This window comes from Barbatula barbatula, assembly GCF_947034865.1.
Source record: "Barbatula barbatula genome assembly, chromosome: 1".
NCBI classification, from domain to species: domain Eukaryota; kingdom Metazoa; phylum Chordata; class Actinopteri; order Cypriniformes; family Nemacheilidae; genus Barbatula; species Barbatula barbatula.
Genome location: NC_136766.1, coordinates 33,317,950 through 33,598,725, shown reverse-complemented (window position 1 = coordinate 33,598,725; position 280,776 = coordinate 33,317,950). Strand labels below are relative to the sequence as shown.

The 280,776-nt window shown below is 39.9% G+C and overlaps 27 protein-coding genes across 38 annotated transcripts in view; 11 read left to right on the top strand and 16 right to left on the bottom strand.

Moving 5' to 3' along the window:
* plekho2 (pleckstrin homology domain containing, family O member 2) overlaps window positions 1–13,924 on the top strand; it is a 14,680-nt gene extending 756 nt beyond the window's left edge. Inside the window, exons 2-6 of the mRNA XM_079453869.1 lie at window positions 4,710–4,859; window positions 5,505–5,627; window positions 8,017–8,121; window positions 9,562–9,660; window positions 9,763–13,924. Coding sequence (XP_079309995.1) covers window positions 4,710–4,859; window positions 5,505–5,627; window positions 8,017–8,121; window positions 9,562–9,660; window positions 9,763–11,382 — 2,097 coding nt within the window. The 3' untranslated portion in view covers window positions 11,383–13,924. The remainder of the gene's footprint in view (window positions 1–4,709; window positions 4,860–5,504; window positions 5,628–8,016; window positions 8,122–9,561; window positions 9,661–9,762) is intronic.
* A 1,995-nt stretch (window positions 13,925–15,919) lies between these two features.
* Window positions 15,920–25,148, top strand: ankdd1a (ankyrin repeat and death domain containing 1A). Of its 4 annotated transcripts, none has more exons than XM_079462116.1 (15): window positions 15,920–16,062; window positions 16,479–16,582; window positions 16,959–17,057; window positions 17,976–18,074; window positions 18,295–18,399; window positions 19,061–19,159; window positions 19,453–19,551; window positions 20,896–20,994; window positions 21,245–21,343; window positions 21,854–21,952; window positions 22,898–22,996; window positions 23,078–23,173; window positions 23,257–23,458; window positions 23,892–24,023; window positions 24,354–25,148. In XM_079462116.1, the coding sequence occupies exons 1-15, from the start codon at window positions 16,029–16,031 to the stop codon at window positions 24,413–24,415; spliced, it is 1,527 nt and encodes a 508-aa protein (XP_079318242.1). In that variant the 5' UTR covers window positions 15,920–16,028; the 3' UTR covers window positions 24,416–25,148. The 4 variants fall into 4 exon arrangements, with proteins under 4 accessions (XP_079318242.1, XP_079318244.1, XP_079318243.1 ...); XM_079462118.1 differs by having other exon boundaries at window positions 15,929–16,062; window positions 19,065–19,127; XM_079462117.1 differs by having other exon boundaries at window positions 15,933–16,062; window positions 21,248–21,343.
* On the bottom strand, window positions 24,954–30,725 carry spg21 (SPG21 abhydrolase domain containing, maspardin). The gene is made up of 9 exons (XM_079462154.1): window positions 30,628–30,725; window positions 29,936–30,000; window positions 29,631–29,792; window positions 28,163–28,243; window positions 27,931–28,076; window positions 27,747–27,855; window positions 26,441–26,548; window positions 25,965–26,105; window positions 24,954–25,878 (listed from the first exon to the last, which is right to left on the bottom strand). Exons 2-9 carry the CDS (start codon window positions 29,996–29,998, stop codon window positions 25,750–25,752), a joined length of 939 nt encoding a protein of 312 aa, XP_079318280.1. The 5' UTR covers window positions 29,999–30,000; window positions 30,628–30,725; the 3' UTR covers window positions 24,954–25,749.
* Window positions 30,726–31,304: 579 nt separating this feature from the next.
* On the top strand, window positions 31,305–38,991 carry clpxa (caseinolytic mitochondrial matrix peptidase chaperone subunit Xa). Its single transcript, XM_079461723.1, has 14 exons — window positions 31,305–31,852; window positions 32,366–32,517; window positions 32,661–32,778; window positions 33,357–33,511; window positions 33,598–33,760; window positions 34,460–34,501; window positions 35,125–35,301; window positions 35,486–35,650; window positions 35,789–35,877; window positions 36,004–36,168; window positions 36,618–36,920; window positions 37,195–37,287; window positions 37,361–37,467; window positions 37,612–38,991. Exons 1-14 carry the CDS (start codon window positions 31,798–31,800, stop codon window positions 37,697–37,699), a joined length of 1,872 nt encoding a protein of 623 aa, XP_079317849.1. The 5' UTR covers window positions 31,305–31,797; the 3' UTR covers window positions 37,700–38,991.
* A 277-nt stretch (window positions 38,992–39,268) lies between these two features.
* Window positions 39,269–43,589, top strand: pdcd7 (programmed cell death 7). The gene is made up of 5 exons (XM_079461690.1): window positions 39,269–40,331; window positions 40,411–40,549; window positions 40,625–40,855; window positions 41,522–41,609; window positions 41,691–43,589. Exons 1-5 carry the CDS (start codon window positions 39,393–39,395, stop codon window positions 41,809–41,811), a joined length of 1,518 nt encoding a protein of 505 aa, XP_079317816.1. The 5' UTR covers window positions 39,269–39,392; the 3' UTR covers window positions 41,812–43,589.
* On the top strand, window positions 42,123–52,622 carry ubap1lb (ubiquitin associated protein 1-like b). 2 transcript variants are annotated; one of them, XM_079461701.1, is made up of 6 exons: window positions 42,123–42,253; window positions 43,784–43,911; window positions 45,034–45,606; window positions 47,088–47,291; window positions 50,287–50,388; window positions 51,379–52,622. In XM_079461701.1, the coding sequence occupies exons 2-6, from the start codon at window positions 43,795–43,797 to the stop codon at window positions 51,511–51,513; spliced, it is 1,131 nt and encodes a 376-aa protein (XP_079317827.1). In that variant the 5' UTR covers window positions 42,123–42,253; window positions 43,784–43,794; the 3' UTR covers window positions 51,514–52,622. The 2 variants fall into 2 exon arrangements, with proteins under 2 accessions (XP_079317827.1, XP_079317828.1); XM_079461702.1 differs by lacking the exon at window positions 42,123–42,253 and adding an exon at window positions 43,388–43,463 and having other exon boundaries at window positions 51,379–52,620.
* Window positions 52,623–55,621: 2,999 nt separating this feature from the next.
* kbtbd13a (kelch repeat and BTB domain containing 13a) lies at window positions 55,622–57,088 on the bottom strand (the record flags this gene model as incomplete). Its single annotated transcript, XM_079469700.1, has 1 exon — window positions 55,622–57,088. One exon carries the CDS (start codon window positions 57,086–57,088, stop codon window positions 55,622–55,624), a length of 1,467 nt encoding a protein of 488 aa, XP_079325826.1.
* Window positions 57,089–58,159: 1,071 nt separating this feature from the next.
* rasl12 (RAS-like, family 12) lies at window positions 58,160–63,425 on the top strand. Its single transcript, XM_079453810.1, has 6 exons — window positions 58,160–58,323; window positions 58,418–58,530; window positions 58,688–58,744; window positions 60,046–60,119; window positions 60,400–60,590; window positions 61,877–63,425. Exons 2-6 carry the CDS (start codon window positions 58,419–58,421, stop codon window positions 62,193–62,195), a joined length of 753 nt encoding a protein of 250 aa, XP_079309936.1. The 5' UTR covers window positions 58,160–58,323; window position 58,418; the 3' UTR covers window positions 62,196–63,425.
* A 2-nt stretch (window positions 63,426–63,427) lies between these two features.
* On the bottom strand, window positions 63,428–68,483 carry LOC306892616 (uncharacterized protein). Of its 3 annotated transcripts, none has more exons than XM_079453780.1 (6): window positions 68,102–68,483; window positions 67,550–67,617; window positions 65,030–65,392; window positions 64,434–64,544; window positions 64,151–64,241; window positions 63,428–63,826 (listed from the first exon to the last, which is right to left on the bottom strand). In XM_079453780.1, the coding sequence occupies exons 2-6, from the start codon at window positions 67,587–67,589 to the stop codon at window positions 63,499–63,501; spliced, it is 933 nt and encodes a 310-aa protein (XP_079309906.1). In that variant the 5' UTR covers window positions 67,590–67,617; window positions 68,102–68,483; the 3' UTR covers window positions 63,428–63,498. The 3 variants fall into 3 exon arrangements, with proteins under 3 accessions (XP_079309906.1, XP_079309908.1, XP_079309907.1); XM_079453782.1 differs by having other exon boundaries at window positions 67,495–67,617; window positions 68,102–68,154; XM_079453781.1 differs by lacking the exon at window positions 68,102–68,483 and having other exon boundaries at window positions 67,550–67,637.
* Window positions 68,484–69,631: 1,148 nt separating this feature from the next.
* Window positions 69,632–81,058, top strand: abhd2a (abhydrolase domain containing 2, acylglycerol lipase a). The gene is made up of 12 exons (XM_079462407.1): window positions 69,632–69,808; window positions 70,786–70,868; window positions 71,112–71,207; window positions 71,874–72,089; window positions 74,178–74,353; window positions 74,949–75,116; window positions 75,325–75,508; window positions 76,670–76,762; window positions 76,983–77,084; window positions 77,603–77,672; window positions 77,757–77,841; window positions 77,980–81,058. The coding sequence occupies exons 4-12, from the start codon at window positions 71,881–71,883 to the stop codon at window positions 78,192–78,194; spliced, it is 1,302 nt and encodes a 433-aa protein (XP_079318533.1). The 5' UTR covers window positions 69,632–69,808; window positions 70,786–70,868; window positions 71,112–71,207; window positions 71,874–71,880; the 3' UTR covers window positions 78,195–81,058.
* rlbp1a (retinaldehyde binding protein 1a) lies at window positions 81,059–86,705 on the bottom strand. Its single transcript, XM_079462420.1, has 8 exons — window positions 86,385–86,705; window positions 85,704–85,746; window positions 85,353–85,481; window positions 85,023–85,224; window positions 83,995–84,173; window positions 82,958–83,116; window positions 82,374–82,484; window positions 81,059–81,480 (listed from the first exon to the last, which is right to left on the bottom strand). Exons 1-8 carry the CDS (start codon window positions 86,522–86,524, stop codon window positions 81,334–81,336), a joined length of 1,110 nt encoding a protein of 369 aa, XP_079318546.1. The 5' UTR covers window positions 86,525–86,705; the 3' UTR covers window positions 81,059–81,333.
* Window positions 86,706–89,374: 2,669 nt separating this feature from the next.
* slc39a1 (solute carrier family 39 member 1) lies at window positions 89,375–94,245 on the bottom strand. The gene is made up of 4 exons (XM_079450975.1): window positions 93,874–94,245; window positions 92,060–92,190; window positions 91,285–91,593; window positions 89,375–90,415 (listed from the first exon to the last, which is right to left on the bottom strand). The coding sequence occupies exons 1-4, from the start codon at window positions 93,986–93,988 to the stop codon at window positions 90,062–90,064; spliced, it is 909 nt and encodes a 302-aa protein (XP_079307101.1). The 5' UTR covers window positions 93,989–94,245; the 3' UTR covers window positions 89,375–90,061.
* Window positions 94,246–97,832: 3,587 nt separating this feature from the next.
* LOC306901706 (stereocilin) lies at window positions 97,833–115,547 on the top strand (the record flags this gene model as incomplete). The annotated part of the gene is made up of 24 exons (XM_079469690.1): window positions 97,833–97,893; window positions 97,998–99,102; window positions 99,631–100,129; window positions 100,212–101,099; window positions 101,200–101,262; window positions 101,379–101,504; window positions 101,690–101,856; window positions 101,941–102,127; window positions 102,202–102,317; window positions 102,390–102,522; window positions 102,619–102,801; window positions 105,557–105,639; window positions 105,722–105,857; window positions 105,975–106,171; window positions 106,525–106,615; window positions 106,691–106,850; window positions 106,936–107,129; window positions 107,186–107,341; window positions 107,415–107,557; window positions 107,646–107,794; window positions 107,885–107,982; window positions 108,953–109,100; window positions 109,256–109,301; window positions 115,451–115,547. 24 exons carry the CDS (start codon window positions 97,833–97,835, stop codon window positions 115,545–115,547), a joined length of 5,226 nt encoding a protein of 1,741 aa, XP_079325816.1.
* On the top strand, window positions 109,747–185,003 carry furina (furin (paired basic amino acid cleaving enzyme) a). 4 transcript variants are annotated; one of them, XM_079459449.1, is made up of 16 exons: window positions 109,747–110,137; window positions 115,451–115,775; window positions 149,510–149,608; window positions 155,784–155,879; window positions 158,101–158,229; window positions 158,339–158,415; window positions 168,907–168,995; window positions 172,719–172,891; window positions 174,513–174,725; window positions 175,895–175,995; window positions 176,274–176,377; window positions 176,594–176,711; window positions 177,947–178,126; window positions 178,241–178,365; window positions 180,084–180,212; window positions 181,995–185,003. In XM_079459449.1, the coding sequence occupies exons 2-16, from the start codon at window positions 115,599–115,601 to the stop codon at window positions 182,600–182,602; spliced, it is 2,418 nt and encodes an 805-aa protein (XP_079315575.1). In that variant the 5' UTR covers window positions 109,747–110,137; window positions 115,451–115,598; the 3' UTR covers window positions 182,603–185,003. The 4 variants fall into 4 exon arrangements, with proteins under 4 accessions (XP_079315575.1, XP_079315576.1, XP_079315574.1 ...); XM_079459450.1 differs by having other exon boundaries at window positions 110,115–110,441; XM_079459448.1 differs by lacking the exon at window positions 109,747–110,137 and adding an exon at window positions 110,799–111,228.
* A 6,878-nt stretch (window positions 185,004–191,881) lies between these two features.
* On the top strand, window positions 191,882–207,022 carry fes (FES proto-oncogene, tyrosine kinase). Of its 2 annotated transcripts, none has more exons than XM_079455077.1 (20): window positions 191,882–192,085; window positions 192,683–192,736; window positions 192,923–193,149; window positions 193,621–193,794; window positions 195,571–195,667; window positions 196,732–196,915; window positions 197,364–197,501; window positions 197,796–197,912; window positions 198,707–198,829; window positions 199,642–199,834; window positions 201,059–201,142; window positions 201,240–201,449; window positions 202,012–202,134; window positions 202,220–202,273; window positions 202,511–202,629; window positions 202,707–202,801; window positions 202,878–203,001; window positions 204,054–204,211; window positions 204,326–204,457; window positions 204,589–207,022. In XM_079455077.1, exons 3-20 carry the CDS (start codon window positions 192,925–192,927, stop codon window positions 204,720–204,722), a joined length of 2,484 nt encoding a protein of 827 aa, XP_079311203.1. In that variant the 5' UTR covers window positions 191,882–192,085; window positions 192,683–192,736; window positions 192,923–192,924; the 3' UTR covers window positions 204,723–207,022. The 2 variants fall into 2 exon arrangements, with proteins under 2 accessions (XP_079311203.1, XP_079311204.1); XM_079455078.1 differs by having other exon boundaries at window positions 192,079–192,253; window positions 204,589–205,025.
* Window positions 207,023–209,647: 2,625 nt separating this feature from the next.
* On the top strand, window positions 209,648–211,751 carry LOC306897759 (zona pellucida sperm-binding protein 4-like). The gene is made up of 8 exons (XM_079462750.1): window positions 209,648–210,009; window positions 210,082–210,269; window positions 210,337–210,434; window positions 210,503–210,660; window positions 210,733–210,925; window positions 210,991–211,138; window positions 211,218–211,293; window positions 211,359–211,751. The coding sequence occupies exons 1-8, from the start codon at window positions 209,676–209,678 to the stop codon at window positions 211,424–211,426; spliced, it is 1,263 nt and encodes a 420-aa protein (XP_079318876.1). The 5' UTR covers window positions 209,648–209,675; the 3' UTR covers window positions 211,427–211,751.
* A 563-nt stretch (window positions 211,752–212,314) lies between these two features.
* On the bottom strand, window positions 212,315–214,624 carry LOC306893345 (zona pellucida sperm-binding protein 4-like). The gene is made up of 8 exons (XM_079455131.1): window positions 214,247–214,624; window positions 213,987–214,174; window positions 213,822–213,919; window positions 213,596–213,753; window positions 213,331–213,523; window positions 213,112–213,259; window positions 212,957–213,032; window positions 212,315–212,894 (listed from the first exon to the last, which is right to left on the bottom strand). The coding sequence occupies exons 1-8, from the start codon at window positions 214,578–214,580 to the stop codon at window positions 212,824–212,826; spliced, it is 1,266 nt and encodes a 421-aa protein (XP_079311257.1). The 5' UTR covers window positions 214,581–214,624; the 3' UTR covers window positions 212,315–212,823.
* A 3,407-nt stretch (window positions 214,625–218,031) lies between these two features.
* Window positions 218,032–219,990, bottom strand: LOC306893319 (zona pellucida sperm-binding protein 4-like). Of its 2 annotated transcripts, XM_079455098.1 has the most exons (8): window positions 219,569–219,990; window positions 219,309–219,496; window positions 219,144–219,241; window positions 218,918–219,075; window positions 218,631–218,823; window positions 218,412–218,559; window positions 218,256–218,331; window positions 218,032–218,189 (listed from the first exon to the last, which is right to left on the bottom strand). In XM_079455098.1, the coding sequence occupies exons 1-8, from the start codon at window positions 219,975–219,977 to the stop codon at window positions 218,119–218,121; spliced, it is 1,341 nt and encodes a 446-aa protein (XP_079311224.1). In that variant the 5' UTR covers window positions 219,978–219,990; the 3' UTR covers window positions 218,032–218,118. The 2 variants fall into 2 exon arrangements, with proteins under 2 accessions (XP_079311224.1, XP_079311225.1); XM_079455099.1 differs by lacking the exon at window positions 218,256–218,331 and having other exon boundaries at window positions 218,084–218,217; window positions 218,389–218,559; window positions 219,569–219,928.
* Window positions 219,991–225,624: 5,634 nt separating this feature from the next.
* Window positions 225,625–227,638, bottom strand: LOC306893365 (zona pellucida sperm-binding protein 4-like). The gene is made up of 8 exons (XM_079455154.1): window positions 227,277–227,638; window positions 227,017–227,204; window positions 226,852–226,949; window positions 226,626–226,783; window positions 226,368–226,560; window positions 226,151–226,298; window positions 225,995–226,070; window positions 225,625–225,928 (listed from the first exon to the last, which is right to left on the bottom strand). The coding sequence occupies exons 1-8, from the start codon at window positions 227,608–227,610 to the stop codon at window positions 225,858–225,860; spliced, it is 1,266 nt and encodes a 421-aa protein (XP_079311280.1). The 5' UTR covers window positions 227,611–227,638; the 3' UTR covers window positions 225,625–225,857.
* Window positions 227,639–231,055: 3,417 nt separating this feature from the next.
* Window positions 231,056–232,897, bottom strand: LOC306893356 (zona pellucida sperm-binding protein 4-like). The gene is made up of 8 exons (XM_079455142.1): window positions 232,537–232,897; window positions 232,279–232,466; window positions 232,116–232,213; window positions 231,892–232,049; window positions 231,608–231,800; window positions 231,389–231,536; window positions 231,233–231,308; window positions 231,056–231,168 (listed from the first exon to the last, which is right to left on the bottom strand). The coding sequence occupies exons 1-8, from the start codon at window positions 232,868–232,870 to the stop codon at window positions 231,098–231,100; spliced, it is 1,266 nt and encodes a 421-aa protein (XP_079311268.1). The 5' UTR covers window positions 232,871–232,897; the 3' UTR covers window positions 231,056–231,097.
* A 3,293-nt stretch (window positions 232,898–236,190) lies between these two features.
* Window positions 236,191–238,213, bottom strand: LOC306893334 (zona pellucida sperm-binding protein 4-like). Its single transcript, XM_079455118.1, has 8 exons — window positions 237,762–238,213; window positions 237,502–237,689; window positions 237,337–237,434; window positions 237,111–237,268; window positions 236,824–237,016; window positions 236,611–236,758; window positions 236,454–236,529; window positions 236,191–236,393 (listed from the first exon to the last, which is right to left on the bottom strand). Exons 1-8 carry the CDS (start codon window positions 238,204–238,206, stop codon window positions 236,323–236,325), a joined length of 1,377 nt encoding a protein of 458 aa, XP_079311244.1. The 5' UTR covers window positions 238,207–238,213; the 3' UTR covers window positions 236,191–236,322.
* Window positions 238,214–241,221: 3,008 nt separating this feature from the next.
* LOC306893375 (zona pellucida sperm-binding protein 4-like) lies at window positions 241,222–243,316 on the bottom strand. The gene is made up of 8 exons (XM_079455164.1): window positions 242,955–243,316; window positions 242,695–242,882; window positions 242,530–242,627; window positions 242,304–242,461; window positions 242,036–242,228; window positions 241,822–241,966; window positions 241,665–241,740; window positions 241,222–241,598 (listed from the first exon to the last, which is right to left on the bottom strand). Exons 1-8 carry the CDS (start codon window positions 243,286–243,288, stop codon window positions 241,528–241,530), a joined length of 1,263 nt encoding a protein of 420 aa, XP_079311290.1. The 5' UTR covers window positions 243,289–243,316; the 3' UTR covers window positions 241,222–241,527.
* A 4,433-nt stretch (window positions 243,317–247,749) lies between these two features.
* LOC306893397 (zona pellucida sperm-binding protein 4-like) lies at window positions 247,750–249,816 on the bottom strand. Its single transcript, XM_079455186.1, has 8 exons — window positions 249,455–249,816; window positions 249,195–249,382; window positions 249,030–249,127; window positions 248,804–248,961; window positions 248,539–248,731; window positions 248,324–248,468; window positions 248,173–248,248; window positions 247,750–248,107 (listed from the first exon to the last, which is right to left on the bottom strand). Exons 1-8 carry the CDS (start codon window positions 249,786–249,788, stop codon window positions 248,037–248,039), a joined length of 1,263 nt encoding a protein of 420 aa, XP_079311312.1. The 5' UTR covers window positions 249,789–249,816; the 3' UTR covers window positions 247,750–248,036.
* A 2,538-nt stretch (window positions 249,817–252,354) lies between these two features.
* Window positions 252,355–254,332, bottom strand: LOC306893386 (zona pellucida sperm-binding protein 4-like). Its single transcript, XM_079455175.1, has 8 exons — window positions 253,971–254,332; window positions 253,711–253,898; window positions 253,546–253,643; window positions 253,320–253,477; window positions 253,054–253,246; window positions 252,840–252,984; window positions 252,684–252,759; window positions 252,355–252,617 (listed from the first exon to the last, which is right to left on the bottom strand). The coding sequence occupies exons 1-8, from the start codon at window positions 254,302–254,304 to the stop codon at window positions 252,547–252,549; spliced, it is 1,263 nt and encodes a 420-aa protein (XP_079311301.1). The 5' UTR covers window positions 254,305–254,332; the 3' UTR covers window positions 252,355–252,546.
* A 3,850-nt stretch (window positions 254,333–258,182) lies between these two features.
* On the bottom strand, window positions 258,183–260,047 carry LOC306893408 (zona pellucida sperm-binding protein 4-like). The gene is made up of 8 exons (XM_079455197.1): window positions 259,690–260,047; window positions 259,430–259,617; window positions 259,265–259,362; window positions 259,039–259,196; window positions 258,771–258,963; window positions 258,556–258,700; window positions 258,400–258,475; window positions 258,183–258,332 (listed from the first exon to the last, which is right to left on the bottom strand). Exons 1-8 carry the CDS (start codon window positions 260,021–260,023, stop codon window positions 258,262–258,264), a joined length of 1,263 nt encoding a protein of 420 aa, XP_079311323.1. The 5' UTR covers window positions 260,024–260,047; the 3' UTR covers window positions 258,183–258,261.
* Window positions 260,048–271,493: 11,446 nt separating this feature from the next.
* On the bottom strand, window positions 271,494–275,124 carry LOC306894724 (zona pellucida sperm-binding protein 4-like). Its single transcript, XM_079457459.1, has 8 exons — window positions 274,757–275,124; window positions 274,497–274,684; window positions 272,654–272,751; window positions 272,428–272,585; window positions 272,164–272,356; window positions 271,950–272,094; window positions 271,794–271,869; window positions 271,494–271,722 (listed from the first exon to the last, which is right to left on the bottom strand). The coding sequence occupies exons 1-8, from the start codon at window positions 275,088–275,090 to the stop codon at window positions 271,652–271,654; spliced, it is 1,263 nt and encodes a 420-aa protein (XP_079313585.1). The 5' UTR covers window positions 275,091–275,124; the 3' UTR covers window positions 271,494–271,651.
* Window positions 275,125–278,006: 2,882 nt separating this feature from the next.
* LOC306894714 (zona pellucida sperm-binding protein 4-like) lies at window positions 278,007–280,089 on the bottom strand. Its single transcript, XM_079457447.1, has 8 exons — window positions 279,709–280,089; window positions 279,449–279,636; window positions 279,285–279,382; window positions 279,059–279,216; window positions 278,794–278,986; window positions 278,577–278,724; window positions 278,421–278,496; window positions 278,007–278,352 (listed from the first exon to the last, which is right to left on the bottom strand). The coding sequence occupies exons 1-8, from the start codon at window positions 280,040–280,042 to the stop codon at window positions 278,282–278,284; spliced, it is 1,266 nt and encodes a 421-aa protein (XP_079313573.1). The 5' UTR covers window positions 280,043–280,089; the 3' UTR covers window positions 278,007–278,281.
* Window positions 280,090–280,776: the final 687 nt, after the last annotated feature.

Genomic DNA, 280,776 nt, shown 5'->3' with positions numbered 1-280,776 from the left:
ACATGCATCCATCCGTCCATCCATACGCCCATCAATCATACATCCATACATTCATACATCCATCCGTCCATCCATCAATACGCCCATCCATCATACATCCATCCATACATGCATCAATACGCCCATCCATCATACATCCATCAATACATGCATCTATACATCCATCCATACATCCATCAATACATGCATCTATACATCCATCCATACATCCATCAATACATGCATCCATCCGTCCATCCATCAATACGCCCATCCATCATACATCCATCCATACATGCATCCATCCGTCCGTCCGTCCATCCATACGCCCATCAATCATACATTCATACATCCATCCGTCCATCCATCAATACGCCCATCCATCATACATCCATCCATACATGCATCAATACATCCATCAATACATCCATCAATACATGCATCTATACATCCATCCATACATCCATCAATACATGCATCCATCCGTCCATCCATACGCCCATCCATCATACATCCATCCGTCCATCCATCAATACATGCATCCATGCATCTAAGCATCCGTCCGTCCATCCATACGCCCATCCATCATACATCCATCAATACATGCATCCATGCATCTAAGCATCCGTCCGTCCATCCATACGCCCATCCATCATACATCCATCAATACATGCATCCATGCATCTATGCATCCATACCTCCGTCCATCCATCATACATCCATCAATACATGCATCCATGCATCCATGCATCTATGCATCCATACCTCCATCCATCCATACGCCCATCCATCATACATACATACATCCATCCTCTAAACGTTTGTGAGACGTCTGTCAAAATGATTTATTCACCCTCGTGTCTTTCGATTCCTGTAGGGCTTTCTTTCTTCGGCAGAACACAAAACAAGACATTTTGAAGAACGATAACCAAACAACACTGACCCCCATTGACTTCCGTTTTATGGACCACCGAGACATTTCTCAAAATATCTTCTTTTGTGCTCCACTGAATAGGGAGTCACACTCTTAAAACGTCCGTAAAAATAGGGCTCGGTATACCGTCTTAATATGAAGGAATTTTCATTTTTAAAGTTTTACTTGTTGTTTACAGTTTACTTGTATTTTACATTTTGCACTGCATTCAATGACAGTTAAGCACGGAAATGTACGTAAAATAAACTGCCAGAACTTTATATGATTTTTACGGGATTTCCTTCACGGTGTATTATTTTTGAGTGAACCGTCTCTTTAAAAGCTATGTGTATGTCTGTTTGGTCTTGTTTATGGCGTGCATCTACGCATCTATGAGCAAAACTACATCGATTCTGCTCGCAGACCCTCTCACTACGTGAAGGTGTTTTTTCAGGAAATAATGAAATGAGGAAGTAACGCAGACCGGTGGCAATAGACGGCAGAGCTGAAACTAGCATAGTTAATATGTGGTGTACTTAGATAGAATCTTTATTTAGCTCCGATAAGACTTGCCTTTCAGTTTGTGCCGCCCCATTCGGAGGTTAAGAAGCGTCTTAACACGAAATGTGATCGGGGGAATGTTTGTGTCGGGAGTCCATCCGTTTCTTGGAAAACATCTGCGTACGACACAGCCAATTCGCCACCACGTTTATCCAAACACAATGACAGCATGGAACAACACACGGCCAGGTTGATATGACATTAAGACAAAGAGCAGCTGCGGTGGTCACAGTCAAATTTGGTGTTTGTGGGTCTGCTTCTGTGGTCTATATACTTTAGAGAGCAGAGAGAGTGAGTTTTTATGAACATCTCCAAGCGTTGGCTTCTTAATGAAGCTGTTAGTGAGGTTTCAGAGCTTGTGCCAGTTTATTAAGTTGTCAGTTGTGTTGTCGACTCTTCTGTGCAACACAAAAGAAGATCTTTTTGGTTACCACCGTTGTTCAAAATACCTTCCCATCAACCCTTTTGTTAAACTATAGTGGTTACGGGTTCTTGATTCCTGTTCCTCTTTCTGCTTCTCTGGTCTCATTCCTGTTTTGTATTCTCTGTATGAGATTCCGGACGAGTTTGTCTGGTATACTAGAACTTGTGGACGCACTTGTTTGCAGGTTGCACTTAGAAGAGAACAAGGGCTGTTGGTATGTTTAAACAATAATATCATGAAATGCACAAATGTGTAAGAGAGATCACGACCTGAGTCTGGTATGACATGTGACTGCGGAATCGATACCGATTGTAGTATAGTTTTGATGGTTACTATGGCGAAGTGATACAAAACAGAAGTCCCTTGGCGGTTTTGTGTCATCATTCTTGAAACATCTCTCGTCAGATTTAAGCACTAAAACTGTTGTATGATTTAAGAACATGTCCCCCAAACCATAAGACAGAATATGGCATTTGTCACTTCCTCTGAATACAATACATAGGAGTGTTTTCTTTTTCTCTTTTGGGGATATTTCACCTATTCTGGGTTTTCTCAAGCTCAGTTGAGCATTGAATTAACAGTGCAAGCGCCGTGGCTTCGATCCCAGGAAACATGCATGCTCATAAAATGTATACCTTGAATAGACTTAAATTTATAACCTGAATGAGGCCCGTTGTTTATTTTCATTAAATATGGCCAGCGATACTGCCATGATGATTTGATAGACAAAACATAGACGGTAAATAATACACTTATGAATGTTGATATTATATACAGTAGGTGGTGGCATTTCTGATAAGCAATGGCAAAGATCACTATTGTATATGTAAGTATAGAGTTATACTTTCAGTGTGTTTGGAAGGGAGAGTGGGTGCAGTATGTTGTAAAAGTGAGATGTGTGTCTGTGTGCAGAGAACACGTTTGAAGAATGTTATAAATTGTGCAAAAGATTATAATTTAGGACTGTAACAAATGCACATTGCAAAATATTAAGCATATAGATGGTTTCATCGGACCTACGTGCCTGGCTCGAAGTTAACTTCTGCTCTGTGTTTGGTTATAACAATGAATTTCATATGAATATTTTATTTCAATTTGATTGAATCAAAACGACTCAACAGTTATTGATTCTTTGCGGAGGTCTATCGGAAGTTTAGTTTGGACCACAAAACGTTTGTTTATGTGGTTACCGCCAAATTTTACAGCGCAGTTTGTGTGTGAATTGCCCATAAATAAAAGTTATTTTTTGTTTCTTACCCTTGTGCCTCTGAAAAGATAGGGAATATCCAAAAATCTGTCCCATCAGCCCAGATCTTCTGTTATGACGGTTAAATTCAACAGTATATTATTTAACGGATTCATTGGAAAATTGAATTTAGCCCAAAAAAATTGTAACTGTAAATTATTTAACAATATAACTGATTGAAAAACATTTAAAAGTATAATCGAAGATAATGTAAAGGCAATTAAATGTTATTTAACTCCATCAGAAATAATTTAGTGGATTCATCGAAAATCACCAAAACCTCAACAAATGTCATTAACATGGTAACTTATAAATACAGTGAAAAAAAAATCTGTTATCTTTATGGGAAATCTTCTCAAGTTTAGCATGCATGCAATATTTCCACACCTTCTGAATAAACTGTAAATGGTGTTTGAGTGTGTTAAACCTGCAACCACGATGGTAGGGTTTTTGAGGTGGTTGCCAGGGCGTTGACATGCAGTTGCTAAGGTGTTCAGAGTGGGTTTTTGGGGAGTTCTGAGTTGTTGTTTTCTGGCCCAAGTCAAAAGATGCCCAAGTGCAATATGATAATAAGAATGAAGGGTTTCTGTAAATACCAACTGTATGTTCGAGTCTATATATCCTGTACATTATCATTAGTTGGTATCTACTGTAGCACTATAAAGTTTGGTTCACTTCAAAAGATCTTCCTGTTAGATGAAAGCTAAAGTTATTTCCTGTTTGATTCTACATTTGAAAGTATCTGCTTTCTCTCTCACTGCTTGCTCTCGTGAAAGCGTAGGGCCGTTCTCAGCTGCACAGATCCAAATTGACAGCAATCTGTTTTTTTACAATATAGATTTTTCCGTCCCACCCAAAGTCCCTCTCAGCGAGCGTGTTGTGATGTCCGCTGTGCTCTATATTAACCCAAAAAACAGAACAAGAAAACAAAGAGCCGCCCTCATCCGCCAAAACACAACCCCCATCGCCCCGTCCCGGCACAGACATTGCGAGGGCTTGCAGCGGCCTGGTTTCTCGGACAGGGCAATGTGCTAAAAAATTCCAGAACTCCCAGATCCCATTATTCTCCGTATTTTCTTTCCTCGCACAGCTGTACCTTTTTGACAACAAGCTGCTTTTTCCAAAGGCCCAGCGAAAGTGGAAAAACAGCCCGATGACCCTTTAAAGAGACATCCTGAGGAATTTCCTCACATCGACTCCTGTCAAAGTCTGGGAATTCCAAATACATCTGCATTCGGGGTGTATTATAATTCGTATTCGAAAAGATGTGCATTTTGTACTTTGTAAAAGTAAAATCAAAACCATTGCGTCGAATGAAGAATCCAGATGCAAGTTATAAGACTGTTGTAAAAGTGAAAAAAGAACAGATGTGGAAAGAAGGCGTCAGACGTTCGTTCTGTTAAGAATATAAAAGGTGTTGAAGGTCGTACGATGATGGCCAAAAATGATAGTCTGGCCTGCTGCATGTTTCACCCTCCCATCTGTGGAATGCTCTCTCCAGAGCTCACATTTGAAATTCATGCCAAGTCAAACAGAAACTTCGGTTCTCCAAAAAATGCTGATTTTGGTTTTCCTGCGCAACACAGGGCGTGAAAGAGGAGCCGGCCAAGCCCAAAGAGGTGAAATGTGCTGGGAAGGCTGGATGGTTGAAGAAGTCTTCAGGGAAGTTCTTGAGCAGCTATAAAGACCGCTTCATTCAACTGGACAGATCTGAGATCGCCATCTATGAAGATGAGGTATAACAAAAGTCCGTAATGTAAAAAAGATTGTTATGAGATTCCAATTTTAATGTTGTGACGTTTCAGAGTAACTTAATGTTCATTTTCTAACCATCAGAACTGTATTACATCATAATAAAGGGAGTGATCCAAACATGAGGCACCCGTCCGGTTCAAGGATGGAAATTATTACATTTTATTAAAGGACCTGAATCGGATAGGATCAGGAATGTTTAAATGTTTTAGCAACTAAGCAGGGTTTTGAAAATAAATGTACAAAAGTGATGTTATGTCCGTAGATAGCACATTAAATGCAATTAAATGTCTACCTTATGGTTTCAACGAAGTTTTTGGAGAATAAAATGTCAAACTTTGTTGAAATAATGTTACATTGTAATTCAGTGTACACAATATTTATGTACAAATTTCAACAAAATGCTTGTTCTCACTTGCATTCAAATATATGAAGAGTAAGGGAGCATATTACAGTTTACTGTGCTTTAAATAAGTAAACTATGTTATTGACAAATGGGCAAAACCTAGAATTACAATTTTTACATGCTTGAACATTTTTCGTCTTTGACCCACTTGCTCAATAACCCCAAAAAGTCCCAATAGCAATTGTCTGCGTAACACAGTTTGTACACATTTACTCTCGTGCAGGAATTAAAAACATGCCTGGAGAAGTTGGACCTGGACAACTATGAGAAATGTCACGAGTTAAAAAGTGCATTCAAGAAGAAACACAGACTGGTTCTGATAAGAAACCCCAAGAGCGGCAACAAGGTAATAATGAACATTGCAGCCCGGCACCACACGTCAGTCATATCAGACTGCCGTTTCCTTTGTATGCGATATAAAGAGTGACTGTCATTGGTATGACAATGCAATGCACAGTGGCTGATGGCTGGCCGCGGCCGTGACATCAGCGGCTCAATATGGCACTGGCTCATATAACACTGGCTCATTGTGCTGAATGTTATGAATCAGAGACATATCTGAACAGACACATGACTTCACTGGATTCAACGTTTGATGGCAGAAAATATACGTGAAAGGGCGGCTGTTGCTTTTTGTGCTGAGTGTCATAAGAAATATAGTGCACTTGTCAAAGTTGAGATAAGAAACGATAACCGTACTGATTTTATTGCAGCGTAGAACAACACCAAGACAACCTTTAGCAAGGGTTAGCAAGATTTCCTGTATGACTGTAAATGCTTATGGTGTAACACCCACAAGCCAGCATTTTGTTTGCTTATTTTTTTGCACCATGCACAGAAATGTAGGTACAATGTGGCCAATTTTGATAAATGAACAAAGAATCATTTTGTTATAGTGGATAATTAATCTACTGGTTGATATACAGTACGTCATCGAAAATATGATTTATATTGTTTAAAAAACGCTCTGGACAGATTATATGATTAATATATCGTTTTATTCACTCCGGTATAGAAAAAAACACATTTTAATTTAAATTAAAACCTAATATTGAACACACAGTATACCAATATATTAACCAATGGATTGTCAATTCCCAGTAGGTACGTTTTTTAAAGGACGCACGGTTTGTCTGTGTTTGCTTATCGGTCTGGGACGTAACATTGCAAATTTATTTTATATTAAATGTATGTTTATGAAAATACATTTCAATGATAAGAAATCAAAAAGAATATTACAAAAGCACATAACAAAATTGCATAAAATTGTACTAAAATAAAAACAAAACTGCAAATATAAAATAAAAGCACATTCTAATTATGAATAAGCTGAAAACAAAACAATAACAACTGTGGTTCATACTTACATATATTGGAAATTTCTTTTTTTAAATACCTTAGATCACACAAACACATTACTCACATACGCTATACATACGTAACTGCGTGCTATTTCAGGTTTTAGGTGAAAATATTCACAGAAAACGTCAACATTACTACGAGATTGAAAATCAAAGTCATGTGTGTTTGCACATGTTGTGAATTTGCTTAAATGTTTTCCTGAGACATTCAAATGTGCATGTAAATATGAATAATGTACACAAGTATTAGTGAACGATACCCATGATCTATGACTATCTTACAGAAACGTTTTATTTAGATCAAATTCACTTTGTATTGCCATTTGTCGTTGAGGGACATTACGCAGAGAGAAGTACAACATTATTATTATGCATGGCCACGCGTACAATACGTGTCTCATCTATTGCAAACTCAAGCCTTTAAAAAAACTGCTCTAAAATTTACTATCTCAAGTCCAAGCTGTAATCCAGGAGTCTTGGGTGTATGAAAGGTCTGAAGAAATGCGAAGATACCTAACAGGCGTAATATGCATTATTACTAACAGATGACGAGACTGCGTCGGAGCGCTGCAGATGTCAAGAGAGAATGTGTGTGTGTGAATAGAGCGTCCTGGGCATCGTGTCACTTTTTCCTCTCCTGAGCAATGTGACCAGCAGCCAGCTGTATGAGTCACACTCCACAACCAAGTGCTTCTTCTTTTATTACCCAACTGCACGTAAACTGTAGTTCTTGAAAAGAGTTTAAAGACTCAACACAGGCCAGATGTTTACTTCCTGCTTCAGACTCTGTACAGGCACACCCTCCTCGAAGAACTTTAGATTTTTATGGGGATGAGATATATTTCGGGTTAAAGGTTGAGCTTGATGGTAATAGCGATGCTAGACACACACCCATAACCCTAAACATATGAAACAAAGTCCCACATCATTTGTGGTGTAGAAATAAATGGGATTTTGCAGATTTTGCAAAAAAACAGATTTTGCTATTATGGGTAAGCCATAAAATGAGAGAAAAAATGACATAATGGAGGAACCCGAGTTCCGAGATTGTTTTTTTAACCTTTGGCTGTTTACTGATGATGAGTAACCTAGGAATGTGGCATGAGGTTTTTCACAGACAAGAAGATACCTATTGTTTTATGCACTTGAAAGGTTCATGCTGGTCCTGTTTGTATACAGGATGCTACTTATGAAGCCAACACAGTTGAACAATGGGCCGTACAAATAAACATCCTATAAACAATAACAAGGAGAACTTACTCTGACTTGCAGATTTTTGTAATAATAGAAAGGAGAACTTTGTTAATTTCCTATAATAAGTTGCCAGTTGATGTGTTTAATGTGTATAACAGCTGTTGCATTGAATGCTTCCAGGTCCAAGATGTCAAGTTTCAGGCACAAAGCCCCGAGGAGAAAGAGGCGTGGATCAAGGCGCTCGGAGAAGGAATAAACAAGGCAAAAAATAAAGTATTTGATGAGGTATTTGAGATCATTCAACTTCTATTTCTCGCTGTCTTTAGATAGATGTGTCAAACAATTCATTTTTAGCAATGAAAAATAATTTTATAATGGTTACATGCAAAAGTAACCGCACGGTCTACTGTTTCAGGTCAAAATTCGAAGTTTGAATCCATGGACACTTAACGGCTTATATTACCCACTACACACCGCGAGAGGGCAGATGTTAGTGACGCTAGACTGCATTCATAAAATTAAATAAAAGATGCTTCGCTAAATTAATAAAAGTCAGTATACAGTTAACATTACATACAAAATAATAAATGAATGAATACTCACATTTTTATGTTCGTGACAGTGTCGGCTGGGCAACGACGGACACTTCCGTGTCACGTTAGCATGTCCCAGTGCGTGCGTACAGTTTTGCTACGAACTAAAATGTGTACAGCATACTTTTCCGTAACAAAAACTGTGCATACTTTAAGGGCATAGTTTAAGTAGGCAAATTGGGACGCAGCATCTGTTTACAACTGTTAGCTTTGGTGCTAAAGATTCAGCTACACACATATTGAAAGATAACTAGCGGTAACCAATTCCATCCATGACTTTAACATCTTCTGCGAAAGCTGTGTAATACACTGATGAGGCTGAAGCCATTGTTACTGTTTATTAATGTTACTCTGTATAGCTTTAGGGGCGATTCACATTTCGCGTCTAAGACCGCACGGAAAACGCGAGCCACGTCGCTTTCTCCAGTCACTCAGCAAAGTTGAACTATTACCATCTCGATGCGGCGATGTGCTCCCTGTTTGCACACGCCTTCCGCGTGTCTACATTTAAAATAACGAACTTGCGCGTGCAAAAGACGTGAAATGTGAATGGTAAGGCGCGTGGTATTTCCGGACAACGCGGACTGGGCACTTAACCAATCGCAACACACTGGGTTAGCTAACCAATCTGAGTCCATTACATTTTTGGAGGAAGGGCCTCATTGAACAAGGAACAAAACTGAGCTTTTCTCGGAGGCAGGGCACAGCGGTGAACGTTAAAGGTAAAATATTTGCCAAATATAGCTTTTTTTTAAATGCTTGATACATGTTATACTACATACAAAAACACAAGCAGGATCACGATTAAAGGCAAAATAGGAGCCCTTTAGGTCAACAAGGGTGCCTTGTTGTTAGCGTGGCAATATACAGCGGCAATGCGCTAACGGCGCCCGAGTTCGATTACCGTTTCGAGTCCTTTGCCGAACCTGCTCTACTATCTCTGCCCAACACATTCTTGTCAGCTCTACAATTTCCTGACCCAATCAAATTGTGACTTGAACGCATTTGAAGTCGACGTACCAGCTTGTGAACACAACCCTGTAGAACTTCATTGCACGAATATACTTTTATACTTTTTCTCAACTTTTTTTTAAGGTTGCACGAATATACTTTTTCTCACCCTTTTTTTAAGGTGACAGTGGATGAAGGCTGCTCTTTAGAGCATGTTACACGCTCTCGGCCGAAGGGCAACCGTCAAAGAAGACCGCCGACCAGAATACACATGAAGGAGGTACGTGGCTAATTTCACACGTGCAAAAATGCACATTTTTCTGCCATGTTGAAGAAAATTAACCAAGCGGATATCATCTAAATGTATATCCTTTTTAAATAGGTTGCGAGTGTAACAAGTGATGGAATTATAAGGCTGGACCTGGATGGAGATGTTACCCAGCTGAATGGAACTCATTGCTTGAATACAGAAGATGACAAACAAACTGAAACTCTGAAGACGACTGTGACCCTTAACGACGTTGCAGAGGAGGACGTCGATGAAGATTCCACATCCCAGAAGAAGGTTATTAAGCCTCCCATGCCTCCATCGAAAGACAACAAACCCAATGATAACCGTAAGGAAGACGAGGCTAAAAGTGAGGAGGCTACACCTCCTAAGAAGATTCTTACACCACCCATGCCTCCATCGAAAGACAACAAACCCAATGATAACCGTAAGGAGGACGAGGCTAAAAGTGAGGAGGCTACACCTCCTAAGAAGATTCTTACACCACCCATGCCTCCATCGAAGGAGACAAAACCCTTTGTCTCTACCAAGGAGGTTTCCTCCGACAGTATGGTGGACATCGAGAGCTCAGACATCTCCGAACCAACACCATCCAGCAAGACTATCCAACCCCCGGCCCCTCCATCCAAACATATGAAACCCAACCAACAAGTTACAACAGAGACACAGGAGATTCAAGAGGAGCTTGAAGAGATGCCAGATATATCTCCAGACTCTACAAAGAAAAATGAGAAAGAAGACCAGCCGTTCATTCTGTCTAACAAGACTATAAAGCCTCAAGTCGTGATGTGGGATTCACCCACTACTGCATCAAAGGAACCACATGTTGAACAAGAAGGGACAGACTCGCAGAAGACATCAGAAAGACCTGGAGAAGTTACCATCGAACCTCTTCAGCTCAATGCGTCACCACTTACAACCCCTGAACCTGTTAAAAAGAGCTCTGGACCTCCAGCTCCGCCCAAGAAGCCATTAAAGCCAACCGTCCAAACGGAAGACCCCGCCCCACAAAATTACACCACGGTCCTAAACATCATCACCACTCCATCTTCAGAAAAAGTCTCGAAGCAGTCTTTAGATAAAGGTGACATCACAACTCGAGAACCCAAACTCGAGCCAACTGAAGACTTAGAGGAGAAATCTTTAGACAGCGGTCAGCACTCAGGAGAGGAGTCGGAGATTGGTGACCTACTTACGCCATCCACCGCCAAGCTGAAAGCTAGCTCTCAGGGTCTTGATGGCGAGACGAGCGAGGATGATCTAGACCCATCCGACGGAAAAGTCCAGAGATCGGAAGGGCCTTCCTCAAAAATGCCTACCGTCACCCCAGAGAGCTCGACTCCAAACCAAGGTGCCAACGATCCCAGTCTCGTAACTGTACCCCTCAAGTATTCCTCCATGGCCCGATCCGCATCTCTGGGAGAACTGCTCTCTCAAAACACAGAGAGGGCGGACGATGAGGAAAAAGAGGTTAAAGCGCATGGAAGTGACATGAAGGACTTGCAAAGAAACGTGTCGTTTGAAATCGCAGAGACTGAAGAGATGCTGAGCGGTATTGCAACCGGACAGAGTAGTGAAACGGAGGAGAGTGCGAGACCTGAGATCTTGCTTAATGCGGCGATGGAGAAGCTGAAAAAAGCGGATCAGTTTTTAAGGGAAGCCAGAGGTTTTAAAGATCATAACAAAAGCAACAGGTTAAGTTTGGAATGGTAAGTGTTAGTGGATGGAAGCCGTAAGGTACACTTCGTATGCTGATATATGCGAATGATCAAACACAAACGTCGTTTTGACAAAGGGATGGGATCAAATGCTTTGCTAATGCGTACATTTTTAGGTTATTGCATGTGAAGAGTTTGGTTCCAAAATGAGATCAAAATGGTTCAAAAATCACGTTTTTTATTATGCTGTCATGTTTTTATTGTGTTGGTTAGTTTGGCTGAAATCAAAACAAACCAACTGCAGTTTGATTGATATTCATTTGAATGCACAATATAAAAAGAAGATTTTTGACCAATTATCTCATTTTGGAACCAACACATGATGCAGGATGACAGGCTGGCTTCTTGATGGTCGAATATTGTCATGTGGTTGGTTGGAGGAAAAAGCTTCCCATGTTGACCTCATTCAATGTTGAGAGAACACGAGCGAAATTCACAAGCTAGTCTGTGCACAAGCTTGATGCAGTGTGGTTTTTCCCTTTAGGTCTTTCTGTGTTTCTTATTCCTCGATTTTCTTTATGGTTGTGGATGAAGGTAATTGTTTTAGGCCCTTGTAGTCGGATTTGAAGAACAAGCAGAATGAAATTAGTCGCAATTAGCAATTAAAACATATTGAGCAATACATAACCAAGCAGGTTATTCATTATCACACAAATGTTTCTATGGAGTTTGTTCAGTCTCGCCCTCTAACTTCTGTATAGAAACAGGAAGTTTAATAAGCAGCATGAAGCGATACGAGTCTTTCAATTCCGTTGTTTATGTCGCACGACTACCGAGTTAACAAGTGAAAATGAAAACTCAAGATGTTGTCAGGGTACTCTCATATTTGATTTAGAAGAAGAGCAGAATTTCAGCACATGACTAGTCATAGACTACATAGATATACAGCAGCAGAATAAAATTGAGAGACCATTTCAAAATGATTTTCACTTTTTCTGTATGTGTTTAGGTAAAATGATCATTTTTATGACAACTACTGACAATATTTCTCCCAAATTTCAAATACAAATATTGTTTCTTTTTGTATTTATTTGCAGTCAAAATAATAGAAATTATGCTCTATTTTTTTCAGAATTCAAATACTGCAATGAAAACAAGTCCGTATTCACAAAAGTAATATTTATACATGTATTTAGGAAAAGTAAAAAAAATGTTTTTGTAATAACCTGGATTTTTCTCACAGTCGTTCACGTTGCTGTCGGATGACTTTGTCACTCCTGAGGTTTGATTTTGTTGAAATCTAACACACTGGACGGGAATTACCACGATACATATAGAAATGCTTTTTAAATGAACATTCGGAATGGTCTCTTCATCTTTTCTGCGGCTGTATTGACGTATTTCTCTCTCGGAGTCTGCAAGTTCAAAAGTTACACAGAAGATATAGTCCCACATTTTGTGTGAGAATACTATTAGAGAATAGCCACGATTCAGAAAGTGAATAAAAACAATAACACGATTCTGTTAGAAAGTGTTCGGATTACAATGTCAGGATAAAGCGTGAATGACAATTATATTAAGATTTTAAGAATAAATAGAACAATCCACATGACTACCTAATCTAAAATAACGTGTCCACTTTACTATTTTTACTTCTTTGCTATTCAAAATGTTGTACAGTTGTGTCTTAATCCACTGTGATGCACTTCCTCTTCTTTAACTCCTAACCCCAATTTGAGAGCATTTGCACACGATAGCACAGTGTGAATTACTATTCTGTCTCTGTTTTCTTTAGTAGCGATGTCACAGCGGTTGCTCTGCTCACACCGTTTTTTAATAATACAGACAATAGCTGCCTGCTACCCGGCATATATGTCACTTTAAGTTCCTTTACGTATAGCGGTGTATCGTTTTCCTATAGGTCCGGTTTGAATGTGGTTATTGTGGTCATTTGGTTTATAAAGGGTTGGAAAGCCAAAACCTGTTTTCGGTGCGGTGTGTTCGGTATGAGTTTCAGTTAAGCTTTGTTTCCATAAGAATGAGGAAGATGAACAGGCACGGTTACTACAGACATAACACCGTTTAGAATGATCGTTTTTGTACCGATCCCACAACTTAAAATGTTTTATGGTACCATTTTGTTATCTTGTAAATAATGCTTGAAATAAAGCGCTCATGAGATTAAATTTCAAATGCCTTTACGGTCTTAACGCAATTTACCAAGCATCTTTACTTGTGAAGTTGCAATGTGTATTATCTTGCTAATAGTTTTTATTGAGATCTATAGCACAGTGAATTTTCACGTTTGTTGTAAATAACATGCTGCCAGTGAAATGCTTAATATTTAAGTTATTAATGTTCTGACATATTCATGTTTACTGTCTGTCTTTAAAAAAACGTCAACGATCAAATTTCCAACACCTGTTTTTATGATTGATGTTTACTTTTGAAGTTTATTAAATGCTTGTGGTTTTCATCATACAGTATTTGTTAATGTGATATTGACTAACTGGACTAATATTTTTACAAATCTAAATGCATATTACATTTGCAAAAATGGGAAATAAATGCTTTGCAAACCCTGTCTTAATATAAGCAAAACGTGTCTTTTATGTGCACTGATTTAACAGACCCTTTGTGACTTTGGCTCTGCTTTTTTCAATGGAATAGAATGGAACAGCTGTACAATTACATTTATACGCTCTCTCTTTTGTACGCATACATATAATAGCGAATCATTAGAAATGATCTGCTTTTTTGGGAGTGTAAATTCCCTTTAATATTTCCATGAACCTCCTGCATTAGTTTCTATGGTAAATAAATGCTGTCATGTTATCTTTCTCAGATAATTCTCCACTTGTAGCAATAATGGCGTAGACTCCGCTTACCAAAATGACACAAACTTTCACACTTTAAATCTATATCCTGGTCTAAAAGACACGATTTGTGGTGCTAACATGCTGTATTGTATGTTTGCTGGTTCATGATGCGCTATAAAAACATTTCACTTCACTGCCTCTGTTGGTGTGATCTGGGAGGTGTTTGAAACCAAGTTTGTTGCGTTTGCCTTGTAGTGAGAGTGGCGCACTAAAGTGTGCACTACTGAGGCGACGTCCGAAATAGCATACTAACATACTAAAATTATGATTCAGGGGTATACTGCATTGCACAATATGCAAATGTGTCTATGCATATAACATCCAAATGACCGATCGACATAATATATCAATTTATTCTAGGATGCCAAATGTGGATAAAACTGTTTATGTAGCATTGTGCGTGTTTTTCCACATTGAATTTCCTCGAGATTTGACACGTATGAGACCGCAGCTCTTTTTTATTTCTTTATTTTTATTAAAAGAAATCTTTGAAAGTAACAACATTGTACAGATCACACAATAGACCACACAAAGAGGAAGAGAAAAGAAGATTAATAAATAATGAAGAAAAAATGTAAATAAATAAATACAGAAAACAACAGCAAGTATTTATTTTCTTTCCTATGCACACATTCTTAATCCACAAAATAAAATATATATAAAGTTGAAAAAAATGTCTGCATAAATTTGAACAATTTATAAGCAACAGAGATTCTCCAATTCTAACAAAAAGAAATTGCAGTTAAGTGCAGATTTGACAAAGTTTGTTTTGTGAATATGATATTTGCCATGTAAAATATAGAAATTCATCACATAATCAAACATTTTACATTCATTGGTATATGAACATATAACATCTTTAAGAGATAAACATATCAACAATATTTTCATGAGCTCACATCAGACCAGAATTTGTTATAAAATAAAGAGCCAAGTTTTCCTCCTGCATATTACAAAAAGAACACGTATCACCAATGTAGACAAAGATACATTTCAAGGGTGAATTTTGTGTAGAATTTTAAAATGCACTTATTTAACTTTGTTATTTTTTCAGAATTTTATGGGAACAGCCAAGCCAGTTTCCATCAATATCTTGGATCTGAGCATTCCCAAATGGTTTTCCTCTATAGGCGAGATTTGACGTTTGGATTGAAGAAATAATCAAAAAATTGTATTATTAACCGAAGAAGAAAAAACATTGACGCCATCTATAGACGATTCAGGAAAAAGTCGATCATTATTCGCAAAAGTAAGATATGAGACCGCAGCTCTCTCTAGTGGACGTTTGGCGTAATGACGTCACGTAATCTCGTGCGGTGTTAGTTTACCCAACCGAGATTCGATCCCATAACGACATCAATGTTCAGCTGTCTGACAATATACTGCAATATTAAAACACGATATAGCTCGTGAACGGAACGACAATACGAGCGAAAAACAAGAACAAGTAAGTATGCCATTTAGTGCTGTAGAAGTAAACTAACACATTAAATGTAAGAAAAAACAAACAAACAAACAAACAAGCACGTCATCAGACACGCGAGAATCGGAACCCGAGTGGGCGTGTCCACAAAGAACCCGGAATCGCCTAATTAGTCATATTCACACTCGCCATTGGAGGACTAGCAAGCGAAGCTAATGAATATTTAAACAAGGTCTTCATCATAGGATGGCTACCGAGTGACGTCATTGATATTCATGAGCCAAGCCTTCTCTCGCTTCGCCCGCTTTCGTTCGTGATTTCCCGGAGCGGCAGACTCGAGATCGGCTCTGAGAGAAACAGCCTCGCATCACACAGCATCTAATGTAGAAATATACAGCGATGGAGGACGGGCTGGTGTCCGAAGACGATATATGTGAGTAACACACAGAAAGGTGAAATCATTTGTAGGGTTTGATTTGGGCATGGTGCATTAGAATCAATGGGTTTGTTGTGTGCATTATGTGATGTGGCTTCTGCATTGGGTTGCTATTGAACGAGAACAGGCTGTGTTGATCCATACTAAGTGATATTTTTCCTGTGTTTGTTTTTACGCAATCAATGTGTTGTTTTTTTTGTTAGAATAAAGCCACGCCCCTTTAAATGTACTGTATGTAACTAAAGAAAACAAGAGGCTTATGGGTATGCTATTATGTTGACTCTCTTTAAAGAATAAAAATGCATACGACCAGATGTTGACTGTGTCAAGGAAACGGTCGTTAAAGGAAGTAACATTTCAGTGTAAAGATGCAGGCGGGCATCATGAATCTGTCCGGTGTGTTTTTGTGGCAGTGCTGTGCTCAGAGAAGGACTTTCACGATGCTGCAAAAAGAAACGACACTGACAAAATGCAAGAGCTTATCGGACGAGGGATGGACGTCAAAGTCAAAAATAAGGTGAGATACAGCCAATGCATAACCAATGGACATAACCGGCACAGTCATATCTCCAGGAACCGGATGACACTGCTACGGAATGCTTGCACAGAGATGAATGTCTACATGAGAAATACTCACTGAACAGCAACACGTGTTAATAAATGCAGCGGTGTGTTTAAAAGGAGCACGGATGATACCGATTTGTGACAAATGAAGAAAAGCAAAGCACGCTGGACTTTCCAGGAAGCGTGTCACAGGAAGTTCCATTGCCGTCCGTTATTATCGCCAGTTTCTCCTTCTGGAATGCTTTGTTTTTCCAGTAGACTGACGGAAACCCTCATGACGGGATATGACCCTCATTTGACCCAATCTAACATTTTACCATTGATTTCAGATGGACCGTAAGGCCCTGCACTGGGCAGCCGGAGGCGGCGGGGAGCAGGCACTGCGACTCCTGCTGGACCACGACACGGAGGTTGATGATATGGACAGCGTACGTGTTGTATGCTTTGATTCAAGTTCACCCAAAAGCTTAAGTTGGATCTCTTGTATTAAATGTTGTTGTTCTGATGAACACAAAGAAAGACATTTGGAAGAATGCTTGGTGAGGAAACGTATGGTTCTCAATGGTGCCCCGGAACTGTGTGGATGCAAAGTATTTTCTTACGTGTTCAACAAAACAAAGAAATGAACACGATGAACGATGACAGGGGTTGCGTTGTTGGGTAAACTGAGAAGTGTGCGATTTCTGTTTACCATTTTGCCCAAAAATGAAACGTCTGTCATTATTCTCACCCCAAAGTTACATTTTTAAATGAATTGTTCGCGAAGTAGTTTTTTAATAACAGGTTTGAGACAGGAAGGTGTATAAATGATGTCAAAATTTTGAGGTAAACTGTTCCTTTAAGAGAAATGTACAACATTTGTATTACAGATTCAGTTACATATTAGATGATTTATGAATTTTTGTGATCATATTATGTTTAAGAAGAAATACCCTGATGATCAATCCATGTGGCCTTAAAGGAGTAGTTCCCCTTTAAAATGAAAATTCTGTCATCATTTACAACGTTCTTTCTTCTACAGAACGCAAAAGCACTTCTATTGTAACCAATGCAAGTGAATGGGGAGCTGTTACCAACATCCTTCTACATATCGTCTTTTGTGTTCTGCAGAAAGAAGAAAGTCACACAGGTTTGAAATGACAAGAGGTGGAGTAAATGACAGAATCTTCATTTCATGAATGTGAACTACTCCTTTAAAACTGCCGGAGGCTTCAAAGCTATGCATTCATTGATATGAATATATAAGAGGAACTGTATATTGTCTGATGAAGAATACGAGAAGAATTCGCTTTTACGAGGCTTGTGCGACTGTGAACACATGTGATGTGGTCGTGTTTGTTTTGCAGTTCGGTATGAATGCTCTGCTGCTGGCCGCGTGGTTTGGTCACCTGTCAATCATGAAAATCCTTGTATCAACTGGGGCGAAGCTCACCTGTGAAAACAAAGTAAGAGTGTGCAGATAACAATCTCAAACAAGATTTACATAAAATACCTCACGAGACGACAGATATACCCTTGAGTGATCTTACAATCCTTGTGAAAATCATCCTGAAGTCCCATTAACTTACTTCATACGAATGATGTAGATGTGAGCACACGTTGCCTTGGAAATAAGCTTCAAGGCTTGAGCGGGACGAACATTTCTCTCTTTGGTTGTGTCTTCAGGATGGCTTGAATCTGCTGCATTGTGTTGCTCAGAGGGGTCACATCCGCATCCTGGAGTATATCATGGAAGATCTGGAAGACGTGCTGATTAATAAAGTGGACAAGGTGAGAATGGCATGGGAAATGGAGAAAGTCACAATTTCAAATCATAATTTGAGTTTGTTGAAGGAAAAAAACATTATTATTATCGTCACCACGGTTAGTATAATAATAATAATAATAATAATGAGATCATTATTATTTATTTTTTAATTATATATCACTCCTCGCTCCTTTGCCCATTTCCGGCAAACGTGAAACACTAATCGTGATCATTTCATAACATAAAAGGATATAATATGATATCCTATGATCCTAATGTTCTCTCCGCATCGATTCAGTACGCTTGGTACAAGGTTATTATCTTTTCACGCAAGGGCGACAACATCTCCTTGTGATTACACAATGCCCGTACAAACACTGTACCCGGTTAAACATTCTCTCCACTCGAGGAAGACTTTTATTGACTTAACAGACAAAAGGGTTTCTTGTTGCGAAAACTTCGCATAGCTTTTAACACACTTTTGAAGGAATAGTAAACTTAGAACAAACTGTCATCTTTTTTTCCGCACAATTAATGCGTACTAGGGACGAACACGACAAAAAATGTCATAAAAGAAGTCTTGTACTGTGTGTATTTGTGAATGTGCGGTCTAGTTTCGAGCTGTGAGGTGGAACAGTAGGACACTGTTATTCTAACTCGTGTTTATCTGACCTTGTGTGTCAGTCAGGCAAGACCGCGTTTCATTTGGCCGCGGAGCACGGGCACCTGGAGGTGGTGGAGTTTCTCATTGGTATGGGCTGTGCGCATGATCTCAAGGACAAGGTAACGCACAGACACACTCTGTAATATTGTCCCAAATGAAAACCTGTCCTTGTGAGGGGTCCGCCGATCATTGTTGGAAATAAAGGTCTGATTCCCAACATTCAGAGGCAGACTCAGACCAGGACTAGACCATTTAAAGTGATGAGACAGACTAATGCCAGATCCCCCAAGAGCCGGATCAATGCCAGGCTCCCTATGACTCAGATCAAGACTATAAGCCTCACCGAAAAGTCTTAAAAGATCTTTAGATGAACTGTTGCGCTGATGTGATAGTTTGTGTTTATGAACATCAGGAGGAGAACACGGCCTTGCACCTGGCAGCTAAGCATGGTCACAGCGAGGTCCTCCAGAAGATTGTGGAGACAGGGGAGAAGATTGATGAAAAAAACATTGTGAGTCAGGCAATGCTTCTTCATGTTGAATCGATCCACCTCTGAGGTACGAGCAGCGGAAGACGCTGTTTCAGTGATGACCCCCTGTGGTGAAATCTAGTTTGTAATGTTGTTCATATCAGGGATGTGATTGTTCCGTATAAGCGTTTTGTAACGTTTACAGAAAATCCAGAGTCTGGAAGTTGAGACGTCTATATGATATGCTTAACATTATCTAGACTAAAATTGGCCATTCCGCAATGTAGTGGCTCGCAACTTTACAAATGTTCCATCTTGTCGTTGTCTAATATAAACGCTTTGAAGTCTCTACAGAATGCATACATTTAAATGAACTAAAACCGCAACATGCTGCGTTTGCAAATACATTTATGGCATGCGGATAAACGCTGTATGAATGGCGTAGATGCGCCATCTTGTGGCTGTGTATGGGAGTACAGTATTTTCATCTTATTTGACATTAGCATAAGATATTCGCACAAACCATCAACCTTCTTTGTTAAATATTTAGGTGACTGTTAAACTTATAAACCTTAGAGCTGATATTTCCAAAATTGCCAGTCAGAATTGGCTAATTATAAAAGTTTAGTTTTAATGTTTTTTTTACATGTGAAAAATATCAATTTTTGGCAAACAGCTGCTTGTTTTTAATCATGTTACATTTAATTTGTAACATTAAAGACGTTTATGGAATACAAGATATTTTTGGGGGGGATTGGAGTCGGGCGAGGGTGCGCGCATCTTTTTTGTCCTTGGCTGATCACATGCCTGTTATATATTTATGTGGTGTGTCTCATATGTTTTAAGACAAACCATGAGCCGATCTATCATTTTAAACCATTGCTGAGTATTTTCCCCATAAAACTGCAGTTTACCAAACACAAAACCGCTCTGGTTAATGACATCATAAACCTGTAACCAATCGCATCAACTCATTTGACCCCTTTGGATCAGCGGTTTGATGCATAAATTGGCGCAAAGATTCGGGCTAAAATGATCGCTGCTGCACTGCTGTGTCGGCTCTCAGTTTCACTTTCAGAACTGCAGAGTATAATTGAGGGGCGGGGCTCATTTGCATATTCATGTTTTTTGTTTTTACTTCACTACTTTTCACTCCACTATATTTTATAAATATATTTGTTATTTGTTTTTCACCTTTAAGTACATTAGCGATGTAGTTCTTCTCAAATAAATATAGTCCAGTATAAATCTAGTTTTTCTCAAGCAAACCTTTAACACAATGTTTGATTTGTATTAGTAAATGTTGACATTAATCTTTGGTAGTTGTCACTGTAGTTTATCTTAACAAATGGAAGCGTATGACAAAGTTTTGATGTTTTTTCTCAGGATGGCATGACAGCTTTGCATTTGGCAGCCGAAGGAGGACATCATGAGTGTCTTAGATTACTGCTGGAGTCTGGCTGCAATATCAATGAACTCACCAATGTAAAACACACAATCAGCCGCTCTTTATAGAGAATATTACACATATAACACTAGCGATTTCTGTAACAAAAACAGGAAAAAAACAGTACGATAGAATGCAACATTTACATCCGAATATGAATTCCATGTTGTAAAATCTTTGGTTTATAGTATAGTGTAAAATATATAGGGTCAACAAGACTATTCTTTATGTTTTTTGCGACTTGTTTTTGTTAATTATCAGTGAATGGAAGTAAATATGTTTTTCTAGAAGAACAGGACAGCCCTTCATCTGGTGGCCCAGCACAGTTCAGAAAGAGAGGTCAGACTGCTGGTTCAGGCTGGGATAAACCTGGATTTAGTTGACACTGTGAGTACTAAAAACCTTATTAGAAAGTCCTGGCAATGGACCTTGGTCAGGTTTGATTGAATGTTTTATTGAACAGAACTGTAAATGTAGAAAATACAGATACGAAGTACACAATACTACTGTATAGGTGCTCGGGATTAATATGAGATTGGCAGAAACTGCAGGTGTTTCCTCATCTTTAAACCGAACATCAGTTCTGGTGTATATTTCATAAATCCCCCTGGATCTATCTTGGGGCCCCTCAGGGGTTACAGCCCCTAGTTTGAGAACCCCTGCTGTATGGTCTTCATAAGGACACCTATAGAAGCTTCTGTTGCATCAACTAATATTTTTTTCTTTGCACATTTTCATGACAGAGAGATTTCAAGTGAGATCTAGTAAGAAATGATTAAACCTGATCTAAGCTTTATAGCTTTAGGGTCTAACTTTTTTGACCCCGTCATAGTCATTGATCTTTTACTTCCCCGTAATAGTCATAAACTGACCCTCTGATTCTTAATTCCTCACTAGCAACACGCCTCAGCTCTACATCTGGCTGTTCTCAACAATTCCACAGAAATTGTCAAGGTTCTTATTGATGCGGGGTGCGACCTGGACATCTCTGACAACGTGAGTATGTATGGCAAGCCGAATTAGCTTTTAATCATTCTCAGGATACAAATTGTTGATATCAACGATTACATTTGTACTAGTGAAAACAATCATTCTTGATAATGGAATTTCTACTAGTAACAATTGATATTTTTGATACGAGTAATTACATTTTCACTTGTAAAAATGTGTATACTTGATATCAACAATGACGTCATCACTCGCAGAAATCACATACTTGATATCAAAATTTGAATTTCATCTAGTAAATAACATAATTCTTGATATCTGTAATTGCATTGTTACAAGTTAAATATCACAATAGACTGCCATTCAAATTCAATTTCAGATATCAATAATACATTTCTTTCATGTTAAAAGTCTTACTCCAGATATCAGAAATGCAATTCTTACTAGAAAAAAACATCATTTTTGATATCAGGAATTAACATTTTTACCGGTAAAAAAGTAATTATTGATATCTAAAATTGTGGTTTTAAATAGTAAGAATTGCATTTCTGATATCTGGAATACGATTTTTAACATGTAAGAAATGTATTATTGATATCTGAATTTGAATGGAAGTCTATTGTGATATTTATCTAATAAACATGCAATTACAGATATCAAGAATTAAGTTTTTTACTAGTTGAAATTAACATTTTGATATCAAGAATGTGATTTCTGCGATTGATTGAGATTCGAGAAAAATTGAGAAAAATTCATATCATGAGAATGATTAAAAGCTAATTTGGCTTGCCATAGTAGTATGGATCTAACATAATAATGTTCCTGCAATATTCACGATTTCAGCATCCGAAACTAATGCAAAACATGAATGTTTCACCCGACGTACTTGTGTCAGGAAATGATTTCCTTCTATAGGCAGTAATAATAAAAGTAATAATGAAATTGCCATTTCAAGTAGCTGATGTCATAATCTGACAGAATTTTTGCCCACAGCGGCTTCAGACTGCTCTGCACATAGCGGCTGAACACGGACGGCACATCATCGCTGAAATGATCCTCATTTCTGGAATCAACCTCAATCTGACCGACAAGGTTCGCTGTTACCTTACGCCGGTATTTTTACTTAGGAATCCAAGTGTACCTAAAACAAGATGTTTGCTTTACATTTTACAGCAGGGAAAGACTTCACTAGATGTTGCCTCCCGAGGCACCCATGTGAACATTGTAGACATGATTATCAAAGCTGACCGATTTTACAAATGGGAAAAGGTATAAATATAAATCAAATATAAATCCTTGTTTTCTATCATAAAAATAAGCGATCAGTTTGTGATATATTTTGCTACGTGCAGGAGAATGTGAACAGTGACTGTAAGTGTCTGGTGGGAACGAGTCTCAGCTTTAAGCCGGACCATCAGCAGGAAACACAACACATCCGCTCTGTCCTATGGAAACTTGCCACGAAATATTTAAGACCAGGAGATTGGAAAATTCTGGCCAAACACTGGAAGTTCTCAGAAGCACATATACGAGCCATAGAACATCAGTGGACAGGTGCGAACTTTATTTAAAATACTTCAAGTTCATTTGATTAAGTATACGTAAGCACAGTATACAGTACAAGTATACATGTAAGGGTACTATTTCAATCATCCTTTGCTGCGGCCCAATTCGCCTACTGTGCAAAACAGAAGAGGTCATTGTTGCCTTTATGACACTGTGAACTTTCACAAACATCAAAATGCAGATTTTCATTGCATAAAATATGTATTTATTCAGGATTTCTTATGTCATGTTTACTGTATACTTACATTTATTTATTCATCTTATTTGCATACTAATGGCCTAGTTGAGCAAGATGGTACTGATAAACTTTTGCAACGCCAGGGTCGGCAGACTCATTTCCCTATTGAGTTGTTTTGGCATTGGACAGCAGGTTCAACTGTAGATCTTTGCCGTAGTTATAATGAGATCTGCACTGTTAAAGGTACGAAGAGCTTCAAGGAGCACGGGCACAGAATGCTGCTGATCTGGCTGCACGGTGCGCTCACCGCTGGAGAAAACCCCATTAAAGGATTGTATGAAGGTCTGATCGGAATCAAAAGGACCGATCTGGCAGGTGAAGTCATGATTTGAATTCATATCATATATAATTCATAAATGATCATGTACGCCTACGAGCAGACATCATAATGTATGTTTTATAAAACATTGGGCTGTAAAATAATGCGTGGCACATTACATGTGACGTTCAGAATAAAGAAATCCAAGAATGCACTGCACCAATTTTTCATAATGATTAACGTAACGTATTTATGAGGTTTGGTTTGAATGCTGCATTACATAACAGTCGAGCGGGTTTTTGAAGGTGCAGAGTGGATTATTTTGAACACTTTCAGTGTCTAAACTCTTTTATTTATTTCCTGTTCCCGTCTTTATATTCGAACAGAGAACGTACGACGGCAGGCGAATTCAGATCCAGCATCTGCTAAAAAGTGCTGTACAATGTGAAGGTCAAATGCAGTCTGCATTTGCCCAAAGGAACAATGAAAACAGAGACGAAACACAACGATGATGACTGTGAAACCTTGAAGGGTCACTACAGCACCATCACTACTGTATTCCCTCCAACATTTGCAGAACTTCAGTTCAATGGACACAGCATTTGAATGATCTTTATTTAAAAACGTTTGTAGAAACTTCTCACGTGATTCTACCATTTTGAATAAATAGTAACTTGTTGTTAATGAATGATGAATGAATACGGTAGTGAATGGATGGATGGATGGATGGATGGGTGGATGAACGAACGAACGAATGAAAAAAGAATATTCTTCTACGTCTGTTGTATATTGTGTAAATGTTAGACGAATAAACGCCACAACATTTCTAAGAAGATATTTTCCCCTTGAAAAGCAAGAAACTGTTGCCGAACAAGTGAACTAAAACAGATTTTATAAAAAGTTAGTATTGACGTAAGAAAATATAAGGAAAGTGTACTTTATTCCCAATGTTAATATGATCAACAAGAGAACGTTGAGATTGAAATGAAGCTTAGCTCTCTTTTTACTGTATTAAAGACGTTCAACACATGAATGTTCAAAACTGGCTAAGCTCAGCTTTCTAAAAGCTTTACTTCTTATGTTCATAAATGCAGCATTTTCCAGTACTTGGGGATTGTAACACTTTTTGGATTCCTGTGGGATTTATTAAAAATAAAATAAAACCAACTGACCTACATTAGAACAAACGTGTAATTCCTCATTTCCCCAACCTTTACATTAAACCGTCTCTGCTTGACCTTTCTCGTGTACGTAAAGCAACATACATCATAAGCAGAACATCTGATCAAGTCAATGTAAAAACACATCTTTGCAGTGTAAATCTGTCATAATGATGATGCCTCGTTTGTTTGTGGTTAAACAGCTTTACTTCAGCATACAAATGACTCATTTTATAAAGATTTCCTTCCAAACCAGGAACTCCAGTTATATTATTTGGAAACGTTTACATCAGTGCATGACACAAATGAACAACACAGATAATGACACGTTGACAACATGTAAACGAAGCATCTCAAGAAAAATACACAAAGGCAATAACGTTCCGATTGTAAAAAGTGCTTTGTTAAACAAAGCTGTGTTTTGTGTTGTGTAAGGCAACCAGGTCAAAATATGGCATTCTATGACAACTTGCTGTTCTTTTGACTTATTTACAGCCATTATACGTATATCAAAATATTTATTTTCCATAAAGTAAAAATAGTCTCTTTAAAGTCTATTCACATTGTATCGAGTAGAAAAACAAAGCACATGAATCGGGTCAAACGAGGACAGCAGGAGGGTTTAAGACTCATCGTCACTTCCTGTGCTGTTATCGCTCAAGTTTGTCCTCTGGACCTCCAGCTCTTCCGCGCTCACCATCTCTGGATTGATCGCAGCATAACGTGTCCCGTGAAACTGGCGCAGATGTATCTACAGAGTAATAACAAACATCGATACATGTAACCGCTGACAACCAGAAAGTGTACACGATTGTTACTTTCTTGTTTTGGACTCACTCGTATGTACAAGTTGACCTCTGCGCTCCTGCACAGATAGGGAAAGTTGCCTCCTGTTTTGAGGTGAGCTCTTCTGGCATTGGGGTAAAGTTTATACATTTCTTCTTTTGCCTCGTGCGACAGGGCGCTCTGATCAAAAACCTGCCATGGAATACAACAAATAGGGGAAGTTGGTAAGCCAAAAACCAGAAGCATGGGTAATGGAATAAAGGCACAGTTCTCACTTCTCTGCTTTCAAATATTGTCTTGCTAAGAGCAGAATTATTAAGCATATTTACATTGTTGTATTTGTGGCCTTAAGTCATTTGCATTTTAAAGATACGTCTTCTCTTTGTCAATCATTTTATGTAAAGCGCTTTGAATTGGCCTTGTGTTTGAAATGTGCTATATAAATAAACTTGTCAAATGAAAATGATGAAGAGAAACTCATGCATAATATAAAAACTTTGCAAAGCCTGAAAAGGCGAGAAACATACATCTATTATGGTGACAGCAACATCCTTTATCTTGTGTGGCTCCACGTACGAGTTCTGGCAGTTGAGCGTGAGTCGAGAAGCGAGTTCACTCTGGTGCAGACTCTCCAGCTGAAGCACAAATCAACAGACTTCACTCATTTAACTGGGCGGGCGGGTAATATCAAAATAAAAAATGAATTATATATATATATACAGATGTGCTCAAACTTGTTGGTACCCCTCCACAAATAACGAAGAATGCTCAACTTTCTCCGAAATAACTGCGTCCACCATTGTTTATTGCATATTTATTAGAAATCAGACTTCGCTTTTGATTTTTTATTCAACATAATATTGTAAATAATAAAAAAATTATTTTCTGATCCTCTCAATGAGTCTTCTGCACCTGTTAACAGGTAGTTTGGCCCACTCTCTCGGAGCAAACTGCTCCAGCTGTCTCCGGTGTGATGGGTGCCTCCATAGATGTTCCATAGGATTCAGATCAAGACTCAGAAGGCCTCTTCAGAATAGTCCAATGTTCTGTTCTTATCCATTCTTGGGGGATTCTAGCTGTGTTTTGAGCCATAATCCTGTTGGAGGACCCATGACCTGCTACTGAGCTTTCTGACACTGGGCAGTACGTTTCGCTCCAGACAGTCTTGAGATTTCATTGTGTCCTGCACAGATTCAAGGCACCCTGTGCCAAATGCAGCCCTGAGACATAACCGAGGCTCGTTCGTGTTTCACTGTAGGTATGGTGTTCACATTTATGAGCTTTTTGATGTTTTTCTTCCTCAAAAAGTGACGGATGGTGCGATCAGAAACTGACCTACCTTCACCTTGGAGTTCAGCTTTTATCTGTTTGGCCGTTATCCTTAGACAACTCTATTCTTTGCTTTCTCCGGTCATGTTCAGTGTGGGGCACACAATGATACCAAACTCTCCATTTAAACAGGTTGAATTACTGATAACAAGATTGGATAGATGCGTGATACAAATTAAATAAACGAATACATTTGAAATATCACTATAATCCAATGATGTATGATCTTTTATCAGGGGTTCCAACAAATGTGTCCAGGCCATGTTAGAAAATCTTTGTAGAATAAGCAATAATTCATCTCTTTCCACAGCTTCTTTGCTTTATTCTATGACATACCAAAGGCATGCAAGTATACGTGATACAATAGCTTTTCATTTCTCTTCAGGAGGAATGAAGCATAATTTCAATGAGCTGTAAGGGCGCCAACAAATTTGAGCACGTCTTTATATAAAGTATTATGCTGCATGTACTGTATTTTCAAAACAAGAAAGCAGAAGTACCCACTCTGTCAACCATGAAGTCGATTGCATCTGCCATTTTTGGGTCCACGGGTCCTTTGGAAAAATTACCGAGAAGGATCTTCTTCAGCATGAACGCAGGCATCAACCAGAAGCTAAGAAAGACATTTATCAAGAATTAAACGTTTACAGGGATGGACACTTGACGCTGACAAGCAAATTGTCTTCACCTGTTCGCCGTCCATGTTTGGTTAAAGATCGAGGTGTCGCTGAATGAATTGCACAGGATCAGAGAGTGCACTCTGGGAGATTTATGTGTGACCTCTGCGAACTTCTGAGCGAGAAAACCGCCGAGAGAAGCGCCAAACAAATGCACCTGCACACAGACAAAAAGAAAAGCATTTAAAGAGAGAAGAAAATATCCTTATTCCCCACTGGTCCAATTTAAAGATCAATACGTACCTTGTCTAGTTGCAAGTGGTCTAAAAGCTTCCTAAATCCATCACAAAATTCCAGCAGATCCCAGTAGACAGGATACTGGAGCTGGAAAACAGAACAACATAAAGCAATAAAAAACTAGAAAGAGCTTTTTGTAGACATGAAACCTAATGTTAATGTTAACGTGGGACAGCAAACAGTCCTGGGGGGACTACCATTGTTATTTTTCCTACTGTGGGAGTCAATGGGGGGCGAGATATGTTTGGCATTCTTCCAAATATCTTTCTCCGTGTTCATCAAAACAAAGACATTTATACAGATTGATGACAGAATTTTCATTTTTTTTTATCTTTATATTTAAAAATGTTATTTATATTTACATTTATGCATTTGGCAGACGCTTTTATCCAAAGCAACTTTCATTGCATTATACCATACATTTGTTTTCCAAGTATGTGCAATCCCTGGGATCCAAGCCATGACCTTGACGTTGCTAGCGTCCAACATGTACAAAATGTGTCCATCCTTATAAATGAAAAACATCTAATCTTAATATGTTATGTCAACTCTGTTATACTATGAAAATTTCAGTACAATGTGTACATTTGTCCTTATGTGTACAAAGAGAGCTTCAATTACTTTGTTCAGCTGTACAATGATGATTAAACTATTCTATTCTGTTCTTAAATAATAATTACAGAATAAAACAAACAATTTATTAATATGGTCAAAAATACGTTCATATTTAAATTCTCCAGTCAACATGAAGGGAATTGTACTATTTCAATATAGCTTTATTGGTTTGTAAATTAAGTATTTCAAGTAGGGATGCACCGATATTGACATATTGGCTGATACCGATAACCGATACTTCTATAACATCGGAAGTGGATAACCGATAACTGTATCTAAATATGAATATAAAATTCCCTAAGAATGAAACAAAAGCCAAAAGGTGAACAACTGCTTTATTTGAAAACATTCACTGCAGAAAACAAGGTAACCATTGGTTCTCTTTTTCCCCCGAAAGTCATGTACCAAGCCAACTTTACACTAGAATACGATTGTTTAACCTTCAAACTTTTCTGGTATATTTTATCGGTCTAAATTGTATTATATATCTATCTATCTATGAGTTTGTGGTGATGCATTATAAAGCTTGAAATTAGGAATGCATGCTAAAATAATCCCCCGATACCGATATGGCCGATAATTGATCGTGCATCCCTAATTTCAAGCCTTGTAATGCATCATGATAACCTTGGAAAATGCTTTCCTGTAGCTCAGTGGCAAAAGCATGAGTTAACAACGCCAAGCCCGTGGGTTCAAACCCAGGGGATTGCACATACTTAGAAACAAAAATGTATAGGATCATGCAACGTAAGTCGATTTGGATAAAAAAGTTTGCCAAATGCATGAATGTAAATGTGAAATGCATGCAGTTTAGTAAATGTAAAATAATAAGCGACAGAGTAAAGCTGTCCGAACATACCGAGATGACGCGGTAGCCCCATCCAGAGAGAGCCAGCACCTGTTGAAAGAAAACCTCTGCTGTCCCGCTCACCGGCGGGAGGAAGATAATGGGACACCTGATACTTTTGGGCCCGGCATCATACAACGACCAGACTTTGCTGTCATCATCATCCACTATTATCTAAGACGAACAGACAAGAACCGATCACATCTTTGTCATATGAACTATAGGGTTCCCCTATTAAAGGACTGGTGTGTGTAAATCAAGGAGATTCATTTCCGTTATTATTAATAACATTTGATAACTGTATAAGGATGACTTACTCTTTTCAGAGGTACGGTGCTTCTGAACCAGTTATAATCAGGAGATACTCGTATCTCCTCCATTTCTGAAATACAGATGTTATAGTAGTAAATAAATGCAATTGATTACAAAATAACTGACCTTATCAAATCAATACGTAGGGTCTTAAGAACAGGGGGAAGGGTGGATTGATTTTACACTCTCTTCATGCATTTCACAACACACAAACATGTGACTGGAGCACAAAATGATCGTGTGAACGACTAGAATAAATTATTATATTATTTTTTTGTCTCTGTTTGTACATTTTGTTCTACAATAATAACACTTATATCACAACAATAACAATAATAATTCCGATTCAATCGCTGCACAGAGACATTGTTATGATGGTTCTCGCTATTATAATACAAAATAACATTGTGACACGGTCAGAAACTATTTAAATGACTTAGAAAGATCCAAATGTCACAATAATAATTCAATCACTACACAGATACATTGTTATAATAATTCCCGCGATTATAATAGAAAATAACACTGTAAAACGTCAGACACTATTTAAATGATCAAAATGTGCTCGATAACACAGCATTAGCCTCTGCTAACTGAGAGTAACCGTTTACTAACGCTTCACAGCGATAAATGATGATGTCATTTCCTAAACGCGAGAATGAATATTGTTATGTTTATTATTTTAAAAAAAAATCACCTTTTATTTTTTTTCATCCGCGGAGAAACATTGTAGCCCGAGCCTCGCGCCGAATCACATGACAGCGACTTCCGCAGCCAACATACCAACACGGGGTCACGTGATCACTCATCGCCAATCTGCGTCTGCTGTGACGCGCGCATGCGCGGTGAATCGAATCGTGTAAGCGAAAGCGTAGCGTTGTAATAAATGATACAACTCATCAAATAAATATGTTCTGCAATGTGTTTTATTTGCTCGAGATGATTTGTGTCCAGAGGGTTTTATGTGGAAAAAACTTTTCTTAATGTGTGCGACTTGGGTTAATTGAATGTGTGTTTTTTGCACATTGTGCATTTGAATGAACATAATTAGGCTGCTGTTTAATTATGACGATGGTGTTAGTTGGATTTGTGTTATTTATATATTTATTCAATCTTGTGCGTTCGATTGACCATAAGTGGGCTGCCGTTTAATTATTAAACATTTATCTTATTTGTATGCGTTTTATGTAAGTTCTTTATATAAACACACATTCGGCGATGTCCCTGTAAACCATCTATACCGAACATTTGCACTTGTATGGAAATAACCTGCGCATTATGTAACAGTTTTGGACACTTTTGTAAAGCCCCCATCCAACGGCTTTACGACCCATCGGAAACCTCCACAAACCGGTTGATTCATCCGTGAACTGAATCGACTCAGAATTGGAGTACGTAAATGTGTGTTTAGCACTCATTTGCGCGCCTCTCAGCAAAGACTACTGTGCTAATTAACATAATCTAATTGATATCCATAAACGGATACGATTTATATTTTTCTGACCCTTCAGCATAAACGCATTGATCAAAGTGATTCTTTGAATCAAGTGATTTACCGATTGGTTCTACGACTCAAACGATTCACTAAATGACTCTGGAGTGTCACCAGTTGTTTACTTCATTATCACAGTATCTCGTTTAGACAGCATCGTGTCTATCGATCAGCTGCATGTAGCGGCTCCCAAAACAATATATTAACATATGAACGTGTTCGGTTGTTGTGTTTACACGTTTAGTTTGTCAGCCATTTAACGCTCGGCCTGTATTGAATGGCATTCAGTTGTTTAGCTAGCAGCTAGCGCTAACCTCTCTGCGCTCCTCACATTCACCCGTTCGAACAGTTAAAACACACAAACAACACGGAAACATGTCGTGTACATGTGTTTCGGCAGCGAGAAATATCCTAAACTCGGCCCATAAAGGTAAGAGAAGTGTCATATTTGTGTTATTTTTATAATAAACGATAGCTGTGACTTACGTTAGGCTAGTTAGTTAGACTAGCGCCACTGCTAGGTGGCAAACATGTAGCGTAATAATAATAATAAGGAAAATACAACTTTTTTTTCCATGCTACCTTTTTAAAATAAGATCTATATCTGTGTTTTACAAACCAGTGAGTAAATATCTTAATGATTTAAATGTTTTTTTAATTGCCGTGTAACGTTACGTATGTGAAGCAATGATACGTGTTATGACACAACACATATTTATGAAAATGGTTACATGTGGGTCCTCAATGAAATGATTTATGGGTTGTTGTACATTTTACTTAGTTTGGCCTGCTGTTTTTAACTTTTTAAGATTTTAACTGCAAAATGAACATTGATTTAATTGTGTAACTTAATATATTAGTATGTTAGTATGGTATCTCTCAACGTCAACACTGAAACACTGTATACAATTGTGTTAATACATCTTTTTATTTTTTATTTCAGGAATATCAGGCTCCAGAGTCCAATTCCTGTCTCTGACCCGGCCTGGGGCTCATGAGGTCCGTGTGGCACAACGGGTCCCCACGAGGCCCTTCTCGGAGACAGCTGTGTATTACGCTTCAAAGGACGGGATCAAAGATGGAGATGGTGGCAAGGTACTTGTTCGGTTATGACAAACCATACTATACTCTTGTGTTTTCTAAAAACAGGGATCAGAGGAGGAAGAAGATCCCTGCCAAAGTATGACATGCTATACAGGAAATCAAATAGGAATTTTTCGTCTTGTTCTCTTTCTAAGAAGTCTGTCGGTGAAGGAAGTGGAAAAAGAACCAGTTCTGGCAACTCAGGGAAAGGAGGAAGTCATCTGCGATGCCCTAAATGTGGTGATCCGTGCACACACGTTGAGACGTTTGTCTGTGAGTACTGCATTTACATTTGATCGAAGGTCGAATGCAGTTTTCACTGGTCTTTCCAAATAGTTCTGGTTTCATTTGGCCTTGAACGTGTTTATGTAGGACAGAGTGTTCGCTGCACTAACTGTTCAGCGCTAAATATAAATCACACAAGTTTCTATCTGCTGGTGCTTGACTTGGTAACATGGTTTAAAGTCTGTTTGGTTAACTGTTTATACGAGATTTTTTGGAACACGTTTGTCGAGGCAAGAGTCTTAAATATTGCTTTCTAAGATTGAAATTAAAATTGTTCATCATCATTTACAAAACTGTCTAACTTGCTTTTTTGTACAAGGCAACTCTGCAGTGGAAGTTATCTTTTTCAATGGCATTCATTTAAACTTCACACATCATTTGGAAGTCATGCAAATTTTATTTCTACTACTTTACCTGTTTTTGTGCTTGAATGCATGAGACTTCCTAAACACACTCATTTGGAAGCCGGATCTTGGCACTTGCACTAGAAAACAGGATCCGGCAGGATTTTATATAATTATATGAAAACATTTGGCAGTGTTTAAGATGTTATTTGTCTTTGGCAGCATCAACACGCTTTGTGAAATGTGAAAAATGTCACCACTTTTTTGTGGTGCTGTCGGAAACCGACACCAAGAAGAGTTTGAGTAAAGACCCAGAGTCGGCAGCGGAGGCCGTCAAGTTTGCTTTCCAGCAGAAACCCCCTCCACCACCTAAAAAGGTATAACTTCAGTAAGATTTTACAACCGGGAGGCCCTGGTCATGGTTAGCATGTTACCTTTATTATGTTTTGTTTTTTGCCTGCAGATCTATGCTTATCTTGATAAGTATGTTGTGGGTCAGGATCACGCTAAGAAGGTTCTGTCGGTGGCCGTGTACAATCATTATAAACGCATCTACAACAACATGCCCGCGGGCTCCAGACAGCAGCAGGTGGAGGTGGACAAACAGGCCTCTCTCACACCTCGAGGTTGGTACTGCTGAATAAAAAGACGCTGGCTGAGTGTTTGTTTCATGTTGGGTTTCATTATATCCATGATAAAAGATGAGTGGTCCTTTGGACAACGTGATATAAAAACCTTATTGACTTTCTTATAATAAAATATTTTATTTCAATATTTAATTTTTAAAATATTAACCAACTACATTTTGAGTGATGTTTCCCCGTACATAGAACTGGACATCTTGGGTTGTTTCCAGGGTGTCGTTATGTAGTTGCTAAGGTGTTTTACGTGTTTTTTTTTACTTCTCAGTGCTTTTGCTAGTGTTGTGAATGGTTGCTTAGCAAGTTCCTTTTCAGAACCTGTAAGTCAATTGGACTTTATGGGCTGTGCAACGATTAATCGGGATTCCAGAATAAAAGTTTGCGTTGACATAATATATGTCTGTGCACTGTACATGGTAATGTTGTATGTATATATGCACATACAACAAATATTTTCATATTTCCATCTTCCTAACATAGATATGAATGTGCATCATTAAACTCTTGGGTTTAATATCATGTCTGATTGTTGGATTTAATTTTTTGTGATTTGGCATTTGTACAATAAACAAGAATGAATAACGCATTCTATTGGATCTGGGGTGATGGAATTAGTCGTGGGTTTTTTTTTGTGCTATGATATTTGGTAGTGATATCACCATGATTGTCCTCCTTTCTCTATAGAGCTAGAGCTCAGACGACGAGAGGATGAATACAGGTTTACAAGTAAGTCTTTGTCCATATCCATGATCTATATTATATGTATTATGTTCTTAAAGGTACAGTGTAATGTAAACAATTTATTTTTCCAAAACGCTTTAGTCTTCTTTCAGGTTGTTTTATGTTTGGTGTACAAATGCCAAAACTCTTCATCGCTGTGTTGTGTTGCTGAAGTTCCTTTTCTGTTCTTTTGCATTGTGCATGTGTTCAAGTTTGTGTATGTAGTATGAAATCCAGAATGTGTTCCTTGTGTCCTAGTAACCTTGTTTGACTTAATTCATTCAGACTGTCTTGCTTTGTCGTCAGATTGATTTTGTCACAGGAGATCCTTTAAACAGAGCAGCTGTGTGCTTTAAACAGTTTGACCCCAGCAGTTAACAATGCCACAATATAACTAGTCAGTTTGTAAACATATTTTGGTTGTCATATAGCCAATTATATTGTCATGGTTGTTGCATAAATGAAGTGTAAAGGTCTTGATGATGTAAGACTTACTGAATGTTGCAACACATGTTTCAGGTTCAACTAAAGTCAACCTCTGTCCAGATCAATAATTCTGTACCTACTGTAAATTTTGAAAACGCTATGAAAACATTGTTTTAGTTTAATTTTGCTTTAATTTTGTGTAGAACTTCTGCAGATCGCTGGGATCAGTCCTCATGGAAACGCTCTGGGCGCCTCCATGCAGCAGCAGTTGAACCAACAGACACCTCCTGAGAAGAGAGGAGGGGAAGTGCTGGACTCCACACACGCTGACATCAAACTAGAGAAGAGCAACATTGTGCTGCTGGGGCCCACCGGCTCTGGTAAGAGACAATTTTCATGTAGTGTACGATCCATGTCTGGTTTATAAATGGAGTGTTTATCTCTTGGTCTGCGCTAAATGTGCGCAATTTGTAATGCTGGATGTGGGGGTAATTCTGTGAAATTGATTTATTGCTGAAAGCATTAGCAAGAATATTTTATAATATTAAGTAATGTGTGTTATAGGGAAAACACTTCTGGCCCAAACGCTGGCCAAATGCCTGGACGTCCCCTTTGCCATCTGTGACTGTACCACTCTTACCCAGGCGGGATACGTGGGAGAAGACATTGAGTCAGTCATCGCCAAGCTTCTGCAGGACGCTAACTATGTTATTGAGAAAGCTCAGCAAGGTAACAGCGATAGCGGGTTACTTGTGACGTGTATAAAACATTCTAGAGTAGTTTTTCCAGAATTGTACTTTGGCTCTATGAAGTTTAATAGTATAGCTTTATGGGCGGTCTGTGGTAAATTAATTTGAATTCCTTCAGGGATCGTCTTCTTGGATGAAGTGGACAAGATTGGCAGTGTTCCTGGGATCCATCAGTTGAGAGACGTGGGAGGAGAAGGCGTGCAGCAGGTCCGTGTTTTCAGTGCCTGGGAAACTTGACTTGAAACTAAGTAGAAGATTCTCAAATGTGGTCTTTTTGCAAATGTTTAAAAGATGTCTCAGTGTGGTGAAGTTTTTTTCTTGTACCTTGGATAGGGTTTACTCAAACTCCTGGAAGGAACCATTGTTAACGTTCCTGAGAAGAACACAAGGAAGCTGAGGGGAGAAACTGTGCAGGTTGACACCACCAACATTCTGTTTGTAGCATCTGGAGCGTTTAATGGTCTCGATCGAATCATCAGCAGAAGAAAGAATGAGAAGGTGTGTTACAGAAACTGATGTTGACAAAGAGGCTGCATTCACACAGCAATTCAGTTTGGGCATAAACAATTAAATATAAGTGTGCATGGTCAACTTTATATGTAAGAACGTTCTTTTAGGCCGGTTTTAAAAAATAATTGTCATTTATGGACTGGCATCATCTTGGACAGACTTAGATCGTATCAGTTAGTTCACTTTGCGAATGTGCTGCATGAGCTGTTCACTTAAGAGTGGTGTTCCACAAGTCTCAGTCTTGGGCTCTTTGTTGTTTTGCCTGTACATTATCCTTATAGGTGATGCAATTAAATAAACATCAAATTAGTGTTCACTAAGTGGCAAAATAGCTTTGTCGAATTGCATGATGGACATTGAAGAATGTAGGGCTGTCTCAAATCCATTGCATGTAATTCTATATCAAATGCATATGACCCGGCATTTTCTGGGTGCAGTATCTTGGATTCGGAACGCCATCTAACATGGGACAAGGGCGAAGGGCGGCGGCAGCGGCCGACCTTGCCAACAGCACAGGCGGAGAGATGGATGCTGTGGCTGAGATCGAGGAGAAGGACAGGCTCTTGAAACTCGTGGAGGCCAGAGACCTCATTGAGTTTGGCATGATCCCAGAGTTTGTAGGTCGTCTTCCTGTCGTGGTTCCACTGCACAGTCTAGATGAGGAGACACTGGTGCGAATCCTTACGGAGCCCCGCAATGCTGTTGTGCCGCAGTATCAGGCTCTCTTTAGCATGGACAAGGTTGGTACCAACCACTTACATAACCATGCTTTCCTAGTGTTCTACATTATTGACTCATTTTGTTTTTAAATTAAACTTAACTTATACTTTGTACAGAGCCCTAAAATAATGTTTTGACATTGTTTGAATTAAAGAGAACATAACATGGTTAATCTCGTATACCTTTCTGAAGTATTTACTAACAGAAACATACATGTAAATAGCTTCTTATATGAAGATAAAATACAGTAAACTATGGCATAATATTGAATCATTAAGTGTTTCTTAACATTAGTGTGATCTTAACGTGACGCCCGATGCCCTGAAAGCCATCGCCAGATTTGCTTTGGAACGTAAAACAGGCGCCCGTGGACTAAGATCCATAATGGTAAGATGAATTACGTTTTCATTTTACTTTCTCGGAGCCATAAAACCATGAACTTGTCATCATTTCTCAACAGGAAAAACTGCTGCTAGATCCAATGTTTGAGGTGCCAAATTCTGATATCGTGGCCGTGGAGGTAAACCATGATGTGGTTAAGGGAAAAGCACAACCTCGATACATCAGGTCAGAGCACACACGATATATCACAATATGTGTTTTTGCAGTCTTCTTCTGATGGTTTGATAGTCCTGGGAATTCTTTATAGACTAAATAGATGAATGCCACCTTGCAATCCATCTTAATCGTTTAGCTTTTTCTTTCCCTCAGAGCTGCCGCTAAAGACACGGAAGAAGAGTACGATTCTGGAATTGAAGAGGAAAACTGGACTAGACAGGCCGACGCGGCTAAAAACTGATAAAGGCCGGTTTAAAAACCCAGATTGTTTGACAACCTCATCCTCTAAGGGTCCATTTCCAAGTCGAGTTACTCCCTGTACGCCTGTGATGATTTGTTAGTCACTTTGGAAAATTGTATTCCTTAACTGAACCCACCTTTACATTCAAAGTCAAGAATTATGGCTTAGAGAATCGCGTTTGAAATCAAGCAGATGCCCCTGACACCATGCCTCTTAGAGAGACTGTTAAGGATCGTGAAATGTAAAGATCATTTTATTTTATTCTTATTAACGTGTAAGTGATTTTTATGAACTGTTTGATTGTGTTGCCTACAAAGACCGAGAGGGAGGGGGTTCATAAAAGTAATATATTTGGACTTCAGATTCTTTGTTACACTTTGTCCCGCTTAGAGTAAAATGACACGTGTATCGTGCACTGGTTATAGTCAGCAGACAGTACTATAAATAGATGTTCCGAATAAGGTTCATCTCTCTTCACAATTACTCAATGACTCTACTGAATGTTGCCTAATATTGCCATGAATAATATTTGATCCACATTAGAGTATCTCAACTTGCAGTATTGTTGCATATTACATTCAATTAGGGTTACAGAGTGAGCTAACTTCTTAAATTTGACACATGACATTGTTTTTCTTTAACCAATGATGTTAACTAGCGGGATTTGTTTTATTTTCAGTGTGCTATGACACTCAAGCTGCTTTTGGGTTTAGGGTCTAGAGAAATCAGTAAATGGGGTTAAGAGGTATTTCAGGGGCATGCCTGATATCTGATCTTTGTATCAAAATCTCTGTTATGCACAAAATGGCCCAGTTATAGATTTATCTGTACAGGCCGGTCAGTTTAGACGTGCAGAAGCTCTCTATGACCGGCGAGCTCTTCTCTGAATTTACTGGTTATCTCATAGTCAATATATCGCCGTGGAAATATGAATGATGTTCTGTTTCCTCCACTTAAATTGTAATAAAAAGTGTGTATTTTTTGCATTCGTTTTGTTTGTTATAGGATGTTTTAAACTTACAATAGCTGTACACTATTTGTTTAGAGGGGATAGAACATTGTGTTATTTTGATTCTCAACTAGACAGTGGATAGATAAACAAGATTGGGTTACATTATCTTAAAGGGATAGTATGTCATCATTCCCCTTAAGTTTTTCCAAACCTGTATACATTTCCTTGTTCTGTTAAACTCAAAGAAAGGTATTTGGAAGAGTGAGTTTGAGGTAAACACAATGACAAATGCATAAAGAATAATAATATTTAAGAAAAATAAATGTGAAGAATAGAAAGCATACAAATATATAAAGCAGAACTTATTTATTGCATAATATCTTGTTTTAGCACTTATTTAACATATAACGAGATGTAGGATATAAAGTAATTCATGTTTTCTTCGCATGATTCATTGTGTTTTATATTTTATTTTGTTTACATTTTTACATACGTTTGGATTTCGCTTCCCACAGAGCTTACATTTTTTTTCATTGCTGCAAAGAAACTCTACGTAAATATAATTAGGAATAAATACTCAAATTACGTATAAAACTTGGGGAGTTAAAGAAATAAATGAAACAACTGGTCGAACGCTTTCGGTGCTTTTATTTTGAAGCCACGCCGGAAATGCTGCGTTCGCTTCTTCCTGATTCCGGATGAGCTGTGAAAGCGCAACACAGCGGCGTATTTCAGCTCGAGATGATGGAGAATTCACAGCAGTATAGTTCTCAAAACTTTCCACCGCCTCCCTTCAAGGACCCTGCGGGTTCAGACAGCGGAGTTTACACAGGACCGCAACCGTTACCTCCCCCACCCGGACCGGCGCACGCATGGAACATGTACCCGCACCAATGGCCCCCTTTCCCACCCGCTGTACCTTATCCACCCTTCGACCCCAGCAGACCACCGCCAGGACCCTTCGAAACGCCCCAGTACAATGACAAACCTCCGGCCTGGACTCGCAACCAGTGGAACCCAGCAGACCCCCATTTCGGAGGACACTACCCCCCAAACCAACACCAAAATGTAAATTCTGCCCCAGCACCATATCAGTCCAACTTCAGATCGGACAGCACCAACAGACACAACTACCCCTTTACTGACAGACCCTGGCTGGATGACTACCAAAGCAACCAGGACCGAACCAGAAGCACCTCAACAACAGCATCTGATGAAGAGTCGCTGCAGAGACTGAAAGACGAGCAGTGGATTCAGGGTTTCCTGCAAGCCAAATCAACCAGAGATGAACCTCCAGAGCCTCCAAAGTCCAAACCTCCTATCGCCGAGTTCAGACAGAAGCTCTATGGGACTCTTCAGATGGTGTCGGAGTTAAATAAAGTGCGTCGGATGTTAGAAGATAACTTGGAAAATGAAAGCGTGTGGACTGAGACGCTCTCAAAAGCAGCCGAGTTAAAGAACATCATACGGGAGAGACTGACATCTATGAAGGACCCTGACTGTCTCGGCGGCATCCAGAGGAAGCTGCTGCTGATAAAGAAGAAAAGAGCAAGGGGACGGAGGAGAAAGATGGAGGAGAGGGAGGAGATGCAAGAACAAGAGGTCAGAAGAGCCCAGCGAGAGGCGGAGCTTGATAAGTGGCAGATGAAACGCATTCAAGAAGTGGAGGAGAAGAACAGGGTGAGAAGTGAACCACGGTTGTTTTCTGTAGTTGTTTACGTGGAATGAAACGTCATCGCAATGTTTGTCTCGTGTTCAGGAGAAAGAGTTGAAGTTGGCTGCAGACGCGGTGCTTTCCGAGGTCAGAAAGAAACAAGCCGATACCAAGAGAATGCAGGACATACTGAAGTCACTGGAAAAGCTGAGAAAACTTCGGAAAGAGGCTGCCGCCAGAAGAGGTTAAGCAGGGGAAAGAAAGACCTTACTGCATAAGCGTTACATCCGTCTGAGCGGTCGCTTTTCTTTACCCACAGGCATGTTTCCAGAAAAGCAGAGCGATGACACGTTCGAGGGTCACGTGGAGCGTCTGAGGTGTCTGATCGGTAAACGCACGGCCATCTACGCGGCGGAGGAGAAAGCGCTGAGGGTCATGCTGGAGGGGGAGCAGGAGGAGGAACGGAAGCGAGATCGGGAGATACGTCAGAGAAAAGAAAAGGAGAAGCTGTTGCAGAAGAAGCGAGATGTTGATTTCATGCTGTTTGGAGGTAATTCCGGCGTTATGGAGTTATTGAACAGACAAGACAGGCAGAATATTTATAATATATGTATTTGATAGACGGAGCATTTATCTCCTGTAAGAAAGGAACGCGTGTGAAGTGGTTATTTAATGTCGGACCACTGGATTGAGTGTTCCAGAGAGGTTATGCGAAAATCCGAGAATTCCCACTTCAATACAGAAATCAATTATGGAACGGCGCTCTTTTAATGTTAGCAGATAGATGGTTAATTTGACTAAATGTAGATGTTACTTCCGGGTTAATGTGGGAGTTATTGAATATCCGAGAGCGGGCGAAATGTTCTGTTTAACTTTTAAATTGTAAAATATTTCTTTACTTGTTTTCTAATATATGTATTTTCATTTTGAATATGGCATTCGGGACAGGCGGGATCAGATATCTTTACCTGGTTTGAGTAAAAGCTATTAGGGTTCTGACAGTCCAAACATTTCCTAACCCAAGGGTTTATGATGGATATAGAATATCATTCCAGGTCCAAATTTCTTTTTAATTCATTGGAAATGTTTTCCTGAAGGCACCACTAGATCGCAGCATTAAAGAGATGCTTCACTGAAATAAAGACGTACTACAGAACAAACAGAAATCCAGTTCAGACACCAAAGTAACATTTTTCTTAACTGTGTGTTTTCACAGCTGAATTACCACCCCATCACCCTCTTCAGCCTTTCCAAGATTACTACACGCAGGCCGAGCGCTCCCTTCCTTCGCTGATACAAATAAGGTCGGTTTTCCAACCATATGCCCACAACTAAAAATAACCTGTGGAGTAATTTGTAGAATTTCCTCTGATGGCTTTTGGCAGGAGAGAATGGGATCAGTTTATGGTTCCCGTTGAACATCCCGATGGTACCCCGGTTCCTCATGGCTGGGTTCTCCCCGACCAACCAGCCGATGACATCTGGGCCACGGCGCTGGAGAAATGACACATTCTTTTTCGAGCCAATGACTATTTCTGAAAAAGAACCCGACGAGTGACTCAGCTGGTCGAAATGTCCTCGGCAGCCGGATTTCATCAGTGTTTATGTATTTAACATAAAGGATGTTCGGTCCATAAGTAGTCTCTGAATCACATCACATGTTGAGTTGAGAACGATCGCTTCACATCTCTCTGATCTTCTCAGGACATCTAAGCAGTTTGCGTTGTTTTCAAATAAAAGCTGCATATTCGTTTGTATGTAGTATTTCAGATCAATGTTATTTTTACTTGACGGTTTGTAAATGTATTAGGATTACTGTGGGCGGGTCCAGCTCATGTAAACAGCCAATTGGGATGTGTTATGTGGGTGGATTAGTGAAGCAGAGATAACACGTCTTTAGAATCACAATAACACTACACTTCAGATCACAGATACAAACAGGACACAGGTGAGTACACAATACAAATGTGTTTTCTTTGTATTTATAAGCAGAGAATGTTTTTTTTTTAAAAACATGTTCATTTTCAAATTCACTCATTTAGAATTCCACATTCGGTCGACACTTTTAAAGAGCATTCACGTTCTTGGTTTGTTTTTTTGTGGTTACTGGAAATGAAACCCATGAGTTGGGAGCCCGACTTTTTATGCGATTCTCAACCTGTTAAAGGAATGATAAAGGAACAGTATTCAGTTTCTGAGTCATCTTCATGTTAGTTTAAAGGATAACGAAAATAACCATAAGGTGTAACATAAATATGTATACATCTTTTAGCATTTAGCTTTGTTTACTAGTTGTTAATAGTATTACCTGCATTTTATTTGCAAAATCACTATCCGCATTTTATTCCAGCTTGTATCCTATAGAATAAGGTTTTTAATTTAATGATTTATGCAGTAAGTAAAAACAGGTACTTACTTTACTGTCACACTTATGACAAGCTGAAAATGTTCCTATTAAAGCAGCTTTACAATATAGATTGTGTGAAAAAAATGTGTTTTATATATATGACTACATTCTATTGGTGTCTGAAACATGCACTCGGGCATCTCATTTGAAACTATTACGTTAAAATGAAAGTTGAAAGAAATCAATCACTTTATGGTAGCATCTTGTTGTTGGAACGTCCATCCGATACATTTCGAGAAGCAAACCTGGTGGATAATTCAAGATAACTCTTGAGATGTTCTGCTTTGTGGTTAGACATAATACTGAAGCTTCTTGTACTTTCCATTGTTGTGTCCTTCGCAAATATACTTGAGAGCTTATCAAGCGTACAGCTGAAGATGTCAAAGCATCTGTTGAATAAGATGCAGAGCGGAAGGTTGAGATCAGATCTGAGTAGATCTGTAAAAAAGCTTTAGGTTGTAATCCTAACATTGTACACAAGCCATATGACCGTGACCCATCGTGGAACCTTTTCTCATTTGTAATAATAATAAAAAAGGTGCTGAAAGATGTTTACGTACATATGAAAGAGCAGGTGTCACAACACATCAGGTGGTGAGACGGTCACACGGTCGCAGTAATCTTAATCTCTAATCCCATAGTCTCCTTACCATTGTGTAACAAGTAAACAAATATAGAGAGGAAGTTTCTTTCTGAGGACATGGACGTGATTTCTGAGTAACAACTGAAGAAAAGACGTAACGCAGATGAGGTGAGGTTTAGTGCGATTGAGATGTCCTCACCAAGATCACACTATTTCTTTCTAAAGGAATATAACCTGTAATGGTTGATTCTTCCTCGCGTCGTTCAAAACCTGTATATGATTCTTTCTTCTGTGAAACAAAAAAAGATTACAAACAATTCTCAGTGGTTTTGTCAATACATTGGAAGGTTACCGGCATTCTTCAAAAAATCTCTTGTGTTCTGTAGACGAAAGAAAGTCACATGAGTTTGGAACAACAACAAATATTGACTTTCACAGTCTTTTTAAATCCGTATTTGAAGTCAAATTATAATTTCTTTCTGTTTCAGGTGGGGTCAGAATGTCCTTTCTGGATGAGGTGCCCTTAAAGATGCCTCTTGGTTTCCTTGAGGAGGCGAAGCTCATCACAGCAGAAATCACTGTACCGGACTACCTGAAGATACTACAGGATACTGAGGTCCGACACTCCTGAATATCCCTAAAATAATGTGTTAGGTTTAAAAATATTGTGAAAGCAGATCGGTACGGATTTGTAGCCTTCCCCTTAGATTAGATAAAAAACAATTAAGGCTACTACTATATATGCTAATGCTATTTTTTTCCCACTGTGGTGGTCAATGGTGCCCCCAAACTTTTGGTTACCAAGATTCTTGCAAATATCTTTCGCTTTGTTCAGCAGAACAATGAAATCCACACTGGTTTAAAGCAATTTGAGGGAGAGTAAATGATGACCAAAATTTCATCTTTGGGTGTGCTGTCCCTTTAAGCTGCTCCCAAGATCTTAAAGAAGATCTGTGACATCTCGGGCTAAAAGCATTCACTGCCATCAACCTTAAGCCAGTTTTACCAAATGAAGGTCATGAGAAACACGTTTGTAACATGCATCTCGATGTAAGCGTATCCCTTCCACCTCTAACCTATTCCCATCTGCCATCACTCTATCAGCGTCAAATAATTACACTGATTTATAATCTCTCCAGAACGCTTTAACCCTTGAGGTGTGCGGTCGAATCAAGTTTATGTTACAATGGCGAGAATGAAAAAGCTTCTTGGCCGTCAGAAATCTGTGGAATATTGTTGATATGGGGCTGTCGATCCTTTTAGATAAAATTCCCAAAGGTTTGTGTGCTATTCGTAAAGCAAACACGTTGTTGCCGGAGGTTGTTATAATCTAATCAGAAATGAGCTCATGTGAGCCTTTTATGGAGAACTTGAGTCAATTCTTACTCATTCATGGGACCACATGTGTCCAAAAACAACATTGGGTACCTGCCTTGGAGCGCCGAATGTATCATTTGACTTGAATGGGATAAAATTGTTGCGTAACATTTGGCCGCTGTACTGTAGATACTTTTCATTTTCACATCTGTTTTGCGGTCGTCTGATTCTCGATGCTGATACCAGCAGATAAGACGAATGTTGCTTGCATTAGCTCATAATATGCATTTATATACAGTACGGGCCGGCTAATATAGAGAGCCTTTTATTTGATGTGTATGTTCGAGTTATGAGAAACATTGGTTGGAAATGTTTAATGCAAACAACAAACTCAAGTGTCTTCTTTGTTTTGATGATCCAGTACGTGTTCAGTCTGGAGAACTGGGTTCTCACGGGCCTCCAGAGCGGCTATCAAACCCTCGGCCGGCGCTGCGAGCAGACGGCGACCTGTCCGCCATACTGGATGATGTTCCGCAGTCCTCAGGAGAGCAGGTTGGCCAGCCGCTGGAGCAGCGACTTCTGGGAGCCCAACCCTCGTCCCCGCAGCCGCAGTTTAAACGCGGCCCACTACCGTGCTATGAAGGACAGAGTCAAATTCACCATTTCAGACTCAGAAGATGAGGAATTCAGTGAAGAAGGTGGGACGGCCGACAACGATCCTAGACAGGGCGGTTCGGGCTTGCCAAGAGAAGCTTTAGGGTTGAAAGACTTGAACACTTGTGGATCATCAGATTTCTTGAACCTGCCTTCAACTTGCGGCCTCTCCGAACACAGCGGGGGAACCGTCCGTCAGTCTTCTCTCTGCAAGACCAGAAGAAACCCCCAGAGGAGCCAAAGAACCGCTGTGCATCCGAGAGTCTCATTCGCGTCTTTAAATGACCACGTTCACTCTGAATGCATTTCTACACTTGGGCACAATAAAGAAGCCATAAAGGTAAGATTAAGTACATACATCCAAGAGCTGTTGAATATGAGAGTTACTCACATAGACCTCCACAGTGGGAATGGAATCCGGAAGTAACTCGCATTATGGAGCTTGCAATAGTTCCAAATATAGCGCTGAAGCCCATTCATTTCAGTGACTCCCAAACACATTTGCTGTACAAATAACAGCATGTTTTTACATTTTTACGAGTTGGCATGCACATGTTGACTAGGCCTTATTTTCAACCCAGCGTTTTAACACAGATCAAAAATGGAAAAACCCAACTGCTGGGTTAAATTAACACAGAAAATGTTTACATTTGACCTAACAATGGATAGGGCGACACGACAAAAGACATTAGAAATGCATTAGAACCCATTATAATTTAATATGTTGTCCACATTGGATGCAGCGCGGCACGACGCGTCCGGTGTAGCCACGGTGTTAAAGCGGTAAAAGCAAAAAACAACAACATTGACCTAAGACATGTTTTGGCAGCTCAACCGATATATTTGAACATTGTATAAAAAAAACCCACCAAATTACAGAAAAGATTCCATATTTACAAGAAAAAAAATATGGAATCTTTGGAAATTTTTTCCTTTATTTGGAAATTTTTTCCTTTATTTGACTTTTTCTACAGTGTAGCTCAACAATTAATATGTAATTATGTGGTTTTGCGATATAGTGTTTGATATATTATCTCAAAGGCAGAAAGCAAAAAATCTCAAACTGTTATTGATGCTAAGCTACAAACTGGACTCCACTGTGAAAGAAACAAGCCAAATGTCTGGAAGCAGTTTTGTAGTCTGTAGTCTTTGGGGAGCACAAATCTAAACAGTCTATTTTGTACTGTTATTTTATGTGATCATGAAATAGTTAGCAATTTGTTAAAGGAGAAGCTGTTCATAGTTGTCGGTTCACTGAAGTTTGTGTTTCCCTTGAAACTATGGATTTAACTGTCATTCCTTTGATAGAACCAGAAAGGTATTTGAATCACTTAAAAGAGGCAAGAGGCCAATTTTCACCTTTTAACATCCAGATTCATTGAAAAGACCGTAGCTGAAAGGTATTTGGTTGATTCTTGTGATCCGACCATCCGGTCGGTTGAATTCATTGTGATATTAGACATGAATGACTTCTCCGAAGAAGACTTTCTCAGATTTCTGTCATGTCTCAGAAGATGAGCTGGTTAATAATAGCCAGTGTTAAGTCTTTTCCGGGAATCCTCCCAAGCTGCAACAAATTTGTCTGGATTAGCAAGTGGAAGTGCCCAGGAAATGTCTTTCTCAGCAAATTCAAGGTTATGCTTGTGACGACATTTTCTAAGACACTTGCTAAAGGCACGTTAAGCGTTTTAAAATGTCCTCAAAAGGGTTTGCCAGCATCTGTGTGTTTTGCCTTCGGAATTTTCCAGAATTGTGTTTCCTGCCCTCATCTCTCATGGGTGGCTATATGTGACCGTGAGCCGCTGTTGTTATTTTTTCCAGGCCCGGGGTTCATCTCCTCCCCCTGCGGCGGCCCCATCACGGCCACTCCATTCCCACACCGTGTCCCTGGACTCTTCAGTCGAGCTGCTCTCCGCTCTCAGCCCGGAAGAGAGGGAACTGCTGGCGGCCGTGACCGAGCGGGGTTACCCTCTCCGCACAGCTATCATCGCCTTGCAGAAGACGGGCCGGCAGAGCCCTGAGCAGGTGAGGAGAGGGACTGTGACACCGGAGCTGACATTCAAACAGGGATCAAAACACTCGGTTACCGTGCGTCATGCATTAAACTTAACCCCACTCCAGGGGTCTCTGCTTTTAGACATGCGTTTGTATTCTACCAGAGATGTGCCTGCACATAAGATCCAGTTATCTATGAATATGAAATAACTTTTTATGAAAAGCAAAGTGGTCCGCACAGCGCGCACTGAAAACATATGAGAAGACCAAAAAAGGTCTGTCAAAGGTAGTGCTTTTATTTTGCATATGCAAGGTGATAAAAGTGCATAAGGTGTCTTAAAACAGACCCAAGTGCAGACGTCTCGGCTCATGCTTTTATCAGTCAATCATTAAATAATCAATAGTCATAATATTTGAAGAGTTTGATTTAAAAAATCTTGTTTTTTATTGTTATCATGTTTTTATTGTGTTATTTTTTGAGTTATTATGGCTTGAATCAAAACAAGTTGTCTCATTTTGGAACCAAACTCTTCATTTATATAATAACCTTTTCACATCCTGGTCATTTAAGAAGGCCTGGGGCGAATTTAAAAGCATCTACACTTTGCTTTCATTTAATAAAAATCTTTCTGTCAGATACTGTATAGTGATCTGGAGAAACTTATGTAATGTCAGAATTGCCAGAGATTTCACACACCAGCATCTCAACCAAAGCCCTTTAGTTTCATTTCTTTCAGTAAGAGCAAAACATCTGCTTCCAGACTCTTTAATCTGATTCTGGTTGTGATGAGAAAAGAACCAACGTAGTAAAAATAGACACTAGATCGCCCAAAGTTTCCACAACCTGCTAGTATCTGGTTCTCAAAACCTCTCAGGAGAGCGGATGAAACCATGGTGATGAACAAATGCATCAGTTGTGTTGCTAAGCACCGTGGGAAACTGTTCTTCATTTCATGAATTAGAAAAGTTTATGGTCATTTTGTCATGTTGTATTTTTAATAGAGAGACACAAAATAAATTCTGACATCATAGGATGAGGGCTGGACAATGCCATTGGGCCTACATTAAGTCAGATGGATAGCTTTGAAGAATCTGCCCTTAGATTGAACTACGTAAAATGATCAAAAATTCCCAGAAGAAAATGATTTGCTCAGATGTTGCTCTTTCATATCTCTTCATGACGTTCTCAGTGTTTCCAATCCAGTATCAACTTTACATTTAAGCGTAAAATGAATGTATAACAATCTGGATTTGGGTGCGTCCGATGAGAAATGTTGAAGTTGAGATCATCATTAATGTTGACTTTTGTTGGAGACTTGCCAAATCTTGAGACATCTCTCTCATTGTTGAGAACTTTTTCTCATGATACACATCCGAGACGCGAAAGTTTATATTTGTTCTCCATTGAATCGTATTGATATCTAGAAGAAAACATAGAGAAAGAGATCTAATCTGTGTCTGGAAATATTTCCTAAAACTCCAAACCACTTAGTCTCAATAGACCCCTTTACGGCCGACGTCACGCTTACGTCATGGCATTAGCTGGAGGAAAACTGGAGGCGGCCGATACCAACCAGCACAGATTCGGCTACATAAAGAGTTTAAAATATCACCTTGTTGTGTTCTTTAGTGCCACAATAGTCAGAATACAGTCTCCAATTTGATATTTGAACTCATACCTCCTGCCATTGCCAAACAAAAACACTGACGACGGCTGTAGTTAAACACAATAAAACGTGCGGACTGAATAGAGACGATCATCAAAAATGCCTGCGTTTCACTTCATAACAATTAAGGTAAAAAAAGACTGTCTTTTGTTGGTGTGGATTAGGATTTGGGTATCTATCTAAAAATATCTCACGTATGCCCAAATCAGAAACAAGAGAACAAGGTTATTTTTCACATAGCGTTAACTTTTGAACGCACAGGGTATGCTAGCTAACTTTGTTAGTTATACAACTAGCCGTTTACTATCAGCCAGAAACCAAACATAAAGGAAATCTCTTTGCGTAAGGTTCCTTGCGTTAAAACTTTTTCAAAAACAATCACGGTCCTAGACAGGGAGTGACCTTACATGTTAAAATCGAATCCGATTTTTTTCTAGCCATTGCCAAAAAGCAAGCAAACAAATCTGCTACCATGCATTAGCAATGCGGTTCGTGGGATCTTTCTGCCACCTAAAACGTGTCACAATGCGTAGGCGTCTATTTTATATAACAGTAAATGCTTAATTTAGACGCATGTGCCATCCTTTATTCAAAAAGAATCATCGGTTGTCATGAAAACATGAGACAGCTGGCTGTGATGGATCAGATTGGAGTCAACAAAGCTCATCTGATTACTGGCATTTATCAGACCAGCCGGTTCTCCATCTCTAGATCCACATGCCTCTCACGTTTCACACCGCTCCACTCTCAATCTGTTCTGTATTTCACATCATGATGGAAGTTGTGTCCAATGATAGCAAATAAACATCTTCTATATTGGTGGTAGATGTTTTGCCCCACTGCTGTGTTTGTGGTGTCATTTCCAGATCATTTCATCTAATTCCTTAAACCAGTTTTCCCTAAAAGTCCATTTGAACTTGACAGGGCCTTGTTTTTTATAAAGCGGTGTTTAGACGGCTAATCTTCAATCACGCTTCATCATGCTTGTTCCAACAAGAGTATAAACTAAATCTGCTGTTCTCGAAAATGAGTTTTGTCTCTCTATCGCCATCGCTGTTTAAAACATAGAATTGCAGGTTACTTACCTGCTTTACTTTAGATGATTTATGTTTTAAGTTTGACACAATATTTTGGGTGTTACCAATTGAAGTAATTGAATTGAAGTTTTTATAGTGTATCATTACGTGTGTTTAATTCAAATGACATCAGACAAACAGTCAACAGTCAGAAACAGTCAAGAGCTCATATGATAAATCACTATTTGTAGTGTAATGGTGTGATTCAAGATAAGGAGACAACACTTCTTTTGCATGTATTTTCTTAAAACCAGACAGATGTTTTCATTTTCTCTCCTGCAGATCTTGAGATATCTGGTGGCGTGTGACAGGCTTTGTGAACTTGGCTACGATGAAGCTCAAGTTGAAGAAGCGCTCGAGATGTTTCAGAACTGTGAGACCAAGGTACAACCCTTAAGACATGCTTAACAATAATGTTCTTTATCAAGAGCATGTTAGCCTTGGCTGGAAACAAATCTTACCCTGGGAAAAACCTTGACCTGAGTGATGTCTAGGAACCAGATCATCAGTACAGTAAAGGATTGTATTTTGTTTGGTAGATTTGCAGCAGGCCATGGGTGTATATTAGCATTGTTTGTTGTCATGTGTCAACAGACTTAACAACTGAATAGCGACACAATAAAAACGCAATATATACCACATAGCATAGCACTCAGCCAGCTATAACCCTCAATGTCTAAGCATTATGATGGCACAATCTCAAGCTGCAACAACAGTGACTGTTTACTAGGCCGCAATCCCTGCTAATGCTTCTCATACGAGCTGCTTCTTCTTCGGCTCTTGTCTTGGTTATACAAGCAACAGTGCGTGTGCACTGACGCCTAGTGGTCATTGCCTGTCGACTCGGACAACTACGCAGAAGTATAAATGAAAACCAACACGAAGCCTGTGGCGTAGGACCTACGCACAAGTATTATCTGAGCTTTAAGCGCAAATTCAACCCTGGTCTGCATCTACTCAAGGTTAAACCAATGAAGCGCCCGTTGTGATTTAGTGTCGACACAGCGCTTTGACAAAAGTGTAAGACCGTTTCTCAATATGCGTTCTTCAGTGGTCTTGTGTCCTCGTGTTCTTGCTCTATCGCATAAGTACCCGGATGTGTTCTCAGCTGTGAGAACAGAAAAGTGTTTTGTGTCGACTATTACTGCTTACTATCTTGAGAAACACACCAAATATGTTCTTCACTTTAAAAACAGCTGGTAAATAAAAATGTACCAGCTGTGTTTGCATTATTAATAAAAGGCTACATTAGAATTGGAGGACGAGGTGTTAAGATAAAGATTCTTTTAAAAAAAAAAATTTAAAGGTGGTACTCGATCTGAAAAGATTGAGAACCAATAAACTGAATCTTCTTTCAACTTCTCTCTCTTTTAGGCCGAGGAGTTCCTTCACCTTCTCGCGCAGTTTAACGAAATGGGTTTCCAGCAGAATGCCATTAAAGAGGTTCTGCTGGTGCATGAGAACCACAGAGAGCGAGCCCTGGAGGAGCTCATGACCCGTGTGGCCTGACCAAGGGATGCTGACATGAGTCAACTGGTGTCATGCTATTCATAGCGCTCACATAGCTGTGGCCTGTTTATTAGATGCTAAAATGCATGTATGTGTATTTGTTGTGTAATCTAGACTTGTGTCGAGTGAAAATCATGGCCTTGGAGAGAAGCAAAGTTATGATGAATGCTTATAGAAGGAAAACTGCTTATGTACAGTATTTATGGAAATATTAACATGCATGTTATGTTAATCCTTTCTTGGAATTCATGATTTTTATTTATTTTACTTACATTAGAGTTGTTTATTATGTAAAACCATTTATGCAACTATACTATAAAAGAAAATGAGAAGCAAAATTAGTGGACATCAAATGTTTTTAGTTAACTACACTGTAAAAAACAACTATTGGATTTACTTGTAAATTTAAATGTAAAGTTTTTTAAAAGTAAAACTGAACATTTTAAGTAAAACAAACACAAAAACACAATAGAATAAGTAAATGATACTAGTTTTTTTACAGTGTATGTCCAGAAAACACTTTCAAAACGTATGGTTAATTTGTGCATTTTTTATTTATATTTCTCTGTATCTATATGTGAAGGGCTGGGAAGGTTTCTTTTCAAATGTATTTGTAACGTATTTCGTTAGATTGCACAAATTCTGTAATTTAATCTAAATACTTTAGAATACTAATAAGGTACGTAACACAAAGAGACCACCAAACAGAGGACTTGGTTTGCTCTGCACATTATTTTAAACAACATATATTTCCCACAATATATCTTTAAGCAAAAAAGCCGACCATCGGAAAAAATACCGGTGCTCATAAAGAAAACAAGTTCGAGTTCGGCATTATTGTCATTCCGCTGCATCCTGTAGCTCGGTGGTAAGAGCATTGCGTCAACAACTCAAGGTTGTGGGTTTGACACCAGGGGATTGCAGATACCTATGTATAAATGTATAGGATGATGCTATGTAAGTCGCTTTGGATAAAAGCGTCTGCCAAATGCCTAAATGTACATGTGGGGACATACAGTGCCGCACAGGACCAAGGTGCTCCATATATACCGGCATACGTAACTATCCTACTGATAGTTTGACAATAAATTACTGTTTATACAAATGTCTCTGAGTCTTTTGTGAGATTTGTACACACAGCAAAAAAGTGGTTGAGTGCATTTGGGAGGGATGTGTCGTCATCACAACCTGTGGCAGAGGCTTGTAGTGAGTGATAGTCTGAATGGCTTGGTGATGGTCTTGGTGACTGTCACATCATCGGTGCACTTTTGGATGTAGGTACCGTTTCAGTGTACTCCTGCAGGTCTGTGTGGTTGTTGTAGGTTGCTTCTTCTTTAAACATCAGTCTGTGTCCCGGAAGCAGTCCTGCAGGGCTGAGGTGGCATTGTCTTTTTCCCCTTGTTTTAAAGCTCACATGGTGGTAGAACTTTGGTAAAACTGTCTTTAGCTTTGCGTGGTTGAAGTCACCGGCGATGATGAAAAAGCCGTCGGGGTTATTTGTTCCCCCGACGGCTTTCACGAAGCGCGTCCTCGGGGTTTGCACACGGATGAATGGACACCGCGACAATAACAATGGCCGTGAAGTCCCGCGGCAGATGGAATGGTCGACACTTCACAACCATAAACTCCATCCGTGATGAACTGTGTTTAGATATGAACGCGGCATTGTTGCACCATTGTTTGTTGATATAAACACACACAAGCCACCTCCGCGCGTCTGACCGGAGAGTAACGCGTCTGCTCGGTGGCAGTTCAGTCCGTGCGGTTGAATGGCGGAGTCGGGGATGTTGTCGTTTGACCGTGTTTCAGTGAAAAGAAACACACGCCAGTCCCTTTCCTCATGCTGTGTAGATCGACTGAGTTTCATTAAATCCAGTTCGTTTTCCAGAGAGCGAACGTTTGAGAGCACGAGTGTTGTGAGGTTAGCCTTTAGCCTAGCTCGTATACCTCCGCGCTTCCCTCGTCTCCTACACCGCTTTCGACGCCGTTTTGTCCGGGGAGCATCATTGGGCGAGGCCGCGGTCTCGAGGTCCAGTAAACAAAGGCCTCGTAGCTTCTTAGTAGCCGCCGGCGAGAGTTTGTGTTTGTTTGTGTTTCTGATATCCAGAAGGCTTTGGCGATCATAAATGTATCTCGGTAGGGTGTCCTCAAGAATTGGCGGTAGATTTACGACATTACATTACATTACAATATAATATATAAAAGCACCGTGTTTTTGGTCCCGGAGTGGCCGCTGCGTCTGAGCGCGCCGCCAGCTGAATTGTACTTATTTTATCTTTTGGGAAACACGTGGTTATACATGTGAAGTGCAGTTCTAAATGAAAAATAAAAATCTATACACATCATCGTTGTTTTCACTCCTTCTCTGCGTTGTGTTTTATTTCTCTCAATTTTGAGTTATAAAGTCGCAATGACCTGAAATAACTTTAACAAGTGACTCGCATGAAAACAGTTGCTGGTCATTCAGGTAAGCAAAGACATTGAAGATTCAAGGGCATGTACTTTCTTTATGTGACAATTTGTATACATTCGCTCAGTTTGTATATGTAAAAAATGTATGTAAAAAAATAAATGCCATTAATATTCCATGTCATCACTTTGGTAATCTAACATACATTTAGATTACCAAATCTAAACACACTACACTATTTATATTTACATACACTTATTTATCCAACACGCATACGTAGTGTGCACTTACATTTTCCCAATGTAATGAGTGAACCTACTGGAACAGTTACTAAAGCATTCAGGAATGCCTGGGTGTCATTTTCTGAAGGATCCGAACAGTCAGTTTCCAGTCATACAAATTCATGAGAGACATAAAGTATGGTTTTTGATAATCATCGTTCTCTTAAACGTTCTGTCTCATTTTGAATGGCTCTGCCCTCCGCTGACCCCTGCTTTTCTGGTATGCGCTCCATCAACAAGATGGCTTGTTTGATATAAAAACAGGAAATGTCTATAGCTTGGTGTTGTGGTCTTTGTAATCATGGTGACATACTGTATCATTTAATAACCATGAATGTTGTATATCATATTTCTGAAAATGTATATGGAGCATTCATTTACTATTACCCCTGTTTGCTTCGATTAAAACAAACAAATGTAAGAGGCTTAGCGACAAATTTGGGCTGTCAAACGAATAATCAAGATTAATCGCGTTTACATTTCGTCATTTAGCAGACGCTTTTATCCAAAGCGACTTACAAAGAGTTCGGGGAGTAATAAGCGAGCAATAGTACAATAGGTGCTAATGCACAGTTACTAGTTTACTATCACTATCACATCCAGAATAAAATGTTTGTGTCTGTGTCTTACGCACATTAATTTTGTATTTTTAAACACAAACACATACATGTTAATATATTTAGATGTATTTATTAATATTTACCAATATTTGAAATTTTATATAAACGTTTATAAAAAATACATTTTGTTAATATCCATTTAATAACACATTTTATTATTAATTTGTCTTAAATATATGCATGTATGTGTATGTTTTATAAACACAAAATTATTTTGCACAGTAGATATATTATGAAAAACACAAACTTTTATCCTGGATGCGATCAATCGCTTGACCGCCCTAGAAGAAAATAAAACAATATGACGTCGGTGGTACAGATACAATTGTATTCATTTTTGCAGTGCACATTAGCCAAGTTGTATTTTCTCAAATGGTTGCCATACACCTACATTTTGGTTTAATCTAACCTGAGGGGACATTAAAGGCAAATATCATATAGAAAAATGGTGCTCCCATGCACTTTAAAAGGACCATGGCTAAAGAATGTTAGCAAACATACTAGTTTTTTATTGATTTATGAAATAATTGATTTGATTTGATCCCTTTGTTTGTTTTCTTGTAACTTTCTTGCAAATAAAGCAGCAGATATGAACACAAGATGAATTTAGTAATAAAGGTTTGGTTTTTATTTAACCCCAAGACTACACATCTAAAAGCAGTCATTTACATCACTTACATCGCCGACCTCCCTTTTCCCTGTTAACTGAAATACTTGAGGCATCAGCTCCCCACAAAAATGAGCATTTGACCGATGCAATTCTAGGCAACGATGATTAAAAAAGCATGTGTCGCCACTCATTCAGTGCATTTTACGGAGTTTAAAGGTAGGCTGTAGATCTCCGGTCCGTTATCTTTCTTTTCTAAAGCCTCGCTGGTTTTCTTTGGCAGTCTCAGGAGAAAAGTCCACATGGAGCCAATTCTTGGAAATCCTGTCATTTCTTTTTTCGTCCTCCACTTGTTCTCCTCTATAGAGTATTCCACCGTCGCCCTGCGATTTACTGTGAAAACAGAGTCACCTCGCACCACTGCGGTAAACAAGGCTCCCTTGCTGTTTTCATAGTGCCCGGGCATGGCCGACCACTGACCGGTGGTGAGATTGTAACAGTCCATTACACATCTCAAAAAATCATCAGATGGTCCATTCCTCATTACGTACAAATTGTCCCTGTGGGCCACCATACAATGGCCGTAACTTTGATGCCTAACAAGTGTGGTGGTTAGCTCCCACTTATCTTCCTTTCGGATGTACTCGTAAATCTCTGAGATGTCTTTGGGTCTCCAGAGGCAGATGAACAGTCTGCTCATAGTTGTGGTGCAAGCGACTGCGGCTGCAGGTCTCGGCAGATGAGCGGCAAAGTTCCAAGTGTCCGTCAAAACTTTGTACCTCTCCACAGAGGAAATTACGGTCTTGTTTTGCTCTCCACCAATGATGTAAAGGTTGCCCTCGTGGCCGACCAAGCTGCAGTTGTAACGAAGTTGTTGTGGGCTGGAAAATGTGCTCCAAGTGTCTGTAGATACATCGTAGCAGAACCCCGAGTCCACAACTTTGTTGGTAACGTCGTAGACCCCTCCAACAATGTAGAGCTTGTTGTCAAGGACTGCGACACCTGCCATGGTGGTACTAGCATCGAGGGGCAAGTGTGTGAGAACCTTCCAATCCTTCTCACCTTCATCAAGATAACAAACCGTTCTCATGAAGTCCTGCAGAAGCTTGATAGTTGGCGAGTGAGTGCCGACAGTCACGTATGAACTAGGAATAGGACACTTGACGTATTCAATCAAATCCTTGGGTAGGCACTTCACATCTTCTTTGAGGTCTTCATACATGTCCCGAATAAACAAAGCAGTACTGTTGAAGAGCCTCAACAGCCCAAAAGTAGCAGCCGTGTGATACATAAGAAGACAGTTGTCTGAATTGACAATGTTCACAAGATGCTCGGTTAGAACCTCTACATGAAGAAAAGCGGCACATTGTATGGCTTCAACAATTTCGTCTCCACTCAAAATGGGTCTCTCTCCATGTAACACCCGGAGGGTGACCAAGAACCCAGGAGCACTCAGTGCAGGAAGATAAATCTCATCCTGGTGGCATTCCTTCATCCCAGAATGGAAAAGTGCTCGGAAGTATTCGCAATGTATCTCCAGGAGGCCTTTGTCCACCATAAAGACATTTTCACCAAAGCGAATTTTCACGCAACCCATCGGCTGACAAATAGCCTTCCTTGCGTCGACCTTTATGTCAGCACAGCTGCTCGACTCCATCAAGTTACCGCCGGTCGTTCGGTTCTAAATCCCATTGAATTGTCCACTTCTGCATGATCAAATCTTCCTTTAAAGAGATTCACAGCACTAAAGCCTCAATGTCTCCTAAAGTGACAAGAGTCGTCCCATCTCCACAGGCAGATGCACTTGACTGAGTGCTTCATAATGTTTGTATTTCTCCGAGAATAGAAGTGGCTATAGATAGAAGTGAAAAGCATGGTAGGATAACGCTGGAGTGGTATCGTGGAGATCTATCACATCCCGTGAGGAAAACGATGGCAGATGGCCATCACCCCAGAGGGCAGAAGACCTTCTGGTTATTTATTACCCCTTTGTTCTTGGCAAGCATTGTTAGCATGCTAAAAATGTTATCTTCTCGTGTTGGTGAACAGGTGAACTGCCCAGAACTGTAACAGTGGTATGCTTGTAGGGGTCACTTTTTGTCATGGGTTAACATTCCAGACGATTCAAGGTGAACATGTGGCGGTTCAAAATACAACTCGAATTGAATGAAAATGGATTGAACATTGCTTATCCATATATCATCTGCTGTTGTTTGTTAATGTCTTTGTATTGCTTCTTGGAACCCATAGGAATCTTTTTCTTTAAGACTACTATCTGTTGTTTTAACTTTTACTCCAAAGTATGTATACTGTATGATTAATCTGATGAAAAATCTGTCATCATTTATTCACCCTCATGCTGTTCAAAACCTGCATATGACTCTTTCTTCTGTGGAACAGAATGTCTCGGTGGTTTTGTGTCTATAGAGTGGAAGTCAATGGGGTTCAATGTTGTTTGGTTACCTACATTCTTCAAAGTATCTTCTTTTGTGTTCTGCTCTCATTTTGGGCTGAATTATCCCTTTCAATCAAGAGTTGACATGCTTACAGTAGTGGTTTATGGGAGGAAAACCGTGGCTCACTCGTGTCTCACCAAACATCCAGGGTTATTTTTGTTCATGGAAGGCGTGGTTTCACTTCATAGATTGGGACAGTCCAGCCCACTGAATCTCATCGTTCCGTCAGCATTCAGCACCCCCCCCCAACCCCCTGCCAACATCAGCTCCACAACTGGGAAAACGAGGAAAATTACTTTACAGACGGATCGACAACACTCGAGCCATCCTGGACACGCGTGTTTGAGTTTGGAAATTATGTTTATACTGCAACCTAACAGGATCCAGCTGTTTTAGGGAGAGCGCTGGTGAGAGATCAGACGTCAGTATCATCCAGGTATGAGCCAAAGAGCAAAGCGCATGTGATTTCCGAGCCGCTTCTTTACAGATCTCAATCTTTTGATCTTTCACTCTCGTCCTCGTTCCTTCAGAATGTCTCTGATGTTTGGGAAAGCAAGAACGTGCAACATCGTAACAGTTCCTGAGCATGAACCTTCAGAATGTAACATTGTGATTTTGGGGGCTTTGGGTTCTGGAAAGTCAGGTATGATTTTATCTATAACAATCTACTTTTAAAGTCGCCACAAAAAGTGAATTCTCATTCTTTTTCAAAACGAGACTATTTTTAAAGGATGTCCCATGATCCCGTTGGGAAATATTCCGAAAATGAGACTTACAGGAAGTTTGTTTGTGTCCCACAGCTCTGACTGTCAAGTTCCTCACAAAGAGATTCATCAGTGAATATGATCCAAATCTTGGTGAGTCTCTCAGCCTTTGCTTCTCAATCCCCTATGCGTTTAACAGACGCATTTCACTGTGATTTTGTAACCACACTGAATTGATATTATTTTACGTTACTACAGTTTCAAATACAGACACGGGGTATTGCTATGTGTGTGGTCTAATTTGCTTCTCTCAGTCCTTAATGTTTATTATTAAATTACTTCCTTTCAAGCTGTTTTTTATTCATTTTGAACAATGTCCCTGGAGATGAAAACTTGAGCCTGTTCGTAGCTCGGGATATTTGATGGAATGCTCCACGTCAACCAAGTCGCTGGTGTTTCTTGTTTAGGAGACATAAAAACTGAAATGAATGTAGATTGCTGAGGTAAAATCATCTCGATTTGTGTATATTTAATAAGAAATGTTTGAGTTCCTTTTGAGATCTTCCAAAATCTAGATTTCAGATTGCAGACTTGACAAACCTGAGAAATTGTTGAGATCTCTTTGGAAACTCCTATTGAGACGTTCGTAAGATATCCGAGACGTTGATGTCTATGAGAAATAACTGAGATATTAAAGCGATCTGTGTTTTTTCTTTTTTTCTTCACAGAGCAGAGTACTATAGTCAGGCATTGCTCTTCTTTATTTAACCGGTGTTAGGTTGGTCTGACCCTGCACAAGCTCTGGTCACAATTGTAAATACCTCGTCTTCAGAGAATTACAAAATTTTACGGTCTCACGACACGCCAATACACAAACGCAAATCCGTTTATACATATCACTACCGCTTCACACTCAAAATAGAAATAAGTATAAGTACATGTCTCTTCTCAATCACTATATGCAAGGCAGATATTAATTATGGCTCAGTCAGTGCACCAACCCATCCAATAAAGAGGCAAATATAAAAATATCAAACTCAAAGTAAATATAACAAAAACTTGTGGAAAACAGTGATCAACACTGAAGAAAAGAACATTACAATAAAGTTAACCCATGCTCCACAACACCCTCATTCCAGCACATCTCTTTCCCAATTGAACAAATAAAACATTAATTTCTTTATTACAAAACCAGTATTAAAAATATACAATACAAAGCTTAAAAGGGCTTAATAAATGCCTTCATGCTCGTATAGGCATACGCAATTCTAAAGAAACATCTCCAATAAAAGGGGAAAAAATGACAGGAACAGAAATCCATTAGCAAGGAACTGGATGAAAAGAAAGCACAAAACATTAAACTGATACACATCTTTCATATTCGCTGTGAAGACAATCTTTGGGGTTTCGGTTCTTCAAGAAACATACTATAGTTGTTTCTGATCTATTCTCAGAAGACACGTATTCCTCCGAAGAAGTGGTTGACCAACAGCCGGTTCTGGTGAAAGTGATGGACACTGCTGATCAGGTAACAAACTCCACATACTTTCATTCTTACGGTTAAGACACTTGATATAGTAATAATCGTACGTTTCTGTACAATTCCAATCACACAAATTGATGTAAAATTGTTTCAAATTCCAATGAGATCAGGCTGACATATCAGATGATGGCCACTTGCCAAATGTTCCTGATGCTGAGTTGCTACGGCAGGTCATGAGTTTTTGGAATGTGGCAAATGCATAACCATCAGAAATGTAACTTTGCCGAAACGGCACAGAATATTTCTCGCTCTTTCTCCATATCAGGATGGACCGGTCAACTGTGAGCGTTATTTAGGTTGGGCCAGTGCCTTCTTTATCGTGTACACCATTGACAATCTGAGCAGTTTTGAGATCTGCCAGCAGTACATGGAGACGGTGACTCTTTACACGAAAGGCCTGCAGCCAGAGGCACCTGTGATTCTTCTGGGAAACAAACTGGACATGGAGCGATACAGGTAAATGAAATCATTCCTATATTTCAGCACATTGTGAAGTCGTAACCTGCCAAAATTCCTGCCTGAGTGAGTGTATGTGAAAACATCTGAAACTAAGCAACCAAGCATAACAGGAAACGGAGCATTTACATAAAGTGTATTTTTGTTAGTTCAGCGAGAATGAATGAAGTGCGGTCTGCTAAACGACAACAGTTAGGCCCGGCATCCTCCAAGTATTTGGATTTTCATCTTCACGACTGTAAAACATTAATCGGAAATGATCGTTTTGCACACCGTATGATGCAGTATCGCATTTAAAATGACAAATATCATCAGTTTAGGTAACCACAGATTTACATGTGCTTCTTTGCCAACAACGCTTTTAGCAAAACATTTTACTGCTATTCCTTTAAGCTTCTAAAAGGTTTTCTAAGATCTTCCTTGACTGTGTTTGAAGCAAATACTGTAATCAGTGAGAAGAAATCAAGCCTTTGCGCTTCTTTTTAAAGATGATTTTTATTACCGTAACACACTTATGATTCAAGTAAAAACACATTTAAGAGTTTAAAAGTGTGAAAGAACATTTTTGAATAGAATTTCAAGTAATCTCCTCATTTTTACTCTCTGTCACCCTCTCTGTTCAAAACATGAAATTGCAGGTTACTTTACATGAGCTACTTATCTTTACACGGGTTAAAAAACTATTCTGATCTAACACCTGCTGATGTGAATTCTTCAGTCATGTAGGTTAAAGGCATCATTTCTGTAAGTTTGCTTATGCAAACGTATGCACGCATCATAAGAAAAGTTTACTGTTGTTATATTGCATGATACTGAGGTTTATTGTCATTTGTTTTATTTTCAAAGACTGATGACCAAATCCTGTACATGTTACATAAGTCAGTACTATTTATTATAGTATTTGGTTATGTATTATACACTTGACACAAAGAGATGTAATTAGATCAACTCTATCCATCTTCATCAGCATTTCTATTACATATAATGAAACAGTAAGGTTGCACAGTTTGGCATTCTTTGGATAAAGCGTCTCACAGATACATAATTCACTGAGAATTGTATTAAGAAACTATAAAGATTTCTACTTGTATGTGACGGACTCTATTGGTGGGATGAAATATGAAGGATAGGAACCATTGGAACACCATTAAATGCTATTGGGATAATACCCAAAACACACAGGGAGTTTTCCGATGGTCTTCTGTGATTATGTGAGAAGCTACTTAATGGTTCATGTATGCTATTGATAGGCCTAATGGACATTATTTGACACGTCTCTGTCTCAGACAGGTGAGCAGGTCAGATGGCGCCGTCCTGGCCTCGCGGTTCGGCTGTCTGTTCTTTGAAGTTTCCGCGTGCTCGGACTTTCTGTCGGTGCAGAGCATCTTTCACGAGGCCGTACGGGAGGTGAGACGGCAGGCGGAGAGGAGCAACCTTCCGCTGTTCATCAGCGAGGACAAGGCCACCATCAGTCTGTCATCCACCTGTTATAAAGAGCTCCCCGCCCCGGCCACGGCCAAACTGGTGACGGTGAAGTCTTCAAGAGCTCAGAGCAAACGCAGAGCTCCCACGCTGACGCTTCTCAAGGGCTTCAAGATCTTCTGATGCTGCCATCTTCTGGTCTACATGAGGAAATACATACCGGCGTAAAAGGTTGCAAAAAGCGCCTTGAGTTTGTTAAGGAATAGTTCATGAAAAGAAAAATGAGGATTTAACCGAATTTACTTTTACTTTAACCACGCACAAATAAATGACGCTTCACCGGTGTCGTTGATTCACCCAAAAGTTGAATATCTTGACCCTATAGTGAGCTTACAATCACTTACAAATGTTTTTTTTATTGGGAAGCCAGATGTAGAGGGATGAATACATATATCTTTGTGGTATTTCTGATCCTTTAGACACAAATCTTTCTGGACTATTGGACTTTGTTGTCAAGATTTCAGGGGAAATTTTTTTATTTGATATGTGATCGTTCTCGCAGAATTGTTTCAGTTATAGTTACAAATATTTAATTGAATTTAGGGTTGCCAAACAATGAATCGGGATAAATAACATCCAGAATAAAAGTTTGTGTCTAATGTCTAATGTGCATATTTATTTTGTATTTATAAAAACATACACAGACATGCATACATTTCAGAATTGTTTTTAATTAATTTACATTTATACGTTATTATTATATTAATAAACATTTATACATAAATGATTGGTATCAAAATAACTGTTTAAATAAATGCATGTAAATATTTCCTAAATATGCATACATGTACTGTAGGTGTATGTGTTTATACATACAAAATATATTATGTAAACACAAACTTTTCTTCTGGATGCGAATAATCGCGATTAATCGTTTGACAGCCTCATTTTAATCCCCAAATGTATTATGAAATAACTTACAATTCATTGCACAAGAACTGAACAAAACAACATTTTAATCACATGATATATTGTTATTTTACCAGTTATGGTAATTCATTTTTTTTATTAAATTTGATCTATTTTACCAACTATAAACATTCCATTCTAATCAAAGCAAAAAGAGGTGCTTCAAAAGGTTCTTCGATGCCATAGAAGAACCTTTTGGTTCCATAAAGAACCTTTAACAAACCATAGAAGAACCTTTCTGTTTCTTTAGATTATAAAAATAAAGAAAGAGATGGTTCTTTGAAGAACCTTTGACTGAATGGTTCTTTGTGGAACTAAAAATGGAACTAAAAACTAAAAAAAACTTGATTTTGCTCTGCTTAGAATGTAAAGCAGTGTATTTAAGTGTAGTGAAAATGTAGATACAGAACTGAATACGAGTGAATAAACCAGACATCAGCTTCATCAGCAGTCATCTTCGCTTTTAATATTTATATAAAAAAATGACAACCAAAAGGATGTTTTTGAAAGGTCTAACTTAAAATGATGAATTGTGGATGCTTGGAGAGAGGGTTTCTATATCTTGACCCTCAATGTGAGACTCTTCAGTCTCATCGTCCGCTATGGGTTCAGGATATAAAGTGGACACGTTGCCATCCTTCCAGGTCACCACAATCTCTCCGGGCTTCAGTTCCTCTGTGACTTTGCAGTCGTTTAAAGGCTCTTCTGTATTGCTGTTCTGCATGAGGGGAACGCAATAGGTTTTCTCCTCCGTGACCTCTGTAATGACCTGCTGCTCCTCCATTTCAGGTTTCACTGCCGTCACTTTTGTGGATGCTCTGTACTTGGCTATTTGTTTTCTGCTCCTTGAATGGACAAACAATCAACGTGTTTACAATAAATAGAAAGAAAGATCACAGATGAGATCTCTTCAATACCTCAATTATACATCAATGAGATTAAAGATGATGTTTCAGAAGACATCTCAACGATGTTTTAATCCGAGCTCAGATTTGTCAAATCTGTGATCAAAAGTCAATATTATTGAAGATCTCAATATGAACTCAAACATTTCTCATCAAATATACCCAAATGCTAATTTTACTTCTACAATCTACAACACCTCCGTGGTCTTAAAAACAGATTTGGTGTCTGTTGAATCTCACTGATGGTGGAAACATGTTACGCACCTGTTGCCCATCATTCCCATGACCAGCAGCATACAACCAATCAGAAGACCCACAAAAGCGAATCCAAGCATGGCAAATTTCCACGATGTTGCTGTAAAACACGACATCAACAAGAAATGTGTGTCAATTTCTAACATCCATGTTGTACATTGTTAACAGCGTTATTTATGACGTAAAGCGCTGTCACTTTACTTACAATTTAGGATGATATAGCAAGAATTTACATTTTTAGGGTACATTTTGGGTGTACTGTCCCTTTAAGAGTAAGATGGGTCAGACTTACGGTCCTCTGTGCGGTAATACCATTGTAAAAACTTCACATGTTCGTCTGCCTTTCTGCGTTCCGGCTCTTCAAAGTCAGCCTCAAAATCTCCTTGGCTTTGTCTTTTGGATCCTGTGAGGAGTAATAAAGATGTCACGTGAGGTGGAATATTGTATCTGCCTGTAAGCATGACGTCATTAAATCTAGCATCTTTTCGTAGCAAATAAACTGAAACGTTTTTCTCAGATTCTCAAAATGCTAAAATATTGAATCATCATTTTAACATTCATTGAATGTGGTGCAACAAACACCAATTTTATTATAGATCATTTTTTAATCTTAATAATAGGCCTATATAATTCGTTTTTCATATTACACTTATTATAAAGAAGTTTGCTCTTTCAATGTTCCCACATAAGAAAATACTGTAACATAATATAAATGGGTTAGGGTATTTACCATAGTAAACCGAACTAAAATTCCAAGATACTATCGTTTTTTAACCATATACTATATATAAAGTATACTACAGTATTGGGACTATAGTTAACAATATAGAACGTATATACCACAGAAACAAATATGTCCTTAGAAATACGTAATATATTTTGACTCACTCATTTTGTTTTGACAGATATCACCCCCATCTAGAGTTGTCCACTTGTGCTGATCTGCGACCAGACTGACTTTTCTCCCCTCCGCACTCAATGCCAATGAATTCCTTACGCTGAGAATCTGTTGAGCTTCACACCGCCACCTGATGTGGTCACCAGCCTTACAAGCAGCGGCTTGGACATGTTCATTGTCGAGAAAGGAGAGACACCTGAAGGTGCCTGTGTTTACCAGGTACCACTTATTTGTCCAGAACCACTGCTGGTGCTCTGAATCGGGGTCGCATTCCTTTAAACTAACTATTCTATGAAGACCGTCCTCTAGACACAAACCTTCTTTAACACTGCGGATCATAAATCCCATTGTACCTTAAAAAAAACAATAACTGCATTATTATTGTTATATAATTATAATATCAACAATTTTGATTTCATATTACTGAAACAAGACAATAGGTTCAATGACAATCAGGTGAAATGCTAAGTTTGTAATATCTGTTTAAATTATAGATTATAAAATAGAAAAGTCTTAAAAAGTACACTGAAGAAATGAAATTCTTCCTAAGTGTCTTTGTCATGTTTTGTATCTAAACATTCTTAAATCAAGAAAATCTTAGAAGATATTTTTTAATCTTACAAGATATTGTCAGTCAAATCCGTTGTGTCGGTATTACTAGATTTGCAGGCGGCATTTGATACAATTGACCATTCTGTTTTGATTTCTCGCTTGGAGCATTGGGTGAGCATTAAGAGCAGTGCTCTGAAATGGTTCCAATCCGAAAATGAAGGTTTTCTGTTAGTATGGCGGATTTTATCTCAGAGGCAGCTCCCTTAACGAGTGGGGTCCCTCAAGGCTCTATCCTCGCTCCAATGTTATTCAATTTGTACATGCTCCCCCTTGGAATGATTTTTAGGAAACAGGTCTTCTCCTTCCATTGTCATGGAGATAAGGACATGTGGGCTTGTTTAGCTGAAGTTAAAACCTGGATGTCCCTAAACTATCTACACCTTAATGAAGGCAAAACTGAAAATATTGTTTTCGATTCATCAGATATCGCTGGCTCCCATGTCTTAAACCTTGGTCATCTGTCCTCAAATGTGAAACCAGTAGTGAAGAATTTCCGGGTCTATTTCAATAGTGCTCTCAAGTTTGCATAACAGAGCAGTACTGTAAGTAAAACCATTGTTTTTCATCTGCGAGTCCATTTCTTCCCTACAAGGACTTTGAAAGGGTAATTCATGCGTTTATTTCAACAAGGCTTGATTTCTGTAACTCCCTCTACATTGGCATTAACCAAGCATCTTTAAATCGACTTCAAATGGTTCAAAATGCTGCTGCAAGGCTCCTTGCTGGGGTGCGTAAGCGAGAGCACATTACTCCGGCATTCATTTCGGTGCATTGGCTCCCAATTGTTGTTTTTCAAAGCTTTGCATGGATTAGCTCCAGTGTATCTGTCTGATTAATCATCTGGTCACAATCCTGGAAGGTCTCCGGCAAACCAGAGACTTTTGAACATTCCACGTGCTTAACGGAAATTGAGAGGCGGTCGAGCATTTGCTGTTGCAGCTCCAAAACTCTGGAACAGTTTACCGGTCATTGTCAGAACTGCCTCTACAGAAAACGTGTTTACAGCTAAACTCAAAACTTACCTTTTTTATTTTCGCTTTTAACTGTATTTTAATTGTTTTACGGAGGGGTCTGATGTGTGCTGGGATCTATGTTCTGTTGTATATAAATGTTGTTATTTTTCTTTGATTGTCCGGCACCTTGGTCAACAATTTACAAGTTTTTATTGGTGCTGTATAAATAAAGATGAGTTGAGTTAAGTAAATCAATCGACAATTACTTGACAAGAAAAGTGACCTAAGATATTAAGTCTTGTTTTATGAAAAATAATATAAGAATTAAGTAAGGTTCTGGTAAAAGCAAGCAAAAACATTTGCCAAAATTTTGTAGTCAAAATAAACTTGAATAAGGTACTTGAGAAAAAGGTTTTGCTTGTTTTTACAATAAACCTACTTAATTCTTATATTGTTTTTCATGAAACAAGAAATATATTAGGTAATTTTCTTGTCAAGTATATTGATTTAAGAAGTTTTTGATATTTTGACTAAAAACTGGACAAAAATGCTTAGTAAGAATGTCATTCTTTGCATTGTAATTACAAGTAGTGAACTATAACATATAGTGTGATCTTTTTTAAACATGCACAAGTAACGTTTCAGGAAAAATACAATTAATCTTTGCAAAAAAAGGTATTAATAAAAAATGGGACCCCAGAATTATCTTTACCATCATATTTGATCGCCTTGTTTGATTTACACGATTGTCATTGGTGTAATTCATAATCTACATACACACACACACACACTAAAAAAACTCACAATGCGAAATATCTAAACGGTCCCATTCTAACTATTAATAATGTAATTATTTATTTATTTATTTTGGATATAGGGTGAAACAATACCCAGACACATTCTCGACAGGTTTTGTGAGAGTCTGAGGTTAAGCTTGTACTATACCAGGCCATGCGCAGCACAATGTTATCCATAACAGCAGCATTATTCCGGTAATACTGTCTCAACAGAGCCTGTTCAGACAGAAATAAAAAAAACTTTACTGTAACACACCCAAAACAATAAAACATATTGAGTTTCTTCATGTTTGCAATTGGATTCTTAAAAATTGTTCGCCCGCATCACATCCAAAGTTTTAACACGTCAGCTTGTACAGAGATTCAATGGTGGGATATACAAATTCTCGAACTACACAATGCTTTGCATTTAAAAAGTGTGTTGTTACTACTGTATCGCTACAGGTTAGGAGGGTTCTGTATCATAAATATCTTTACTTTCAGGTTTCACGTTTCTTTGCATTTAAAATGACTGAAAGACATTAAACTGAAATGAGAAAACACATCATTATACATTATCGTAACAAAGATGACAAAATGCTGTAGTGCAGTACTTTGTGTTTACTGTCTTAACACAACAACCCAAAGCTTAAGTATTGAGCGTCATTCAAAAGATCCCCGCTGAGGTTCATTTTAATAGAAATGAATGAATGGTACTCACCCTTGGAGCAAGCAGGCGTGAGATGAAACAGAAGAAACGCTCACACATGTTGTGAATGCTTCAACACAGTCGAGACTTTCCAAAGTTCACGTGGGAGGAGTTCCTGTCATTCCCTTCATTTTATTGTGCTGTAGGATTTATTACTATATTCACCCACTGAAACACTTTTATAAGATCATGAAGGAGTTTATTGGTATTCTTTGACTCATTTTAAAAAGCTGTTTTTCTATATTCTTTTGGATTAATGAGGACAACGTTTATGACATCCAGGAAACATCCCAAACAACAATCTTGAAAGTAAAATGGCAATAAAATAAACAGTCAAAGTCAAAGAATTCATACACACGGTTTATTTTCGGCTTTTGACTTTAAGGTCGTGTTCAAGGATTTGTGTAAATGGCATTGTTTGGATAGCCTTGCTTCAACCTTATCATGTTAGTCCAGCAGAGTACAAATGGGAGGAAAACAGTCTGTGACTCCTCGGTCAAATACCTGTGTGCCTGTTTGCACTTGCGTTGCATTTGATATTTTATAGCGAGACTTTGAAGCCGCTCCGGGTGAATGAACTAGATGTCAACACAGGTGAAATGCCATTTGTATCTTTTTATGCAGTCTCACTACTTTATTGATCAGTATTTATTAAGTCATGAAGGGATATCAAAAACTTAATCTGATTTCCTTTTTTCAAACATAATGCAAGACATGAAAAAACACACAAATGAAAAATATAATAAACTTTTTTAAATGCACTTTGCATGTGATATCTTTATCGCAAGGCAGATTTCACTATACCAGACCGAAATCACATCCGGGTCTGTGATCATTATACTGTAAACGTATATTGGCCATTCGCTTTCACCTTTGCTTTTATTTGCATTATTCTGATCTTTTAAAGTGGTTTTTATTTTGAAGTCATCAAATGCACAAAAAGTATTTTAATACCACTAGGTGGAGTTAGTTCGCAACCAATAGCACTAAAAGACCTTATAGAATAAAATACCATATAGCTCATCTCGATCAATACAAGACGTGTAGCAGAGAAACACTGAAACATTTGCATTAAATAGTTAAAGGGGTTGTTCACTGGAAACAAAACTTTTTGAAGTTTAAAAGTGGAAATGTGCAGCATTAGATCAGTGGTCTAGAAAACGACCCCTTTAAGTGAGCAATGTTGTTCAATTGTTGCCTTCCACTGAAAGAGATGAATGCATTTAAACGTGTTTGTGCAAAGAAATTAAAACGTATAAAGGACTACATCCCCTATAGAATTCATTTACATGTATGCTTCATTATTATTAAACCTGTCAATAATAATGTTCTAGTCATTTCTTTACGTCCATTCTTCATTTAATCCACTTAAATGACAGCAAACGGCACACGTGACTTCCCCCTGCGTCCACTAAACCACATGCACAAAACGTGCTGCGTGCCCGCCGCTCGTCGCCCTTCGTGACCAAATACGGAAGCAAAGGCGGGGCCCGGTGACGCGCTGCTGGTTTCTCCAATAGCCCTCGAGATATGCTAATGAACGCGGAAGTTCGGCTGCTCCTCTGTCTGACTGCTGGCGAATTAAACGGAGCGGTCAGAAAATGCCAGAAACGCGCGGCCGAAAATGCGACGGTAAATAAACACACGACGTCCGAACTCCAAAGCACACATCCGATTTACATCGGGACGGGAAAAGGGAGCAGATTGTGTAGGAAAGAGGTACGATGCCTTTACGTGCATTTAAAGTGATGCGTGTTTCCTGCGTGTGTCCGATAGGTGTGTCGCCTCCTGTGTTTATGTCCTTATGTATGAACGTGACGTAAACATCAAGTTTTTCTCACAAGACTTCTTTCTCGTTCCTAGCAGATGTGTCGCTGCATATTTATTATGTATGTGATGTTGCGCATGACATGATCACGTGACGGACAGATCCTCTCTGTTTTTGATTTCATCATGTTTACGTCTGAAATATGCGCAGATGTGTCACTTAAAAGCTCTGTCTGTGTGTGTGTGTGTGTGTGTGTGTGTGTGTGTGTGTGTGTGTGGGCTGAGGTCTGGCCTTGTTCTGCAGGATTTACATCAGCACACTGTCATCAATGCAATGTTTATGTGATGTGGTATAACATTAACCTGTGTGCTTCATGTTTCCACTACAGTACGTCGATTTACTATAGTTCGTACTACGGAGTCATATATGTAGTCATTCCTATCATATCATTATACTACAATATATAAATGTTTACTGTAGTCAACCTTAAAGTATACTAGAGTCATTTGTCATGTGGGATCTGCCATAACTTTATATATACCTACCTATACTATAGGGCCGGCCCTAAGCAGAATTTTATTAAGGGGCCCCCGTGGCCCCAATACAATCGACTATATGTTTGATTATCTGCACGCACACTTTAAATCCAACACGCCCAGTTCTATGAGTCGTAGCTGTGTTTGGGATGTAGGAATGTCTTTAACTAAAAATGTCTTAAGCGTTGTGTATTGCATCATGGTATTAATGAATGACGTATATTTGCCTATATTTAAATGAATTTATCCATTTCTCTTCGGGGTAACTCTTGTCCCAGCAGGAGAAGGGAAGGGATTTCTTGGATGGATGGATGGATGGATGGATACTCATCCTCATATCATTCCAAACCTGAATGACATTTCTCAAAATATCTTCTTTTTTTGTTCCACAGAAAGGAGTCGTATACTTTTTGAACAACATGAGGGTGTATAAATGATGGCAGAAGTTTTTGGTTGAACTGTCCCTTTAAGAGAGGTATGAACAGGAAATCATATCGACACATTAAAAGTCTGGTCAGTAGGCCGAGATCACCACGAAATAGTTACATAAGTGGTCACAGGTCTAATTGATTTGGCTAATCCTTATCTAACATGTTGATATTGTGACCCATGGGATGTGTCATGGAGTTATTCATGTAGGCTGTGTTTTACATTTCCAGCGCATGATCTACCTTATCTTATCTTTTGCTAATACGTTTCTTTGTTCTTATCCTTCCAGAGCGTCGAACAGATCACTGTGACTTAATACACACGCCCCGTAATATCCTCAAACTTGGTTAGAGAACCGGAGATCCTCTCCGAGAAGCCTAACAGAGTAAGTATATCACTCGATCTTTTCCTCCTTTTTTGTATACTGAATATCTTACATGAGGGGTTTTAACAGGAGGGTTGCGATGGCGCTGGCATTTTGCCTTGAGTTTTCGAAGAATATGCTTTTAACGCAAGTTCAACGTCAAGCAATTTTAACCGAGAAAAGAGGTTTAGCTAAATATGCTATTGTCTCTCCCAAATTAAATGTATTCTGTACATATAATCAAATATTCAAGTTTATTTTTACACTGTAAAAATGGTTTTGCCATTAATGCGTTTTTTATGTTGACACAACATGTTAAGTTGAATGACAAATTCAAAAACTGCAAAAAGTTACATTGTAAATACAGTTTGGGATTGTTTATTTAATGTGCTGATTTAAAAACAATAACATAATCCTATAAAATAATTTTTTAAGATTTTAGATCAAATGTTGTAGGAAATATGAAAAAATATATAATCATAAAAAAAGAATATTGTAAAATATGTTGTATTATGGAATACATGTAAGAAGTACTTTAGCAATAATGTTTTTAATCAGACAGCCATGCATGACTTTTTATTCATTTTAAGAATATTTTAATTAAAGTATAGAAAGTGCTTGCGATGGATAAATCGAACCGTAGTCACTTGGTTTCATGCATTACATTATGTCAAATATTATTTTCAGATCATAAATGAACTGTCACGATTCTGAGGTGTACACGGTGGCGCCGGAGATGCCGGCCATGTTTGACGGCATGAAGCTGGCGGCGGTGGCCACGGTGCTCTACATCATCGTCCGGTGTCTGAACTTAAAAAGTCCCACAGCCCCTCCGGATCTGACCTATCAGGACACAGCGCTCTGTCACTTCATACTGAAGTCCTGTCCCATCCTGACCAAAGAGTGAGTCCTGCACACCTGTTGTGTGTATAAATATAAACCGGTTCCCAAAGGTTTGTAACAAAACGCTTTAAAAACCTTTCTCACGGGTATATTAGTGCCGTTTTAAAACCGCAAACTGTTATAGATTTATGTGTTCATTGTTGACTGGAACAGCATATGGTTAGTATGCCGTTTACGTTTGCGGCCAAAACAAAGCGTGATTTTTAATATAACCTCAGATGAGGTGTTTATATTCCTGCGATTCAATCGTGTATTTGTGTGTATTTGTTAACCGATGCATGTTGTTTCGTACATGCGCTGAATTTAAATGAGAAAACCGTGTTTCGGGGGCTTCAGATATTGCAATATGCATCACACGTGTGTGCCGCACAGCTCGAGTGGGTGTTTCTTTTGTAACTCAAAGCGACTGCCGGCTGGTTACGTAATCTTTGTTTTCCAGTACAGCTACTATATCAGCGGCACAGGAATCAATCGACAAAACACAGCACATCATCCTGATCTGGCGCATGGTTATTTTCCCCTCCTTTATTCTGGAAGGTGCAAAACGCCTTTGGGAGATCGTGTGGTGTTTTGTCAAGCGTTGATAATGTGGGCCTGAGGAAATGCTGCAATGGACTTTGGAACATTTCTAGGTGTGTCCGCAAGCTCAACAAGCTTCCTTATTTATTAAGCCTTTATAGTCATGGTCGACCACAGATCAGTGATTGCAGAGAACATACTGGCAACCCCAAAACAGCTCACGTTTACAGTCAGTTGTATTGTAAGTTACGTGCATTCCACGTTTGTTGCCGTTTCTGAGAAGCATGGGTTATTTAAAGTGAGCTCAAGTTTTGTGTTCACAGTTGTTTAGCTATGTTTATCCATTCTAGAGATTTTGTAAGTGATGTAATTCTTGAGTGGCGTGTAATAGACCACAATGACGGTGGGAGGGGAGGGTTCGAGATGCCGACATCAGCATGACATGTGTGTAATTGAAAGCAAGCCTGTCCTCTGTGGACCTGCCTTTGTGACTGCTTCCTCCTTTAAAGATGGTTTTTCCTATTGTGTACATCAGAGGTGACGTATTTTTGTATGCAAACCCCGGAAGCGAGTTAGCATTTGATGACTTCCGGTTCCATCGCCCCAAAGTCAATGGGTTGAATGGGTTTTCAGTAAATCGGCCAAAATAACGTCTGTGTTGAATTATATATTTTCACGTTTCATTCTATGACATAAACATCATCGATTATAACAAGCCTTATTGAGTCTTACAAACGACGGTTGCTCAAAGCGGCTACTTCCTTTGGACGGGGACCTTGGCACGTGTGTGACATCTGTGGCGTGTGTATATTGACATTACTTTAAAAAATAAAATGACCAATAGTTAGCTGGTATAGCAAAGGGTCAGTTGATTGTTTGGTACATTTAGTTTGGTGGGCGGAGCTATTACATAGTGTATCTTGTGATGTCAGCAGTAACATGGCCTATCCAGAAAGTATACAGACCAAAAAACAACCCAGATTTGCTTTTTACTTCATAGTCCTTGACAAATGCATGAACCCATTCATCCTCTTCCGGCTGTCCGTATACTATATTAGGGATAATGTACAGGCAGCCGGTTGTTATCGCAGAAATAAACCCAGACAGTATCTTGTATCACACTCAAAGGGCTTATTTCGCGATCCCGCTATTATACGACAACTTGCCACATGAGAAAAAAACTGGACATGTGAATCTTAAATATTTTATTGGGTAATTTTTACCGAATGCAGCCCTTCTTCGAGGAAAAGCTGTTTAGTTTCGGTTTGTCACGATCAGGCGATTTGTTTTAATCATTTGTAAATATAATGTCATACTGTATACGCTATTAAAAGACATATTTATATTTAATTTGTCCAAAAAACCTGTCAAAATGGTTACCGTGTGTTATTAGTTTTGAGGGCGTTGTAATCTGGGAATAACGGATCTGCGCGACTGGCCAATCAGAATCAAGCATGTCAACGAGCCGTGTCATAAGCGGAATATAAACTACCTCATCCATTTCAAATTTTGGCTGGTCGCATGATGAAAGCAGAGTGTTTAAATATGAGATTTTGTGTCATTTTCTAGGTACATTCCTCCTCTGCTGTGGGGTAAAAGCGGGCATCTTCAGACAGCCCTGTACGGAAAGTTGGGTCGGGTTAGCTCCCCGCACCCGTACGGCCTGCGTAAATATCTGCCCATGCAGGACGGGGCCACGTCGACGTTCGACCTCTTCGAACCCCTGGTGGATCATCAGACCGGAGGTCAGTGCAATGAAACCCGATCAATGAGTCTCTTGTTCAAGCGCAAGCCGGATGCGTCATGTAAATGATATTTAAATTGTTGGCTTGCTTACGCTGGTGAAACGGAGATATTAGTGAAAGCAGCGCTCTTGACGACATTTCAAAGTCAAAGCGAAACACCAGTTTACTTTACACCTTTACATAATGGGATGGGAAGAGTTCAAAAGTCCACGCCGAAAACATGACATTTAAATTCCAAATTTTTCGATCCAATTTTGAAATCGAATAAAGCTGAAGAGGATTTTAAGATTTCTGAATATTTTTACATTACAAATGAATAATTATTGAAATCATAATGTGAACAGATGAATTGAGTGCAAGAAACAAAGGAAACAAAATGATATATCATTGAAAGCAAACTGAACGTGCATCTTTATAAACCTTGTCACTGCTGCGAGAAGTGTGTTATGCAAAGCGTTTTTTTTGCATTTGTTTGCTTTAGATGTGACTCAACATTGCGACACAATATTGTGAAGTTCATCATTTCTGTTTCACGTCTCAAACACGTCGCCTCTATGCCGCAGTTGTTTTGAGTGTTTTTGTGTATATTTCACAGAGGACGTCACAATGGTGATTTGTCCTGGTATTGGGAATCACAGTGAGAAGCACTACATCCGCACGTTCGTGGATTATTCACAGAAGCAGGGTTACCGCTGTGCTGTGCTCAATCACCTCGGGGCCTTGCCAAACATTGAGCTCACGTCTCCTCGCATGTTCACCTATGGTAAGACCCCTGGAGATATAACCCGTCCCTTCAGGATGAGTGTATTTGTTTTTGAACAGGTTTACTGCATTATTCTGCTAGATATACACATGTCAAGCTTTACCATAAAGGGATTGTTTTAAACATTATTCTTTAGATTGACGTTTTGTGTCATTCATTTGTTTCAGGAATTGTAATAATGAAAACGCTTTTGTTTATCCGTCAACAGGCTGCACGTGGGAGTTTGCAGCGATGGTGGGCTTCATAAAGAAGGCGTGTCCTCAAACCAAGCTTATCGTGGTGGGCTTCAGTCTCGGGGGAAACATCGTTTGCAAGTTTCTGGGTGAGAACCGCACCAACCAGGAGCGAGTCCTGTGCTGCGTCAGCGTGTGTCAGGGATACAGCGCACTGAGGTGAGACACTCCTTGAGAAAAGTGTTAGTACATTTATCCGTTTACTCAACTTTGCTTCACCTAATTCAGTTTAATGAGTAATGAACCGAACAGGGTTGGGTGCGTCACGTAGATCTGAACAGACATCCTTCAGTTGAAGGCACGATTCTAGCTGATCCCTGGCAGTAACCATAGCAACAATATACTGGTCCAGTGGCTTTTGTTAGGGTCTGAAGTGAATGTTTTCCATATAGAAGTTCATTGCTTGAGTCTAAAGATTTGAACGTTGAGCAGCGTTGCAACAGGCTTAATAAACGCAGCACACTGTCACACATCATGCATCTGATGGTCGTGTGTCAGAGCTCTGGCATGTTCGAACCGCATGAACGCTGAAGCCACGCCTGTGCTGTGAGCGCCAGACACTCCGCTGGGTTTGATGTGTCAGCAGTGTGTTGCCACACAACCTCTCTCTCCGTTCACACTGGATTACAGCCTCTGTAAAGCCTGCATTAATCTGCTTTCTCTCTGATTATCTGTCGGATTATCATATTCAAGATCCTTTTAATGCATTGTTTGATTTGAGCCGGAACTGGTATTAAAGGGATCCTGTCATATCATAATATACATTTTTGCGGCGGTGTTGGCAAAAGTCATTCATTTTCTGTAATGAAAATCAAATACCTGCCTAAATATGATTTGAAAAGAACGTAAACTAAACAAAAATGAGAAATATTGCCTCGGCAATAAATCGAACTACTGTATGTTTGATTCACTAAGATTATTAACCGAACAAAAAACCTTCTAGAAATAAATAAACGAATAGATTCAACGTGTATAAAACAACATAAGAAACAAATAAGTGATACATTTGACAAAAACACAAATTGGATACCAAACAAATCATAATTATAGTGTTTGTATCCGGCGTTGTTTTGTTTTTTTACAAATAGAACTCTATGGTCCATATTGTTCCATGCTAAATGTAAACATGTGAATGTAAAGGTTTGCCTGAAAATGCATTTTCTAAAGCTGCCTTTGTTTAAAAACAGAAACAAAAATAAAGCTGCAATACGTAACTTGGCATTACTTTATAGTTGTGGTGTGACCATCTTGTTGCCTTATCAGGCCTTATATGTATAACAGCATCGATTACTCATTCGCTCTCCTGCGTTCATGTTTTAGGGCCCAGGAGACGTTTCTGCAATGGGACCAGTGTCGGCGTTTCTATAACTTCCTGATGGCCGACAACATGAAGAAGATCATTCTCTCACACAGGTACCGTTGACCTCATCCGTCATCTCAAATCTTACAGCCGCTTTCTGTCGCTCCGATACGATGTTATGAAACCGCTCACATTTCCGTGTGCTATGGAGTCATTAGGATAACTCGATGACACAAAATAGATAGATGAACCTCCTTTAAGACAGCACGAATCTTGACCGTGGGCTGTTGTTTGACCAGAGTCAGCAGGTGTTTGTGTTTTTTGGTTTGACAGGAGCGTCTTGTTTGGAGTGAGCTCCACTAAAATGGTGGATGCAGATTTGAGTCGACTATACACCGCCACGTCTCTCATGCAGATCGATGACAACATCATGAGGTGAGCAGAGGATGTTGCGTCCTTTTCTTACAGAATTGGGAAACGAAGAAGGATAGACGCAGTCAAACACACTGTAAATGAGTCAAAATGACTTGTCAAGAAAGCACACATTTACGGGCTGAAAAACAAGAACGGCCATGGAATAATTCAAGAGACCATTCCAAATTTTCATTTAATCGTTCGTTTTAGATGTATTATGGATACATATCGAAATATGACTGTTGTATTGCCTAAAAGTAAATATCAACTTGTTTTCTTTGCAGTATTTGTGGTCTGAAAAAATACAAAGCATCTTTTCTGTTATTTTGGACGTCTTTCTCCAGTTTTCCTTTTCTGCAAATAAATGCAAATATTTGAAATTTTACTCAAATAAATATCGCCAGTAGTTCACAGAATAAAACAAAAACGATTGCACTTCCTAAACAGAATGGTTAGATGATATAATAAAGTACGTTTTTGAATGTGTTCGTAGCCGGCGCATTGTCAGTTTGTCAAGATGTTAGTTTCTGTTGTTTCAGAAAGTTCCACGGACACAACTCACTGAAGGAGTATTACGAGAAGGAAAGCTGTGTTCATTACATTCATAATGTGAGTAGATTCCCAGACGGCTCTTGTAGTCACGGAACGCCGGTGTTCAGGTCTGAAGATGATTTGTGTCTCTTTCTTGCGTAGATCAATGTGCCTCTGCTGCTGGTGAACTCCGCCGATGATCCGCTCGTGCACGGCTCTTTGCTCACCATTCCCCGAACACTCGCAGGTACAGCACTGAATAGTACCATAGTTACAATAGGACTTCATTTAAAATTGTAGAAACTAAATGCGTGCTTGATATTATACTACATGCATGGGATGTGTGGGCACTAGCTGATGTTACAATTCCGAATTGGTCTTCCAGAAAAGAAAGAAAACGTGATCTTCGCCCTGACGCTTCACGGCGGGCACCTGGGTTTCTTCGAGGGCGCCGTGTTGTTCCCTCAGCCCCTCACCTGGATGGACAAGGTCATCGTGGCTTACGCAAACGCCATCTGCCAGTGGAAGAAACAGAAGCCGGCGTGCCAGAGTCAAGGCGCCCATTCCAGCGAAACCAAATGCCAAGACACTACATCCTAATCGCCCTCGTCTCCATTTCCCCGCACACAGAGAACCTTTTCACAACGCACACGATCCCACGCCACCAACTTCAGACGTCAGTGGGGAAAACCCTTTTTTTATCGAGCATCACAGTTTATTGAGCACCTGAATCGCAATTACTTCAACATTTCTGACGGAGAAAACGGAAAAAGCCACCGAAAACAAGACAGCTGTGTTACTCGAGTTCCCTTTTACAGAGATACAATCACTTGCCCTCTAATAGGAAACATTGAAAACCGGCTGGTGTTTGACTGCTGTAGAGCGCAAGCACAGCCTGGGGAGTATCGTAAAACATGTCCGGGTCACATTTCACCCCAAACTTCAAAAAACTTATATATATATATTAGTTAATATAAATGATTTATTTGCATAAACAAAATACAGCCTATTTTTAGGTTGCAGTCTATGTGCACTTGCTTTTTTGCACAATAATACTTTAAACCTTATAATAATAATAACAGTAATGTTTATTATTATTATTGTATCTTAATTATTTTCATCATCATTACCATAATTTCCCCTCAAGTTTTTACAGTATTTTCATTGTTTTTCGTGGTGATTCTCAATAGATTACCTTTGCAGTAAAACAGTATTTATTTATTCTTTTTTCAATTTGCATTCATTTAACGCTGCAAAGTACAGTACAAATACAAATTACTTTGCTTTGACAGTATTTTTCTGCCATATTACACTTTTTTTATATATATATATATACATACATTTTTGGTTTTTGCATTACGGTAATTCGAATGTGATGGACTTTATTTACTTTATGCAAAGTACTATTTTCTATTTCTTTCTATTGAGTCTGGGGTGATTTATAACCGTGCACGTGTTTTTGAGATTCACAGCCAGCTTAATAAAGCGACACTGCTTACTTCACCGTACACAAAGCTGTCTTTATAGAGAGTGGCCGTTACGCAGGCACTGTGTGCTTATGGATACGACTGCACATTATTGTGTGACATTACAACTAACTAACTAACGGAAACTTCACTGATCTTGGATCTGTGTGTACCAGGCCTTGCGATTTCAATCCAAAAACGTAGTCATTTTTGTTAAAGCACTTTTATATAACATTGGCCACACGATTCATTTCGAGCACGAGCTGAGGGAGAGAGAGAGAGAGACTCAATGATCCCTTCTGATCACCGGATCATGTTCGTTTCTCAGCAGACGGTTTAGTTTTGAGATCTCATTCGGTTCAAATCCTACACCTGTGGAGGTAGAACAGTTAAAAGAGAAACAGCAGAGGTCACTGCAGTATTTGTTGAAAGCTGTTGAATTGTACATCGTGTCAAGTGTTGATTTGGGACCCAGTGGGAGACGCATTTAAATGTCTGTGAAAACTGGATACTTACGGGCATTTGTGCTGTTATGTTTTTCATTTTCTTCACGTTGCTTTTGTATTTCGTGCAGTTATTTGTCATTTTTTTGTTTGAGGGTTTCTCGGGCGATGTGAACGGACGAACTGTCTGGGACAGATTTGTAAGAGGGGTATCAAATGGGACCAGGTGGAAAAAGACATCAATTGAAATTTGAAGAGAAAGAGATGTTTCCAAAGGGCATGTGGAGATTTTAACAAAGCAGAGGGACACAAAGGGTGAATCTCCTCAAATTATGTCTGGGTCACTTTTACACACTCAAACTCAGAAAACTTAAGACATCAAACTTAAATATTCTCATTGTCTAAAATGTATTTCTCTATTCTCTTTGAATTCTAAATTGCTCCTAATTCTTTTCAAACTTACTGTACATTTAAGGAAAGTGATGCACAATGTTATTATCCCGGAGTAAAGATGCCCCCTAGAGGAAATTGTCTGTAAAAGCACAAAGTCATTTGACACTGATGCAACATTTGAGGGAAATATAGATTAACACGCATAAATTCAGTATTAATATACAGTAAGAAATATAGTGTAGCATCAATCATCGTGTATCGACTTTGAAAGATTGTAAAAGTATGTTATTAATCCCCAAACTTCTGTTAGGTTGTCATTTGCTGGACTTTACTTTTGCACCAGCAGAGCTTGGATCCAGTTGGCCTTATCAGAATGTCTCCCGAATACTTTCTTTGCACAGATACTAATGGCTTACGATATAAATCCTCAAGAGGTCTTTGTTCGTTCTTGTTTTTGTATTTTGCATTTATTTCACTGTCGTTATTTTTATTTTATTGTGTATGTATGTATGTATGTAAATGAGCGTCGTCGAATTTTTGCTTCATATCACCACTTATGAATGGACGAAACTAAGAGCACACGCGAGTTGAATACGTTCATTTGATGTTGACGTTTGTGAAAACGTTCATTTATTTGGTGATCAACAATAATGTATTTTTTTTCTCTTTTCCTCCAAGCCAAGATGAGTTGATAAGCTCAAAAAGATCGTGTCAAATGGAGTGTAGAGAACATTTATTTACGCTCTAGTCACAAATGGGATTCGGGAATCATTTTAGAAAAAAATGCCCCAAGCAATAGCATCAACGTTGAAAGTGATGTATTCGTTTTTCTCTGGCTGTATTGAAGAGTTGTCTTTTTGCAGGATATTGAGTGGAATATTCACAACCTCGACGGTGAAGTCATGTTTATAGATTGACACTGCCCACTTTAATCTCAGTTGTAAGGGATTCATCCGTTCCTACAATTCTGACCCACAGTTTATTGTGTTCAATCGGTGGTTTTTGGATGTCGTCTTCCCCACAAAGAAAAGAACATTCAACATGAGATCTGAATCACCGGTGTGTTTTTGTTTTGAAACGCAGCGGTGTGTGATTGAATAATTTATAATTGAGAATGGTTATTGTGTCCAAAAAAGAAATAAAATAAATTATTTTCTTGTTTAACAAATTGTGCATTGAGTTTTATTTTGGTCAGTGGTTATCAACATTATTCAAAAGATCTTCTTTTGGGTTCTGCAGAAGGAAGAAACAGGTTTGGAATGACGTGTGAGTAAATGATGACAGAATTGTTATTTTTGGATGGACTATCCCATTTGTATAGTTTATTTTTATCCGCAGCATAACAACAATACATCTATATTTTCACTTAAGTCTCTATAAAGCATTCTAATACATACTTAAGAACAGAAAAACAAACTAATGTCTGTGACCGATGACTTAAAGAGCTGTGTCTTCAGAGCCAAAAAGTTTGATGGCCGTCTCCTTTCCGTCACAGTTGGGACCCGTCCCATCAAAATCTGAGGGAAGGATTTCAGCACCAAAGTCTTTGAAGTAGCCGTCAAGCTCGTCTCCGTGTACAAAAACCTACAACAAGACGTTTTAGTGGCTGACTCAACAGTGTTTCGTGCATTTGTATGAAGTATTTGACTCGCAAAAAAAATACAGTGAGAAACGGAAAACCCTCATTTTACAGAATTTGTTTATTTTTGATAGCTTTTCTGTGTATAATGTAAAAAGAACTGATTTGTTTACGGATTTTTCATGCACTTCAGATTTTTTAACACGATTTTTTTACAGTTTATTTTTGAAAGACGGTCAGATACTGTAAAATACTTAAAGACTGCAAATTTACAATAAAACTGGATTTTTTATTGTATTTTCTTACATCCTGCAATTGTACAGGAACTACAGCAATTATTACAGGATATATTAATGTCGCTCCAGCTGACATAAAGTGTAAAAGAATGTCCACTGTACAATTACATGTTTTCCACGGTTTTCAGTAATTTTAAGCTTTTTATCATATTTCAAAAATATACGAAAAAGCTCACAGTTGTTTTAGATTGTGTGTGAAAAAATCCTTTTGTTTACGTTGCTTATAATTTGATTAACATGGTTTTCTGCCTTATGTAAGATAAAGAATAAGTGAAGTCGTTACATTAAAGAGTATATCACATTTGTCGACAGTCATGTTTCTTTGGTATTAAACGCTACGGAGGCGTAAACAATTATTACTGTTGAACCAATTGTAGCATTTCTTTTGTCATTTTTAAGTGCATTACAGTAAAGGCCCATTTATGGCGACAATAGTAACAATAATTACAACCATGAAGTTTTAAAATAGTTTGAACTTTAAGAGAGGAACATGGTCCAAATCAAATCAGCTTGGCCGCAAATAAATGTATGATTCTAGTTGTGGTTCGTGATGTAAACGGACCATTAACCCTGAACAGATTTTCATGAAGCCCCACACTCACCCTCTCCAGCAGTTTGCTCTTCATGAAAGGCTTCACTACATTATATGTAGTGGTGAAGTACCAGGGCTGATGGATCACGTGCACTGCCTTAAATCGAGCTGGAAATGAGTCCTGCATTCACACAAAAACCACAAGATTTATTTGAGACACCATTGCTTACAGATGTACAAAACAGCAAAGAAAATCTTCTCCAAGAGTTCTTTTAAATTTACGACATATACAGTAACATTCAAAGAGCACTTTATCAACATTGTATGCCATTCTAAATACGGCATTACGTTGTTAGGGAACTGTTCATGACATTCATAAATAACGTTTTAATTTTGAAATGCAAATGTCAGCAAAACGTTAGCAAAACATTGTTTTTGCTGATGCTTAAGTTTCGTACTTAAAAGGGGCAGAGTCATGTACACCCAGATTTTTAAAACGATTTACCATTGGCTGCATTGTTAATTTGATTTCTAATAGTATTTTCTAAAGTAAAAGAAAACAAGCACATACTGTACCTGTAATAACCAAGCACATACTGTACCTGTAATAAGCAAGCACATACTGTACCTGTAATAAGCAAGCACATACTGTACCTGTAGCATATCCACCATCTTTTTAAGTTCGGTGTGTTTGATGCCGGACGCGTGCTGCAAAGTGAAGCCCTTGAAATTCTCAATGAGGACGAAACCGTTTATTTGAGTCTCTTCGTTTTCCAAAAGTTTCTCGAGGATCACGCAGTACGCTCGCAGACACTGTCAACAGAATTGAAATAAAAGTGAAAGACACATTTTGTATTTGGAAATAATACAGTATCACAGTGGTACAGGAATAGCTGCACTGTAAATGTTTGTTCTGTAGCTAGTAGCCAGTAACTTACTGTAGATTTATATTTATCTAATTTATTGGCAACAGTTTATTCAAAGATAAATGAATATTAAACATTAACAAGTCTCTATGAAATTACAGGCTTGGGTAAAGCAATCTGGGAACCTTTTTCATTTTTTTTCTCATTTTGGTTCCCAGAATGCTTTGCATGAGTCTGTTATTTTATAGTTTTTTTTCTGTAAGGATAAAAACTTGTTAATATTTAATGATCAATTATCTTTGAACAAACAAACTACTGCCAGTAATGCTGTAATGTCTACAGATGTTTTTACAGTTTGAACTATAACTACAGTAACCATACTAGCTTTTGGCTTTATATGTAGTACAACCCCTCACATCAGTTACCTTATAGTTTAACCATGGTATTTGAAGTCAAAATGACATGGTAATACACACGGCCAAAAAAGCAAAATGTTTTTATTACCATGGAATGATTTCTATCTACATACACCGCGGGTCCTCTTGCATGGACTTCGCCATGTTGTTTCTACAGTAGCCCTAAAGGGACAAACTGCTCTACAGAGCGCATTTCGTAAATATGTTATCTCCTTCGGCAAAGAAGCGGAAACGTGACGACATCCTAGTCCAGTGTCAGCCACCATAGTGCTTCAAAAGTGAGGGCGGAGTCAGACGTTGGTTGCTATTCGCTACATCACCACTAGATGCCGCTAGATTTCATACACTGGACCTTTAAACAAATATTTGAACATTATATAACTCAAAATTTCATAGACGTCGTACGTACTTCGTCAAATGTGACCTCTTCTAAATCCCAGTTGTCGATATTGAAGAGCAGGACAACTCGGCCGTATTTGTCTCTGGTGGAGAGGATTCGGGGGTAACCAGCTTCAATAGTGCTGCGTACGGCTTCCGGGGTTAAATTCTCAAACAACTCAGGGTAATCTCGCCTGAAACGCACATAACCTGTCAAAGAACAGGTACACCAGTCAGGATTCATACACCGTAAATAATACATTTATATTCATATTTCGGCAAATTTAATTCCAGGAAAAACATCTGAGAGAGTTGATTCTTGAAGCAGTCGTTCACAGAACTATGAAAGTTCTCTCATCGTTTACTCATGTCATTGCAGACTTTCTCAGTTGAACATAAGGTTGAATTCTAAAAAAGATTCAGATTTTAACAAGATTACTCTGATGTGTACAACTGTTTCTTTAAGCAGTGAATGTTGAATTGTTGTTCTCCATCAGTCCTGATTCTCTATTCAGAAGGGTTCAGTCATGCACTGTATGTGAGTGTGGCTGGCATATTTCTATGGGTCAGGGTGTTCTTTTTGTGTTAAACACCCCGAACATCAAAGCATAGCCTGTTCTCAGCGATCTCTGTGAAAACACAATCTGCCCTATTTGCGTACAAAGGGTCCCTTTTGAGCGAGCCCAATTAAAGCAGAGCATCAGTCCTCAATGATGAGAAGTATAGACAAACACAAAAGCACGCTTAGTCTGTGACAAACACACAACCTCTTACACAGCAGCAGAGACACGATGGGTTCAGGGGTAGTTCTCTTAAAAAAAGAAAAAAGATTTTCATCATTTACTCATTCTCGTGTCATTTCAAACCTGTATGACTTTCTTTCTTCTGCAGAACGCAAAAAAAGATATTTTGAAGAATGTGGGTACCAAACAACACTGACCCCGATTGACCTCCATAGTTTGGACACAAAACCACAAAGACATTTCTCAGAATATCTGTCCCTCATAAGAAAGAGACTTTAAAGGAGAAGCACATGATACATCAAGTGCTGTTATTGACCTCTCATGAGCTCGTGTGCTCTTGTCACATCAAACTTGCGGGCACGTATGAATCTCAGCAGGAGTGAATCGGGTTTTCCGCCAAAACGTTCCTCCACAGCTTTGTAGAGATCGTCCCCGCTCGCCTTTTCTTTGATCAAGGCCCTCAGTTCTTTTATAGATGACGTTCTTTTCTCCGCCGTCTCATTTAATTCATCTTTAGCCTATAAAAATAGGAAATATTTAGAAAATGTGGGATTCGAACCCACGCTCGTTTTAGCATTGCTTAATGTGGGATTCGAACAGTAAGTTTAATAACGCAAAAGCTTTATAGTGTTTGTAGCGATCATACCTTCTGTGTGGTGTGATCTGGCAGTTTCACGCAGGGTCCGTACACCGGCCCGTGGTCCTTAACAGTCAGACGCTCGAGTTTAGCACGTAACCCCTGTTCCTCCTCGGACACCATACGGAACGTTCCGGTCTAACGGGATGAAATGAACAATAAAGCGTCATATTGTGTCTCGCTTGACATGGTCACAAGAAGGTTTCGAGAACTACGTAATAATCCCCTTCACATGACCCAGCAGAACACCTTGAGAAAAATCGGAAGAGTTCATCCTACTGAGTGCACTTAACAGGAGAAGTCAAAGCGGTCTAGGAAGTGCATATAATGGAAGTGTGCACATATAAATAGTGGACTTACAGCAGCCATGATACACCGATCCTCCAGTGACTTCAAATCAAAACTGCAAAACAAAAGGAAATAACAAATAATGTCATTATTTACATTAAATGAAAATTGTCCCACATCTTTCTTTTTTGTCGATTTTTATCAAATGTTTCTTTCAGATCTGTTATTTCTGTTGGTTTGATTTATTTTGGTATTGCCTGTGTGGTTTTAGCCAATCTTTACTGATTTTCTGGACCTTGCATTCGAGTTTTTCAGGAATGATTTTTTTCAAATGATTAAATACTTTGTTTTCAAAGTTGACAAGCACTTTTTAATGCTTTTTATTGTTAAACCCAGTTAAAAACTTAAAGGGTGAATAGTCTAATATTACTGAATTACGGCAAAACATTTTAATCACGAAATATGGAGATACAAGGTTTCAGAAGGACAGCGATATTTAAAAAGACAGAAATAATATAAAATATTTACAACATGTTAAATGTTGGTTTAAATAAAGCATACGATTAAAACGCAACATTGTTGCAACATGTTTTTTTATTGCAATACACATTTGTATCACCCTAAAATGTGCACATGTTAAACAAACAAGAAAAAGATGCTTCAAGCGAATAGTTTAAGTTAGAAGTGCACAAAATCAATCCCAGCATCCTCTTATATGCTTAAAGTAATACGGACAGACTTTGGGTAACTTACCTCCGCCGAGAGAGACGCTGAAGTGCTATGCTGAAGAGACGGAACCCCAAAGCTCTCAGCAAGCAGAATGAGGTGAGGCGTTGCTTACTGTGAGATGAACCTGTCACCACACATGTGATCACATCTACATAATAAATCATGAGGGGAGGACCCAAATCTGGCCAACAACATCAAGACAAAATGTGGGGTTGGGACATAAATGGCAACCAGCAAAGGACATCATCAGTAGTTGCTGTACATCACAATAAAAGTATAATTGACATTATATAAATCAAACGTTCATTCAGTACACCACTTATCCCATTTGGATCACATTTGAACACCAAGTACATTTGACAAACTCTTTTAACAGTAACATATGAGACTATGTTAGCAAAACAAGATCTCATCTCTACCAGTGACCCCATGTTGACCTTGTCTTATTTACAGCAGAACGTCGATTCTGAGCTCTGATGATCTGGATTAAAGGATGAAGTTTAGTCATGGACTGGAGCAGCTGATACAACCAGCAAATACAGATTTCATTAAAACAACTATGTTTTCTGAAAAACCTCAGCAGCCTTGTACACAATGTCTGTGAAAAGCAGCAAAATTTTCACAGCTGATAATAATTTGATAATAAATGCTTTATTATAAGTTGTTTGCAATGTCTTCTGGTTGTATAATCCTACCACAACATCTCTAATCCAGTTCCTTTTTATAAACCCACTTGTCACAAAAGGAGCACCTTTCAACCAAACACTATCCCTTACAAACACAAACTTACAGTTCATTTTATTAAGTATACTTAGGTTAAGATGAAGTATTTCATATTAAATACTAACACAGTATCAATGTACTTGTATTTGTGTACGTGTCCAATTTTAATACTGCTTTGGACTGAATTGGGCAACCTTTTAGTTTATAAAAGTGTACTTAAGCGTACTTACTGTTATAGGCCTATTTTTGTACAGCAATTTATATTTAATGGCATACATGTAAATGTACTGACGCTTTGCTAGTTCAATATTGTAGCATGTGATGTTTCTTTGTTTCTGAAAGTACACTTTGAAGTATACGCTCAGCAAACTAGTTTACGTGGAAGTTTTCTTTAAGTGAACTGTACATTGCATTAACAGTATTTGTGGAGTAATATTTGAACATTTTCTTAAGACTTTATCATACTTAAAACGTATATGCATTTAAGAATCTAGACATTTAACTTGCCTAGTAAACACAATTACACGGCAAGAATACTTCATTATACTTTTAAGTTGCCTACACCTCAATCGAAAGATTGAAATATACTTTCACCTTCCTGTCCATCTAAGTCAAATGTACTTCTGGAAACGTAAGTATATTTTTTGAAAAGTACATAACAATTTGACTGAATTTAATACTAAATTGTAAGGATACTCAAAATACATCAACTAAAATATAGGCCATATCCTTAATTTTATACATAACGTTACATGCATTTATGCATTCGGCAGATGTCATCTTATGCATTTTACCCAAAGCAACTGTACAGTGCAAGATATACATGTTTTCATCAGTTTGCGAGTTCCCTGGGACTGAACCCATGACCTTTGCGTTGCTAGCGCAATGCTCTAGCGCAGCTACAGGAACACAGGAATATACAAAGAGTGCAGTTGAAGGTTTTATCGAGTTCATTCAGTGCATTCATGACAGTGAGGTAAATGAAGGCAGGCGAGTTTATAAAGATGTTGTTCGTTCAGGCATGTGAACACAAGAGGATAATGAGCATGTGAGAACCCTGCTGCTCTACTGCACACACACAAACAGACGCATCGCTGTTCACAGATCAGCTATACTCGCTACATTGTTTTCATTTATATTTCACTCATTAGTGCTGGATTCCTGATCGGCGCTTTTCTTTCATTATTCAGAATGAAGACTTCAGACATTTGGATGCATGCGGTGGCATCTCAACACAATATTTATATCTGCAAACAAATGACATGAGCAGGACACGTTATATTTATCATTTTGTTTCCATGGTCAAACTTCAAAGGGACTTTATCTTAAACAGAATGTCTATTGCTCTTTTGTTTCCTTTTGGGGGCCGGGTGGGGGGGCATTTAAATGCCATGACAGTCATGCATTATGGGTAAAGTGTCCTAATAGAGTTTTGTCACAAAAAATTATTGGAAAATTTATTGAGTTCACGAAATAACCACTTTTATTTTCAAACTGGGAAATGGGTGTGTCATAAAAATCTTTGACCTAGAGAGGTTAACAATCAAGGACACAATTTTAAGATTCGGCAGCGCAAGTATTTAAATAAAATAGCACATTTACCACTAAAAGATCACATAAAGATCAACAAAAGTCAATGCTTAACGTTGTGATGACATTTGATTATTTGAAATAATCTCACGTGACCTCGCATGGATGAATAATTCAGTCGTATTTAGTTATTTATCTTGATGAATAAAGGTATTTTTGGTGTAAAAACATCTTAATGTGATTTAAAGGGAAACTACAACCAGAAATACCCCCCTCCAGATTTGTTCCAAAAATCTGTATACATTTCTTTGTTCTGTTAAACACAAAGAAAGATATTTGTTAAAATTTTACCAACTGAGATTTCTGGGACATCACTAGTAGGAAAAAATGTTACGGTAGTGGAAGGCGCAACTGTTGGCTTTTCAAGTCGTGTCCAACAGATTAAGAAAAAAGTAAGTTGCTAACATTCTTCCAAATAATTTACAAGTTGTTCAAACTTATGCAAGTTTAAAACAACTCAAGGGTGAGTAAATGATGAGATAATTTTCATCTTTGGGTGAATCTTCCCTTTAAGAAAGAGATGTTAATATTATTTCTGGTTCAAGTTCAGTAAAAAGTCCCTTGCTGGGTATTTCACAACTACAGAAAATGTAAATACAGCACATACTACAATAAAAATAGTGCCTTAACAGGCAAAACCTGACTTATTTCTGTTCCCAAATCTGACATCTATGGGCTAAAGATAGTTTTGCAAGATGAGAAGACTATTGAGGTCTTGTTTGACCCATTTATGTGTATTTGAACAGAGATGTTTGTATAGTAATAACAGTACACACAGTAGGTTTTATTTCATGTTTGTCAGAAACACATAAAAAAACATAACTACTACAGACAGTAGTACGCAAACCCAGATCTAATTATATTGTTTAACCTAGATGTCATTAATCCTGTAAAAAGGCGCATGCAATAAAACTGCACGTTCATTCAACATGTTTGTAGCACGCGTCGTATAATTGAAATTCAATTAAAAAAAGAAATCACACATTAATATGATAATAGGAAATAGAAAATCTTATAAAATGTTTATAGAGAATCATCAGTGCAGACTTCAGTATGGCAAACGTTTGGCAGCAAACTGACAGGTAATGTGGCACATAAAGGAGGCACTAGATTTAGCAATGAAATACAGAAACATGACAGAAATATGTCAGTTATTTGTTTGGAATATCTGAAATTGAATACTTATATATCTAATTCACTGTGAAAAAGTGAAATCTTCATTTCAAGTTATGTGCATGTTTTCCATAAAGTGTGCATTATAAAAGTCCATTTAAAAAGACTTTCATATCTTTTTAAAACAAGCCTCTTTGTAAAACAAGTTCACCGAAATCACATGCCATTTGAAAGTCTCATCCCGCCAGGCGTGATCTCTTCAAGGGTACTTTCTCTCATCCTAGGAAACTCAGGGCGGCCATTACTGAGAAACCACAGAGGAGGAACAGAACCTTGAGCAGCGGCCGCTCCGGGGAGTTCAGCTCATGTGGAAGGATCTCCAGGAATGTGATGTAGATGAACGTTCCGGCCGCCAGCCCCTCCAGCACTGCTTGGATGAACGCTCCGGCCTCCAACTCCGCCTCGATCACAGTGATGCCGATCCCAATGCCGAGGGGAGACATCATGGCGAAGACCGTCACGTACAGAACCACCCACAGGGGCTTTACCTCGCTCTGAATCAGCTTCACCGACAGACTGAAGACGATGATGCTTTTGTGGACCAGGATAGCGATGCAGATCTCTAATACCTGTTGAGGAATACATTTTATTATAAAAATTCCCGGCTCTTTTGCTGAAAATACCATTTGCTGTCCATATAATCTAATTGTCGATGAAAATGATGTCTAAGAGCAAAGATTTTGATATTAAAGGGACAGTTTTCTGTCATCATTTACTCGCCCTCAGATTATTGCAAGCCTGTTCAAATGTCTTTGTTCTGCTAAACACAAAGGAAGATATATGGAAGAATGTCAGTAACCAAACAGATCTCATCCCCTTATTGACTCCCATAGTATTTATTTTTCCTTCTATGGCATTAAATCTGTTTGGATATTTTTTCATTCTTCCAAATATCTCTCTTTGTGTTTAGCAGAACAAAGACATTTATACAGGTTTGGAACAATGTAAGGGTGAGAAAATAACAGAATTGTCCATTTTGGGTGAACTATCTCATTTGAGAGATTTTTTTTCATTGGAAAACCTCCGTGTAATTTAAAGGTACAGTGTTGAAGAAACGCTAGCCCCGCCCCCAAACCCATGCTACTAGTTGCATTAAAGGTCCAGTCAGTGAAACCTATCCCCCCCCTTTCGAAACACTATCACAGCTGACAGAACCCGTGGGGTGTGTGTAGATGCATTTCTGTCAATAGATCATCCCCAAAATTACTCACTGGACCTTTATGTGACGACGTGTGAAACTTCCCAAGCAAACAGATCAACGTCCGAACAGAGCTAAACCCTTGAGAAACTGCCCTGATAAAGTCACGATGCTGTGGAGAAGTGTAAACGGCGTTCCTTAACTGTTAGCACTATAAACCTTTGAACCCAAAACCTTATCAGGCATCTTACTAGGTCAGCATTGACAAAACGAAACTCCAGGAAAAGCTGATTCAATCACCTTGGTGTCTGTGGTCTGCAGGCCAATGGCCAAACCCTCAAACACGGAGTGGAGAGAGAGAGACAGGAAGAGCATGAAGGAACGGAAGGACGAGTGAGCGTGAAGGTCCACGTGGACGTGGTGGCCTCCGCTCCCCTCCAGGTCGTTCAGCGAGTGATGTCCTTCAGCGTGCCCGTGGCCCGCCGGGGCTAACAGAGGGGCCCTCTCTTCATCTCTGTGTCCCTCTCTGAAGCTCAGGACCACCTTCTCCAGGATCAGGACCATGAAGAAGCCGCATGCCATGATGAACTCTGCCAGCGGGAAGCCATTCTGGTGGATGGGGAGAATCAGAAATATTGAAAACGATTCAGTTTTGAAAGGCTCTTTAAAAAACAAATAAAAAAAAGATATCCGCCATAGAGAGAAGAAGTCATTTAAGTTTCGACTTTATTTAGAGAACTTTATTTAAAGGGACAGTTCAACCAAAAATAAAAATTCAAGATTCACGCATCCTCGCGTAAATCATTGACTACCATAATATAAATAATTATTGTATAATTTGTGTTGAAAACAAAAGAAGATATTCTGAAGAATTTAGGAGTGCCCCAGAAATCCCAGCTGCTTAAATTCTTTCAAAGATCTTTCTTTGTGTACAACCGAACGAAAAAAAGGATACAGTACTTGAGGTTGAGTAATTCATGACAGAATTGAGATTTTTGGGGGAACAATCCATTTACCCGACAAAAAGAATTCATACATCAGGGATGGCATAAGAATGAATACATGACGCACTCACACCAAGGCCTCGTATTTGTAGTTCTTCATGTATGTCAGACAGGTAGTCCGGGATGATGTCTAATAAACAGGCAGATAGGAAGACTCCTCCCGCGAAACAACTCACGAAACTCAGCACCGCCCTGTGGAGTTCTGAAGAGAAACACAATGCAAATACACAACACATTGATAAATTATTCCAATGATGTGAATGGTGCAATGTTTTTTGAAACCCCAGTTTCACGAGATGGATATTCACCATAAACAAGGAACAAATTACCATTTAAGTGTTTCATTAAGCTAAGCAGAGCACAAAAAATTTTGGGACACCGCCATGTCGTTCAAAATGCGTTTTTGACTCTTTTCTTCAGCGGAACACCAAGGAAGATATTTTGAGAAATGTCTTAGTGGTTTTAAAGGAAGTCAATATTGTTCGGTTACCAACGTTCTTCAAACTTCTCCTGTGTGTTGTGCCAGAGAAAGAAACGAGTGCGAATAAATGATGAAAGAATTTTCTTTTCCGGGTCCCTTTAAAAATAAGCTAACCTAAGTGCTGATGACATTTTGTGCATCTAAGATTTTGACGGCTCATAAATGTGTGAAAGGCACAAGCTTACTCATCTGTTGCTGATTTAACAATTCGATGTCTGTGATATCTTACAATGTAAGGTCACACGAATTAAAAGTATATATATATATACTATAATCGAAATTACTATGGCAAGCCGAATTAGCTTTTAATCATTCTCACAATATACATTTTTTATATCAACAATTACATTTTCACTTGTAAAAATGTGAATTCTTGATATCAAAATTTTTATTTCAAATAGTAAATAACGTTATACTTGACATCTGTAACCTTCTTAATCTAACATTTTTCTAGTAAGAATTGCATTTCTGATATCTGAAATAAGATTTTCAACATTGAAAGAAATGAATTATTGATATCTGGAATTGAATTCGAATGGCAGTCTATTGTGATATTTAACTAGTAAAAATGCAATTATAGATATCAAGAATTACGTTTTTTAATTGTTTAAATACACTTTTTGATATCAAGAATACACATTTCTGCGAGTGATGACGTCATTGTTGATTTCAAGAATTAACATTTTAACCAGTGCAAATGTAATTACTGACATCACAAATATCAATTGTTACTACTAGAAATTCCATTCTCAAGAATTATAGTTTTCACTAGTAAAAATCTAATCGTTGACATCAAAATTCATATCCTGAGAATGATTAAAATGATAATTCGGCTTGCCATAAATGACTTTAATTTTACATTTACATTTATTCATTTGGCAGACGCTTTTATCCAAAGCGACTTACAAGTAGTTTTTTTTACAGTGGCACATTACTGCAGAGCAATCAGGGGTAAGGTGTCTTGCTCAAGGGCCCTTCAGTCATGACCTGCTGGTACTGAGTATTTACATATAATATTTCATGCTATAAAGCTATTGCTGTGGGTTATTTGTCGATCCCTTTTATTAAGTAGAAATCATGTTTAGCAGCATTATTTGCTGAAGCAGCATATTAAAACAGAACATTAGTTTCACTTCCCCATGATCTGGAGCATCTGTGAGCGGTATACTTCTGGCTTTACATTACATTTGTGCCTTTCAGCTCTATTCGTATCATGTGACTGATGTGTCTGTCCTACGATAGATGACAGAGCCATAGGTTCTATGCACTAATCCATACAAACATATCCAAAACACGCGAAACGTCACATGTGCGATCACGTGTACAGGTATATGCGCTACATTAACATATATTAGGAGGGCACAAACAAACACGTATGTCAGGGATTTCAAATGACGAGTTTACCTGTTCCGCTTGTGTCTTTAAACCATTTCATCCGTGCGGGGATGAGTCCAAAAATGAGGGTTAAAAAGAGCAACCCGACCAAAGCTCCAACTTTGACCTGCAGCAGGAACTCCATCGTTTTAAAAACACTGACAACAACGGATTAATAAAATAAGCATGAACACATGATCATACGGAGCTGGCTATGAACCAGAGATCACCATGTTGAGGATGTTTATTAGGTTCATTCTGGTCAGATTTCACTCTGGTATGTTTATCCGCCGACGACTAGACACTGCGTGGCCCGTCACTGCTTCGCCCCGCCCCGATTACCGTGACGTACCGTACGAGTAAAGAACCTCAAAGGAAGGTCATCCTACTCGAGGCACAGTCAGCTATTTCAGTCACGAAAGCCTTATGTATTATGGGATATATGTTTAAAATCTCCCTCGGAGATCACAATAAAACAACATCACGTGCCTTACATTTGACATCGACTGTAAATATAGATATATACAGTTCGATGATTGGAGTTTCCCATATTCGTGCTAGTAATAGCGCTGCAGAGTCTTGTTAAGAATATAGTCTTTGGTATCGCGGCATTTTATCATACGGCTTTTTATTGATTTGGTAGCTGAACATCTTTGCTGAATTGTCCGTGTTCAAAACGGGAAACGATCATTCGTGGAAAAAGACTTTAACGTGCCGTAATTTGAATTAAGTGTTATTTTTTGAAGCTCGAGCGCCCCTGTTGGATCAATATGTTACTTCAATGGAAAGCGCAAGATTCTCGGTGTGAGCGCACATGACCGTCTTGTGACTCATATCAGCGCTTACAAACAACTAATATGTCATGTGCAAAGGGTTCTTTAAAGTCATATTTATTTTGGAGAGGGAAATTGAACTGTTGACTATTTTTTTTGCTCCCATTATCGCGTTGCTTGATTGTTTTTCATGATCAACGACTTGATCGAGTTACAGAACATCAATAACAATATCTCATCTTCCGTGTGCCTTACTTTCCAATGTGTAAACCTTTAAGAGGTTAATTTCTTATCGTTTTTCCGCCTGCCCAAATAAGTGATCAGCTGTACACGTCACGGTATCTATATACAGTATTATTTTACATGACATTACATTATGATTGTAAAATCTAGGGATGTCTCAAAATACCAGTTTAATAGCTGCTTTCCAATCCCAATGATGATTCATTAACCAAAAAAGCACATAAAATAAACAAAGATGAATTTTAATACAACATGATTTATTTATCTTTCAGATATTGTGATAATATAACTGAGTAATATCTGTGAATTATTTTGGCCAGAAAAACATGTAAAAATCTGATGTGGCAGTACAGACCTTAATAAACAAAAAATGCTATACCATGTACCCTAAACAAATCTTATTCCAACTATTTTAACTCCTGGAAAAGTCAGACAGGGCCAAGCCCATTCACTAGCGCCACCAGCAGTTAAAAAATGCAATTTTCAACATTTGAACCTATTGATCTACAGAAGTTCTCCTCAGCCCTCAGCCCATGTCGTGCACTCATCACACTTATCGCATTCCGGCCTGTGAACCATTTGGTAATTTGTCATTAATCGTGACATCTTTTGAACTGTTTTTTGATATATCGGCATCAAATTTGACAAGCGTCACCAAATTACAGCTCCAAAGGTAACCTTGAACCTTTTTTGGAATTCCAGTACCTCAGAGATTACATATTTTTGTAGGCTAACCCAGAAGCGCCGCAATGGTACCCTCGACCGAAAGCCTATGCATTTTCCTTTTGGGAAAAAATGAGCTCTGTGGTTAACAAAGATTTATGATGTTTACACGTTTGGCTATCAAGATAACCTTTACAAATAAACACCAAATCCGAAATACAATCGGCAGAAGTATAAAGCTAACACAATGCTATAAACAGACTACACTTAAGGTCGCTCCAAGCAATGTCACCACCACCAAGCCTCTGTCAACTCTGTCAAACATTATAAAATATGAAAATAAAAACTATGTTCCCTGGCAAATAATTACCCCGTGAATGAATCCGCATCATTCAAAAATACGTCATCTCTGAGCCTCCCAATTGTCAAAGTATCAAACAGACATATATTTCAAGGCACTTCGGAGAAAGTGTTGCATTGTTAAAAACTAGCGGAAATTCTTGTGGTTCTCGATATCAACTCTTGTATGTCAAACTTGAGATGTTCCTCATTTGTAATGAGCTTAATGACAACGTTCTAATGTATAAAGGCAAATCAAACTGATTAATGACATGAGCTGGCGGACAATGGATCTATAACTCAGACTAATTGCTTGATAACAACCTTTTCATTGAGTAATTCTTCAAAATGACTCAAGTCTCGACTTATTAAGGATAATTCTAACCTCAAATAACCTTTTATTGATATGCAATACAGACAATCAAGTTTGATAGCACCCATAGAGTCTTTTAATCTTTGTGAATATTTACTCATTCAAAGTCATACATATCAAAAAACAAGCTCACTGCTGTGTGCGATTTGAGTTGGAGAGTAAAGTTCTCATTTAATATTCCTGCAGCCAACTGAGCTCCATGCTGCTGACTGACCGCCGCTCCCTCGGGTATCAATAATACAAGAGGAAGTTATTGTTCCGCTGCAGGCGACAGCAACACAGAATTAAAGGGCTTGTGGGGAGCCGGTAAGAGGCCTTTCACTCATCCCGCTTGGGTTTCAAGCGTGGCAGACAGGCCCGAGACAAGAGTGAGATGATTTCAAACATCAGTGAAGGGCCTGATTGTCTGCTGATGGTGGCTCAGGGATGCTTTGTTTTATGACAGCTGTAGGCGACCTGATGGCTGCCATAGAAGTAAAACAATACTCAAAAGGACACTATCTAGTGTTGAAGGGTAACTTCGTTTGTTTAAGTGTTGGCTTGGGGGAAAACTGCTCATGAGATGTGTCATAGTGAATTGAAAGTAATTGAAAAGGGATTATCAAATCAAACTTTGTGATTACTTTGAAGATTGACAGTAAACACAATGCTGGATATATTTTTGAAAGACTTCAAATTTTATAACACAGAACTCATCAACCGACTTAAAACATATTTGTTTCAACAAGATTTTAAATAAGATTAATATTTTTCACAGCTTGAAATTCAAACTTTCATGTTCATTATCTAGTGTATATCTGCAGCTGCCCTTTCAGCCTCAGTGATGTCCTACCTTTGTAACTACTTTAATGTTAATTACTATGAAATTACCTTGTGATACAAGAGTAAACCCTCTTAGAGATTCTTGGCCTTTCTCTTTTCTCATATTACATCACTGCCTCTGCCCTCTGACTCCAGCACAGTCAGCTGGCACATGATGGGACCATGTCGCTGAAACATGAAGCTGCTTTACTAGATACAATTGAATCTCAAAGACTGGGAGGAGGAACAGATCACAAAGTGACAAATGCAAAGAGAGAGAGAGAGAGAGAGAGAGAGAGAGAAAAAGAAAGACGGAGAGAGAGAGGGGAGATAGAAAGTAGAGGACAGTAATTGTGGAAATAGCATGGTACATTTTTGACACATTCAACCTATTTTCATTTTGCATGCATTTGGCAAGGATTAAATACAATCAATCGCTAGTAGGTAAGTATTCAAAGGATGTTTTTTTTTCTGTCTAATTTAAAGTAACCTGAAGGTGTCATACAAAACAAATAAGTGTAATTCTATAATGCAAATCTGTAGAATTCTGTAGAATGTTAACCAAACAGCCTGTCAGTTAATAACTTTGACTTAATGTGGTAAGCTTTTCTTTGTGAAAGTTTAGCCAAGTGACAGTGAATAGTCATTAAGGTTTAATGTGCACTGCACAGTGCGATACTTTACTCTCCGAGTGTCTCCGCCAGCTACTGAAGGAACGCTAATGCAGCCACCGTTTTAAAAAAGACAACAAAATGAGTTTGTCCTCGCTACCTTGAGCCTTTTCAATGGATCTTAGGATGGCAAAGGTGGGAATTGTTCTGAATTTGCTTTTACTGGGACAAGTGGCGATTAATGGAGGTAAGAAAAGAATTAGCTTTTCGTGTTGTCTTTTGGTACTATCAAAATGACTCAATTTGTTTACCAAATTTACCAAAATCTAATTAGTTTTTACCAATACTTAGGGAGTAAAAAAGAAGACCAGAAGGAAGCCATTTTTAAAGAACTGGTTGGGATATGGAGACAAGGTGGAGGCTGGAACCCTCACAAGACACAGCCACCTGTAGAAAGACAGCAAGATCAAAAGATTCATTCCATAGTGAGGAGCATACTGGGAGGTCTCAAGTCTCTAGGTTTCTTGCCAAGAAAATCTACGGGTCTACAATCTCTAAATAAAGCTTTTGACCGAAACAGGCTCTCAGGATTCCTTTATAATATCTCCATGTACTTGCAAGAGATGAGTGCAGAGTTTGACGATCGACCGCAACCTTTCAGCGATGACCAGTTTTGGGAGAACCTGCTCTACACTTTGCTTCAAACCGGACTGGAAACATCACTTGGATTTTGGGATGGCAAAACTCCTCCACGGCCCAGTTTCAAGCTTCAAGATCTGTTTCTGTCTCTCAGAGGCAGCCCACACTGGGATGGGCTCCTAGGGTTAATACAAAGCATTTTGACCCTAACAGAGCAGCAGCCGCAAAAACCCATTTTGACATTTGTTTCCCAGAACTGGAAGACCATCAGCGCCTTGCTTGAAACTGTTCTTCAAGCTTTGGTTAGCGGGACTTACAGCCAAGCTGTTGCAGGTCTACAGGGTTTCATCTGTGTCCTGAAAGGACGAAATGACTGTGCCATCAACCTGAGCTGGCTGCAGCAGCTCCTCAGCTTTATGGAAACCAGAAACTGGAAGCCTGTAGTCAGTCTACACCCTTTAAGTGTGGAAAACAGTCAAAGAGACGCAGCTCTCTCCACAGGACGTTTTAAGCCGTTCCTAGTGCCACCTGAGGTGCTACATAAGGAGCAACTCTTAATGAACCAAACGGACACTGATTCAGAGAGTCTTGCTTCTATGCAGGCATTGCTCCTGCAGGCTTTGTCAAGGTCAAATGCAGGAGAAAGGGCAGTACAGTTTGCAGAGCGTAATCCTGCCCTCTTGCAGGGTTTGGATAACCTCAGACGTGGACTCCTTCACACCGTTGGCCGCAGGGTGTATGGTAATCTGAGACGAAAAGTGTTGCATATGACCAAGGCACTGCTGGATGATGTGAGCACCATGGTGGGAGAACCACAGTACAGTCATCATGGAAGATGCTCAGTAGGCAAGTAAAGCTCAAATGTAGACACTAAAGTCTTTAACACTTATAACAGTTTACCTGTAAGATAGAATCATTTGATACTTGGTTGAGTTTTTTGCTGTATGATAGTAATGGCTCACTACTAAAATCACAATGGCCATGATAGTCATTAACCAGATCTTTGTTAAACTAAATACTATAGCCTGGATAATCTCCCCTTTCTTTGTTTATGTTGGTAACCATACACCCCTGGTATTATGTGCTCAGGTATGCTATTACATCAGGTTCAATTGTATAATACAGTGGCTGGCTCTTCATTTTCCTCAATTAACCATCTTCTATGATTATCTGTGATTTGTATGAACCATTCACCCTGAAATGTTCCAATCACTTTTGTTTCTTTGTAAAGGTGACCTCAGACAACTGATTTTGTGGTAAGCGTCATGAGAAACAGTAGATCTTTCTAAACTCATTTATGTGTAAAATTCTTTAAAATCAATTGAATCCCTCCTTTTTGATACAGGGGAATCAGACATAACTTGACATGGAACGCTCAAGCAATGGGTTTCCGCTCGGAGGGTTTACCCAGCAGGCCATCTTTCATGTCCTGCCCTTCTTTAGAAGAGATAAAAAAGACTTCCAGGCAACAACGACTATCATCTAGAAGTTCTAGACAACACTACCACTGGCTGAATGTCTATGAGCATGGTGACCTGGACCTTTCACCTTCTGATGAAATTCTAGAAGCTGCTTGCAATGACTCTATCCCTGGTCTCACAGGGGTTTCAAATTTTACAGTCTTTCTGTACTGTAATCTTTTCGAGGGAAATGACGGCTCACGGGACCCTGAAGTCAGCCATTTAGGGATAGACCTCCATGCAACCTGCTCTGACGCAGCTTGGTACCTCTCTGCCGCGGAACAGGATTTTTTATGGGTTCATGTTTGCAGCGAATTCTTTGCACGCGAGTTTAACAAAACAGTGTGTGCCAACTCTACATTTTGGTTACAACATGCTCATCAGGTAATGTGAACTATTTTGATCATAATTCCACAAAAAATCCTACAGTTTTTAATATTAATGTCTCTACTGTGTGTTTACTCAGGTAGAAGCTGTTAGGGATTACCAGTTCATCAACCACACAATCATCGATGACCTCTGTCTTCAGCTCTCCACAGATGTTTTTGGGGGATCTCATCCAGATGCCACCAAGAACTGTTTAGCACTGCTGAGCAGCAAAACTCTCACTGCTCAGGATTTCAGAAAATGTTTTCTGCCCAATAATACAGCCCTTATTGCCTCTCTGTGTGGTAACGAGTCACTGCAAGTACCCCAAGATGGGAGCTGGGCAGCGGAGTACTGCTCTAAAGTCAACCCCATTCACTCCTACGGTGGGTCCAAAGACAGACTCTGTGACTACTCAAACTGGAAGATAGAACATTTTATTAACTCCTCCACCTTTGAGCTTTGCAGTACTACAGAAGGTCTGAAAGATTATATTTGCAAAAATAACACACTGTACCTCATGCTGGTCCTACAGCAGCCATCTTTATTAGAATACTGTCTGAACTCTGAAGATAAACAGGACAGCAAATGTGTCCTCCAACAACTGTTTGACATGCTTCCAGCCCCATATGACTTTGACACCTCTCAACTTTGTGTCAACCCCTTGCCGATTCTACAGGAAGCCATTCATCAGCTCACTCTATGTGAAGGAGTAGTGGATGAACGCACAGGCTGGTTAGCTACAGTGAGCTATGTGCTGCAAGTTTTAGACTATGTGATGGGACTCTCTGGAGGTTTGGAGGATGGAGAAAAGGAGGCGCGTCAAGGCCTAGGCCAGGCTATTCTTCTGTCTAGCCTCCAGGACAATGCTTCCTTCTGGGCAACTCTACGGCCAGATGGATCCATGAGTGTTCTTCACACTGTTGGCATCTTCCTCAAGAGGGAGCAAAACTCTTCCCTTAAAGAAGATCTTTTAAGCTGTTTCAGTGTATGTTAAGCATTGCTAAGGTTTCATCTTATTACTCTAATAATTCATCTCAGTTATAAAGTTTGATGCATTCAGTTTCAAAGGCTTTTCTCCCAAGCAGCCTGTCCTGTGGGACCTGATTCAGAGGGAAGGCAATTCTTCTGCTTTACGGTTTTTAATGCAGGTATAACTCTCGCTCTCTGAACATATTTTAACGCTTTAGCTAAACACAGGGGCCTCCAAATTGTACTATTGGTTTGTGAGTACATGTAATGCATTGATTGCTATTCTTTTGATAAGGAGTACCTACAGATGCCCAGGGATAGTATTCGCAGTGTCGTACTGTCAGCAGAAAAAGATGCCGTGAAACGATTCCTTTCCCATATTCATCAGAGTTGGGATCAGATTCAAGTGGAAACCATCCAGGTAAACAAAAAAAATTCAAGGTGATGTTGCTCCATAATGCAACATAAAGTGGCCACCACTTAATAGTACACAGACATGTAACTAACTATGGTTGAGTTGGGTATTGCTTACTTTTGATCAGTTTTGATTTGGCTTATTGATTCAGATTCCCAACCTTACAAATAACTGACTGGTTTCATTCATAGGTCTCTCCAAAGGAACAAGAAGCCATGGAGACCATGACAGCTGCTTTCATTCACAAGTTTCCACGTGTCACACCCGAACTCTTTATTGACCTCTCCCAGTTCATACCATACATGTCCGTCTCTGACATTATGGCATTTCCTGGATCTCTTATGGTCAATGAAAGTGTGTAAGTGGATAAAACTGAAGCATACTATGCATGATATGATTTAACCCTCTGATCAGTATGGCCAACGGCCTCCTTTTCTTCCAGACTGATGGCCATTAGTGATCACAGCTCGGAGATGAAGTCCCCACAGAAACAGGCCTTTGTTAACCGACTGTTGCAGTCCAATGTAGCCGGAGATGTCCCTTCGTGGCCTCCATACTTCCTCAGTTCTATTATGCCTCTGCTTCCACATCTCCCAATCAGTCACTTTCAGCAGCTTACATCTCAGCAAGTAAGTAATTCCTCAGTCAGAGTCGCACTTTTCAGATTTTTCACTTCAATCCCTAAAAGCAATGTTCCCCACAGCTCACCCCCTTAATAGAGATGCTGGGAAACAGCAGCCTCGATGCCACAAGGGGGCGCCATGTTCTACGTACTGTTTTCAACAAGGGAAAGAATCTTACAAGTGACACTGTATTAAGGTAGGAAGTTTAGCCTCATTTGACAATTTGGAATAACAAATGCATACGATGATACCATGTTTCTCACAACAGGTTAGGAGTTCTCAAATGTTACCTGAATTCAGAGGATCTACGGCAGTTATTGTCCTCACTAACTCTTTCATCCACCCTGTGGCAGCAGCTGGCACAATGCGTATCAGAGGGACACATTAGTGGGAGTGGCAGGGTGAGCATATATTTTCTTAATATATGACTATATTTAAAGCACACATTTAGTTATAACGTGCCATGTTCTATTCTTAAAAACGTTTTATTTGTTCAGCTGTCACATTGGCTTGGAATGGCTCTAAAATCTTTAAATAGCAGTGTGTTATCTGCTTCGGAACTGGCCTCATTACATGGGATTCTGCCACAATTGGGGGCTTCATTCTTGGAGACACTGTCCTCAGTCGAGTTATTGAATCTTGTAACTTTGCGCGGTGTGCCCACTTTTCCACCTGCACAGGTAAGCACAGTAGAATGACAAATGGTGGGTGTTAGTATATTTTTGACTTTATACATTTCAACCCTTTCCATTACTTTCAATGTAGGCATTCCAGATACTAAACAAAATAGCCGAGGAAACAAACGTAAGTATATGTTAAGCCAATCTACAGTTAATTGAATCAAATCATGATACAGTACATACCCTAAGTAAGTCTTATATTCATGGCATCAATCTTGTTTAGCTTAGTGTAAACACACTCTGCAGATTGAAGCCATTGTTTTCAGGTCTGGGGCCTTCTGTCTTGAAAAAGCTAGTTTTATCCGAGTCTACTGAAACAGCCGATTGTCACTGTTGGTCTCAAATACTATCTGACCTGCAGCCTGTTCATCGGTCAATGGTCCTTTTAGCACTCCAACAGGTGTGTGCTCCCAAACTGTGTACGAAATAGAGATGCGCGGATGAGCGAAAATGCCGCATCTGCTACTCCCTTCAGACTTTGAATATCGCTGTTTCTGTCACTGCAACATGCAACACACACGAATAACGGCTGGATAACGGTAAATTGTCAAGCCCTCACATTCGTTGCATATTACAGACCCAGCATTTGATTCATCCTTGTTAACCACTTTGCTAAAACGCCACACGGCACTTTTCTTTCATTTCTTCCTTTTGTTTTGAATTCTCCCTTTTAAATTTTCCCTTGGATCTGTGTCTCTTCCATTGCTGCTTTAAGAAAAGGACCCCCTCTACCGCCGCCACGCGTGTATTTCTTTTAAATGAGTGCAAATTAGCATCTGCCTTATAAAAATGCATTTAAAACACATTTTTATTTTAGAGAAATGTAGTTTATATTTCTATAATTAATGACTGATCTCATCGACCCGCAAATAATCAAAATTTATTTTTTTATTACCCGACCCAACCCTGTAATCGCCATCCGCGCATCACTAGTACAAAATAATTTGAAGATGAACCAGATTTTGTCATTTTTATTACAATATGTGCATTTGCATAAGACATACTGTCTGTTTGCAGGTTCTGGAACACACATCTGCAAACGTAACACAGCGATTACATTGTCTTCTACCTTTTGTCTCCTTGAGGAAATTAATGTCAGATCTAGATGGAGAGACAGTTCTTCATCACATATCTCTGTTTAAGTATATGCCCTGGTCTCATCGACAGGTAGCCTATACATCTAACATTTTATGTCTATCTCTAAATGTTTGTATACTTGCTTTTATGCTTGCCCACAAGCTGTCATTGTAAGATATTAGTATTCAAATGTATAGAAACAGACTATTTATTTCCCCCCAAATGCAAACATTTGTTTGAAATAACCACACAAGCATTTTAACACACAGAGGAAGCAGTGTACATTACATTACATTACATTCAGTGCACTGTACTCGGCTGGTCTCGAGTTCTTTGGCAGATTAGCTGTTATGCGTCAAAGGACCCTTTCAGTAGTTTAATAATCTGAGCCCCTCTACTGTCATCAAGCAAATTGATCTTATTGTGGTACAATAGCACTCACCAGGGAATATAAATTAATAATCGCCCACATTAAAGAGACTTTGTCTCAGCCAAAGTGTATCAGATACAACCTTCCTGGGCTATCCAGTTTCTCAGACTTGCTTGTTGTATTTGACACAACAGGCTCAAATGCTGTTCAAGATGATTCATCGGACCGTGAACATCACAAGAGAATCAATACTGTAAGTGATATCAAGCATTAGCATACTTCTAGATCATGGGTCTCAAACTCAGTTCCTGGAGGGCCACAGCTCTGCACAGTTTAGCTCCAACCAGCTCTGAACCACACCTGCTTGGAAGTTTCTTGTAATCCTGAAGATGTTGATTAGCAGAATCAGGTGTGTTTGATTAGGGTTGGAGCTAAACTGTGCAGAGCTGTGGCCCTCCAGGAACTGAGTTTGAGACCCATGTTCTAGATTGTCACTCTTGATTATATCGAATGCCTGAAAGGACCAGCTTTCGATGTGATGCTGGTCCCCAGTATAGAATTCTTATACTGCAATGTCATTACAAACCTGTGTGAGTTTAACTTTTGCAGAACTCAAAATATTTTGGCCCCTATTGATGTCCACTGTATGGATTCAAAACCACAGAGACATTTCTCAAAATTTCTTAGATTCCACAAAAGAGACAATCATACAGGTTTTGAAAGAGATGGTGATCTATAAATTATGACTATATATTTATGACGTTCTATCCCTTAATCCAGAATAAGTTTTGTGGTCAGTCAGCCTCACCAGCTAAGTGTGAGGTTTTATGATTAACACTTCCATCGTTTCTAAATGTAATAACAAATGCACAATGTTTCTCTCTCAATGAAGAGATTTAGGTCATATTGCAGGCGGGATGACCTGTGAATGGCTAAGGCTTTGGGTCACTGACTCAGGCTTCACTGAATTATTGCAGTTTATCACTAAATTGCCAGGAGGACTCAGACCTGCTTTGGTAGGAATACCACAAACTGTGGTATCACTTTGTTCAGTATATACACATCACACCTAAAAGCACTTACTGTCCAAATACAAATTGCAGCGATTTCTATACTTTGATTAACCAACGTGCAGTAATATAACCGTAGAGTCACATTTTCTCATGGCACTTTAAATAATGTGTTTTACTAACAGTGAATTTCATTATGTTATTCAACGCATCACTTATCTTGGCAGGGAAAGTAATATTGCTATCACACATGCAACCAAAACGGAAAATTACCAACATTTATTATGTGTTTCAACAGAGGATGTGTATTGTGATGGAGCTACGGAAACGGCCAGACATAGACCTTAACAACTTGGAACCCAGATTTGTTGCAAACCTACCGTAAGATCGCTTACTGCTTACAAAGATCACTGACACACGTTTCTTCACTTGTAGGGTCTTATTGCTGTGTTTTGTCTCACAGGGTGACCATGATGGAGCACCTGTCTAATTCCTCACTCATAAGAGTACTGGACTACTTTCGTCAACACTTTATTTACTTTTTGCAGCTACCGCGACACAAGCAGGCCGCCTTCGCTTACAAAGCTATGGATATACTTGTAAGTGAAAATTTCCTGCTCACATTCCACAATTGTCTGTAGTGCAACATGAATAATAATATAAACTCTAATCAACATTTGTTGTTTTTTTGCGATTATTCCCATCTTGATTGATAGGGCATCTCTGAAGATGGCCTCACTGGGGTCTCCATGGACATGCTTGGTCCTCTTCTGCCCTTTCTGGACAGGGCTGTGTTAGCTGACATTGATAGAGAGGCTCTGAAACCTCGACTGGAGGAGCTGAAACAATATTGCCTGCCCTCTGACTCATTCAGACAAATATCAGCTTTGCTTACAGAGAGGAGCATGCTGGGGTAAAACAAAGTAGTTACATTTTCAATTTGTACAACCTTGTCCTTCCTTGTATGTACTTGATAAGGTTGGACGACTACTCTATCACAGTCTCGCTTGAATCTGCCAAATGCTTATCTAGTTGTGGGCTATGTATCATTGTGGAAGCAAGGTCTTGAATCTGGAATACTAGTTTCATCAGAGCTGTGATCCAAGCTGAATAGACCGGTGTGAATCTCCATGCCGGATCGAGGTGCTTGGTACTGGTCTAGCTTGTACACCAACTGTTAATAGCTGATGAAGTTGACCAAAGAACTCATGTTGCATAAGTCTGGTGGGGACCTGGTTAAAAACAGGAAAATGTATTTGTTTGCAGGGACCCAAAAACATGGACAGTTGGGGACGTTGAGCATGTGGGTAGACTTGTGTTCACCCTTTCACCTCAGCAGATAAAATCTCTACAACTGGTAAGGCAGACACAGGCATTTTCTTGCAGCTAAAGATTGGTACATGGTACGGTAACTTGTACATTTACTTTCAAGGGTGATTTACGAAAAGCCACAGTTGAGCAGGTCCTGATGAGCCAGTGGCTTTGGAAAGAAAGCGAAGTGGGTAAAGCCTGCTTGGATTTGAAAGGACTACGTGACAAGATCAACAGCCTCATTCACAAGATTATTAGAGGTCAATGGTGGATGAGAAGAGGTGAGACGTTAACTGTATTTACTTGCACAATCCATCCAATATCATGACCTCTTTGGAAGATAAATTGTAAGTATTTGTTCATTAGGACCCATTCCAAGCTGTGCAGATATTAAAGGAACATTCCCCTCGGCATGGAGGTCTTATCAGCTGAACCGAATGAAGAGGAAGGAGGTGAAGGAGTGTGTTGAATTCATGGGTCAGGACGGCACTCTTGATGCAGAGCAACGTGAAGCACTTTGGATGGAACTCAGACCAGTTGAGACAATTGTGGTCATGTCAGTAATATGAATGAATGATTCTTGAGTCACTCTTATATAACAAGCATTACCTTTTAGGTTTATAAGCCAGTGAGGCTTCTCAAACCAGAACGGGTGTTGGAACTGGGCTGTATAGTGACTGAAATGGGTGAACGAGAGCTACAGGCTGTTGACTTGTCTAATCTGGCTGTGGTAGCTAATCTTGGCAGTCTCAAAGGATGGAACGCTAAGAAAGTGCGTTTTCAAGTTGTCTTAAAAGTATCCGGAGAGCATGGCCAAAGAGATAATCATAGTAGTTTTTTTACAGATGAGAGCAGCTGTTCTTGGCATAATGAAACGACTTAAACGGAAACCTGAAGAACTTGGTGTGGTGGAGCTTGTTTCCTTCGGACATCTGCTTTGCGGCTTGACCTCTTCAGAAATTTCCCGTCTAGACCCGTTCAACCTAAGGTAGGAAATAGATCAATTTACACAGGTAAAAGCAATGAAATTCCCAACAAAAACATTGAAAGCATTGTGCTGTATGTGTGTCCATTAGTGTGGCTGCTTTGTTTCTGAGGGAGACAGCACTGCCTTGTTCGGAGCAGCAGACCGAAACGCTGACAGCACGCCTGTCCAATCGTCTGGGCTTCGGTCCAGTCAGCAGCTGGGGCTCTGAGGTCTTTACTGAGATTGGGACTTTGGCAGGTACTGAGTAGGGGTACATTGCAATGATTTTACTGGACAATACTGACTCGCCACACGCAAGCTCATAATAAGACAACTGACTGTTTTCAGCTGGGCTAGACGATATGATAATGTCTGCACTCGTCAAAGAGCAAATAGAAGGATTGACATCAGCTGCAATAGCTCTGATTCCTCCAAGAAAGTTGGCCGTGAGTAACAGATATTCAAAAATTTTCTTCATAAAAATCTGAGCCCGTATTCACAAAACATTTTATTTCAACAACAAAAACTCTCCTAAACAGCTGTAAAAGTTTTAAGTTAAGACTTTCCGATGAAACCCCAATCAGAACACTGCTGAGAGCAACTTTTACTAAAGAACGTGAAGAAAACTTGAGCTATGGGTGATGCCAGCAAACTTACTCACTATGACCACACTGATTGGCGGATAGAGGATGGGTCTCTGTCAGTCATTTAATCATAGACAGATTACAGAATGAGGTCTCATGCTGACATTTTTAAATTAAGATCTTAAAATAAAAATGTAGTCATATTCAAATAAAATATTTGTATATATAATTATTGCCTTATTCAGATTAAGAATATAAAATATACACTAAATGACTAATTCAACAAGTGAAGTGTTCATTTACAAAAACAGATAACATTCCAATTAATATTAATCATTTTAATGTTTTTTTTATTAAGTAATACAGCTAACAAATACAATAATACACAATAAACAGTATGGTTTTTGAATTATTTAAAAAAATAAGTTATCTTTAGCAAATAAACTATATGTTCATATAAAGTATATTTTCAGCTAATTGTAAGCATTTTGCCCGTCTCATAAACAGTTAGCAGATATTAGTCTTTATGGTTAAGCTCATTGTCATAAAATCTTTCTAAAATGTTTACAATTCAAGGTAGACTGCCAGTGTTACAGCCATTTTAGGATTGTTGTGAGTTGATCTTAGTGACTACAATTAGGACAGACACGGCCATTATTTTTTAAGAGTTCCTCCTAAATCAGCAAGTTAGGAGCTATTTTAGCCTCAAGATGCTTTGTGAATACGGGCCCTGATGGTATAGTAATAAGGTTTGAGGAGCCAGAAATATTTGGATTCCTCCGGACGTCTTTCCTATGATAGCTCAAAGGTTTTGACCTACATTTCTTGCTAGGTGGTATTCGGTGCAACGCAGCTGTCTTGGCTGAGCCCCGAACAAGCGTGGGCAGTGACAGAAGAGCAGTGGGTAGAACTAGACAGCGAGCGGAGACAAGCGCTCGGCATGGCACAATATGAAGGGGAACTCATGTTTGAGCACAGAGGTATGCAATACAGCACAAATCCCCAGCTTTTATTGTGCTTATTTGTATCCCAGTTACAATTAAATATGCTAAAGTAGCTGAAAGGAAAACATTTCTATCTTTTGAATTGTTTTTTGACATACGTCACCGTGAAACTAATACATTTGTCTCCACAGGCAGGAATCAGGCTCCATCACTGCATTGTGCTGACAGCTTCACAGAGTGCTTATTGTTTTTCGTCTGTGCATTGTGGAATTTGTTATACAGATTATAAAAAATGGTTTATTCATTCCTCTTTGTTGAATTATTACATTTTTAATTAAACGTCACATCAAACACAAAATGGCGTGAAAGTTGAATGTCATGAGCGCATGGAAGTTTTACATGATTTAACTCGCAATAAACACTTCCGTATTGAACCAGTCACACTGTGCAATGGCTGGATGTGCATGTTCACACAGAGACTTTGAAACATTCTATGCTGGTAAGAGATCTCGAACAGATGCACATTTTTTAAGATCCACTAATGTTTTATGACATTAGTTTTAAGAACAAAGTTATGGAGAGAGATGATCCCTCAGACACTTAAACTAGCTAGATGAAACATTGTTCTGTAGACCGGGTTTGTATAAAACAAATCTAAAATGGCACAGTTCATACGTTAATTACAGACAGGAAGGCCCAAAGCCTGCTTTCCTTCCATGCTAATGCATTTATAATGCCATAGGGCCTAGAGCAAGATTCAATCTGTGCGTCTTCATAACGAGCGCTCCTTTCTTTGAAATGCCTTATAAGCAGACCTGACAAATAAAACGTGCAGTAGTCTGACCTTTGGGAATTAAGCCAACGATGCCTGAATATTACAATAATGATGGAAAATAATGAAATACACACTTTGAAACATGACCCCGGCTGGCGTGACCGTAATGAGTCCGGGCTTCGGGAGCTTCATTAGCTGGATCATTAAGCCAGCTGTGGGTAACTGACGAACGCAGGAGAGAAGCGTTTACTAGCCTCATTTGCATCTCGATTTGAGAGTTCGCCGTCCTCGAAAAGTGGTGAGACTGCCGTTTTTAAATAAGAAAACAAACACGTCTAATTCACCAAGAAACAATCAACGTTAAAAACAGCATCGTGATTACGTTTGCGATCTAAATTGATGACCAGATTCGTACGCACGTGCAACTACGTACTGCGCATGTGCATTAGACGGCGGTAAAAGTCTGGACAATTTCACAGCCTTGTTTATTCGCGTATATATCTTGGGTGGAATAAAAAGTTTAACCGTAATTAAACATTCACGTCCTGTGCTTTTACGTGCAAAGCATTACAGCGACGAATCGTATGTTAAAAAAGGCCCATGTGAGTATGTTTCAATTAGAAATAATAGAAATGTCATTTAAGTGTAGATATTTTACCGACGTGACTTGTACGTGGCAGAAAATGCTTTAATTTGAACAAAAAAAGCAGCCCGAACTCTGTGTAAGTCGCTTTGGATAAAAGCGTCTGGTAAATGACTAAACGTAAGATATTTTCAAATAAAAAGCGACTGTTTGTATTGTTTTGACGGTTCAATGTTTATTTTGACATCTATTTACTTTATCTAAAAAACACAAATTACCCAGAACGTAAACTGCGCGTGCATCCAGAAGATGGCGCGAGAAAACCGAACACGGCGTCCTTTGCTTAAGTGGGCGCGTCTTGACGTCGCTTCTCATTGCGTGCTCTGACGTATTTCCTGAGGAGCAGTGCGTACACCACGTCTCCCGTCCAGCGCTCGGAGCGAGATATTTTACGCTCTGTTTATTGACGTCGTTTTTAAACGTTCAAACATGCGTTCGTAACTATGTCGGTGCCTCCGTCCAAAAGCGGCTCAGACGAACCGGGTCTCGGTGACGCCGCAGCGTCGCTTTACGTGACACGGCGCGAGCAAACCCATCGCAAAGTTTCCCTGTTGTACGGTAGATGAGAGCGTGAGGACTTTATAAGTCTCGTCTACACGGTCGGAGTCACGACAGTTCGGCGTGTCTTTCGTCTTTAAAACACTACTTTATCTGCGCCCCGAGTTTACTTTTGCTCGTTGGATTAATCCGGGAAAGCGCTGAGGCGGAGGAGTTCACGCCGTTTAGTGGAAACCGATGCTGTTGAGGTAACGTCAAGACGTTCATTTGCCTCAGTTTGAATTAAATGCGTTGTTTACGTGCGTCAGTGGGGTTTGTTATTGTTTGTGGAAGAGTAAGTTGTCAGTTCGCGTTAGTCGTGAACCGCAAAGTTTGTATTTTATCTGCGGCAAAGAAGTTTCTTACGCAAGCGGTGTCCACACATTGCAATAAAAAGCAAGCAGAGATTGTGCATCGCTCGAAAAACACGTTAGTTTGGTTGTAGATTTCAACTGTTAAATTGATGTATGGTATGTTGAATTTGAAATACACCCGTGATCAGTCTGAAAAAGCAAACGTGAAAGAGTACATCCAAAAATCAAATGGGACAAGTTAATTGAAAGTAATGATGAACAAAATATAGTCAATGTTGGATATCTAGATCACATTTGTTTTTTTGTCATGGAATGGCGTTGACATCTATACACTATATGTGTGCAGAAATACCAACGCCAGTTATTATTGAGCTGGAATTCATATATCTGGTTATTTTTGTGAAAAGGAAATTCAACACTAATAGTCCCACAAATGAACCATTTACAAATAAAGTGGCATTCATAATCCGTTACACGAATAATCGATGGACAAATTATAATCCATAATCAGCGTCTGGTCTCTTAAATTAAATCGCCACGTTCTTCTATTTCTCATTCATCGTGTTTCAGTCATTCCAGTGTTAGGCTATGACTTTGTCTCTTGCTCCGGAAAAGAGAATTTGCTTCTGTGTTTTGAAATGAAAATGGTTCGCATGCCTGTTCGAATTTGTGTTTCCCACAGCAGTGGCTGAAACAGTCGAATCCAAATGCCCCACAGGTTGTGTCTTGTCTCGAATGCCTCCAGACCTTTACGCAGGCTTTCTTTCCCTGTGAAGTGTTAACCATAGTGATGTCATGAATGTGGGTGTACTTTGAAATCAGGGTTGGCACGGCTTTAAATGTCTGTCAGGAAAGTTACGCACTTCTCGCTTAGAACCGACCTAGGCAGGGCTAGAGACGCGCTCGGGCTCAAGTGAGTATTTTATGTTTGGTTTTTTTAGTCTCTTGTCTTGATAAAGATAGTTAGTACAGACATTAGAACACAACCGACGAACTGTAGAGAGATAATCCGTGTGTAGTTGGTTTTGCTTTCAGCAAAAATCTGTTTAGACTCAAGAACTTTACTCGTTGACGGTAAAGTTCATAACTTTACGATAGTCTGTCAGTATAAGATTGTTTTTTTGTGTAGTTTTTTCTGTGTTTTTCAAAGATTACAGATTTTGAGACTGATATGATTTTTCTAGATTGGAAAATAGTTTGTTTGTTTCCTCATTTCATTGTGTAATTCACATTCTCATTGCACATGTAATTTGTCTGATTTTGTGGTGTTTTTTGGCTTGATCAATGTTCATGCTTGCACTTTAGACGTGTAAAATGCTGGTTAATGCATATTGTATGATTTCATTTTAACATTTAGGAAATAGGCTGATTAAAACCTTTACTACAGATTGCCACGCAAGTGCCTAGATGTATTTTCACAGCATATCGAGGCAATTTATGTGTCTTGTTAAATGTGAAAGGACATTTATGTTTCAGAATATATATTTAGTTTACTTCCCTTATGGTAAAAACAAAACTGTAGTAGAACAGGTCTGGATTGCAATGACTTACAGAGCCGACTGCATTCTTTACATTGTTATGATGATAATTACATTGTGTGTGTCTCAAAGAGCGAGTTAAGAGGGACATGTCATTTGAAGCCAAAGTTCATGAGTCCCACATTGTCACGTAGAATAAAAGGTCTGTCCTGAATGAAATGGCAGCGGTTGATTTTGGCCTTTTCTTATCAGATCATGAGTTGTCATTTGCGTTTTATATTGCTTCTGTTGTCTACATGAAAAAAGGTAACCATTAGGGGTGTGGACAGGTCGGCTGGGTTCAGTATGCAGGGCTCCAGGCTGAAACTAAATGGTCGTATTTTGCGACCAGTTTTTGAGACCGTGCAAATTTTAGCGCATGTGCAACCGGCCACTTTGGATTTTTTCCAGTTGTTAAATCTAATGCGAAAAGAAGAGCCTATGTGTGTGAGAAGGGTCGAGTACGGAGCTGGGTGACTGATGTTTCTCGCTGTCGTCACGTCGGTCACAGCTCGGCTCCTCATTGACAAGTTTACAGACACAACGTGAGCGCATTACTACGATTCGCTGTTTGCTGTGATGGATTTTTTCAGCCTAACACCTTGTCTACACCGGACGCGACATGACAACCTGCTTGTTCTTAATGGGTTTGTAACGTTGCACATCCTGTGTGGATAACATTTTAATTTAAAATGGTTTCTAATGCGTTTCTAATGTCTTTTGTCGTGCCGCTCCGGTCGCGTCCGGTGTAGACACAGTGTAAGGATGAACGATTTGATACTTGAGAACGACAGGCGAGAGCTCTTGTGAAGTTTTCTTTACATTGTGTTGTGTACATGATGAAAGTGTCCTTAATACACAATATTATAAGAACGTATTAAGACGAACCATTCGTTTAGCTTTAACAATATAAACATTAAAACGTATAAGTTTTCATACAAAATGACATACACGTTTTCTGTGTGTTCAAATGAATTTAGTACTAATTTGGTCTGGTCTATCCAGAGTTTAAACAGTCTCTTTACTTAGCCCTTAAAGCTTCTCTGTAAGCGCTACCAAACCACTATCACCTGCAGATAAATGCATAGACGGGTATCATTTTAAAACTATTTTTACACATTTCTGTACAAAAAACGAATGTAAACTCATTTAAAACTGTTTCACATGATTGTGTAAATTTGACATTACTCAATACCATGTACATGCAGAACCTGCAGAATTTTGTGCTAATATTGGTAAAATCTGCAGATTCAGTCTTTCACTGGTATTGTCAAATGTCATATGAAAATAAAACTGCACATTGATAATAAATAGACTCCACTCACAGAAATTACAAAGTATTTGTCAGTAAAACAGATATTTTGGGGAAACATTTAAATACTTTCATTGCAGAGTGATTTAAGGCGTTCCCCTAAATTTTCTGCTTGCGCTCCTAAAAAAATGATAGTCAGGGGCTACAGTGCTCCTAGTAAACAAAGTCGCTATGTATTCCTCCGCCTAACGTACTTCGAACCATCAGACAGTTCTGTTGACACTACCCTATATTCGCAGCAGACACAAACGGAGTTGGAAAGAGCTTTGAAGTTTAAAGTGTGTGTGATGAAATGAGTCAGATAATGCTGTCAATTCTTATTAATGAATTTAGATTTGAGCCAAATCGCCCATCCAATCGAAAAACATTCGGCTGCTTTATGCCCTAATGCACAGGCTTAGCTTTAGTGCATGTCGAGCCTAAAGTCAACATGAATCTTGCGTTTAGTGTTTGTTTAGTCACAAGAGAGGAAAGTTGATTTTGCTGTAAAAATAAAGCAGTCGGTTGTGGAAGTTGATGCAAGTTTTCTGTGAAAGAATATGTCTGCTGTCCTTCCTTTAATATTCGCTTTGCTGGTGTCTTATCGGGAAGGATGATGACTTGCTTCCTGCGCTTCAATAGTCTTGTGACGTTTTTTTTCCACAACCTTCAGACAGTAAAACCTTGTGATATAGCTGCTGACTTGTATTAAAAGCTTGAAATGAGTTTGTTAGTAGCATTTGGTTCCAGATGATACTCATCCAGTGTTACAGTGTTAATGTGTGAATGAAAAAACAACAGTATTTAGAGTAACTGTTACGTTGTCCTTAAAATGACATTTCAGGCAGTGTAATGGTGCTGTGTGTGAATGTAATCAGTCTGCCAAGTTGTAAAGCCGAACATGAATGAGATAAGAAGTTATTGGCTTGGGAAAAAAGGAGTCGACTATGAATCATGCAAAGGAGTCGTCTGTCGTTATAATTTCAGTCCCGGTCGGATTTGCATCCCTCCGTGCAGCACGAGTTGCGCAGTTTGTCATTTAACACAAAACGTGTCTTTCCGTGCAGCGCAAAGTGGGCAGTTTCAAACGTCTCTCTCCTTGCATGCGTCTTTCCGCATGCGTGGGGCACAAGTTGCACAGATTCTATGTCTGACATGTTTTGCATGCATCTCTTAAATGCCCTGCATTTAACAACCACCAGCAGAACGAAACATTGCCTTTTTTTGTTGGTCTGTGATTCATTTCCTTAGTTATACTATTAAACCGTGACCTCAAATGATTCACTCTGCAATCTCTTTCTCTCCCCAGGTGCTTCCTGAACCATTCCAAATCCAGCTCTCATCCTGAGATCTCTCTATACATGTGCCCTGAGAAGCGCAGGTATCGCAGTGGGTCGCTGTGCTGACGGAATTGGTGACATTAACAGCTCCTGCCTTGGTTATTTCCATCATCTCTGATGGATCTCCGGCTCGCCTTATTGACGCTCGGCACACTACTGATTCTCGTGACCTCTGGGCCGCGACTATCCGTTGGACAGAAAGTTTTCACGAACACATGGGCTGTCCACATCGCAGGGGGAGAGCAGGAAGCTGACCGGATTGCAAAGACACATGGCTTTGTAAACCAGGGGAATGTGAGTACAGCGTTTAGTCTTGTCATATTTGTGTGTTAGGACGTATTGTTGGTGTTCCGGGAATTTTTTTTACGGAAGGTAAGTTCCTCTGTGAATGTCAGACAACCATCCCGGTCGTATTTCATCCCAAAGAGGGCTTTCCATATAACATTGTTTAAAAAACGATAATATATTGTAATTAAATAATAGAGAATTTTTCAAACTTTATTCTGAAAATCTTTAAAAAAGTGTAATGTATTTGGAGAACATAATACTGAATTGTGCTTAAAAATGCATAATTTATTTTATACTCTCTTTAAAGAAAGGTTCTATATAGAACAGAAAAAGGTTCTACCAGGCGTTTCATATATGGAATCTCTTAAAGGTTCCATAGAGGGTTTTTTAAGGGTTCAATAGATAGAACTCTATAGGGTTCTTTGCAGACTGGGAAAAGGTTCTATTATCGAACCTTTAAAGGTAAATCTTTATGGATTTCATTTGGATTTTTCCTTTATTGAAAATGTGATTAAAATATGTATTATTGTCTTAAGTAACCACAGTAGAATTATTTTTAGAATAGAACAGTTTGATTATGAAATATTTTAAACATGTACTGTAAACATGACTCGAGTATCACCCATAAATGATGAAAGTAATAGAAATACTTCACCCTGCCTATGCAAAAGTAAGATATGAAGTGTTACCCATATTATTACATTATGCCCTTATGTTTGTTACATGTTAAATAATAAAATAGTATGATAATGCAGTATACTGAATGCAAACATTACTTTGTGTTGTTAAATAAGTTATGCTTGATTGCAATGTAAAACCAACCAATGTAAAAGCCAATTACTTTTATTGCGGAATCCTTCAAATGCATGAAGCAAAGAACCCTCTGTGCCAAAAAGGTTGTCTCTCCTTAAATAGAACCTTTTTGGATACTGCTGAAACTTTTAGGCATAAAAGGTTATTTGAAACGGAGTTAAGAAACCCATTGGTTATAGAACCCCAAAGAATCATTTTTTCTAAGAGTGTAAATAAATGAGATTTTCTAGTAATAATAAGACATGTCCTTGACAGACTACCCCCATTTGAGTAAAATTATTCCGATCTGACTGACCCAGAACAGGTTTTACATTGTCAACAATGTTTATGCACCAATTCTTTCCTAATGCATTCTAGGACTCCATTGTTTTCTTCCTGTCTGTTCTTGTAGAATATTTTGAGAACAACATGGTTGTGCATCTAATCAGAAGGATAACACTATCCCACGGCAGTCTCTAAATGATTCCTTGTACCATGAGACTCTCATTTGTAAAGACACAGATTCATCCTGTTGTTCCTCTCGTCCTTTATTCAGAAGAAACTCATGAATGTCTGAAGATTTTCTGCACGTTGCGTCTGAATGCTCGGCTCTCCCATTGAGTGCATAAAACATCTTCCTCTTTCTTCGGGTGTCATTTGACATTCTCTGCTTGTTTCTGTGTATTTGACCCTTTTCTTCAGGCATGTGTGGAATGAGCTGCTACATAACTTTCTGGCCGGTGTGTTTAATCATTGCTCCTAGTCAATGTGTTTCATTTAAACCAACCTGGAGTTTATTTTCCACCCTCACACTATTGTGCTTCCTTGCAAAAACAACCCTCACTCACTTTTGTGTCATCGAAAAGTACATTCATGATTGTGCGAGTTATTGATATCTAAATAACAAAACACTTTACATTGATTAGGTCAATTCATTAGTTGAGGTGATTCATTTAGATAAATATTGCAGCCTGTCCTTCCTGTATAGGATTTGGTCCGCTTTCAAAGTCAGACGGGCCGGTGTCCAGATCGTAATGTACGGTCAGCTGATGAGGAATGGATCCCTGTGTGCTTTGTAGAGAGCATGGAATATGGTGCGGTTAGTAATTGCTTGAAGTTGATGACCAGGGTCTACTCTGGCATACAGGTGGGTTCTGTATCTCTGGGGAGGGAAGCTAATAAAACTGCCATTTTTATTGGTTGCCAGACTGCGTATGAGCTCTTCTATAGAACACGACAGTGGTCAGGTTCGAAATTGAGGGCTTGTGTCACTGAATGATGTTATTCTTGTTCATTAAAAAACCCTGTTTAGTAAATTTACAAGTTATTCAGATTCATTTCTTCAGAACTGTTTGGCACTAAACCAGAACTCTTAAAGAAACGTGTCATTTCCTACCATCTGCAATTTCCACACCAGGAGTTTTCTTTGAAACCGCGTGGCTGCGACACTTCGGTTTGAAGTTTAATCTGCGCCTAGTGCTATAGCGCTTTTTACAGAGCTTTTGAATTTTACAATGAAACATCCAAATAAACTTAAGTGTACGGGATGTTGCCGATCTTGAGAATGAATAGTTTTTGTTGGCCCGGCCAGCTGTCGCGGATCACCGTAAATCATCTATTTGATCTCTGTAATAAGATTGCAGCATGGTTTTTCTCCGTGTAAAAGCGCGGCAGCTCAGCCGTACAGAAATCGCACCTGGCCGAGCCCCAGACCCACATTGTTCGATGAGACATGCTGACAGCACTGTTGGCCGAGTATGAAAAGCATATCGTTTAGTTGCGCCAGTGCCGGAGGCTTAATGTTTTTAACAGTTCTCATTTGTTTTCCAAGTGGGGGATTACTTTTACAGACAGCGAGAAGCTTCTTATTCATCCAAACAGTGCCGGCTCTTTTTCTTCAGTAGTTAAAAAATATGACTATGCATAGTTTGCATATTTAATTTTTGCAAGAAGGTGATGTAATGAGTTATGAATAAGTCATTGAGCATGGCAACATTTGCTTACTGATAAACTTTGAAAAGTTGAAATGGTGTTTTTTGTGCATGCTCTTGCTGTCACTATTGTAAAATACCTGTTGTTTGAATTTGAAACAAACCTGTGAACATCCTGTAATGTTTCTGAATCAAACGCCACAAATTAAAGTATGGCCAGAGCTAGCCACGCTTGCCTACAACACCCTGAACATATTGTTTCTATATTTTTTCATATAATACTACAAATGCTTTCCACTGTCGATTTGAAAATGACATTTAATATCAATGCATAAACTTCACAAGCTCAGCTTCAGGTAACTTATCTTATTTTCCTTTTAAATCTAGATTTTCTGTTGAGGCAGTGAGATCATGTCATTTAATAATGAAAGTGATGTGGTTGCATTATTGAAGAGTGGCATTATTAGATTTATGAGGGAAAGCTATAAGAACAGTAAAGTTCCCAACTCCATTTTTTTAAAAGTGGGTTAGAGGTGGATGCTTGTGGAGTCCTGGAAACCGTCCAGATACCTCATCTCATTATTTTCCTGCTTGCTTGCTCAGGATTCAGTTTTTACCTCCTCCTGGGGCTAGAGTTTAGGCAGCTGATACAGCTTCATGGTGTTACGGTGAAGTCTTTAGGACTGCGTGAGACCACTTAAGACCGTTCCATCTGTTCCATTGTAGTTATCCTTAAGTTTATTTCCTTTAGATCAGAATTGGAAGGCTCCAGGGCCAAGTTATGGTGGATTCTTTTTTTCTACGTCGTACTGTCGTTTACTACAAAGCGCAACTTTATTATTAGGATCCCACCCAAAATTTTCTGCGAGAACCTCCTCGTTCCATTTATTTTATTATAATACTGATGGGGAAACAAGGGCTTGGATTCCCAGAAATGTATCTGTTTGAAAGATTTCACAGCTGCGAAACCAGACTGTTACTTGCAGGTGTTTGTGCTGAAGTCGAGAGAACGCAAGATCCCGTCTGCAGCTGACGTTTTATGGCACGTAACCGTGCCAGGAGTACAAAGCAGTATATTTGCTTCGAGGCATTTAGTTGAATTACAGGGGCATGGAGCAATATCAAGATAATGAGCCACCATAGTTGACTGATGTTTAAAACTTCAGTCTCAAGATTTTTGCTACGTGAAGATGCGATACGAGACATGCAGATTGTTAGGGTTAAAGGAATCGTATAGTTCAATACAACTAAAAATACCACAGAAAATTATTTTACATTACATTTTTCCTCTGAAGTCTATACAGCCTTTACTCTTTATTGGGCAAAGGGTATAAAGAATAAAAATATGCTATATTTAGTATAGTATAACCACATTACTGCTTTTTATGTGTTTAAGTGATATAGTGCAGTGCAGATACCTTTGGAGGGGCATGTGGTCAAGAATTTCTGAAAGCATTCATCAAAATGTGCATCAAAGGGCCTCCCCTCTTCATGTGCCTGGTGTCATAAAATAGGTCATTACACACATCTCTGGGGTACTTGCGTCTGATTGGTCAATCACAGATTTTTTCTGGCTAATGATTCTCTGTTATGACCGTTAAACTGTGTTGTTTGAGGCAACCGATATGTGGCTGTGCTTGTTTCATGTCTTGTGTACCACTCAGTGTTCTCTTCCTTCAACGTGGATCAACATTTCATAGCCATATATTTATTCAACTGAACCAGAAACATTCTTTTAATATGATCCAATTAAGATGCTGTCAGAAGTATGTGAATGCCAGAAATGAGGCAAATTACCTTGTTTATAAGACTCATGATGGCCTGTTATTTCAATGGATGTCTTGCAAATGTATGTTCTGAATTTGAAGTCATACTTGCTAATTTGTAGGACCCTGATGACTTTGCTTTGACTCTTGTACTGAACGTTCTTGTTACAGATGTCATGTTTATTTAATGAGTGGCATACGATTTCTAGAAGGGTGAGCTGATATCTATTATGTTTTATTTAGATAAGAGCGTTCAGCTTTTTCATTACGTCTTGAATGTGGATTGTGTTTAATTTGTGATGAGATGTGTTCTGCTGGAAAATGAATAACGGAGACATTACTAGTCTTATTTACATTTACGCATTTGGCAGATGCGACTTGCCTTGCATTGCATTATACATTTCTTTCTGACTATGTGCAATCCCGAATCGAACCCATGACCTTGGCATTGCTAGCGCCGTGCTCTAACCACTGAGCCACAGAAACGCAATTGGAGTAAGAATAGCCATACTTGGGAGATTGTTGGTTTTGCATTTGGATTATGCTTACAGCTTCATTGGTAACTGCTAGAATTTTGTGTATACTTCGGTGATGACCCATACACCATAACTTTAGTCTGCTGTCATGCACATTGTTTTAGTTTTTACACAAGCAGACAAATTACTATGCGAAAAGCTTGTAGCGTTGCAACTAGCGTTCTTTGACTATTTCTGTCTTTGACGCTTGATGACTTTTATATAATGTTGGTTTTGTCCGTGTCAGCTTTCAGCCAAGTAAAATCTCTGTTTGCCTCATACGTATTTCTGTACCTGAAATGCGCTAGATGCAGGTTATTTTTGCTCTGGATGCAAATGTTATTTTAACCCGTAACCTCGTTTGCCTTCCAAGATGCAATTTCTGCTTTGAGGAGTGGATTGCGAAACATTAAGAGGTAGAAAAACAGTTCGCCTTGATGCAATAATACTATTTTTCAAAAGAATGTTTACGTGCAAACTTTCCTGTAAAATGATTTATGGCTTTTGATGGTATCCCAAGCCTCTCTTTGAAACTGTGTGGATCTTGAGTAGGAAAACAGTGCTACATTCATGGGAACCACAAACATGTTTTAGGCTCGCCGGTTTTTCCCTTTAGCGCTGTGTATTCCTGTGGTTGATGTATCACATTTAACCTTTTTAGCTCGCTCAAATTCCTTTCGTTTCTTAAAAATATTGCATTGAAAGATGATATGAAACTAAGGCACCTTAGGGCCACAAATGACCCAGAAGGGGAGAGAAAATATTTCCGAGCATGTAATTGGCCCCTGGAGAGCATAAGCTATTGCGATGAAGACGGTTGAAAGAAAATGGCACTTTGCTGGCCTGAATGTAATAGTTCAAGTCTGAACTGCTAGTATTCATGGACCTGTACGTGTCTCGCATTTCTCTCATCATTTCTCTAGTCGAATGTATTCTGCATGGGAACTTCTCCTTGTCACAAAACATTATATTTTCTCAGAAACTCCCGTTATTTTAATCATACTGCTTCATGGAAACGAGGAGATGTTCTAACAAAACACAGCAAACTCTGATGCAATATTTTTCTTGTAGCTCAGCATGTTGGTGCAGGCGTGTTGTTGATCAGTTTAACAGTTGGCTTTTCCAAGTGAAACATAAAATAAAAAACTCTCATCAGTGAATAAAGCCTGTCGCGATAGTCAATTTATCGACTTATCGCGCAATATATAAATTTGACGTCTGAAGTTTTTGCAGATGCATTATATCGGAATTGAGTTTATATATGCGTTTGTTTACATAAAAATTCATGACATTAAAGATTGGGTATCATGCTATGTCATGCATTGTGACTTCTTTACAGTCTTAAACGTGCTGGCTTCTCATGCGTAACATGGTCAACTTGTTAAAAAACGAGTTGGACGTATGAATCAGTCCCCCAGCACTCCTGTTTCAGAATGTTTTTTAATAATTCTGAATCCCTGTGTTGTCAAATGGATCCTATTCCATTTATTGGCCATTCTCCCGGAAAAGCAAGGCGAAAGAAACAGCAGCTCGTGTTTTTCCGGAAGGTACAGCTGTATGCCGTTCCGTCATTGGATTTTCAAGTTGCTAGCAAATAAGAGTAAAACTGGGATTTGTCATTCCGAAGACAATTATTTCTCAAAAACATTCACAAACAAAAACATTTTCGGAACTCCGTTGCTGTCCGGGAAATGCAAACTACATCTACTGCTGCTGTGAGACTGGGTCCATATTCCCTCACATCCGAAAACACACCTCTTAGGTGCCATTTTAAGCTCTGTTAGCTAAAACAACTACAATACACTATCACGTGCGGTGCTCACCACAGCTTCTCCAGGAAGGAAATGAGCTAATGGGCGTGCTCTTCCGCTTGCTCTCTGGTTCATTCATGGGCGTGCTCATCCAGGAGAATGGCCAATAAAACATAGGATCCTTGTTTCGAAAACAGGGATCCAGACTTATAAAAAACTTTCTGAAACAGGTTGTGGTGCTGGCGGACTGTATCAAGCACAGAACTACGTCATGCGTCCAACTCGAATTTAAGCAAGTTGACCACGATAAGCTTGAGGACCTAGCATGTTTAACAGTCTAAAGAAGGCACAATGGATGTAATAGCATGTTACTCCTCCTTTAAGACATATCAGCGTATCCAAATTAACCAAGTTTGCAGAAAAAACTGCAGCACCTGCTGTTCAAAACATGAACTGTGATTCTTTTAATGTCTCAACCGATTTCACATCGTCACATATAACACATATTTTCAACTGGCTCACGGTGAATAGTTACATCCCTACTTGTAACGTAAATCAACCAATCATAATTAAAGACTGGAACTGTCTGTTTGTTATTTTAAAGGTCTAGTCAGTAATATCTTAATGTCAAGGTTGCGAATTGCAACCCACCGCTCACTCTACGACGGCGGACAGAACATGGCGAATAACATGCAAGGGGATGTGTAGATAGAAATATCTTAATATAAGATAGTAAAATCAAAACGCTTCATTGCGTGAGTTCTTTATACACCACTGTAGACATAGCGATGTATATTATATTGCATTTCTATCAATAGATCATCCCAACAATTACACACTGGACCTTTAAATATTTACACTTCCGTTATTAGATATATTCCAGTTTCAATGTCCAAATATTCTATTAAATGGCTTTTGTTCTTTAAAAGGGTTTCCTTGCATTATTATATTATCATTAATCAGTGGCTTTACATGTCATTAATATCGTCTATCGCAATTATTTGTAATGCAAAACAAAAAGTTGCTAACGCGACTGGCCTACGTTGGATTATTCTTGGGTAGTCTTTCTCATGATTTTAAGGCACTTTTCCACAATGTTCGGCATGTTTACCAGTAGTGAAATGTTAAATACCACTCAGCTCTCATTGTTTTCGCTCACACCATGACTCCTCTACTGCGCTCTATAGACATTTCACAGTGTAGTTGAATATTCCTAGTGAGAGGTAATGAGGTATGAACATTGATTTGTCTTCTGTGGTACAGAGAGAACGAGAATAGAGGGATCCACAGATTGTACCTTCCTGCGGGACTGCAAGCATTGGTCTTGCGCTGTAGAAGTCTTAAACTCTGTCAATAGATATTGACATTTAGATCCACATGCTTGTTTTCTACAATCAAAATAACAAAATAGGAGCAAGTTAACATTGTACCACGAATGCTGCTGATTGAGCCCGAATTTTGAAGGAATGCAGCCTGTGCCACAAAGCCAAAATGCTCTTTGTAATGAAGATCCCACCTCAGGAGTTTGAATGCCATTTTCGCTTTTAACGTTGAAAAAGCCAGTTCGTTTTTATAATATATTGACATTCTCCAGAAAGTCATTTGATTCATGTTGTTGAGCAGTCTCGCAAGATTTATTTCGGTTTAGAAGGATCTTTTTACATTTGTTGACGTGTTTAACAGATAAAAGTCCAAGTGCCCTTCCAAGATGTTAAGATCCCAAGTCATCTGCCACGTGTCACCGCTGCTGTTATTAATTTATTAATACAAGCTAACACAATTAAATAGAGGCCGTTTTGTTCTGGTTCACTAAAGAGAAATTTGGGTCACACTTTATTCTAAGGTCCAATTCTCTGTATTGATAAACCATTAGCACGTTCAGTCGCACGCTTTGTTGCTTATTAATAGTTAGTAAGGTAGTTGTTAGGTTTAGGCATTGGGAAGGATTATGGAAGTAGAATATGGTCATGCAGAAAATGTGCTTTATAAGTGCTAATAATATGCATACTAATAAGCAACTCGTTTATAGTAAGATTTGGTTTCTATTCTAAAGTGTTAGCGAAATTTAGTTTTTTGGTTAATTTGGAATTGATTTCGTAATTTTTTGTAAACGTAGGTCATTCTTAGATTATTTCCAAACAGTTAGACGTGACCTTTAATCTTTTAAACATTTGCAGTTTGTTTATCAAGTGGAGACATGATGAGAGCAACTTTCCTGTCCTGAACATTTCGAAATGATTTCATGATTAAACAACCTCAAACGACATTGTGTTACTGTTTGTGTTTGCTTTAGAGATGGAAATCCATCATTGCTATATAAGGTTAAGTATAAGACATTAAGCCTTCGCACACACATTATTTTTATTTATACAGAATACACGCGATTTTTGTTTAATATTTTTCATACCACTCAGTAATTGTAAACACTTTTTGCATAGATTTGTGCGATGGTTTACTCAATGTACAGAAACTGCAAAAAAAGCTACGGTTTTCAAGACACTCGCAGTGATTCCAAACACATTATGTATGGTTTGACTTGCTTAAACGTTTAAACACATTAGTTTGACGCAGTTAAAACACAGAAACATTTCGGATGTCTCCTGCAGATATGCAGTTGTAGGCCAAGACAAAAGTGTGAAACTCAATCTGTTCCTGTAAGACTCTCCTACTAGAACCTATGCAGCCGTTTACTGTATAGAGCCCAGCTCATTTGCTAACCTTGCATTCATGCACAGGTAACCTTTAGTGTTGTGAATGATGTTAAATGGTGCTATCACTCTCAAAGTAATTTCCAGCTTGACATTTGAATGCTGTTGAAGAAATTCTAACCCTAAGTATTAAAGTTCAGCGTGAAACTTGTCCTGCACGGTTGTGCTATAGACATGAATGATTCCTGAGAAATATTGCTTGGTGAGGTGATGTGGGCTATTATTTCTCTTAGAAATCGCACTGGAGATAATAAAACGGGTTGAGAAATGGACTTGCATTGACGGACGGTTACGACCCATATCGGAGGACAAGCCTCTTGAAATTTGGGCCAGACCAATGGCTTATTAAATACTACAACAACCTCTTGTATATTGAATAATATTCTAGAAAAAATAAATGCAAGTTCATTTAACAGTAAACCAAAAACCATGTTCTTCAGATGAAACACAAGATGAGATTTTGAAATGTCACATACAGTTGTTCTCACCCGGTAGGAAACCACAAAACAAAGGATTCCATTCAAAGGATAATAAGTGTTATGTTCAGATTCATCCAGTATATCAATACAGTACAGTGATATGCCTGAGAATCTTGGACACGCCTCAAACTTACAAAACAAGCTTTAACTTGAGCTTTCAGACATTAGCAGGGTAATGATGCAACTGTGTGTGGTTTGGTCTGGGCTTTAACCGCACCTCAACACCTCCACTCAAACCATCTCCTACAGTTTCAAAGAAATAACACTCGTCATATAACACATTTATTGCAAAGCTGCGTCTGGAGCACCTGTAACCGCTTCAAAAAAGATGCTAGTGCGAATAAAGCCATTTGCCTGAGTAAATTACATTGCCGCCAACGTGTGATAATTGCTGCGTGAAGACACTCCCTGTCGTGTGATGTTTTATGTGTCGCTCACGCAAAAATGACAAACTTTTCCTGCGAGTAATAAAGAGCGTGGAACGCTTTTGGTGTGAACACAGCGTAACAGTTTTTTAGATCTGCGCAGATGCCTAAGTTGAGCAAAGATTTATTCAGGGAACGGTGTCGGAATCCGAGGCTGGGTTCGTAACCAAAGCCAGATGTGTTGGTGGTGCGCTCTTAATGTCCTTCTCGTCAAGCACCAGCACCCTGCCACCCACTCCAGCTTCGTTTCTCTACAAACAGTTTAATTAAAGCACGGCGTAGTTCGACATGGTCGGATCGAGTGAGATTTCATTAGATTGTCTGCATTTTTGTCCCACTCGGAGGCCTCGGCTCAATTTGTCAAGGACAGGCTGGTGTACGCACCATGCCCCTTGGCCTGTCACAGAGATAAATCACCTTTGAATGGAAAGGAATTGCTTAAAATGAGCAAGCCTGTGAGTGAGACTCGAAAAACAAACTCTTGATATTGTGCTGAGCTAGCTGGTGAAGTTCTTGTGCTTCAGAATGTCACGCCTCTGATTAATGTTTAAATATCCATTATTTTTATTGATGGTAGCGAGAGCTTAAAGGGATGGAGTACTGAATGGGGATGAGACGTTTGTCTACCAGGACATTAAATGTTTTTATCTTGGCAGCAGTTGGTAGAGTTCATTTTTGCACTTTTGAGATGTTTGCTCCAAGGACTTAGCTGGCAGCCCTACAATGGACTGAATAACTCAAGTAAGCTATCTAGCCAGCATTTTCAAATTATCTTTTCTTTCCTGCGTTTACGTCTAATGCATGGTTGAGGATGGAGCGGACTATTTAAGTATGCAATGCAACCGTAAATGTCCAACATCTTATTCTTCAGTTTTTCCCATTTTTGGTCTCCACATCTCTCATAAGGGCCTCCTCATCCATATCTTTAAGAGTGAAGAAATTAAATATTAAAATATATAGTGAGGTTGAAGGTTCATATTGACCGTTAACCGATAGTAAACTTTTTTTCGGATTAATACTATCAGTTTAATTATTTAAAAGGCATGTTATTAAACATCCACCGGATGTCACATGCGAAGGCGGCCGACAAATGCGACATCTGGAAATGAGATGCAGCGTGTATTTTATTTCATTACCATTTAATATAAAAATCTTATCAATTAATGTTCAGATTACGGTTTTCGGTTAGGGAAATGAACCGAAATGAGCATCCCTAATCTACTCGTATCTTTAAACCTAGGTGTGTCTGTGTACTTGAGGTTTTTAGGGGATTCTAACTTGTCAATAAAGACTCCTGCACACAAAAAAACGATTGAATGTGCTTGGAGCCATCTAGCTAGTAGTCACCCTTGGGGATTAGCCAGTGGAAAGTGATATTTTTTACATTTCTAAATAGATTAGATGTCATAACTGTTTTTATTGAAGCCAGCTATGATTTGTAGTGCGCGTAGGTGTTTATCAGCTGTCTACAAGCCAGAGTAATTCACTTGAAAGTTACAAGGTATATACCCTGAATATTAATTTGAAGATTAGAGCCGCACTCGAACTTTGATGTTCTCATACGCGAAATCGATCTCGCTTGGTTAATACTGAAGTCTTTTGCTGAGATCACACCAAGAGTGGTATTTGCATTTCAAATTGGCGCACCGAAAATGCGTGTTGCTTAAAGACCTGTTCGTATGAGATTATGTATGTGAAGAAAGGTCCATGGAGAGCCGGTGACTTCTGCGGAACGAACTCCATTAACAAGAATTTGCATTTATAATCTCACTTAATGTGCACCGCAATTTTGTTGTTATGCTGTGTTTGGTTGTTTTCAGACACATTTTTTGTTTTTTGCAGGCATACTATTAGTAGTGCACTAAGGTTTTAGTTTAAAGTTGTTGGTAATTAAGAATTATTTAGCATGCAGATTTTCTGTAAACTCATTACATGTTTTTGTATATTAATACTAGATTTCGGATTGAATAAATCCTAAACAAAGTACCTCTGTTCTTTTGATAAGCGTTCTTTGAATCTGAAGTGTCTGAAGGCAACTCTTTTGTAAAGGTGCGTCCTTTAGTTTTACTGCAAATGCACTTAGTAATTGACAAAAGTGAATTGTGTTTGTGGCCAAGCAAACTTTTTTATTTTATGATCATCTTCATACAGGTGGTCCACATCTTATTGTGGCCTAAGGGATTAGTTCACAGAAAAATAAAAATTGTCAACCTATATATTTACTTTAATGTTTCCAACGTGACTATTTTGTGTAACCTAAAAGGGATATTTTCAAGAATTGTATGCTTTCACTATAAATACATAAAACTGCACTCCCTTCCTTGTCATTCTTTCATCTTTCAAAAAGTGGTCCATAGAACTCGTGTATTATTTTCCAGGTTTGCTAAAGGCATGAGAAAGTTTTTGTTTCCAGGTTTGCTAAAGGCATGAGAAAGTTTTTGTGAGTTTTAGTTTTTGTGTGTACAAACCCCGCGAGCGTGTAGATAATGGTCGTTGTGTTATGACATTTAGAAAGGCAAAACCCATTGTGATATGATGTAATCCATAACCTTTGATTTGAGCTATGTGCCTCTATTTGAGTTTGGCTGTGTACATAATTAGGTTTCAGCCTAAGTCAACGTTTTCTCTAAATAGCATCTTAGTTGTTTGTTTGCCAAAACGCTCCAGCTCTTCCCTGTGGGCATTTTTATCGTCCTGGGGATATGCCTTGGTATTGTCAATTTGCTCATGCTTTGAGTGCATCAGATTGTGCAGGACACGGCCTGGTTGCAAGATTCCCATTAGGACAAGAAAACTCTTAGCAACAATACTGTTACAATTACATTGAAGGATTTTCAACATGGAGCCTCCAGCATTGTTGCAGATGAATAAGTTACCTTTCCTTGTGTCGTATTTAACTGGTGTAAGAGTGGACAGTAGTCTGACACCCAAACACTCATCTGTTATTTTAATGGAGGGAGACACTGACCATTGGAGATAAGAAAATGTGGTGGATGAAGGCAGGATTTCCTCTGTTGTGACCGCAGCAAATAGACAGCGAACGAATCCTATTAATGGTAATTGAATATTGAGTAGTTTGCAGCACTTGTGTGTTCAGCGATCAGCATAATTCCAGTAAGATCAGAGAAGCCCAAAATTAAAGTGCTGAGCCATTGGAAAGCAGTTTTCGTGTTTATTTCTTTTGAAGATGTGTTAATCTTTGTAGCTACACAGAATTAAAGTATGAAGTTGCAGTTTGTAATGAATTTGTTCTCAAATATTCCGTTTCTCTTTTGACGTTGACACTGAATGCTGTTCTGTTTTAAAAACAAGTTGATTGAGTAAATATTAAAAAGTGTATGTGGATTGTATGCGATGTTATAAGCATTTCTATCAACCATTGGCCACCCTGGTTGACCACTAATATAATAAAAGTCTGTGATAAAACTTTCTCCAGATGGTTTGCATTTTTCTGAAAGTTAGGAATTAATTTCGAGCCTTCTAAATCACTCTATATATATATATCTGCTGTCTGTTACTCGAAAGAGAGGGTAAAACTAAGCCAGCAGCTTTGGCTTGGCATGCAACCTCTTGGTTTGGATTCTCAGATTCCTTCTTGGCGATTTCTATTTGCGTCAGGAGCAGAGATATTATGCTTGGAACCAAATGCAACCCGCTGTTTGTTTTTGAAGACAAGGCTCGGTCTGAGGCTTGCTGTCAGACGTATTAATCTTGCGCTACAGCGGGAGTGATCTACAGAAACCAGCGATTAACACTGCAGCATGTTGTTATGCAACAGGGTCTAACCACATGCAGGACATTTATCTACTGGCTTTTGTGACACCTCAGATAAAACTTGTCTTGCTGTGATGACACCAAGGACAGCGACACAGATCCTCGGGCTCTGATTCCTTGTCGCTGGGTGGTAGGCCTATTTGTTTCCTGTTCCTGTCCACCACATCATCTTATATGCTCACACTGCCTCTGTTTCAGAGGACGTTTCGGTCCTGAGGCAGACCATCGCTGTACGTTTTGTTTTCCTGTACTTTCTCCTTAGAGACTTTGGTAACCTTGAAAAAGGGTTAAAGCTTCTATGAATGAATAATGTCCGAATCTGCGTTGGATTATTGCGATTTCAGGTGGTACTCAACAACATCATGGCTTCTTCTTGAGCCATTTAAACTCGTCCATTTAAAGTTCACCAGCCTTTGACCTACTCTGTTGTCACATCTATTAACTGCATGTAAAGAATGCATGGTCGGCATACCCTTTCTCTCACTGTTGGGCCAAGAAATATGAAATCATTTGAATTGGGGCTGGGCAATATGCATCGCGCTTCACGCTAATTATACATGTCTAAATAGATTCTGAGATCGATTCGATGTTTTTGGGAAGACACACAGGGAAGACTTGACCGCACGGGACAGGAAGCTCTGGGAGGTTATTATTGGAGAGCCGTGGTGGGCCAGACTCGCTCCTTGCATCTCGTTGGCGCACCGGGCTCAAGGCCAGCCATCTCAGTTTGGATCGTCTGCTGTGGTGTTTTGGAACCTGCTGCTTTGGTTTTGTAGACAATCTAGCTTTTCCATTCCCGGGTATGTCTGTACATGGCAGAAACCGCACAGCATGCAATTACAATCGTTTTGAAATAGCTGAGCTATGTGATGTCTGGGCCATTCTGGGACCAGCGTGTTTTTGTCCGCAGCACACAGCCGCTTTCCTCTCTAGCATTGTGTTCTCGTCAACATAAGCTGCCAGTGATGGCTGCAGTGCAATAAGAACCCCTTATTATTTCAATTTGGCTCATTTTTAAAAGCAGATGTTATCTTCGGAAGTGATATTCAGATGTTTGTGAACTGCTGGAGCACAGAGGATATGCTCACACAATTTTGGATTGAAAGTCATGTTTACAAATAGATGTGAATCTCGAATTGTCCCGTTTCATACAATAACTTACAGAAGCAGTTTATCTAAAACTGTCCGTATTTTGCGGCCAGTGAGCGTTTTTTACAAGTACTAGCGCATGTGCGACCTGCCAAGTTGTTACATCTCATATGAAAAGATGAGTAGATCACAAGCCCACCAGTGTAGGCCTATGTGTGTGAGAAGGGGAGAGTACGGAGCTGGGTGACTGATGTTTCGGTCACAGCACAGCTCATCATTGACAAGTTTACAGACACAACGTGACACATTAATACGATTTGCTATGTTCTGAGCCTGAGGACGAGAGATTTGATATTTGAGACGTATAAAATGAAACTAAACGTGGAGGAGTTTAGAACATTTCCAATCCGTTCAAAACAAGATTGAACGACAGGCGTATTTTAAGTGTATGGGAAGTTCTCTTTACATTCTGTTGTGAACATGATGAAAATTGTCCTTCATACACAATAAAATCATCATAAGAACGAATAAAGATGAGCCATTTTTTTTGCTTTAAAAACATATGTTTTTTCCTTCAAAATGACATGCACATTTTCTGTTGGTTCAAATGAATTCAGTACTAATTTGGTCTGGTTGATTCAGTTTAAACGGTCTCTTCACTTGGCCCTTAAAGCTCCTCTGTACGTTCTGCCTCTTTTTAAATGATGAGCAGAATCAAACCACTATTACCTGCAGTTAAATGCATAGACGGGTAGTATTTTAAAACTTTTTTTACACATTTACATTTCTGTACAAATGTAAACACATTGAAAATACAATCCTGCAGATTTTTCCAATATTTTAGCACAAAATTAACAAAGTCTGCAGATTCCGTAAGTCCCTGGTATTGAGTAATGTCACATCCCTCTGAAGGGATAATTAAACTGCACATTGTCATTTCTGTGAGTTGAGAATTCTGGTATTTTGGGGGAAATTTCAATGATTGCATTGCAGGTGATTTAAAGGTTGCGCCTGATTTTTCTGCTTGCGCGCCTAAAAAAATTCAGTGAGGGGCTACATTGCTCCCAGTAAAAAGGTTCGTCTGGAACCCTGAACAAATATCCAAAGTTATGTTTAAGTTTGTTCTTACGATAGATGTGAATCATGTCATTTATTTTGATCACTGCAAACCAAACCAAAATGACAATCAATGCTTTTGACTTTCGAATCGCTGATCTTTACCACAATTGACAGTTTTTATTATTATTTATATTAATTATTATAATTTTTACAAATTTATTTATGATTTATATCTACATGTGTGTGTATATATGTATAAGTTTGTTATCATGTTTTTTTCACGTACAGCTGCTTTGATTTGATGCCAATTGTATCAAGCGCAATAAAATAAACTTGACATTAAAAAAGTGGATTTCAAAAATTGTTGTAAAAATGTATTTGAAGAGTTTTAAGACATTAATGGTAGCCTACTTAAGGTGTTGTTTATAATGTGTTTGTGCCATTTTTTTACTGATGTGTACCGATCTATACTTGGCACTGGACTGACAACCGTATTCTGCGGCTGTGTGAGTGCAGACGTAGTGAGGTTGAGAAATACCTAGTGTTCGATGTTTAATGAAGCTGGGTGGTGAACGGTTTAATATGCTGTCTGCTTTTTAGCAGAAGTGCATTTATCTTGCGCAGCGCCGGCAGTATCGCTAAAGCAGCTTAACGAACTGACGTTTATTTATTAGATCACACAACATGCCATTAGTTGCCCACGCAGGGACCGTAATGGAGTCCATGCGACAGTTTTTTGTGTAAACTTCAAAGAGTTCCCCGTGGCCCCTCGTGCTGTCATCTCACATCACTATTCAGCAGTGTGGCTGGGTTGACCTGCGACCTCAGAACTGTCGCCATGGTGATCGTCTGACCTTCCCAAGCAGCTACAGAAGTTGGGCATGGAAGTGGCCTCTTGGGAGAGAATGGAATGTTCTGTGTTAGAACTGAACGGGAATGGCGGTGAGTAATCACGGAGTACGTGCAAGCACCTGGATAGCTCAAGGCTACATGTAGTTTTGCTTAAGAGCGTTATGACTGTAGAAAGCATCACTGTGACTTACGTCAACAAATAGGAGGTGATGAGGTGCTTCAATTCTGGGTTTCAATTATACATTTTCAAGAAATGGTTCATCAGAAAATTTAAATTACTTTATTTTACTCGTCTCAAACCAAACACGATCAGAAGTCATATTAAATAGTGTTGTGGCTCTTCCTAACTTTGGGATCGCATTGAACAATTCACGTTCTTGAAGCCCGAAAACATATCCATCCATCATGAAAGTAATAAATCCATACTATGGTGGGCCAATGGATGTATTGAATGAAACAAGAGAACCAATGAGATTCAACATCAGTAACGTGCTGCTATTATTGAACTTGGACTGCATACAGAACGGCCAGCTACGTAGTTGTTTATGCTTATTTGTGGCGTAAAGCTTGCTTAATAAGCTCAAACCAGTTTATCTTTCACATGTAACCGCAAGTAAGTTTCGTATTTGTATATACTTCTTTGTTTTGGTGTTGTGTTTTCCACTGGCATTGCTCATTAAGCTAGTTTAATGTCATTACAACACTGACTCCGTATAACAATTAGCAAACCAGCACAAGATTCGCAGCAATAGTTTCTTTCCTCGCGGCTGCTATCTCAGAAAAAAGGACATAATTGGGAAGTCGCATAACTGTCTCAAGGAAGTAGTAAGTATTGGAGCGTTACAGACCATTTGGAAAATCGCAGACAGTCAGACTGTACAGTGTTTAAATTGTTCGTAACTCGCATCTTGCCCTTCAAATATCCGAAGAGTCTTTAGTTTCATCACATTTACAAAACACACATTCATGTACGATTCATGTGGGCGTGCTATTTCTTTCGCCTTGCTGTGGGTGTGCTTTTATGGGAGAAGTGCTCATTAAGGGACCAAGAAAAGTTGTTACGTAAAGTTTTTTTCATGTTCGAAAAAAACCATTCTGAAACCTATACGAACCTTCGGGTATATCGAGCACAGAAATACTACGTGATACAACTATCTCGTTTTTTTGACAAGCATGAGAAACCAGCACGTTTAACATTGTAAAGAAAGCTGAATACATGAAACACCGTTGCACATCCCCTTTAACATATCAGAAGTGTGAATCCTGCTGTACTGATATCCAGGGGCATTGCAGTTAGTTTTGCTTTAATTTGATTAGTCGATTTTACTGCCCGTGGCATTACGTTACTTCATTATGGTCTAAATTAACATGGATTAGGTTTTCCTTCAGCAGTTTGTTATAGCACTCGATTACAAACTACAAGTTAGAATTCTTAATTGAAACATGTTTATTGAAAAGTTTTCTTTTGTGTGTATGCATTATATAAAGTCGGCAAGCGAGCTTATGTTTTATTAAGAATGTGCCGCCAATTAGATTATATAGAAAAAAAACAGTGTTCAAATTAAAGATAGGGCAAGTAGATTTGCTAGGTACCATTTTCTTTTTTCTCTTCTCTTCCAGCTGTTGAATCTAAAAATTTGAAACATGTTAACAAATATAGCAACTATAATTTAGGGTGCCAGCACACTAAATCCCCTTTTTTACCCTGACTAGTAAATCTATTTGTAAACTTGAACAAGCTTTTGATATTTGATGTAACTTTATAAAGTAGATCACTTGGTGAACATGTTGTTTGGATTGGTTATAGTGCCATACATTTTTTTTAAATTAAACATTGGTATCTTTTATTGCATCACAATTGCCTAAAATGTCGTCTTTGTGGTGTTGTGTAAGAACACCCGTCAGATGTTGTGAAACCGCTGTAGCTCAATATTGTCTTATAATCCCTTCTTCCGGTTTTAAATTATCCAGTGTAGTGCTTTTACTTATTCACTCGTCCCTCCGTATGGAATTCTTTTGACAGACCTCAAAATGGCTCTGACCCAATTTGCACACATTTTAATGCTTTTTCCCCCTTGCTATAATTTCTCCTGAGAACAGTGACACTTCAATGTTAAGTCATTTTTGCTTCTTACGTTGGCAAGTCATTTAACCTGTATGATCTTCACAAACTCACCTAGCTGCCTTGTTGTCTCAATTATTCAAATTTTCTTTGCATTACTGATGCGCTTCTGACACATCCCATCTGCATCTGGGGGAGTAAAAGTTTGAAGAGCTAAACGGTTCAGGTTTGCTTAAATCCATGCGTTCAACCTTCAGGCTAGATTGTGTTTCCCAAGGTCAGGGGGGTGTTCGAATTATGCTAAATGTTAAAGTCGATTGTTCTGCAGAGCGTGTCCTCGTGTGACGTGATTTGCATGTTCGCATGTTTTGTTTGAAATATTCAGCATTACTGTTGGGTGGAAATATGTTGTGACATGTCTGAGATGTTGTTTTAATTGAAAATAAAAACCGAGAACGTTGCACCCATGCAGGGGTAGGGACAGAAAAGGGCATGGGCGGTCAGCTAGCAGGTGTATGCGTGTGGAAAACCGTTTTCAGTGAGAAGAGGATTTATGGCTGCGGTAATGGGGAGCGATTAGCTTCGGCCTCCTATCACAAACTGCCAGCGCTCTATTGTCTGTTCAATTTATTCAAGAAGACATGATTGCCAACCATGTGAAATAGCATCTGTAAATCTGCTGTTGCTACAAAGCGCCATGATCGTGTAGTTTCACTCGGACAATGAAAAACAGTGAAGACGTTGAGTAGACAAACTTAATTTTGTGATGAATTTTGTAGCACAGGCTCCATGGGAAGCGTAGTGACCAGCAGCCGGCTGGAACTCAGTTGTGTGCCATCTGGAGTAGTTGTGTTGGTCCTCTCTCTTCCGCTCTCACTTCTTTTATTTATTTATTTTGAGGCATGTTGTGGAAAGAGCATACATAATGAAGTGCGTGAGAAGGCCTTATTACTCAGCGAGTCGGTTCTAACATCTGAAGATCGGGCCACAACGCTAGTCTGTTGTGGTGTAGCGTCACAGACTCCAGTGGAGTATTTTTTTTCTCACAGTCATCCTCTTTGTCAGCCTTGTTTTGACATGTCAGTCATTGCTTGGGTTTCAGCAGACAAAGTGGGGAAAATGTGTTTGTCTTGGTACATTTTGTCCATTTGTAACTGGCTTTTTTGACTGAGGCTTGTCCTGCTTTGAGACATCTGTCTTTAGAGACATTAAATGTCACAGACATGTTTCATTAATAATTATATCACCACTCACTCTGTGGCTGAAACCACGCTGTGCTCGCTTCTTTAGTTTACTAGAAAAATTGTAGAGCAAAACTTAAGATGGGAAGGCATGTAAAAATGGAGTGACCAGTTGCATAACACGCTGTGCATTTATCCTGCAAAGGTCCTTTATGTGGTACAAGGGCCATGCTGTTACGGATAAACTGAGGAGAACTTTATGAAAATAAAGCTTAACTGCACAAGGAGAGGTTGTTTTTGCTAAAGTATTCACAATTGACTGGTTTTATGAACAAATAAGGGTTGATCACTTTGAATTCACATTTTGTTATCTTTATTTATTTCAGAACTTGTCAAAACATTCAGCTTTACATCACAATCTCTTTTTAAACCAAAATAGCAGGTTACTTTTTGTGAGTTGAAGGCGAATACTGTCAAACATGTACGTCCCTGACAGCTCAACTAATGAATCAGTAATTGACATTAATTTGTAAGACATCTGCAACTACTAACTGACTGTCTGTGTGATAGTCAGTGATGTCAGGGCCATTATATGACTGGCTTTTGGGGTGCTTGCGTTACAGATGTAGATGTTTTTGTTTCATTTTACCAGCCCGAGTGCCTTATTACTTTCATTAAAGTGTTATCACAACATTTTTATTGAGCAAATTGATTACGTTTGTAATATATAACAGAACATGCTTTACATGTTATCTTTATTTTATTATTCTATATTGTCTCAGCAGGGCAAGATCTAAGATATATTTATATTTTCCTTACAGGCTTGAACCTGTAATTGCTGCTTGCAGCTTTATTTATCACTTGAATGTTTGGTAAGAGATGTTCTTATGGTCAGTTAGAGCTACCCAGCCATCCAAAAGCTCTCAAAGTTGTCATCCTGCTGCTCGGTCTTCTGTCGTTTATCCCTGTACTGCATTAATGCCATTCAGCCGAGCAGTGTACTGTGTCTGGTTTGCCTGTGGTATGTGTAAGCCTTAGATGTTGATGTAGCATCATAAATCAGATTCTGATTTTGATTTCCATAAAAAGAAATCCCCTGACATTCATTGGCATATACCATTTATAGCAAGTATATTGACCCCAGAAGTTTTTAGCCCACCCACAGCCCAGAGAATATTTTATATCCTGCATATTTTCCTGCAGATAGAAAATCTGACACAAAAGGCCCAATGCAATATTTAATGTAGTCTGTTTTAATTCCTTTAAGCTTAAGTATTTTGTTGCTATTTCTATACAGATAGTTATTTAAACCCTAGATGTTTACGTTTAGGACTTTGATCTCTGCATATTAATTGTAATAAACATCATAACAAAGTTCTCTGATTTCTCCTCATAGGAAGGCATTTCGTTTTAACCATGATAGAACGTATTCGGTCAGAAGAAAAGTATTTCAAATAGCTTCTGCTGTTTATTTCATTCTGCTCTTGCATGCCTTTTGATGTTCCCTGCCATATACATTTGGCATGAAATGAGGCATTCTCCCTTGAAAACCTTAATAATCATATCTTTTCTCTTCCTGTAAATGGGCCAGAGCCCAGAAGGGAACAGCAAAGCTGTATTTTTGTGCAAATTAGTTCACCTTTGACCCTGCCCGTCTCATAATGCGATTTCAGATGTACCCGCCAAAGATTCTCACGGGCAACACGGACCCCTTTTACAATATTACTCTTCTTTTTTGTTTGACACAACCGGAATTGTGTTGGAAGTCGAATTGATCTTTGAATGACAATCCATTGTTGTAGTTTTTACGAGACACATTTTGTATTACGAGGGACATCAGGCTGGTTTTAATGAGAAGACGTGTTGAATAGATGACTTTGCTTGCGTAACCGGGCTGTGCTTCTCTCTTTGATTTAATGTTGAGAGCTCATGTTGAAATCTCTTTGAAAATACAAACTTCAGGCATTCTTTTAGTCTCCTTCGTAAATGAAACCCATGTGTGGATTTCTTTCAATATGCAACAGACTGCAACTTAAAAGACCCTCCAAAACCTCAGATAACGTTGTTCTTGAACGAGTCAAGTGCTTTCTGAGACGCCTTTTATGCAGACGCCCTGCAGATACGCAACATCGGTTTCCCATAGCAAACACGAAATCACACGTCAAATGTTTCAGTTATGCATATGTTTTTCATCTCTTTGGGTTGTGAACGTGGTTTTTGTGCACTGGAGCAGGGTGGTGCCGCTTTGCTGAACATTTTCCCCTCAGCATTTTAGCCTGGCGTTCAGCATAGTCCCGCACTACAGCTTGTTGACTATTTGACACGTGCCTCTGGTTAATGGTGCGGCTCGCCGTCCGTTCGCACCAGCTTCTCTCGCTCCTCTAAAAATAAAGATTGACTTTCCACTGAGCCCGCTCTCTTTGCGTTTTTCTATCAGCATTGGTAGCTTTCGGAAAAGGTGCTAATCTTTCTATAGTTTCTATAGTGTCTGACTCTTTTGTAGTCTGACCGTGACTAATGATGTTGAGAACGGTGGGATGGATGTTTCACATCACCCCTGAATCACAGCACTGATCTTTTTGGTACTCAATTTTAACTCGCCTCCCACTGTCTGTAATGTGGACAGTGAATTTTGTTAAGGGCAGGCGATGTTTTTCGAAGTGACTTATGATAGGCTGGATGTTTTTATGGACTAGCAACAGCACAGCATTGCCGGACTCAGAATTGGATTTAACTTTTCACACTTCAGGGAAAGATTTGTCACACATTTTAGTGACTTGTTTATTGTTGCAGAAGCAAAAGAAGAAAAGACGCTTGTTTTGCCTCATGGGACTTTAATTAAATCCATTAATTTACTTTAAATCCAGTGCAGGTACTAAAGCTCCTTTTTGTGGAAAGTTTATGGTTTTAAACTTAATTTCCAGAAACGCTAATTATGCCTTTTTAATGCCTTCCTCGCCCTTGAAAATTGTCTGTGGTTCTTTATTGTACTTCGCATGACGTAAACCAGCGAATCTGTGAGGATTCTTTTCCTGAAGGTAAGTATGTGCCGTTCTAGGGACAGGAGACTTTTCAAAGACCGCATGTGAAGCATGCAACTTCCTGTCATGGGTGTATTCTTGTATGGCTCATATATCTGTTAGTGAGATTAAATGTGAGAAATTGTGAAATTGGCTCGCCTAAGGTCTCAAAACATTGGATCTGTCTGTTGTGGCTCTTTTTGTTTGTCTCCTTAGGAACGTGATTCAGATTTGTATTTGCTGTGCAAACAAAAGGAATCTTTAAATTGCCCGAAGCACTGGTTTTGTCTCCTCTTATTCAAGGTCTTTTCCTCAAGATCTCTTTTATTTGGCCAGTTTTGCCCTTGTTTTATGTTGCTTGTAGTGAAGTCAGATCTGAACCATTCAATTGAGATCTTTTTCATAAAGGACCAAGTAAAATGATCTAAAAACTTTGGCTGATACTCAAACGTTCACAGCACCATTATGTCGCAATTGTTTTCATCATTAGAAAGAGTTTAGTACCCGTGTTTTTCCTGCAGTCCTAGTTATTTTTTGTCCATCAGCAGGGTTGTGCTACATTATTGAATCCTGGGAAGTTTTCTGGTACTTTGCAATACGCCGAGCTACATTGTTGCATTTATACTGTTTTTTTATTTTATAAATTTATTTGACACTTTAGTGACTTGACACTAAATTTCATTTATTTTTTAACTGTTCAGCCAGTCATTTGTGTGTACTTGTGGGGTTCAACGACCTTGGGAAATTACCTCAGGAAAGCATATTCCATATCACTTAAACCACACTGGATTCCATTTAAGTGTCCATCCTGAATATTGTGCTGTTATGGGCATGTCATTGAGGCATGACACCTCGACTGAAAGATTATCTCTCAGGAAGGCTTATAGTTCCGTCTGCTTTTGCTCTTACTGTAACCAAGATGTCCAACCACGGGGTGTTTCTATAGTAACCACGGGTTGCCAGGTATCCGTTTTAATGCCTGCCGTTGCTCTCTCCATCTTTTTTCGAATGGTACCTTATTCAGAGTCTCTTTGTAACAATTCATGAGTTGAAGCGAGAGACCTGTTATATTTGGAGTTCTTAAGTTTGCTTTTCAGGCAGGTGATTTACAAGCGTGTAAAACCATATCATCATTTGTAAAGCTGACATGTTTTGCTTTTAATTAGTTATATTGATAATTTTTTAGGAGTTAACTGGTTATGGGGGGTCTTTGCACATTTACATTTAGTCATTTAGCAGATGCTTTTATCCAAAGCGACTTACAGATGAGGAAACATTGGAAGCAATTATAACAACATAGGCAACAAAATACATAAGTGCATCAAACTAGTCCATTAAAGCCTAGCACAGTATAAAAAGCTAAGAATAGTGAGGTTAGTGGTTTTTTTTTATAAAGAAGGAAAGGGAAGAAAATTAGGAAAAATCAATCAATCAGCGAAGTGTTGACGGAAGAGATGCGTTTTTTAAAGATGGCAACCGAGTCTGCTGATCTTGTAGCAGCTGGTAGATCATTCCACCAATGTGGAACAGATCCAGAGAAGGTACGGGAGAGTGACTTTTTTCCTTTTTGGGATGGTACCACTAGTCGTTGTTCCTTTGCAGACCGCAGTGATCTGGCAGGAACATAGATCTGCATTAACGAGTGGAGATACGATGGTGCAGATCCGGTGTTGGTCTTGTAGACCAGGAGCATAGCTTTGAACTTTATTTGGGCGGCAACAGGGAGCCAGTGTAACCTGATGAAGAGCGGAGTTACATGCGCTCTCTTCGGTTCATTGAAGACCACTCTTGCCGCCGCATTCTGGATCATCTGGAGAGGTTTGATTGTGCAAGCAGGAAGTCCAGCCAGAAGCGCATTGCAATAATCCAGTTTGGACAGGATCGTCCGGTTGAAATGACAAGTAGAGTTGTGTGTCGTCGGCATAGCAGTGATAGGAGAAGCCATGCTTCTGAATGACCGAGCCGAGGGATGTCACGTAAATGAAGAAGAGTAGCGGTCCAAGCACTGAGCCCTGTGGCACCCCCGTGTTGAGCTGTTGGGAGGCGGAGACCTCATCTCTCCAGGATACTCTGAATGACCTACCCGAGAGGTAGGACTCAAACCATTGCAACGCCATTCCAGAGACACCCATAGCACTGAGAGAAGCCAGGAGGATTTGATGAGTGACAGTGTCAAAGGCAGCAGACAGATCCAGTAGGATGAGCACAGATGACCTGGATGATGCTTTTGCCAGTCTCAGGGCTTCGATGACTAAGAGCAGTGCAGTCTCTGTGGAATGACTGGTCTTGAACCCAGACTGATTGCTGTCCAAGAGGTTGTTTAGCATGAGAAAGGAGGAGAGCTGGTTGAACACAACTCGCTCCAGGGCTTTGGCGATGAAGGGAGACAGGCCTGTAGTTTTCTAGCAGTTTATGGTCCAGGGTGGGTTTCTTTAGAAGCGGTGTGATGCGGGCCTCTTTGAACGCTGTGGGAAATGTCCCAGTGGTGAGCGAAGAGTTGATGATGTGGATCAGAGCAGGCACAACCGTTGGAGAGATGGCCTGGAGGAGATGGGTGGGGATGGGATCCAGTGGGCAGGTGGTAGGGTGGTTGGAGCCAATGACCTCGGAGACATCAGCTTCAGACAGCGGAGAAAAGGTGGGGAGCACACACGTGTCATGGATGTGGGCGGGTTCGACAGGTGGTGGCATAGAGAACTGGCTGCTGATGGCAGTAGTTTTCTTTACGAAGGCAGTAGTTTTCTGCACCCAGGAGTTTGTGCTCAAATGGTCCAAATCTGCCCACGTCTTCCCCTAAACAGTTCTTTCGCAGGTTTAGATGTTATAATTTTTCTTCAGCGTTGGCAGCTATAAGGCAGCCAGCTGACAGAGTTTTTCTTGGTCCGTCTCTTGGGACGGCACTGTTCAGCTGGAACCTCGTCTTTGATTGTCCTCATAAATCTGAATAAAACTTGCAGATGACCTCAACAGAAAGAAAAAATATTTGGGTGTAACAGCAACGTGCGCATGTACCAAAATATTCACTGGAGTGTCATTGTTTGTGGATTTTTGACCCCTAAGTGGTCCATCTGTAAAGATGCTCTTAATTGTTTTATATTCCTTTACACTTGGACCCGAGCCACGTGTTTGTGCAGTTTAATGTCATCTAGATGTTGATTGAAAGTTTGGTGGACTTGAAGAAAGGACACTGATGTGGATTGATGGCTGTGATCATTCATCAGGCCCGCGAGAGAATAGCTGAAGCAGAATTGAGGTGCAAAACAAGTTAGACACACAGAATGAGAAAATTAAGGCTAAAGTGGAGAAATAAAGGCCTGTGGGTGTAGAAGTAGGGAAGAAATGGCCACTAGAATAGAAAATGAAGGAAAGAAGGTAACAGTGGTGAAAAAGTCAATAGGAAGAAAATTATGTGGAGGATAGATTTTTGCAGTCGCCAATTACTGTAACGCATTGCACGGCATGTCGTGATTGCTGCAAATGTGTGAAAAAGACCCAGAATGTTTGCGTGAGACCTTATCTGCACGATCAGTTTCGATCTCTCATCTCTGAAGTTAAAAGTTTGATTCTTAACATGTTCAGTTTCTTGTACTGAGCTTGATATGAAAGTCAACGTTTACGCAAAAACTGAAGCATATATTTTCTATATATTTCTATGCATGTGTAATTGGAATAGTACAGCCGTACTTGGCTTTCAGTTTAATACGCAGATCTCTTTACACTGCAGATTTGACCTTCTGATATTAACAGAATCTGATTTTCCCTTGTTTTCCAGCGTGGGTTAAGGATGCTATTCCACAGCCCCAGTGGGGTGTGGTTGTGTCTCAAGACTTTAATAAAAAAAGACTGTATATTTTCAAACAAAACGTCAAACGTGAGGGGTAAAGGGTTTTGTTGATGTCATAATCTTTTGGTTTAGAACCGTCCTCATCAGTTCTCTCTCATTGTTCATGTTTATGTTCATGTCATGGTCATAATCTGATCAGTACACTGTAAAATTTACTTTACAAGACATGTCAATTTACAATTTTATGTTTCTAAATGTCTTAACACAACTTATAAGTTAAGCAATAACAACTAATAATAAGTTATAATAAGTAATACGTTACAATAATTTAACCACTTTAAAATGCTATATGTATACATAAGATGCACAGAAGACACTGTTTTGAAGTAACACTGTTTTGAATGGCAAGAGTAACAAGCTGCCGCTACAGGCACACAGTGCAACTAATCTTGATGGTTAACGGGTCTTTCCTATTGCTCGTCGGTTGATGCGTGGGCAGGCTATTTCTTTTACTTGCTGATGCTGTGCTTTTCGGGGGGAGTTGCCATATAAAGGACTAAGAAAAGTTGTTGAAAATACTTTCCGAAACCGACACTAATCTCGGGGGAGAGTATCCAGCACAGAAATACTATGTTATTCGTCCAACTCGTTTTTTTCGACAAGTTGACCATGTCAATGCGAGAAGTCAACACGTTTAACATTGTAAAGTCAGAATGCATGAAACGGAGTTAAATCCACCCTTTACCAAAAGTTTCGCATTCCAGCTTCTCAAATATTATACGATATATATTCCATGCAAATAAAATGTACATCTCAACAGTCTTGTATTTTTTTTTAAGCTGAAATTGTTTGTAGATCAATTCTGCATTTCCTTTTGTAAAAATGAAGTACTTTGAGAACTCAAAGAATGTCAATATCACTTAAGTATGCTGTACTTTCATACAAACTAATTTCAGTTGCAATGACTAATGACCTGCTCTGCATCACAATGAACCTGAGAGATTGTTCCTTTTATTTGTATTTGCTCTTAAAGATTGTAACATATTCAGGCCTGCACGCTATGTGCCATCACATTTTTCCCACGGCAAACACACATTTTCCGTCATTGTTTGTGCTTTCCTTATCTACAGTTTGCTGTTTCCACTGTTTTGTTCAATCCACTTTAGTTAAAGTTTTAACCACGGAACGTGTGCTAGCATTCATTATGAAGCAGATAGCGAGGAATGTTAATGGTAGTTTCAAGGCGAGGCGGAGGGTAATTTTAGATAATGGCTTTAATCTGTATGGGAATCTGGGGACCAGACAAGCTACTGGTCAGTGTTGTGCCATCTAGTGAAAACCTCAAACGATGGGTCAGACATTGAGGGTTTTATGTTGATCTGTTCTCATGAGCGCTGTTATTTTGTAATTATTACATGCTAGTGTGGCATAAGCGTGTTAGCTAATGCTCGTATAAATATCTTAAATGTTGCAGGTTTAAATAAGCTCCTTGTAATTGCAGGTCAGGTTATATCTTTGGTCAGTGTTATGTAGGCTACTAAACCTCGCCAAGCAAGATGAAAAACATGGGTGTGGTTTAGGGATAAGGCTGCTAACCGGAAGGTTGCCGGTTCAGTTTCCGAAAGGCATAAGCAATTCATAAGCAGTCATTGTGTCTTCGAGCTAAGATGGTCGCTCCAGGGGGCTTTCCAAATGTACAAATAGGATTTGAATCTATCAAAAATCAGTCAAATTTTTGGTGAAGATGGGTGATCATAAGAAAATGTTTGACTGCTGCAGGGTTTTTTCTTTCACAAAATTGACAGTTCATTCTAAACAAAGAGATGTTCTGTGATTTCAATGTTTGATTTTATTTTCTCTCCTAAAGGCATATTTATGCCTTTTTATTCCTTTAAGAAAGTAACATGTACCCTGTTCTTGGAAAGTGCACTGGAAAGAGTCTTGTAGTCTAGTCCATAAATCGAGAGGGCGTCACATTGTATAGGTTCCATACGGACATAAGGAACCGGTTTCATGAAGGTCCACTGTTTAACCAACTCTGATATGATTTTCAGATGTAGATTGAACGTTTTAGTGTCGATATAACCCCCCAGCCTTCTCCTCCACATGCCTTTCCTCTCAGAGGTTTCCAGGCATGATGGTGGTCTGATATGACAAGGCAAGCGTATCTCCATCTGCTCTCCCCGCACCCTGGAGCCTGTAGATTCGGGCCTGTCTGAGATTGATGTTCATCTCCTCATAACTCTTATCTTCGCTTACCACACAATGAAGCTATAGCCGTCTTCACTCAATTTCCTTTTGTTAAGAAACAAAGCTCTGATAGGACATTTAACTTGAGTGTTTTTCCACTTCTTGCTCTTTTTATCTGTCTTTATCTTTTCTTGTGATCGATTCGGGTTCTTTATCATCTACTGCCATTGCTGATTTCCTTAACCACATCATAGTTTCGCTGATGTGTTTACTTTCTTTTTCTCCCTGGTCGTGCTTTCATCATCAGGTTTTTGGTGACCGCTTCAGTGTCACATGCTTCTGACTTTAATTGGGTCTCCTGTTGGTCATATTTGGTTTCACAATAGGCTATTGGCTCATCGGCTTTGTTTGGGTGGAGATATCCGTTTCAGCATGCTGTTACCCGGTCTGTTTATTGAGGACGTGTCATGGAAGAATTGTAGATCTCCTATTACACGTTACTGCCCTTTTAACAAAAAAATTGCTTTGTTACCATGAACCAAACAGACCTACCTACCTTGCACAAAGCATAATTTTAACATGAATTAATGATTGCTTTTTCTGCTTAAAGTATCATTACCGTAACACATCAAAGTATATTATATGTTCTCATTTAAACGGAATTAAAACATTCTGATAAAAACAACTGGATGTTCTTTGTTCTCGAATGAAAACAAATTATATTCATTTACAGTATAATAATAATAATTACGAAATGGCGTTAAAAAATTGTCCATGACTGACGTACTCTTCCTCCGTAACATTTTTAAATGATCGTTTACACACAACGATATTAAGTTTGATTTTATTGTAAAGAAACACATCTACCAGCACCCTTCATATTGCTAACATGTTATAATATTTACTTTACATTTCTCTAGTTAAGAACTTGATATTCTCTTGTCACGCTGTGTACACAACTCTTCTCAATACCAATACAGATAGTTTTCTGCATTTAAAAAATGTTACACGTATAATTTTCTATTCAAATATTGTATAGACATACTTGTATACATTAATATCTTATGTTTCATTCATAAAAACGTGCTTAGTCCTCCCTTAAGTTTTAAATGGTTATGGTAATGATAATATTTTAAAATTAATGTTTTTTTAACATGTCATACATGTTGTTTCATACACGTTATACATTGTTTTTAATGAATCTAAAGGAAATTTGTTGATGCAAGTATTTGACATCTTGAAAAGCAAGATTCCCAGAGAATCACTCGGCTACATGTAAATATAATTATTTACTCTGGGACTGTGCGCCCGGGTTGCGTTGACCCAAGCATTCCCATCTGTGTACTTGTCTATAGTCTGGTTCTGGCCCCAGATTAAAGAACTGATGGAAGCCATTGTTTCGCTATAGAGCGTTTGAATTACTGCGAGATTCTCTGTCTATAGTCTAAATCAAGAGCCTGACAGAAAGTGAACTGTGGCTCACTCCTGACATTTAACCTTCATCAGAACGAAAGAGAAATCGATCTGCTCCGCCGCTGGTTTGATGTCTCAGCGTCTGGATGATCTTGTCATGTTTGATTGTGCACACGGCTGACAGGAGCTCGACTCGTTCACCGTTACTTGTACTTAAGGGTGTTAGACACACAAAGCTATATTTCTATACTTGGCTTTCTTCTTTAATGTGACCTTTTTCTTCTGATCATGTGTGTCTATGTATAAATCGTACCTGCAAACATTGCCATTTTGAATGCAAATATGCCATTCTTGTGAATCGTATAGAGTTTTTACCCAGAGTGGCGGGGGTCCTCGGGTGCTATATTTTAAGCATTCAATGCACAGAGACAGGTAACATCATAGCACGAGGCGCGGATGCCTTGGGAAAAGCACGTTCTAAACATCTGTTTTTTCGCCGTGAAAAGTATTGCTTAAAAGGGACCAACAAGTGTTGTCTTGGATAAAGAGAAATGTTATTTATTATTCAGTTTGCCCATGTGATCGAAACTGCTATGTTATGAGAGACCGTTACCAATCTCCCACTTCTAGAGATCTGCCCTTCTAAGTGATTAAGGCACTTGGGTGCAATTGATATTTGTCAGAAGTTAAGTCGCAGAAACTGTAGTTTACAGATGATATTTGTTTTTGAGACCGATCAATTCGCTTCATAATATATTATGTCATCAGGAGCCATGTGGATTACTTCCGTATTGCTTGTATCTGCTTTTTGGACTTTCTTTTTTATGGAAACTCTTAACTCTTTTCTTTCTTTTTGAGCTCTTGCGAGGGAAATCATTATTTGATCCCCTGCTGATTTTGCCTGCTTACAAAGAAATGAATTGTCTATAATGTTTATGGTAGTTTATTTTAACTGATAGAAACCGAAAATCAACCAAAAACGCAGGAAAAATTACTATTAATGTTATAAATTGATTTGCATTGTGTAAGTACAGTATTTGATTCCTTACAAACCAGCAAGAATCTGGACCACAGATTAGTCCTGTCACTTTAAGAAAGTACTTGATATATATTTATAATATTTATCTTCCATTTCGACCTCTCCACCACCCTGGTCGAGACCAAATAGGAAAGGTTTCAAAGGATGTCAGGGACAAGATTGTAGACCTGCACAAACCTTGAATAGGCTACAGGCAGATGCTGGGTGAGAGGGAAACAAATGTTGGTGTGATTATTTGGAAATGGAAGAAATACAAAATAACTATCAATTGTCCTTGGTCAGGAGCAATATTTCCCCAATGAGCTTGTTAATTATTTCAAGACCCTTGGGACCACAGTTAGCAAGCAAACCATCGGTAACGCACTATGCCACAATAGATCGAAATCCTGAAGCGCCCGCAAGGTCCTCCTGCCCAAGAAGGCCCGCCTGGCTTTAGAGAAAGTGCTGCGAGACCAAAATGGACTATTTTCTGGAGGGAGAGAAATGCTGACTATGACCACCAAGAACACCATCCTCACAGTGTTGGAAACATTATGCTTTAGGGCTTTTTCTCTACTACGGGTACAGGAGGACTTCACTGCACTGAGGAGCTGAGTGACCGGCCTGTGTACCGTAAAATCTTTGACGAGAACCACCTCCTCTCAACTAGATCACTGAAGATGGGTCGTGGATGTACCTTTAACATGACCGAGACCCAAAACATATTGCCAAGACAACCAACGAGAGGCTTAAGAGAAAGCACATTAAATGTCAGAGTCAGTCTCTAGACCCTAGTCCTATAGAGAATCTGTGAAGGAGGCTAAAACTCCAATTTGCTGGGCAATAGCAAAGAAACCTTAAAGATTTACAGAGGAGTGGACTCAATGTATCCTGACACATGTGCAAACCTGGTGACCAACTATCAGAAATGTGTGACCTCTGTGCATACCAACGAGGGTTTCTCAAAAGTACAAAGTTTTGTTTTGCTCTGTGATCATATATGCAACTACGACTGATATGCAAATCAATTTATAACCGTTCTAATAAAAATGTCCCCTAATTTTCTCTATCAGTTAAAATAAACTAAAAATTATAGACCCTTCATTTCTTTGTAAGCAGGCAAACTTACAAAATCAGCAGGGGATGAAATAATAATTTCCCTCACTACTCCTCCTGCACTTTATCACTCTTTGAACATCGGTCGCACTTTATTTTTGCAATCCGGCATGTTTTAAAACCAAAACGTCAGGCGCGCAAGCGCTTTGCTTCCGATGGACAGGGAACCTTTTTGTAAGGAAAGACTTAGGAAGGTGCACCTCTCAGAAAACGTAGACTCATAAAGACCATTTTAGATGTTTAATTATGAATTGGAGCATTGATATCGCAAGATGAGGTCTATGTACTTATTTTTTATTAAATTCTCAAATTCAACCAAAATTTATATTTTTCACTTTCTTGTAGCTCAAAATTAGACCGTGTGCATTCCGACCCATGACGCCAGCAGCATTAGTCTCATTTGTGTATAAGCTTCACCTAGGTCATGCGTCATGTGATTAGCTGCTGCTCCATGGGTGTCATGTGGTGCACTTGAAAAACTTGTGCAGGCCAAAAGACTGAAGATATTTTGTGGCTGGTGTGGCAGTTTTTTTGATTGAAGCAAATATTAAATTTGTTCTTGTCTGAGTGTGCGAGAAAGCATAATTTACAGTATAAATTAATGTACGATTAAAAATGTTTTATGCGGAGGATGCCCCAGACCCTCGCACAACCCACCACAACACTCCCGGGGTGCAATCACCTTTTTCACCTCTTCTGAGTTTGCTCAGTCTGAATTCTAGATCATATAAATTAATAACTTTTCCCCTTGTGATTTAAAAAAAATAGTATTCTAGGAGTATGTGTTGAGCTAACTGTGGCTTTTTTGTTTCCAGATATTTGGAGATTATTATCACTTTCAGCACCATGCGTTGGAGAAGAGGTCTTTATCAGAGCACAGTGAAACACACGATCGTCTCCAATCAGAACCACAGGTATTTGTGAAATATACGACCCAGAACCCATCACTTCAGAAACTTAAAAAAAACTCAAAGGTAAAATTTTTGCCAGACAACAGCCACATTATTTTTATATGCCAGACAACGGTTAAAAACTAAATAACGAGGTCATGGGGAACTTTAAATGTCAGAGGATATGAAAGTAAAAGTGAAAATGAAGAACAACATGTCGATATATAAAATTGAATATATCTGGTTTAAATAAATGTGTATTACTACTAAAAGAAATAGTTCACCCAAAAAGATCAATTCTGCCATGACTGACTTTAAGCATGTCATTCTAAATCTGCACTAGCAGATAAAAAAAGATTAAAATGTGTGTCTTGGCCGGGATATTCTATACAAATTCACCTCCTGTCTTCTGTGGAAAGAAGAAGTTTAGTTTAGTTAAGAACAAAATGGAGTCTGTAAATGATTTACGTTTTATTTTTGGGGGATACTGATGATGAAGGAATAGGATGTTGTGCTGACGACTTGGGCTCATGTGATGTTTTTGGGTCTTATGATTGTTTTTTGCTTGTATTTTAACAGTGTCAATGTATTAAGCAAACATGACACTATATGACTGGCTATTCTTTCAATATGTGTTTAGATTGTTTGGCTTACATTTTTTCATTACTCGGGGAGTAAACATAACGACTGATCACTATTGGGAATGTTAGAGGCACCATGATCAGTGTGCTCAGTTTTCAAGTCCTTCATCTTGGTTATTTTTACTCCGACACCCCGTTCATCTTCAGATTTCTTTTCATTTCGTCTTGTAAAGAAACGAGGGTGGGATTTTTCTTTACCCAATTTTCTTTTTCCCAGCAGTTCCTAGAAACAATGTTAGTTTGTTTCGAGTTGAGTTTCTTCTGAATGTGATTGGGAATATGATCTTTCCGTTCACACCTCCAGACATGTATGTCGGATGAAACGTATACAGAAACTCGACCCTTCTCAATATCACTTATTTCTGAAGCACACCGACTAAAACCCTGTTAGGTTTTGGTGTCACAGTTTGAAATACGAGCATTTAAAGTTGCCTTACCCGCAATGCATTGACCTGACATCTGCATTCGTTCACAACAGCCGGCGCATTTGTCGCTCGCTGGCTGCTTCGATCCAGATGGCGAGTTTCGGAGCGGTTTGAAACGCAGGCCCTGCAGTTTTAATGCCGGAGGACTCAAAGGGCTAGAAAACCCCCTTAATGGAAATCACCGACTGGACCCGTATGGCCCATTACTCACCTTCTAGAAGGGGTTTAAAAAGTCTGTCGTGAAACATGGTTTCAGCGGCATGTTCCATCAGCCCGAATGGCTTCCAGGAGCAAGACGGACGGAGATGGAAAAGCTCTCTATTGTCCAGTGTGCTGTGATGAGGTGTGAATAATGAGCAAACCTGACTCCCATCTCTGTGCTGAGCTGGGTTTGCCTCATTTCTTTCTGTAATGAGAGCAAAACGTATTGCTTCTGTTCACCTACAGCCAACAATTAGTCCTTGAGCAGTGCAAATTTTAGTCATCTTTCAAAGCTGATTTTATGACTTGCAGCAGGGTGCTTTCACAGTAGGAGTGAGAACAAATAGCCATGATTGGTCAGAAAAGCATATTGTTATTATGGGGTCATATCTACCAGTGTGACAGCTTACGTTATGTTGAGTTTTGGTTTGGCTTTAGAAGACATTTCCACTGTATCATTATCTCCCTTTATATTTACATGAAACCAAATAATCTGTTAGTAATCAGATTGATGTCTCTATAGACCTAAAAGCCTTCACCTTCATTAGAATTTTCATCGAATTTGAAGTGGGTCGATCTAAAGTAATTCAATAAATGGGAGACAAATAGTCATGTGAAGTCTTGGGAATTTTCTTAATCAAAATCAAAAATATCGTTCAAGATGCCCGAAAACCTGATTTGTACAAGGCAATAGCAACAGGCATTAACAGGGTTGACGTGTTTTAGTAACGTTGTGTGTCATTCGCTCCTTTGCTATAAAGCAAAAAAACATCGCTGCCATTTTTTGAAATCCAGTAATATGAAAACCGTTATTTACACGTAAGGTTTCATCATAATGGCTTTCTCTGCTAATCTCCGTTTGGTGTGAAGCTGTGAGTTTAGGATACATTTATACAGAACTTTTGTTCATTAGGATCGACCAAAACAGGTGCATGTAACGTACCTACCGATGCATTCTACCGCTTTAGGTGGAAAAGAGGCTTTCGCTCATCTGTCAGTGTGAATTCTCTTTAAAGCGATTGAGCGAGCGCTCGGTGAAAGTTGCGTGCTGCTGTTTACTTAGGCGATTGTTTCAGCCTTGACTCTCATCAGCTCCCTGTGGCATTTCCTCTCACTGCCCTGCTCCACTTCCTGTTGTTGAATTCCTTCGGTCCCTTTAGCTTCGGACAGAGGAGCCTCTCAGACACGTCTACCCGAACAATAGGAACTTTTGACAGAGTCGCCACGTTAAAACACTGTTTGCTGTGCAGCCGTTGTTCTTCACCTATCCAATTTAAAATATATAGATTCGAAAAAGTTATTTATCAAGAATTTCCTTTTAGAGTCACTTTAACATTGCGTTCCGCAAATAGATTTTCAAGCCCTGGCTAGTATCTGAATGGTCAGAGTCTAGAGGTTGAGATGTCCCTGATTGATGCCATCCGTACTTATTTATAATGGAGATCTTATCACAAATTCTCCGTATCACTCCATCAGCTCCAAAAATCCATTTCCTATTTCAAAGTCCTTTGGCAGTGTTCATATTCTCTTTAAAAACACGTTTGGCTCAAGGCACACGTCAGAGCTGTCATCGTCACAGCTATGTGAATCATGAAGACATTTATTATAAAAAGGAAAAAGGAGACCGTTCAGACGAAACAATCTAACCTGCCAAACGGAAGGACGCAGATCTGCATTCCGGTTCTTCTCCGGCACTGCGCTTGAAGTTTCCGTGCATTTGTATCGGCCCGGATTCTGACAATAACATCAGTGGTTTTTGAGGTTGACCTTATCTTGCATGTGTTCAAAAGTATTTCGATTAAATGAGAAAAATGTGTTTTCAAAGTCTTGTTTGGGTTAGAGCGAGGGCTTTGGACGATCCCTTTTCCTTTTTTTCATTAAAGTTTTTATCTCTGATAGGTTCTCATTTGAACTCTTATCTAAGATCGGCTGGAAAGAATAAGTCGTGATCATTAATATTTATGCGCATAGCATTTACCCTTACCCACAAACTTAGACGGACAACATGACCTAAACTTTGAACAGTAGTCTGTAAACAAAGTGATTCATTAATTAATGACAGATCCATCTTTTATATTTGATTGTACTGTGAGATTTGTACCCCCTTTAACTAGTTTTCAAGTAGATAAGTTTTATTCCATGACATTTGTGTTAGAGCAGTGGTTCTCAAACTGGGGGACCACAGTTTTTGTGACATTTTATGAACTATTGAAATTTATTCTACATTTTGTGCAACCAACCGAAAGGAGTGATGTTCCAGCATTGTATATTTGTATATGTTTTTAGTTTACTTAAACTTGCGACTTCAGATCATAAGTCTTTATTTCGCGGCCACAAACTGCAGTTTACTCAAAGGGGGCTTTACAACGAAAAAGTTTGAGTACCACTGGGTTGAAAGTAGGGCTGAACGATTAAGAAAAATAATCTAATTGCGATTGGGATTTAATATGCAGTTATTTTTAAGAACTTTATCTTCTGTATTATTTGAGAAAATCAATAAATCATGGTAACCAACGCAATATTAGACAGATTCATACCGCAATCATACTAATATATTGAATGATTTGTTACATTTCTAGCCATATAATAATTATCATGACATAAAGCACTGACAAATAAACTTGGTGTAACATGATCACAATCATTTATCAAAAAAAGATATATTTGATTTATAATATTTTATATTACACAAATATAAAATAAAACTGTGGCTTTACCACACTTAGTAATTGGATAATGCCGAGTGACTGTAATAAACATATGATACACATGTTGATAGCACTTAAACATTGTCTGTTAACTTTCTAGACAATCTTTGTAACTTTGTAAAAGTTTGTATCGTCTTATATATTGTCTTTTATTATTGTGTAAGTGCTGCATGACATTAGTAGTCTTTCCCCTTTGTGGGAGCATTAATGTTAGCAAAATAGCTGACACTTCGCAGCATCATCCACACAAAACAGCGAAAATAGTCCCACAAAACAGTTCCTCTTTTACACAAAATTTTCCACAGTGCCACTTTGTCGCGGCGCTGTTGCGCTTGAATAGAGACAGTCGCGGCAGGTATGTGGTGTAACTCGCTCTTCAGCCGCTGCTCACGCTGCAAGCACGCTTAATTAGAGATCAACGCGCTCTCTTCACTCGCAGGGAGTCACCAGGAGAAAGCAAGCTTCCGTCACGAGCACTTTGGGGAAAAGGAGAAAATGAAGCACATTTTCCTTGCGTTTTTAATGCTTTTAAAAGTCGGGTCGCATCACACTGTGCATCCCTGTAATTAATCGCAGTCTTTCGATTAGACAATCGTGTTTTACCACACCGCGATTTAAACACAAATGAAATAAATCGTGCAGCCCTAGTTAGAAGCACAAATGATACCCACCGAAAATATGGTTTGCTGAACAGAGGTTTGCCAAAACAGTCAACCTTACAATTTTTACCTGGCAGATGATGAAATCAGATTTTGGGTCTTTAAGACTTTAGGGCTATTTTTATTTAGACCAGTTAGCAGCCATATACTGTGGTAATGTGTTAAAAAGACTTTACTTCTGTGTAGTCGGTTAAACGGGAAAAGCATTGGACATGCAGCATTATAACCCTGTGTTTTCTTATTGGTCGTTCAAATTGGCTCACGGTCAGACCCATGACCATCTTTTCATGCATGTTGTTCACTTTCCTGTCACATCTCTGTACATTTCATCCACTTAACTAAAACTCCTGGCAGACAGCGGTCGGTTAGAAGTGGCGTGAGCAACACTGAGCTGTCAATCAAACAATCTGCCAGCGTCTGCATTTTGTCCCTCAGCTCGGCTGCGGCGGTGACCGCTCGAGAAACTGCTTCAAATCTTTCAGCAAGCCCTCGATTCCTCTGTGTTGAGTGCAGGAAGAGCCGGGGGAGACAGAAGAGGGACAGCGTGTGCTTTCTGTCTGTCAGCAGCTTTCCTCTGCTGTTGACAGATGTTGTTCTTGCACTTGTCTCTTTATTTTCATTAGTCTTTAAATCAACATCCATTTCTTTTACTTCTTTAATAAATGTTGCGATTGGTGAATGTTATTTTATGTTTTTCAATCTCATCGGATGTAACACTTTCATCACCTGTGAAACATGCTTTCATGGTGAGGTAATTAAGCAACGTGTGTGGGGGAAATATCATAGCCTACTTTTAACAATCAAATCAAATCTCAGTGCATCATTCATCAAATTCAGTTTCACTTAAATCTGCACTTTTCCTCTCTATCGCCTTCTCTGTTTCAATATAAAAATTGAGGATTTCTTGACACCCTTTCCTTTAAATGGGCTCAAGTCAAATTACATCAAACTGACTTCATGTAAAATCAGACGGTTCAAATTATAAATCATTATTATTTGCTTACCATTGTGCTTGGGAATGAGACAACAATTTTCAATGAAGGTCAACTTTAATGTGCTTGCCAGGGCTGTCAAATGATTAATCACGATCAATTGCATTCAGAATAAAAGTTTGTTTTCATAATGTATGTCTCTGTCATGTGCATATTTATTTTGTATTTATAAAAACATTCACGTACATGCATATATTTAAGAAAAATCTTAACTGTAAAACTAATACGTTTATATATAAATGCATCTAAATATGTATACATGTCTGTTTTTGTGCTTATAAATTAAAAATGATGTACAGTACTCGTATATTATGTAAACACAAACTTTTATTCTGGTTGCAATTAATCGTTCGACAGCCGCCTTGCTCAATAACTGATATTTGATTATTTTAACCATAAACAAAAGTTACATAATGCAGCTCTAATTATGTGACGAAAAGCTAAAATCAATAAAGACTTCAGATTTCTGATTCATTGATATATTCATTTTGACTGTGCAGAGCTGAGCTGTCAGGAAAGCGTAGAAAGCCGTGCTTCCTGTATGCCTCTGACTGTTTGTTGGTTTTCTTAAAGGTACTGTGGGCGGAACAGCAGGTGGTGAGGCGAAGGACGAAGAGAGATATTTACTCCGAACCAGCTGATCCGAAGTTTACACAGCAGTGGTACTTGGTGAGTAAATAGCTCATTGGAGTTTGTGTGTTGTTTTTCGTTCATTTGCACTTCCCGCTCGTATCCAAAGGTCTGCATGAGATGTCGTAATGTTGTGTTTGGATGCAGGGGACACTGTTTGCCCCTATTAGATTGGAAGTTGCGTAACGGAGAACTCGTTCCCATTGTGGTCATCCGGCGTAGCTTGAAGTTTAATCAGCCGACTGTGATTTGGTTCATCAGAGAAATTCCACCGTTGCCGTGCACTTACTCGGTCATCTTCATACGTGGAAGCAGGAGATCCGTTTAGATGCGTGATCAGATATGTTTTGTTTATTTAGTGAGGCTGGTATGTTTGTGCCCACGAATCAAAAAAGGTTCACCATTTTTTTTGTTTTATTGTAGTTGTATTAGTTAAGTGTACCGTTACGTTTTATTATTTTTATACTGCTGTTTTTAAACATTTAATGATTTTAGTGCCTCAACTTAAACTCATTTAGTTTATTGCTCAGGCAACATTTTAACTTTATTTAGTTTAAGGTTTCCAATATTTAGCCTATTTTTTATTTTTTTTAAATTAATTTATTTGATTTTACATAAAATTATTTTTTATATACGATGCATCGTCATGTAATAAAAACATACGACTTCAGAAAATACAGAGCAATGCCCTGTCATTGTGGTGGCTACTTTTGCATCAGGATGTGGATTTGACTTGTTTTTATACTTGAATAGTGAGGCACTAAAATAGAAATACGGTGAAATATTTTGTGGCCTTTTGGTATTTCAGGTTTTCATTAAAGTGACATTTAGTTACTTTTTTATTAAGGTGTCTGTTTTGTAAAAGTCATATATATCAGTGCAAATATTCCAATATCGACTGCCGTGCTTCAGAAAGTCTTTTACAGCTATGCAGTCCTGTCTTAAATATTCCCGTTGGTGCCTCGAGGTTGTTGGAAAAAATAAACCAAAAAGACCATTGTTATAATATACACGTATTAAGCCACGAGGAATAGCATACAAACTTTGTCCATCATGAGTTTTTTAATATGTTTAGATTTCTAATTCATGAGATTCTTGCTGTGAAATGGAAATCGTTAATGTTTCCGAAGTATCGCTCTGTCATACCACATCCAGCAAACCAGGGCATTTCATTTCAGCTAATGAATCAAAAACCAATAGATGCATTTTCTCGCCTTTTGAAAAACGTCTTGAAAAACAATACAATTATTGGCTGCTCTGAGCTGCAGTCCATTCTCAATCTTTTTTTTTACTTCGGTGGTGTTATCAGTCATGTTTACCAGTACATTGGGTAGGTGCTACTCTATAACATTTCTACAGAAAAGTGCAAGTTTTCTCTGCAATTACAACAGTTGACCAAAGGTCATCCAAAGCAATTGATCAACCCGAGCGCCATCATTACTGGACCTTTGAGACAAGAGATTGCATCATTTGGCCTGATGTGGGCTTCAGAAATAAACCAGTGATGCTCTTGGTCTGACTCGCAATCCCAGGATAACCAGGAGACTGTATCATTTCGGGGTCGTCGGACCTGACAGCACCTTACTAACTCGGTTTTCTCACTCCGACCTCTCTGGGGAGAAGTCAGGCAGTACTATGACCAAGTGGAGAGTCAAGGAGCCCCGCTGTGAAATAAATTCAATTTTCTGCTCAGATAAACTCAGGTGGCCACGCTCACTCCAGCGCTTGTGGGATGCGTGTTGGCTGAGGTCAGTTCTCGGAGCTTATGCGGTGGGATGATGGTCAGTCCAGCTGCGTGACTTGCATGTCAGTACTTGCGACATTTGGTTGTATTCTCTCGAGTTTAAGTCAAGCTTGGTCAGCACATCTGAAGAATAGAAACAATTCTAAATGTGTGTTTGAGCGGTGTTGCTTACATGTGAGTTAACATCCAATTTTGTGCCAGTCAGCTTTGAAACTATGAAACACCATAAATAAAATATACCCATATGGGGTCCTTTAACAATAGTGCAAGGTGTTTTTTCCGGGTCAGAATTGGCTAGTTTTTTGTGCAAACACGTTCAACGGGGCTTATATTGAGGAATAGGGGTCGGTCAGGGCATCAAGAATTATCAAGAATGGCCGGCATAGCTTTAGGAGACGGAAGACACCACAACCTTGACTAGAGAGTTGATGTTTGCTTCAAAAGTGAAAGATGGATGTAACGTGACCTCAGTGAGCAAACAGATGGTGATGCTGAGCTGTTCTTTGTCTGACACAGTACAATGAGGAACATCGCGACCTCAACGTGAAAGAAGCCTGGAAGCAAGGCTTCACCGGACAAGGTGTCGTCGTGTCCATTCTGGATGATGGGATCGAGAAAAACCACCCAGACCTGATGCAGAACTACGTGAGTCTCGAAACTCTAAGATAATTTTTCCTAAAATTGAACATTATGGGTGAGAGTAAATGATGAGTAAACTATTCTGTTTTTCTAAACATTCCTCATATCTTGGCAGGATCCTGACGCTAGTTATGATGTAAACGACGGCGACCCAGACCCTCAGCCTCGATACACCCAACTGAATGATAACAGGTATGTCTACAAAACATCCAGAGTTCTTATTTGAATGAATGAAACCTCTTCTTCAGGCTTCTGGAATGGACTCTCTCTTTTATAGATAAGACCCATGTTGCAAATCCATGTCTTTGTGGGCTGGATTGTCAATATTTGTTTTCCTGTCCTTGGTGGCACCGCGCTGTTTTTTTGCTTGGGCATGATGCTCTTGGCGTAAAACCAGCTCAAGTATGAATACTACCATACATTCACTGCTTTCTTATTAGTGCCAAATTTTTCCTCTGCCGCGTGTTGACGGTAGCAGAAATACTGGACTGTTATGGCCTCTACATGATTAGTGCTTTTGCCATACCCCATTTCTGTTGCGTTTATTGAGTTTTGCCTTCCCTGCTAGAAAACCGAATCACATAATTTGAAATAAATGAAAGAGGGATCTGTAATTTTGGTGTGTTATGAGGTGATCGTTCATTTGTTACATCATTTATCTATCAAATGGTGTTACACATGGTCACTCTCGGTCTAATGCAGTTTGCAGTGTAAATGAGTTGGTGTTTGCATTTCTTCATAAACAGTGATGGAGTTTTGCGAACTGTACTTGAAACAGCTAAAACGTAATTTGACATCAGCGTGAATGCAGTTTCACATAACAGCGATTGAATCTTCAGAGGTCACAGAGCGCACTCATTGGTAGTCGCTGCGGTGTATCGCTCATTTGCATAAAGATGTGCTCTACTTAACTTTGTCAACTCTCATTGGACATTAATGACTTTGGTCGCTTCACTGTCAAGCTAGAATTGATGAAAACAAGCAGATGGTCTGAAACAAGTTGCTTCGGCATGGTGGTATGATTGAAATAAACCCTTGAGTTCCTCTGATATTTACTCTTATATTCAATTTATATTCACTTTAACAACACAATACATGCAGGGTTGTAAATGTTTCGAATGCTTCCAGAGTCTGCATTCTGCTGTCTGTGCGTTTGCTGCCGGGAAATGATTCTCGCCATGATTGATGTGTTATGCGTTTAGTTCTCTCCATGGATTGTGTTTTGTTGCCTTGGTAATGGGCGTCCACAACACTGGGCAATATTGTCTCACAGTTCCTTAATCTGCAGAGGTTTAGGAAGAATTGCGAAGAAACGTCATTAGCGTTGGAAGTGGATTGTATTAAGGGATGATTCGAATCTCAGGTTTGCCACAATACCCTCCAGATTTGATCAAACGTCAACCTTTGTAAAGTCGTGGATAGCCACCGCGGATGAATGTAAGGGCTTAACTCTGGTTGGCTTTGTCCTGACTTCAAGGATTTTCCTTCCTTGCCCAGCCAAAGAGGCTATTTTATCATGAGACTAACTAATCATGATTGGCGATGACAAGCAGAAAGCGTATAGTTAAGAGCAACCTGGAATCAAAAGGAATAGTTCAGAATAGCGCTGTCCTTGTTTTTGTTCATTCCAATGAAGAAACACGTGTAAATCAATGTAAATGTCTCTAATGCACAGAAACAGCATGAGATGCAGTAATAGCTGTTGTTCCATAACTGTGTCAGTTATTCCCATCCCACGCGTTCTTTAGCACGTTGTGAAAAATCCCTTCTCAAACGTTTTCCCTTTCAAAACCTTTTCTCATCATCAGAACATACGTGTTATTTTTTCCTTTTCAAGTACAGTTCACACCTTGCAGGTGGTTTAATGGTGCACTAATCTAGTTTCTGCATCTAATACCACAGAAACCGCAAAGCTTTGTTCAGAACTGCTACAGTAGCAGGAAATGTTCAGTACCACCTTCAGTTTCAGCGAAAACCTCCGTGATTATAACCACAAAGTGTATTTTTGCTCTGCACTACATTAAATATTCACTATATATGCTTATGTGAACTTAAAAAGCAACAGTTTTTGGGGAGCCGTTTATTTTTTACAGTGCTTTGGATTAGTTATGCAACCGTCTGTCTAGCAGCGTACATAAATGATGGTTTAAACATTAGTAGCAGAACCACACAATTCAGTATATATCGTCATGGCATTAAAGGAATAGTTCACCCAAAATATGTTACCCATTGACTTACCATAGTAGGAAAAAAAAATTACTATGGTCAAGCCAATGGGTTCTAGATGGTTAGATAGATTGTACAAAAAGCCTAGATAACTGATCTCGGCTCTGGTCTAGCTGAGCTATCTAACAGCGCTCTCTGAATGTGTTGGCCAATCAAATGAAGGAAGGCTGGAGTTGCTATTGACAGAAGCCAAGCTCAAGGTCAGCGTTATGTGAAAGAGCCCATAGCTAAATCTTAATGTTTTATCTTAGAAATGTTAGGGGGCTGTGCACATGTCGCTTCTAAAAACGCTGGCCGTCTCGCTTTCTCGGTTTTTTGTAAAATGCAATAATGCAAACTACAAAATGCTGAATCGAGACAAAAACATGAGAAGACCGTCACTAGTTCTTAACCCGCATTGAGTTGCGCGAGTATAGCCAAAACAATATGGCGGCTTCCCGTACTGTGAGCTCTCGCTCCTCGACTGGGTTTTAAAGTTTCCCCAGCAAAATGTGGATTTGCTGCACCAAATAGGCCAGCGAAGACACACTATTATTTACATTCGCTAGACTTTAAACACACATATACGTCGAGCAACGGTATTAAAGAGCACTTTTGGTATATAACTATGCATGTGTATGTGCCAAGGCACGTCCTTTTTCTTTACACAACAACATGGCCATCCACTGGCCTGGCGTGCATACTACAGCGTTTATCCGTTTCCCTGGGTCCGTGTAAATGAAAACGCTGTCATGTGTACGTGAAACTTTTCAAAAGGCAAAGTAAAATCTTTTCTGTTTGTCGTTGTGTTAACGTGGCCTAAAAGCAAATGCATATATAGTATTATATATAACAAATAAATGAAAAGTTCTGTATTTGTCTGTCTTTTTGAAATGCAGTAGTTTTTCTTTCTCCGTGTCAGATGAGAATGTTCTGTACAACCTCCACAGCAACTATCCTCCATCGAATGTAATTGGTTACATAATGCATTGCACAATTCAAATTTTTAAGCGTGTTGCCACAAAAGTGGGGCAGGTTTGAGTCAGCATGAGCATAAACCAGAGCTGTGATGAGAAACTTTCAACGTACCCATAAGTGTGGCTTTAATCTCTCAAGCATCTCTATCCTTGTCGACATGCATCCAAATCACACAGTTTATATTGTAGTCATTATTTTTGGCACTGTCATCAAGTCTTTTTCTGACTAAAATGTCACATAATTGTTGTTAACCAAATACATTTTAGTCAGTCAAACTTTGTCTAATTATAAAATAATAAATATAATATAAAACTGCAACCATTTTTAATTGATTTATAGAGGTAATGCGTCCTATTCAAGTCACCTTTGTTATTTAATAACAACATTGGTTGTCTATCACTACATCATGTATCTTAAAGTAATAGTTTAAATTCAAAATGAAAATTCTGTCGTCATTTACTCACACAGTTGTTATTTTAAACCTGTGTGATCTTCTTCTCCTGCAAAACACTAAAAGAAGATATTTAGAAACATGTTTGTGACCAAAAACAGTTGGTTACCATTGACTTCTATTGTATGGACACAAAACCAATGCAAGTTAATAGGGAACAAAGGGTTTTCCTATTACAGACATTCTTAAAATTATATTTTTGTGTTCGGCAGAAGAAGGTTTAAAATGATGACAGAACTTTCATTTTGAAGGTGAACTTTTCCTTTAAGATATCACATCATGCATGTGCAGTTCTGATCAAATTCCATTGAAGTTTTATTAAGTCATCCTTTACTTTTCATATTTGCTCATTGCTGCACATTTTAAAATGTATTAAAAGTCAGCTAGTTTGTCTCAGAAGCTAATCTTTTCTATATCACTTTAAGAAATGCTTTGTTAAAAGGTGCCAAACACCCATAAAGCAATGTCTAGATCTCTGTCAGATTCCACCCGGAGAGAAGTTCTTTGATAAAACATCATAGGTTACCATAACACGCCATGTTGTTGGCATGTTACAGTTGGACATCTGGAAATGGCTTTTGTTCAAACAAAGGCAGGATGAAGTATTCTTCACTACACAATTCTCACGATGTGTTTGCTCTAGGCAGTCCAATACATTTTGATTATCAGCACCTCCAAAATACATCTGCGGTCATTAATTCAGGAGGCACGATATGAAAGACAGAAATATGTTGCATGAAGTCGAGCAGAACCGCGTTGATCTTCTATGAAAATATAACTGGAACTGGCGAGCAAAGCATCCCGCGAATGTTCTGGTTAAGATCTCTAGATGAGATCCTGTGTGCTTCATCTTCCGTGTTTCAAACAAGAAGTGTGTTCTTTGAATTTCTTTCTTGGGACACTGAAAGGTTAGTTTGCACCCCATCTAATCCAGTGTATGAATATACAGTAGGTAAAAAATATATTGAACACGTCACCATTTTTCTCAGTAATTATATTTCTCAAGGTGCTGTTGAAATGAAATGTTTACCAGATGTTTACCAGATTGATACAAACAAAGAAAACAAAACAAATTTGTTTACAAATTAAGTGATGTATAATAAAATGGAATGAGACAAAAAGGATTGAACGCATGAAGAACAGGAGGTGCAAAAAGGCATGGAAAGCCAAAACACCAGCTGAAATCTATCAGTAATTAGAAAGCAATCCTGCCCCTGTCAATGGAAATTAAAATCAGCTGGTTCAGCCCCAACTGATGGCATATAAACGGTATCATCTCAGAATGGGTAAAAGCAAAGAGCTCACTGATGGCATTGGTTATAGAAGGATTTATAAACTTCTGACTGTTCCAGTGAGCACTGTTGGGGCCATAATCCGGATGTGGAAAGAACATAATTTCACCTAAAACCAACCACACGACCAGGTGTTGCTCGCAAGATAGACAGAGTAAAAATAATAATCAGGAGATTGGCCCAAGAGCCAAAGACCACTTGTGGAGAACTTCAGAAAGACACTGGTACAATAGTTTAAAAGAAAACGAAGTAATAAACTCAACCGCAGTGACCTGTATGCAAGCTCACCACGCAAGACTCCATTGCTGAAGAAAAAAATATAACAATATTAAGACACACTTGTGAAATACTGGGAGAATATAGTCTGGTCAAATGAGACCAACATTGAACTCTTTGGATGCCATAATACACACCATGTTTGTAGGACAAAAAAACTGCAAATTAACCCAAAAACATGGAACCAACAGTGAAGTTTGGAGGTGGGAACATTATGGTGTGGGGCTGTTTTTAGCATACGGCACTGGGAAACTTTTTACGTTTGTCCATTCATCCTTCCTTCATTTATATAGACATTCTTGATAAAAATCTGCCTCCATCTACAAGAATGATAAAGATGAATAGAGGGTATACATTTCAGCAAGACAATGGTCCCAAACACACAGCCAAAGAAAATCTCATTTGGCTGCTAGAATGGCCCATGAATGGAACTTGAATAGAAATAGAAAATCTATGGAAAGAACTAAGATCAGAGTTCATAGAAGAGGCCCATGGAACCTTAAAGATTTGAATACCGTTTGTGAGGAAGAAGGGTCCAAAATCACACTTGAGCATGCATGCGATCAATTTCTCCATACAGGAGGCGTCTTGAAGCTGTCATTAGCAACAAAGTCTTCAGTACGAAGTGTGTTCAATACTGTCCCCCTTTGTTATTCTATTACAATTTGTGAATTTATTTGTTTTGTTTTTGTATGTATGGATTATTGGCAATGTTAACGACATCTGGTGAAAATTTCATGTCAATAGCACCTTGAGAAATACTGCGAAAAATGGTGACGTGTTCAATATTTATTTTGCAGTAAGTGGGAGTTTTGCCTATGGTGCAAATTGGGGTTGGACCGCCACAGATTCGATGTAAAAACCACCCAATTTCTGCAGAATACGATGCAAATTGCGATATTCATGCTTGTCAAACCAACTTGAGCCACAAACTCTTAGCAAGCTCCAGCATGCTCTACTACTATGTCATACATTATTATCACACGCTGTAAGGATTCTTCCATTACACTGACTTAAACTGCAAGCACCACCCCCCCCCCCGTCTTGCACTGTCAGCAACTTAACCGCTGCTCTTCTCTGGTTCTGTTAAATGGCAAGACCCACGTGTGATGTTGAATCAACACTTGACGATATGTGGCTTTAACCTCAAATGCACTAAATGTCAAGCCTAGCGTAAATGACAGATGTGATGTCAGAAAAGCCTTCTGGAGTTTTCTGCCCGTCACTGATTTTGTTCTTTTTAAATGTTAGATCTGTCCTCTGACAGACAGACAAACAAACAAACGGTACATACCCTCTGTAAAAGCAATTAGCGTATGAATCCGCTAGTCATTTCCACACTTGTTGTGCCATCGAAGTGTAAATAGAGTTTTGCCCTGCTGAGTCTCAGGGGGACTTACTGCCGTGCCTTGAATGAGGATGTGGCGAACACTCCTGTGCAGAATAATCACATTCTTATCAAATGTAAGCTGTATGTCAGTGTCAGTATGTTCAAAGGTCTGATTCATGGTTATATAGAGGCAGTATTTATTCTATTGTCTTAAAATAACTGATTGTTCTCTTTTAAGGCGAACCAGAAATACATTTTCATCTTCATCAACCTCTGAGTTTTTGTGTACCAAGAGTGTTTGTGTCCTGTTTGACGGACACTTTGCTATATATTATGGGTTGTAGCTAGACATGTAACGATACTAAATAGATACTGATTATTCAGAGGGATAACTACAGATACCGGTCCCAGTAGTTTAGTGGTTATATTAACTTGCATTAACTAAATTCAGAAGTTAAAATGATTATTTCTTAACTTGCTGAATGTTATTATTTCATATAATGACTTTTAATATTGAACATCAAAATGGTCATGTTTCTTAAAATAGTGTTGTTTTTTGATTGACAGGATATATTGGCCCTGATCATGGGCTTGATTGAGAAGGAGCTATTATCGTCTGATACTGATTATTGGCCAATATACCGGTGCATTGCTAGTTGTAATACAATACGATAGTTGATACTGGGTTCTTGATCAAGTATCATAAAAGTTTAACAATGAGAAATACAAATTTATACAAACATAACTAAATAAAAAACAATAAAACGTAAATACCACATTTATTTATAAACCAAGTTAAGTAAAGTGTATTTTGTTTAAGATGTTAGAGAACCTTTGTTATTAAATAAATGTTACAAGTTTTTTGAAAGAATGTTTGCCAATTTCTGTTTCGGGACATCATTCACAACTATTGAGTTTTATTTGCTCTGTTGAACACACAATGAGTTGTGTTGAAGAATGAATGAAAGCAAACATTTTTGGGGCACCTATGACTACCATTTTAAGTTTTCCTACTGTTGTAGTTTATCATGTCAAAATATCTTTCTTTGTGTTCATCAGAACAAAGTAAACGATGACAGTATTTTTACTGTTGGGTGAACTATCCCTTTAAGTTTAAACAGCTTGTGTACTCAAAACATTGAATTGCCTAATTGTGTGAAATGGCTCATAACCTGCGGATCCAGTCAATACAACAGTTCCTACATGTAAATGTTAAAAAAGCCTCTTGTACCTGTCAAGACCACTCAAAAGGGGAATATCTCACTCACTCACACAAACAGAAACCCGCATGCGTTCAGCTTCAAAGTGAGACTCGCACATAGGGGATGTTAACTCCGTGTCAAACCAAACTACATCCTCATCCAATCATGTTAACTCTGTGCGATGTGAATGCTGCCAGTCACGTAGTATCATCGACGTTTGAGTTTTAACACGGAGACACATTTTAAGAAAGTGTCTCCTCTGCACATTGCCGACATTTATTTCATGCAGACCATTTGTCACTCACAGATCCACAGGACTCCAAAAAAGACCACGGCGGTAATTTGGACTTCTCTGGGTTACACGGGAGGCACGTCGATATGAGACATGAGATATCGATTCTTATTTTAGTCTGAAATGGTTTCAAACAAGCAAGTCAGGTATTATTTTCGGCAAAGTGTGGGTGGTATTACCGCTTGGTGGGGTGTGAAGAATAAACAAACACTGGCAATGCGGTACGTCTGAAGACCGTCTCGCATCCAGATCATTCAAATATGTTCAGTCGCTTCTGGACCGGTTTTTATTATAGACACTGTGCCGCTCATCCAGGTTTCATCTCCAATGCTGCCGATTCACCAGCGTTTATCTCCATCATATAGCGTGAGGTTTCGAGACTTGAGATCTCAGCGGGAGTCGTCTCCCTCATGGTGTGAAGTGTCATTTGCCGTGTGAACTCGCGAGGTGTGAACTTTTTTTTGGATGCACATTTGTTGTGTGGATGGTGCATCTACTGGCAAAAATAGATTTTATTTAAATGAGAATAAACCCCTTGGGTGACACAGCGGGATACAGAGAGACCAAAAATCTATTTTAATGGTGATCGAAAAGGATTTCACTGGATATTCTCCAGGAGGTGCTGAATGCAGAATGTGATGTTCTTTTCAAGCTTGTTTTTTAAAGGGATAGGTCATACAAATATATAATTTATTCACCCTCATGGTTGTTCAAAACCTGTATCAGTGGAACACAAAAGATATTTTTTGTGGAATGTCTCAATGGTTAGCCTTTGTGATCTCATGCTATGGATAGCTAGAAAGGGCTCTCCATGCACGTATCTATTCGCTTTACTTTCTTGCTCTTGTGACTTCACAATGTCTGCTGACTCGGTGCGTCCAGTGTTTGAACATAGCAGCACTCTATGTGCAGCTATAAATGTGTTTGTAATTTGGACGATGGCTGGTTTTCAATAATACGATATGGAGATGCACTGATAATACATTTCCTATATCGTTAGCCGCTTATTCCGATTGTAATTTGCCAATACCAATTCTGAAGATTAAATTACAATTTCTTCGCTTTCTGGATGTTATTATTTCATATGATTATTAATATTGAACATCAAACTGGTGATGTTACTTACAGCCGATATATCGGTTCATCTCTACTTCAATATATTGCCTGTAATTACCATGTGGTATTATTATCTTGCACATCACAAATATTTTGAAGTATTATGTTGTTTTGGTCGAATGTACATTTGCTTCTTTTTCCATCTACCTTTCAAATACACAACACAGACTGTGTGCTGTGTATAAGAGCTAAATATAATGCAAAAATAAAACATGATACGTTGCGATTATGTTTACAATTTGGCATAACTCGTAATATTTTTAGAAGATATTTACAGTAAAACAGAAATGAGATATTTGAGACTTTCAGTTTATGATTTTTAAATTATTATTCTATAGTTTTTTGCATTTGAGACATTAGAGTGATATACTTTAGTTTGTTATTTATATATTTATTGACTCTAAACTATGCGAGATTTGTATTGTCAGGCTTTAAATACAGAAGTTTTTCAGAATCTCTTTGTAATAAAATTCGATTCGGTGTTCTGCAATAATTCCCAGCAATTACTGTGATATGAATAGTTTGCATTGATATATTTTCTTTATAGGCAATGTTCCTTAATATTTTCACTCTTAATAGTGGAAATTTCCAGTGCCAAGGTAAAGTTCAAATTACATGATGCATATCAAATCACCTGAACTCAAATAAAAACTTCTCTGGTGATAAAACTGAAGAAAGAATTTGGTCTTTGCTCAATTTAATGAAATGCATGAAGCGAGTGGCATTTGCACATTGTCTCGCACTGTAATCTTCGTCCCAGAGGAAGCGCATATCACTTCCTCACCTGCTGTCATATTTAACAGATAGCTGCCTGTTACACACACGCACAAGAGCTGTGAATGAGCTTTTGTTACCTTCTTGAAATGAGGCCGGTGTATTCAATCTCACACCAATCACAGAGGCTGTGCCATGTGTCTTTGTCAGCACAGAGAATACCAACGTCCAATTCATGCTCCGGAGAAATCCGGCCACTTAGAGAGTTCATAGGTTGACCTTGGTCTGCTTTAGATGTCCCAATGAAAACGTGCTTACCTGGCATTTCAACGCTTCGTTTTAGCTGAAAGCGAGCGAGACATTATTTCAAATGAACTTGATTTTCAAACCGGCAAACCCGGCCAATTATAGCAAATGAGACCATTAGGTGTAAAGTACTGAAAACAGAAAGTCAAGCGCTTCTCAGCGGATAATGGGAATGACCTTGTGTCTTGCTTTTATAAAATGTACCTAGTTTATGAAAAATTAACTTTTTTTCCTTTGTCTTTGAAAACTTTATAGCTAATTGAAGAGGGTGATATTCTACTCGTTGCTCTAAGAAATCATTTTTGTGTTTTTATGTTCGTCGCAAGGTCGTATTGCATTATTTATCTGTAGCTATGTTTTTAAAGTGTCGCCCTTTTAAATGTATTTGTGATGCTTTATTCAGGAGTATTACTTCAAAATGGAAATTCACAAATAACATCTGTATGAATTCCTGAATTGGTAGATGCTTGATGAATGATGAGAATTCAATCTCGTTCTCTCTGTCTGTTTTCTTTTTCAAGACATGGGACACGCTGTGCCGGCGAGGTCGCCGCTGTTGCCAACAATGACATCTGTGGCGCCGGGGTGGCATACAATGCCAAGATCGGAGGTGAGTTGGCATATTTAACTCTTGACACATTTTCCATGTTTCAACACGTACAGTCTATTCTATCACCACACGGGTCCTCGGTTTCCAACATTTGAATTGCAAAATATCTCAATGAAATGTCAGATTATCGTCACGTTCGGGTTCATAGTGTCTCTATGAAACCCAGGGCTCTACGCTAACACATTTCTTTAGGAGCACTTGTGCTGCTTAATGAAAAGATCTAGGCGCACAGACAATTGAAGTTTTCTTTTAAACTCCGCTTTTCGACTCCAGCTCTGTGTGTTTCCCCATTTGGGGAAGGTCACTTGGCTGTTTCGGTGCACTACACAATTTATTCCTATGATTGAAAATGTATTTTGGTCATTGGTTTACGCGTTTTTGTGCTTGTACACTGGATGCCGAGAGTGCGGATGATGCACACATCTGGAGTCGCAGCTCTCTGTCTTCCGCAAAATATAACTTGAGTGTGAGCAACGGGACATGGTGTGAAAGTGGCGTGTCCTGCATTTTCCATGAGTTTTAGATGTTAATGGACCCTAAACAATACACTCCTTCCGCAAGCATCAGTTAATTTCTTCCAAAAAGAAATTACAGTGCGCAATGTCGCATAATAAAAATGGAGGCACATTTGGGAGTCGTAGTTTCTTCGTTTTATTGTATTTATATTACTTAAGATAGGGTCAGTCACACCAATGCGCCTAAATATTTTTTCATGGTCGCAGTGTTGAGCCCTGAAACCTGTCTATCGATTCTTTACCAAGAGCAAATTGGAAGAATAACTATTACATTAGTTTTGGCTTCAAGACTGGTCAGTTATCATCGGCTCCAGCACCCGCAGCTTCTTAGAGACAAATATTTGGACTCTAGGATATGTAATCCTTTTAATTGAAGGAGGTGCTTTTGTCCTATTCAATGTGTTTTTTTTAAATCTCATGATTCTCTATGCTGCTGGCTGGACTCTGGGAGGCAGTGAGTTCATTATAGATGGGGCTTTTGTCTGATGTGGCAATACACAGCGTTCAGAGTGATTTAGCATTTCAATGTTCTGCTCGCATCAAAGCTTCGTTCTTAGATGGATAATGCATCATAGGAGCTGTCCATATCTTGGCAGCGGTTTTTGTAATCTGGCACTAAAGCCATTGTGTTTTTTAAGCTGCAGTAGAGACCAGCAAAATCCATAATCCATAATAGCACACAGTCCATAACTTGATTCTCTGTATCGCAATCTCTGAAAGTGTCAACGTCAATTTCATGTTTCAAGCAAAGTTATGTATTCACTAAGTGGTTATATTCAACACAGGAATATACAGATTACAGCTATAGGAGATTGAGTCACATGAAAGAGTTCTCTAAAGTTTTAATTTATAGCACCGAATATATAAATTCTGGGTTGAAACGGATACCAAAAATTCAGGATGCACATGGGCAAAAAACGAAAATGACTTAAAAAACAGTTTTTATATAATTGTATTATTACACACACTAAAACCACAAAAATGGAAGATAACAAATTTTAAAATACTTAATATATTATTCATCCTTGGTCAGTGCAACACACTCAAATATAACTTTATTAACATTTACACTTGGCAGGCACTTTTATCCAAAGCGACTAACATTACATTATACTATGCATTTGTTTCCAAGTACGTTCCAAGTGTTGCTAAACAATTCGTTAATATATGGTGCACAATCATTTGAATGAAAACAAGAGCCTGTTTGTGTAAACGGGCTTAAAATGAGCTTCAGTGATACCAGCACCTGCCGGATGATAATCCACGTGAGCTACATCCGCAGTTACTGACAGATTGTTTCGCTGATCATTAATATCTATATATGAAAAGTGTTGCGTTTAAAGCTCTGCTCGGGTGCAAGATTTTTCGTCCGGCCGAAACCGATAAAGCCATTTTCCGCAGCAATTTTGGTGCATCACTAGTTTAAACATGTCTGGAGGCCCCAGCATTCTGTTCCCATCCAGCTATTTTTGACTAATAGTTCCAGATTTGTCGATCGGTCGATTTTTGCTGAAAGCTTAATGTGAAGATATCAGCATGCTAGCAGGGATGGCAGGCAACCCAGCTAATTACTCTGCAGGAACTCATTAAATGAGAATACGGGACTCGGAGAGCAGGAGAATGTTTTTTCTGAGGGGAATGAAAAATTTGTATTTACCGCATATATCTTAAGCTTTTTTCCATTTCCTGCGAAGCAAACATAGCCAACTTTGTCTTTGTCCTGAAGGGGTGTTTAGGACATTTACAACAGAGATTAAGGATACGGCCAGTGTTGCCTTTGTTGTGCTCTTTAGCGTTTGGTTTCTTTGCGGTACTCTCTGCAACAAACCCCTCAGATTGCTTTGGAAAGCCTAAAAGTTTTGTTTATTTGCGTTAACCTGCATGAGGGCGCTCTGGAGTAACCTCGCCCCCTTGTGTATCGAACGGGAGGTTCGTTTTGTTTTGTAGATGCTTCACTGCGATTTCTCTTCACCACTTAAAGAGCTTTGGAAAAAAAAAGAGAGCGTGTACTGCGAGCGCCCGGATAACTTTCAGATCTTAGATCAGAACTCATCACTTTTTACATTTTGGACCAAACGCTCGGCTCATTTCCCAAACCTCCTGTTCGGTTTAGGATTCCCTTTTTTGCGGGGAAGTGGAAGATAAGATGGGCTGCTCTGTTGTTAAGCGGCTGTAAAGGGAACGTTTGAAAGGGAAGAATGCAGATTCTTGTCAACTTTGAATGAACTCCAAAATCAAGTGCACCCCCACTAAGGGCTTGGACGATATATCAGTTTCTCAATGAAATACGGTTGAATGCTGCCACATCTGAAAGCCAGAGGGCGCTCTTACGCAGAAAATCCAAATATTGTCCGCAGAAGAACATCGGTTTACACACACAGTTCCAGGAAATGCCAATTCTATCGCTGTTTTCCAAACCTGTTCAGGTATCTTCATGCTAATAAAGTATATTTATTATGATGATGTTTGACGAGTGTTGCTTTTTCAAATGAACGTTTCAAAATAGTATCGTAGTGATTTTCGATCGACCAGTACTTCCTACTGTTTAAATATCCATAGATCAAGGAAGACCTGTGCATAAAACACAGAATCAATTCAAAAATTGTCCTAGAGCGGTATAATTAATGTGAATCGCGATAAGTGAAAGTATTCACAGCGCTTTACTTTATCCACATTATGTCATGTTACAGCCTTATTCCAAAATGGATTCAATTCATTATTTTCCTCAAAATTCTACAAACATATGAAAGAAGTTTGTTTGAAATAAAATGTACTAAAAATAAAAAACAAAAAAGCACATGTACATAAGTATTCACATCCTTTGCCATGGCAATCAAAATTGACCTCAGGTGCATCCTGTTTCCACTGATCTTCCTTGAGACGTTTCTACAACTTGATTGGAGTCCACCTGCGGTAAATTCAGTTGATTGGACATGATTTGGAAAGGCAAAGTCTATATAAGGGTCCCACAGTTTACAGTGCATGTTAGAGCATAAACCAAGCCATGAAGTCCAAGGATTATATGAAGTATATGAATGTTTAAGTCTTCAATAAAAAATATATGTTAATATTTTATGTTTTTTAATTTTGTTACCTTGTTTAAGTGGGGTATTCTGGCAGTAAGTTTGATCTTTGCATATAGCTGTTTTGATTTTACCAATATATCAAGAAATTCTGAAAATAACAATCTTTCCGTTTTGTTTTGCAGGGGTGCGGATGTTGGATGGCGAGGTCACAGACGTGGTGGAAGCTCAGTCCCTCAGTCTCAACCCACAGCACATCGACATCTACAGCGCCAGCTGGGGACCCGAAGACGACGGCAAAACGGTGGACGGACCCGCGAAAATGGCCAAGGAAGCTTTTCTTCACGGCGTGACAGAGGTTTGATGCTTTAATGCCTAAACGGGTCACCTACGTGCTATGATAAATACTGCGTCTCAAAATGCTGCGATTGTGTTCATTTCAACCACCCAGTTTTTATAGAAGAGTCCTGTTTCCATGACGTATGCAATAGCATCTTTGACTCGTTTGCTATTTTTACTGCTTCCTGTCATTATTTGCAGCAGTTGTCCTGTGAATAAGCCCTAATTGATATTCTTGCAACTAAAATAGTCCAGTTTGGATCCGAGTCCGAGCATCTGGCCTCTTAACCTTCCGTAGCATTTGAAACAGATTGAGCAGATTCTTTGTTTTTGCTTTGAAGCCAGTGATTGTGGGACACTTCATCTGGAACCTAAAAAGGTTTTCGTGTTAACGTACATTACTTTCATGTTAGTAAAAACACGCAGGTCCTGAATTGGAATTTTGAAAATACGACTTCAGCAGAAGTTCTTATTGGTCAATAGATTCCCATTTCAGCTTTTGGTCACATGACAAAGTATGAGACCATCATAGGTTCACTGTGTATCAATAGGTTCATTGTGTGACGTCGATTGGTCACTAAAACGTCAAACTAAACTAAATTATTGTTATCGATTTGAGCATCCATAGCCAGAGATTAAAATTAAATAATATTCATATCATACAATATTCAATACTTACCGAAGTAAAATTTCAGTTGGCTAGGGAACACATAAAGTTTTAAGTAGATGTAAGTAGGGGTCGAAGTATTACTTTTTATTGCTTTGTCATTGCCAACGCACACTATGCAGAATGTTGCCAAGTAATAACATAAAATTTACACACTACAATCAAGTTAAAACGATTAGTCAGTTTTATTAGGTATTATATATTGGCACGTTCCAACACCATGGTTCTCATTTTGAATCCATCTTGTTACGTGTATATATATATATCAGAATTGGCCTGTTTTATTCCATTTATCTGCTTTTTCTGGCCATATTTACTTGGGTCCAAATCCAGAGCGCCGCGTGTGCCAGCAGTCAGATTTGTTTGGGAAATAAGATCCACGTTGCGCCAATGCAAATGTGCGTCTGCTCTGTGTAAACACCCTCCCTCAACGGAAAGCCACAATCAAGCAGGTGTTCACTAACAGAGAACAAACTCTGAGACGGGGAGCCAAACTTGGCGCCGCAGACTCTCTCTCAGCACGCCATCCATCCCGCAGGCTTTTATTTGCCTTGTTGTTGAATTTGTAAGGTACAGTACAGCACCGAACAAAGAAATAAAACGATCAAAGGTAACAAGCAAACAACATCTGTATCAAATTATTTGCACTGCTGGCCTTATTTCTTTGCGCCGTTGCCAAATGAGTCATGCGGCCGTTCATACTTACTTGTGGTGCGCACATTTTTCACAAGCACATTATCGTCTCTGACGGTTTGCTTTTGCATCACTGCGGTTCGTCTGAGAAGCACAAGCCTGGTACCGCTTGCCTCTTTTGTTTTTCCCTGATAAACGACGTGAGAACATCAGCATTGTCACACAAGGTTTTTTTCCCTTTTGGAGAAAATCCATCCCAAGCTGCAGAAATGGGTGTCGGTTTGGTTGTCAGCATCTCTTTTGCATGAGTGCGAGTTATTAAATTTTTTTGTCATGTCAGGGCCGCAGTGGACGGGGCTCCATCTTCGTTTGGGCGTCGGGGAATGGCGGACGGGAGAAGGACAGCTGTAATTGCGACGGCTACACCAACAGCATCTACACGCTGTCTATCAGCAGCAGCACGCAGAACGGCAACGTGCCGTGGTACAGCGAGGCCTGCTCCTCCACGCTCGCCACAACCTACAGCAGCGGAGGACTCAATGAGAAACAGATTGTGAGTTTTTCTCTCTCCGGCCTTGAGAAGATCAAGCACCAGTTATTCTTTACATTTTCTACACCACTTCAGCAATAAAGTTAAATAGTCATGCTCATTTATGAAGTATGGTTTCAGCAGCTAAAAAGATTTTGGATTTTGGATGTCTACAAACATTGTGGACCTCAGCAGGGAGACTTTCTGTTTTTTGTTTTTTGTTTGTTTTGGAGGCAAACTGGTCAACCCCATAGAAATTCTCTAGTAACCTTTATGACATAAGTTTGCACAAGCAACATTTTCTTGACAGAATGTAGGGCAAATGTTAGCGTTTCAAAAACAGCATGACTGTGAGCATGCCTGCGTTTCAACTCTTTTTCTCGAATTTGGTATCGTTTCTTTACCAACAACAACGTCGACCAAGACACGCTCTCAAATACTGTATTATTTTCATAGCTGGCTTTGCCTGGCAGAGGCATCCCTTCTTCATTTCACAAGGAAAAAGCGCATCTGAGGTGCTTTAATGGCCAAAAATACATTTTGGTCTCCAAAGACCAGTCTTCACTCCCTCAAAACTGTTATTTCACCGCTGCCATTCTTAGAGCCCCCCGTGTGAGACTAATGGCTAAGTCAGTGCAATCCCATGATGCCTCAGTTTTAAGTGTCAGTCATCACCCCCCATAGGTTTTTGACAGGCTCGACAGCTTTCTTTGTCTTTACCGTCTGCCTGACCCTGAACGTTGTCATATGTTGCACTTCTACCCTCAAGTGTCAGGAATGTCAAACACTTAACTGCTATATTTGCTCGCCGAGCAGAAAGCGAATGACAACTCGGATGCGTTTTTACACTTTCTGAAGGGTGTTGTGGGTGCTTGCCACGGCTTTGCTATTAGGACTAGAAAACTACCTCCTTTGATATGCTTGTGGGGGTTTGTCACCAGGTGAAAAAAGTAGTATTTAAAAAGTAATAGCACTTTTAATTTGAGGTGTCGTTCACATCCACAGCACAGACTGAGCCGGTTTAATACCTAACATTCCTCGGCCCCAGTGGAAAACACTTATAACAAGGTTCCTCGGCCATAAGACTTCCTTGTCTTGCTCCTGGTTAAGGATTTCGGACACGTTCACCTCTAGAGAAATTGGATTTTGTTTGTTATATCTGTGATGTGATTTTGGTCCACATTTTCTTTCAGATCACTACAGACCTCAGGCAGAAGTGCACGGACTCCCACACAGGCACCTCAGCCTCGGCTCCTCTGGCCGCCGGGATCATCGCCCTCACACTCGAGGCAAAGTAAGTCTGAGTTTTACTCGTCCTCGGGCAAGGTCATTTCTCTTCATTGTGCTTTGAGCTACCCAAGGTTTTTTTGGCCCACATTTTGATCAAATATGCAGTGGGTGGCCTTTGCATTCATATCGCTTATAATGAGTTCACCTGCAACATTATCACCTTTACGACTCTACCTGTAGCTATTTGTGCCCTTTAAAAAAGGTCAGGAGAGATGGTCTTATAAAAGAAACAGAAAAATAGTTGCACTGTAATAATGCTCTGAATGTGTTCTGTGTCCGTAGTAAAAACCTAACATGGAGAGACATGCAGCATCTAGTCGTGAGGACATCAAACCCCGCCCACCTCTCCACCAATGACTGGAAGACAAATGGAGTGGGTCGTCGAGGTTAGAGCCCATCTCATCTCGTGCTTCCCCTTCCTTGCCTTTCTAGTTTGTCTTGACGCGTTCCAGCTGCTTGAACGCGATCGATAACATTATCGTTGACTGCACCAATCAGCAAACAGCTCGAGATATCAGCCCGTTTAATTCACCTCTTTACTTATAATGTCAATCTTGTTTTAAGCTTTTTTCTTCAACCGTATTGATTTCTTTGTCTCACAGTGAGCCATTCATATGGATATGGGCTGTTGGACGCCGGGGCCATAGTCGCTCTAGCAAAGAACTGGACGAATGTTGGACCGCAGCAGAAGTGTGTCCTGTCCATGTTGTCTGAGCCCAGGTGAGTTCAAACCACTCCTACTAGATAGTTTGAGCAAAGATGAACGCTTGTGTTGTTTTATAAATATAACATGACGAAAACCAACGTCTGTATAAAAATATATGTCTTGAAAAACACACAAAGCCATTAGAAAACTGTGATGCTGTGATAGTTAGATGATGCTTTGGTCTGTGGTGGGTCAAAATGCGTTAGAAAGAGCAAGTTTCCTATCGTTGCTGCTGACATCTCAAAAGTGGCCTCAAAGTAGCCCTCCATCAATCTCTCTCTCTCTCTCTGGCATCTCTCTAAAAACCCTCTCGTCATCCTTTCTGGTTCACAGACGTACGGAAAGATCTAGGGATTTTGGAGCAAAGCCCAATTTAACGTAGCAGTCGCTGGGCAAAGTGATTACCGCTGCCTCACGCCGGCCCCGCTGCACAATTTTCGTTGCGTAACTGGATGGGTGCGAGCGGATTTACGCTTCATTTCTCAAGGAGCTGTCGCAGACTACTGCCTGTTATCCGTCTCTTGGCTTGAAACCCTTCTTCCAGTTGAAGCCTCTCCCTCTCGCCGGTGGGCAGGGCTTGACCGCTCGAAGTTTCTTAGGGGATTGAGTTTAGAGTGCCATGAGTCTGGTGCTCGGGACCTGTAGGGGTCATCGGTGGCACAATCCTTAACTTGGGGGAGCAGTGAGGAGGTGACCGGCTTTAATCTGAGGGATTTGGAATCTCATTTTTTGGCCGTGGAAACCAAGTAGTAATCATGTTCTTTTTTCATTGTCATTTATTTACATAGCTGTTTTTTTTTCAGTTAAGAACTTTAGTGCCTCAGTTTATTGCCGATTTAGTGCAACATCTATATAATTTCATTTTTTTAGATATTATTTAGGGCAATATTTTGATTTGACTGAACAATGCATTCAAATAAATATATTAAAACATTTTACATCATAACCTTGCGTCATATGCTGACTTTCCCGTGAATAAACATTGTGTCGCTTTCAAAACATTCTCCGGCTCAACTATGGTAGGAGTTAGGGGCGGATCTTCTTATTTTGTCTCAATGATGGCGGTGCAGCGAGTCTTGAGGATTTTATTATTTAACCTGATTTATTAAACACGTTTATTCCACACAAGCATCATTCAAAATTATATTTAAATAGAACATCTGTATTGCTTTTAAAGAAATTCAGTTTCTCTTTTCCACGTATGATGTTACGTTTGTTTTCATATTATTCTTTTCTGCCTGATTTTCAGGAATATTGGGAGTCATTTGGTGATCACCAAAAGTGTGGACGCCTGCGCTGGCACTCCCAACTTTGTGAGCTCATTAGAACACGCCCAAGCTCAGCTCACCCTGTCCTACAACCGCAGAGGGAATCTGGCCATATACCTGATCAGCCCACAGGGGACCCGATCCACATTGCTGGCACCCCGGTTAGCACTCAATGACACACAATCTCAGAGTACTTTGATATAACGCTGCCGTGGGAGCTTTTCATCAATATACGCTTGTTTAGATGAGTCTTAACAGTCTGTATCGTCTCTCAGACCACACGATTACTCCTCGGAGGGCTTCAGTGACTGGGCTTTCATGACCACCCACTCCTGGGACGAGGACCCTCGTGGAGAATGGAGCCTGGAGATCGAGAACATGGCTGGAACCAGCGATTACGGTAGCTGTCTGTTTAGTTTCTCCCATGAAGGGGTTCTATAAGGATCATTTCTGTTTACATTGACTGCGTTGCAAATTTAGCTTTGATGATTTTGTGTTTGTTTGCTGAACGTCTCCTTTGGTGGCGGTATGTTCCTGTGAAATCATACACCCACATGTCAAGTTTCCAAGTCGGAAGACAGACGTTGAACTGCATTTTCCTGCACTTTTACTAGTAGGATGTTCTACACTGCCCATCACTGATATCAAGAAATGTTTTAAAACATTTGATTGCGTTTCAGATAAAACCTGATCCTCTTTTATATATCTCCAAATTGTCCGCCCTTCACACAAAGCCAGGACTGTTTTCTCTCTAAACAAGCCCAATTCCTTTTTCCTCTTCTTCATGTCACAGTTTATTTGTTTTCCTTCACCTCACCCGGCAGTAAATCTGATTAATTACATCTTGCTAAGTAAATCAGAGGATTGAGTTTCTCCCCCCACTATCGCGCTCTCCAGCTGCCCCCGAACACTGTAAATATAGACCGCCGTCCAGCCACCCATTCATTTGTTTTGCTGAGACTCTTAATACAACTGCTCTGTGTCTGGCCTGGAAGAGTCATTCGTCTAGTGCATTAGCTCGTCCATTTCTCCTTGGTGTTTTAAGTCTTTTACGGAGCTACTGACTTCATCATTAGACTGTAAGGAGGGAAACCGTCCCGTCTAAGCGTCAAGGCGGTGTGGCAGCGCAACGGTTACTGGATGATGTGCTTAGAAATTTGGGTAGAGATGCTCCGTTGTGTTACATGGCAAAATAAAGATCCAGAAGATACACAAATGAAGTGTGCTTTAGATGAGATAATGTAACGGTCAGTCCGTTATTACAGAAGCATGGCTTTTTTGCATTACACAGCTACTTACCACACAATCAAACGCATGGATATGTAATATCGATTTCAGGTCATTTTGTTTCCTGTGATACGAGAAACGGAAAGTAGGAAATCCATTGCTTAGGATCATTTATTGGTTACTATACAAAATGAAGTGACTGCCATAATTGACCAATCAGAATCGGTTTTGGAAACTCATTCCAGGAAGGGGTGTTATAACTCTGAATGTGGCTCTCGTGAGATTTGACAGCCTATTAAAGACATTTTGAAGACACAGACATGCTGTATGCAAAACGGTGACTATATGTCAGTTGAATGTCAAAATGTAATTTTCTACCGGCACGTCCGTTTATTTTACGCACAATTGCGTTATTGCCAAAATGTAATTCAATGCAGTGGAAAATTTAAAATGCAGGTAAAACGACTGTAAAAAAATATATACTGGAAATTGCTTCATATTAATATAATGTATTTTGACAGTGTACAGTTAACTGTGGTGGTGTAATTATATGTATTATTAATGACAACGATTATGTCGATTTTATGAAAAGCACAAAAAAATGAGAGGCTTTACTTTAGTCACAGCGAAGGGGTTTGCGTTGTGCTTTTCATCAATATTTTTCTTAGTTAACCATGTTAGAATCACTGTAATTCACTTTAATGTAATGTCTCTATTAACTGTGTTATTGCTTGAACACATGCACAAAACTGATCACTTTTTGCTCATGTTTGTTTATTTGAAAGCTTCACACACATTTTGAATCAAAAGCTATTCTTTCTTTGTGTGCGTGTCTCTCGCTCACTGTCTGTCTCTCGCTCACTGTCTCTCTCTCTCTCTCTCTATCCTCAGGCACTCTGACTCAGTTCACTCTGGTCCTGTACGGCACTGCTCACAGTTTGCTCGGCTCTTCCACGGCAGACTCCGGCGAGACGGTTGACAGCAGCTGCAAAACCTACGACCTCGATCAGATCTGCACAGGTGAGTGTCAAGAGTTATGGACGGTGGAAGTGCGCCCCCTACCTGCTGCTAATAGTACACGCATATCTACACCAAGTACTCAATTAGTTTCAAGAGCACAGTTTTTGCACTATGCATATTGTGCACAGTATGCATAGAAGGACCTGCTTGATTTAAGAAAACCTGCGGCGTACAACCAGAGCAAATTGTGTGGAAAAGCTGAATCCCACAATGCAATGCCATTTCTAGTAAGCGATAAATAATATAATGACTTCAGCGGGGGTTGTAACTGATAATCCCCCTGCCGATTGAAAGCTTTACAGTGGAGCTGTTAACCGTTCAGTTTTTGCCGCTGTTAAGCGTTTTGTTCGGCTCATGTGTTGGCTGTTAAATTGTGTGTTCATAACTGCAGTGGAGTGAGCGTACAATACCAGCTGCATTGGCAGCAGTGTACAGGGCATCTGTGGTCAAGTCTCTCTCTCTCTCTCTCTGTGGGCACTGCCAGCTCATTCTTACCACCTCGCACACGTTACTCTCTCATCTCTCCATCTCCTCCTCTCTGCTCCCCTGGAGCCTCCTGCTTTCCTGTCAACGACACCTTCATTTAAGTTCCTTAAAGCAACGCTGCCAATCCCTCATGGCCTTGCGATGTGTTTCTTTACCTGTGTCCTGCGAGCATTATGATGGTCAAAGTGTGAAGTTGAATTTTTCGAATATCGGTCTATCATACGGCATTTAGATTACTGTGCATGTTTTTAAGAAGAATAAAAGACAAATGTAGAGAACAGACTCAACAGACTGCACCACTTTCTTAAATCTCTATCAGAATGCAATTGGTTTAGTTGTCTTCTCAGCTCACTTGGGGTGAGAGAGGAACATCTGCGCATACCTGTTGTGACGGTGGATGCTGAAGTAGGCAATTGGCTTTTCTACTTCCATTGATCAAGATTGATGGCACAGTGTTTGAATTTAAGATTAACCTCGCAAAGCTTGCACACAGCACAATGGTCAGTTTTAACCAAATGATACCCTTTACTGTGACACAATTCTCTCTCAATTCTTACAGCGCCACCAAGCACTTGCCAGTGCAACTGCATGTTGTAGATGATGCGTTGAGAATGTAGTTTGGTTGTATTTATTCAAGCAAAGTTTGCGTTTTACGAGTGGAGACATTTTTGCCAAGGGAGAACCGATGACTCGATCATCCCTATGTGCAATGGTGGATATCTATCTCAGACAGTCAAAACATGGCGGCCGTTTCGTCTGCAACTTCATAATATTTTAGACTTGATGTGATGAAGGTCATTTGTTTAATTGAATCATAATTGTATCATTTGGATAATGTGCCTGACCTGTGGTCAGAGTCCCCCGAGTTTGACGCTTTCTAGATGTTCCTCCGCTGACCTCTTGTGTGATTGTGATAGTGTTGCTATGGCAACCTGTGGCTAGCCAACCTTCCAAATAGGATTTCATGCTAAAAAAAGCACCCGTTTGCAGATAATGCTGACCCGAGTAATAAATCCAGAAGAGAAATGAACATCAACTGAACTTGGCGGTTTTGAATGGATTTTTGGATCGTATTTTTTTATCGGTGTGCAAGAAGTGTTCAGTGTAAATAAATGATTTATGAATACATCAGTTGATATTTAATGCATTTTAAACATCAAATTTACTTGTAAAGGTAAGGGTTAATACCGTTGTTATTAGATTACTCAGAATCTATACATATGTACTAAAATAAAAAGATTAAGACAAAAATGTAACGTCAAATGTATATTTGACTTTGTTTTCTTCCTCGTGCAGAGTGTAACCCCGGCTTCTACCTGTACCAGAAGGGCTGCGTGAGAGACTGTCCACCCGGCTTCACGCCGGCCACCCGCTCCACTTTCCTCCCCAACAACGAGGTGTCGTCCGTCCTCCACCCGGCCTGTCTGCCCTGTCACGAAGTCTGCCTCACCTGCAGTGCCACGGGACCTCAGGACTGCCTCTCCTGCCCCCCTCACAGCCACCTGGACCCGGTCACCAGCACCTGTTTACACCAGAACCAGATCCATCGAGAGACTCAAGACAGTCGGATGCGCGGCGTCGGCTCTTCCGGGAGCCTCCATCCCGAACTCATCTCTCACCTGCCCGCCGCTGTGGCGGTGCTCAGCTGTGCCTTCATCATAGCCACGTTCGTGGTCGTGTTCGGCCTGCTCCAGTTTCGCAGCCGCAAACAGAACAAACAGATCTCTGCGGAGGCGGGGCCGGGCTCCGGATTACTGGTGGGGTTGGGCTTGAATCGAACCGCTGTCGCATATAAGGGCATCCCTAGCGTTTGGCGGGAGGACGAGGTGAATTCGGAGTCTGACAACGAGTTTGATATCCACAACGAGAGGACTGCCTTCATCAAAACACAAAGTGCTCTTTAACCCTTTCTTTACCACGTCCCTCCCTCTACTCTGCTGTTGTCTCTCTTTGTAGCCACCGGTGTGTTTCTATTCTGGGGTTGGTCTGACTTCCTGTTTCTCTCTCGAGGGTTTTTCCGTGTTTTTCTCACCTCTCTTAGTTTTGAGCCACGATTCACATTGATTGATGGCGGTGCCTCTGTGTGAAAAGCTTCCAATCCCAACGAGGAGGAGACGTTGGTCGGGATGTCTTAAAACAATAAAGACATGATTATGGTTTGGGCCTCTTACTTTTCATGTTCTAAACTCGAATGCCGAGTGAGATTTAAATATAAAGAAGAGGGTTTTTTATAGAGTGAGTACAACTGTTTATATAAAGTCAGACCGTGTGGCAGCGATTTAAGGCCACTGGCTTTGCAGGGAGCCATTTAGAAGAACATATCACTATTTGTCCATGGTCAGGATCTGAAGTCAAGGACGTGTCGTGTGTTACACGTTGTAGAGCTCACAGCTCCCCCTAGAGCTTTTACATGGCTATATTTTTCTATTTTGTAAAGATTAGTTCACCCAATAATAAATCTTCAGTAATTTACTTACCCTGATGATTATAAGAACTCGTATGACCGTTCTGTGGACACAAAATATATTTGCATTTTGTCTTTTGTCTATGCAATGACGACTTATGGGGACTGAAGCTGTCAGGATCTAAAAACTACAAGAAAGCACACCAAAAAAAGCCATTTTCAGTGGTTTGTGTGAAATGACAAAAGATTTGGAGCTTATGATGTAGGTATAAATTTGCTCTATGTCACATAATGCTGTGTTGCTTTAGAAAAACGTGGATGTTTGTTATGGACTAGACGTTATATGATCTTGAATTTGTTTTAAAAGCGCATTTTCTATTTATAAACACATACATATGTATATTTAAGAGAAATGCAAAAATCATATGTTAATATAATATTACAAAAAATACATATATGAAGAGTTTATTTCCAAAATGATTTTTTTCAAAATCATGTTTTTTTTATTGTGCATTCAAATTAATATAAATCAAACTACAGTTTGCTTGTTTTGATTTGAAGCTTTAATAACTCAAATACAGCTAACTAACACAATAAAGATGATAACATATATATATATATATTTTATCATCTCGTTTTGGAAACAAACCCCTCATATATACATGCAATTATTTCCTAAATATATATGTGTGTGAGTTTGTGTTTCTAAATATAAAATAAATATGCACAGTACACAGACATAGATTATGTAAACACAAGCTTTTATTCTGGATGCTATTAATAGTTGAACAGCTCTATGTTGGACACAAACGGCTTCAATCACCATTTGTATCCATTGTATGAAACGACTATCCTGATCATTGCTTAAAATTTCTTCTGGGTTTCATGAATGAAAGTTTATCATGTGGGTTTGAAATGTTACGAGGATGAGCAAGTAATGACAGATTTGTTTTTGGGTACCGTTTCTTTAAAACTCCTGTAACCCTCCGCTACAGTCATGAGGGTGAAACACTAGACAAGATTCCTTCCAGAGGACATGACATCCTTTTTATGTCCATCACAAGCTGGGTTAGCGTTATCTGCTTCTCAAAAATATTCTTGTTGCTGCACAAAGCATCAGCTTATAGAGAAAGACAAGAGTGTAACTTGTAGTAGTACCAGACTGCAGTTCATTTCGGGTAACCAAACACATTTATCACAGTCGTTGCATCAGCACAGTTTATCTCGATTTCAAAAGCATCCTGTTTATCACCCCCCCCCTTTTTTTACATCTTGAGTGTTAAATACCTCAAGACTTTAGTGTTGTTGTTTTGTGGATTTGGTTTCCTCCCGGTTAAATCCGTTGCCCTCTTGCAAAACGAATGTTTAGCTCCACAGTAAGATTTAGTGCTGATGGCCTCAAGACGTGACCAAAGACCACGGGATAAGATTCTGTTAAGTAATAACGTTGAGCTTTATTATAATTAGACTCCTTTTTCAGAAATGTGTGTAAAGGGGCTGCCGTAACCCTGACATCACGGTCACAACGCCTGGGTGTGATGGAAAAAGACTTTACACCAGCCAAACTCGGTCTGGCTTCACCTTTGTTGCAATGGTTTGGTTGCATAAGCTTAAACGTCGTCGTGTTCATGCTCAAGCCTCATTCACACTAAACCTTCAGGAGTCATGGGATTTTACTTCCACCTGAGAGTCAACTGATGCATGTAGAGCCCCGAATCATTTGTATGACTACCTGAGATGGGACAGCTATATAAGAATAAGGCCTATTTTTGTACTCTATATGGTGCATTGTCATTTACATGTAGCCTAATTTAAAGATTATTTTGCTCTGTTTCTTATTTAATTGATGTCAATATGCGAATTATAGATTATACGAAAAATAAAGATCTATGCAAACCTCACAGTTTGGCTTTGATACTTCTTTGTGTGCTGTTTTAAAGAGGTCAGATGAATTCAGCATGATATTTTTGCATTGGTGTTGAAATGCTCTTTTAAACATGTACTCAGATACAAAAGTTTTCTTGAGGAAACTGATTTTAACAAAGCCACCAGACAGGCATCCTGTTAATGTGGAGGTGTTACTTGCTATTCTACTTGTGGCACATGACGTTCTGTAGACTGGTCTGTATATTCACACGCTGATAATGACTGCATCTGATCTACTCCATTAAATCCGTTTAGTCATTTATCCGATTCAATGAGTTCTGAGACCAGGCCAAATATTTTGATCCGTCTGTAATGTTAAGAGTTGCACTGAACACGGAGGAGTGAAATTGAAATGTGAAGAGTTGCAGTGCCAGTTTTGCAACAGAAGAGAACTTCCAGAGGACATTAGAGTTTGTCAAAATGTTACGTCAGTGCTTCTGCATCCGTGTAATTTTCAGCTTTTTATAACGTTTATTTGATATTTTACAGAACTCTTTACATTATAACATCATTGGATCAAATCTGAAAATTCATTTCATATTAATAACAGGAATGTATAACTACAAAGCGGAGGAAAGAAGCAAAGTGCCTGAATATGTGAACTATTCAATTAGTTAAATATAAAAGATATAGGAATGAAAGTCGCATTAAATAGGCTTAAATGTAAAAATTACATTTCTAAATATAATGATCATATATGAATATTGCGTACAGAGATCATACAATAAAGACTGAGAGATGTCTCAACAAATCTTATTTAAGGAGTTTTTAATCAAAAAAGTGAATTTCTCCGTTCGAGAAACTTCATTGAAGGTGTTGCCAAGCAACAGAGACGCTGTGGCGCGTGCGGTCTATGTGACGCGTTCGGAGACGAAGCCGGAAGTGGAAAGCAACGGTGGGAAAACAACCCAGTTTAAATGTCCTCAAAAAGCGTTCCAGTCAACCATGCGTCACGGCGCAAACTATTATTTGTACGTATTTACTGACAATTATAGGAAGAATTCGTTCTACAGCATTTAGTCCTTTAAAATGCTTTTAAAAAATGATGTTTACACAGGTAGTTCCGCGCTGATCGCACAGGACTCACATGGAACACGATCCGTTCCACCTGCACGATCCGTTCTGAGCATGCGCGTAATTACGTATTAGAAAACGTCATGGCGTTGTAGAAACCGCTCATGCGCAAATGATGATTTTGTTGTGGGATGATTTACGACACAGCACGATCTGTTCCACGCTTGCGCAGCTTTGTTTTACTTTCTTTATATTTTTACTGTTAAATTAAATACAATACTCAATTTACTTCGCTGCTGTCCACCTCGTATCATTTCACTATGCGTTCAGTCAAGTCAGTTTGAAATACTGTAATGTTTCCCCTGACTTTGTAGTTCTTTCTTCATGTAAATGAATACATTTAAAGTTAAAAGTATTATCAGATTTTAATTAAAAAAACGACACAAACCCGTAAGGTTAATAGACATGATACAGCAATGAATCGCAAAATGGAGTTTGGAGGAAACTGAAGATTTGCAGTCGATAAAAATACTTTATTCCACATGTAACCAAAATCATCAATGTTCATTTTTTTTATTTTGGATTGGCAACCACATAAACACATCGTAATCATGGTAACGTAAGCAACATTTAAGAGCATAAAAACAGACTCGCCGTGAACGGTTAAACTGTGTAACGTTAGCCTACAAAACAAAAAATATGCTGCCAGTTGTGCCACCTGGCCGTCAAATGTTTCATCGCCTGCGTCACGGTACCAATAGTGTAGGAAAACAATGACGTTTTCTAATACGTAATTACGCGCATGCTCAGAACGGATTATGGAAGGCCATTTAGGCAGAAATGTCTTTAGACGGAACGTGTACAGACGCTATAACGCGTGTACGCGTTATTGCGCCTAAAGTAGAGGTCTTCTCGGGTCCAAAGATCTTTACCCGACCCGAAATGACCCGAATCACTTTTTACCCGAGACAGACCCGATAACGTTTTTATTTTAAAGCCCCGACCTGAGACAGACCCGATAACGTTAGACCCGAGTCCGACCCATCGTATATGTTTTTTAAACCCGACTAGACCTGAATGTAAACCGACGTGTATTAATGAAATTGATATGGCAATGAACACGTTGATGCTCTTGTTTTGCTCTGGCAAATTGCGCAAACTGAGGCTAAATGGGTTGTGCAAATTTTAGCTGAATCAAATCTAAATAAGTGACGACATGGCAACCACTCGCGCGAACATTCTGTCTCAACAATGTGTTCCAAACCGCGTAGTACTGAAATGTGCGCGTCTTTTAATATCTACTTCTGGCCGCCTGGTGGAAGTATGTTTTTCCTGAATACGATGGTAACTACATCGAGTGCAAACCCCTGCAGCGTTGGAAACTTCGTGATTTCAATTCTAAGGTGATTTCAGATCACCGCGACTTTCGGAAGATTTGCGTGGCTTTCAACCGATCGGCTGAGGGTTGGAGGAGAGTTGGTAACTACACGCACACACACAAGCGACGCGCTGTTATTGTACAGGATAGTTCGGGTCTTCCTCGGGTCAATTAAGCAAAACAAATTTTACTTTATATTACCCGAGACCCGAAGACACTAATAATATACCCGACCCGTGTCCGAAGCTCCCGTGAATCTTTTAGACCCAAACCCGCTCGGGTCTCAGGCCGGACCTCGGGTTTTCGGATCTAAGTGGACCCGTGAAGACCTCTAGCCTAAAGACGCAATTTCGTGTACAGACGTTAGACGCGTTGATGCGTTATTGCGTGTAGACGCGTAAACCCACAACTTCCGCTGTCAAACTAAAAGTCACATCAAGAAATTTAGCCCTTACCATATTTCATTTTAGCTACACTTTCCCTTTGACTCTTTTTATTTTGCTTAAAAGCATGGCGAAAATACAGTTTAATATTATTATATAAATAATTAAATTTATAATTACTAAACATAGTATTTTGTGGAAAAAACTCTGTTATGTGTACTGGTTAACCAATATCACATGCTGCATTTAGTTTGCATTTCAAAACATATATTTTAACAAAACATATTATTCACACTGCAAAACTGCGTACTGAGCCCCTTTCTCTACTCCCTTTTCACACTCGACTGCAGGCCTGTGAACGGATCTAACTCCTTCATCAAGTTTGCAGACGATACAACGGTGATTGGTCTCATCAGCAACAACAATGAGACTGCATACAGGGAGGAGGTCCGGCACCTGGCCACATGGTGCTCAGACAACAACATGCTCCTTAACACCTCCAAGACAAAGGAGATCATCGTGGACTTCAGGAAGGCGAAAGGAGGCACACACGGGTCCACATTAATGGGATGGCTGTTGAACGTGTTTCCAGTTTTAAGTTCCTGGGGACTCTGGGGATATTTCAGAGGACCTGTCCTGGACCACCAACACCTCATGCCTGGTCAAGAAGGCTCACCAGCGTCTCTTCTTTCTGAGGACACTGAAGAAGAACCAACTGTCTTCAACTATCCTGGTGAACTTCTATTGCTGCACAATAGAGAGCATCCTGACCAACTGTGTCACAGTCTGGTACGGGAACTGTTCTGTTGCTGTGCGCAAGGCACTGCAGCGGGTGGTGAAAATAGCCCAGCGCATCACAGGGACTACACTTTCACCCATTGAGGACATCCAGAAGAAACGCTGTCTGCGTCGAGCTCGCAGCATTCTCAAGGTCTCCTCTCACCCTGCTCATAGACTGTTTACTCTCCTGCCTTCCGGTAGGCGCTTCCGGTGCCTCCGGACAAAAACCAGCAGACTAAGAAACAGCTTTTTTCCCAGAGCTGTTTCATTATTGAACTCTGCCCCCCACTGATTCCACTACCTCTCTTACCTTGAACTCCAAGCTGCTATAACATCGTTTACATTGCACTACAGGGCTGCATGCATGACTGAACTGTACACACCAGTACTTCATGTTATCTGCTCTACTGGACTGTTTACACACACACAGCATCATTTGCACTCTATACTGCTCACTTGCACATCTGAAATATGCTCATTTGCACTAATGGACCACTTTCATAACTGCACTTACTAATCTACTGCACTGTAATTCCATTAACTGCATCTACTCATCTATTGCACTGTAACTTCAATAACTGCATTAACTAATCTACTGCACTGTAACCTAATTAACTGCATTAACGTATCTTCTGGACTGCAACCTATTAACTGCATTAACTCATCTTCTGGACTGCAACCTATTATAAACTCTTATACTGCACCATAACTTTAATAACCGCATTAACTCATCCACTGCACTGTTACTTCAACAACTGCATTAACTCACCTATTGCACTGCAACTTTAACAGCTAATGTCAATACTCTATGCACACTTGCACTATTGTTTAGTCTAAATTATTATCTGCTCATATCCACCTGTACATTAATGTTCATAGTGTTAATGTTCATAGTATATAGTCATCTGTAAATATATTTCATAGTACATACCTACTGTCATATTTCCATAGAACATACCTACTGTAAAATATTTTCATAATCCATGCCCACTGTATAATATTTTCTCAATATTGTATTCTGTATTTATTCTAACTGTATATCCTGCACTTGCTAATTGCACTTCTGGTTAGACCTAAACTACATTTCGTTACACTGTACTTGTATATGTGTAATGACAATAAAGTTGAATCTAAGAAAATTTGGCAAAGACATTGCTTTTCCTTGTCTACTTCTACCGCTTGTATTTTGAAATGCTCTCTTTTTCCTTGTCCTAAAATTACGTATTGCTGACGCATCCGGAACGTATCCGGAACTAGGACCATATGCAATAGGCTTGTTTGAGATGCGCCTTGCCTCGCCTGAAATGTAGGTGAGAGTAGGCGGCTGCAGTAAGGGTCGTGAATCTCGCTGTTTTGTCGCTTGCAAACGTGAACAATGGAGGAGATCGCGTACGCGTTTTTTATCGCAGACGAAGTGGATGTAATCGAAATACCACTGTTTTTACATGAAGATGGTTACAATAATGATCACTGAATGTACTGTGAAATAATGTCCAAATAAACATCTTACACAACAACATGTAAGACATTTTCAAGGATTGTATAAACAAATGGTAAATAAAGTAAATAGCAAGTTGCTTTTGAGAGACAGAGGTCATAACAAATGTTTATAATATTTAATAACAAGCAGGTTTCTGCCACCATTTCACGTCCATAGTATTTTTCCATACCATGCAAGTCAAAGCTGTATTGTAGCAAACATTCTTCAGAATTTCATCCCTTGTTTTAAGACCCAGACACTTCTCAGATGAAACCACACAAAGATGAGGCATAATGACTAAACAGTCCATTTAGATATGTATGTGTGCATGTATATTTTTAATGGATTTATTTATTAATTCACACAAACATACAATAGAATAAAGAGAAAATTACAACAAGGAAGAATTCTAATGAATAGAAATTTAAAATAAACGCACGTCCTAATTCTTAACTTCACTAGGCATGTTTTGTTTTTGTTTAGTTTGCATGTAAATATAAATTAACAGATGCGTAATCTAATTCTTAGAATGAAGAGAAAATGTATCAGTTGACATTCTCAGCCAATGAGCTTGAAGCTGTGTCGTCAGTCAGTCGTTTCCCATCGTGCTTTTGAATAGCGCAGTCGGAGGAGAGCAACTGCGCTCGATTGCTCAATCCGACACAGCCGCCTCGCCGTCGCGAGAGTTTTTTGGCACACGTCAGCATGACATCAGAGCAAGGCGGACGTAACTCGGACACTTTTCTAACCGGCATGCAGCTCGTGGTGATCACCGGTGATCGGTTCTGCGCAGATTTAGCTCATCTCAAACAAGCCTATTGCCACGCATAAGGGCACGTCACGTTTAAATGCATTATTAATGAATGACACGTGGCTACGTGAACGATGACCTCACGGCAATATGTTTAATCAACTTTATGCAAATCCTTCCGTTTTGGGGCTTACCATTGGCTAAACCAAAACGTCTGTACGCGAAATTACGTCTTTAGGCGCAATAACGCGTACACGCGTTATAGCGTCTGTACACGTTACGTCTAAAGACATTTCTGCCTAAATGGCCTTCCATACGGATCGTGCAGGTAGAACGGATCGTGTACCGAGTTTACAGGTCGGACGTTCGACCTCCGAAACCCGATTGATCGCAGCATATGTTTCTATAATAATTTACAACAGCTTTAAACGCCTCAAACGAACCAATCTTGAGCAGGAACCGAAAGTATCCGTTTTAAAAATGTTCACAAATTGTGGTTTTGCTATACCATTAACACCAAAAACTCTTACTTTACAAAGCGTACTGAACTATATATATACATATATACAAACACACACACTTTTAAATAAAGAGTTTGGTTCCAAAATAAGATTGTTCAAAAATCATGTTTTTTTATTATGTTATCATGTTGTTTATTGAGCTATTATGGCTTAAATCAAAACAAACCAACTTGACATTTATGGAAATGCACAATAAAAAACTCAATTTTGAAAATTTAAGGTTTTCTCATTTTGTAACCAGATTCTTCATTATGTAGGCCTATGTATATATATTATATTTAAATGAGCTTGAAAAACGATTAGGCTTAGACTACATTTTTCAACATTTAGGACTAACTTTATCCAAAATCTTTACATAATATGGCGTACCTACGTACGCAATATAAATCTTACATTTAAAATTGTACATACCCTATTCTAGTTTAAATCTTATTAAATATATGTATTCACATGATAACTCACGTGATATTGTCACAAAAGTTGTACATTACTATTATAGTTCACGTGCGTCGATGTAATAGATGTTCACTCCGTGGGTCAAGCGTCAACTGCTGTGTGCGTGTGCGCGTGCGCGCGTTTGTGGACGGTCATGTCATGTCTTCCTGCTTCAACACAACGGACGAGTCTGCAGTTCTTCACCTCCTCACACCCAACCTGCTTTTATTCAACCTCCTCTGCGGATTTGATTTATTCTAGTATTGCCATTATGGATAAAAACCAATGAGAAGAGACGTGACGTGACGGCCTGAGGTGAGAATTCACAGCATCTCTCATAAAAACCGTTACAAACATTCGCTCGTCGACAGTCGAGGTGTCGGTTCAGGCTTTTAAAACGAGATTATTGTGTTTAGTACGGGGACTAGGCTATAAGAATATCACGTCTGTAACAATGTGACTGACAGGACCCTTAAATGGCACGTGAGTCAAACAATAAACATTAATTTGTCGCTCGTGTAACTTTCTAAACGTCTGTTTTGATCAATCGCATAACATGTATCAACTGTGTGAACACCAGGTTGCCGTATTGTTGTTTGCATCTCTCTTTAAAGCGAAGAGATCGCCCTCCTTGTAAATCATTGACTTTAATATATTATAATTTCTCCTCATGAGTCAGTTTACAGTGAGGATGTTTGCTATCTATAGCATTTCACTTTTCAAATGACACTGTGATATAGGAAGTGGGCATTATGAACAACATCCCTTTTTGTCCCCAATTGCACCGCGTGGAAGTGAAAGTACCAGAACTTCCATGTCAATTAGGGTTAGAACTAGATTGGACACACAAACGGCATTAAACTGAAATGCGAATGGAAAATAAAATATAATGTTATGTTACTTTTTTTGTAGATCTTGGTTTGTGCCGTTTCTCATAGAACTTCATTGTCAGCAGACCACACACAGGTAATTAAAACAACTTTGTGTGATCACTTTGAAGTTGTTTTTTAGTTTTTGGTTTGGTCAGAAATGGAAAAACCCATCCGTTGGGTTAAATGAACCTAGGAAAGTTGAGGTTAAGTGACCCAGAAACTGTTGGTTTGTCCCTTTAAAGATAAGTCAAACACCCCAGGTTATTCGTGTGTGCTGCAGGTATGGGCTTTTCGGACGATTTATGGTGTCCTCAGGGTCACGCGGCCCTCATGAAGCTGCAGGACTCTGAGCTGCGTCTGATGGAGGTCATGAAGAAGTGGATGACGCAGCGGGCGAAGAGCGATCGCGAGTTCTCCGCGCAGCTGCATCAGATGTCGGCCATGGTGGAGAAGCTGGAAGGCTCTCAGTCCGGTGGAGGTCTGGACTACATCAGCCAGTTTAACAAAGTAGGAACTGATTCCATGTTCCATCAATGTCTCTAGGGGTGCCCGAGGAACCTGAGAACATTGTTAGATGTTTCATTTCAGAAGGCGTTTAGTTTTTAGACGTTAAGAGTGAAGAAACAACAAAATGCATCGAATGTAGAAACTGAAAACGTGCTGAAATGGGTTCCGATTCCTTCACGTATTCTCACATGTTCTAGATGTTTTCCTTAACACAGTGGTTCTCAAACTTGATAGACAATAAAATCGTCTAGAATGCAGAACACAAACTAAGATATTTTGAAGAATGTTGCCAAGCAAACAACATTGGACCCCAGTGACTTCCATCAACAGAAAACACCATTAAAAAAATCTTATTTTGTGTTCCACAGAAGAGTCATATACAGGTTTTGAACATCACAGGTGAATAAATGTTGACCAAATTTCGATTTTTGAGTGGACTGTTCCCTTAAAGAGACTTTCTCGTTCTCGCAGTCGTGGAACGTGTTGGTCGGTCAAACGGAGAGCCTCAGTCGAATCTTACGCAAACGCTCGGAGGAACTGATGGTGGGTCCCCTCAGCAAACTCACCCTCCTCATTCGAGACAAACAGCAGCTGAGGAAGACGTACGGGGAACAGTGGAACCTTCTCAACCAGGAGCTCTGCAGGGTCAGCGCTACATTTACAGATCACTTTCGTAATGTTTATCATTTATTTAAGTTTATCATCGACACAATTCAGTGAGCCAAACCTCATCTGTCTTAACTCTCATTTCTGCATGTTTGCGGATGTTTGACACTAGGTAATAAAGTATGTAAATAAACATACATAAATAAATACGAAAAAAGAACCGATTGTAGTTACATGACAGATTGAGGTTTTGACTTTGCTTGTAAAAATGTCCGCAGATGAGGTAATCAACACGTAGTATTATCTCGGCAAACTGATTTCAAGGGAGTTCGTAGCTATTATACGAGGTGGCCAATTCGTATGAATTTGTTTAATGTTATCATACGTACGATTATTAGAAAGAAGCAATACTGAAGCTCCGCCCCTAACCCCACCCATAAACATAACGTCACTGGTGCGACAGCATATCGTAGAAAAATGTTTAAATGTGATCGAACGAATTCATATGAATTAGCTACCTCCTAAAATAATTAAGAATTCCTGTGAGATTGTGTGGGTGATACAAAAATGATGTCAATTCGTAATTTTTGAGCCTGCTGCTTTTTCATTTGGTTTTTTTAAAAGAGCAGCACGCAGCGTTTTTTATGTTAAGGCAACAACCGAAACAGCTGTACTGTCAGTCAAGGATTATTATTATTATTCTGTAGTTGCTGTTAACTGTATGGGGTCAGAATTGCTGCATTATTCTGAATAAATAAACTAAATCTGCAAATAAATGTAGCGAGTTAAAAACCATTTTTTAAATCCACATATGCACAAAAAGTGAACCATTTATATATGTTTGACGTTCCACTAAAAGAAATGGCATTCAAAAATAAATACAATGAGATTTTCAAATAAAAAAACTATTTTAATGGCATTTATTTGAAGATCGCTTTCTGTGCATTTGTGAATCGCCGCACGAATTTGTGGAGCATTACCCTATTGGTCAACGACAGTGGAAGTTACCCGATTGGCTTGCGTATATAGTGGGCAGAGTTCACCTATTTGTGAAATTGTGCGCAGGCCTTGACGTTAGAGATGTTTCAAAATCCCCAAATGTGCAGAAAGCAATATACAAATAGATGTCAATACAATAAATTTGAGGTCTCGTATATATTTATCGTTCGCCTTTTGTTTAAAACAGGTCATCAGATGACATGCGCTATATTTGATTATTAAGAAACACTATGGTGGTTTCCAGGTCACCACTTTTTGTTTCTATGTGGTCGATGTAAATGTAGCAAGAAAAAACACTTCAGATGTAAATCTTGGCAAAAATGAGGAAGTATAAAAATGTTTTTGCATGCAACTGTTTAAAGCATTTGCATGTTTTTTTATCAGTTTTAACACTTTTTTTAACTCTAGTTATTTTAAACCGTTCTTGTGTTTGTAGTACTTATGTTTTAGTGCTGTTTGCTAAGGCAAGCAACATTGTGCGTGTTTTTTGTGGACACAACAATAGCGGACGTGTTCTTTTCATCTGAGCCTAGTCATGCCCATGCAGCTTCCAAGAACTCATAAAAATGTGTTAAATATTACTCCGAATGCTTTGAAACACCCAAGGTAATGCTAAACGTTTAAGACATGACATGTAAATATCAAGAGATGTTTTGAGGAAGGGAGTGAATGAATAATAGTCGCTTTTAACGGTCATTGTCAAATTTTTTTAAACAAATTTTTTTAAATAAACATGTTCATTTGATATCCTTTTTGTCAATGCCGAGACTGGATTTTGATTTTCCTTTCGTTTCGTGTGCTGTTGTGGAAGGTTAGGTCACCCAAAGCGATCTGGACCGTCTCAAGTCCAGTTACAGACAGTTGGTACGGGACGCGGTTCAGGCCAAGCGGAAGTACCAAGAAGCAATCAAAGGTAGGATGCCTTCATGGTTTACAGTTCTCCAAAAAGCCTGGCCACTTTCATTTAGTTTCACTGCCGACAACAGCAGCGATTATTGACACGTTTTGACCTTAAGCTTCAATGTGTTATATGGACTTTGATAGTTTTATATATATACTACGTACAGTATTTGTTGAAAATAAACAAATGGAGCCAGTGGAATTATTTAGTGTTTAAACATTGTGTGCTGTATACTCCGTCTACTTGGGCAGTAGTGGAAAAACCTGTCCTTGCACTTGTGTGTGTGTGTCTAGCTTTAGAAGTGACACCAGGAAACCAGTCTCACAGAAAGTAATGCCGCTTAACAGATGAAAAAAGAAATGGTTTCGGTTGGGTCTAGTGATCATGTCTTAATCGCTTTGCAGAAACCTGTTTCTTTGTAAGACGCTGGCAGACAACAAAGAAGGAAATTATTCGCATATACTGTTGTCTGTATTCAAATATTATGAACGGATAACAGATATGCAAAGTGGTGGCTTTGTGCAAGCAGCACTAGATTATGGGGTTTGATAACTTGCTCAAGTAGAATTTTGAACAGACAATTCACCCCCCAAAAAAATCTGCCATTATTTGCTAACTCTCATGTCGTTTAAAACTCTCAGTCTCTTTCTTTGGTAAAAAGACAAAAGAAGATATTTTGAGAAATGTCTCCGTGGTTTTGTGTCTTTGTAATGGAAGTCAATGGGCTTGTCAGTGTTGTTTGGCTACCGACATTCTTAAAAGGATCTTCTTTTGGGTTTCCCAGAAAACAGGTAATATAGATGTGTATGTACGGAAACGTTGGACGCTCCATAAACCAAAGTAGGACCTTAAAAATCCCAAAATATATACTTTTTAACATAAGTTACTAAAAATGATTAGTGTGCAGAAGTGTACATTTGATTGTTTTTGTCCCAGACATAGTCACCCATCATAGCTTCATCCCACCTTCCCTACGCTACAGAAATTGTGCTTTCTATTGCGACAAGTTGGCAGTCCCAGACAGTTTGGATTTCACAATGTTTCCTTTCTTTCTCATTTCACCCATGTGTGCCCAGACAAAGATCGCGACAAAGCGAAGGAACGCTACGTCAAAGCTACCCTTAAGCTACACGAGCATCACAATGAGTATGTGCTGTCGGTGAAGGCCGCTCAGGTGCATCACCAGCTCCACTACGGCAAGAGTCAGCCAGCGCTACTGGGAGCTCTGCAAACGCTGCACGAGGAAATGATGCTCGTACTGTGAGTCACCTTTGTTTGGTTTTCATTATGTAAATTATGTAAACCCAGACATGTAAATTCACTCTAGATTAAAAAAAACTTTTCACGATAACCGGCGTAACCGCGTATGTGTTTAGCGAGCAATTGTTTTATTGCACTTTAATAGCAGCGTAATGGAAAAAAGGTTGCTATTAAAATACCATTAATGCTTTGTGAGCTGCTTTGGATAAAAGAAAGACAAAAGATTCAAAATGTCTTTGCTTCGCATTTAAACCCGATCCTATTTTTGACACGTTCTTTTATTCAGTATACTGTTTATACACTTGCTTTGTTTGGCAACATAGAGGAAACGTCATTTTTAAAACTTCTGCTTTTCTGAGACGATATTAAGTCGGCCTGCTCCGCGTTCCCACCCGTAATGTAAATGACTCATTAGTAAAAGACTTAGTTGGCATGTTTGTTTTGTTAGGAAAGGGATTCTGCAGGAATATTTCGATCTGTCTAGTCTCGTGCACCATGAGGTGGTGAGCGTTCACACTGAAATGGCAGACGCCCTGAAGGCCATCCAACCTCACAAAGAATATGACAACTTCATTCAGCAGAACAGGTATCTGTCTCTCTTTTTGCATTTCCAGTTTCTGTTCAACACAACAGTATCCCTGATCAAAAGATTAAACACAAAGGCTCAACCTTTGTGTAGAATTTGATACACTTTTTGGTTGTGATGTGTTTATTGCACTTTGGTCTTTTTGTGCATGTAATTGACCTTTTACAATCCTTTAGAAGGCACTTTTATCTAAATATGAGATTTGAGGAACATCACAAGGAATTGATTATGAAAACCTATTGCATCGTTTCAAGAGTAATGTGCCTATGGTGAGATTTTTGTCTTTGCGTGTAGGTCAAGAGGAGAGGTTCCTGCGTGTGTGGAGTTTGACAGCAGTTTGCTGGAGGATGCTGACGGTTTGAAAGCAGAACTGCAGCTCAATGAGCTCACGGTGGAGGCGATCCAGCATCGGTAAGTCTCTTCTTCTTTTTGCTTAACAGAAGACAGAAGTGAAAACAAAACGGGTGGGATTCCTTTTCGCAATTCTATGAAACACTGTTCTAGTGAGAAAAACACCAATTTATACAAAGGACCTGTGGTCACTGGTTTTAGGTCTGATTGATTTATAAAGTGCTGAAGCAACAGTAAAACGTGAGGACATTGCCTTTTCATGGACCCAGCTTACAAACACGTTTTAAAACGTTTTGTCAACAATCCCATGATGTTCTGAAAACGTTATACCTGAACATTTTCATTGTCTACATGTTGATGAGGTCCATTTTATAGGAACGCTACAGGAACATTTTATTCTATCAAAATGAAAACGATAATTTTGAATGTATTGTACACGTTTAAGATGTCCAGGATTTTTTTCATGTTTCATCTCGTTTCACATGAACGTTACGGGAACATTCTGTTCTATTAAAATGAAAACGTTATAAGAACGTTCCAAAACATAGTAACTTTTACTCGCGTTTACTTAGCTTTTAAGTCATCTTAAATGAGGTGTTTACGTTCATTATAATTGTTGTTATGTGCTTTGTACTGTAATGTTGTTTCACCTGTAAATAAGACACGAGGAGGCGTGGCTTTGGATTGAGATCTGATTGGAGGGTGGGATCTTCACACCTTTTAGCTTTTAAAGCTGCCTTGCTGTTTGTCCCTATTAAGCTGTCTACCCTAGCTTTATGTGTTCAGATAGTACTGTATCTTCTCATGTAAACCAGCATTACATTGGGTTTCTCTTCTCATTGTGTTTGTCACAGACTCACTGCTGTGGAGGAAGAGCTCTTGGGTTTGGCCAGTGCTCTGGGTTCTCAGCAGGCTATTGTCAATCAGCTGGAGTTGGACCTGGAGGCTGAGGAACGGTCTGCCAACATAGGACAGAGGTGAGCCTGTGACCTCTGAACTCTGGATCTTCAACTTAAATGCACATTTTAAAGACTTTAAAGGAGCAGTATAGAGAGTCAGCGTCATCTAGCACTGAGGTTGTGAATTGTAACCTGTGGCTCACTCCACCCCCCTTTCCAAGCACTACGGTAGCTGACATGGGACTAAGATGTAATTTTCGCTTCTTTGCTGAAGGAGATAACATATTTACAAACGTGCTTTGTCCGTTTAGAGCTACTGTATATAGAAATAAATCATTGTAAGGTAGTAAAAACGCTTTATTTTGTAAGGTCTTTATACACTTCTCAACACATAGTTATGTATATGACATTGCATTTTTGTCAATAGATGCTCCCAAATATTACACATATCACCCTTAAAGGTACAATACGTAAGATTTCCCCCCCGATAAAATATCTACCACAGCGTTTTATATTTTGTTTAATAATATACTTTATTTATCCCAGATGTTTCCAACAGTGTTCAAATTGACAGATTATTATTGGTTCGGGACCTCTTCACATCAGAGTCAGTTTGTGCATGTTGTTTTTGGAAGGTTGTCAATTAACAAGACATTTCCTCCGAAGTGGCTCATAATTCAATCAGTTCTGCTTCAGCTAATGTACTTGCAAGAGTCTATCACTGAAGCTGTTCAGTTTCAAGTATCGTCTGTGTTGCATTCAAACCTTGAAATTTTTTCTTTAACGAATATTAAAAATCTTATCGGATTAAATCGAATCATTTGAACACATGAAGACATCACAAAAACAGTTTCATTAACATGTGTTTTGCTCATTCTCTGGTTGTTTAGGGTGTATCAGTTCAGCAAGCGTAACGCTCTGGAGGACAGCAGGCAGCAGGTGGTTCTGTCCATGGTGGCTCGAGCTCGGCTGGAGGCTCAGCGGAGGGTTCTGGCTGATAAACTTCAGTCTCTGGATAGTAAGGAAGTTCTTGGTCTGGGCCTGGATGACGATCTGATATCCGTAACCTCCAACAATTCAGCGGTGAGCCCACTTTTATCCGTCATGCAGCTTGAGCTCAAGTTCTATTATTTTTGTTCATCCAGAACGAGAAGGGGGCGACCCAACCATAAGTTGCAGGTGTTTTGGTATGAGAGATAATAGTCTGAATGGGCGGGGCTTAGATTCTGAGCATCGAACAGGCCCTATTCAACTGTTTGTATTACTCATTTGTCAGGTTGAAGTTCCACTGTGTAGTAAATCTCTTTTTATACGATATGAAGAAAATGTGTGTCTGTACTATATGATCCATTTAAAGACTTCAGTAGATGGGTTGGAATGGGTTTAAGATGTGATGATGTTGCTGTAAAATTGCATATGTACTGTAAGAGTATATTACAGGCCGTATCTTAGTGTTCTTACATTGACATTGAAAGATGAGAATTGCATAACCTTGTTGAGTCAGAGAACAAGTAGGACCAGTGGCAGTTAACCGTCATGGCGTGCTGTAGATCACAAAACTGCAGATATAAAATAATCCATCTCTGTAAATCATAAACAGTGTATTCAGCTCTTTTTGTGAATAGTTTTAAAGTGCATGTTTTGCCTATATGTCTATACCCATAATGTACAGATTTAGACCATTTTTTGGACTGTATTGTTGTTCACAGTTTCCACCGTCAGGGCAGTGAACGATGATCTTTACTGTTCGCTGTTAGTGTTCGTCTCAGTTTCATTATTAATTCAGTCACATATATCTTTAACAAAGCGAATGCTTAGGATCTAGTGTAATACAGAGAAAGAAGACAATATTACTCGAGTGGAAAATATAGTGATAATATAGAGCAAGAATATGTTGTTTGTAAGATATTTATTATTTAGGAATGTAAAATGTAAAGGAACAGTTCGCCCAAAAAATGAAAATGATGTCGTCGTTTACTCGCCCTCGAGTTCAAATTGGTATAAAAAAAGATTTGGAAAAAACGCCTGTAAGCCTGGCCACCATTGACCCCCATGGTTGTAAAAAATTGCTTTATAAATGTCTTTGTTCTGATGAACACAAAAGAAGATATTTTTACGAATGTAGGACAGTTCTGGGGCACTTTTGAGTACTATTATCATTTTTCCTACTATGGCAGTCAATGGTGGCACAAGAGTTCTTCCAAATATCTTTCTCTGTATTCATCAGAACAAAGAAATGTATACAGATGTATAGTGCTCTTTTAACATTTTGTTTATAAAACATTCTCTCCTGCCGTTTGTTTGTAGCTGGAACGTGACAAAGAGCACAAACTCCTCAACATGGATGGGATTGTCAGTCACCTCAGCAGTTTATTCAAGCCCAAGTACACGGTCAGTGGCGCCCTCATCCTGACTCCTGTCACCTGTCCGCTCACTGCCACACCCAAACGTCTTTCTGTAGAGTAGCGTGTTTTATACATCTCAACAGGTTCCTCCGGCGCTGACCCCTGTGCCGGAGCGGGAGAAGCCCTTGACTCAGCAGGGCTGGTACCACGGGGCCATCCCTCGCCTGGAGGTGCAGGAACTGCTGAAGAATGACGGAGACTTCCTGGTTCGAGAAAGCCAGGGCAAGCAGGAATATGTGCTGTCTGTGCACTGGGGCGGCCAGTGTCGCCACTTCCTTATTCAGAGCGCAGACGTAAGTGTTTGTGTGTGTGTGAGAGAGAGAGAGAGACAGCAGGTGTGAGGTGGAGAATGACCACATGTCTAGATGTTATTTATTTGCAAGGCAACAAGAGGTTCAAATGTGATCATCTTTAAATCTGCACGATATCCAAAGTAATACTGTTATATGTAATATTTGTGTACTGAATTGCTCCTTTTTTATTGTTTTTTTTTATTTGTGATTGGTCTGTTTACTAAAGATCTGTTTTCAGTTTCATTGTAGTTTTATAAATATTTTTGCTTTAAAACTTGAGTTTATTTTAGTTTGTGTGTTTGGTTTTCTTTACTAAAAATAATTAAATGGCAATATAATAATTTGAGTGCCTCAGTTTTCTGATTCATTAGTTATAAGCTTATACAGTCAATCGGGTTAAGTAAGGATACTTTTTTATGTTCTTTCTTGCTCAATAACCAAAAATGACAGCATGCAAAGTGGCTCCAACATCTTTTCATTTATACAGAAATAAAGACAAAAATCCCCCTAACACTCTTGTCTGCTCTTTCATGTATATATTTGTGTGTTTGTATGTCTTCAGGGTGTGTATCGTCTTGACGGTGAAGGTTTCTCTTCTGTACCACTGTTAGTGAATCACATGATCAGCTCCAAAAAACCCGTCACAAAGAGGACAGACATTGTGCTGAAACAAACCATCCTCAAGGTGGGCCGCAATCCCCTTCCATCACTTTTTCTTGCTGCTGTCATTACATCATTACATAAACTCATGGTTATGTGCTACCTTTTAGGACAAATGGGTTTTGGAACATGATGAAGTCGTCCTGGGCCAGAGCATTGGCCGGGTAAGCCCACGGATGATCGTTTTATATCTATTTACAGTGTATCTACTATAATTTCTTGATTGTTTTTGGTTAATGGTTAATGTTTTGCCGTGTCTTAGTCCTTTGTGTGACTGCATAGACTCACTGTGCCATGATCACGGTTTTACGAAACCAAAGTGTCAAAAATCCAAATGTAAGACTTGTAGAGATGGGTTTTAATGGTTTGTTTTACCTTCCTGAATGATTGTATGTCAACAGGGGAACTTTGGCGAGGTGTTCAGCGGACGCTTGCGTTCGGACAACACCCCGGTGGCAGTGAAAGCCTGCAGAGAGAATCTGCCATTAGAACAGAAGAATAAATTTCTCATGGAGGCCAGGTTTGTATTTACACAACACGCATATAGACACACACATGCGTGTCCACATTTAAACTATCTTATGATTTCCATCCCAGGATTCTCAAACAGTACGACCATCCAAACATAGTGAAGCTCATTGGGGTCTGTACACAGAAACAGCCGATATATATCATCATGGAACTGGTGCAAGGTACAGTGGTTTCATTGACTATCGTTCACTTTTACAGTTCAAACCGTAAAAACTTAATGGCTTATTGCCCCGTCAGGAGGAGACTTTCTGACCTTTCTGCGTGCAGAGGGCCGAAACTTAGGGACCAAGATGTTGATCCGGATGGCAGGGAACGTGGCGTCCGGCATGGCCTATCTGGAGAGCAAAAAGTGTATTCACCGGTGAGAGGAAAATGAAACAATACATTTAATGCATCATTGTGTACAAGATTTTCGCCAAGTCAGGATATCTAAGCTAGCCATTCTGCACTGGCTCCATAAAGTATTAGCAGAGCTCATAAAGAGCTGGCAGATGGTTTTTATTGAGTCCAATAAGGAGACTGCTGCTATTTCTCCATTATGCTGAAGTCTCTTTATAAGGTCTCTTGGTAAAAAGGAACTGTGGTTTGCTGCAGTGCCCCTTAGGAAGATTTAGGTATATCGAGCCAAGCGGAAATGAAACTTCGCCGTTGGATCTAAAAAGCACTGCTTTTCTCATTCTGGGTCAAATGGTTTGTGTACAAGACCAGAATTGAGTTTGAAAGCTGTGGCGTTTCTTTTTTTCCGTAAGGACATTAACCAGTTGCCATTTACTTTCATTGTATCGGTCGTAGGGCTGCATAATATATCAAAGCCATTGGAATATCACTTGTGGGAATATTGCACCGGTTTGCACTAATTGTATGATTTTAATACTTCAAAAGGTTATTTAAAAGTTGATTTAGATAGCAGACAGACTTAAATGTGAATGTTAGAGCCTGCATGTGCATGATATGTGGAAGACAAGCGACATGTGATGGTTATTATTTTCAGTTTTTAAATTACCATCATACATCCGTGGAACAATTGTGACGGAGTCAACCAACAGCAATATGAAAGACTGATGGAAAGACACATGAAAAAATGTGATAAAAATACTGGTTATCACATTTATTTATTTAAACTTTTCCTATATACATGTAGAAATATGACTGTTGTATTGCTTCAAAGTGAGTGTGAACTTGTTTTCTTAAATACAGAAATAAATACAAAATACACAGAATCTTTTTATTATTTTGACCTGTTTATTATTTTATTTTCTGCAAATATTTGCAAATAGAAACAATATTTGTATTTGAAATTTGGGAGAAATATTGTAAGTTGATCAAAAACTAAAATTGCATTTCTCTCTCTCTCTCTCTCTCTCTCTCTCTCTCTATATATATATATATATATATTTATTTCTCTCTCTTTAGAGATCTGGCTGCGCGTAACTGTCTTGTAGGAGAGGAAAGTGTGGTAAAGATCAGTGATTTCGGGATGTCCCGTCAGGAGCAGGACGGTGTGTATGACGCTACAGGAGGGATGAAGCAGATCCCGGTCAAATGGACCGCACCAGAAGCACTCAATTACGGTACACAAGCATTTACACATGAAACAAGAATCAGTACCCATGTTCCCTACTGTATGCGTTCTGATGTTTTCATTTTGTTTTATGTCTCACTGCTGTTCTCTGGTGGTGGATCAGGACGCTACACCACTGAGAGTGACGTGTGGAGTTTTGGAGTGTTGCTGTGGGAGACGTTCTCCAGAGGAGTCACTCCGTACACGACACCACACAACATGAGTAACCAACAGACCAGAGAAGAGATCGAGAAAGGTAAAACTCCACACGCCACACACGTGCTGTTTATCTTGAATTAAATTATTCTAACGTTGTGTGAACATTTGCAATGCATATAACACATGAACACCTATCACTTTATGTTTGTTTTGCTGTGTTTCTGGTAGGATATCGCATGCCAGCACCCAATAACTGTCCAGATGAGATCTATGCCCTGATGTGCCAGAGTTGGCATTATGACCCAAGAAATCGACCCTCGTTTCACAAACTAAATGCAGATTTAAATGCTTTATGCAAGTAGCACATTTATCTAATGACGGAGCCAAAGAAAATTAACTTATTAAATTATTTCAAAATAATTTTTATATGAATAAAAGGCAAAACCATTTGTGGCCTCAGACAGCATCATATTAAACTGAATAAATATTGATACAGATTTTTTAATATATATATTTACAGTATTTGAAGTTGAAATTCAGTCCTTCGAAGGGTTTTTGTCTTATCGTGTTTTAAAAATTAATACATTCCTGCAGATGGTGAACAACTTATGATCTGTGTTTGTATAAAAATACTGTAAATAAATCAATCAAATATGAGATCATTCAGTGTTCGTCTGTTTTAAAAAGGTTTTCAGATGTATTTGTCGAACTATCATCCTGGACTGCACTCATAGTTCAGGTGAACTATCCCTTTAACTGAATGTGGCCTCTGAATGAACTTGACCTGCCGCCACACAAACCTGCTGCGCAAGAGAGTGAATGTCAATGCATTTATCAGTGTCATCTGCATGATTTTTAATGATGTCACTCTCCACATCTTTGAAAAACAGACCTGTTTCATCTCTTATTCAACACAAGGTTCAGACGAGTGCCAGCCTTAAACGAATGAAACGGGTGGGTTTGAGTCGACCAATCAAGACTGAATGTGACGCTGCACGTTCCAATAAGCATATGACAAAAGGAAAGCGGGAAAACTGCTCCACTATGAATGTGTGTGAGTTCTTGGGCAGGGCTGCGTTTCCCAAAAGCATAGTACGACTAAGTTGAACGTAAAAACAACCGTACGAGTGATATTAATGTTACAGTCTGTTTCCCAAGAGCACCGAAACTTATTTAGCAATTCAAAATCATCTTCTATCTACGAGTGCTCTGGAGTAATCGTACAGCCCTAAGTGCATCGTAAGATGGTCTAAGAACATCAAGTACAAGACATCACCCCCACAGTCTGTGGAGAACCAACAACTGGTTGGCGATCTGAATGTGTTTTACTGCCGATTTGAAAAGACCAGACTCGCACTCCACACCCGTTCTGATCTGCACTTCACACATTCCACAGACCCGTCGCTCTCACGTCTGTGGTCATGAAGTCGTTTGAGAGACTGGTCCTGGTCTACCTGAAGGACATCACTGGACCTTGTTGGATCCTTTTCAGTTGCCTACAAAGCAAACAGGTCAACATGGGGCTGCATTATGTTCTGCAACACCTCGGTAGACCTGGGAATTACACAAGGATCTTATTTGTGGAATTCAGTTCGGCCTTTAATACCATCGTGCCTGACCTTCTTTCAGACAAACTGACCCGGCTCTCCGTGCCCACCCCCAATCTGTCAATGGATCACTAACTTCCTAAAAGACAGGCAGCAACTAGTGAAGCTGGGTAAACTCACTTCCATGTCTCTCACAATAAGCACTGGTGCCCCTCAGGGATGTGTGCTCTCCCCACTGCTCTTCTTCCTGTATACAAACAATTGCACTGTAAAAGACTCCTCTGTCAAGTTCCTTTCTATTGGTGCCCCCCCGCCCAACCTCCAAGATCTCTACACCTCCAGAGTGAGAAAAAGGGCTAAGAAAACCACTTTGGACCCCACTCATCCAGCTCACTCTCTCTTCCAACTGATGCCATCTTGCAGGCGCTACGGAGCACTGACCCCCAGAATAGCCAGACACAAGAACAGTTTCCCACAGGCATTACTCAGCCTGAACGATTAAAACCTCTTACTGTCCATCACAATGCACCTTTGCACATAGCATCTGGAAACAATAGGTTAAACCTGTAAAATAACACATCTGTACACTCATTTCAACAATTGTGTTGTTTATTGTCTATATTTTGTTCACCTTTTCTACATAGTGCATTACTGTTTTTATTGAATTCTCATGTTTTCTAGCTCAATGTATATTTGCATTATGTTTGCACCATGTGTACACTTTCTTCTGCACTGGGCGCCTGTCCTCAAGTCAAATTCCTTGTGTATGTAAACATACATGGTAAAGCTCTTTCTGATTCTGAAGAAGACAGATTTATGAGTTCACCTGCAGGACAACCGTAGAATTGCGCTTAAACTTAAACACGCCTATATGTGACTTATCGATTTTGTTTTTTTGTTTGTTTAAATCTTATAAATTACTCAACTAAATTAATAAAAAATACAGTACAATACAAATTAAATGACTGAACATACTTTAATAAAGTATAGAATAAAAAAGTATACGTATAGTATGGGCAAGTTGTTGGTTCTAACAAGGGATTGCATAACATGTGGAGTAACTTTAATGCAGCAAAGTAAAAATGTTAAGATTAAAAGAGAAATGGTCAAAATGCTACTTGGTGGTTGTCAGTGTCTTTATCTTTCTCCTGCTGCTGTTTAGTGCATCCATGATTTCTTCTTTGAGACTGTTTTGTGAACTATCGTCTAGTTATTTAGAGGAACCATGTGATTAAAGGTTTTTAGGCTGTTACAAACTTTATATATCACACGCTGCCTGCTAATATTCATAATGAACACACTTTGTGCTTATTATTAATAAAGTGCTTGTAATGTATTTCTACAATGTGTACAAACATTTATTAAGTTAATTTTCTTACAGAAAACACAGTGGACCAAAGTCCTCTTTTCAGGTAAAAGTACATTTTGTATTTCATTTGGAAATAAAGGTCCCAGAGTCTTTAGGAAGAGTGGAGAGGCACAGAATCTATGTTGCTTGAGGTCCAGTGTGAAGTTTCCACCGTCAGTGATGATTTGGGCTGCCATGTCATCTGCTGGTGTTGGTCCACTGTGTTTTCTGAAGTCCACAGTCAACGCAGCCATCTAACAGGCAATTTTAAAGCACTTCATGTTTCCTTCTGCTGACAAGCTTTATGGAGATGCAGATTTCATTGTCCAGCAGGACTTGGCACTTGCCCACACTGCCAAAGGTATCAAAAACTGGTTCAATGACCATGGTGGTACTGTGCTTTATTGGCCAGCAAACCCGCATGTGACCTGAACGCCAAAGAGAATCAATGCGAGGAAGATGAGAGACACCAGACCCAACAATGCAGATGACCCGAAGGCCGCCATCAAAGCAAGCTGGGCTTCCATTACACCCGAGCAGTGCCACAGACGGATGGCCTCCATGCCACACCGCATTGATGCAGTAATTCATGCAAAAGGAGGCCCAACCGAGTACTGAGTGCATAGAAATGAACATACTTTTATCTGTATAAAATATCCTTTTTTTATTGATCTTATGGAACATTCTAATTTCCTTAGACACTGCATTTTGGGGTTTTCATTATCTGCAAGCCATAATCATCAAAATTTCAAGAAATAAAGAAAAAAATATTTCACTCTATGTGTAATGAATCGATATAATATATTGGTTTTACTTTCTGAAATGAGTGACAAAAAATATTGACCTTTTTCACAATAGTCTAATTCATTGAGATGCACCTGTATTACCAAGTTAGTGGGAAGAGTAATGAGATCCAAATACTTAACAAATTGTTCTGAAGTTACAAGAATTGTAAAGTGTGAATACTATTTATGCATCTAATTATATTTTGCGATTTAATAATTAACATAATTAAAAGTATGTACAGTATTCAATGTAAGAACTTAAAGCCTTAAATGTATTAAGAACAGCTCACGTTATTTTATTTAAAGATTGTTTTATTTTGAATGGTTACAAATCATAACATTAGCATCAAATCAGTTGTGAATCCTCAATCGCAATGGGTGTGACTGGAAATCTTATCATTGTTATACTGTAACATGATAATATATTATACGTGATCTGTGCTTCCAAGCCCACCTGACGCTCATCAAAAGTGCACACATGGGCAGACAACCCCTGAAGCTCAGTAGCGTTTACTTAAAATGAACTAACCCTGGAACATAACCTGCTCCGGAGCAGGTTATCTTCAGAGTGTGTTGCTATGGTTACTTACATACCCAGAAATGTACCTCTTTGGAACAGAAGGTTGAGGTTATCAGCTATCCTACCCTTAAACGTACCCAGGTATGTCACATGACCAGCTTGCAATACCCTTCTGGTGTCTATGCATCGCAAACGTTGACACAACGTTAAAATTAGGTAATTCAAGATAAACAGCACGTGTGTGGCATGTGGAGTCATGAGCGGTGGAGTTTTACCTTTCTCGATCTCTTCTCTGGTCTGTTGGTTAGTCATGTTGTGTGGTGTCGTGTATGGAGTGACTCCTCTGGAGAACGTCTCCCACAGCAACACTCCAAAACTCCACACGTCACTCTCAGTGGTGTAGCGTCCTGATCCACCACCAGAGAACAGCAGTGAGACATAAAACAAAATGAAAACATCAGAACGCATACAGTAGGGAACATGGGTACTGATTCTTGTTTCATGTGTAAATGCTTGTGTACCGTAATCTAGTGCTTCTGGTGCGGTCCATTTGACCGGGATCTGCTTCATCCCTCCTGTAGGGGATAGAGAGAGATCAAAAATGTATATAATAGCGATTGAGAAAAAAATCAGATATGGAAGAAAAATGCAGTTTGTAATATAATAACGCTTTACATTTGAATATATATATTTGAATTTAGGTCGCGTGACAATAAAAACATGGCAGATGTTGTATATATTCATACCACACCCACAGATAATACAAGGAACATATTTGTTGATAGAACATAATGAATTAGATGAAGTTCACACCTATCACATCACTATATTTCAGATGCCGCCCTGCATTTAGATTTTGTGTGCCGGAATGAGTCTGTGGAGAAGCCCCAGTGTTGAAAATATTTACAGATGTTCACTAGATTTCGTGGTTTTTGTTTTGAAAGAGCCAATCCCAAAAAATATATTGTTAAATGTATTGATTGTGCAGAGCTGGACTGTGATAGATGTTAATTACAGAGGAGGGGTTCTCGTTATCACTAATGAATCTACAGAGTACAAAAAGACAAGAATCAGTGTCTCAGACTAACAGTGAGTGTGTCTTCTGTTGTAGACTAATGGCTGGAAACAGAAATTTACTGAGGCACTTGCTTTTTCTTTTACTGAGCTCAGTTTGCGGAGCGGTTCCACAGAGAGGGATTCCAGTTAATAGTCCACAAGCTCTTGGGTTCCAGCAAAATGAACAGAGATTTGGACTCGCTCTGCAAACTGAACAACAGTTTTCTCAGAAGTTTCCACTTCAGAAGCCGGTGGTGCAGTCAGAACCTCTTGACAAGTGTGCTGTAGCGGATTATGAGCAGATCCAGTGTGGACAACCTGGTATCAGTGGTGCTGAGTGTGAAGCTATAAACTGCTGCTTTAATGGACAGCAGTGTTATTATGGGATGTCAGGTAAAGGTGTTTTACCAGTTAAGTGTTTCTTGCCAAGCTGAACCTCTGATAACTTCCTCTTTCTCATTACAGTGACTGTCCAGTGTATGAGAGATGGTCAGTTTGTGTTAGTGGTGGCTAGAGATGTCACGCTGCCTCGTCTGAGTCTGGACACGGTCCGTCTGCTGGGTGGAAATGAAGCACCTTGTGGTCCTGTTGGTTCCACACCTTCCTTTGCCATTTACCAGTTTCCAGTCACTTCCTGTGGCACCAGCATGATGGTGAGTTTGCTGTTTGTGATTTGGCTGTCTAGAACAGACTTGATGTCAATCGTGTTTCTGCTTGCAGGAGGAAAATGGTTATGTGGTGTATGAGAACAGAATGACTTCATCCTATGAAGTGGCCATTGGACCTCTTGGCTCCATCACAAGGGACAGTCATTTTGAGTAGGTTACCTGTTTTCTCATTCGTGAATATTGAACCGCTGTCAGAAGCTCACTGTTTGTTTGTGTAGACTTCTCTTCCAGTGTAGATATTCTGCCACTGCTGTGGAAGCTCTGGTTGTGGAGGTCAACACTGTTCCCCCACCTCCACCTGTAGCTGCTCCTGGACCCCTCAGGGTGGAACTTAGGCTGGCGAATGGCCAATGTGTCACTAAAGGCTGTGCAGAAGGTGCTGATTTGCTATGCCTTTCCAAGTGAGTCTTACTTTAGATTGAGACAAGTAACAAGTGTTAATCCTCAGGAGATGAGGCGTATACGTCCTACTACGGTGAGGATGAGTATCCAGTCACAAAAGTCCTGCGAGACCCTGTGTATGTTGAGGTGCGCATTTTGGAGAGAACTGACCCCAATCTTGTCCTGATGTTGGGGCACTGTTGGGCGACATCAACCCCTAGTCCTCTCAGTCTACCCCAGTGGGATCTTCTAGTTGATGGGTGAGTAGAATCCAACACGTTTATCCAGATATTAGGCTGTGAGTCCTGACCCTCTTTTTTTTTAGATGCCCTTACCAGGATGATCGTTACCTGACCACACTGGTTCCTACAGTTGGCTCGTCTGGTCTTCAATTCCCAACCCACTACAAGCGCTTTGTTGTGAAGATGTTCACGTTTGTGGATCCAGCGTCATTGGCCCCTCTGCAGGAGACCGTATGATTTCCTTACAGCCCTCAGTATCATAAACATTGACTTGTATTTTGTTGCTAAAGCTGATGTCTTTGTTTGTCAGATCTACATTCACTGTAGTACAGCGGTGTGCCACCCTGCTTCTGGCTCCTGTGAACAGAGCTGTGCCAGGAAAAGCAGTATGTATTTCACTTTGGTTTTGATTTGCTTTTACAGTTGTTGTCCTGACACTTTCTTGTTCCAGGGAGAGCTCTTGCTGACAAGAGGCGTGAAACTGTTGTTTCCAGTGGCGGGATTTTCTTCACAATGTAAACTGACTTGCCCTTTTTAATAAAGTCATTGAACTCCAAGGCATTTGTTTAGCTATGCTTTTTCTCCCCAATGAAGATTGGGATGGTTGTGTTATGGTACAAAGTGGTGTAAGGTTAAATGAGAAGTTTTAACATTAATATATTTTGAAAACATCCTTGAGCCTGTAAAAGGTGTTATACAAGGGACACTAATTCAATTGTCACGCATCGCACAAGTGTCCTAATGCCTATTTATTTGTAATGTGACAAATGCAGTTTAATGTCATGAAGTGGCGTGAGTTCCAAAGTTTGGATGCTGTGATAGGAAATAAACCTGCTGCCCATTGAAGAAACAACCTTGGTGCACACAGTTCAGAACTGCAAGACCGGAGTGAACTAGAGGAAATCTACAGAAAGAGTAGGTTGGAATGAACAAGGCAATTGACTGCCTTAAAAGTCAGAAGTTTTGTATTTCATAAAATGCCGACAACCAGTGGAGATTAAAGGAACTGGGGAGATATGAGCAGATGTTTTTATGGAAGATAATGTTCTGTCAGCAGAACTTTGAATGTACTGCAGACAGCACTGCTAAACTGAAAAAAGCATTACAATAGATTCAATATGTAAATGATTCTGCCCATTTTTTACTACAATTGTGCAACTTCATTTTAACTATGAAAAGCAGCACTGGAGGGTTTGTGGATGTAGGCATCCAAGATCAGTGAAGGGTCTAGTGAAACAAACTCCTAAAGCAGCCGATGGAATAGTCAATGGCAAGGCTAAAAACAGATGGTAGAACCAGATATCAGTTTTAGAAAATCGGACCGTAGCCAGACTTCTACCTCAGAAACAGAGGCCATTAAGTGGATGGAATCTGGCTGACAATCAGTATATATACCTGGATGTTATCCGCATAAGTGATGGAAAGTACATTTATTTGGCAGACGCTTTTATCCAAAGCGAAATACAAGTAGGAGAGCATATAAACTGTACGGTTAGCTTACAAGACCATGCTACTAGGAGGATTAAAGCTGGAGTACACATTTATGCAGCAGTACTGAACAGGTCAAGGGGTTTGTTCCAAATGGAATAAAACCACAGAGGTGCTTGTTAAAGTGGAAACCGCCACACACCATATGGAAAGGTTGTTCCAAACTGAAGAGCTCAAATCTGATCACCTCAAAGGAAGATGGATTTTGAGTCTGTGTGGTGACAGTTCCTCAAACAACTACCTGGAAATTTCTAGTGGTCTGGCCCCAATCTTGACATGATGCATCATACACACTAGTTAATTTCTCAGCATTTTGCTTTTGTGCTCTAAGGTGCCACAACCCCAATCCTCATTAGGCAGAAACTTTAATTATAATGCAGCTATACAAGTGTAAGGGTCAAATTAGTTTATTGAAAGGGCAATTCAGTTTACATTGTAAAGAAAATCCCTCCACTGGAAACCACGGTTTCTTCCCGCCTCTTGTCAGCAACATCTCTCCCTGGAACACAAGAAAGTGTCAGGACGACAAAACACCAAATCAAGCCAAAGTGAAATACATACTGCTTTTCCTGGCACAGCTCTGTTCACAGGAGCCTGAAGTAGGGTGGCACACCGCTGTACTGCAGTGAATGTAGATCTGACAAACAAAGACATCAGCTTTAGCAACAAAAAAAAAGGCAATTTAGAGTATACCGAAGGCTGTAAGGAAATCATACAGTCTCCTGCAGAGGGGCCAGTGACGCTGGATCCACAAACGTGAACATCTTCACAACAAAGCGCTTGTAGTGGGTTGGGAACTGAAGACCAGACGAGCCAACTGTAGGAACCAGTGTGGTCAGGTAACGATCATCCTGGTAAGGGCATCTAAAACAGAAGTGACTGTCAGGACTCGATCACAGCCAAATTCTTGGATAAATGCATTGGATTCTACTCACCCATCAACTAGAAGATCCCACTGGGGTAAACTGAGAGGACTAGGGGTTGATGTCGCCCAACAGTGCCCCAACATCAGGACAAGATTGGGGTCAGTTCTCTCCAAAATGCGCACCTCAACATACACAGGGTCTCGCAGGACTTTTGTGACTGGATACTCATCCTCACCGTAGTAGGACGTATACGCCTCATCTCCTGAGGATTAACACTTGTTACTTGTCTCAATCTAAAGTAAGACTCACTTGGAAAGGCATAGCAAATCAGCACCTTCTGCACAGCCTTTAGTGACACATTGGCCATTCGCCAGCCTAAGTTCCACCCTGAGGGGTCCAGGAGCAGCTACAGGTGGAGGAGGTGGAACAGTGTTGACCTCCACAACTAGAGCTTCCACAGCAGTGGCAGAATATCTACACTGAAAAAGAAGTCTACACAAACAAACTGTGAGCTTCTGACATCGGTTCAAGATTCACTCATGAGAAAACAGGTAACCTACTCAAAATGACTGTCCCTTGTGATGGAGCCAAGAGGTCCAATGGCCACTTCATAGGATGAAGTCATTCTGTTCTCATACACCACATAACCATTTTCCTCCTGCAAGCAGAAACACGATTGACATAAAGTCTGTTCTAGACACCCAAATCACAAACAGCAAACTCACCATCATGCTGGTGCCACAGGCAGTGGCTGGAAACTGGTAAATGGCGAAGGAAGGTGTGGAACCAACAGGACCACAAGGTGCTTCATTTCCACCCAGCAGACGGACCGTGTCCAGACTCAGACGAGGCAGCGTGACATCTCTAGCCACCACCAACACAAACTGACCATCTCTCATACACTGGACAGTCACTGTAATGAGAAAGAGGAAGTTATCAGAGGGCCAGCTTGGCAAGAAACACTTAACTGGTAAAACACCTTTACCTGACATCCCATAATAACACTGCTGTCCATTAAAGCAGCAGTTTATAGCTTCACACTCAGCACCACTGATACCAGGTTGTCCACACTGAATCTGCTCATAATCCGCTACAGCACACTTGTCAAGAGGTTCTGACTGCACCACCGGCTTCTGAAGTGGAAACTTCTGAGAAAACTGTTGTTCAGTTTGCGGCGCGAGTCCAAATCTCTGTTCATTTTGTTGGAACCCAAGAGCTTGTGGACTATTAACTGGAATCCCTCTCTGTGGAACCGCTCTGCAAACTGAGCTCAGTAAAAGAAAAAGCAAGTGCCTCAGTAAATTTCTGTTTCCAGCCATTAGTCTACAACAGAAGACACACTCACTGTTAGTCTGAGACACTGATTATTGTCTTTTTGTACTCTGTAGATTCATTAGTGATAACGAGAACCCCTCCTCTGTAATTAACATCTATCACAGTCCAGCTCTGCACAATCAATACATTTAACAATATTTTTTTTTGGATTTCCTCTTTCCAAACAAAAACCACGAAATCTAGTGAACGTCTGTAAATATTTTCAACACTGGGGCTTCTCCACAGACTCATTCCGGCACATAAAATCTAAATGCAGGGCTGCGTCTGAAATATAGTGATGTGATAGGTGTGAACTTCATCTAATTCATTATGTTCTATCAACTAATATGTTCCATGTAGTATCTGTGGGTGTGGTATGAATATATACAACATCTGCCATGTTTTTGTTGTCATGTTACCTAAATTTTCTTTGACCTGTAAACAGCCATAAAAATAATCTTCTTGGCCATTATTAAACAAGCATATTTCAAAAGGTTATTTAAAAGTCTAGATGTTAACCCTTTCTAGATGTATTATGGTAATTATAGTCTAGTCTCCTCAGTAGTGACATAAAGTCATCCAACAGCAATGTGAAAGACTGACAGCATGACAAGACACATGAAAAATCAGGGTAATAACCCAAAAAAAATAATATTTTTTTTTTACTTTTCCCAAATACATGTCCAAATATTCCTGTTGTATTGTTTAAAGTGGCCGTGCAACAGTGTTTCATGCATTGTGACTTATTTACAATGTTAAACGTGTTCTCTTCTCATGCTTTACGTGGTCAACTTATCATAAACCGAGTTGGACGTTTGACGTAGTATTTCTGTGTTGTTTGTTTGCTGTATTTGGGTGATGAATGTTATATAAACGGTGGATATAACGGTGGTTTTGGAGATCGTGAAATGATAGATGGAGCGGCTGTCCCAGCGCTAAAAGATTCTGGACATGAGCCGCACGCGGTTACATGAAACTTATGTCTGTTTTTTCTTGACAATGTGTGCGCACGTGCTTAATTTGAAATTTGGAAGAATAGAACAATACGTTAGTAGTTCACAAAATAATTATTTACATCGTTGTATCTACACAGATACCTATAAAGAGTCAATTAAAAAAACTGAAAATTAATTTGAGATGGTCTCTTAATATTTTCTTCAGTTATGTAGTTAAATTTGTATAGTCAAGTTTAGCTGTTACAGGTTTTCCAATGGTAGATAGCCAAGTCGTTTTTCCAATACTTAAATACAAGACAAGGTTTTACTATTTCTTCTATTTTCCACTTGTTTTTTGTACAGTCATTGCTTATAGGTGAGGCAATGGATTGTTATATTACACATCAGGCTATTATTGGGACATAATATAACAAATCTCTAATAAACCAGCCCCAATTTCAAATTTAAAAAAATTATCAATTTGTTCACCAGACAGCAAAACCATCAGACCTACAGCACGAGACCTGTCAGACGATAACTGCTTTAATGATAGGGTGTATTGGGAGGATTCGTGATATTGCCACCAGATGCCACCTTACAGAACAAATGCTAAATAATGAGAAATTAACCAATGTGACACATTAGGGCAAGATTGGGTTCAGACCACTAGAAACTTCCAGGTTTCAAGGTACTGTCAACACACAGATTTATGAGGGTGAATGGTCCATCAGCTGTATCTTTCAAAATCCATAATCCTACAGGCAGTTTGGAACAGCCCTTCCGTACGGTAGACTTGGCGGTTTCCACTTTAACAAGCACCTCTGATGTGTTTTTTCTCCATTTGGAACACACCCTTTGACCTGTTCAGTATAGCACTGCTGTTTAAAGGTCCAGCGTGTAATTTTTGGGATGATCTATTGATAGAAATGCAATATAATATACATAGCTATGTCTTCAGAGGTGTATAAAGAGCTTACACAACATTGTCATTTAGCAGACGCTTTTATCCACAATGAAGCGTTATGTTTTTACTACCTTAGAATAAGCTATTTCTATCTACATACACCGCGGGTCCCCTTGCATGTAATTCGACATGTTCTTTCAGCTGTCATAGTGTTTCGAAAGGGAGGGGGGGTGGAGTGAGCGGTTGGTTGCAATTTGCAACCTTGCCGCTAGGTGTTACTAACTGATTCCTCTGAATGTCGTCAATCCGACGTATTCGCTGAAGCTCTTGATTTTGTTTCTACATTTTGTTTGTTTTCATAGTTAGATTAGTTAGATTAGTTGGGGATTCTGAGATATTGGTGAGTTGATTTCAATGGTTTATTTTCTTTATGACATCACTATTTAGGTTCCTTTTCCCTTATGTTGAACTTTGTCTAATTCAATGTTGATTATTGTTTGGAATAAATTCTTTAAAGCATTCACTTTTTCATGTTGTGGTGTTTCTCTTTTGACCCAGTATCAATTGCATTCCACCTTAATGTTACAGTGACATCCCTAGTTAAAACAGACACGTAATAATCTTAATGTGTCCGAGTTAAAAGTTTGGCTACAGTCCCATTTTTTTAACCTGAACATAACAGAAATTTTAATAACTGGACCTCCATTTCTAAACTAAAAATAACTAAGGTTTAGCCTTGACACTACCTTTATTTTTCCATCGACCACTGTAAATAATTTTGGTATCACTAGACCCTTCACTGACCTTGGATGCCTACATCCACAAACTCTAAAGCTTTTTTTGCAGCTACGTCAAATTGTGCAACTCCGCTTTTATCAGTAAAAAAGATGCAGAATCATTAGTTCATGCACTGATTACATCTTTCCTTTACTATTGTAATGCTTTTTTCTGGATTATCACTTCATCACCTGTTTGGAGTACATTTAAAGTTCTGCTGCCAGAATGCCAACTTTGACAAATACATCTGCTCATATCTCCCCTATTTTGTTAAGTCTCCACTGGTTGCAGGGTTCTTGTATTAAATACAAAATGCTTATGCTCACTTTCAAGTCACTTAATAGCCTTGCTCCCTCCTATTGTTCCGACCGTATTGTCGCTCCGGTCTTGCAATTCTGAACTTCTGTGTGCATAGGTTCTCTCCAATGGGCAGCAGGTGTTTGGTCAAGGCATCCAAATTTTGGAACTCCCTACCCTTACCAGAAAGTGAAATTAAACAAAAACTGTAAAGATACTTGTTCACTCATAAGCAGTTAAAATGTCCATTCCTCTTTTGGCAGTCTTTCTAACCTGGATATCACTTGAACGTATGGATACTATCATTTGCATAGTGTAATTGTCTTATTTTGGCTCACCTCTTCATGTAGCCTACCTTTTCACGTTGTCATTATGACATTGTCAAATTTGTATACAAAAATTTATTTTTTGTGCCTTGATTGGGCAAATGGCAAGTTGTTATTTTACAATGATTGTTAAATTGGTGTCGCTTGTAAAGATTCATCGAGCCTGGGAGAGGCTATATAATAAAACTAGCAGTTTGAAAGTTCTCATTTCTTAATTAACCTTACGCCATAATACTCATTGGGGAGAAAACGCAGCTACACAAACAATTGAATCCAATTACTTTATTAGAAAGGGCAATTCAGTTTACATTGTAAAGAATATCCCTCCACTGGAAACCACAGTTTCTTCACGCCTCTTGCCAGCAACATCTCTCCCTGGAACACAAGAGTATCAGTACGAAAACTGTAAAACAGCAAAGCAAACCAAAGTTAAATACATACTGCTTTTCCTGGCACAGCTCTGTTCACAGGAGCCAGAAGCAGGGTGGCACACCGCTGTACTGCAGTGAATGTAGATCTGACAAACAAAGACATCAGCTTTAGCAACAAATAAAAAAGGCAATTTAGAGTATACCGAAGGCTGTAAGGAGATCATACAGTCTCCTGCAGAGGGGCCAGTGACGCTGGATCCACAAACGTGAACATCTTCACAACAAAGCGCTTGTAGTGGGTTGGGAACTGAAGACCAGACGAGCCAACTGTAGGAACCAGTGTGGTCAGGTAACGATCATCCTGGTAAGGGCATCTAAAACAGAAGTGACGGTCAGGACTCGACCACAGCCAAATTCTTGGATAAATGCATTGGATTCTACTCACCCATCAACTAGAAGATCCCACTGGGGTAGACTGAGAGGACTAGGGGTTGATGTCGCCCAACAGCGCCCCAACATCAGGACAAGATTGGGGTCAGTTCTCTCCAAAATGTGCACCTCAACATACACAGGGTCTCGCAGGACTTTTGTGACTGGATACTCATCCTCACCGTAGTAGGACGTATACGCCTCATCTCCTGAGGATTAACACAATGGGTTACAGTCTCAAGCTAAAGTTTTAGACCAGTGCTATAAGTGCAACACATTTGGAGAGGCATAGAAAATCAGCACCTTCTGCACAGCCTTTAGTGACACATTGGCCATTCGCCAGCCTAAGTTCCACCCTGAGGGGTCCAGGAGCAGCCATAGGTGGAGGTGGGGGAACAGTGTTGACCTCCACAACCAGAGCTTCAACAGCAGTGGCAGAATATCTACACTGGAAGAGAAGTCTACACAAACAAACAGTGAGCTTCTGACAGCGGTTCAATATTCACGAATGAGAAAACAGGTAACCTACTCAAAATGACTGTCCCTTGTGACGGAGCCAAGAGGTCCAATGCCCACTTCATAGGATGAAGTCATTCTGTTCTCATACACCACATAACCATTTTCCTCCTGCAAGCAGAAACACGATTGACATCAAGTCTGTTCTAGACACCCAAATCACAAACAGCAAACTCACAATCATGCTGGTGCCACAGGAAGTGACTGGAAACTGGTAAACGGCAAAGGAAGATGTGGAACCAACAGGACCACAAGGTGCTTCATTTCCACCCAGCAGACGGACCGTGTCCAGACTCAGACGAGGCAGCGTGACATCTCTAGCCACCACTATCACAAACTGACCATCTCTCATACACTGGACAGTGACTGTAATGAGAAAGAGGAAGTTATCAGAGGGCCAGCTTGGCAAGAAACACTTAACTGGTAAAACACCTTTACCTGACATCCCATAATAACACTGCTGTCCATTAAAGCAGCAGTTTATAGCATCACACTCAGCACCACTGATACCAGGTTGTCCACACTGGATCTGCTCATAATCCGCTACAGCACACTTGTCAAGAGGTTCTGACTGCACCACTGGCTTCTGAAGTGGAAACTTCTGAGAAAACTGTTGTTCAGTTTGCATTTCGAGTCCAAATCTCTGTTCATTTTGCTGGAACCCAAGAGCTTGTGGACTATTAACTGGAATCCCTCTCTGTGGAACCGCTGCGCAAACTGAGCTCAGTAAAAGACACAGCAAGTGACTCAGTAAATTTCTGTTTCCAGCCATTAGTCTACAACAGAAGACACACACACTGTTAGTCTGAGACACTGATTCTTGTCTTTTTGTACTCTGTAGATTCATTAGTGATAACGAGAACCCCTCCTCTGTAATTAACATCTATCACAGTCCAGCTCTGCACAATCAACACATTTAACAATATTTTTTTTTGGATTGCCTCTTTCCAAACAAAAACCACGAAATGTAGTGAACTTCTGTAAATATTTTCCTACACTGGGGCTTCTCCACAGACTAATTCCAGCACATAAAATCGAAATGCAGGGATGCGTCTGAAATATAATACTGTTATAGGACATGTTCCATGTAGTATGTGTGGGTGAGCATGATTATATACAACACGGGCCATGTTTTTGTTGTCATGTGACCTTAATTCTCTCTGACCTCTGATGTATTAACAGCCATAAAAATAGTCTACTTAGCCATTGTTAAACAATCATATTTCAAAAGGTTATTTAAAAGTCGATTTAGATGGCAGACACCTAAATGTGAATGTCATCCTGCCTACCCATGATATGTGGAAGATGAATGCAATCAGAAACAATTTGAAAAATTTATTTAAGTTTTAGCTGGTGCTCGTTATGGTGTCGCACCGGCATTTCTTCCCCCTAGCAACGAGTCGAAGTCTTTTTAGTTCCTGGTTTGTTCACCCGGTGACATAACCTCACCTATATACAGCCATGGAAAAATTAAGAGACCGTTCCATCTGTTGAATTTCAACAAAATCAAACCTCAGGAGTGACATAAAGTCATCTTACAGCAATGTGAAGGACTGACAGCATGACAAGACACATGAAAAATCAGGGTTATCACATAAAACACAACAGAAATATGTACAACGAAAGGAGTTCAGATGGGTAGAGTGGTCAGCTGAATAGTTGTCACTATGGATGCGTCGTTGACGGGCTGGCGGAGCCCTTTGCGACAACAGACTGGCTCATGGTGCTTGGACGAGCCCCCCTCAAGTGAAGTGGCATATACGTTTTTCAATGATTTTTGGAGATGATCGCGGAAGCAAGAGCCCCGTCGACCAGACATCTGTACAGTTTGAAATGGCAGGTTTTCGTTTCATGGTGTAAGACGAAAATCAAAATGCAGCTACCTGTGACGTATCAGTCATTCTGTCGTTTCTGCAGGGGCACATGCCATCCACACTGAAGATGTACAGTATGTGTACACCCTTCAAGCGGAGTGGTGTCGACTAAGTCCGGTGGTCCAGTATGCTGTGTATTTTCAGCAGTTTTTTTATGCGGTTGGAACATGCCGACCACGGTAAGTGCGCTGTTGGTTTTAGTATGTTATCCCTTGGTTACATGTGATATGTGCCAGGCTCCAGTAGTGCTGCGGTCAGTAAGGATTGGTGGATACTATAAACGTGCTTAGTTCCGCTCAGGTTGAGCTGAGGGGCATTTGTTATCCCCTGGGAATATCAGGCTCGACGTTATCGGGTCTGGCTCTTTAGGCTGTTTTATGGAGGTGGGAGTTCAACACAGTGGGATTTTAAACCTTCCCCATAGCGTAGCTATACACAATGTAGAGAGACCGACTTGAAAGTGAACGTATCGGATACGTATGTAACTACGGTTCCCTGAAAGGAGGAAACGAGACATTGCGTTGCTGCTGTGTTGTTAATCTCAAGGTCTTATCCATGTTCGTTCAATGCGGCTCGGCGCCGACCTATATGGTGGGAGGCTCTGCCCAAAGCTCGGCACTTGAGCGTCATTGGCCCATAAAATCTACCGGTGCAATGCAATCAAGCTTCAGTATTTGAGGAGCGTAGCTATACACAATGTCTCGTTCCCTCCTTTCAGGGAACCGAGGGCTACATACGTAATGAGACACTTTCTTTGCAGTATTTGAGGTCTGAAAAAATACAGAGCATCTTTTCTGTTATTTTGACCTGTTTCTGTGTCATTTTCTGCAAATAATATTTTTATTTGAAATTTGGAAGAAGTATTGTTAGTACTTCAAAGAAGAAATAAAAAATTATCATTGTATCTACACAGATACCTATAAATAGTCAATTCCAAAAAACTGTAAATTAATATGAAATGGTCTCTTAATTTGTTCTGCAGCTATGTAGTTACATTTGTATAGCCAAGTTTAGCTGTTACAGGTTTTCCAAGATAGCAATGTTTGCTTTTTTTCTAATACTTAAATACAAGACACAAGGTGCTGGACTATGGTGATATATTATATATGCATTCATCTGCTCAATGCCTTCATATGATTGATGCAGCCTATCATGCATCGCTGAGATTTATTACTAATTGTAAAGCTCGCAGCCATCACTGTGAGCTGTACTCTCGTGTAGGGTGGTCTGCTCTGGCCACACGGAGGCGTTGTCATTGGTATGCATTTATATATAAGGCTATTATTGGTGTGCTTCCATCCTATTTATGTTCACTTATTATGAAAAAAAGTGTTGGTCATTATTCTCTTCGTTCTCAGGCTGTTGTCTTGCTTTCTGTCCCACATGTCAGTACTGAGCTGGGTAAAAAGGCCTTTGTTTATTCTGCTCCCTTTACATGGAATTTGCTGCAGAACAACTTAAAACTTAGTAAGTTGATTCCTGAGTGTTTTTAAGTTAAGAATGAGATGTTTTGAGTTGGACTCCCTCACATGTAAATGTTTTAATTAAGATTTCATTGTAAGTGCAAAACTGGCTTTCAAATTGTTTCTATTAATTTATTTGTTTTATTTTTCATGGTTTTTTTTGTTTTTTGTGTGTCTTGTACGTATGTAATGATGTGTTGTAAATTCTGCTGCCTATCTTGGCCAGGTCTCCCTTGTAAAAGAGATTTTTAATCTCAATGGGCTTTTCCTGGTTAAATAAAGGATAAATAAAAATAAAAAATAAAAAATAAAACAAGGTACTACTACTATTAGATAAAAAATATCTAATGAACCAGCCCAAAAAACACATAAAATAAAAAAACTTATTTGTCCACGAGACAGCTAAAACCATCTGACCTAAGGTATAAGACCTTTAAAACACTTACATGACACATAATAGTTTATTTTGACCAGTCAGATGATAACTGCTTTGATGATAAGTTGTATCGGGAGATGGCACCTTAGAGCACAGATGCAAAATAATGACACATTAGGGCAAGATTGGGTTCAGACCACTAGAAACTTCCAGGTTTTAAGGTACTGTCACCACACAGACTTATTAGATTGAATGTTCCATCAGTTGTACCCTTCAAAATCAATAATCCTACAGGCTTTGAGGTGCTCAGATTTGAGCACTTCAGTTTGGAACAACCCTTCCGTATGGTAGACTTGGCGGTTTCCACTTTAACAAGCCCCTCTGATGTGTTTTTTCTCCATTTGGAACACACCCTTTGACCTGTTCAGTATAGCACTGCTGTTTAAAGGTCCAGCGTGTAATTTTTGGGATGATTTATTGATAGAAATGCAATCTCCATAATATACATAGCTATGGCTTCAGAGGTGTATAAAGAGCTTACACAACAAAGCGTTATGTTTTTACTACAGTAGAATAAGCAATTTCTATCTACATACACCGCGGGTTAAAAGTCTGGCTACAGTCTCATTTTCTTAGCATGAACATTAAAATAGAAATATTAATAACTGGACCTCCATCTCTTGGTATAAAATATAGGTTTTTCCTTGACACTACCTCTATTTTCCATCGGCCAACGTTAAGAATTTTGGTATCACTAAACCCTTCACTAACCTAGGGAAAACAGTCACTCTCCCGTACCTTCTCTGGATCTGTTCCACATTGGTGGAATGATCTACCTGCTGCTACAAGATCAGCAGACTCTGTTGCCATCTTTAAAAAAATGCCTAAAATCACATCTCTTCCGTCAACACGTCTCTGACTGATTTATCCCAATTCTTTTCCCTTTCCTTCTATAAAAAAAAGAAAAAAGTAACTGTCACCCCGTGACAGGGCCGAGGGTTATTTACCACACTCCGGAGGAGCAGACACCAGAAAACACCAAGAGGCGGACAACAAGGATGCGTTTTAAAAGGTAAGTTTTTATTAATCTAAAAAGGGTTAAAAGCAGGGGTGGGGATGCTCGTGGCTGTAGCGTGGACGCAATGAAGAAGGGGGGGGCTGGTAGGTACTTTTCCGTCCTTCAGGTAAGTATATTCCTCTCTAGGTGGGCCTCGTGGGACAGACCGGGAATTTCCTCGTCGTCAGACTCGTGGAAGTACTCGTGGGGCAGGCAGCTTCCGGGCTCGGATTCGTTGACGTGCTCGCAAAGCCACCATTCAACTCTTCACACTAGCTCCCTCTTTGCTCCCAGCCTTCGCTCTCGTTCTGGGTGTAATGGAACGGCATCGTCAGAAGAATGGTAAGGCTGGACTTTCGTTGATGTGGGATGCAGTGCTCATGTTTTGTGGCAACAACGGTGCGTTGAGTTTTCCTTCCTCCTCTACACCATGCACACGATCTTTAGGGACCTGGAAACAACTACGGGGACAGTTAAATTTGAAAGCATCTTCAAAGTTATGGACCAGTTTCATCCATCAGAGACTCAGAGAAAACACAGTTGTTTGATCTCACCACACTCGTGCATAAATCACTCTGGTAAATCCTCACACGTGTTGGTTTCACTCTATCTTTACAGCGATTAATCAACTCGTTTCTCTCCTCTTCATAGGGTGGATGATCCAAAGAATAGTGGTTTCAGAAGATAAGCCCAAACTCAATGATCTCCCCAGCTGGTACAGTTACTGTTCCTCACTCGCCCCTCACTGCCGCTACTATGATCCACTCAAGTAATCCTGCAGCACTTCACAACTGCCCAAACATTTCTCTTCCCCCTTCCTCTTTTTCCTTTTACCATGCTTTCAGCCGCTCCCTTTATACTGTGCTTCATTGAAGCATGTGCTTCTAATCATTGGCTTCAGCTGGTGCTCGTTATGGTGTCGCACCGGCATTTCTTCCCCCTAGCAACGAGTCGAAGTCTTTTTAGTTCCTGGTTTGTTCACCCGGTGACATAACCTCACTATTCTTAGCTTTGTATACTGTGCTAGGCTTTAATGGACTAGTTTGATGCACTTATGTATTTTGTTGCCTATGTTGTTATAACTGCTTCCAATGTTTCCTCATCGGTAAGTCGCTTTGGATAAAAGCATCTGCCAAATGACTAAATGTAAAGCCTACGTAAACTCTACAAAGCTGCTTTTTTCCAGCTACATCGAATTGTGCAACTCCGCGCTTTTAACAGTATAAAAGATGCAGAATCATTAGTTCATGCACTGGTTACAGCTCTCCTTTACTATTGTAATGCATTTTACATTCATATCTCCCCTATTTTGTTATGTCTCCACTGGTTGCCAGTATCGTCTCATGTGAAATGCAAAACGCTTCTGGTCACTTTCGTCACTCAATGGCCTTGCACCTTCCTAGCCATCAGACCGGCTCTCTTTGTTTGTTCACTCCGGTCTTCCAGTTCGGATCGGTTTAGCTCCAATGGGCAGTAGGTCTTCTATCACTCAGAACTAGTTCCATTAAGTGAATTTAAGCCAAAGCTCAATTTTCTCCTTTGGCAGTCTTTTTAACCTGGATATCACTTGAACATATTGAATACTATAATTTGCATGGTGTAATGGTCTTATTTTGGCTCACCTCTTCGTGTATTGTTTATTTAGATTCCTAAAGCATGTTGTTTTCATGACATGGTTATGAAATGTCACAATTGCGACTCCTTGAGTGGGCAAATGTCCACATGCCAATTTGCAATGATTGTTGAATTGCTGTCCATTTTAAAGTGTCCTTGAGCCTGGGAAATGTGCTATATAGTAAACGATCAAAACAAGCAGTTTGCAAGTTCAGTTCTAATGAAACCTTACACAGCTTTTAGGTGCAGTTTATACCAGAACAATCCTCACTGGGGAACAAACACTAAAAACGCAGCTATACAATGTTTGAGTCGAGGACTTTATTAAAAAGGGCAATTCAATTTACATTGTGAAGAAAATCCCTCCACTGGAAACAACAGTTTCTTCCCGCCTCTTGTCAGCAACATCTCGCCCTGGAACAAGAAAGTGTCAGGACGACTAAACTAAAACAGCAAAGCAAACCAAAATGAAATACATACTGCTTTTCCTGGCACAGCTCTGTTCACAGAAGCCAGAAGCAGGGTGGCACACCGCTGTACTACAGTGAATGTAGATCTGACAAACAAAGACATCAGCTTTAGCAACAAATACAAAAGGCAATTTAGAGTATACAGAAGGCTGTAAGGAACTCATACAGTCTCCTGCAGAGGGGCCAATGATGCTGGATCCACAAACGTGAACATCTTCACAACAAAGCGCTTGTAGTGGGTTGGGAACTGAAGACCAGACGAGCCAACTGTAGGAACCAGTGTGGTCAGGTAACGATCATCCTGGTAAGGGCATCTAAAACAGAAGCGATGGTCAGGACTCGTTCACAGCGTAATATCTGGATAAGCTTTGGATTCTACTCACCCATCAACTAAAAGATCCCACTGTGGTAAACTGAGAGGACTAGGGGTTGATGTCGCCCAACAGTGCCCCAACATCAGGACAAGATTGGGGTCAGTTCTCTCCAAAATGCGCACCTCAACATACACAGGGTCTCGCAGAACTTTTGTGACTGGATACTCATCCTCACCGTAGTAGGACGTATACGCCTCATCTCCTGAGGATTAACACTTGTCTCAATCTAAAGCACGACTCATTTGGAAAGGCATAGCAAATCAGCACCTTCTGCACAGCCTTTAGTGACACATTGGCCATTCGCCAGCCTAAGTTCCACCCTGAGGGGTCCAGGAGCAGCTACAGGTGGAGGTGGGGGAACAGTGTTGACCTCCACAACCAGAGCTTCCACAGCAGTGGCAGAATATCTACACTGGAAGAGAAGTCTACAGAAACAAACTGTGAGCTTCTGACATCGGTTCAAGATTCACTCATGAGAAAATGGGTAACCTACTCAAAATGACTGTCCCTTGTAATGGAGCCAAGAGGTCCAATGCCCACTTCATAGGATGAAGTCATTCTGTTCTCATACACCACATAATCATTTTCCTCCTGCAAGCAGAAATACGATTGACATCAAGTCTGTTCTAGACACCCAAATCACAAACAGCAAACTCACCATCATGCTGGTGCCACAGGCAGTGACTGGAAACTGGTAAATGGCAAAGGAAGGTGTGGAACCAACAGGACCACAAGGTGGTTCATTTCCACCCAGCAGACGGACTGTGTCCAGACTCAGACGAGGCAGCGTGACATCTCTAGCCACCACCAACACAAACTGACCATCTCTCATACACTGGACAGTCACTGTAATGAGAAAGAGGAAGTTATCAGAGGGCCAGCTTGGCAAGAAACACTTAACTGGTAAAACACCTTTACCTGACATCCCATAATAACACTGCTGTCCATTAAAGCAGCAGTTTATAGCTTCACACTCAGCACCACTGATACCAGGTTGTCCACACTGGATCTGCTCATAATCCGCTACAGCACACTTGTCAAGAGGTTCTGACTGCACCACAGGCTTCTGAAGTGGAAACTTCTGAGAAAACTGTTGTTCAGTTTTAGGAGCGAGTCCAAATCTCTGTTCATTTTGCTGGAACCCAAGAGCTTGTGGACTATTAACTGGAATCCCTCTCTGTGGAACCGCTCTGCAAACTGAGCTCAGTAAAAGAAAAAGCAAGTGCCTCAGTAAATTTCTGTTTCCAGCCATTAGTCTACAACAGAAGATACACTGACTGTTAGTCTGAGACACTGATTGTTGGCTTTTTGTACTCTGTAGATTCATTAGTGATAACGAGAACCCCTCCTCTGTAATTAACATCTATCACAGTCCAGCTCTGCACAATCAATACATTTAACAATATATTTTTTTGGATTTCCTCTTTCCAAACAAAAACCACGAAATCTAGTGAACATCTGTAAATATTTTCAACACTGGGGCTTCTCCACAGACTAATTCCGGCACATAAAATCTAAATGCAGGGCTGCGTCTGAAATATAGTGATGTGACAGGTGTGAACTTCATCTAATTCATTATGTTCTATTAACTAATATGTTCCATGTAGTATCTGTGGGTGTGGTATGAATATATACAACATCTGCCATGTTTTTGTTGTCATGTTACCTAAATTTTCTTTGACCTGTAAACAGCCATAAAAATAATCTTCTTGGCCATTATTAAGCAAGCATATTTCAAAAGGTTATTTAAAAATCTAGATGTTAACCCTTTCTAGATGTATTATGGTAATTATAGTCTAGTCTCCTCAGTAGTGACATAAAGTCATCCAACAGCAATGTGAAAGACTGACAGCATGACAAGACACATGAAAAATCAGGGTAATAACCCAAAAAAATAAATAATTTTTTTTCTACTTTTCCCAAATACATGTCGAAATATTCCTGTTGTATTGTTTAAAGTGGCCGTGCAACAGTGTTTCATGCATTGTGACTTATTTACAATGTTAAACGTGTTCTCTTCTCATGCTTTACGTGGTCAACTTAACATAAACCGAGTTGGACGTATGACGTAGTATTTCTGTGTTGTTTGTTTGCTGTATTTGGGTGATGAATGTTATATAAACGGTGGATATAACGGTGGTTTTGGAGATCGTTTGAAAATGATAGATGGAGCGGCTGTCCCAGCGCTAAAAGATTCTGGACATGAGCCGCACGCAGTACATGAAACTTATGTCTGTTTTTTCTTGACAATGTGTGCGCACGTGCTTAATTTGAAATTTGGAAGAATAGAACAATACGTTAGTAGTTCACAAAATAATTATTTACATCGTTGTATCTACACAGATACCTATAAATAGTCAATTAAAAAAACTGAAAATTAATTTGAGATGGTCTCTTAATATTTTCTGCAGTTATGTAGTTAAATTTGTATAGCCAAGTTTAGCTGTTACAGGTTTTCCAATGGTAGATAGCCAAGTCGTTTTTCCAATACTTAGTAAAACCTTGTCTTGTATTTATTTCTTCTATTTTCCACCTGTTTTTTGTACAGTCATTGCTTATAGGTGAGGCAATGGATTGTTATTTTACACATCAGGCTATTATTGGGACATAATATAACAAATCTCTAATAAACCAGCCCCAATTTCAAATTAAAAAAAATTATCAATTTGTTCACCAGACAGCAAAAACCATCAGACCTACAGTACGAGATCTGTCAGACGATAACTGCTTTAATGATGAGGTGTATTGGGAGGATTCGTGATATTGCCACCAGATGCCACCTTACAGAACAAATGTTAAATAATGAGAAATGAACCAATGTGACACATTAGGACAAGATTGGGTTCAGACCACTAGAAACTTCCAGGTTTCAAGGTACTGTCAACACACAGATTTATGAGGGTGAATGGTCCATCAGATATACCTTTCAAAATCCATAATCCTACAGGCAGTTTGGAACAGCCCTTCCGTACGGTAAACTTGGCGGTTTCCACTTTAACAAGCACCTCTGATCTGTTTTTTCTCCATTTGGAACACACCCTTTGACCTGTTCAGTATAGCACTGCTGTTTAAAGGTCCAGCGTGTAATTTTTGGGAAGATCTATTGATAGAAATGCAATATAATATACATAGCTATGTCTTCAGAGGTGTATAAAGAGCTTACACAACATTGTCATTTAGCAGACGCTTTTATCCACAATGATCCACAAGGGGTCCCCTTGCATGTAATTCGACATGTTCTTTCAGCTGTCACAGTGTTTCGAAAGGGAGGGGGGCTGGAGTGAGCGGTTGGTTGCAATTTGCAACCTTGCCGCTAGGTGTTACTAACTGATTCCTCTGAATGTCGTCAATCCGACGTATTCGCTGAAGCTCTTGATTTTGTTTCTACATTTTGTTTGTTTTCATAGTTAGATTAGTTGGGGATTATGAGATATTGGCGAGTTTATTTCAATGGTTTATTTTCTTTATGACATCACTAATTAGGTTCCTTTTCCCTTATGTTGAACTTTGTCTAATTCAATGTTGATTATTGTTTGGAATCAATTCTTTAAAGCATTCACTTTTTCATGTTGTGGTGTTTCTCTTTTGACCCAGTATCAATTGCATTCCACCTTAATGTTACAGAGACATCCCTAGTTAAAACAGACACGTAATAATCTTCATGTGTCTGTGAGTTAAAAGTTTGGCTACAGTCCCATTTTCTTAACCTGAACATAAAACAGAAATTTTAATAACTGGACCTCCATCTCTAAACTAAAAATAACTAAGGTTTATCCTTGACACTACCTTTATTTTTCCATCGGCCACTGTAAATAATTTTGGTATCACTAGACCCTTCACTGACCTTGGATGCCTACATCCACAAACTCTACAAAGCTTTTTTTTTGCAGCTACGTCAAATTGTGCAACTCCACACTTTTATCAGTAGAAAAGATGCAGAATCATTAGTTCATGCACGGATTACATCTTTCCTTTACTATTGTAATGCTTTTCTGGATGATCACCTAATCACCTGTTTGGAGTACATTTAAAGTTCTGCTTCCAGAATGCCAACTTTCACAAATACATCTGCTCATATCTCCCCTATTTTGTTAAGTCTGCTGGTTGCAGGGTTCTTGTGTGAAATACAAAATGCTTCTGCTCACTTTCAAGTCACTTAATAGCCTTGCTCCCTCCTATTGTTCCAACCGTATAGTCGCTCCAGTCTTGCAATTCTGAACTTCTGTGTGCATAGGTTCTCTCCAATGGGCAGCAGGTGTTCTGTCAATGCATCCAAATGTTGGAACTCACTACCCTTACCAGAAAGTGAAATTAAACAAGCTGTAAAAATACTTGTTCACTCATAAGCAGTTAAAATGTCCATTGCTCCTTTGGCAGTCTTTCTAACCTGGATATCACGTGAACGTATGGATACTATCATTTGCATGGTGTAATTGTCTTATTTTGGCTCAACTCTTCATGTAGCCTACCTTTTCACGTTGTCATGACATTTTTGTATACAAATTTGACAATGTATTTTTTGTGCCTTGATTGGGCAAATGGCAATTTGTTATTTTACAATGATTGTTAAATTGGCATCCCTTGTAAAGATTCCTCGAGCCTGGGAGAGGCTATATAATAAAACTAGCAGTTTGAAAGTTCTCAGTTCTTAATTAACCTTACGCCATAACTCATTAGGGAGAAAACACAGCTACACAAACAATTGAATCCAATTACTTTATTAAAAAGGGCAATTCAGTTTACATTGTAAAGAAAATCCCTCCACTGGAAACCACAGTTTCTTCACGTCTCTTGTCAGCAACATCTCTCCCTGGAACACAAGAGTATCAGTACGAAAACTAAAACAGCAAATCAAACCAAAATGAAATACATACGGCTTTTCCTGGCACAGCCCTGTTCACAGGAGCCAGAAGCAGGGTGGCACACCGCTGTACTACAGTGAATGTAGATCTGACAAACAAAGACATCAGCTTTAGCAACAAATACAAAAGGCAATTTAGAGGATACCGAAGGTTGTAAGGAAATCATACAGTCTCCTGCAGAGGGGCCAGTGACGCTGGATCCACAAACGTGAACATCTTCACAACAAAGCGCTTGTAGTGGGTTGGGAACTGAAGACCAGACGAGCCAACTGTAGGAACCAGTGTGGTCAGGTAACGATCATCCTGGTGAGGGCATCTAAAACAGAAGTGATGGTCAGGACTCGATCACAGCCAAATTCTTGGATAAATGCATTGGATTCTACGCACCCATCAACTAGAAGATCCCACTGGGGTAGACTGAGAGGACTAGGGGTTGATGTCGCCCAACAGTGCCCCAACATTAGGACAAGATTGGGGTCAGTTCTCTCCAAAATGCGTACCTCAACATACACAGGGTCTCGCAGGACTTTTGTGACTGGATACTCATCCTCACCGTAGTAGGAAGTGTATGCCTCATCTCCTGAGTATTAACATGCGTTATTGTCTCAATCTAGAGTTTTAGACCAGTGCTACAACTACGACTCGTTTGGAAAGGCATAGCAAATCAGCACCTTCTGCACAGCCTTTAGTGACACATTGGCCATTCGCCACCCTAAGTTCCACCCTGAGGGGTCCAGGAGCAGCTACAGGTGGAGGTGGTGGAACAGTGTTGACCTCCACAACCAGAGCTTCCACAGCAGTGGCAGAATATCTACACTGGAAGAGAAGTCTACACAAACAAACAGTGAGCTTCTGACATCGGTTCAATATTCACGCATGAGAAAACATAACCTACTCAAAATGACTGTCCCTTGTGATGGAGCCAAGACCTCCAATGGCCACTTCATAGGATGAAGTCATTCGGTTCTCATAAACCACATAACCATTTTCTTCCTGCAAGCAGAAACACGATTGACAAAGTCTGTTCTAGAAACCCAAAGCACAAACAGCAAACTCACCATCATGCTCGTGCCACAGGCAGTGACTGGAAACTGGTAAATGGCAAAGGAAGATGTGGAACCAACAGGACCACAAGGTGCTTCATTTCCACCCAGCAGACGGACTGTGTCCAGACTCAGACGAGGCAGCGTGACATCTCTAGCCACCACCAACACAAACTGACCATCTCTCATACACTGGACAGTCACTAATGAGAAAGAGGAAGTTATCAGAGGGTCAGCTTGGCAAGAAACACTTAACTGGTAAAACACCTTTACCTGACATCCCATAATAACACTGCTGTCCATTAAAGCAGCAGTTTATAGCTTCACACTCAGCACCACTGATACCAGGTTGTCCACACTGGATCTGCTCATAATCCGCTACAACACACTTGTCAAGAGGTTCTGACTGCACCACGGGCTTCTGAAGCGGAAACTTCTGAGAAAACTGTTGTTCAGTTTGCGCCGCGAGTCCAAATCTCTGTTCATTTTGCTGGAACCCAAGAGCTTGTGGACTATTAACTGGAATCCCTCTCTGTGGAACCGCTCTGCAAACTGAGCTCAGTAAAAGAACAAGCAAGTGACTCAGTAAATTTCTGTTTCCAGCCATTAGTCTACAACAGAAGATACACTCACTGTTAGCCTGAACCGCTGATTCTTGTCTTTTTGTACTCTGTAGATTCATTAGTGATAACGAGAACCCCTCCTCTGTAATTAACATCTATCACAGTCCAGCTCTGCACAATCAATAAGTTGAACAATATATACAACACGGGCCATTTTTTTTGTTGTCATGTGACCTTAATTCTCTTTGACCTCTGATGTATTAACAACCATAAAAATTATTTACTTAGCCATTGTTAAACAAGCATATTTCAAAAGGTTATTTAAAAGTCAATTTAAATGGCAGACACCTAAATGTGAATATCAGCCTGCATACCCATGACATGTGGAAGATGAAAGCAATCAGAAAGAATTTGAAAAATGTATTTAAGTTTTTAAATTACCTATATAAAGCCATGGAAAAATTAAGAGACCATTCCAACTGTTGAATTTCAACAAAATCAAACCTCAGGAGTGTCATAAAGTCATCCAACAGCAATGTAAAGGACTGACAGCATGACAAGACACATGAAAAATCAGGGTTATCACATAAAACACAGCAGAAATATGTACAAGCAAGGAGTTCAGATGGGTCAGCTGAATAGCTTGAGCACACTTCAGAGGCTGGCGGAGCGTCTCCTTTTCTGGGCAGATGGGAATCTCCTGTCGATTCGGGCAGTTCATGTTCCTGGCAGTCACAACTCTGGTGCAAATATGCTGTCCCAGGTGGTCCAGTTCACGGGGAGTGGAGGTAACATCCGCACACTGTGCAGCTGATCTGGAGCCTGTTCGGAGAGGCGGAGATCAATTTTTTTGACTCATAGGAGAATAGGCACTGCCGGCTATTCTTCTAACTGACGAACGCCTCATGGTAGGGGATGTTCTGTCGAGTTACTGGCCCAAGGTGCAGAAAAATGCTTTTCCCCCAGCAAAAATTATACTGCTAGTGCTGCATAAGAACAGGGAGAGACTGTGCTGTTAGTTGCACCGAATTGGACCAGCCAGCCATGGTTTCCGGAGTTGGTAGGAATGCTGACCGATCCCCCTAGGAAGGGATCTCTTGTCACAGGTGAGCGGCTCGGTGTGGCCCCCGAGGCTAGAGTTATGGAACCTGCATGTTTGGCAGGTCAGTGCGAGGAGCATCTGCTCAACGTTTTTGGAGATGATCGCGGAAGCAAGAGCCCTGTCGACCAGACATCTGTACAGTTTGAAATGGCAGGTTTTCGTTTCATAGTGTAAGACAAAAATCTAAATGCAGCTACCTGTGACGTATCAGTCATTCTGTCGTTTCTGCAGCGGTGAATGCCATCCACACTGAAGATGTACAGTATGTTTACAAAGAGTAGTTCAAAGAAGAAATAAAAAATTATCATTGTATCTAAACAGATACCTATAAATAGTCAATTCCAAAAAACTGAAAATTAATTTGAAATGGTCTCTTAATTTGTTCTGCAGCTATGTAGTTACATTTGTATAGCCAAGTTTAGCTGTTACAGGTTTTCCAATGGTAGAGAGCAATGTTTGCTTTTTTCTAATACCTAAATACAAGACACAAGGTACTACTACTATTAGATAAAAAATATCTAATGAACCAGCCCTAAAAACACATAAAATAAAAAAACGTATCAATTTGTCCACGAGACAGCTAAAACCATCTGACCTAAGGTATAAGACCTTTAAAACACTTACATGACACGTAATAGTTTATTTTGACCAGTCAGATGATAACTGCTTTGATGATAAGTTGTATCGGGAGATGGCACCTTAGAGCACAGATGCGAAATAATGACACATTAGGGCAAGATTGGGTTCAGACCACTAGAAACTTCCAGGTTTTAAGGTGCTGTCACCACACAGACTTATTAGATTGAATGTTCCATCAGTTGTACCCTTCAAAATCAATAATCCTACAGGCTTTGAGGTGCTCAGATTTGCGCACTTATGTTTGGAACAGACCTTCCGTATGGTAGACTTGGCGGTTTCCCCTTTAACAAGCACCTCTGATGTGGTTTTTCTCCATTTGGAAAACACCCCATGAACTGTTCAGTATAGCACTGCTGTTTAAAGGTCCAGTGTGTAAAAAAAGAAAAAAAAGTACACTAAGCCTCTTCTCTCAACAGGTAGTGGTCTAGCTTTTGTTGAAACTAGTAACGTTGTATTAGCAACTATTGTACTATTGCTCTTCTATGACATATCGCTTATTGCTCCCCGAACTCTTTGTAAGTCGCGTCTGCTAAATGACTAAATGTAAATATGAAATGTTTGTAGTTTTTGGGATGATCCATTGATAGAAATGCAATATACATAGCTATGTCTTCAGAGGTGTATAAAGAGCTTACACAACAAAGTATTATGTTTTTACTACAGTAGAATAAGCAATTTCTATCTACATACACGGCGGGTTAAAAGTCTGGCTACAGTCTCATTTACTTAGCATGAACAATAAAATAGAAATATTGATAACTGGACCTCCATCTCTTGGTATAAAATATAGGTTTTTCTTTGACACTACCTCTATTTTTCCATCGGCAACCATTAAGAATTTTGGCATCACTAAACCCTTCACTAACCTTGGAGTCCTACATCCACAAACTCTACAAAGCTGCTTTTTTCCAGCTACATCTAATTGTGCAACTCCGCGCTTTTAACAGTAGAAAAGATGCAGAATCATTAGTTCATGCACTGATTACAGCTCTCCTTTACTATTGTAATGCTTTTTTTCTGGTTTACCAGCTCACTCTCTCCCGTTTGCAGTACATTCAAAGTTCTGCTGCCAGAATGCCAATTTTGACAAATACATCTGCTCATATCTCCCCTAATTTATGTCTCCACTGGTTGCCAGTATCTTCTCATGTGATTTGCAAAACGCTTCTGGTCACTAGTCACTCAATGGCCTTGCTCCTTCCTAGCCATCACACCTGCTCTCTCTGTTTGTTCACTCCGGTCTTCCAGTTCGGATCTTGTGAATTCAGAACGGTTTATCTTCAATGGGCAGTAAGTCTTCTATCACTCATAACTATTTCCATTAAGTGAATTTAAACCAAAGCTCAAAACATGTTCTCCTTTGACAGTCTTTTAAACCTGGATATCACTTGAATACTATAATTTGCATGGTGTAATGGTCTTATTTTGGCTCACCTCTGTGTATTGTTTATTTAGATTCCTAAATCATGTTGTCATGACATTGCACAATTTGTGACTCCTTGAGTGGGCAAATGTCCACATGCCAATTTGCAATGATTGTTGAATTGGTGTCCATTTTAAAGTGTCCTTGAGCCTGGGAAATGTGCTATATAGTAAACGATCAAAACAAGCAGTTTGCAAGTTCAGTTCTAATGAAACCTTACAGCTTTTAGGTGCAGTTTATACCAGAACACAATCCTCACTGGGGAAAAAACACTGAAAACGCAGCTATACAACTGTTTGAGTCGAGGACTTTATTAAAAAGGGCAAGTCAATTTACATTGTGAAGAAAATCCCTCCACTGGAAACAACAGTTTCTTCCAGCCTCTTGTCAGCAACATCTCTCCCTGGAACAAGAAAGTGTCAGGACGACTAAACTAAACAGCAAAGCAAAATGAAATACATACTGCTTTTCCTGGCACAGCTGGGTTCACAGGAGCCAGAAGCAGGGTGGCACACCGCTGTACTACAGTGAATGTAGATCTGACAAACAAAGACATCAGCTTTAGCAACAAAATACAAAAGGCAATTTAGAGGATACCGAAGGCTGTAAGGAAATCATACAGTCTCCTGCAGAGGGGCCAGTGATGCTGGATCCACAAACGTGAACATCTTCACAACAAAGCGCTTGTAGTGGGTTGGGAACTGAAGACCAGCCGAGCCAACTGTAGGAACCAGTGTGGTCAGGTAATGATCATCCTGGTAAGGGCATCTAAAACAGAAGTGACGTCAGGACTCGTTCACCGTGCGATCTGAAAAGCTTCGGATTCGACTCACCCATCAACTAAAAGATCCCACTGGGGTAGACTGAGAGGACTAGGGGTTGATGTCGCCCAACAGCGCCCCAACATCAGGACAAGATTGGGGTCAGTTCTCTCCAAAATGCGCACCTCAACATACACAGGGTCTCGCAGGACTTTTGTGACTGGATACTCATCCTCACCGTAGTAGGACGTATACGCCTCATCTCCTGAGGATTAACACAATGAGTTACAGTCTCAAGCTAAAGTTTTAGACCAGTGCTACAAGTACAACTCATTTGGAGAGGCATAGAAAATCAGCACCTTCTGCACAGCCTTTAGTGACACATTGGCCATTCGCCAGCCTAAGTTCCACCCTGAGGGGTCCAGGAGCAGCTAGAGGTGGAGGTGGGGGAACAGTGTTGACCTCCACAACCAGAGCTTCCACAGCAGTGGCAGAATATCTACACTGGAAGAGAAGTCTACACAAACAAACAGTGAGCTTCTGACAGCGGTTCAAGATTCACTCATGAGAAAACAGATAACCTACTCAAAATGACTGTCCCTTGTGATGGAGCCAAGAGGTCCAATGCCCACTTCATAGGATGAAGTCATTCTGTTTTCATACACCACATAACCATTTTCCTCCTGCAAGCGGAATTACGGTTGACATCAAGTCTGTTCTAGACAGACAAATCACAAACAGCAAACTCACCATCATGCTGGTGCCACAGGCAGTGACTGGAAACTGGTAAATGGCAAAGGAAGGTGTGGAACCAACAGGACCACAAGGTGCTTCATTTCCACCCAGCAGACGGACCGTGTCCAGACTCAGACGAGGCAGCGTGACATCTCTAGCCACCACTATCACAAACTGACCATCTCTCATACACTGGACAGTCACTGTAATGAGAAAGAGGAAGTTATCAGAGGGTCAGCTTGGCAAGAAACACTTAACTGGTAAAACACCTTTACCTGACATCCCATAATAACACTGCTGTCCATTAAAGCAGCAGTTTATAGCTTCACACTCAGCACCACTGATACCAGGTTGTCCACACTGGATCTGCTCATAATCCGCTACAACACACTTGTCAAGAGGTTCTGACTGCACCACCGGCTTCTGAAGTGGAAACTTCTGAGAAAACTGTTGTTCAGTTTGCAGAGCGAGTCCAAATCTCTGTTCATTTTGCTGGAACCCAAGAGCTTGTGGACTATTAACTGGAATCCCTCTCTGTGGAACCGCTCTGCAAACTGAGCTCAGTAAAAGAAAAAGCAAGTGACTCAGTAAATTTCTGTTTTCAGCCATTAGTCTACAACAGAAGACACACTCACTGTTAGTCTGAGACACTGATTCTTGTCTTTTTGTACTCTGTAGATTCATTAGTGATAACGAGAACCCCTCCTCTGTAATTAACATCTATCACAGTCCAGCTCTGCACAATCAATACATTTAACAATATACAACACGGGCCATGTTTTTGTTGTCATGTGACCTTAATTCTCTCTGACCTCTGATGTATTAACAGCCATAAAAATAGTCTACTTAGCCATTGTTAAACAAGCATATTTCAAAAGGTTATTTAAAAGTCGATTTAGATGGCAGACACCTAAATGTGAATGTCATCCTGCCTACCCATGATATGTGGAAGATGAATGCAATCAGAAACAATTTGAAAAATGTATTTAAGTTTTTAAGTTACCTATATACAGCCATGGAAAAATTAAGAGACCATTCCATCTGTTGAATTTCAACAAAATCAAACCTCAGGAGTGACATAAAGTCATCTTACAGCAATGTAAAGGACTGACAGCATGACAAGACACATGAAAAATCAGGGTTATCACATAAAACACAACAGAATTATGTACAAGCAAGGAGTTCAGATGGGTAGAGTGGTCAGCTGAATAGTTGTCACTATGGATGCGTCGTTGACGGGCTGGGGAGCCCTTTGCGACAACAGACTGGCTCATGGTGCTTGGACGAGCCCCCCTCAAGTGACGTGGCATATACGTTTTTCAATGATTTTTGGAGATGATCGCGGAAGCAAGAGCCCCGTCGACCAGACATCTGTACAGTTTGAAATGGCAGGTTTTCTTTTCATGGTGTAAGACGAAAATCAAAATGCAGCTACCTGTGACGTATCAGTCATTCTGTCGTTTCTGCAGGGGCACATGCCATCCACACTGAAGATGTACAGTATGTATACACCCTTCAAGCGGAGTGGTGACGACTAAGTCCGGTGGTCCAGTATGCTGTGTATTTTCAGCAGTTTTTTTATGCTGTTGGAACATGCCGACCACGGTAAGTGCGCTGTTGGTTTTAGTATGTTATCCCTTGGTTACATGTGATATGTGCCAGGCTCCAGTAGTGCTGCGGTCAGTAAGGATTGGTGGATACTATAAACGTGCTTAGTTCCGCTCAGGTTGAGCTGAGGGGCATTTGTTATCCCCTGGGAATATCAGGCTCGACGTTATCGGGTCTGGCTCTTTAGGCTGTTTTATGGAGGTGGGAGTTCAACACAGTGGGATTTTAAGCCTTCCCCATAGTGTAGCTATACACAATGTAGAGAGACCGACTTGAAAGTGAACAAATCGGATACGTATGTAACCACGGTTCCCTGAAAGGAGGGAACGAGACATTGCGTTGCTGCTATGTTGTTAATCTCAAGGTTTTATCCATGTTCGTTCAATGCGGCTCGGCGCCGACCTATATGGTGGGAGGCTCCGCCCAAAGCTCGGCACTTGAGCGTCATTGGCCCATAAAATCTACCGGTGCGATGCAATCAAGCTTCAGTATTTGAGGAGCGTAGCTATACACAATGTCTCGTTCCCTCCTTTCAGGGAAGCGAGGGCTACATACGTAATGAGACGATTTCTTTGCAGTATTTGAGGTCTGAAAAAATACAGAGCATCTTTTCTGTTATTTTGACCTGTTTCTGTGTCATTTTCTGCAAATAAATGCAAATAATATTTTCATTTTTCAAATTTGGAAGAAGTATTGTTAGTAGTTCAAAGAAGAAATAAAAATGATCACTCTATCTAAACAGATACCTATAAATAGTAAATTCCAAAAAACTGAAAATGTATTTGAAATAGTCTCTTAATTTGTTCTGCAGCTATTTAGTTACATTTGTATAGCCAAGTTTAGCTGTTACAGGTTTTCCAATGGTAGATAGCAATGTTTGCTTTTTTCTAATACCTAAATACAAGACACAAGGTACTACTACTATTAGATAAAAAATATCGAATAAACCAGCCCTAAAAACACATACAAATTACAAAAACTTATCAATTTGTCCACGAGACAGCTAAAACCATCTGACCTAAGGTATAAGACCCGTAAAACACTTACATGACACATAATAGTTTATTTTGACCAGTCAGATGATAACTGCTTTGATGATAAGTTGTATCGGGAGATGGCACCTTAGAGCACAGATGCGAAATAATGACACATTAGGGCAAGATTGGGTTCAGACCACTAGAAACTTCCAGGTTTTAAGGTACTGTCACCACACAGACTTATTAGAGTGAATGTTCCATCAGTTGTACCCTTCAAAATCAATAATCCTACAGGCTTTGAGGTGCTCAGATTTGCGCACTTATGTTTGGAACAGCCCTTCCGTATGGTAGACTTGGCGGTTTCCACTTTAACAAGCACCTCTGATGTGGTTTTTCTCCATTTGGAACACACCCCATGAACTGTTCAGTATAGCACTGCTGTTTAAAGGTCCAGTGTGTAAAAAAAGAAAAAAAAGTACACTAAGCCTCTTCTCTCAGCAGGTAGTGGTCTAGCTTTTGTTGAAACTAGTAACGTTGTATTAGCACCTATTGTACTATTGCTCTTCTATGACAAATCGCTTATTGCTCCCCGAACTCTTTGTAAGTCGCGTCTGCTAAATGTAAATATGAAATGTTTGTAGTTTTTGGGATGATCCATTGATAGAAATGCAATATACATAGCTATGTCTTCAGAGGTGTATAAAGAGCTTACACAACAAAGCGTTATGTTTTTACTATAGTAGAATAAGCAATTTCTATCTACATACACCGCGGGTTAAAAGTCTGGCTACAGTCTCATTTACTTAGCATGAACATTAAAATAGAAATATGAACAACTGGACCTCCATCTCTTGGTATAAAATATAGGTTTTTCCTTGACACTACCTCTATTTTCCATCGGCCACCGTTAAGAATTTTGGCGTCACTAACCTTGGATGCCTACATCCACAAACTCTACAAAGCTGCTTTTTTCCAGCTACATCTAATTGTGCAACTCCGCGCTTTTAACAGTAGAAAAGATGCAGAATCATTAGTTCATGCACTGATTACAGCTCTCCTTTACTATTGTAATGCTTTTTTTCTGGTTTACCAGCTCACTCTCTCCCGTTTGCAGTACATTCAACGTTCTGCTGCCAGAATGCCAACTTTGACAAATACATCTGCTCATCTCCCCTAATTTGTTAGGTCTCAACTGGTTGCCAGTATCTTATGTGAAATGCAAAACGCTTCTGGTCACTCAATGATTGATGTCCATTGTAAATTGTCCTTGAGCCTGGGAAATGTGCTATATAGTAAATGATCAACAAGCAGTTTGCAAGTTCAGTTCTAATGAAACCTTACACAGCTTTTAGGAGCAGTTTATACCAGAACACAATCCTCATTGGGGAGAAACCCACTGAAAACGCAGCTATACAAATGTTTGAGTCCAGGGCTTTATTAAAAAGGGCAATTCAATTTACATTGTGAAGAAAATCCCTCCACTGGAAACAACAGTTTCTTCCCGCCTCTTGTCAGCAACATCTCTCCCTGGAACAAGAAAGTGTCAGGACGACTAAACTAAAACAGCAAAGCAAAATGAAATTAAATACATACTGCTTTTCCTGGCACAGCTCTGTTCACAGGAGCCAGAAGCAGGGTGGCACACCGCTGTACTACAGTGAATGTAGATCTGACAAACAAAGACATCAGCTTTAGCAACAAAATACAAAAGGCAATTCAGAGGATACCGAAGGCTGTAAGGAAATCATACAGTCTCCTGCAGAGGGGCCAGTGACGCTGGATCCACAAACGTAAACATTTTCACAACAAAGCGCTTGTAGTGGGTTGGGAACTGAACAGCAGAGCCAATTGTAGGAACCAGTGTAGTCAGGTAACGATCATCCTGGTAAGGGCATCTAAAACAGAAGTGATGGTCAGGACTCGTTCACAGCGTAATATCTGGATAAGCTTTGGATTCTACTCACCCATCAACTAAAAGATCCCACTGGGGTAGACTGAGAGGACTAGGGGTTGATGTCGCCCAACAGTGCCCCAACATCAGGACAAGATTGGGGTCAGTTCTCTCCAAAATGCGCACCTCAACATACACAGGGTCTCGCAGGACTTTTGTGACTGGATACTCATCCTCACCGTAGTAGGACGTATACGCCTCATCTCCTGAGGATTAACACTTGTTACTGTCTCAATCTAAAGAAAGACTCACTTGGAAAGGCATAGAAAAAAAACCAGCACCTTCTGCACAGCCTTTAGTGACACATTGGCCATTCGCCAGCCTAAGTTCCACCCTGAGGGGTCCAGGAGCAGCTACAGGTGGAGGTGGGGGAATAGTGTTGACCTCCACAACCAGAGCTTCCACAGCAGTGGCATAATATCTACACTGGAAGAGAAGTCTACACAAACAAACAGTGAGCTTCTGACAGCGGTTCAATATTCACGCATGAGAAAACAGGTAACCTACTCAAAATGACTGTCCCTTGTGATGGAGCCAAGAGGTCCAATGCCCACTTCATAGGATGAAGTCATTCTGTTCTCATACACCACATAACCATTTTCCTCCTGCAAGCAGAAACACGATTGACATAAAGTCTGTTCTAGACACCCAAATCACAAACAGCAAACTTACCATCATGCTGGTGCCACAGGCAGTGACTGGAAACTGGTAAATGGCAAAGGAAGGTGTGGAACCAACAGGACCACAAGGCGCTTCATTTCCACCCAGCAGACGGACCGTGTCCAGACTCAGACGAGGCAGCGTGACATCTCTAGCCACCACCAACACAAACTGACCATCTCTCATACACTGGACAGTCACTGTAATGAGAAAGAGGAAGTTATCAGAGGGTCAGCTTGGCAAGAAACACTTAACTGGTAAAACACCTTTACCTGACATCCCATAATAACACTGCTGTCCATTAAAGCAGCAGTTTATAGCTTCACACTCAGCACCACTGATACCAGGTTGTCCACACTGGATCTGCTCATAATCCGCTACAGCACACTTGTCAAGAGGTTCTGACTGCACCACCGGCTTCTGAAGTGGAAACTTCTGAGAAAACTGTTGTTCAGTTTGAGGAGCGAGTCCAAATCTCTCTTCATTTTGCTGGAACCCAAGAGCTTGTGGACTATTAACTGGAATCCCTCTCTGTGGAACCGCTCTGTAAACTGAGCTCAGTAAAAGAAAAAGCAAGTGCCTCAGTAAATTTCTGTTTCCAGCCATTAGTCTACAACAGAAGACACACTCACTGTTAGTCTGAGACACTGATTCTTGTCTTTTTGTACTCTGTAGATTCATTAGTGATAACGAGAACCCCTCCTCTGTAATTAACATATATCACAATCCAGCTCTGCACAATCAATACATTTAACAATATATTTTTTTGGATTGGCTCTTTCCAAACAAAAACGTGTGGAGTTTCGCAGTGTTGCTGTGGGAGACGTTCTCCAGATGAGTCACTCCATACACGACACCAAAAAACATGACTAACCAACAGACCAGAGAATGCATTGATGTGTCAGTGTTGGCAATACGACCCAAGAAATCGTAGCTCTTTTCAAAAACTTAAAGCAGATTTATATGCTTTCTGCCAGGTCCACATTTATCTAATGACGGAGCCAAAGAAAATAACTTATTTGAAGTTGTAATGCAGTCCTTCAAGGGAATTGTGTCTTACCATGTTTTAATAATTAGTACATTCCTGCAGATGGTGAATAACGTATGATCTTTGTTTGTATAAAAATACTGCAAATAAATCAAAAAGTGAGTTTTCGAAATTATTTATTAACCCTCGTGTCATTACAAACCTATCTTTCTTCAGCAGAACACAACAGAAAATATTTAGAAGAACGTTGAAAATCAAACAGTATCGAACCCCATTGACTTACATTGTATGAACATAAAAACACATCTTCTTTTGTGTTCCACTGAATTAAGACAGGTTTAAATCGCGCACGAAGATGAATGAATGATGACATTTGTTCATTTTCAGGTAAACCATCACTTTTACTAAATGTGGCATTGTAATTTATTTCATGCTTTGAGCGTTTGAGCATTCACAGAAGACTGTGAAGCCGAAACTTGTGGGTGGCCAATCACACCAGATTGTGTCAGTTTGACCCATCAGAGCGCATCTTAAGGAGAAACTTTAGAAAGTTCAGTGTTTTTTTGAAGAGTGACGGAAGTGAAGTATTAAAAATTAAGCGTTTTTTCACAAAGAGTGAACTTCCGTTGTATTGCATCACAAAAACACAATAAATATATTCAAGAACCCTGAAATATGGGTCCTTTATACAAGACACAAGGGTTGATTTCTTATCTTTTCCAGTCAAATAATCTCTAAAAATTCATAATTTTTTATGGTTAAATGCTGGTTAAATGCAATTGCAAAATGGATAAATGAAAAAAAACTGTGAAATGAGTTTTGCGAAAAGTTTCACCGAAATGTAAGTCCGTGCATCTTGTTTTGGGGTTTTGTCAATTCTATAATGTATGTATAAAAGTGTACAAAACAGGACCCTAATGTTTTGCTTAATAGTTTTGCTTCATGCCCTGACACTTCATACTGCATGTGGGGTGTTTGAATCGGCTGGCACATGATACCGGAACATATTTCAACACTTGATGGCCTCATTATCTTTCATGTGTCAGTGAGTTAAAAGTCTGGCTACAGTCTCATTTACTTAGCCTGAACATTAAAATAGAAATTTTAATAATTCGACGAACATCTCTTGGTATAAAATATAGGTTTTTCCTTGACACTACCTCTATTTTTCCATGGGCCACCGTTAAGAATTTTGGCATCACTATACCCTTCACTAACCTTGGATACCTACATCCACAAACTCTACAAAGCTGCTTGGTTCCAGCTACAACGAATTGTGCAACTTTGCGCTTTTAACAGTAGAAAAGATGCAGAATCATTAGTTCATGCACTGATTACAGCTCTCCTTTACTATTGTAATGCTTTTTTCTGGTTTACCAGCTCACTCCCGTTTGCAATAGATTCAAAGTTCTGCTGCCAGAATGCCAACTTTGACAAATCGACTGCTCATATCTCCCCTATTTTGTCATGTCTCCACTGGTTGCCAGTATCTTCTTGTGTGAAATGCAAAACGCTTCTGGTCACTTTAGTCACTCAATGGCCTTGCTCCTTCCTAGCCATCAGACCTGCTCTCTCTGTTTGTTCACTCAGGTCTTCCAGTTCGGATCTTCTATGTGTGAATTCGGAACGGTTTATCTTCAATGGGCAGCAGGTCTTCTATCACTCAGAACAATTTCCATTAAGTGAATTTAAACCAAAGCTCAAAACATGTTCTCCTTTGGCAGTCTTTTTAACCTGGATATCACTTGAACGTATTGAATACTATAATTTAGGGCTCGATTCTTCGATTTCGATTTGATTCTTGTTTTTATGGTTTCGACTCGATTCAATTTCGATTCGATTCGATTCAATATCGATTAGATGTCATTACGTAGATGAAAATGCTAGTTTTGCAGGCATGGAATCCACATTTAAGTATATATGCTGGTAACTGAAACTCTTACTCTCTTACATTAGTTAAAAACACATACACATTGACAGTAGAGCCCATACAATAATGTTAGGAATTACTTTTTATTTTTACTTTGGGTAACCAAACAAGTAACCAACATTAAGATTTTAACTTTTTATTTTAAAACTTAAATTCATTACAACATAAAACATATTCATTGTAACATTCAAAACAGGCCCATTAAACCTTTTTCTGGACATTGTGCACATTAAACATAGTAACTGTCCAAAAAACAATCAGTTCTTTACCAGCACTAACTCATTTTTTGATTGCCAGATTTTTCTGCAAGAAAAGTAGCTGATCAACATGGTCTGACCTAAGGCAGCTCTTTGTGCTGTGATAATATCACCAGCAGTTGAAAAACCTCGCTCAGCAGGAACACTTGTTCCCGGCACACAGAGATACCTCTTTGCTTGTTGTGTTTAAAGCGGTTAGTCTTCTGCATGCATCTTCCACCAGATTAGTGGGTTTTCAGAGAATATGACAGGCTTGGCTTCCCTGTACCTTGCCACTTCCTCTTTTGCCATTTCAGTCACAGTTTTCTTTGATGCTGGAGCTGCTGTTTTGTAGGCTGCTCCTAGGAGACCCATCAGTGCAGACATCTTTATCTTCTTGGCTGCTGTGGGGTCTTCTGCAACTCCCACCTCATCATGAGGACCCAGGGAGGTGGCGTTCTGGTGAACAGGCACAGTGTCTTCCACACATGCACTGTCACTTTCTTTCTGCTTAAAGATGAAACAAATACAAATTAAATTTAAAATATATTAAGAATAAAGGATCACAAAGAAAATTCAATTTGGAAGTTCTGATCAAAATATACCAAAAGCACAGTTTCATTCTATGCTTACGTTCTGTTTTTTCCTTTGGTCCAGACTAACAATCTCCCTCATCAGTCTTGAAAATGTGTTGTCACGGTCCTCTTCAAACAAAAAGGGAAGGGCCTTAAAACGAGGATCTAATGCCGAAGCTGTATACAACATTTCCTTCAGGCCATGATATCTAAAGGATATTCAACAAATTTCAATAAATTTTTGTCATGTGCAGTTATACATCCTTACACAAAATTCGTATTCACATAATAATGTATTTCAAAGTGTCTGCTAATAACATTGAACTTTAGTTTAGTTATCTTTGTACATTTATTTAAAATATGTAATCTATATTTACTTTATAAAGGGTCATTAAATAAACACAACTACAGAATAAAAAGGTTCTGTAAACATACCATGACATTAGGTTGTCATGTATAGTGGATTTTAAGTCCTTGATGATCGTGGAGTCGCTGGGTCCAATATTCATCTCCTGTAACAGCTGTGCATGCAGAGGACCAATAACTGATAAAGTTGGTGTGCACTCTTCAGACATGGCTATTGTGGCAGCTTTCATCGGATTCAGAGCTTTCACTACATCTTCTGCAGTACTTATGTCAGCCTCCAACAAAGTGAAGATATCTTTCTCACTTCTACAAACTTCAGGTGAGAGCAGCGCTGCAGATATGGCTGGCTCTTGCTCCAGGAACCGCTCTAGCATCTCCAATGCGCTGTTCCATCGAGTTACCACGTCAGTCTTCAGCTTATGTGAGGGTAGACCTATAGCTTTTGTTTGACTTTCAGAGTATGGCTGGCAATGCTGCTTCGATGAAAGCCGCCAGTGATTCGTCTGATTTTGCCAAGCAACTGGGCCATTTTAGAGAGTTTAAGTGCCGCTTGCGACGCTAAATTCAGCGTATGCGTGTAGCAACCAAAGTGAAGCACATTCATTAGCGCCACCACACGGACCATGTTTGCTGCATTGTCGGTTACGAGAGCTGGTTCTTTATTCGCAATGTTCCATTCAATTAAGGCCTTGTTCAACAATGCTGCAATGTTACTTGCTGTGTGGCTGGTGTGGACAGCCTGGGTTTGTAAAACATGCGACGCGAGTGTCCAGTCGCTTCCGATATAGTGAAATGTTATGGTGACATACGAGTCAGTCGCCCTGGAGGTCCAGCCGTCACAGGTAAGGGCCACTCTTTCTGCTGACTGGAGAGATGCTGCAACATTGATCTTCACCTCTGCATACTTTTTCGGTATTGCCTTTTCACTGAGGTACTCGCGTGTAACCATTGCATATGGGCGTAAATCCTTGCAAATCATTACTATAGCATCAGTAACTTTATTAGCGGAAGGTGAAGCTGACTAATTTGCCAATTTATGGCGCAATGATTGTTGATTTGTTGTCTATTGTAAAGTGTCCTTGAGCCTGGGAAATGTGCTATATAGTAAACGATCAAAACAAGCAGTTTGCAAGTTCAGTTCTAATGAAACTTTACACAGCTTTTAGGTGCAGTTTATACTAGAACAATCCTCACTGGGGAGTTAACCACAGCAATACAAATGTTTGAGTCCAGGACTTTATTAAAAAGGGCAATACAATTTACATTGTGAAGACAATCCCTCCACTGGAAACAACGGTTTCTTGCAGCCTCTTGTCAGCAACATCTCTCCCTGGAACACAAAAAGTGTCAGGACGACAAAACAAAACAGCATATCAACCAAAGTGAAATACATACTGCTTTTCCTGGCACAGCTCTGTTCACAGGAGCCAGAAGCAGGGTGGCACACCGCTGTACTACAGTGAATGTAGATCTGGCAAACAAAGACATCAGCTTTAGCAACAAATACAAAAGGCAATTTAGAGGATTCCGAAGGCTGTAGTCATACAGTCTCTTGCAGAGGGGCCAGTGACGCTGGATCCACAAACGTGAACATTTTCACAACAAAGCGCTTGTAGTGGGTTGGGAACTGAACAGCAGAGCCAATTGTAGGAACCAGTGTAGTCAGGTAACTATCATCCTGGTAAGGGCATCTAAAACAGAAGTGATGGTCAGGACTCGTTCACAGCGTAATATCTGGATAAAGCTTTGGATTCTACTCACCCATCAACTAGAAGATCCCACTGGGGTAGACTGAGAGGACTAGGGGTTGATGTCGCCCAACAGCGCCCCAACATCAGGACAAGATTGGGGTCAGTTCTCTCCAAAATGCGCACCTCAACATACACAGGGTCTCGCAGGACTTTTGTGACTGGATACTCATCCTCACCGTAGTAGGATGTATATGCCTCATCTCCTGAGGATTAACACTTGTTACTTGTCTCAATCTAAAGTAAGACTCACTTGGAAAGGCATAGCAAATCAGCACCTTCTGCACAGCCTTTAGTGACACATTGGCCATTCGCCAGCCTAAGTTCCACCCTGAGGGGTCCAGGAGCAGCTACAGGTGGAGGTGGCGGAACAGTGTTGACCTCCACAACCAGAGCTTCCACAGCAGTGGCAGAATATCTACACTGGAAGAGAAGTCTACACAAACAAACAGTGAGCTTCTGACAGCGGTTCAATATTCACGCATGAGAAAACACATAACCTACTCAAAATGACTGTCCCTTGTGATGGAGCCAAGAGGTCCAATGCCCACTTCATAGGATGAAGTCATTCTGTTCTCATACACCACATAACCATTTTCCTCCTGCAAGCAGAAACACGATTGATATCAAGTCTGTTCTAGAAACCCAAAGCACAAACAGCAAACTCACCATCATGCTGGTGCCACAGGCAGTGACTGCAAACTGGTAAATGGCAAAGGAAGGTGTGGAATCAACAGGACCACAAGGCGCTTCATTTCCACCCAGCAGACGGACCGTGTCCAGACTCAGACGAGGCAGCGTGACATCTCTAGCCACCACCAACACAAACTGACCATCTCTCATACACTGGACAGTTACTGTAATGAGAAAGAGGAAGTTATCAGAGGGTCAGCTTGGCAAGAAACACTTAACTGGTAAAACACCTTTACCTGACATCCCATAATAACACTGCTGTCCATTAAAGCAGCAGTTTATAGCTTCACACTCAGCACCACTGATACCAGGTTGTCCACACTGGATCTGCTCATAATCCGCTACAGCACACTTGTCAAGAGGTTCTGACTGCACCACAGGCTTCTGAAGTGGAAACTTCTGAGAAAACTGTTGTTCAGTTTGCGGAGCGAGTCCAAATCTCTGTTCATTTTGTTGGAACCCAAATGCTTGTGGACTATTAGCTGGAATCCCTCTCTGTGGAACCGCTCTGCAAACTGAGCTCAGTAAAAGAAAAAGCAAGTGACTCAGTAAATTTCTGTTTCCAGCCATTAGTCTACAACAGAAGACACACTCACTGTTAGTCTGAGACACTGATTCTTGTCTTTTTGTACTCTGTAGATTCATTAGTGATAACGAGAACCCCTCCTCTGTAATTAACATATATCACAGTCCAGCTCGGCACAATCAATACATTTAACAATATAGTTTTTTGGATTGCCTCTTTCAAAAAATTCAAGAAATTTTGTGAACATCTGTAAATATTTTCAACACTGGGGCTTCTCCACAGACTAATTCCGGCACATAAAATCTAAATGCAGGGCTGCGTCTGAAATAAAATACTGTGATAGAACATAATGAATTAGATGAAGTACACGCGTATCAACTAATATGTTCCATGTAGTATTTGTGAGTGCAGTATGAATATATACACTACAACATCAGAAAGGATTGGTGGATACTATAAACGTGCTTAGTTCCGCTCAGGTTGAGCTGAGAGGCATTTGTTATCCCCTGGGAAAAGCAGTCGTCGGGCTCGACGATATCGGGTCTGGCTCTTTAGGCTGTTTTATGGAGGTGGGAATTAAACACAGCAGGATTTTAAACCTTCCCCATGGCGTAGTTATACACAATGTAGAGAGACCGACTTGAAAGTGAACATCTCGGATACGTATGTAACCACGGTTCCCTAAAAGGAGGGAACGAGACATTACGTTGCTGCTGTTTTTTAAATCCCAGGGTCTTATCCATGTTCGATCACATTTAGTCATTTAGCAGACGCTTTTATCCAAAGCGACTTACAGATGAGGAAACATTGGAAGCAATTATGGCTCAGTGCCAACCTTTATAGTGTGTGGCTCCACCCACAGCTCGGGGTTCGAGCGTCATTGGCCCATAAAATCTACTTGTGTGATGCAATCAAGCTACAGTATCTGAGGAGCGTAGCTATACGCAATGTCTCGTTCCCTCCTTTCAGGGAACCGAGGGCTACATACGTAACGAGACGTTTACGTTGCAGTATTTGAGGTCTGAAAATAACAGGTTTCTCCAGTTCTCCTTTTCTGCAAATAAATACAAATAATATTTTTATTTGAAATTTGGAAGAAGTTTTGTTAGTACTTCAAAGAAGAAATAAAAAATTATCATTGTATCTAAACAGATACCTATAAATAGTCAATTCCAAAAAACTGAAAATTTATTTGAAATAGTCTCTTAATTTGTTCTGCAGCTATGTAGTTACATTTGTATAGCCAAGTTTAGCTGTAACAGGTTTTCCAATGGTAGATAGCAATGTTTGCTTTTTTTCTAATACTTAAATACAAGACACAAGGTACTACTACTATTAGATAAAAAATATCTAATGAACCAGCCCAAAAAACACATAAAATAAAAAAACTTATCAATTTGTCCACAGCTAAAACCATCTGACCTAAGGTATAAGACCTTTAAAACACTTACATGACACATAATAGTTTATTTTGACCAGTCAGATGATAACTGCTTTGATGATAAGTTGTATCGGGAGATGGCACCTTAGAGCACAGATGCGAAATAATGACACATTAGAGCAAGATTGGGTTCAGACCACTAGAAACTTCCAGGTTTTAAGGTACTGTCACCACACAGACTTATTAGAGTGAATGTTCCATCAGTTGTACCCTTCAAAATCAATAATCCTACAGGCTTTAAGGTGCTCAGATTTGAGCACTTCAGTTTGGAACAGCCCTTCCGTTTGGTAGACTTGGCGGTTTCCACTTTAACAAGCACCTCTGATGTGGTTTTTCTCCATTTGTAACACACCACATGACCTGTTCAGTATAGCACTGCTGTTTAAAGGTCCAGGCTTTAATGGACTAGTTTGATGCACTTATGTATTTTGTTGCCTATGTTGTTATTACTGCTTCCAATGTTTCCTCATCGGTAATTCGCTTTGGATAAATCGTCTGCCAAATGACTAAATGTAAAGCCTACATAAACTCTACAAAGCTGCTTTTTTCCAGCTACATCTAATTGTGCAACTCCGCGCTTTTAACAGTAGAAAAGATGAAGAATGATTAGTTCATGCACTGATTACAGCTCTCCTTTACTATTGTAATGTTTTTTTCTGGTTTACCAGCTCACTCCCGTTTGTAGTACATTCAAAGTTCTGCTGCCAGAATGCCAACTTTGACAAATACATCTGCTCATATCTCCCCTAATTTATGTCTCCACTGGTTGCCAGTATCTTCTCATGTGAAATGCAAAACGCTTCTGGTCACTCAATGGCCTTGCTCCTTCCTAGCCATCCAACCTGCTCCGTTTGTTCACTTTGGATCGGTTTATCTTCAAGGGGCAGTAAGTCTTCAATCACTCAGAACTATTTCCATTAAGTGAATTTAAACCAAAGCTCAAAACATGTTCTCCTTTGGCAGTCTTTTAAACCTGTATATCACTTGAACGTATTGAATATTATAATTTGCATGGAGTAATTGTCTTCCTTTGGCTCACCTCTTCGTGTATTGTTTATTTAGAGTCCTAAATCACAGTTTATGACATTGCACAATTTGTGACTTCTTGAGTGGGCAAATGTCCACATGCCAATTTCTTATGGCGCAATGATTGATGTCCATTGTAAAGTGTCCTTGAGCCTGGGAAATGTGCTATATAGTAAACGATCAAAACAAGCAGTTTGCAAGTTCAGTTCTAATGAAACCTTACACAGCTTTTAGGAGCCGTTAGACCAGAACAATCCTCATTGGGGAGAACCCCACTGAAAACACAGCTACACAAATGTTTGAGTCCCGGGCTTTATTAAAAAGGGCAATTCAATTTACATTGTGAAGAAAATCCCTCCACTGGAAACAACAGTTTCTTCCCGCCTCTTGTCAGCAACATCTCTCCCTGGAACAAGAAAGTGTCAGGACGACTAAACTAAAACAGCAAAGCAAAATGAAATTAAATACATACTGCTTTTCCTGGCACAGCTCTGTTCACAGGAGCCAGAAGCAGGGTGGCACACCACTGTACTACAGTGAATGTAGATCTGGCAAACAAAGACATCAGCTTTAGCAACAAATACAAAAGGCAATTTAGAGGATTCCGAAGGCTGTAAGGAAATCATACAGTCTCCTGCAGAGGGGCCAGTGACGCTGGATCCACAAACGTGAACATCTTCACAACAAAGCGCTTGTAGTGGGTTGGGAACTGAACAGCAGAGCCAATTGTAGGAACCAGTGTGGTCAGGTAACGATCATCCTGGTAAGGGCATCTAAAACAGAAGTGATGGTCAGGACTCGATCACAGCGTAATATCTGGATAAGCTTTGGATTCTACTCACCCATCAACTAAAAGATCCCACTGGGGTAGACTGAGAGGACTAGGGGTTGATGTCGCCCAACAGTGCCCCAACATCAGGACAAGATTGGGGTCAGTTCTCTCCAAAATGCGCACCTCAACATACACAGGGTCTCGCAAGACTTTTGTGACTGGATACTCATCCTCACCGTAGTAGGACGTATACGCCTCATCTCCTGAGGATTAACACTTGTTACTGTCTCAATCTAAAGTAAGACTCACTTGGAAAGGCATAGAAAAAATCAGCACCTTCTGCACAGCCTTTAGTGACACATTGGCCATTCGGCAGCCTAAGTTCCACCCTGAGGGGTCCAGGAGCAGCTACAGGTGGAGGTGGGGGAACAGTGTTGACCTCCACAACCAGAGCTTCCACAGCAGTGGCAGAATATCTACACTGGAAGAGAAGTCTACACAAACAAACAGTGAGCTTCTGACAGCGGTTCAATATTCACGCATGAGAAAACAGGTAACCTACTCAAAATGACTGTCCCTTGTGATGGAGCCAAGAGGTCCAATGCCCACTTCATAGGATGAAGTCAATCTGTTCTCATACACCACATAACCATTTTCCTCCTGCAAGCAGAAAAACGGTTGCCATCAAGTCTGTTCTAGACACCCAAATCACAAACAGCAAACTCACCATCATGCTGGTGCCACAGGCAGTGACTGGAAACTGGTAAATGGCAAAGGAAGGTGTGGAACCAACAGGACCACAAGGTGCTTCATTTCCACCCAGCAGACGGACCGTGTCCAGACTCAGACGAGGCAGCGTGACATCTCTAGCCACCACCAACACAAACTGACCATCTCTCATACACTGGACAGTTACTGTAATGAGAAAGAGGAAGTTATCAGAGGGTCAGCTTGGCAAGAAACACTTAACTGGTAAAACACCTTTACCTGACATCCCATAATAACACTGCTGTCCATTAAAGCAGCAGTTTATAGCTTCACACTCAGCACCACTGATACCAGGTTGTCCACACTGGATCTGCTCATAATCCGCTACAGCACACTTGTCAAGAGGTTCTGACTGCACCACCGGCTTCTGAAGTGGAAACTTCTGAGAAAACTGTTGTTCAGTTTGCGGAGCGAGTCCAAATCTCGGTTCATTTTGCTGGAACCCAAGAGCTTGTGGACTATTAACTGAAATCCCTCTCTGTGGAACCGCTCTGCAAACTGAGCTCAGTAAAAGAAAAAGCAAGTGCCTCAGTAAATTTCTGTTTCCAGCCATTAGTCTACAACAGAAGACACACTCACTGTTAGTCTGAAACACTGATTCTTGACTTTTTGTACTCTGTAGATTCATTAGTGATAACGAGAACCCCTCCTCTGTAATTAACATATATCCCAATCCAGCTCTGCACAATCAATACATTTAACAATATTTCTTTCCAAACAAAAACGTGTGGAGTTTCGCAGTGTTGCTGTGGGAGACGTTCTCCAGATGAGTCACTCCATACACGACACCAAAAAACATGACTAACCAACAGACCAGAGAATGCATTGATGTGTCAGTGTTGGCAATACGACCCAAGAAATCGTAGCTCTTTTCAAAAACTTAAAGCAGATTTATATGCTTTCTGCCAGGTCCACATTTATCTAATGACGGAGCCAAAGAAAATAACTTATTTGAAGTTGTAATGCAGTCCTTCAAGGGAATTGTGTCTTACCATGTTTTAATAATTAGTACATTCCTGCAGATGGTGAATAACGTATGATCTTTGTTTGTATAAAAATACTGCAAATAAATCAAAAAGTGAGTTTTCGAAATTATTTATTAACCCTCGTGTCATTACAAACCTATCTTTCTTCAGCAGAACACAACAGAAAATATTTAGAAGAACGTTGAAAATCAAACAGTATCGAACCCCATTGACTTACATTGTATGAACATAAAAACACATCTTCTTTTGTGTTCCACTGAATTAAGACAGGTTTAAATCGCGCACGAAGATGAATGAATGATGACATTTGTTCATTTTTAGGTAAACTATGACTTTTACTAAATGTGGCAATGTAATTTATTTCATGCTTTGAGCATTTGAGCATTCACAGAAGACTGTGAAGCCGAAACTCGTGGGTGGCCAATCACACCAGATTGTGTCAGTTTGACCCATCAGAGCGCATCTTAAGGAGAAACTTTAGAAAGTTCAGTGTTTTTGTGAAGAGTGACGGAAGTGAAGTATTAAAAATTAAGCGTTTTTTCACAAAGAGTGAAATTCCGTTGTATTGCTTCACAAAAACACAATAAATATATTGAAGAACACTAAAATATGGGTCCTTTATACAAGACACAAGGGTTGATTTCTTATCTTTTCCAGTCAAATAATCTCTAAAAATTCATAATTTTTATATGTACATTAAAATTGAGACCAGCTGGTTAAATGCAATTGCAAAATGGATAAATGAAAAAAAACTGACATGAGTTTTTCGAAAAGTTTCACCGAAATGTAAGTCTGTGCATCTTGTTTTGGGGTTTTGTCAATTCTATAATGTATGTATAAAAGTGTACAAAACAGGACCCTAATGTTTTGCTTAATAGTTTTGCTTAATAGTTTTGCTTCATGCCCTGACACTTCATACTGCATGTGGGGTGTTTGAATCGGCTGGCACATGATACCGGAACATATTTCAACACTTGATGGCCTCATTATCTTTCATGTGTCAGTGAGTTAAAAGTCTGGCTACAGTCTCATTTACTTAGCCTGAACATTAAAATAGAAATTTTAATAATTCGACGTCCATCTCTTGGTATAAAATATAGGTTTTTCCTTGACACTACCTCTATTTTTCCATCGGCCACCGTTAAGAATTTTGGCATCACTATACCCTTCACTAACCTTGGATACCTACATCCACAAACTCTACAAAGCTGCTTGGTTCCAGCTACAACGAATTGTGCAACTTTGCGCTTTTAACAGTAGAAAAGATGCAGAATCATTAGTTCATGCACTGATTACAGCTCTCCTTTACTATTGTAATGCTTTTTTCTGGTTTACCAGCTCACTCCCGTTTGTAGTACATTCAAAGTTCTGCTGCCAGAATGCCAACTTTAACAAATCGACTGCTCATATCTCCCCTATTTTGTCATGTCTCCACTGGTTGCCAGTATCTTCTCATGTGAAATGCAAAACGCTTCTGGTCACTTTAGTCACTCAATGGCCTTGCTCCTTCCTAGCCATCAGACCTGCTCTCTCTGTTTGTTCACTCCGGTCTTCCAGTTCGGATCTTCTATGTGTGAATTCGGAACGGTTTATCTTCAATGGGCAGCAGGTCTTCTATCACTCAGAACAATTTCCATTAAGTGAATTTAAACCAAAGCTCAAAACATGTTCTCCTTTGGCAGTCTTTTTAACCTGGATATCACTTGAACGTATTGAATACTATAATTTAGGGCTCGATTCTTCGATTTCGATTATTGTTTTTATGGTTTCGACTCGATTTTGATTAGATGTCATTACTTAGATGAAAATGCTAGTTTTGCAGGCATGGAATCCACATTTAAGTATATATGCTGGTAACTGAAACTCTTACTCTCTTACATTAGTTAAAAACACATACACATTGACAGTAGAGCCCATACAATAATGTTAGGAATTACTTTTTATTTTTACTTTGGGTAACCAAACAAGTAACCAACATTAAGATTTTAACTTATTATTTTAAAACTTAAATTCATAACAACATAAAACATATTCATTGTAACATTCAAAACAGGCCCATTAAACCTTTTTCTGGACATTGTGCACATTAAACATAGTAACTGTCCAAAAAACAATCAGCTCTTTACCAGCACTAGCTCATTTTTTGATTGCCAGATTTTTCTGCAAGAAAAGTAGCTGATCAACATGGTCTGACCTAAGGCAGCTCTTTGTGCTGTGATAATATCACCAGCAGTTGAAAAACCTCGCTCAGCAGGAACACTTGTTCCCGGCACACAGAGATACCTCTTTGCCTGTTGTGTTTAAAGTGGATACTCTTCTGCATGCATCTTCCACCAGATTAGTGGGTTTTCAGAGAATATGACAGGCTTGGCTTCCCTGTACCTTGCCACTTCCTCTTTTGCCATTTCAGTCACAGTTTTCTTTGATGCTGGAGCTGCTGTTTTGTAGGCTGCTCCTAGGAGACCCATCAGTGCAGACATCTTTATCTTCTTGGCTGCTGTGGGGTCTTCTGCATCTCCCACCTCATCATGAGGACCCAGGGAGGTGGCGTTCTGGTGAACAGGCACAGTGTCTTCCACACAAGCACTGTCACTTTCTTTCTGCTTAAAGATGAAACAAATACAAATTAAATTTAAAATATATTAAGAATAAAGGATCACAAAGAAAATTCAATTTGGAAGTTCTGATCAAAATATACCAAAAGCACAGTTTCATTCTATGCTTACGTTCTGTTTTTTCCTTTGGTCCAGACTAACAATCTCCCTCATCAGTCTTGAAAATGTGTTGTCACGGTCCTCTTCAAACAAAAAGGGAAGGGCCTTAAAACGAGGATCTAATGCCGAAGCTGTATACAACATTTCCTTCAGGCCATGATATCTAAAGGATATTCAACAAATTTCAATACATTTTTGTCATGTGCAGTTATACATCCTTACACAAAATTCGTATTCACATAATGTATTTCAAAGTGTCTGCTAATAACATTGAACTTTAGTTTAGTTCTTTGTACATTTATTTAAAATATGTAATCTATATTTACTTTATAAAGGGTCATTAAATAAACACAACTACAGAATAAAAAGGTTCTGTAAACATACCTTGACATTAGGTTGTCATGTATAGTGGATTTTAAGTCCTTGATGATCGTGGAGTCGCTGGGTCCAATATTCATCTCCTGTAACAGCTGTGCATCCCTCGCTCTCAACTATTGCATGTGGGCGTAAATCCTTGCAAATCATCATTACTATAGCATCAGTAATTTTCTTAGCGAAAGGTGAATCTGACTAATTTGCCAATTTATGGCGCAATGATTGTTGAATTGGTGTCCATTGTTAAGTGTCCTTGAGCCTGGGAAATGTGCTATATAGTAAACTATCAAAACAAGCAGTTTGCAAGTTCAGTTCTAATGAAACCTTACACAGCTTTTAGGTGCAGTTTATACCAGAACACAATCCTCACTTGGGAGTAAACCACAGCAATACAAATGTTTGAGTCAAGGACTTTATTAAAAAGGGCAATACAATTTACATTGTGAAGAAAATCACTCCACTGGAAACAACAGTTTCTTCCCACCTCTTGTCAGCAACATCTCTCCCTGGAACACAAGAAAGTGTCAGGACGACAAAACTAAAACAGCATATCAACCAAAGTGAAATACATACTGCTTTTCCTGGCACAGCTCTGTTCGCAGGAGCCAGAAGCAGGGTGGCACACCGCTGTACTACAGTGAATGTAGATCTGGCAAACAAAGACATCAGCTTTAGCAACAAATACAAAAGGCAATTTAGAGGATTCCGAAGGCTGTAAGGAAATCATACAGTCTCCTGCAGAGGGGCCAGTGACGCTGGATCCACAAACGTGAACATCTTCACAACAAAGCGCTTGTAGTGGGTTGGGAACTGAACAGCAGAGCCAATTGTAGGAACCAGTGTGGTCAGGTAACGATCATCCTGGTAAGGGCATCTAAAATAGAAGTGATGGTCAGGACTCGTTTACAGCGTAATATCTGGATAAAGCTTTGGATTCTACTCACCCATCAACTAGAAGATCCCACTGGGGTAGACTGAGAGGACTAGGGGTTGATGTCGCCCAACAGTGCCCCAACATCAGGACAAGATTGGGGTCAGTTCTCTCCAAAATGCGCACCTCAACATACACAGGGTCTCGCAGGACTTTTGTGACTGGATACTCATCCTCACCGTAGTAGGACGTATACGCCTCATCTCCTGAGGATTAACACTTGTTACTGTCTCAATCTAAAGTAAGACTCACTTGGAAAGGCATAGAAAAAAAATCAGCACCTTCTGCACAGCCTTTAGTGACACATTGGCCATTCGCCAGCCTAAGTTCCACCCTGAGGGGTCCAGGAGCAGCTACAGGTGGAGGTGGGGGAACAGTGTTGACCTCCACAACCAGAGCTTCCACAGCAGTGGCAGAATATCTACACTGGAAGAGAAGTCTACACAAACAAACATTGAGCTTCTGACATCGGTTCAAGATTCACTCATGAGAAAGCGGGTAACCTACTCAAAATGACTGTCCCTTGTAATGGAGCCAAGAGGTCCAATGCCCACTTCATAGGATGAAGTCATTCTGTTCTCATACACCACATAACCATTTTCCTCCTGCAAGCAGAAACACGATTGCCATCAAGTCTGTTCTAGACACCCAAATCACAAACAGCAAACTCACCATCATGCTGGTGCCACAGGCAGTGACTGGAAACTGGTAAATGGCAAAGGAAGATGTGGAACCAACAGGACCACAAGGCGCTTCATTTCCACCCAGCAGACGGACCGTGTCCAGACTCAGACGGGGCAGCGTGACATCTCTAGCCACCACCAACACAAACTGACCATCTCTCATACACTGGACAGTTACTGTAATGAGAAAGAGGAAGTTATCAGAGGGTCAGCTTGGCAAGAAACACTTAACTGGTAAAACACCTTTACCTGACATCCCATAATAACACTGCTGTCCATTAAAGCAGCAGTTTATAGCTTCACACTCAGCACCACTGATACCAGGTTGTCCACACTGGATCTGCTCATAATCCGCTACAGCACACTTGTCAAGAGGTTCTGACTGCACCACCGGCTTCTGAAGTGGAAACTTCTGAGAAAACTGTTGTTCAGTTTGCGGAGCGAGTCCAAATCTCTGTTCATTTTGTTGGAACCCAAATGCTTGTGGACTATTAGCTTGAATCCCTCTCTGTGGAACCGCTCCGCAAACTGAGCTCAGTAAAAGAAAAAGCAAGTGCCTCAGTAAATTTCTGTTTCCAGCCATTAGTCTACAACAGAAGATACACTCACTGTTGATCTGAGACACTGATTCTTGTCTTTTTGTACTCTGTAGATTCATTAGTGATAACGAGAACCCCTCCTCTGTAATTAACATATATCACAGTCCAGCTCTGCACAATCAATACATTTAACAAAATAGTTTTTTGGATTGCCTCTTTCAAAAATTCAAGAAATTTTGTGAACATCTGTTAATATTTTTAACACTGAGGCTTCTCCACAGACTAATTCCGGCACATAAAATCTAAATGCAGGGCTGCGTCTGAAATATAATACTGTGATAGAACATAATGACTTAGATGAGGTACACACGTATCAACTAATATGTTCCATGTAGTATTTGTGAGTGCAGTATGAATATATACACTACAACATCAGAAAGGATTGGTGGATACTATAAACGTGCTTAGTTCCGCTCAGGTTGAGCTGAGAGGCATTTGTTATCCCCTGGGAAAAGCAGTCGTCGGGCTCGACGATATCGGGTCTGGCTCTTTAGGCTGTTTTATGGAGGTGGGAATTGAACACAGCAGGATTTTAAACCTTCCCCATGGCGTAGTTATACACAATGTAGAGAGACCGACTTGAAAGTGAACGTCTCGGATACGTATGTAACCACGGTTCGCTAAAAGGAGGGAACGAGACATTGCGTTGCTGCTGTTTTTTAAATCTCAGGGTCTTATCCATGTTCGTTCAATATGGCTCAGTGCCAACCTTTATAGTGTGTGGCTCCACCCAAAGCTCGGGGCTCGAGCTTCATTGGCCCATAAAACTTACTTGTGTGATGCAATCAAGCTACAGTATCTGAGGAGCGTAGCTATACGCAATGTCTCGTTCCCTCCTTTCAGGGAACCGAGGGCTACATACGTAACGAGACGTTTACTTTGCAGTATTTGAGGTCTGAAAATAACGGGTTTCTCCAGTTCTCCTTTTTTGCAAATAAATGCAAATAATATTTTTATTTGAAATTTGGAAGAAGTATTGTTAGTACTTCAAAGAAGAAATAAAAAATTATCATTGTATCTAAACAGATACCTATAAATAGTCAATTCCAAAAAACTGAAAATGTATTTGAAATGGTCTCTTAATTTGTTCTGCAGCTATGTAGTTACATTTGTATAGCCAAGTTTAGCTGTTACAGGTTTTCCAATGGTAGATAGCAATGTTTGCTTTTTTTCTAATACCTAAATACAAGACACAAGGTACTACTACTATTAGATAAAAAATATCTAATGAACCAGCCCAAAAAACACATAAAATAAAAAAACTTATCAATTTGTCCACGAGACAGCTAAAACCATCTGACCTAAGGTATAAGACGTTTAAAACACTTACATGACACATAATAGTTTATTTTGACCAGTCAGATGATAACTGCTTTGATGATAAGTTGTATCGGGACAGATACAGATGCGAAATAATGACACATTAGAGCAAGATTGGGTTCAGACCACTAGAAACTTCCAGGTTTTAAGGTACTATCACCACACAGACTTATTAGAGTGAATGTTCCATCAGTTGTACCCTTCAAAATCAATAATCCTACAGGCTTTAAGGTGCTCAGATTTGCGCACTTATGTTTGGAACAGCCCTTCCGTACGGTAGACTTGGCAGTTTCCACTTTAACAAGCACCTCTGATGTGTTTTTTCTCCATTTGTAACACACCACATGACCTGTTCAGTATAGCACTGCTGTTTAAAGGTCCAGTGTGAAATTTTTGGGATGATCTATTGATAGAAATGCAATCTACATAGCTATGTCTTCAGAGGTGTATAAAGAGCTTACACAACAAAGCGTTATGTTTTTACTACAGTAGAATAAGCAATTTCTATCTACATACACCGCGGGTTAAAAGTCTGGCTACAGTCTCATTTACTTAGCAAGAACATTAAAATAGAAATTTTAATAACTGGCCATCCATCTCTTGGTATAAAATATAGGTTTTTCCTTGACACTACCTCTATTTTCCATCGGCCACCGTTAAGAATTTTGGTATCACTATACCCTTCACTAACCTAAGGAAAACAGTCACTCTCCCGTACCTTCTCTGGATTTGTTCCACATTGGTGGAATGATCTACCTACCTGCTGCTACAAGATCAGCAGACTCTGTTGCCATCTTTAAAAAACGCATCTCTTCCGTCAACACGTCTCTGACTGATTTATCCTAATTCTTTTCCCTTTCCTTCTTTAAAAAAAGAAAAAAGTAACCTCACTATTCTTAGCTTTGTATACTGTGCTAGGCTTTAATGGACTAGTTTGATGCACTTATGTATTTTGTTGCCTATGTTGTTATAACTGCTTCCAATGTTTCCTCATCGGTAAGTCGCTTTGGATAAAAGCGTCTGCCAAATGACTAAATGTAAAGCCTACATAAACCCTACATAAACGCTTCTGGTCACTTTAGTCACTCAATGGCCTTACTCCTTCCTAGCCATCAGACCTGCTCTCTCTGTTTGTTCACTCCGGTCTTCCAGTTCGGATCGGTTTATCTTCAATGGGCAGTAGGTCTTCTATCACTTAGAACTATTTCCATTAAGTGAATTTAAACCAAAGCTCAAAAAGGTTCTCCTTTGGCAGTCTTTTAAACCTGGATATCACTTAAACGTATTGAATACTATAATTTGCATGGTGTAATGGTCTAATTTTGGCTCACCTCTTTGTGTATGTGTGGCGGGATGGTGAGGCGGAGAGCAAGATAACTAAAATAACCTCACATTAAGATACAGAAAGGCTTAACTGTAGCCAACTACGCCACCTAAGGACATTCACCCCAGGATATACTAGTGTTCAGAGGAAATCTAAACCCCAGGTTCGTTCTTTCCAGAGAGGACTGAGACAGTTCTGCCAATTAAAACAAATGTTTATTTTATTAAAATACAATTCCTATGACAGTCACTAAAAAGTACCTTCCAATACAGTTACCAACACAGGCCAAGAAAAGGTACGTAAAAGAACAAACAATGTAAACACTACGGGCAGCCTTAGATCATAAAAAGGCACAAACAAGGAAAAAGAATATTGCCCCACCTAAAACAGTAATCACTCACTACAACCAACCACACACACTGGTGTTGACCCCTGAACAACAGGGAATGAGACTCACTCGTGTTAAACACTGCACCCCAAAAAGAGGTGGGTAAAATACCCTTTCTCCTATTGGCCACAGGAGCCCCAAGCACTTACAATAAATACAGTTAATCACAAACAAAACTAAATAAAGCAATAGTAACTGGTTCGTCAGTGAACTTCCTCAATGGGAAGCACTTCGTCTACAACCACAAATGGGGGAAACCAAGGACGAAACCCAAAGCACCCAAATTATAGAACTTACTGAAAGAAATTGTCACAAAACAAAAACATTAATGAAAATAAAACATTCAAAATTGAAACAAAACAGCAGCGTAATCCGGGGCAGTGCGTCTTGCCATTAAAGATACGCTTGCACTGCCAGAACTGGATGCAAGCCTGTTATACACATCCCCCCGACTGCGTTCACGATCCGTCTAGCTGCACTTGAAAGGTGTAATGACTGCAGGACACAAATCTTACATTATACACTAATATTATAAAATCACATTCTACATATCACTCATAAGATCACATTCACACTGATTCACGTACCTGATCAAACAATGAATGGGAAGATATGCTTACACGGCTCAGCTGGACGCAAGCCTGTTATGCATGTCCCTCTGACTGCATTCTCAACCAGTCTAACACATCTGTACAGGTTCTAGCTGCACTAGCACTGTGTAATGACTGCCTGAAACAAACTTTAAATTATACACTAATATATGAAAACAAACCACATATCACTCACTCACATACCTGATTGACCAATACCCAGACTAAATGCCCCGAACCACACGACTCCACTAGGAACAGGCGACCAGGATGCAAAGAGTAACGCATACCCAGCCATTTGAATACTGCCTTTTTATTTAGAGCGCAATCATGGTAATTCGTCACCAGCCGGCTACCTGACACCACTAAATCTACTGGGCAGATACTGCCAGTTCTCCACCAGGGGGAGTTATAGGGAGATTTCTATTCCACTACAATCCACCCCATCCACTTGCATCGTCGTCCCGACGATGAACCCTTTCCCCCTTAAATCTCAACTCCAGGGTCTAAATAAAGTGGCATTAGGCACAATCATCTGGGAATTCATAGCCCCTCTCTCCCTACCCCACCCAGACGCAGGCAACCGGTGCAGGTTGGAATGTCGTCCAGCAGTGACACGGGTTGTCCTCCTCAATCCATCATCACTCACATGCTCTTCTACTTCGGAGTTAGAGCGAGGTACTGAGGCCACTGGTTGCTCCAGCCTGTTGGTGTGGCCGTCATTATCATTAATTTGGCTAGAGGGTGGGATTAACGGGATGTTACATATCACAGGAGCCGGCGTCAGAGGTCCCAGTCTAGCTTGAGGTGTCAGAGGTGCCAGTCCAGCTTGAGGTGCCAGTCCAGCTTGAGGTGCCAGTCCAGCTTGAGGTGCCAGTCCAGCTTGAGGTGCCAGTCCAGCTTGAGGTGCCAGTCCAGCTTGAGGTGCCAGTCCAGCTTGAGGTGCCAGTCCAGCTTGAGGTGCCAGTCCAGCTTGAGGTGCCAGTCCAGCTTGAGGTGCCAGTCCAGCTTGAGGTGCCAGTCCAGCTTGAGGTGCCAGTCCAGCTTGAGGTGCCAGTCCAGCTTGAGGTGCCAGTCCAGCTTGAGGTGCCAGTCCAGCTTGAGGTGCCAGAGGTGCCAGTCCAGCTTGAGGTGCCAGAGGTGCCAGTCCAGCTTGAGGTGCCAGAGGTGCCAGTCCAGCTTGAGCGACAAAAGGCCCGGACACAAGGGCCCAGCCATCTTCAAACTCTTCCTCTTCACCCTCCAAGGGCGACACTGCCTCTGCTTGGCCACCTTCCGCCTGACCACTCTCTGGGCTTCGAGTGGAAATATACGGCTTCAACAACGTGCGATTTACATGCTTTATCCTACTCAGTTCATGGGCTGGTTCAATTGTATACACTGCTCCCCTTTCCGTTGGGGCTTTTAGCACCTGGTAACGTACCGTACTCCAGCAGTCTTGGATCTTATTACAGTCTCTCCTGGAGTGGTCACGCAGTAATACCAGTTGGCCCTCCTTCAGGGGAACCTCTCGAACCTTCCAGTCATGGTTTCTCCTCCAATGATCAGCCGCCATTCTCGTTCGGTCTTTAGCTCCTTCAAATGCCATCTGAAGTCGGACTTGATGCTCCACGACCCAGTCATGTATGTGGCCTGCCACAGGGTCCTCAATCCTACCTAGTTAGAAATCCACCGGCAGCTTGGGATCTTGGCCAAACATCAAATAATAAGGAGACTCACCCGTGGACTGGTGGGGGGTAGTGTTATAACAAAACAGAAGCTGGGGAAGACAAGCAGTCCAATCCCTTTTCCTTGTTGTAGGCAGGGTGCGCAGAAGATTATGAAGCGTGCCGTTAAATCGTTCACACTGACCATTGCCTGCAGGGTGATACAGGGTAGTCCGAGACTTGGAAACACCATAAAGGCCACGTAAATGCTTGATCAATGAGCTCTCAAAACTCCGTCCCTGATCGGAGTGCAGTCGGCTTGGTACTCCAAATTTATATAACCATTCCGTAACCAAAACATGAGCCACTGTGGAAGCACGTTGGTCACGAGTGGGAACAGCTTGAGTGAATTTTGAGAAGATGTCCGTCATGATGAGTACATTTTCCATCCCATTTTGGGCTGGCTCGAGGAGGGTAAAGTCAATAGCCAGCGTTTCATTTGGACACGATGCAAGGAGGTGGTTCATAAAGGTACGTACCCCTGGCTGAGAGTCCTTAGAAAGCTGGCATCGGTCACACTCCTGGCACCATTGTTTCACCTCCAGAGACATCCCAGGCCAGTAACACCGCAGGCGAACCAGCTCCAGGGTCCGTTCCACCCCCTGATGTCCATGCCCCTGGTGAAGTTGCGTGAGTACTTCCGCCTTCAATGACATAGGGAGGACCAACTGCAGAATTTCCTCATCAGGACGTAGTATGCGACGGTATAGGACTCCCTCCTGCTCCACAAGACAATCCCACTGTCTCAGTAGTGATAACACAGGCTTTGTCAGCTTCTGCCGATCCTCAGCTGTCGGCTGGCGTTTTCTCCACCAAAAGGACAACAACTCCTTGATGACCGGGTCCTCATTCTGCAAAGCACACAAACTGGCAGGGGTGTAACAGGGCAAAACGGAAATGGCTGCTTGCACTACCTGGGGAGCAGGCTCCACCAAGACTTCATGAAAAGGCCCCAGGCCTGGGCAGCTCTCCAAAGTTCCCCCTTCAGTAGGCTCCACATATTGTCGTGAGAGGGCATCTGCATTTTGATTCACTATGCCAGACCTGTACTTGATGACATTATCAAACACCGCCAATTGAGCTACCCAATGCTGCTCAGTAGCACCGAGTTTAGCAGTGGCAAGATGACTTAGAGGATTATTGTCAGTATAGACAGAACACTTTTGGCCCAATAAATATTCTCGAAACTTTTCAGTCATGGCCCATTTTAGGGCCAGAAATTCCAGCTTCATGGAGCTATAATTTGTCATATTACGTTCGGCAGGTCTCAAACTTCGGCTGGCATAGGCAATAGTTCTAATTTTACCCCCCTGCTCCTGGGAAAGAACAGCGCCCAGGCCACGATGACTTGCATCAACCTCTAGAATGAAGGGTAGAGAAAAATTAGCATAGGCCAAGACTGGTGCTGTAATGAGTTTCCTTTTAAGGCTCTCAAAGCTGTTCTCACACTCCTCAGTCCATACGGTGGGGAGGCTCTTTCCAGAACCCTTCCTCTTCTTTGAGCCCACCAATTCAGCTACCAACCGATGTAGCGGGGCAGCCAGTGCTGCAAACCCCTCCACGAACCGTCTATAATAGCTCGCAAATCCAAGAAAGGACCTTAGCTCAGAGACGTGTGTGGGTCTTCTCCACTCAGCCACAGCCGTAATTTTCTCAGGATCTGTGGCGACCCCATCCGGAGATATTACATGCCCCAAGTAACCCACCTTTTGTTTGAGGAATGAACACTTATTCAGCTTGGCTTTCAGGCCTTGTTGTTTTAGCCGCTCCAACACACTTTCCAGCCGCACTAGATGTTCTGCAACAGAGGGGGAGAACACAATGACATCATCTAAGTACAACAACAACGACTGGCAATGCTGGGCCCCGAACATCCTCTCCATCAGCCTCTGAAAGGTACTTGGGGCATTGCACAGGCCGAGGGCCATCCGATTCCACTCGAAGAGACCAAAGGGGGTACAAAAGGCAGTTTTGGGCTTATCTTCTTCAGTCACTGGCACGTGATTATACCCACTTGCCAAGTCCATCGTTGTAAACCATTGAGCACCAGAGAGGGCATCAAGAGACTCTTCGATTTTTGGAAGGGGGAATGCATCCTTCCTGGTCTTTCCATTCAGTTGTCGATAATCCACACACATTCTGAGGCTACCATCCTTTTTCTTGACTAAAACAAGGGCTGAGGCATAGGGGCTACTACTCTCCCGGATGATTTCTGCCTCTAGCAACTGATTAATGTGGGCCTTCACGGTTTCATAATCTGAGGGGGGAATGCGTCAGTACCTCGGCCTAACGGGGGTCTCATCAATTAGGGGGATGTCATGAGAAATTAATGTGGTACAGCCTAAATCGGTGTCATGAGAGGAAAAAACTGAACTATATTTGTTAAGCAGCAACCGTACATTGTACTGATCTTGTTCGGGGAGGAGAGACAGATCTAAAGCCTTTATCTTATCATGAATAGAACAAACTTCAAGGGAAGACACAGTGGCAGTAGCAGTCCGAACCTCTTTGACCTCAGCTGGTAGGCTAACAACACTGATCATAGTAAGAGTACCAATTACAGTGCGAGGATATAATACAATGTCTGTAGTCCCCACATTGACAACTGGGATGTATACTGTACAACAAGTTATCCCAACCAGTGATGGAGAGGCCAACAGTCCAGCTGGTAGTCCAGTCTTCGGAGGCTCAAACAAAACAGAAAGCCCAGCGTTCTGGGCAGAACACGTAACCGGCACAAGTTTAATAGTACCGCCCGGGACACGACAAACCCTTCTCCCCCGCACTCTTACCTGACCTAAAGTGTCCAGGGAGGGCTCTGCCTTAGCATGGCACTGCTGTAAAGCCGGGCGGACTGAACTTGGGGCCTGTATAACAGAAGGTACCTCCAACAATGCAGAACCATACTCTCCTAAGAGCTCAGCATAACATTCTATAAGGACATTCATTCCGATCACCCTCGGAACTCTGGAACTACTTCCTGGAGGGTTTTTAACTAATAACACCCCACGTCTAGGCATTCACTTCCCACAAAGCTCCACGTCCACCTCCATATACCCTACATATAGTATGGCTAGACCATTGGCAGCCTGAAGCTGTAGCCAATGACAAGACTGAAGCCGAGCAGGCCCCAAAGCCATAAACTGCTCGGAGAAAAAACTCTCTGTGATGGTAGACACCATCGACCCAGTGTCCACCAAACATGACACTACAACACCCCCCATGACTACATCGACATGAGGACAAGAGGACATCAATTGAGGAATAGACTTTGCTTCTAAGGCAGCCTTCGAACCCATCATCCCCCCCAACCGAACAGTGGCTCAACAGCTCGGTGGGTAGTAGTTTTCCGACGGCCGGCTCATTCTACTAGAATTACCCCCACGAGGAGGCGCACCAAAGGAAGACTGAGACAAAACCCTCTCCCCATCACACTCTCGGGCATAATGGCCCGATTTTTGAGATCGTCTACAAATAATCGAAACCCCCCGCGGTGAAGGGCCCTGGCTACGGGGTCTTTGTAGTAACCTTAAATTTTGGGTAAGCTGGTCAAGTTGACTTTGTTGTCGTTTCAACATTTCCTTTACTTCTGTGAGTTCTAAACTAGAGGTAACACCAGGGGTAGGTATATTCCCCTGAACCCCACACTGGAACCCATATGCTAAGGAGACCGACTGGCTACGATCCCGAATGCCTACCGATGTGCCCTCACGTTCCCACCTAATTGCCTCCCTGCGAACATCCAACAAACTAGAGTCAGGTTTATCACGTACAAAGCGATTCAACTCCCTACGAAGAGCACAGTCATAGACGTATTCCACAAATTGATCACGCAATAAAGTGTCTGCATTAGGCATAACATGGGGAGCATTCTTTTTAACCTTCTCCATTAAACACAATGAGGCATGTGAAAACTCCTGCAATGACTCACCGTCCTGTTGTTTGCGGGAAAAGAATGCTTCTTGTAGAGCTACATAGGATTGCGAACACCCATAAAGTTCCCGTAAAATAGCCAAAATTTTTACTCGATCCTCCCTCTCCTCCGGGGATCGATATTTAATCTCCTCCCTGGCTTCCCCCTCTAAATGATCATACATAAAGAATGCTTGATCAACGGAAGATAGGTGATGGGCACGCACACTAGACTCTACTTCTTCCACCCACTCTAGTAGGCTTAACCCACTCCTGCCTCTAAACATTGAACAACGCCTTTCCCTAGGGACATATACCACTATCTCAGTTGTTCGGGAAGGCAGAAGAGTGAACACCGAGTGCCGGAGCATTACTACTCGTAGGGCCTACCGGTACTGTTTGACGCAGACGTGCATTATCTACTTCCAACTGGGCTACCAACTCCTGCAAACGTTGCAAGTCCTCTGCCATGACGGTGGCCAAAACAAATATATATATATATATATAGATATAACACAAACAAACACCTGCTTAACCTAATGGAGCCTACTGCTGTTTTGTTTCTCCCAAAAAAAATAAAAAAAACAAGAAGAAAAATTACCTCAGGCAGAACGTCTCAGCCTCAACTGGGAAAGGACCCTGCCGACTACGCCAGATTGTGGCGGGATGGTGAGGCGGAGAGCAAGATAACTAAAACAACCTCACATTAAGATACGGAAAGGCTTAACTGTAGCCAACTAAGCCACCTAAGGACTTTCACCCCAGGATATACTAGTGTTCAGAGGAAATCTAAACCCCAGGTTCGTTCTTTCCAGAGAGGACTGAGACAGTTCTGCCAATTAAAACAAATGTTTATTTTATTAAAATACAATTCCTATGACAGTCACTAAAAAGTACCTTCCAATACAGTTACCAACACAGGCCAAGAAAAGGTACGTAAAAGAACAAACAATGTAAACACTACGGGCAGCCTTGGATGATAAAAAGGCACAAACAAGGAAAAAGAATATTGCCCCACCTAAAACAGTAATCACTCACTACAACCAACCACACACACTGGTGTTTACCCCTGAACAACAGGGAATGAGAAACTCACTCGTGTTAAACACTGCACCCCAAAAAGAGGTGGGTAAAATACCCTTTCTCCTATTGGCCACAGGAGCTCCGAGCACGTACAATAAGTACAGTTAATCACAAACAAAACTAAATAAAGCAATAGTTACTGGTTCGTCAGTGAACTTCCTCAATGGGAAGCACTTCGTCTACAACCACAAATGGGGGAAACCAAGGACGAAACCCAAAGCACCCAAATTATAGCACTTACTGAAAGAAATTGTCACAAAACAAAAACATTAATGAAAATAAAACATTCAAAATTGAAACAAAACAGCAGCGTAATCCGGGGCAGTGCGTCTTGCCATTAAAGATACGCTTGCACTGCCAGAACTGGATGCAAGTCTGTTATACACATCCCTCCGACTGCGTTCACGATCCGTCTAGCTGCACTTGAAAGGTGTAATGACTCCAGGACACAAATCTTACATTATACACTAATATTATAAAATCACATTCTACATATCACTCATAAGATCACATTCACACTGATTCACGTACCTGATCAAACAATGAATGGGAAGATATGCTTACACGGCTCAGCTGGACGCAAGCCTGTTATGCATGTCCCTCTGACTGCATTCTCAACCAGTCTAACATATCTGTACAGGTTCTAGCTGCACTAGCACTGTGTAATGACTGCCTGAAACAAACTTTAAATTATACACTAATATATGAAAACAAACCACATATCACTCACTCACATACCTGATTGACCAATACCCAGACTAAATGGCCCGAACCACACGACTCCACTAGGAACAGGCGACCAGGATGCAAAGAGTAACGTATACCCAGCCATTTGAATACTGCCTTTTTATTTAGAGCGCAATCATGGTAATTCGTCACCAGCGGGTCACCTGACACCACTAAATCTACTGGGCAGATACTGCCAGTTCTCCACCAGGGGGAGTTATAGGGAGATTTCTATTCCACTACATATGGTTTATTTAGATTCCTAAATCATGTTGTTTTCATGACATTGCACAATTTGTGACTCCTTGAGTGGGCAAATGTCCACATGCCAATTTGCAATGATTGTTGAATTGGTGTCCATTTTAAAGTGTCCTTGAGCCTGGGAAATGTGCTATATAGTAAACAATCAAAACAAGCAGTTTGCAAGTTCAGTTCTAATGAAACCTTACACAGCTTTTAGGTGCAGTTTATACCAGAACACAATCCTCACTGGGGAAAAAACACTGAAAACGCAGCTATACAACTGTTTGAGTCGAGGACTTTATTAAAAAGGGCAAGTCAATTTACATTGTGAAGAAAATTCCTCCACTGGAAACGACAGTTTCTTCCCGCCTCTTGTCAGCAACATCTCTCCCTGGAACAAGAAAGTGTCAGGACGACTAAACTAAAACAGCAAAGCAAACCAAAATGAAATGAAATACATACTGCTTTTCCTGGCACAGCTCTGTTCACAGGAGCCAGAAGCAGGGTGGCACACCGCTGTACTACAGTGAATGTAGATCTGACAAACAAAGACATCAGCTTTAGCAACAAATACAAAAGGCAATTTAGAGGATTCCGAAGGCTGTAAGGAAATCATACAGTCTCCTGCAGAGGGGCCAGTGACGCTGGATCCACAAACGTGAACATCTTCACAACAAAGCGCTTGTAGTGGGTTGGGAACTGAACAGCAGAGCCAATTGTAGGAACCAGTGTGGTCAGGTAACGATCATCCTGGTAAGGGCATCTAAAACAGAAGCGATGGTCAGGACTTGTTCACAGCGTAATATCTGGATAAGCTTTGGATTCTACTCACCCATCAACTAAAAGATCCCACTGGGGTAGACTGAGAGGACTAGGGGTTGATGTCGCCCAACAGTGCCCCAACATCAGGACAAGATTGGGGTCAGTTCTCTCCAAAATGCGCACCTCAACATACACAGGGTCTCGCAGGACTTTTGTGACTGGATACTCATCCTCACCGTAGTAGGACGTATACGCCTCATCTCCTGAGGATTAACACTTGTTACTGTCTCAAGCTAAAGTAAGACTCACTTGGAAAGGCATAGCAAATCAGCACCTTCTGCACAGCCTTTAGTGACACATTGGCCATTCGCCACCCTAAGTTCCACCCTGAGGGGTCCAGGAGCAGCTACAGGTGGAGGTGGGGGAACAGTGTTGACCTCCACAACCAGAGCTTCCACAGCAGTGGCAGAATATCTACACTGGAAGAGAAGTCTACACAAACAAACAGTGAGCTTCTGACATCGGTTCAAGATTCACTCATGAGAAAACAGGTAACCTACTCAAAATGACTGTCCCTTGTGATGGAGCCAAGAGGTCCAATGCCCACTTCATAGGATGAAGTCATTCTGTTCTCATACACCACATAACCATTTTCCTCCTGCAAGCAGAAACACGATTGCCATCAAGTCCGTTCTAGACACCCAAATCACAAACAGCAAACTTACTGTGGCGTTACGGGTACTTGAGAGCACGCTCTCCAGTGGTAAAACTAAAATGTCACGACTACGCCACCCCAGCATGGAATCAGCTGGGGAAATACCCCTACTAGGGCACACAAGTTCGTTCCTCCCTCCAAATCACAAGACCATGAGACGTGAATAGGTATAAAAAAATAGAATTCTTTATTTAATTATCATAAATACTTTAAAAACTACTTGAGTCAGCAAAACAATGATACTAGCTGGCCAAGCCACTGGCTGGTATGTGAGCAACAAAGCTCAATCAGTACATAAACATGCAGGATCTCGTAACGGAGCTGGGGTGCACCATTAGCTGGACAGGCTAAGCGGTGGGCCTCAAATTAGCCCACAATGAGGACACCGTGCCGCAACTTCGTAAGCACACACACACACACTAGTGAGATACACTACAAGAAAACCTCTACCGCACACTGAAAGGAGAATTTCCGTCACCCGGCATATGATGGCTAGCCTGCCCGCCTTTGGGTCACCCCGCTCCTGAGAACAAGAAGAAAAGCTGTTAAAACATGTAATGGTGGCCTCTCAGGAGACAGTATTAACGGCAAGAAGCTATCGACGGCAAGTAGTACACCGTTGCTTACAAATAGTAGCAAGGCAAAACACATCAATTATATCAACATCTACACAAACAAAATATCAAAATAAGAACAAAACAAAAGAACCAACCGTACGGTAGCCGTAGGCAACCGCTGTACATAAACCCTTGCCGGCCACAGTTATAGGCCAGCCGGTTATCAAAAACGGCTGTAAACTATTGAGGACGAAAAAGAACAAAGTAAATTATAACCCAGACGGATAAACATAAACAAGTAAATAAACAAAAGTAAAACAAATAAATCAAAGCAAAACAAATAAATCAAAACAAATAAATCCAAGCAAAACAGCAGCGTCGAGGCAAACCAGCGTAGTAATCAACGCCCACTTTAACCCCCGATCAGCAGGACTTCCATTCAAACATCCGGCAAACCATTCATTCCTCCCATTCACTGTACAGAGGAATTCACGGGTCATACTTATGCAACAAATACGATCCCACCCCCGCATACCCACCATAAAATGGACCTACCGAGCAGAAGAGCAGCAGTCACTCCCAACACGCAATTTTACACGCGTGATCAGATCTCCCTTACAATACCGGAACTTCAGCAGCGATTTAGTGGGAAACCCTCAACGGGTACGCTCTGTAGCTCCCGACAGACACCAGCGGACACTGAGTGGGAAAGTCAGTAAGCACGCGATCTAGATGCTAACCCATAGCTATAGCACCTAACCACCTACCTCCCGCACCAGCAGTAGAGCGTCGGTCCCTTGCAGCACCACGTAATGTGTGCGATCGGTTTGCTCTTCTACCCTGGAACTAGGCAGCAAGGTAAAGGGAACAGCCTCAAGCAGTACGATTCGTACCTCCAGACAGATACCAGCTGTACAGAAAAGTAAGTAAACACCCCCACCATCTAGACGCCAACCCATGCTAATGACAAACAGACACATACCTCGCACCCGAGTAAACGAGCACCGGCAACCAACACCCCGATGACGCAATATCCTACCACTCTGGGGATGCCCCTTATATAGTCCAAATATGGCCCGCCACCTAATCATGGGGCGGGGACAAGCTTAAAGAGGCACTTCACCACATTACCATCATGCTGGTGCCACAGGCAGTGACTGGAAACTGGTAAATGGCAAAGGAAGATGTGGAACCAACAGGACCACAAGGCGCTTCATTTCCACCCAGCAGACGGACCGTGTCCAGACTCAGACGAGGCAGCGTGACATCTCTAGCCACCACCAACACAAACTGACCATCTCTCATACACTGGACAGTCACTGTAATGAGAAAGAGGAAGTTATCAGAGGGTCAGCTTGGCAAGAAACACTTAACTGGTAAAACACCTTTACCTGACATCCCATAATAACACTGCTGTCCATTAAAGCAGCAGTTTATAGCTTCACACTCAGCACCACTGATACCAGGTTGTCCACACTGGATCTGCTCATAATCCGCTACAGCACACTTGTCAAGAGGTTCTGACTGCACCACCGGCTTCTGAAGTGGAAACTTCTGAGAAAACTGCTGTTCAGTTTGCGGAGCGAGTCCAAATCTCGGTTCATTTTGTTGGAACCCAAATGCTTGTGGACTATTAGCTGGAATCCCTCTCTGTGGAACCGCTCCGCAAACTGAGCTCAGTAAAAGAAAAAGCAAGTGACTCAGTAAATTTCTGTTTCCAGCCATTAGTCTACAACAGAAGATACACTCACTGTTAGTCTGAGACACTGATTATTGTCTTTTTGTACTCTGTAGATTCATTAGTGATAACGAGAACCCCTCCTCTGTAATTAACATATATCACAGTCCAGCTCTGCACAATCAATACATTTAACAAAATAGTTTTTTGGATTGCCTCTTTCAAAAAATTCAAGAAATTTTGTGAACATCTGTAAATATTTTCAACACTGGGGCTTCTCCACAGACTAATTCCGGCACATAAAATCTAAATGCAGGGCTGCGTCTGAAATATAATACTGTGATAGAACATAATGACTTAGATGAGGTACACGCGTATCAACTAATATGTTCCATGTAGTATTTGTGAGTGCAGTATGAATATATACACTACAACATCAGAAAGGATTGGTGGATACTATAAACGTGCTTAGTTCCGCTCAGGTTGAGCTGAGAGGCATTTGTTATCCCCTGGGAAAAGCAGTCGTCGGGCTCGACGATATCGGGTCTGGCTCTTTAGGCTGTTTGATGGAGGTGGGAATTGAACACAGCAGGATTTTAAACCTTCCCAATGGCGTAGTTATACACAATGTAGAGAGACCGACTTGAAAGTGAACATCTCGGATACGTATGTAACCACGGTTCGCTAAAAGGAGGGAACGAGACATTGCGTTGCTGCTGTTTTTTAAATCTCAGGGTCTTATCCATGTTCGTTCAATATGGCTCAGTGCCAACCTTTATAGTGTGTGGCTCCACCCAAAGCTCGGGGCTCGAGCGTCATTGGCCCATAAAACTTACTTGTGTGATGCAATCAAGCTACAGTATCTGAGGAGCGTAGCTATACGCAATGTCTCGTTCCCTCCTTTCAGGGAACCGAGGGTTACATATGTAACCGAGACGTTTACCTTGCAGTATTTGAGGTCTGAAAATAACAGGTTTCTCCAGTTCTCCTTTTCTGCAAATAAATGCAAATAATATTTTTATTTGGAAGAAGTATTGTTAGTACTTCAAAGAAGAAATAAAATATTATCATTGTATCTAAACAGATACCTATAAATAGTCAATTCCAAAAAACTGAAAATGTATTTGAAATGGTCTCTTAATTTGTTCTGCAGCTATGTAGCTACATTTGTATAGCCAAGTTTAGCTGTTACAGGTTTTCCAATGGTAGATAGCAATGTTTGCTTTTTTTCTAATACCTAAATACAAGACACAAGGTACTACTACTATTAGATAAAAAATATCTAATGAACCAGCCCAAAAACACATAAAATAAAAAAACATATCAATTTGTCCACGAGACAGCTAAAACCATCTGACCTAAGGTATAAGACCTTTAAAACACTTACATGACACATAATAGTTTATTTTGACCAGTCAGATGATAACTGCTTTGATGATAAGTTGTATCGGGAGATGGCACCTTAGAGCACAGATGCAAAATCATGACACATTAGGGCAAGATTGGGTTCAGACCACTAGAAACTTCCAGGTTTTAAGGTACTGTCACCACACAGACTTATTAGAGTGAATGTTCCATCAGTTGTACCCTTCAAAATCAATAATCCTACAGGCTTTAAGGTGCTCAGATTTGCGCACTTATGTTTGGAACAGCCCTTCCGTACGGTAGACTTGGCGGTTTCCACTTTAACAAGCACCTCTGATGTGTTTTTTCTCCATTTGTAACACACCACATGACCTGTTCAGTATAGCACTGCTGTTTAAAGGTCCAGTGTGAAATTTTTGGGATGATCTATTGATAGAAATGCAATATACATAGCTATGTCTTCAGAGGTGTATAAAGAGCTTACACAACAAAGCGTTATGTTTTTACTACAGTAGAATAAGCAATTTCTATCTACATACACCGCGGGTTAAAAGTCTGGCTACAGTCTCATTTACTTAGCAAGAACATTAAAATAGAAATTTTAATAACTGGCCATCCATCTCTTGGTATAAAATATAGGTTTTTCCTTGACACTACCTCTATTTTCCATCGGCCACCGTTAAGAATTTTGGTATCACTATACCCTTCACTAACCTAAGGAAAACAGTCACTCTCCCGTACCTTCTCTGGATCTGTTCCACATTGGTGGAATGATCTACCTACCTGCTGCTACAAGATCAGCAGACTCTGTTGCCAGCTTTAAAAAACGCATTTCTTCCGTCAACACGTCTCTGACTGATTTATCCTAATTCTTTTCCCTTTCCTTCTTTAAAAAAAGAAACTTCACTATTCTTAGCTTTGTATACTGTGCTAGGCTTTAATGGACTAGTTTGATGCACTTATGTATTTTGTTGCCTATGTTGTTATAACTGCTTCCAATGTTTCCTCATCGGTAAGTCGCTTTGGATAAAAGCGTCTGCCAAATGACTAAATGTAAAGCCTACATAGCTGCTTTTTTCCAGCTACATTGAATTGTGCAACGCTGCGCTTTTAACAGTAGAAAAGATGCAGAATCATTAGTTCATGCACTGATTACATATATCCATATCCTTTACTATTGTAATGCTTTTTTCTGGTTTACCAGCTCACTCCCGTTTGCAGTACAAAGTTCTGCTGCCAGAATGCCAACTTTTCTCCACTGGTTGCCAGTATCTTCTCATGTGAAATGCAAAACGCTTCTGGTCACTTTAGTTACTCAATGGCCTTGCTCCTTCCTAGCCATCAGACCTGCTCTCACTGTTTGTTCACTCCAGTTCGGATCGGTTTATCTTCAATGGGCAGTAGGTCTTCTATCACTCAGAACTATTTCCATTAAGTGAATTTAAACCAAAGCTCAAAACATTTTCTCCTTTGGCAGTCTTTTAAACCTGGATATCACTTAAACGTATTGAATACGATAATTTGCATGGTGTAATGGTCTTATTTTGGCTCACCTCTGTGTGAATGGTTTATTTAGATTCCTAAATCATGTTGTTTTCATGACATTGCACAATGTGACTCCTTGAGTGGGCGAATGTCCACATGCCAATTTGCAATGATTGAATTGGTGTCAATTTTAAAGCGCCCTTGAGCCTGGGAAATGTGCTATATAGTAAACAATCAAAACAAGCAGTTTGCTAGTTCAGTTCTAATGAAACCTTACACAGCTTTTAGGTGCAGTTTATACCAGAACAATCCTCACAGGGGAAAAACACTGAAAACGCAGCTATACAACTGTTTGAGTCGAGGACTTTATTAAAAAGGGCAAGTCAATTTACATTGTGAAGAAAATCCCTCCACTGGAAACAACAGTTTCTTCTCGCCTCTTGTCAGCAACATCTCTCCCTGGAACACAAGAAAGTGTCAGGACGACAAAACTAAAACAGCAAACCAAAATTAAATGAAATACATACTGCTTTTCCTGGCACAGCTCTGTTCACAGGAGCCAGAAGCAGGGTGGCACACCGCTGTACTACAGTGAATGTAGATCTGACAAACAAAGACAACATCTTTAGCAACAAATACAAAAGGCAATTTAGAGGATACCGAAGGCTGTAAGGAAGTCATACAGTCTCCTGCAGAGGGGCCAATGACGCTGGATCCACAAACGTGAACATCTTCACAACAAAGCGCTTGTAGTGGGTTGGGAACTGAAGACCAGACGAGCCAACTGTAGGAACCAGTGTGGTCAGGTAACGATCATCCTGGTAAGGGCATCTAAAACAGAAGCGATGGTCAGGACTCGTTCACAGCGTAATATCTGGATAAGCTTTGGATTCTACTCACCCATCAATTAAAAGATCCCACTGGGGTAGACTGAGAGGACTAGGGGTTGATGTCGCCCAACAGTGCCCCAACATCAGGACAAGATTGGGGTCAGTTCTCTCCAAAATGCGCACCTCAACATACACAGGGTCTCGCAGGACTTTTGTGACTGGATACTCATCCTCACCGTAGTAGGATGTATATTCCTCATCTCCTGAGGATTAACACTGGTTACTTGTCTCAATCTAAAGACTCACTTGGAAAGGCATAGAAAAAAAATCAGCACCTTCTGCACAGCCTTTAGTGACACATTGGCCATTCGCCACCCTAAGTTCCACCCTGAGGGGTCCAGGAGCAGCTACAGGTGGAGGTGGGGGAACAGTGTTGACCTCCACAACCAGAGCTTCCACAGCAGTGGCAGAATATCTACACTGGAAGAGAAGTCTACACAAACAAACAGTGAGCTTCTGACATCGGTTCAAGATTCACTCATGAGAAAACAGGTAACCTACTCAAAATGACTGTCCCTTGTGATGGAGCCAAGAGGTCCAATGCCCACTTCATAGGATGAAGTCATTCTGTTCTCATACACCACATAACCATTTTCCTCCTGCAAGCAGAAACACGATTGACATCAAGTCTGTTCTGACACCCAAATCACAAACAGCAAACTCACCATCATGCTGGTGCCACAGGCAGTGACTGGAAACTGGTAAATGGCAAAGGAAGATGTGGAACCAACAGGACCACAAGGCGCTTCATTTCCACCCAGCAGACGGACCGTGTCAAGACTCAGACGAGGCAGCGTGACATCTCTAGCCACCACTAACACAAACTGACCATCTCTCATACACTGGACAGTCACTGTAATGAGAAAGAGGAAGTTATCAGAGGGCCAGCTTGGCAAGAAACACTTAACTGGTAAAACACCTTTACCTGACATCCCATAATAACACTGCTGTCCATTAAAGCAGCAGTTTATAGCTTCACACTCAGCACCACTGATACCAGGTTGTCCACACTGGATCTGCTCATAATCCGCTACAACACACTTGTCAAGAGGTTCTGACTGCACCACCGGCTTCTGAAGTGGAAACTTCTGAGAAAACTGTTGTTCAGTTTTAGGAGCGAGTCCAAATCTCTGTTCATTTTGCTGGAACCCAAGAGCTTGTGGACTATTAACTGGAATCCCTCTCTGTGGAACCGCTCTGCAAACTGAGCTCAGTAAAAGAAAAAGCAAGTGCCTCAGTAAATTTCTGTTTCCAGCCATTAGTCCACAACAGAAGACACACTCACTGTTAGTCTGAGACACTGATTCTTGTCTTTTTGTACTCTGTAGATTCATTAGTGATAACGAGAACCCCTCCTCTGTAATTAACATATATCACAGTCCAGCTCTGCACAATCAATACATTTTACAAAATAGTTTTTTGGATTGCCTCTTTCAAAACAAAAACCACGAAATCTAGTGAACATCTGTAAATATTTTCAACACTGGGGCTTCTCCACAGACTAATTCCGGCACATAAAATCTAAATGCAGGGCTGCGTCTGAAATATAATACTGTGATAGAACATAATGAATTAGATGAAGTACACACATATCAACTAATATGTTCCATGTAGTATCTGTGGGTGTGGTATGAATATATACAACATCTGCCATGTTTTTATTGTCACACGACCTAAATTCAAATATATATATATATATATATTAAAATGTAAAGCATTATATTACAAACTGCATTTTTCTTCCATATCTGATTCTTTTCTCAATCGCTATTATATACATTTTTTATCTCTCTCTATCCCCTACAGGAGGGATGAAGCAGATCCCGGTCAAATGGACCGCACCAGAAGCACTCAATTACGGTACACAAGCATTTTGACATGAAACAAGAATCAGTACCCATGTTCCCTACTGTATGCGTTCTGATGTTTTCATTTTGTTTTATGTCTCACTGCTGTTCTCTGGTGGTGGATCAGGACGCTACACCACTGAGAG

What these genes read in the sequence shown, in the direction of transcription:
- furina (XM_079459449.1), top strand. Translation starts at nt 115,599, where the DNA reads ATGGATCTCCGGCTCGCCTTATTGACGCTCGGCACACTACTGATTCTC. An exon ending in TCCATGTTGTCTGAGCCCAG is followed by an intron (nt 176,712 to 177,946) that starts GTGAGTTCAAAC and finishes CCTGATTTTCAG; the next exon opens with GAATATTGGGAGTCATTTGG. An exon ending in CCTCGATCAGATCTGCACAG is followed by an intron (nt 180,213 to 181,994) that starts GTGAGTGTCAAG and finishes TTCCTCGTGCAG; the next exon opens with AGTGTAACCCCGGCTTCTAC.
- slc39a1 (XM_079450975.1), bottom strand. Translation starts at nt 93,988, where the DNA reads ATGGAGTTCCTGCTGCAGGTCAAAGTTGGAGCTTTGGTCGGGTTGCTC. An exon ending in TAAAGACACAAGCGGAACAG is followed by an intron (nt 92,191 to 93,873) that starts GTAAACTCGTCA and finishes GTTTCTCTTCAG; the next exon opens with AACTCCACAGGGCGGTGCTG. An exon ending in TGCAGACCACAGACACCAAG is followed by an intron (nt 90,416 to 91,284) that starts GTGATTGAATCA and finishes ATTCCTCAACAG; the next exon opens with GTATTAGAGATCTGCATCGC.
- LOC306893375 (XM_079455164.1), bottom strand. Translation starts at nt 243,288, where the DNA reads ATGGCTGGAAACAGAAATTTACTGAGGCACTTGCTTTTTCTTTTACTG. An exon ending in TGGGATCTTTTAGTTGATGG is followed by an intron (nt 241,967 to 242,035) that starts GTGAGTAGAATC and finishes CTTCTGTTTTAG; the next exon opens with ATGCCCTTACCAGGATGATC. An exon ending in TGGCCCCTCTGCAGGAGACT is followed by an intron (nt 241,741 to 241,821) that starts GTATGATTTCCT and finishes TTTGTTTGTCAG; the next exon opens with ATCTACATTCACTGTAGTAC.
- LOC306893334 (XM_079455118.1), bottom strand. Translation starts at nt 238,206, where the DNA reads ATGTTAATTACAGAGGAGGGGTTCTCGTTATCACTAATGAATCTACAG. An exon ending in CCTGTGGCACCAGCATGATG is followed by an intron (nt 237,435 to 237,501) that starts GTGAGTTTGCTG and finishes TTCCGCTTGCAG; the next exon opens with GAGGAAAATGGTTATGTGGT. An exon ending in CACTAAAGGCTGTGCAGAAG is followed by an intron (nt 237,017 to 237,110) that starts GTGCTGATTTTC and finishes GTTAATCCTCAG; the next exon opens with GAGATGAGGCGTATACGTCC.
- rlbp1a (XM_079462420.1), bottom strand. Translation starts at nt 86,524, where the DNA reads ATGATTTATTATGTAGATGTGATCACATGTGTGGTGACAGGTTCATCT. An exon ending in CAGCGTCTCTCTCGGCGGAG is followed by an intron (nt 85,747 to 86,384) that starts GTAAGTTACCCA and finishes TTTGTTTTGCAG; the next exon opens with TTTTGATTTGAAGTCACTGG. An exon ending in CAGATCACACCACACAGAAG is followed by an intron (nt 85,225 to 85,352) that starts GTATGATCGCTA and finishes CTATTTTTATAG; the next exon opens with GCTAAAGATGAATTAAATGA.
- LOC306893345 (XM_079455131.1), bottom strand. Translation starts at nt 214,580, where the DNA reads ATGGCTGGAAACAGAAATTTACTGAGGCACTTGCTTTTTCTTTTACTG. An exon ending in CACTAAAGGCTGTGCAGAAG is followed by an intron (nt 213,524 to 213,595) that starts GTGCTGATTTGC and finishes GTTAATCCTCAG; the next exon opens with GAGATGAGGCGTATACGTCC. An exon ending in GAGCTGTGCCAGGAAAAGCA is followed by an intron (nt 212,895 to 212,956) that starts GTATGTATTTCA and finishes CTTGTGTTCCAG; the next exon opens with GGAGAGATGTTGCTGACAAG.
- ubap1lb (XM_079461701.1), top strand. Translation starts at nt 43,795, where the DNA reads ATGTCCTTTCTGGATGAGGTGCCCTTAAAGATGCCTCTTGGTTTCCTT. An exon ending in ACAATAAAGAAGCCATAAAG is followed by an intron (nt 45,607 to 47,087) that starts GTAAGATTAAGT and finishes TATTTTTTCCAG; the next exon opens with GCCCGGGGTTCATCTCCTCC. An exon ending in GCCGGCAGAGCCCTGAGCAG is followed by an intron (nt 47,292 to 50,286) that starts GTGAGGAGAGGG and finishes TCTCTCCTGCAG; the next exon opens with ATCTTGAGATATCTGGTGGC.
- clpxa (XM_079461723.1), top strand. Translation starts at nt 31,798, where the DNA reads ATGTCGTGTACATGTGTTTCGGCAGCGAGAAATATCCTAAACTCGGCC. An exon ending in ACACGTTGAGACGTTTGTCT is followed by an intron (nt 32,779 to 33,356) that starts GTGAGTACTGCA and finishes TGTCTTTGGCAG; the next exon opens with CATCAACACGCTTTGTGAAA. An exon ending in GAGGAGAAGGCGTGCAGCAG is followed by an intron (nt 35,878 to 36,003) that starts GTCCGTGTTTTC and finishes TACCTTGGATAG; the next exon opens with GGTTTACTCAAACTCCTGGA.
- ankdd1a (XM_079462116.1), top strand. Translation starts at nt 16,029, where the DNA reads ATGGAGGACGGGCTGGTGTCCGAAGACGATATAT. An exon ending in CGCATGATCTCAAGGACAAG is followed by an intron (nt 19,160 to 19,452) that starts GTAACGCACAGA and finishes TATGAACATCAG; the next exon opens with GAGGAGAACACGGCCTTGCA. An exon ending in ACCTGGATTTAGTTGACACT is followed by an intron (nt 21,344 to 21,853) that starts GTGAGTACTAAA and finishes ATTCCTCACTAG; the next exon opens with CAACACGCCTCAGCTCTACA.
- LOC306892616 (XM_079453780.1), bottom strand. Translation starts at nt 67,589, where the DNA reads ATGCTGCTGTTATGGATAACATTGTGCTGCGCATGGCCTG. An exon ending in GTATTACCGCACAGAGGACC is followed by an intron (nt 64,242 to 64,433) that starts GTAAGTCTGACC and finishes CGTGTTTTACAG; the next exon opens with CAACATCGTGGAAATTTGCC. An exon ending in ATGGGAATGATGGGCAACAG is followed by an intron (nt 63,827 to 64,150) that starts GTGCGTAACATG and finishes TGTCCATTCAAG; the next exon opens with GAGCAGAAAACAAATAGCCA.
- rasl12 (XM_079453810.1), top strand. Translation starts at nt 58,419, where the DNA reads ATGTCTCTGATGTTTGGGAAAGCAAGAACGTGCAACATCGTAACAGTT. An exon ending in TTTGGGTTCTGGAAAGTCAG is followed by an intron (nt 58,531 to 58,687) that starts GTATGATTTTAT and finishes TGTGTCCCACAG; the next exon opens with CTCTGACTGTCAAGTTCCTC. An exon ending in TGATGGACACTGCTGATCAG is followed by an intron (nt 60,120 to 60,399) that starts GTAACAAACTCC and finishes TCTCCATATCAG; the next exon opens with GATGGACCGGTCAACTGTGA.
- LOC306893386 (XM_079455175.1), bottom strand. Translation starts at nt 254,304, where the DNA reads ATGGCTGGAAACAGAAATTTACTGAGGCACTTGCTTTTTCTTTTACTG. An exon ending in ACAAGGGACAGTCATTTTGA is followed by an intron (nt 253,478 to 253,545) that starts GTAGGTTACCTG and finishes TTGTTTGTGTAG; the next exon opens with ACTTCTCTTCCAGTGTAGAT. An exon ending in CACTAAAGGCTGTGCAGAAG is followed by an intron (nt 253,247 to 253,319) that starts GTGCTGATTTTT and finishes GTTAATCCTCAG; the next exon opens with GAGATGAGGCGTATACGTCC.
- LOC306897759 (XM_079462750.1), top strand. Translation starts at nt 209,676, where the DNA reads ATGGCTGGAAACAGAAATTTACTGAGGCACTTGCTTTTTCTTTTACTG. An exon ending in TGGGATCTTCTAGTTGATGG is followed by an intron (nt 210,926 to 210,990) that starts GTGAGTAGAATC and finishes CTTTTTTTTTAG; the next exon opens with ATGCCCTTACCAGGATGATC. An exon ending in TGGCCCCTCTGCAGGAGACC is followed by an intron (nt 211,139 to 211,217) that starts GTATGATTTCCT and finishes TTTGTTTGTCAG; the next exon opens with ATCTACATTCACTGTAGTAC.
- LOC306893319 (XM_079455098.1), bottom strand. Translation starts at nt 219,977, where the DNA reads ATGAATCTACAGAGTACAAAAAGACAAGAATCAGTGTCTCAGACTAAC. An exon ending in GTGTTATTATGGGATGTCAG is followed by an intron (nt 219,497 to 219,568) that starts GTAAAGGTGTTT and finishes TTCTCATTACAG; the next exon opens with TCACTGTCCAGTGTATGAGA. An exon ending in GAGCTGTGCCAGGAAAAGCA is followed by an intron (nt 218,190 to 218,255) that starts GTATGTATTTAA and finishes CTTGTGTTCCAG; the next exon opens with GGAGAGATGTTGCTGGCAAG.
- LOC306894724 (XM_079457459.1), bottom strand. Translation starts at nt 275,090, where the DNA reads ATGGCTGGAAACAGAAATTTACTGAGTCACTTGCTTTTTCTTTTACTG. An exon ending in ACAAGGGACAGTCATTTTGA is followed by an intron (nt 272,586 to 272,653) that starts GTAGGTTACCTG and finishes TTGTTTGTGTAG; the next exon opens with ACTTCTCTTCCAGTGTAGAT. An exon ending in TGGCCCCTCTGCAGGAGACT is followed by an intron (nt 271,870 to 271,949) that starts GTATGATTTCCT and finishes TTTGTTTGTCAG; the next exon opens with ATCTACATTCACTGTAGTAC.
- LOC306893365 (XM_079455154.1), bottom strand. Translation starts at nt 227,610, where the DNA reads ATGGCTGGAAACAGAAATTTACTGAGGCACTTGCTTTTTCTTTTACTG. An exon ending in ACAAGGGACAGTCATTTTGA is followed by an intron (nt 226,784 to 226,851) that starts GTAGGTTACCCA and finishes TTGTTTCTGTAG; the next exon opens with ACTTCTCTTCCAGTGTAGAT. An exon ending in GAGCTGTGCCAGGAAAAGCA is followed by an intron (nt 225,929 to 225,994) that starts GTATGTATTTCA and finishes TTCTTGTTCCAG; the next exon opens with GGCGAGATGTTGCTGACAAG.
- LOC306894714 (XM_079457447.1), bottom strand. Translation starts at nt 280,042, where the DNA reads ATGGCTGGAAACAGAAATTTACTGAGGCACTTGCTTTTTCTTTTACTG. An exon ending in ACAAGGGACAGTCATTTTGA is followed by an intron (nt 279,217 to 279,284) that starts GTAGGTTACCTG and finishes TTGTTTGTGTAG; the next exon opens with ACTTCTCTTCCAGTGTAGAT. An exon ending in TGGCCCCTCTGCAGGAGACT is followed by an intron (nt 278,497 to 278,576) that starts GTATGACTTCCT and finishes TTTGTTTGTCAG; the next exon opens with ATCTACATTCACTGTAGTAC.
- LOC306893356 (XM_079455142.1), bottom strand. Translation starts at nt 232,870, where the DNA reads ATGGCTGGAAACAGAAATTTACTGAGTCACTTGCTTGTTCTTTTACTG. An exon ending in CCTGTGGCACGAGCATGATG is followed by an intron (nt 232,214 to 232,278) that starts GTGAGTTTGCTG and finishes TTCTGCTTGCAG; the next exon opens with GAAGAAAATGGTTATGTGGT. An exon ending in TGGCCCCTCTGCAGGAGACT is followed by an intron (nt 231,309 to 231,388) that starts GTATGATTTCCT and finishes TTTGTTTGTCAG; the next exon opens with ATCTACATTCACTGTAGTAC.
- spg21 (XM_079462154.1), bottom strand. Translation starts at nt 29,998, where the DNA reads ATGGAGGAGATACGAGTATCTCCTGATTATAACTGGTTCAGAAGCACC. An exon ending in GCACCGTACCTCTGAAAAGA is followed by an intron (nt 29,793 to 29,935) that starts GTAAGTCATCCT and finishes TGTTCGTCTTAG; the next exon opens with ATAATAGTGGATGATGATGA. An exon ending in AGGTCAACTTGTACATACGA is followed by an intron (nt 25,879 to 25,964) that starts GTGAGTCCAAAA and finishes ATTACTCTGTAG; the next exon opens with ATACATCTGCGCCAGTTTCA.
- LOC306893397 (XM_079455186.1), bottom strand. Translation starts at nt 249,788, where the DNA reads ATGGCTGGAAACAGAAATTTACTGAGTCACTTGCTTTTTCTTTTACTG. An exon ending in CCTGTGGCACCAGCATGATG is followed by an intron (nt 249,128 to 249,194) that starts GTGAGTTTGCTG and finishes TTCTGCTTGCAG; the next exon opens with GAGGAAAATGGTTATGTGGT. An exon ending in CACTAAAGGCTGTGCAGAAG is followed by an intron (nt 248,732 to 248,803) that starts GTGCTGATTTGC and finishes GTTAATCCTCAG; the next exon opens with GAGATGAGGCATATACATCC.
- LOC306893408 (XM_079455197.1), bottom strand. Translation starts at nt 260,023, where the DNA reads ATGGCTGGAAACAGAAATTTACTGAGGCACTTGCTTTTTCTTTTACTG. An exon ending in CACTAAAGGCTGTGCAGAAG is followed by an intron (nt 258,964 to 259,038) that starts GTGCTGATTTTT and finishes GTTAATCCTCAG; the next exon opens with GAGATGAGGCGTATACGTCC. An exon ending in GAGCTGTGCCAGGAAAAGCA is followed by an intron (nt 258,333 to 258,399) that starts GTATGTATTTCA and finishes CTTGTGTTCCAG; the next exon opens with GGAGAGATGTTGCTGACAAG.
- abhd2a (XM_079462407.1), top strand. Translation starts at nt 71,881, where the DNA reads ATGAACTGTCACGATTCTGAGGTGTACACGGTGGCGCCGGAGATGCCG. An exon ending in CAGGGATACAGCGCACTGAG is followed by an intron (nt 75,509 to 76,669) that starts GTGAGACACTCC and finishes TTCATGTTTTAG; the next exon opens with GGCCCAGGAGACGTTTCTGC. An exon ending in CATTCCCCGAACACTCGCAG is followed by an intron (nt 77,842 to 77,979) that starts GTACAGCACTGA and finishes TTGGTCTTCCAG; the next exon opens with AAAAGAAAGAAAACGTGATC.
- pdcd7 (XM_079461690.1), top strand. Translation starts at nt 39,393, where the DNA reads ATGATGGAGAATTCACAGCAGTATAGTTCTCAAAACTTTCCACCGCCT. An exon ending in AAGTGGAGGAGAAGAACAGG is followed by an intron (nt 40,332 to 40,410) that starts GTGAGAAGTGAA and finishes TCTCGTGTTCAG; the next exon opens with GAGAAAGAGTTGAAGTTGGC. An exon ending in AGAGGCTGCCGCCAGAAGAG is followed by an intron (nt 40,550 to 40,624) that starts GTTAAGCAGGGG and finishes CTTTACCCACAG; the next exon opens with GCATGTTTCCAGAAAAGCAG.
- fes (XM_079455077.1), top strand. Translation starts at nt 192,925, where the DNA reads ATGGGCTTTTCGGACGATTTATGGTGTCCTCAGGGTCACGCGGCCCTC. An exon ending in TGAAACAAACCATCCTCAAG is followed by an intron (nt 202,135 to 202,219) that starts GTGGGCCGCAAT and finishes GCTACCTTTTAG; the next exon opens with GACAAATGGGTTTTGGAACA. An exon ending in ACCAGAAGCACTCAATTACG is followed by an intron (nt 204,212 to 204,325) that starts GTACACAAGCAT and finishes GTGGTGGATCAG; the next exon opens with GACGCTACACCACTGAGAGT.